General features: G+C 59.6%; 10 protein-coding genes across 20 annotated transcripts; 7 read left to right on the forward strand and 3 right to left on the reverse strand.

Moving 5' to 3' along the window:
- The first annotated feature begins 534 nt into the window (after window positions 1-534).
- On the forward strand, window positions 535-23,462 carry SLCO4A1 (solute carrier organic anion transporter family member 4A1). 3 transcript variants are annotated; one of them, XR_006729628.1, is made up of 13 exons: window positions 535-600; window positions 10,334-11,227; window positions 12,373-12,463; window positions 13,846-13,967; window positions 14,372-14,483; window positions 16,347-16,501; window positions 17,583-17,778; window positions 18,838-19,003; window positions 19,097-19,266; window positions 19,530-19,594; window positions 19,920-20,068; window positions 20,463-21,962; window positions 22,706-22,792. XR_006729628.1 is itself a non-coding variant. In XM_045529324.1 (12 exons), exons 2-12 carry the CDS (start codon window positions 10,417-10,419, stop codon window positions 22,847-22,849), a joined length of 2,181 nt encoding a protein of 726 aa, XP_045385280.1. In that variant the 5' UTR covers window positions 535-600; window positions 10,334-10,416; the 3' UTR covers window positions 22,850-23,462. The 3 variants fall into 3 exon arrangements, 2 of the variants coding, with proteins under 2 accessions (XP_045385280.1, XP_045385281.1); XM_045529324.1 differs by lacking the exon at window positions 20,463-21,962 and having other exon boundaries at window positions 22,706-23,462; XM_045529325.1 differs by lacking the exon at window positions 22,706-22,792 and having other exon boundaries at window positions 20,463-22,038.
- A 14,429-nt stretch (window positions 23,463-37,891) lies between these two features.
- Window positions 37,892-65,437, forward strand: NTSR1 (neurotensin receptor 1). Its single transcript, XM_045529330.1, has 4 exons — window positions 37,892-38,578; window positions 61,458-61,659; window positions 63,918-64,008; window positions 65,188-65,437. The coding sequence occupies exons 1-4, from the start codon at window positions 37,892-37,894 to the stop codon at window positions 65,435-65,437; spliced, it is 1,230 nt and encodes a 409-aa protein (XP_045385286.1).
- Window positions 65,438-75,291: 9,854 nt separating this feature from the next.
- Window positions 75,292-79,822, forward strand: LOC123622758 (MRG domain binding protein). 2 transcript variants are annotated; one of them, XM_045529331.1, is made up of 5 exons: window positions 75,292-75,519; window positions 76,220-76,341; window positions 77,927-78,206; window positions 78,287-78,361; window positions 78,769-79,822. In XM_045529331.1, the coding sequence occupies exons 1-5, from the start codon at window positions 75,372-75,374 to the stop codon at window positions 78,951-78,953; spliced, it is 810 nt and encodes a 269-aa protein (XP_045385287.1). In that variant the 5' UTR covers window positions 75,292-75,371; the 3' UTR covers window positions 78,954-79,822. The 2 variants fall into 2 exon arrangements, with proteins under 2 accessions (XP_045385287.1, XP_045385288.1); XM_045529332.1 differs by having other exon boundaries at window positions 77,927-78,008.
- Window positions 79,823-82,300: 2,478 nt separating this feature from the next.
- On the forward strand, window positions 82,301-89,946 carry OGFR (opioid growth factor receptor). Of its 3 annotated transcripts, none has more exons than XM_045529333.1 (7): window positions 82,301-82,439; window positions 84,691-84,759; window positions 85,429-85,507; window positions 86,316-86,394; window positions 87,289-87,355; window positions 87,987-88,135; window positions 88,653-89,946. In XM_045529333.1, the coding sequence occupies exons 1-7, from the start codon at window positions 82,329-82,331 to the stop codon at window positions 89,644-89,646; spliced, it is 1,548 nt and encodes a 515-aa protein (XP_045385289.1). In that variant the 5' UTR covers window positions 82,301-82,328; the 3' UTR covers window positions 89,647-89,946. The 3 variants fall into 3 exon arrangements, with proteins under 3 accessions (XP_045385289.1, XP_045385290.1, XP_045385291.1); XM_045529334.1 differs by lacking the exon at window positions 82,301-82,439 and adding an exon at window positions 83,242-84,374 and having other exon boundaries at window positions 84,696-84,759; XM_045529335.1 differs by lacking the exon at window positions 82,301-82,439 and adding an exon at window positions 83,242-83,543.
- A 2,372-nt stretch (window positions 89,947-92,318) lies between these two features.
- On the forward strand, window positions 92,319-112,379 carry COL9A3 (collagen type IX alpha 3 chain). Its single transcript, XM_045529336.1, has 32 exons — window positions 92,319-92,384; window positions 92,835-92,903; window positions 93,888-93,923; window positions 94,525-94,596; window positions 95,176-95,229; window positions 96,267-96,302; window positions 96,506-96,529; window positions 96,745-96,798; window positions 97,046-97,099; window positions 97,424-97,465; window positions 98,538-98,594; window positions 98,902-98,955; window positions 99,162-99,215; window positions 99,410-99,463; window positions 99,874-99,927; window positions 100,260-100,313; window positions 100,911-100,964; window positions 101,836-101,889; window positions 101,975-102,028; window positions 102,409-102,453; window positions 102,541-102,594; window positions 102,670-102,723; window positions 103,110-103,163; window positions 103,286-103,357; window positions 104,677-104,712; window positions 105,341-105,385; window positions 106,829-106,861; window positions 106,985-107,131; window positions 107,282-107,336; window positions 107,573-107,755; window positions 110,485-110,562; window positions 111,636-112,379. Exons 1-32 carry the CDS (start codon window positions 92,319-92,321, stop codon window positions 111,824-111,826), a joined length of 2,043 nt encoding a protein of 680 aa, XP_045385292.1. The 3' UTR covers window positions 111,827-112,379.
- Window positions 112,380-112,406: 27 nt separating this feature from the next.
- Window positions 112,407-127,532, reverse strand: TCFL5 (transcription factor like 5). 2 transcript variants are annotated; one of them, XM_045529338.1, is made up of 6 exons: window positions 126,973-127,532; window positions 125,869-126,055; window positions 125,053-125,215; window positions 123,327-123,570; window positions 121,529-121,670; window positions 112,407-113,149 (listed from the first exon to the last, which is right to left on the reverse strand). In XM_045529338.1, the coding sequence occupies exons 1-6, from the start codon at window positions 127,530-127,532 to the stop codon at window positions 113,027-113,029; spliced, it is 1,419 nt and encodes a 472-aa protein (XP_045385294.1). In that variant the 3' UTR covers window positions 112,407-113,026. The 2 variants fall into 2 exon arrangements, with proteins under 2 accessions (XP_045385294.1, XP_045385293.1); XM_045529337.1 differs by having other exon boundaries at window positions 123,327-123,573.
- A 9,196-nt stretch (window positions 127,533-136,728) lies between these two features.
- On the reverse strand, window positions 136,729-191,492 carry DIDO1 (death inducer-obliterator 1). 4 transcript variants are annotated; one of them, XM_045529341.1, is made up of 17 exons: window positions 191,369-191,492; window positions 170,866-171,059; window positions 169,513-169,625; window positions 167,781-168,603; window positions 166,696-167,017; window positions 164,741-164,953; window positions 163,480-163,693; window positions 154,259-154,730; window positions 153,960-154,119; window positions 152,718-152,834; window positions 152,478-152,582; window positions 151,905-152,040; window positions 151,124-151,652; window positions 150,617-150,770; window positions 149,841-149,930; window positions 148,766-148,961; window positions 136,729-141,419 (listed from the first exon to the last, which is right to left on the reverse strand). In XM_045529341.1, the coding sequence occupies exons 4-17, from the start codon at window positions 168,599-168,601 to the stop codon at window positions 138,277-138,279; spliced, it is 6,672 nt and encodes a 2,223-aa protein (XP_045385297.1). In that variant the 5' UTR covers window positions 168,602-168,603; window positions 169,513-169,625; window positions 170,866-171,059; window positions 191,369-191,492; the 3' UTR covers window positions 136,729-138,276. The 4 variants fall into 4 exon arrangements, with proteins under 4 accessions (XP_045385297.1, XP_045385296.1, XP_045385295.1 ...); XM_045529340.1 differs by having other exon boundaries at window positions 191,346-191,492; XM_045529339.1 differs by lacking the exon at window positions 191,369-191,492 and adding an exon at window positions 182,331-182,446.
- A 129-nt stretch (window positions 191,493-191,621) lies between these two features.
- Window positions 191,622-197,961, forward strand: GID8 (GID complex subunit 8 homolog). Of its 2 annotated transcripts, none has more exons than XM_045529344.1 (5): window positions 191,622-191,826; window positions 194,089-194,218; window positions 195,593-195,789; window positions 196,087-196,284; window positions 197,047-197,961. In XM_045529344.1, the coding sequence occupies exons 2-5, from the start codon at window positions 194,101-194,103 to the stop codon at window positions 197,218-197,220; spliced, it is 687 nt and encodes a 228-aa protein (XP_045385300.1). In that variant the 5' UTR covers window positions 191,622-191,826; window positions 194,089-194,100; the 3' UTR covers window positions 197,221-197,961. The 2 variants fall into 2 exon arrangements, with proteins under 2 accessions (XP_045385300.1, XP_045385301.1); XM_045529345.1 differs by having other exon boundaries at window positions 191,674-191,826; window positions 196,090-196,284.
- A 6,930-nt stretch (window positions 197,962-204,891) lies between these two features.
- Window positions 204,892-215,882, forward strand: SLC17A9 (solute carrier family 17 member 9). The gene is made up of 13 exons (XM_045529346.1): window positions 204,892-205,040; window positions 207,514-207,711; window positions 207,907-208,046; window positions 209,330-209,429; window positions 210,420-210,550; window positions 210,942-211,038; window positions 211,133-211,229; window positions 211,772-211,859; window positions 212,755-212,789; window positions 213,061-213,176; window positions 213,698-213,753; window positions 213,864-213,893; window positions 214,370-215,882. Exons 1-13 carry the CDS (start codon window positions 204,982-204,984, stop codon window positions 214,531-214,533), a joined length of 1,311 nt encoding a protein of 436 aa, XP_045385302.1. The 5' UTR covers window positions 204,892-204,981; the 3' UTR covers window positions 214,534-215,882.
- Window positions 215,883-236,591: 20,709 nt separating this feature from the next.
- On the reverse strand, window positions 236,592-237,502 carry BHLHE23 (basic helix-loop-helix family member e23). Its single transcript, XM_045529347.1, has one exon. It carries the CDS (start codon window positions 237,384-237,386, stop codon window positions 236,661-236,663), a length of 726 nt encoding a protein of 241 aa, XP_045385303.1. The 5' UTR covers window positions 237,387-237,502; the 3' UTR covers window positions 236,592-236,660.
- Window positions 237,503-273,890: the final 36,388 nt, after the last annotated feature.

The following is a 273,890-nucleotide window of genomic DNA, read 5'->3' on the forward strand; positions in this document are numbered from 1 at the left end:
CACCCCAGGGAGGGTGCGGGTGTCCGAGACCCGCGCGAGGGGCGCGCCCAGGTGGGGCCTCCTGAGTCGCCCGGAGCCGGAGCCGGACCGAGGCCGCCGTGACCCTCGCAAGGCCGTGCGCTCCGGCCCCCGCCGCGTCCCCGCCGCGTCCCCGCCTGGCCCCGCCAAGCCCCGCACTGGAGGCCTCCCCCGGGGTGGGGCGGGAAAGTGTGGCCTCGCTCACGGCCGTCCCCAGGGCTCGGTCCCGTCCCGGGGCTGGAGAGGGGAGCGGGGACAGTGGGCAGAGCGGCCCGGGCTCCTGCGCTCGGGGAGCGGAGCGCGTCGCGGTCGTCCCGGCCCCCCAGCCCGCCGGCGTCAGCGCCGCCCCCGCCGCGCTCGCGCAGCTGTCACCTCGGGGGCGGGCCGGGAGCAGGGGCGGGGCGCGGGCCGGGCCCGGACGGCGCTGCCATTGGCCGCAGTGGGTGAGGCCAGGCGGCCGCGGCGACAGGAGCCCCGCCCGCCCCTCTGCGGCTGGGGCGGGCCCAGGCGGATGAATGAAACCGGGGTGGGCTGCGCGCGGCGGCCAGAGCGTGGAGCGCAGCGCGGGCGCCGGCGGGGACGGTGAGTGCGCGGGGAGCGGGGCGCGGGGCGGGCGGGGACGGTGAGTGCGCGGGGCGCGGGGCGCGGGGCGCGGGGCGGGCGCCGCCGCGGGTGCTGCCCAGGTGCGCCGCCCTGACCTGCTGACGCCAGGGGCGCGGCAGGTGCCCGGTGATGGGGGGCGGGTGGTGGCGGCGACAACGAGGTGGCGCCGGGGCTGGCGTGGCGGGGGATGCGGGTGGGGCCGAGGCCCGGGCACCAGCCGCCCCCCAGCCCCTCCGCGGAGGGAGGGCGGGACCGAGGCGAATCAGATGCAAAATTCGCCCCTTGTCGCCGCCAGCCTGCCAGGCAGGAAGCCCCGAGCAGCGCGAAGGCGGGCGGGGTAAGGGGACATGTGGAGGGACGGGGATGGGTCGTGGCGGGGGCGGATGGACGGAGCCGCCTGGGCTGGTGGCCTGGGCACCAGCTGGCTGGTGCCACCTGGCTGGTGGCCAGGAGTGCTCCAGCCCGGCAAGGGACAGACGCGCGTCCCCCGCGATGCAGCGCGCCGGGGCTCACCCACCTGCGGCGGATGCTGCTGCTGAGTCAAGGAGGAAATCGTCATGCTCGCAAGTTTCGCGCGGGCGGCTTTGTTCGCGCCAGCGCCGCTCCAGACACCTCGGGAGGGGCGGGCGGAGCAGCCCTGCGTCCCCGTCCCTGCGGCCCCGTCTCTGTCCCGCCTGGGCGCCCCGGGGGTACAGGCGGAGGCCAGGGCTCCCGGGCGACTCTGACGACTCTGACGACTCCGACGGGGGTGGGGGCGTCCCTGGCCGGGATGGGTGGCAGGAGGGTGCCACGTGGCCCCGTGGGTGCCCCCGGCCCAGACCGGGAAACCCAGGCCGTCGCAGCGCTTCACCTCCGCCGAGAAGCCGGCCGGGCACTTCCAGGTCAGGGCGGCCACTCAGGGCCCCGCCTGCCCCAGGAGAGAGAAGCCGCCGGGTCCTCACACGGGGCCGCGGTCTCCCTGCCAGGCGTGCGGGGCCCCCTTCCCCGCTGCAGTCGGACTTGGCCATGGGGCTGTTTTAGCAGGAGGCCTTGGAGCCTCGGGAGCTGTCCCAGCCGCGGAACCAGGTTTTCAGCCGATGCTCCTCGGCCGCACTTTGGAACTCAGGTTAACGCTGATCGGAAACGGGTCTGGGGAGCCGGGCGCTGTGAGGTTTCCGTTCCCTGTGCTTCCCAGGCCTGCGGACTTCAAAGAGGGCACACCTTGCCTTTAGCGGCTCCTCTTATGATCCTAGTAATGATACTAGCAGTGACAGCAGGAGCTGCTGAGCACACGACCGAGCCAGACTCCGCTAAGCGCGGCGAGCGTCGGCCGTGTAATCCCCACGGCAGCCCCCGAGAGCTGCTGCCGCTCCCGTTGCGTAGACAGAGCGCAGAGGCATCAAGCGGTTAAGGGATTGGCGGAGGCCACACCGCCGGGGCGGGGGAGGTTTGAGCCCACCTGCCTCCAAACTCGGCTCTTGGCTGTTCCATAGTTCTGTCCTGCGGCGGGAAAGAGCCTGAAGTGCCAGGCCTGAGACTCAGAGCAGTGACCCGAAAGGTGAGCCCACAGCTAAGGACACCAAGTGTGTGGCCCAGATAGTCAGTGCTTGTGGGACAGGGAGGATGTCTCCCCGGGGCAAGCCCACACGGCCCAACGCCCCTCGTGCTGCTGGAGGGAGAGAGGAGGGGGCCTCTGGGTTGGCCCCTGATGCTGGCTGGAACCGGATTGCCCAACCCGCCCTGCATGGGCACCTGTCCTGCCTTCCTGCTGGGCAAGGCCAGCAGGTGCTGCCTGGAAAATTCTTCATGGGGTTGCGTCCCTCCTGCATGGCTATGACCTAATCCGTGGCTTATGGGGCGTGCCCCCTGAAGCAGGTGCTGGGGAAGCCCGGACAGTGGTGGGGAGAGTGCGGGGCATGGGTCAGGGCGGGGCGGCCCGGGTGCTGGGAACAGCGGCTGGGTGGGCAGATGTGCCTTCCCTGCTAGAGCAGCTGACTCCCAGTGACTGACCCAAAGCCGAGCTGGCCCCCACTGTGCCTCTGGTGGACCCTAACCCCAACCCCGGGCTCGACAACCCCAGCTGCAGTGTGAGCCCCAGGTCTGCGTCTGACCTCCAGTGGCAATGGTTTTCTCAGCCCGTGTGGAACCAAAGTTAACTTGGCAAGCTTAGCACAGCACCTCTGACGTCCCTGACCCAGGGGTCTCTGCACGTGTTAATCCACTGCCCTGGTGGGTGCTGCTGAGCCAATACAAATCTGTGGCTTTGGGACGCGTAAGCTGGGACGAGTGGAGTCACTGAACTCTCCCAGCCATTGTGCAGGTGGTTGGCGGTGTGAGCTGGGGGTCCACGGCCAGGGGAGAGAGAGGCCACGGGGGTGACCAGCTGGGCAGGGCAAGAGGGTGACATGAGACGCACCCTCCTGCTTCCCCGCTGCTACAGCAAGCTGGGCGTGGACAGGGGCTACAGAAATGTTCCCTCCTGGGCCACGTGACCTCCTCATTCTCACCAGTGGCAAAGAACCCATTGTTGGCTTTTGGAAGGGACACACGATAGTCCTCGAAACCTCCCCCCCACCCGCTTTTGTTCTGGGCGTCGGCTGCTTGGCTGGCCTCTGAGTAGTCTCGGTGTGAGCCGACGTGGGCAGGACCTGGCTATAGACCCCTGCGTGGAATCAGACAGGCCCTTGGGTGGCAGGGGGCCTGGGTTGGGGAGGGAGGCACGGTGGCTCATGTGTCTGTGTGACTGGTGGCACTGTGGCCCTGGTGGGGGCGGGGGAGGACACTGGACCCTGGGCTGTGTCCTCCCTGGGTTGCTGCAGAGTCTGGGGTCTTCCCTCCTCTGGCCCTCAGCCGGCCTGCTGTCCTTGGACTCTCCCCGCCCCCCTGTGTCCCCAGTCACCACGGCACAGCCTGCCTCTCTCTAGCATCACACGGAATTAGGCTCTTGGACCACATTTCTGGGGGAGGGTGGGAGCTTTTTCAAACCACGTGCCTTTTGCAAAAGCTGTTCATGGGGTAGCCCAGAACCAGGGTCAAGCATAGGGTGAGGGTCCACGTTCCAGTGCCCCTGGTCACCGGGGCTGGGGGCTTCCAGCATGTCCTCTCTGCCCCCTGCGGGCCCGGCTTCCCCTGAGCCCCCCTCCCCCCACAGCCCTTCCCTTGGTGGCTTTTTTGTCTGGCAAGCTTTGGAGGGTCCCAGAGGCCTTGTTCCTCGGCCCCAGCCACAGAGAGAGCTTGGGACCCTCTGGCCTTAGTGTGACACTCCATCCAGCCCCCTGCATTTTGTCAGGGGGCCCAGCCCTTGGGAGACACTGCTGGCCTGATATTAAGACCCATGGCCCTAGGAGCCACCTGAAAGCAGACTGGGCCAGGTGTGCTGGCAGGTCCCTCATCTGGACAGAGCCTGCACCCCCAGACATCCATCCCTTCTGCATTGTGTCCCTCCCACATGTTGGGGGACCAGGTTTGTGCCCCTTTGCTGGCAGCTCCTCTGAGCCGCCCACTCTTCCCTTCCACCCCCCGGCCCCCATGCCCTGCAGTGCACAGGGCTCTCCTGGAGGAGGGACATTGAGGGCACCAGCCTCCTTGTCACCTTCACCCTCTACTTTAGGGCCCAGCCCCTGCGCCCCTGCTGGCCCCAGGACAGAGAGTCCCAAGGCTGGGGAGCAGGAGCCCCAGGGTCTGGCCCTTCCCCAGAGGACAAGGAGAACGGCGAAAACCATGGGGACCCTCACGGCGATCCCCAGGTTGTGACCGTCACTTAGTGTTTACTGATCAACGCCAAAGCGCGAGGGGAGTTGGGGGCACATGGGAGCGAGAGGCAGGGGGGTGGGGGTGCGAGACCCGCAGGGGGGTGGGGGTGCGAGACCCGCAGAGGGGCCCCCCTGGACTCCGGGTCTGGGGTCTGCATTCCTGGGCCCACTGTGAGTGGAGGAGTCAGGGGCCCATTCCCTCCTGCTCCTGACCACATGCTGTGGGGAAACTGAGGCTGAGAGGAGCCCTGTGATCTACCTGGCTTGGAGACAGCCTTTCTCTGCTTCTCGAATCTGCCCTTGCATGGTGGGGGGAGGGTTTTCAGCTCCATGGCTGGAACGTAGAGTCGGGAAGAAGAGAAGCCTGGTGCCCGGCGCCCCAGCTCACCCTGCCCTCCCCACACTCCCAGGGTGGTGGGTGCAGGTGAGGGCACCAGGTGTCCGGGGTGGACAGCAGGTCACTCAGGAGGGACGGGTCCTTCCAGGGCGGGCCTGGTGCCTTGTGTCTGGGCTCCCTCTCTCAGACAATCCTGCATTGTTGGCCTCCAAGCAAAGCAGCCGGCGTCCTGTCCCCAACCTGTGCGAGGTCGCCAGGTATGCAAAGTGGGGCGTACCAGGCACTGCTGGCCACCCCAGGTCCTGCCACCCACATCTGTAGTTACCTGTGGAAGTGAAAGCTCCCTTCACCCACCCATCTGAGGAAGAGATGCCAGGAGGATTTCGGAGGCAGGAGAGAGAGTCCCAGGGTGTCACAGGGGTGGGGGGCTGCTGGTGCCAGGAGGGGCTGGCCAGGCAGGCTGTGGCCTCAGAGCCATCGGGTGCTATGGGGAGTCCTGGCGCCGCCTCCTGCACTTTGCTGGCTGGAGCCTAAAGTGAAAGGAGAAAGGACCCGTGGTTCTGCCTGGCCTCCGAGCTCCCGGTGGGGTTTCGGGACTGACCCTGGCGTGTCCCCTAACATGGAAGTGGCACTCACTGCCTGCCCACCCCAGCTCCAGGCCTCCCTGGGGACGTTTAGCCAGACAACCCCGCAGGGAGTTGGGCAGGCCAAGGCCAGCGTCTGGCCACTCGAGGCTTAAAATATTACTCAGAAGCCCTGTGCCTTTCTACCGCTCACGGGGAGTCAGCGCTGTGCAGACAGCCCGCCAGGACAGGAGGGGACACACGAGCCCAGGGAAACACGGAAGCAGATGTGGACACGTGCAGAGACGGGCCGGGACCCAGCTCCCAGAGACGGGCTGTGCCGCTCGGGCTTCCTACAGGCCAGTTGTCCGGGGCTCGTCTCTAAAAGCCCCTGGCCGGGTGCTCTGGGCACAGGCGAGGAGCAGGCAGCACGTCCTGCCCCGAGACACAGCTGACCGACCCGGCCAGTGTGGGGAAGTCGGAAGACATCTCTGGTCATCGGTGGTGTCCTCCTAAAATAGTGAGCACAGGCACACACACAGGCACACACACAGGCACACACGCAGGCACACGCACACACAGGTACACGCAGGCACATACAGGCACACACGCAGGGACACACACAGGGACACACGCAGGCACACACGCAGGCACACGCTCAAGCACACCCACACACAGGTACACGCAGGCACACACAGGCACATGCAGGCACACACACCCTCCACTGACATCCCAGGTCTCCACCTGGGCCAGAGGCTCTGGGCACGCGTCATCCTCCCGCTAATCATCTTGACCTAATCCTGGACTCTGACTACCCCCGGGCCCCTGGCAGCCGCCCGGCCCCCTCCCGCCTCCCGCCAGGTTGTGGGTCAGACCCAGGGCAGGCCTGGCGGGTGTCGGCTCCCTGGGAAAGGCCCCCCACGCCCCACTCAGGAGTGGAGCGTGGTTTGTGCTCTCCCAGGCCCAGAGAGCCTTCCGGGCTCCATCCCGGCCTCCCCGGCCCCAGACATTCTCCCACGGGATGAAGACCCAGGAGCAGCGGGCAGCGGGCACGGGCCCAGAGGTGAGCAGGTGCTGGGTGGGCCACAGGCAGAGCCACCAGCCCGGCTCTAGGCGCTGCTCCACAGGGTCCCTCCCGACTGCCGGCTTGGCACGAGCGTCCCCCGGGCCCTTTGAGGGAGGTCTGTGGGAGGGGCATGTCCTTTGAACTTGGGCCGGAGGTGAGGGCTGCCTGCAGCCCCTTCCCAAGTGCCGTCGTGGGGGGATGTGTTCACATGTCAGAAGAAGCCAGTGTGCTTGCTGGGGGAGGCTGCACAGGTGGATCTGGGGCGAGGAGCCGTCACTCGCTGCTGCAGGTTCCCAGCTTGGGAAGCCGGCACGCCTGTCCTCACAGTCAACTCCACACGAGGAGCTTTAGGCATGCACATGTGTGTGCACACACATGCACCCACACCCACACATATGTGCACACACCTGCACACACATGCACACACCCCCACACATGAGCATGCACACATGTATGTGCATGCAAACACACATGTGCGTGCATGCACACATGCACACGGCCCCAGAAAGGGGAGCTGGGAAGGGCCAGCTGCCTTTGTCCCTGGGCCCTGCTGCAACGTCCTGTCCTCCATGGGGGGCCAGTCTGGGGTCAGGGTTCACTCTAAGCTCTGCTTCCAGCCCCCAGCCCTGCCAGCCTGCCCACTAGGGGCCCGAGACTCAGAGCCGCAGAACTGCTGGCCTTAGCAGGGACAGCCGTCATGAGCCCTGGTGTCACCAGCAGCAAGGACAGATGTAGTGTTCACCTGGGTTTGGCTCCTTGGAATCTAGTGGATTCCAGAAACAAGCCTCCACATGAGAGGCCCAGATCGTGCCGTCCAGGGAACTGATGGCCGTGACCCCAATGGGGTGGGGGACGGCTGTGTCCCCGGAGCCTGCGTCTGGCTGTCCAATTGCAGGCTGGCTTCTGCGGCAAACGTTAGTTAGCCTTGATGCTCAAGTCCTGCCCTGTGTGTTTGGCCAAGGACACCTGTGGGTCGCGGCCAAGTGTTGACATAAATGCAGGCATGCACCTCGCAGGGCAGAGCCCCCTCCCTGCCACTCACTGGCACACTGGGTAAGCGTCGGTGCTTAGGAGCAGGAGTGTGAGACCCACCACCAGTGATGCAGCCCCCCCCCGGGGCAGCAGGGACGATGCCAGATGCCCCTCGCTGGGACTGCTGTATACGAGCTCAGCTCCAGCCCAAGCCTCGGCCTTCCAACCCAGGTGCCGCCATGAAGGAGGAGCAGCCTTCTGAAGAGGGAGTTCCAGCTTCGGAGGGAACCCGGAGCCGGCGCTCTCCGGCGCGGGGCAGATGGCACACACTGCTGTGCGTGCGCTGACCCGGTGGCGGGAAGTGCAGGGCGGCTCCACAGTCGGCTGCTGTCGGATCTCACAGGTCTCCAGAACCGGCCCGGCACCATGCAGTTCTTATTGATACCACCCTTCGCTCTAGCGGGCAGCAAGCGGCAGGTCGCCTGGCCGGTACTAGCAAAGGATTTTAAATAACGTGGGCTGAGTTTGTATATTTACATCACAGCTTTTCATTCCGGCGAAACTGGCACTAACTTGGAGCTATTTGGACACTACATACAGCTCGTTCTTTTCAGTCGTGGCTTCTATTCTAAGTACGAAGTCATCCTGTTTCTTTGTGGCCTTTGTTAATCACGAAGGCTTAGCAATCGGCTTCCTGTAAACCCCATGTGGACCTGATCCCCCTCGCCTGCCTCCCCGGCAGCGGCTGGTCCCCGAGCGGGTGTTTGAAGCAGCTGGGATCTGGGCCCCGGCGTCTGGGCCCGCGGTGGTGCCGTGGGCTCTCCCGCGCTCTGCGCACGAGTGCTGGTGGGTTCTGAGCAGCCCGCACAGCCGGGCAGACCCTCTGAGCACAGCCCTGCACCCACTCAGCACGGAGCACGGGCCATTCTCCATGGCTGGGCTGCTTCCCTCGGAACTCTGTCCTAGCCCGGGACGAGGTCTAGTCCCCTGTTACTCGTGTGTGCACATGCATGTGCACCCTGACCTCCAGCACAATCCTCAGGGCTCCCCTTGGCTCCGTGTGCATGTGCACAGGTATGTTTGTGTGCACCGCCAAGAAAAAGACCAGAGGGAAACGCACCCAAACGCTGTCGGTGGTCTCTGGGCGTCGGCGTTTGGGTAACTTCGGGTTGAGCCTCTTATTTGCTTCTCCTCGCTCCATGCGGCTGCTCAGCTTCGGGAGCCCGTCCCAGTTTGGGCTGGTGGGTGGCACAGCCGCTGCCTCACCTCCGTCCTGCCCGGGGCTCACGCCCGTCCCTCTCTCCTGCGCGATTCCTGCAATGCGAGCCCGGCTGCACGTGGCCCTCGGGACACCAGCTCCACTGCCCGCAGGTTCACGTACGTGGACGTGGGTCACATTTAGTCCCCGGGAAGCGCTGAGCGTTTGTCCTGCACCTTTCCTGACGCGGCACCTCCCACACGGAGCCCGCCCGCCTGCCCGCTCGCAGCGTCAGCCGCAGGTAGAACTACGGGCCGGTGCGGCCCCTGGGGAGTGGCTGCTCCGAGTTTTTGCTCCATGGCCTCCAAATACGTCTGCCGATAGCCCAGCAGTCCCGGCTTCCAAAGTAAACAGCAGGTCTGTGTGTGAGTGCCACGTGGCTGGGCACGGCTCTCTAGACAATGCCAGAACACAGCTGTGACACAGGCACCGGGCTCTGCAGCCGGCCATGGCCAAGTCCTAATTGCCACTGCAGGCCACGTGGCCTGGGCCCAGTCATTAGCCCCTGCGGTCCCCTTCCCTCAGCTTTAGGGCCTGGGACGAGGCCTGGTACACAGTTGGCGCTCATGTGCACGGTCGGTGCAGGGACCCCACTCAGCACTGTGCGGTGGGGCTCTCCACGGCCCAGCGCATTTGTCCCCAGGGCCCTGGGGAGGCCGGAGGGGGCCGGGGGAGGTGTGGCCTGACAATGCCACAGAGGAGTCACGTGGTGGCCACACGGCAGCCACTCGCCCGCTGCCCAGTGATCAGTGACACGGGTGGACCGAGGGGCCCAGTGCCGGTGGAGGATGTGGCAAGGGGACTGAGAGCCACCAGCTCTGGGGTTCAGTCCACGGGGTGGGGGTCACTGTGTGCCCCTGGGGAGGGGCTGTGCCCGCCCCTGCCACCCGAGTCCTGTATATCGGCAGCTACAAGAGAAAGTTGTGCCTTTATTTAAAAACACACTAAGTGAAGCCCACAGTTCGCGTCCCCATGTGTGAGGCATGTCTGTCAGCGAAGGTGCCTCCCAGCCCCACCACGCAGCCGCTGGCATGGCCCTGGGTGCCCAGCGGGACTCTGCCTCTGCCAAGGCTGGTGGCTAGGGGGGTCAGTGCAGGGACGAGTGTCCGCGTCGTCCTGTCACCTGGCCACAGAGCCCCGCACAGCCCCGTTCAGCGTCCAGAGAAGTGTCCCGAGAAGTGTGCAGCCGACGGGGCGGCTCCGGGGGGCTCAGGGCCCCTCCTCGCACCCCCACCTCCCAGCGTGGGACCTGCATGTCCCCTTGTGGTGCCGAAGGGCAGGAAAGCTAGTGGGTGTGAAGTTAAGGAAGCCGGGTGGGTCCGCTGATCCGCGTGGAGGTCCCTGCGGGGCCAGCCATAGGGCAGCTCCACGGCTGGGCAGAGGCCAGGGTGCGGGGACCCCCTGGGCTTCCCCCCACTCTCCGAGTCGTGGCCTCATTCTGGTGGGCTCTGCTCCCATCGCAGCCCGAAGCCGCACCACCGAGGAGACAGCTTCTCTTTCCCACGGTCCTAACCACGTGCGGGAGCCACACCCTGTGGCCGGGCGGGGCTGGGGCCCACCCCGCGGCTGAGCAGTGGCCGTGAGACGCGACGCCCTGAGTGTGGGTCTGGCCAGAGGCGCCCTGGACTGGGGAGGGGGGGACTGGTCAGAGAGGGGCCCAACCGACTCCACGCCAGGCCACAGAGCCACGGGCCACCGGGGTGCCAGGGTGTGCCAGGACGGCCGTGCCAGACCCAGGTGCTCACGGGGAGAGGCCAGCCTGCTAACCAGCGGTCCCTCCCGCAGGATACTCCAGGCCCCTGGGGTCCCGCTGGGCGACAGCCCCCACACTGCTGAAGCTGCCAGGTCCCCCACCGCCAGGCTCCAAGATGCCCCAGCACTCGACAGGGGACAAACCCTTCACCTCAATGCTGCCATTGACCTTCCCCAGCCCGGCGCCAGCGTTGGAAAACGGGGTTGAGCACATGCCCCCCATCGGGCGGGCGTCGCTGGGCTCGCCCCTGAGCCCCGGCTCCCTGTGCTCGGCCGCCCACAGCCCCCTGGACGCCTGCAGCCAGCCCCTGTGCGACTTTGAGAAGCGCGGAGCCCGCGTGGCCCACGAGATGCGCTACGTCTCGGCCGGGCCACAGAGCACGGCGTGTGGCTGGCGGGCCTTCGCCCCCGCGTGTCTGCAGGCCTTCAACACGCCCAAGGGCTTCCTGCTCTTCCTGTGCGCGGCCTCGTTCCTGCAGGGCATGACCGTGAACGGCTTCATCAACACGGTCATCACCTCCATCGAGCGCCGCTTCGACCTGCACAGCTACCAGAGCGGGCTGGTGGCCAGCGCCTACGACATCGCCGCCTGCCTCTGCCTCACCTTCGTCAGCTACTTCGGGGGCAGCGGGCACAAGCCGCGCTGGCTGGGCTGGGGCGTGCTGGTCATGGGTGCCGGCTCGCTGGTGTTCGCGCTGCCCCACTTCACCGCCGGCCCCTACGAGGTGCAGGTGGACGCGGGGGTGGCCGCGTGCCCAGCCAACCACAGCACGGCGTGCGGGGGCCGCGCCTCGGGCCTGTCCGGCTACCGGCTGGTCTTCATGCTGGGCCAGTTCCTGCACGGCGTGGGCGCCACGCCCCTCTACACGCTGGGCGTCACCTACCTGGACGAGAACGTCAAGTCCAGCTGCTCGCCCGTCTACATCGGTGAGTGCGCTGGGGGTCGGGCTGGGCAGGGGGCTGCAGGGTGGTGCTGGTGGGGGCGGGGTGGGGGGGGACGAGGACCAGGGGGCTGCCGGCCCAGATGCTCCCGTTGAGCCCGCAGTTCCGCCTGAGCACCCGAGGGAGTGGAGGTGATGTCGCCTTTCCTGCCGGGAGCCTCAGCTCCAGCCCCGCCCTGCGGGGGACACTTGGCACAGCCACGGGGCACAGGGTGGGGCCTGGGTCTGTGGCTCTGGGGCCTCACCTTCTGCCCAGAGCTTCATGCTCACCTGGGAGGAGTTTCGAGTGTGGATAAGTGACTCGGGACAGCCCCCAACCACACCTCTGACCACACCCCCGGCTCCCCGGGGCCACGCCTGCTCCGTGTCTGGGGGCGGGGGGAGGGCACAGGGGGAAGGCGCGGGAGAGTCAAGACCTCAGGGAAAACCACGAGGCGGCTCCCGCCAGAGCTCAGTGTCCTGGCCACGCATGTGGCCGGGGTCCCCCCCTGTGTGGTGCGGGGCAGGGAGCCCCCGTCTGAGGTGACCTGGGGCCTCACCCACCCGCCCCCTCTCCTGCGTGTCCCTCTAGCCTGGCCCTGCCGAGGCCACCTCAGGGACGGTCACAGCGAGCCTCCGGCCAGCACTTCAGGCCCCGCCGGACTCCGCGGTTACGCCCTCGGTTCCTCACGTGCCCCGTGAGCTCTGTCCCTCCTGGCCACTGGCGGTGGCCATCCGAAGGCCCGAGGGCTCACAGAGGGTCATGTCACTCGGGGAGGGGACGTCCCGCCACGCTGACCCTTCCAAACCTGTCTGTGGGCGTGAGAGAGACCAGGCTGCAGCGGGCCCGGCCCAGCCCCTCCCAGGGCAAGTCCCCGGAGCGCTGGGACGCGGCCCTCCCCCTGCAGCGTGGGGCGTGGGGGTCTCTGCTCCCTCTCAAGGGGCTGGCGCCATCCATGGCGGGCTGCGAGGGGAATTTTTAAGTCGATACTGACCGATGTCAGACCCAGGAGGCTGCACTGGCCAGCGCAGCTCCAGGGGGTCCAGGTGGGGCAGACAGGTGTGGGGGCGTCTGTTAGGAGGGGCTCCGTGCAGCCCCAGGGCCCCCCACAGCGCCGCATGGCGGCCCCAGCGCCTCTGCTTCCCTTGCAGCCATCTTCTACACGGCAGCCATCCTCGGGCCCGCCGCCGGCTACCTGATCGGAGGTGCCATGCTGAACATCTACACGGACGTGGGCAGACGGTGAGTGACCCGGGCAGCACCCCCGCCTGCCACCCACAGGGACAGCAGCAGGAGGGCCCGCGTGTCCCTGGGATGTGGTTCCGACCAAGCAGGGTCCACGTGGGAGTCGTGCTGGGCGTGGCTGGGCGCCGGGCCCGCTGGGCAGAGGGGCCAGGGCTGGCTCCGCTCTGGACGGCTCCGGGTCTGTGGGTGGCGCTGGGAGCCTGGCCTGGCGGAGGCGCGGGGCGGACGGGCGGCAGCCTGAGGCCTGAGTGATCCAACGCCCGGGGGGCCCTGGCCACGGTTTCTCTCAGTGGCCTGAGATTGTTTTGTTTCCTTCATTTCCTTGTATCTTTCCTTTGTGGCACCCAGTTTTGTAAATTTAAGCTGGAAAGTGGGAAAACCAGAGGGACAGAGGGAGGGACAGAGACCAAGACACAGAGACGGGGAAGGGGCTGGAGGGGCTGGCCTGTGCCCTCGCTGTCCGGGCTCTGCAGGGTCCGTCCTCCCCTGCGTGCAGGGCCTGCCCCTGTTACTTTCCCCGACTGTCCGCTGAGCTGCGGCGTCACAGGCACCACGACCCCCTGGGGCTCCTTCTGCAGCTGGGCCCCTCGTCGGGGTTTCCAGTGCTCTGACCCTGTGAGACCTCGTGACCCTCTCCGCGGTCCCCCCTCCCGCCTGGGACCTGCCTGCTTTGCACGTGGGGTGCTGGGGGCTGGAGGCGGAGCCGGGGCCCAGCCCTGCAGGTGGCCGTGGCATTTCTATGCTAGAACAAGGCGGGAGCCCGCCCGAGCCGGCTGGCTGAGGCCTCACGGGGTGTCGGTGCTCCCTGCGTCCCTTCTGTCCCTTGTGTCTCTCTCTGCTGCTCCGCTCTGGGCCACCGCCTCCTCCCTGTGCTGACTGTTCCTGGGAGCCCGGAGCTGGGCTCCTCCAGTCTCCCTGCAGAGTGTGACACGCCCTGATAGTCCCTTTGCGGGGAGCTCCTGGCGAGCTCCAGCTGGGCCCTCTGCCCTGAGCTTCCAGAGGCCCTGGGGACGCCATCTGTCACCCTCGGCATTGTGGGGAGGGACGCCTCGCCCTGCTGTTGCTTGGAGAGCTGCCGCCCCACCCCCGCAGCCCTGCTGTGGTCTCACTCTGAGCACCGGGCCACGGGCAGCGTCTCGGGGCCCCCGAGCGTGGGTCGGGGTGTGGAGCCGTCCGTCCCGGGGGATGGCCGAGCCAGGGTGCTGTTTGCTTTAGCCGGCAGGGACGGGTGGGCCTGCGGCTGGCATCGCTCTGGGCCTGTGCTGACCAGGGACCCTGGAGGTCTCCCCTGGGTAGGAGCCAGGTGGCCGCCCGGTACATGCGCTGTGGGGGACGCGATGGCCACACGCTGACCCAAGTGCCACTGCCTCTTTCGACAGGACGGAGCTGACCCCGGAGAGCCCACTGTGGGTGGGCGCCTGGTGGATCGGCTTCCTGGGCGCGGGGGCTGCTGCCTTCCTCATCGCCGTCCCCATCCTCGGCTACCCCCGACAGCTGCCAGGTGGGCTTCCCTGCCCCAGCCCTGCCCCTCCCCTGTCCCGTCCTCCTCTCGCCATGGACGAGGCCACAGCAAACCCCGTTCTCTGGAGCGGAGCCCAGATGGAGAGACGCCCGCGGCCGTGCGCAGGGCAGGGCTGGCCAGCCGAGTGCGGCTGTCCCGGGACCTCCCCTCTGCCCGGCGGCAGCCCCCTGGGCCGTGGAACGGCCCGTCAGCCTCCCCTTCCCGCGGGGCCCACGTGTGGCCCTCACTCTCGCACCTCCAGCCTGTCACGTGGCACTTCCTCACACGGCTTCCGTCCGGCGCCCTCCACCCCGGGGCTGCCCTCGCGCACGGACGTGGGACTGTGACATTCCCAGACCCAGCAGGGGGAGGAGGGGCCTCCCGCTGACAGCCTGTCCTTCCAGGCTCCCAGCGCTACGTGGTCATGAGGGCGTCGGAGACGCAGCAGCTGAAAGAGGACAGCCACGGGGCCACGAACAGCCCGGACTTCGGGAAAACCATCCGAGATCTGCCCCTGTGAGACCTGGGGGGTCGCCGAGCTCTGTGTCCTCAGACCCGCTGAGGGCCCCATGGGGAGGGTCAGGGTGACCCCTCCAGAGTCCCACGGGGGAGGGCCCCTGTTGTGACCCTCCAGTCCCTGGAACTTGGGCTGAAATGTTGTGGAACAGCAAACAGAGCCACTTGGGCCAAGGCCCAGGCCCGAGTTAGGGCTGCACCCGCCGTGGTCCCAGGCAGCGTCTCAGCCCACCAGGGCCCTGCACCCTGGTGGGACAACCCAGAGCCCTGAGCTGTTGGGGTCTTAGAGGGACAGCGTGGGGGCTGGAGGGTCTGGGTCTCTCCTCTGGATTGAGCCTTCCCCGGGGGGCTCTCCCTGGGCTGGGGGTGGTCCTTGGGGTGGTCACTGCCCGAGCCCTCTGAGGGTTCATGTCCCATCAGCATGTCCCTGAGCTCGGCTGTGTGGTGGGCCGGGGGAGGACAGAGTCAGGGCCCGGGCGGCCCACGGGGGCTGTCCGCTGTGCAGGGGCAGGGCTGAGGCAGGGGAGTAGGTGCCTCACAGGGCTCTGCGGTGGGGCTTCCCCGTCCTGCGAGACCCCTGAGGGGCTGGGAGCTGCCTGCTAAGGGGAGGGCACCCCCCGGCCGGGCCCACCCAGGGCCACCTTGGCCAGGGCTCGCGGGTACGTCCTCAAGGGGCCGGCCCTCCCTCCCCACACTCGGGTCCTGAGCCTGGTCCCCGCCTTGGCCGTGGGGACCCTGGGTGTCCTGCTCTGTTCAGTGACGAAGAGGTTTATGCCCAGGGCCGTCCCCGGGCAGCTGCTGGCAGTGAGTAAGTGCTGGAACCTGGTGCCCTCTGCTAAAGCCATGACTAATTCTCTGGGCAAATTCGACACAAGAGTTTCAGCTGAGCGACCTGCAGGCTGGGATTAGGAAATGAGGAAGTTCGTGCACCCTTGGGAGACTCAGGGCCCCTCCCGACCAGCCGAGCGTCCTGAGCCCGGGCTGGGCTGGGCAGAGCCCCAGGGGAAGCCACCAGGGCACTGACCCCCACCCGGTCCTCACAGCCCGGCCCAGCTGGGGCAGCACCCGCTCTAGGAGGGGACTTCCTCCCGTCCCGTCTTGCCTCTTCTGTTAGGACGTGGGGCCCACGTAGCTTGGGCCTCTTCAATCCCAAAGTTAGAAAGTAAACTTTGGAAGAACTGGGCTCCCCTGTTTGGATCAGGGCGGGGACAGAAAGGCCTGCCCGTGCCCCTGTGCAGCGAGTCGGGGCGAAGCCGTGCGCACCGCTGGGTGGTCAGTGCAGCTGGTGTGCGGCAGCCCCTCCGGCGAGGGGCCTGTCGAGAGCCAGCCAAGCCCACCCAGGGCGCCTTGGAGGGGCCCCCATTCCAAATCCAAAGGGCTCCTGGCCCCACCGTCTCCTGGGGCTGGTGGCCGAGAACGGCCCCACTGTCGGTACCCCGTCCCCCTGCCCTGGGGACCCGTCCAGTCCTGGAATGGTGACCCCTGCCCCCCAGCCAGCTCCCTGGCTGGCACCACTGACCGGGGGTGATTGAATAGGGCCTTGGGCCACGTGGGGTCTCCCCCGACCTGCAGCCGAGGCTCTGGCCAAGGGGTGATAAAATTCTTCTGTAAACAGTAACCGCAGCTTCTGGGACAAGCGGGCCACAGACTGGGTCACAGGGTCTCTAACTGCCAGAGCCCAGCCCTGCAGCCCATCTGTGTTCCTCTGCACCCCACCCCACCCCCTCCCTCCCAGGACTGGGGCCCTTTGTGCTCAGGGGAAGAGGTGACAGCCTGGGGAGCAGCAGTTTTTTCACACCTGGATCTGGCCCACTCTGACCCTCTGTCTCTTCTCTCTGGTCTCCATACTGCTCCTCTGTCCAGCTCCCTCTGGCTACTCATGAAGAACCCCACGTTCATCCTGCTCTGCCTGGCAGGGGCCACGGAGGCCACGCTCATCGCCGGCATGTCCACATTCGGCCCCAAGTTCCTCGAGTCCCAGTTCAGCCTGAGTGCCTCCGAAGCGGCCACCTTGTTTGGTGAGAAACCCGAACCTGGGGTCCTCTGCTTTTCAGTAGCTTTCAGATGAGCTGGGGTCTTGGAGGACATCTTCTAGAAGGATCCAGACAGGGCACACACGCTGGGCGAGGGTCCCGGCCCAGGGTGCAGGAGCTGAGGTCGCCCTGGAGCTCCGCGAGGAGGCCGTGCTGCACCACGGCACTCACCAGAGCTGCCCGGTGGGCGGGCAGGGCTGCGCCTCCGCTGGGGGGTTGGGAAGCACCACCACGGCCGCCGACCAGGTGGGAGGGCCGGGTGGGAGGGCCGGGTGGGCTCCGCCACTCGCCAGCTGGCCTCAGCCTCCGAGATTGGCTACGGGAAGGGTTTGGGCCTGGCTGTAGCTGTGGGCCCGGCTGTAGCTGTGGGTCCGGCGGCAGGTGTCCCAGGTCTGCAGAGGGTGGGCCCCTTCTCTGCCAGGGTCCCCCAGGAACCCTGTGCCACCCCGTGACCTGCTCGGCAGCAGCGGCTGGTGTGTGGGGTCGTGCTGGGCACGGGGGGGGGGCAGGAAGCCTGTGCCCATCCCTCAGGGTTCCACTCTGGGGCCCTCCCCTCTCACCCCGCCCGGCCTGGCCCCTCCCGGCTGACCCCAGGCCCCCGCCCAGGACAACTCCCTCCCTCCCAGCCCCCCTCCCTGTGCCACCCCCACCCCCTGCCCAGGGGTCACCCCCCCTGCTCCCTTCACTGGGTGCTGTCAGCCTGGAGGCCACGTGCCAGCTAATCCCAGCTTCGTGCCAGAGGGTGGTGGCCGTGGGCTTCTGTCACAGCTGCAGGGACTCAGCAGGGGCTACGTGGGCAGAGAGCGTGGTTGCCCTGGGGGCCACTGGAGGAGTGACCGGCCTTCCCGTCGGGGCAGGGGCTACTGGGCCCCCTCCCAGTTCTGCCCTGCCCTGCCCCTCCCTGCAGGCCCTGGACGGGGCACCGGGGCCTCTGCCTGCAGCTGGGCAGTGGTTGATCCCTCTGTGCCTCGGTTTCCCCACCTGTGGAGTGGAGATAATAAGAGCGGGGCTAATGCCACACCCCCGGGGCCTCCCCAAGTCCCACCGAGCCCTGCCCTGTCCGCAGGGTACCTGGTGGTGCCGGCAGGCGGCGGCGGCACATTCCTGGGCGGCTTCTTCGTGAACAAGCTGAGGCTCCGTGGCCCCGGCATCGTCCGGTTCTGCCTGCTGTGCGCCGTGGCCAGCCTGCTGGGCATCTCCGTGTTCTCCCTGCACTGCCCCAACGTGCCCATGGCGGGCGTCACGGACAGCGGTGGCAGGAGGTGAGGGCAGGCGCCCGGGTCCAGGGAGGCCCCTGCACAGCAGCCTGGGCACCAGCAGTCCCTGGGTGGGGTGGGGGGGTCGCGTTTGGCGAGGGCAGCGCAGCACCAGCAGGGCAGTGCCCCCCGCACACGGTGCCCCAGTGACACCTACGTGGAACGATGCCAAGTCGGCCCAGCTCTGTCCCCGGGGAGGGTCCTGTCCCTCTCTGGCCTCAGCCTTCTCTGTAAAACGGGACAATCACGGCCCGGCTCCCGGGACCTGTCCCTGTGTTGACATGAGAGTGGCCTGGGGTCGGCTCCTGGTGTGCCCTGGTGGGGCTGTGAGGGGCAGCCAGCGGGTGGCAGCTGGCGAGGCCCAAATGCCGCACAAGCCTGCACCGTGGCCCAGGCTTGTCCCCCGGGAGTTCCCGCGGCAGGTGCGATGCTGCAGGTGCGGCGGGTGACACGGGGAGGCGCAAAGCCCTCCGTGGCGCTGTCAGACATCGCAAGCCAGGGCACAACCGAGAGTGTCAGGAAGGTGCCCACCGTGGAGGGCCACACCCGCGAGGGACTGGGGAGGTGCGTCCCTGGGCCGGCTCCGAGGAGCACCGTGAGGCAGAGAAGACAGAGGGCTGGGCGTGGGCGCAGCGTGCTCTGACTCGAGTGGGAAGGGGAGGAGCACACCTGTGGTGGCCACCGCGTGCGCGTGTAGATGGCCTCTGCCAACGCGGGGCCCGGCCAGCCTGCGGCTGCAGACCGGGGGTGGGGGCCTGGGGGTGTCTCTTCCTGGGCACTCTTTGGTAACTTATGCAGCGCCTGTGACCGCGTTGCCAGCCCCCCAAACCAGCCAAAGCAGCAGACTAGGAAAGCGCCCTGCACCCGCGGCAGGCGCAGCGGAGGGCCTGGCTGTGCCCGCGTGGCACCCACAGGCCATCTCACCACTCGGGTGGCGCAAGCTCAGAGAGTCTGTGGACCCAGGGCGCAGGCTGGGTGGGGACAGGCCGTGCTGTGAGGCTGTCCCTGTGCCTGCGGTGCCCACCTGGCCCTGGCCTGTGTCCCGTCACCCCTGTCCCCCCACAGCCTCCTGCCCGAAGGCCGCCCCAACCTGACAACGGCCTGCAACGCCGCCTGCGGCTGCCGCCCAGAGCACTACAGCCCCGTGTGTGGCTCGGACGGCGTCACCTACTACTCGCCCTGCCACGCGGGCTGCCATGCAGCCACCGCGACCGGCCCGGGCGGCCAGAAGGTGGGTGGGCCACTGCCCGCAGCCCCTGCCCCCACCCGGGCCCTGGGAGGGCCACTCCTTCCTCCGGTAATCAGCGCTGTTTGGGCTCCTCAGGTGTACCGAGACTGTAGCTGTCCTCAGAATCTGTCCTCTGGCTTGGGCCAGGCCACCGCAGGGACATGCACTTCCGCTTGTCAGAGAAAGCCCCTCCTCCTGGGTTTCGTTTTCGTTGTAATTTTCTTTACGTTCCTCAGCAGCATCCCCGCGCTCACGGCGACGCTACGGTAAGCCCGGTTTGCGCTTGTCCGGAACCTTCTCTTGCAGCCCTGGAAGGTGGAGCTCTGCAGATCCCGAGACAGGCTGGGGACATGCCCGGCCCCCCCACAGCAGGCCTGCCTGCCTCTCCCTGACCTCCGGCGAGGTGCCTGCCACCTGGGGAGGTGGTGGTGTGGCCAGGGGCGTGGCCAGGACTCGGCTGCCGGCATGGGGGTGTGACGTGGCGTGCAGCCCACCTCTCGGGTACCGATGCTGCGGTTTTCTATTGCAGGTGTGTCTGTCACCGGCAGAGATCCTTTGCCCTGGGAATCCAGTGGATTGTAGTTAGAACACTAGGTACTGTGTGGCGTGACGTGGCCACGGTCGGTTGTGCAGTGTGTTCACTGCACAAGGGCACCCAGGGGGGTGTGCATCCCAGCGCCAGGCAGTGTTCCTCGGGGAAGAGCTCCATTCCCTAAGTGACCACTAGAGGGGCCCATGGTCATTCATTTGCCCAGTGGGTTTCTTTCCCTTGGAGTTCCTGGGAACTCCCCACCCGCAGCCAAGTCCCCTTTGCCCGCGAGAGCCCCTGAGAATCCCAGAGCCTGTCGTTCCGGGTCCCTTGACTGCCCGGCACCCCGTCCACCCGCGTGTCAGGCGCTGAGCGAGCTTCTGTCCGCAGGGGGCATCCCGGGGCCCATTGCCTTCGGCTGGGTGATCGACAAGGCATGTCTGCTGTGGGAGGACCAGTGTGGCCGCCAAGGCTCCTGCCTGGCGTACTGGAACTCGGCCATGAGCCGCTACATGCTCATCATGGGGCTGTTGTACAAGGTGAGCCCGGCCTCGGGGAGGGCTCTGCGAGTCAGCGCCAAGGAGGGGAGCGATTCTTCCCGGGCGGCTTGGGCTCGGGGACACCCCGGGCTCTTCCCCAGCTCAGCCCCAGCCCCGTGTCACCACATAGACGTCCCATCCACATTCCGCACGTGCTGGTTGCTGGGACTCAGGACATGTGACGGCCACAGAGGGAGAGCAGGCCCGGCCCGGGGCCGCCTTCTGGGTTCACGCTCTGAGCCCCAGCAACCCCCAGCCCAGGCGTAGGGGCGGCCCGCACTCCCCGGCTTCCGGGGGCCCCTGCTTGCTGGGCCCCGCTGTTGCCTGGTGGCTCCCGCAGCCGAAAGCTCTCGGGAAATACAAGTGGCTCCTTTCTGGGCCTGTCCCACCCCAGGGGCCTTGGCGGAGGGCGAGTGGCATTAGTTTCCGCGCCCGCGAGCCTGACTCACGTTTCTCAAGCTGCCCAGAGAAACTTCCTGCTGTCACTCTTGGCGTGTGCTACCCAGGAAGAAATGTGGTACTTATATTTTGAATTTCCCCCATTAGAGGAAAAATCACAAAACCTTCAAGATAAAATGGAACCCCAGGGCCAGCTACCGAGAGGGTCTCGAGGCTCTTCCGTGGGGGGCAGACACCCAGGTTCTGCGTGTGGAGCCTGTGGCCCAGGCGCTGCGGGGACGGAGCCTCGGGGAGCAGGGGAGGGGACAGACCAGCCGGCTTGTCTCCCTGGTCAGCCCCCTGTGGCAGCGCAGTGGTGAGCTCACAGGGACGCACAGCCGCCCCTCGAATCCGAGAGGTCAGTTCTCTAGGTTTCAGTTACCTGAGGTCAACCGAGGTCTGAAAATGTTAAATGAAAAATTCCAGGAACAGCAATTCGTAAGTTTTAAGTTGCACACCGTTCTGTGTAATGGGATGAAATCTTGCGTCCCGCCCAGGACGGGGTCTGTGCAGGGTCTCCACGCCGCAGACGCTCCTGCCTCTCTGTCACTTGTGGCCGGTGTGGTTGTCAGATCCGCAGGCAGGCGTCACTGTTGAGGGGCTGTGTTCTCATAACTGTCAGCCTAAAATAATCAAAAGTCTCAGATCCAGTTAAAAGAGTTTATTCAAGGGCAAAGTTTGAGGGGGGCCATCCGGGGACACACGAACACCAAAGAGTGGTGACCAGCACTCCCGGGGCAGGGACAGTGAGGACGGCTGACACAGGCAGTTACGTCTTAGCACAAAGGCCGGCATCTGGCGTGAGACTCGGTTGGCTGCTGTTGACCCTGCTCTCAAGAGGGTGCTTGACAGTCTGTCGTTCGGAGGTGGCCCCCGCAGGTGCTCGGCGTCCGCGACCGAGCTGGGGTTGGCAGAGGCCCCGAGAGCCCGGCTGACAGGTGAGGTTTCAGCATGGAGGGCGAAGGCCAGGGTCAGGCACAGAGAAGAAAAGCAGCCAGGCTGCGTCTGCCGTCCCCAGCCCTGGTGGCCTGTTAGGAACCAGGCAGAGCAGGAGGCGAGCGCTGGGGCAGCAAAGGGTCCCCTGTCTCTGCGGCCGCTCCCCACCACTGAGGCCCGCCCTGTCAGGTCAGCGGCGTTGGATCCTCACAGGAGCGCGACCCCGCTGTGCCCTGCACGTGTGAGGGGTCTGGGCCGCGGCCGCTTGTGCGAATGTAACGCCGATGAGCTGCGGTGGAGCGCGGGCGCTGACTGGCAGAGGTCTGACGGCACGGAGACCGCCGTAGATCGATCGCTCTCAGACCGCGTGCAAACCCAGCTGTGAGCGCAGGTGGCGAAGTGACGACAACAGAAATAAAGAGCACGAATCTAATGGGCTTGAACCATCCCGAAACCACCCCCGCCACCCCTGCTCTGTGGGAAACTGACTTCCATCAAACCCGTCGCTGGGGCCAAAGAGGTTGGGGACCACTGCGTTACGTGACTCAGTTTCCGGAGCTTAGCCTTGCCCCTTGGCATAATAAATCTGGAAGGTCCTGAGAGCTCTTCTTTTCACCTGGCCCTTATGTCACTTAACGATGGCCCCAAGTGCCAGCGTAGCGGTGCCGGCAATTCGGATCCGCTGAGAGAGGAAGCACGGGGGGCCTTGGCATTACCTGGCTGGGCTCGGTGCCCCCCAGGGGTTCAGGTGCCGCTGGGGGTCTTATGCCCCAGGATGGGGATGAGGTGGGGCCACTGTGCAGCTCCCAGGAAGTGTCTGGAGGCCACGGCCCCGCCCCGGCACCCCGGGAGCACAGGCGGCCACCGTGCCGTGTCGCCAGGGTGAGGTTTGGCTCCAACGGCACCGGCTTCGGGGCAGTTTCAGAAGGGATTTAGGCACCTTAAACCCTGACGACTCTAACCTGGTTACATCTACAAAGACCCCATTTCCAGAAAAGATCTCGTTCACAGGCACCGTGGTGAGGAGGTGGGTGCCTGTTTCTAGGGGCACTGTCCCCCCCACGGCCAGACCTCCCACCTCCTCCCGACCCCGGTTTCCAGCCAGCTGGCGGTTTCCTCCCGCTCAGCGCTAGGGACTGGTTACGTGGGAAGGTGTCTCTCCGGAGCAGGCTGGGTTCCGGGGGCTTGTGAGGAAGTGACCCGGGGGGGGGTGGCGGGCAGGTCTTGGGGACTCTCCAGGCCCAGCAGCTCCTCCCCCCACAGGTGCTTGGCCTCCTCTTCTTCTCCGCCGCCTGCTTCCTGTACCGGCCCCTGGCAGCGTCTTCAGATGGCCTGGAAGCTTCTCTGCCCAGCCAGTCCTCAACATCCGGCAACCCCATGGACCTCCAGCTCCGGAGCGACGCCTGACCACCTGCCCACCCGCCGCAGGGACACTGGAAGCCCCTCGCGTTTCCCGAGCCGCGCACACCACCTGCCACCGACTTCTCCGCAGGGCTGGCCCCTCCCCAGAGCTGAGGGTCCCGGGGGAATTCGCACTGGATCCTGGGGCCCAGCGCTGTCCGGGTGGAGGCTGAACCCCGAAGGCACTAAGTGACAGAAGCGTGAGGCGCGTCCGAGACGTGAGGCTCCCCCGACGGTGCTTCTGAGCAGGGCCGCTGCGTCCGTGGGCTCCTGCCCAGCCCCGACTTCCCGGGAGAGACGGCAGCGCCCGTGGGTGACTCCTGCTCGTGGGACCTTCCACGGGACCTGTGGTTTACAGTCTGCTGTGACCTCCTGTCCTCAGGGCCGAGCAGCCCTGCGGTGGGAGCCACGTGCACAGACAGAAACGTGTGGACCATATTTTTCACAAACCGTATTTATAGAACTTGTTTTGTACCCGGTCGTGTGGGCGTGGGCAGGCGTGGGCAGGGGCTGTGAACCCGACGCCCAGACCTGGCCTGTCCGGCTGTGGGATGTCTGTTTCTGGGTGTCCTTAGTTAAAACTCCGCACATGTAAATATATTTTATTACTTAAACCAGACATCCCTGAACAGTGTATTTTATTTCTATGAATTTGTGAAGTTGGCGGTTTTGCCTGTCCTCTGGGTGGGTCTCTGTGCGTTTGGCCAGCCGAAGGCAGGGTCCCTGCCACCGTCCCCAGGCCACCGTCCCGGCTCCCTGCCCTCGGCCCTTCCATGAACGACCTGGGCTCCGTCCTCGCACACGGGGATTCAGGACGGGCGGCGCAGGACAGCGTGTGTGTGTGTGTGTGTGTGTGTGTGTGTGTGCGCGCGTGTGTCTGCCAGTGCGTGCACACACGCCTGTGTGGAAGCTCAGGGAGGTCTGCTGTCTGCAGCGGCTCTAGGGGCCCTGGCGGCGGGGACCCCGTGGGAGAGCCCCACGGGAAGACACAAGCCCTGGCCCCGGCCACATGCGTGGCCCTCGGTGGCCCTCTGAAGTCAGACAAAGGTGGGGAGGTTGGGCAGCCAGGAAACAGCAGAGCCGACCTGCGGGACCAACGCCCCCGGGATAGCAGCGGTGGAGACGGCTGAGCAGCGTCACCACCCGCAGGGACGTGGAAGGTGGCAGATGTCACAGGCCGGTCAGCTTTGCTAGCTTCCCCCAGTGGTAGCATCTTGCAGAACTGTAGTTTAACACCAAGGGCATTTGCCTTGGTACCACCTGCCAATTCCATTCAGATGTCCATGTGCATGTGTGTGTGTGCATGCATGTGTGTGTGCGTGTGCATGCATGTGTGTGTGCATGCACGTGTGTGTGTGTGTGCGTGTGCATGCATGTGTGTGTGCATGCATGTGCGTGTGTGCATGCACGTGTGTGTGTGTGTATTAAGTTACATACAGTTTTATCTCCTGCGTAGAGAAAACCTCCTGTGCAGGTTCATCACCTACGACCCTGGCTGGACCCCATCACAGGGCACGGTGAGGATTAATCGCTTCGTCCACGCCGAGCTCTGGGGACGCAGCTGGCCACAGCCTGCACGATGGCCGTCATCCTCCTCAGCCACACGGTGGTCCCGTTCTGGCCTGAGGCTGGAGGCTGGGGGTCCCCGAGGTCCGGTGGCACAGGGGAGTGAGGACCTTCCAAGCACTTCGTCTCCTGCCAGCTCCTCGCGGGACGCGGACCATGAACCGTGGGCGCGATTAGCCTGAACGAGCATTTGCATTTAGATTTACTTTAGCCAGCAGCACATGAGCGAGGCGTGTGCGATAACCGTCTAATGACTGCCACACGTACAACCCATTTGTTCTCAGCCGGCTGCTGCGGTAATTACATCTCTGTTGTGTTTAACTCATGACTGGATCATTTACTCCGAGTCGTGCTGGCCTTGGACCGCAGGCTCTCGGGAGCCGCCGCCGGAGCTGAGACCGAACGCGCATCCTGGGAGCCGCTCTGCTCCGGCCGAGCCCGGGATGGGGGGCCACAGACGCCTGCGTCTCACGGGGCACCTGCTCCCGGGGCCGCCCCCAGGCACCCGGCCAGGACAGAAGCCACAGAACGTGAGGCGAGGATGAGGACAGCAGGCAGGCCGGGGGGGGTGCGGCCACGCACACGACGCCGTCTCAGTCGCCGACCCGTCAGCTCGTGGTGCCGAGCTCTGGCTGCAGCTGCCATGTCCCATCCAGGAGCGGCTGCTGCTGCGCCCAGCGGTTGACACTGCGCAGGTCACAGCCCAGGGGCCGGAGCCGCGGCACGTGGCCAGCGTGCGTCCCAGCAGCACCGGGTCTCCATGGCGCCCTGTGTGTGGCTCTGAGGGGGACTTGCCGGTGATCTCTCGGGGCGTGTCCCACGCTTCACCCCGAAACCGCGAGACAGGTGCAAGGCAATGCAGGGTGACCACGTGCTTCGCGTGCACACACTGGTCCCCAACAGCACCATGGGGTCCCTCAGGCTACGGGGCAGACCTGGGGGTCCTGCACGTTTTACTTCACCTTCCGTGCCTCGGTTTCCCCATCTCCAAAACGGGGCTGATACCACAGTCTCAGCTTCACTGGCGTGTCTGGATTGTGGGAAGTGCAGTTTGCGTGTATTAAATAACTGAAACCCTTGTCACCTCGCTTGCCAGGTGTGGAAACTGAGGTACCGGGCCAATGGTTGACCGGTGACAGCCACACAGCTTGGCAGGTGACACCGGCCAGGCCACACTGCCTCTTCTCCCCAGCACGCTGTCCGCGGGGGTTGGGACCCCAGCACGTCCGCCAGGATCGTGGGGACCTCCCTTCACACAGAGCCTGGCCACCTGCACCCCCACAGGCCTGGAGCCCTGGGAGGGTCTCTGCCTCGTCCCAGGCCACCGGGTTGTCACTTGAGTTGAGGCTTCTGAGGTCTGCTCTGCTCTGGCGCCGGCCCGTCCTCCTCCCTCCTGAGCGTGCGGTGGCATCAGTGCCCAACTCCCTGCAGCTGTTTGTCTCCACGAGGGCAATTCAGGAGCCCCGTGGTCATGGTCAGTGCGGCAGCCCCGCGGCCAGGCGATCGCCCGGCTGGAAGTCACTTGTCAGAGGCCCAGTCAGCCCCCGGCCTCCCTCCTCGCAGCAAGCACAGCCGCCATCGTGACGTGGCTGTTCATGTCCCACTTTGCCCCGTGGGGCTCGGCGCCCAGCGCTCTGGTTCCCGCAGCACCGTCCAGGGAGGCACCAGAAGTGGCAGCAGGTTAGCTGGGGTCAGGCCACAGCACGCAGAGGAGGGGTGGGGTGACCGTGCTCTGTCTCGCCAGAGCAGGGGACAGGGATCGGGACGGGGACAGGGACGGGGGGTACTGGGTGGGCGGTGGGCCCTCGGGTGGGGCAGGAGGGACAGGAGGGCGGGGGAGGCGGGGGAGGGTCCAGCTGGTTCCAGCCCTGCCTGGCCTGGCACGGGGGTCCTTTCCTTCCTCTGCCTGTGCTGTCACGGGGGAAGCAGAGAATGACCTGCGAAGCCGTGGGACGGGCCCTGCTGGTCCTCCCCTAACCGGCTTTCACAAGGCCTGACGCACGTCCGCCCGGCTGCCTGAGGCCGTTTCCGAAGCCCCGTTTCTCCGCAGGGTGGACGGCCTGTCTGCTCCCGCGAGAGAGAGACGCCTGTTTCTGGTGCCGGGCACAGAAGGGCGGGATGAGGACGGAGGAAGCGGAGGGGGTTGGGGTCCTCACCTGGGAGACACAGCGGGAGCACTCGCTCCGGAATTAAGGTTTTACGTAAAAGTGAATGAGCCTGTTCCATGAGGAAATGCGGAGTCCAGCCTGCACAGGGTCCCTGGCAGTCAGCGCGGGGGGCGCAGAGCTGGTGGCAGGGAGGCCTCCCCGGCTGCCTCCTCCGGAAGCCTCCCTCCCCCTCCTCCCTCCTCCTCCTCCCTCCCCATCCTCCCTCCCCTCCCTCTTCCTCCCCATCCTCCCTCCTCTCCCTCACCCCTTCCTCCCTCCTCCTCCTCCCTCCTCCTCCTCCCTCCCATCCCCTTCCCCCTCCCTCCTCCCCCTCCCTCCTCCTCCTCCCCACCCCCTCTTCCCTCCCCTCCCCCTCTGAGCCGCAGCTCTAGGGCCGGTGGATGGGGGTCCCTGGATGGGGTCCCTGGGTGTGGCCACAGCCTCTCTCCCTGTTCAGCGACTGAGAAAGTCCTTCCCGGCCCCTCGGACCAGAGCGCAGCAAGAGCGGCTGAATTAAGAGGTGCTGAGGGAGAAGGAGCCCCCCAGGGCGGGAGGGTTGGCCACACGTCTGAGCCGCCCACGGAGCTGGGAAAGGGAGCTGAGCTCGGTGTGAATCGAGCCCCCCGTGAGGCGCTTCCCCGCACAGGATGACAGGTGACATCTAAATAGCTATTCATGAGGACACATCTCAAAACACTGGTTTAAATGAGCTTTTTCTCATCCTCGCAGCCGAGCAGCACGACAGGCTCTTCCCTGTTTACCAGGACGGCCGGACATGGAGTCTGTCACTCTCCTGACGTCCTGGCTGGGACTGAGCGTCATGCTCCAAGCTCTGGAATGAATAAAACTCGGCTCGGCTCCGTCAAGTGGCAGAGAGGGAGGGAGGCAGAAGACGCTGGTGCGGGGAGGGAGAGGGGCTGATTGCTGCCGAAGGGCAAGGCCCCTGGCGTTTCTGAGAGCCCCGAGGGCCCTCTAACCCCATAACACCTTCCCTGCCAGCTGGACAGCCTTCCAGAGTCAGATCTTTGTTTTCTTTCTTTCTTTCATAAATCTTTCATTATGAGGGAAAAAGAAAAGGAGGGTCATTAAGCCTTAGCAGTCATTTACCCTTTAGTCTGAATTAGTGTATCACCTATTTTACCAAGGGCAGATTTGGATGGTGCAGGGAGAAGGAAGAGGGTATCTGAGCACCACAGAGAAAAGGCAGATGGAGAAGCTTCCATTTTCAGGCAGATGGAAGATGTACCCCGAAACAGGGGCTGGAACCTCTAAACCCAACCAACTTGGGCCTCACATGGCTCTAGAGGTCTGTGAAGATAACTGAAGGCTAGACAGCCATGGGAGACACAGTGAGCACTGCGGGGGCTTCTAAACCGACCAGTCTTGGGGAGGAGGAGATGTTTGTGCAAGGCCTGGGGAGTCAGCAGGGGGCAGGGGAGAGTGGGTGAGAGGTAGCACAAGGGACTGCGGCAGCAAAGCCGGCCCCCGCCCCAGGCTGTGTCCAGGGACAGCTTCGGGGCTGTGCAGGGGAACTCGGCCCAGACGGAGGGACCCCCGGCAGTGCCAGAGGCGCGTGCAGGGGCGGCTGGAGGCCAGGCTGGCGGGGAGGAGGCATTAACATTTTCGGAGAATCCCTTCAAATAGGCCAAATGAGCGTCTCTCAGCACGGAAGCACATCTGCGTAGAAGTTTGGAAAATTAGATTCATCACAAAAGCTCATGAAAAGTTTGTTTGCCGGCAAAACCTGTCCGCCCTGTCCTCGTGCAGCCAGTCCTCGAGCCAGCAGGCGGCCGAGGTGCCCCACCCGTGCCCACGATGGACAGGAGCCGAGCTAGGCCTCGCACCCCCCTGCGGCCTGCGCTGTGGTCGGCTTTGCCCCGTGCCCCGTGGCCCCGTCACGCCTTCCTCTGTTGCACCAGGGTCTGCACAGGGGCCCAGGGAGGTGGGGACTGTCCCAGGCGCTGAGGACACCAGACAGACAGACGCTCTCAGACACGCGGGGCGCCAGCCCCATGGCCACCCGGGCAGGACCAGCGGCAGGTCCCTCAGCCACATGAGTGACCCGTCTCCGTGCCACACTCTTGCCCCTCCCGGGCCGGCTCCTTTCCGAAGACCGTGGGTGGTGTGAGATCCCCGGACGCTCTGGCAGGCGCTAGGGTTGGTGGCCAGGCCTCGGGGGCTCGCAGGGGCTGAGGCTGCCGGGCTGCGGCCCGCCCTGCGCCTTTGCTCCCTGTGCTTCCGCAGAGGGGACCCTGGCCATCACACCCCAAGGCCTGGGGGTCGCCCAGCAGAGGTGGCCGTAGCTCATCAGGCAAGGAGAGTGGCACCGTGGAGTGTCCCCACATTGAGGAAGGGGTACACCCGGAGGCCCCCTGCCCGCAGGACAGTGATGACCGTGGCCCAGGTGCTGCAGGCCCACGGCCCTCACCCCTTCTAGGCTGAGCTAGTGCATTCGGCCACGCCTGCATGAAGCCCCCTGGGTGGGCACCCGCCCTGCGCCTGTGCAGCAGGTGAGTCACCTGGCTCCTTGCCTGGCAGGTGGCCACGCTGCCACCGTCCCCACCCAGATGAGGCCTCAGGGGCCCAAAGTGGTGACTGGTGCCCTTCTCACTGGCGGGACTCCCTGTCCGGCTCACTCCTCTGCACCCCTGGGTGTTTCCTGGGTCTCCTCCCAGGAAACCGCCTGTGATTGACCCCTGGGGAGACAGACAACCTGGGGCCACAGTGTCCCCCGCGCCCGCCTGGGGAGGCATGGTTAGCATCACTCCCGCCTTCCAGGGCAGGACACAGGAGCGGCCGGGAGACGCAGTGTCCCACCTCCCATGCCCCCCACGCGCCCGGCACACTGGCACGGGGAGCCCCGCACCCTCATTCTGCCGCTATTTCAGATCCACCGTTTACTCCACACCACGGGCAGCTGTGGACAGAAATGAGCATCTTCCTCCCAGGCAGCGAGACGCCTTAATGGACTAATCCTGAGATTTATTCTTTTATAATGAAAAAGAAACACCCTACTGCTTCCAATTCCGCTGCTCAAGAGTTTATTCTACTTAAGGCAGGAAATTGCAATTCAATAAACAGGTTTTCTCTGTTTTGTTTTATCGACTTTGTTTTGTGAACTCAAACAGCGAGAACGCGGAAGGAGCCCCGTACCCTTTGCCGGCTCCGACGGTTCCCACCACGGCAGCCTCGTGCCGTCGCCAGCGTGTCGTCCTCGTTGGACACGTCGGGCATCCGCCTCCCCCCACCAGCGGGTGAGGGCGGGTGACCCCCCGGCGTCGCTCTGGGGGAGGCAGGGCCGCCGCCCGGGCTCCAGCACCTCCAGGCGGGCAGAACTGAGCTCTGGGCTACACGGGAGGGTTCAGAGCAAGAACAGGCCGGATGAGGCTCTGGAACATTCTGAAAGAAGTGGTACGAAGGCCCTAGGACTATCATTTCCCCCGGTTTTTCCCTGCGTGGCGCGGCTGCCCCAGCCATCACTGGCCGTAGGAAGCTAGCCTGGCACAGGAGGGACAAGTACCTCCCTTCAGCTCCCGTCAGACCCAAGCGTCTCAGCAACGACGTCCTTATCGTCCAGCCTCGAAGTCCCAGAGAGGACAAGAACCTGCCCCTGCTGGGCCCGTCACAACCTTCCAGATGGTCACAGAAAGGCCGGCTCCGCCCTGGCCTGACGTGTGACGCCTTCACGCGCCCTGCAAGGGGCTCGGGTGTCGGGCGCGGCACCCTCCAGTGACGGCTGCAGCGCCATGTCCTTGCCTTTGTGCCCAAGTGCCCGCGTCACTGCGTGTGAGTGCAGGTGACAAACCCATGCCAACCCCCTGAGGAAGAGGGGGCAGGGCGGGCAGGTGCAGGTAGGCAGGGTCCGGGCTCAGACGACACCCTCAGGGCTCAGGCCTCTTCCTATCCCCAGCTCTGCCCTGCGGCCACCTGGAGCCACCTACCAACCAGCAAGCAGGGCCGCCCTCCCCAGCCAGCGCAGTGGAGCATGCTGAGTGCCTGCCTTGGAGACACACCCAGCCCTGGGCCAATCCCTGGGGCCGTGGGAACAGGGCCAGCCCCCCCCTACACCACGCAGGGTGGGCCCTCGGGCACACAGACCCCTGTGCCCCAGCAGCAGGGACAGGGCTGGCACGGGGACACCGTGGCCTGGGCCAGCAAAGCCCACAGATGTCCCTTCCCGAGTCTGAGGGCCAGCTGTCCGCAGCAAGCAGGGCTGTCTGGCTAACAAAGGAGCAGACCTCCCCCGGAGGACATGCTTGTCACACAAAAGTGGCATTTGAGACAAGACCACAGAGCAGACTCTGCGATTCGAGGGTCATTGAAGATGTTGACAGCGAGACTATTCATTCCGTGACATCCAGCAGCTTCTCTAAAGGAGAAATAAAACAGCATCATCTCTCTTAGGCACCATGCCCGTTCTATATGGGCATGTATTTAACATGTAACGTACGGCTGTGAGCGTGTGTGTGTGGGAGAGGGAGGGTGGGAGGCGTGTGTAGATCAGAGGCGGCGACGCGTGTGAAAATGCTGGGAACATGCAGCCACGTGGCATCCGCAAGACCGCAGCCACCATGACGATGAAGCCGTGTGGGCACGGGCCAGGCACGTATGTATTTGTGTACAGGAGGGAGAGGGTGTGATTTCAGCAGATCCTGTCAGTCTGCAGGGCACGGTAATCCGATCATGCTCTAACTGCTCATTTATACCGGAGCACATTTTCCTTGAGCTAATGCTCTTTTTCCTCCAATGCCAGTGTTTTTACAAACCAGATTGCAGAGCTGTGCTCGTATACTAAGAGGGATTCTGGGGAGAAGCAACCAGCCGGTGCCCACCCCGCGAGCTGGCATTGGCACACTCCCCAGAGAATTGCAGGGGCGGGGCGGGAGGCTGGCGGCCCCCACCCCAGGTCTCCCAGGACTGGGACCCAGGGAGGTCCACGGGGCCCCTCAGCCAGGCAGGGCCATCCCCTGGGTGCCCTCAGGGGTGACAGCCGTGGAGTGCCAACAGCGGGGGAGCCCCCGGGGAACGGGGTGGCTTCACGAACACAATGCATCTGCGACAGGAGAACAAATTCCTGCTGGCTGGAGCCACCTGGGGTGTGGCCATTTGCCCGTCCCCCTCCCCGGCTGGGCGCCCCTCTCTGTGGATCTGAGCTGGGAGCTGTCTGGGTCGCAGCGAGTCCCCGTCACCCGTGGTCACCCTAAAGGCCCAGGGGCGCCCCTCACCTGTCTGGAGTGAGTGTCACGGGCATCTCCCCAGGAGCAGCAGCCCCGTGCGAGTGATGGCTACCGAGGTCCCGGAACCGGAGGGGAGGGCAGGGCGTGGCCAGCCTCAGGTGTTCCAGGTGAACTCCTGCCTCAGGCCAACCCCGCAGGGAGGCCTGGAGAGTAAACTGCTGACCAGTTGCTGCATCTCACGGGGATGGGGGCCATGGGTGTGGCCTGCCCCTGGGGGTGCAAAGCCCGGGGAGACTCAGCGGTGCCGGGAGGGGCAGCCCTGGAGTGTGGCTGCAGCCCCAGCTCCCCACCCCAACCCCCACCCTGGAGTTGCACGTGTGGTCACCGTGAGAGACCCCGAGGCCGGGGGGAAACGGCAGAGTGTCCCCCACGGCCCACTCCACACCACGCCTGACACGGGCTCCAGCCCCATTCCCGCGCTGTCCCCCGGAGTGAGCGTGGGCCCCACAGGTTGGGGCAGGGGCTTCTCTCCCTCGCTCCTGGGATGTGAGGTCCCAGAAGGCGGCAGCCCTGCCTGTCACCAGACACCCAGTGGTGGGGACGGTGGGCAGGAAGCCCTCGGAGCACGGGAGGCCTTCAGCAGGATGCCGCCGCAGGACGCCAGTTCTGGCTGCTGTTCCCAGTCCTGCCAGCCGGGGAAGACGCGGAACCTCGCGGCCAGCTTCCTCCCCACGGCACCCTTCCTCGCGGGGCAGCAGGGCTTGGCCTGGCCGGCCCCCCCACCCCAGCTCCAGCGGCCCAGCAGCTGCAGCCACCTGGACCTCCGCCTCCTCCGTCCCCAGCCCAGGCTGGGCCGTCCCTGGGAGCCCCTCCGTCCTCACCCACACAGCTCAGCCTGGGAAGCCGGAGCCGCAGGGAGAGGGCTTCCAGCGCCCGGGAGTGTCGGACTCTGACCCCGGCACCTTCCCCGTGGGCGTGAAGGAGCGAGGTCAGGCCCCTGCACTGGGCTCAGCGCCCTCCCCTGCCACTCCAGCCCTCGCCCGCCCGGTCCCCCCACAAGGTCCGGGCTCCTCTGCAGCGGAGCAACACCTGTGCAGCCAGCCCACCCAGACGGACCCTCTGGGCTCTTCTGGAGACATTTAGGGGGGCTGGGGTGAGCCCTGGGCTGGAGCTAAGGGGCCAAAGGCCTGGTTTACGGGGAGGGTCCCTTGCGCACAAGGCTGACGTCGTCTCTGGGCGCCGTCCCCGAGAACCGTCCTCCACACACAGGAGAGCTCCACAGGGAGCCATGAGGGAGGAGCGGGGGCCCTACCCCTCGGAGACCCTGGGCCAGGCCATGCTGTAAGGTCTCAGGCGTCCGTGTGGTCACCCCATGCTCCTGCGGGCTCTGGGCCCCCACCCCATGGGTCTCTCCCCTGCACTCGGCACTGACGCGGGATTCCTGCCGGGCCCCTCTGAAGATAGAAGGCTCTTGGGGACATGAAAAGTCAAGGGAACTTGGCCACTTCTGCCCACGAGGGGCGAGGTGCGTGCCCTTGAGCCGAGCTCACCGGGAGGGGACAGAGGGGCCGGCGCCTCCCCGGGCTCCAGGCAGACGGCGGAGACACACGTGCTGATGTGTGTTTGGCGACTGCGTGAGTCAGACCATCGGCCAATCAGAGCCTGGAGGAAACATGTGGTTTGAACTTGGGTCTGTTGCAGCACAGGCAGCTCCCATGGAGCCACGCGGGTTTGAACTAGAAGGTTCTGCTCACCTTAGCCACGGGAAGTAGAGGAACCCCTGGCGACGTGGGACTGGAAGGAAAGGTGAGACGTGGTCCCAGGAGGGGGCCCTGGTGGGGGAGCCGGGCGGGGGAGCAGGAGGCCAGAGAAGCCCCTGTGGAGCCTCCTGCAGGGGTCCGGGACTCCGCACCCCCATGGCGCCCTGGCTGCTGCGGTTCCCAGGTCTCTGGTTTCACAACTGGGCAAGTCCCGGGAAAGCCACAGTGCATTTCTCGTTCCACCCGGACCCTCCCCTGCCTGCCTGTGCCACGTTCCCTGGGGCACCCAGCTCACCTCAGCCCAGGGCAGGATTGGCTGGGTGTCTGTGGAGCTGGCCAGGACCCCCACGTGCCTCTGGAGACGGTCACCTTCCACCCTCAGGCGAACTTGCGAGATACGGCAACGCCCTCAAGCCACATCCTCACTCAGCCTCTCCACGGGCCTGGCCCCTGACGGGTGTGCGGTGCAGCCAGTGTGCACCCCTGTGACGCACACAGCACGCTGCCCACGCAGCGGCCACGCCGTCTGCATTTCACCTCGAGGAGGTTGAAGGTCGGGGTACAGTGGCACTAGGATTGGAAGCCACATCCCACACCAGCCGTCCCTGCCCCAACCGGCCCTGTGAATCTCAGCCTGGCTTGTCCCTGGCAGTAGCGGAAGTGTTCACGGACCGCCACGGACGGCCACAGCCATCCCTCTTCCGCTCCCTCCCTGCACACAGCTCACGTTTCCAGAAAGCTGGCCGGGCTCCAGGTGCGATCTGGGAACAGGAACAGTGAGGACGACGGAGGCTTCTCTGCCAACAGCTCCTGAACACCTGGAGCACAGCCAGGAGGGACCACGAGGACGCTCTGCTGCCCCCCGGGCCACTGACAGTTTGCTCACACATGTACATGTGTTGCTCTATTTTTAAAAATCCTCCTTGGAGGATCCTCCTTGTACGTCCTGGAACATGTGCAATTTCCATGCCGTGGGCGGGAAAATCTACAGCTAAACTCCACAGATTCTGCAGATTGCAAATCCTCCGTGTTGCTACATACATTTATTAACACATTCCGCCCCCAGCCTGCGGCCTTGCAGGAAACCAACCACTGCTACGAATAAGAGTGAAGGTTTGTGGTTTTAAGAGTTTTGGGGTATTTTGTTATGCAGCAATAGATAACTGATACAGGTATGACTGTGAACTTACTTTTTAAAATTCATTAATAGTGAAAAGGCTTCTTGCTTGCAAGTATCTTCCAAGAGTGTCTAGAGGCCCCAGGAAAGAGGGATATTGCCTGGAGAGAGGACGGCACTCCAGAGTTTGGGAGCCTGCTGGGAACGATGGTGGGTTTGCACGTCCCTGCTGACAGCTCGTCCTGCACGTCACCCCACCCTCCCTGCTCGCCCGGCAGGAATCCACGGAGCACCAGCTACGCAGCAGGCAGCGGTGGACGGATGCGGGACAAGTTAGCAGGCAAACAGGGGACCTGCCCTCGGGAGTGTCCATCCAGGCACCTTTCACGTGGTGACTCTTGGGACTTGGTTTCCACTCCAGGCACAGACAGCACCCGGCTGGGTAGTGAGGATGCAGCCTCGCCTGCGTCACATGGGAACTGCAGAAACCAGACCCAGCCCACCCCCTCTCAGCCCCCAATCCTGCTGCATCCCAGAAGCACCAACGCCCGGTTTCCAACAGACACACCCGGGGTGTCAGGTCGAGGCGGCGGGCCCCCAAGGCTCTCCAGCTCACAGGCAAATGCCCCTGCCCCCCCTCCAGGCTGTGCTGGGTTCCACCTGTCAGGGCACAGTCAGGCTGGCCCAGGGCACGGCTGGGTCATCAACGGGCACAAGACCAGGCTCTGCCCTCCCCAAGCTCCTCACAGTGTTGGCTTTAGAGAGCCGCAGCTGTTCAGGAAGCTGCTCTCCCGGCTGGGGAAACAAGAAGAGAAAGAGGCAAACAACAGGGAGCTGAGAGGCTCCGGCCACTGAGCTCCGGGTTCCCGCGAGCTCGGAGGAGCCGTCAGAGCAGCCGGCCACATGCTCACCAGGGAGCCTGCCATGGCCCGCCGTCCACTTTGTGTAGAACAAGGCCTTCCAAGTGACATTTTCCTAGGTGGTTTTAGGCAAATGCCTTGTCATAATATTTGTGCTAAGTCACCTTTTATGATTTTTTAAGCTCCCAGGCTAGCTCAAAAAAAAATCTTTGAAAATAAGGCCAGCTTAGCCAAAAGGTCATGGGTTTGCAAACCAAACAGAGGGCTTAGGGGCCAGGGGAGCGCGTTCCTGCGACGTCCGGCCGTCAAAGGGGCAAATGGCAGGAGTGACAGGTGGCCCAGCTCGTGGTCGGGCCCTGGTGATCCCGGGGCCAGCAGCAGTGAGCATGTCCCGTGGTCGTCTGGCACCAGCACCCCCCAGTGTGGTGTGGACACTCGGGTCCCAGCACAAACCTGTCATTAACTGGAGGACTGTGGCTTCCGGGGGCAGAGCGGCCCCCTCAAGCCCACTTCTGTGGGACGGGACACTTCACCTCACACCCCAGCAGGTCGGGGCACAACCTATCAACACGCCCCGCCCCTCCCAGACCCGTCGTGACAGCCCCGCCCAGGAGCCTCCCTGCCACCCTGTTCCCGTCACACGAATGCTAAGTCAAGGCACAGAGAGGCTGAAACTCTCACCCAAATGTTAAGCAGAGGCTGGGATTCAAGCCCCAGCTGCCAGCCCCCCGGCCTGCCATGCCTGCTTCCAGCAAAGGGAATACCTGTGTTTCCTCTAAAGGCTAAATATTTAAGCACTTGTTTATATGAGCTGAGACTCCCTGATGTGAATTTCGAACTTGGGTAGAACAGCTCCCCCCAAGCAGCTGGAGAACAGAATCTACAGAGCCCTGGGTCACAGTTGCTCTTCAGCCCAACCTCTCCCTGCCGTCCCGGCCCTGCCTCCACCCCAGCCGCTCTGCCTGCCCGGGTTTCCTCTCCCAGCAGGGCAGATGCAGCTGCCAGGGCCTGACCTGTATCTCCAGGGGGTGCAGAGCCGGGAGGAGGGGTGCAGGGGAGGTCCCAGGGGAACAGTGGTGGCCCTGGGCAGCCCAGAGATGGCAGCAAGCTGTGCCCAGCCACCTCTGCCTGTACCCCTCCCGGTGCCGGGAGGACGTGGAGAAGGTCCAGGAGCTTGCCCTCCATGGCCGTCCAGGCAGAATCGGGCGCCCTGGGGAGGCCCTGGAGGGGTGTGTGTGTGGAGGGCTGCAGAGGGTCCGGGAGGCCCAGATGGGCCCCGCCCCACCTCACATCCTCCCAACCCTGCTGGGCTCTCAGGGTGACCCCAGATGACCAAATCCAGGCAGAGCAAGGGGCACCGAGATGCCCCCTCACATCCCACAGCGGCTCAAGACCACCCCTGGGTGCCAGGCACAGGGGGCTGCGTGGGGAGGGTGATGTTTCTGCTTTCCCCTCACTCACCCCCTCCCAGACTTAGTGGTGCTACACCCCCCACCCCAGCCCCGGGCGTTCTACACGCTCGCCCACACTGGCACCGCTGGGCACCCAGGAGGGAGGGCCAGCCCCGCCAGCTGTGCAGAGAGGCCCAGCCCTGCCAGCGGGAAGCTGCCTCCTTGCCCACCCAGCCCAATACACCCTCGCCCCACTGAGCAAGCTGAGGAGAGTGCAGCTCCCCTTCCGGGGCACGAGAAGTTGGGGAGACCAGAGAGGAGGGGCCCTGGCCGCCCTGGGGAGAGCGGCTGGAAATATCTAATGCCCAACCACTGCACCTGCCAGGAAACCTGGTGCCCCGGGCGCTCACCCCGGCCCGCATTGCCCCTGGGAGGGCGAGGGACCCGCCAGCCTGCAGGGCGGGGCGGGGACAGCAGCCTGGGCGCCTCCCTCTCCCTCCACCGCCCCCCGGCTGGGCGCGCCGCTCGCGCGCTCGGAGGAGGAGGCGGCTCCAGAGCCGGGAGGGCGCGGGCGCGGCGGGAGGCGTGCGGAGCGGTGCGGGAGAGCGCGAGGGAGCGGGGCCGAGCGAGGGAGGGGAGCGCGCCGGGCAGCGGTGCGTGCGCTCAGCTCTGCCGCGCCAGGAGTCGTCCTCGGGACCTCACTGCTGCCCCGGCCGGCCGGGGACCCGCGGGGCTTGGAGATCCGAGGCCGCCCGGAGCCTGCGGCAAGTGCTGAGTCCGGAGGGAGCCCGAGGAAGCGCGGGGTCTGGAGCCAGGAGCGCGGAGCCCAGAGCCCGCGGCGAGCGCAATCCGAACGCTCCAGGGGCAGCGCGATCTGGGTCGGCGCCTCCTGGCTGGACGGCGCCCCGCTCGCCCTCCTGCGTGCGCCCTTTCCTGGGGCTCCTCCTCTGTCCCCGCCTGCGCCGCGCCCGCTCTCGCCCGGACTTCGAGCCGTGGAACGGGGGACAGAGCTGCGGAGCCGGCACCCGCCATGCGCCTCAACAGCTCTGAGCCCGGCACCCCGCGGCCGCGCTCGGGGCTGGAGGCGGCGCTCCTGGCCCCGGGCTTCGGCAACGGTTCAGACAACGCGTCGGAGAACATCCTGGCCGCGCCCAGCAGCGACCTGGACGTGAACACCGACATCTACTCCAAGGTGCTGGTGACGGCCGTGTACCTGGCGCTCTTCGTGGTGGGCACGGTGGGCAACGCGGTGACAGCGTTCACGCTGGCGCACAAGAAGTCGCTGCAGCACCTGCAGAGCACGGTGCACTACCACCTGGGCAGCCTGGCGCTGTCCGACCTGCTCATCCTGCTGCTGGCCATGCCCGTGGAGCTGTACAACTTCATCTGGGTGCACCACCCCTGGGCCTTCGGCGACGCCATCTGCCGCGGCTACTACTTCCTGCGCGACGCCTGCACCTACGCCACGGCCCTCAACGTGGCCAGCCTGAGCGTGGAGCGCTACCTGGCCATCTGCCACCCTTTCAAGGCCAAGACCCTCATGTCCCGCAGCCGCACCAAGAAGTTCATCAGTGCTATCTGGCTGGCCTCGGGCCTGCTGGCGGTACCCATGCTGTTCACCATGGGCCAGCAGAACCGCAGCGCCGACGGCCAGCACCCCGGCGGCCTGGTGTGCACGCCCACCGTCCGCACTGCCACCGTCAAGGCTGTCATACAGGTGAGCGGCCTCTTCCAGGGGGGAGAAGGGCCCACTGGGCGCCAGGCTGGGGTCTCTGGAGGAGGCAGCAGTAGCCATCCGTCCCGGGGAGCCTCGGCTCTCCCCTTTCCCACACCCCAAAATTAGTTTCCAGTGGGGGTACCCTGTGGGTACGGGAGTGGAGAGCTGAGCAAGTCTGGCCCGGGGAGGCTGGGAAGGGAGGGCCCGGTGGGGGAGGCGGACACCCTTCCTCCCACCCCTCACTCCGGCGCGGCCAGGCCCAGCCCCACCCTCGCCTTCTATGCAGGGGGCTGGAGACCCTGCCAGTGACCTCCCTGGGGTCTGTGGATGGACCTCAGGTGTCTCCAAATTCCTAAAGAGCTAATGGAGACTGGCACGAGCTGGCGCCAGCCTCTTTCAAGGAAGGGTCCCTTTCGTCTGCTTCTCAGCAGGCTTTGTGCCCCCAGGAGGTTACCACCCCGTCCCCTGCAGAGATGCCCCAAAGCGGCCCCTCAGGCCACTGGGCTGCCCCGCCTCGGCACAAGCCTGTGTCAGAGCTGAAGCCAGTGCCATCTTGGGCTGGTCCCCAGTTAGCCTCAGTTTCCCCATCTGCAAAATGGGGTAGTCATGGCTCTCAGAGGGCGAGCATTGGGGCACCCTGGTGGGAAGGGCTGGCATGGGCCGTGGCACGTGCAAGCACTCACCGGGGACGGCTGTGGCTGGTGGTGGTGGTGGTGGTGATTTCTCTGCCGGGGAGAGAGGCAGAAGGGTGTCCACAGGGGAGGTCGGGGCAGACACGACACTGAATGGCATCTGGGCCCTCGGACCCGGGTAGCCTTGGAGTTTGGGGTTCCCTCCATCCCAGGGCGGGCTGCGGAAGGCCGGGGAGAGAAGGGTCTGAGCAGGGTCTCTCTGCCGAGCCAGAGGGGCCAGGGCAGCCCCAGCACCAGCCCCCTCCCTGCAGAACTTCCGTGGCGGCCTCGGGAGCCGGCGTGTGGCCGTGTGCCTGGCAGGGATACGGCAGTGCCAGGGAGGGCACCGCCTGCCCCTGTGACCCCCTGGGCCCTGGGTGACCCTCCACCAACCACCGCCGAGGCGGGCCGTGGGGGCAGAACGAGACTCCTGTCCCCCGCCGTGTGTGCAGCCTGTGGCTACAGGTGTCCCCGTGAGGAGGCCCCTCCCGAGCAGCCGCGAGGGGGTGAGTCAGAGCCCTGCTCTCCAGGGAGATTCCTGCCCTTCGCCAGGGCAGACGCAACGGGCGGAGTGTGGGAAACAGACTGGGGAATCTTCGCCTCCTCCGAGGCTCATTCTCTTGCCTCAAGCTCCTGTCTTTGATGGGCTTTGCCCAGGGGCTCTGGTTGAGGGGCCTGGGGGCAGCAGCCCCTGGTCAGATCACCACTAGGGGTCCGTGCGCCCGGTGCCCACCTGGAGATGCTGCACTCGGCCCCCGCCCGTCCTGCCCCCCAGGCCTGGGCACGAGCAGCGTGGCCTTTCGGAATCATTGCAAACAGACGCAGTGGAGGGAGAGAGGACAGCCCGGCCCCAGCCCTCCAAAATGTCCCCCTGTCCTGTGGACCCTCTGCTAGGCACTCAGAATTGGACACCCACACGACAGGGCTCGGTCCCAGAGTGCCGTGTGCCTGGTCCCGCTGCCAGGTGCTGACCCCCCAGACACCTGTGCAGCGTTGGCCCTGGGCAGGTGTCGCTGACCAAACATTCTCCGGCTTCCTTAGGGCCCCTGGACAGCGTGGTCCCCATTTGTCTTTAAGGGGCTCAGCCGTGTGCTTGGGAGTGACTGATGACAAGGCCACTCTCCCGTCCGAAGCTAGTGGCTGTGCCCAGGCTCCACAGGTCCCGCACACCAGCTGCTCTGTGCCCGTGCCAGGAGCGTCCCTTACAGGAGAGGCTGGGCCTGCCCCCACCCCACCCGCTGCCATCGTAGGAGGGTTTCCAGGGTGGGGGGTTGTGTGGTCCCCGTGTGGGCCGCTGGGCTGTCTGGCAGATCCAGGCAAATGTCCGCAGTTTCCAAACTGTGGCCCGAGCAGAGCTGGACGTTGGTCCTCGTGCCCCTCTCCTTGACCACATTTGGAAGGTCGAGGCATTGGCCAATCAAAACGGCCCCTCTTCCCAAAACAGGTTGGCCTTCCCAGCCCCCCTGTCCCCGTGGGGCCTGCCAGCCTCCACAGCAGTGAGACTCTGACCTGGGCACTTGCCAACAGAATCGGGCTTAGAAAGGAGGTGGTTTGGTGGTAAAATTGGTGCAACTTTGAGCACTGCCAGGCAGCGGCTGGCACGTACCCAGGGCCAGCAGGGTGACTGAGGGGAGGAGCCAGGCTCAGAGGCCTTCAGGGTGCCCTGGGGCTCCCCAGGACTGCCCCACTCTGACCCCCACACGTGGCCTGCCCACGTGGACCGGCCCTGAATCTCGCGTGGCCCCCTGCAGCCCAGGCCCGGCCTCCTGCTTTGACCACAGGCGAGACGAGGTCCCACTGGCACAGACTGTGTGTCAGCAGGGTCCCGTGTTCACTGCCCCGGGAGTGTGTGCACGCACACGCGTGTGTGTGCAGGGCACTGATAGGGACAGAGGCCTGGGGCACTTGGGCGTCCGGCTCGGATCTGACTAAGGTGGCCATGTCCTTCGGAACGGTTTTCAGAGACCCCTCCACGGCACGCACCACAGCAAGCCCTGCCGGCATCACCAGGCGTGAGTCCATTAGGTCTGCCATTAGCGGCCGCCAAGGGCCCTTTCATCACATCTCATTAGTGCCGTTGTCCACGGCAGAGGGAACTCGATCCCGGGCTCAGCCTGCCGCCTTGTCCCTTGTTGTTCGGAAAACCTCTTCTGTGTTTAGTGCTCCGAGCTGACCCCAGGGGCCCGGCCTCCCTCCCGGGGGAGGGGAGCACCGAGGAGCCCTCTCTGGCCCCGCTGCGTGCCGGGAGCTGGCCCCACACACCCCTGCCCGGAGCCCACGGCAGATGGGTCTCAAGGTGACGTCGTGGACACCCAGGCCGTCAAGGGCCGGCAGATTCCAGGAGGGAGAGGCAGCCGGGACCTGTTTCCACAGGGAAGAAAGTCGGTTCCGTGCGCTCAGGCCTGGACGGTGCCCTGCAGCTCCCCAGCGGCTGCTCTGCGGGGGGCACCTTGTTCTCCGAAATACACAGAAATACACACGGGCTGTTTGGAGGCCCAGGAGTGTGACGTCTCCCGCTCACTCCCAGTGCTTCGGGGGAGGGGAGAGTGTGGCCGCTCCGAGGAGAGCGCGTGGGGACCATCGGGTGGACCAAGGTGCTGGGGACCCGCAGACCTGGCCCGAGGGCCGGGGTTCTGGGTGTTCTCCCCACAACCTGTCTGCGGTTCGGAACTTTTCCAAGTTGGGAGGTTGCAAAAGGAGTTCTGTACGGGTCCCACAGGGACAGAGACTGTGGCAAGGAGGGGCGGGCAGCGGACCCCCAGGACGGTGCCGGACACGTAACCGCAGTTCTCGCGTCTGCAGCTCAGGGGGTGGAGTGGGTTGGCACGAGGGAAGGGGTCACGCACTGAAGGGGTCTGGGGAAGGGGACACAGGAGGGCTGCGGGTGAGACAAGCTCGGCCTGGAGGCGACACTGCGTATTAGCAATGCTGTTTGTGTGTGTTTGAAAACTTTGTAATTACGAGTTTGCAAAAGGCCGGGAGGCCGTGTGTAGGCAGGACGGAGTCGGCTTGTGAAACCTGCCTTCAGACTGCGGCTCCGAGGCCCTGGCGTGAGGGAGGGCCTGGCCTGTGCCCCGGGGCCGGGCAAGAGACCACAGGGTGAGGACACACAGACGGACCCTGGGCTGGACAGGGACGGAGCCTGGAGGTGCCCCCGGCCAGGGACGCCCAGTCCGACCCTCTGCTGCTTCCCGAGGGTGCGTGTCAGGCTCTCAGGGGAGACGGGCGAGTGAGGGGGCACGAGGGCCGGAGCTGCCCACAACTGGCTCAGACCCAGCCTGGAGTCCCGGAGGAGTGATATCCCCTGGCCCCTGCATCCCCAGCTCTGCATTGGGACCCAGATGTCAGCTCTCCCAGCCGTCCTGCACTCAGACTGACGGCCGACATGTCTCTCCAAGGACACGGCGTGTGCAGAGGCCCCGTCCGCAGCTCTGCGGGTGCTGAGGGGCTGCGGGGCTGCAGCTGCCCTGTGCCGGCCGAGCACCCCATGTGCAGGTCACCCGGGCTAGGCCTCGTGACCCCTTCCACAGGAGGTCGCCCAGCGGCAGTGAGGCCCCCGGGCTGGTGAGACTTCAGGGGGCAGGGGAGGCAGTGAGGCCCCCGGGCTGGGCGGAGCCTCGGCAGGCGCAGGGCCGGCATTGGGCCGGGTGCAAATGTCGACCTGGTTTCCCTCAAGCGTAGAGATAAAGTCCCGTCTGGTCATCTAGTAGTTTGTGTTTTTTTCTCAAACTTTCCTTTTTTAAAACATTGTGGTGAAGTACCCGTGACATAAAATGTGCCGTCGTAACCGTTTGCTTGGGCGGAGTTCCGTGTTGTCAACCACCCTCCCGTGGCACCTCTGTCACCACCAGCCAGAACGTTCTGGTCTCCCCACAATGAAGCTCCGTCCCCACTAGACACCCCGCCCAGCCCCGTGACCTCTCTTCCACTTCCCTCCCGGTGAGTCGGTGACTCACACCCGAGGAATCCCACGTCACAGACTGAGACAAGCCAGACTCTGGGGCGACCGTGGCTGGCCACACGCTGTTCTGGGGGTGCCGAGCGCAGGACGGGAAGCAGCGGGGCACCGGGCACCCTGGGGTGACGGAATGTTCTGCGTTGGGCTGTGGCTGTGGTGGGGGTCACACAGCCAAATATTCGTCAAAACCCTGGGACTGAGGACAAGGGCTGTTCCGGCACCTGTGAGTCCGTCTCAGTGAGTCTGTGGCCAGCAGAGTGGCAGAGAGCTCCGCGGCCCCGTCCCCCAACAGCTGCGCTGGGTGACGAGGTCCCCTCCCCGATGAGCCTTTGCGCCCCTCAAGGTCCTGCTGCCCTAAGCAGCCAAGAAGGGCTCAAAGGCCCAAACGGACAAGGCACCCTGGGAGCTCCCGGCCGCTCTCACCAGCACAGTGGGACATGGGGTCCTGGTTCTTGGCACCCGGAGGGGACGGTGTTCCTGGGGCCACGCTGTAGGGTCTGCCTGCCCCAGAGACCCCGCTGCTCCCCAGTGTCCCCCAGGGTCCCACTCTGCTGCGGCCAGAGAGGGTGCGCTGCGCTCCTTCAAGGCCCAGCTTCACGCTGGCTACTGGACCCTAGGCAAGAAGAGCAATCTTCTGTGCCTCAGTTTCCCCAGCAGCCAACTGGAGATGAGGGTTCCTCTGTGGTTTAGTGAGTCAACACAATAAAGCACTTGGGACCATGCCTGGGGCCTGGTAAGGGCTCGGGCACTGACACACTGGTTTGCATTGCTAATGCAAACGACATGAGTTCCGTCGTCCACACGCGTGCACCCTGCAGGGTCCTGCGGGGACCCCCAGCCTCGCTCCCACGCCGATTAGGTCTGGGAGCCACAGGCCCTGGTCGGCGTGTGTGCACCGCCTTCGAGAAGCACTGGCGGCCTGGGGGCCGCACCTGAGCCAGGCCTCTGCAGCAGCCCTGCTGGGGGAATTCTCCTCTGAGCGTATGGGATGACATCCTTGCCTTCCTCCCTACCTTCCTCCTTCCTTCCTTCCTTCGTTCTTTGTTCGCTCACCAAGCACCTGCCACGTGCCAGGCACAGAGGGGACATTAGTGAACAAAACTGGCCAGAGTTTCTGCCCCCGTGGAGCTCACGTCCCGCCGGAGAAGACAGGAAATAAGCAAAATAAATAGGGACAACATGTGAACAGTAGATAGTGACAAGTGCAGGGGCCAGGGGTGCAGGTCGGGAAGGTCCCTCGGAGATGGCAGGGGCACCTGGGCAGGTGTTGGGAAGATGGAGGGATGGGCCCGGAGCGGAGCGGGCGCAGGGCAGGGCGGCGGCGCCGGCAGATGACGTAACCACGCCGCGCCTTCCGTCCGGAAGACCTGAGTAGCCCCGGGGGTCCGAGCAGAGCCCCGACGTGGCTCCTGGGCCCGGGGGATGGTGAGGAAGCTGCTGCCACATCCCAGGTGAGTGACCAAGGTGGCCTAGACCAGGTGGGGGTGGGGAGGCAGCAAAAAAGTGGTTGGGCACTAATATAGATACACATTTTTCTTTGTTTTAATTTAATTTTATTTTTCCATTTACATGCAGTAAGAGTCACTGTTTTGCTTATGTCTCTGAGCTTTGACTGATGCAGTCACGTAAGCCCCATGGGAGGAGACACAGCCCAGTCCCGCCACCCCCAGCGTCACCCTGCTGCCCTGGGGCCCCCACGCCGGCCCCCAGCAACTGCCGACTGGTTCTCCTTCCCTGCAGCCCCACCCCTCCAGGGTGTCACTCGGGCGGCCGTCTGGGATGCAGCCCCCGGGTCAGACCCCTCGTTGACACATGAACTCAAGGCTCCCTCTGGCACCGGCACCAGCCGTTGGTGCCTTTTGCTGGGGAGGAGGAGTCCGTGGGGTGAAGGCGCCACATCTCGTTCTCCGTTTGCCCATCGAGAGACACTGGGGATGTTCCCGGGTTTGGCCGATATTCACATGCAGGATTCTGTGTGAAAATACATTTCCACGTCTCAGGAGTCGGACGGCTGGGCCGCACAGAGGGTGTACGTGTCACTGTGCAGGGGACGCCAGCGTTTCCAAGGTGAAAATCCTGTTTCCCTTGGACTATCCACTTGGAACGTCCCCAGCAATGTAAAGATACTTGTCACTGTGTCCTGGCCAGCACTGGTATCGGCACATTCTGGTTTTGGTTTGTTTTCATTTCCCCACTGGAATGGGTTTGCAGTGGTAACTTGCGGCTTCAATTTGCATTTCCCAGTGACTCACGACGTTAGGCATCTTTTCCTGTGCTGATCTGACATCTGTACTTCTTTGGCAAAGCGTCTATTCCAGTTGCTCATTTCTAAAGTTGGGTGGTTGTTTCCTTATGATTGAGTCTTGAGCGGTTCCAAGTATATTCTGCGTGCAAGTCCTTCGTCATGCGTGTGATTTGCAGATATTTTCTCCCCATCTGTGGCTCATACTATCGTATTTCTAACATCGGATTTCACAGAGCAAGAGGTCGTCATTTCGATGACGTTCAACATGTCGGAAATCCTTATGGATCGTGCTTTTGTGTCTAAGAGCTCAGTGCCTAATCCGAAGTCAGGAAGATTCTCCTCTGTCATCTTCTAGACGTCTGATTGTTTTAATTGACGTTTGTGCGCCATTTCGAGTTAACTTTTCTGCAGGGCGTGATGTATACGTGCGCGTTTTGTTTTGCACACGGTTAATCCAAATGCTCTTGTGACAAGATGATCTTTTCTCCGTCGAAGGTTCTTTGGGCCTTAGTCGAGTCGAGTCAGCCGACCCTGTCTGTGGGGTCCGTATCCGGGCTCCCATCTGTCCCCGTGATCTGCGTGTCCGGTGTCCACAGTCCCCTGCAGTCTTGATTACCGTAGTGCCACAGTAAGCCTTGCGGGTAGCATGAGTCTTGTGGCTGTACTAGTGTCTTCCAACTTGTCCTGGCTGTTCTAGCTGCTCTACGTTCTACGTGAGTTTTAGAACTGGCTTGTCAGTATCTGCAAAAGCCCTGCTGGGGTTTGACTGGGATTGTGTCAACCTGCAGGGGAGACGTGGCTTCCTGACCTCAGTCCTCCAGTCCGTGAATGCAGGACATCTGTCCGTTCGTTAGGTCTTCTCCGATTTCCTCCGATTTCTTTTATCGGTGGCAGTTCTCAGCAGGCAGATCCTACTCGTATGTTATTAGATTTGTTCCGGAGTATTCATGCGTTGGCTGCTGTCGCACATGGTACCTTTTTCTGAAATTTTCTGTCTCTGATGTTGTTATGGCTCACGTATACAAATGTAATTAGTTTTTGTATATTGATCTTGTATCTTGCAACCGTGATAAACACACTTGTTAATTCTAGACGGTTTTTGTGGGTTCCTTGGGATTCCAGCAGTCAGTGGTGTCGTCTGTGAACACAGGGCTCTTCCTTTCCGCCCTCCCTCGTTTATGTCCTTTCCTTGCTCCGTTGCTCTGGCTGTGACTTGAGCACAGCGATGACCAGGACAGACGTCGTTGCCTTGTTCCTGACCCTGGGGAGAAAGGCTTGTGTCTTTGTAATCGAGTGTGAAGTTTTTAGTCTGAGTTTTTAGTAGAAGCTCTTTATCAAGTTAACACGGTTCCCTTCTGTTCCTAGTTTCCTACGAGTTTTTTCAAGCCATGACTGGATGTTGAATTTTGTGCAGTGATTTTTCTGTGTCTATTAGTATGATCATACGTTTTTTCTTCATGATTCAGTTAATATGGTGAATGATAGTGTTTTTTTGTTGAGGTAAGATGTACTTAACATTTACCACTTTAACCATTTTAAGTGTACAGGTCAGTGGCATTAGGTACATTCACGCTGTCGTGTGACCGTCTCTGCTGGAATCGCCAGCTGCCTCCAATGAGCTCCCAGCGTCGTGGTCTGTGGGCTCAGCCGACCAGCCCGAGCCCCAGGAAGGCCTCTGCAGGCTTCTGAGGACCCCAGACATGCAGGCCCCCCTCCAGGGCTTGCTGTGCAGGTTCAAGCCACTTCCCAGCCCCAGCCCGACCTCTGCCTCCTGCTTGGGTAGCTAGTTCTGCCCAGACCTCGGCCCCTATGTCTCCATCCAGAAAATGCCTCCCAGGCAGGGACGTGGGTGACTATGGGCCCACCTGCGAGTGTCCCTGCAGGGCCACAGTCTGAAGCTTTCCCAGGGTCCAAACACAATCGCCCGACGCGTGATGTGCAGCTTTATAGCTGTTTATGGCAGGAGAGCTAGTCCAGGACCCCAAGGAAGAGTCATCTGCAGGTTTTAAACACTGGCTACTTTCAAAAATATCTGAGGCAGCTTATGATAAAATGCGTTTGCTCAAAGGAATTAGTGGAACAATGTTGCAAGAGAATACATAACAAAGAAACACAGTTATCCTAGAAACACCGAGCCCAAGGCTTTGAGTAAATCTCACACTGAGGCTTATGAAAAAGAGCAACATTGTTTGGACTTAAATATTTTTGGCCCTTGTCTGTTAAAAGGTGAATTTATTATAAATTTCAGTAACTCTCCTTTGACATATTTAAAGGTTAAGAGCATTCTTCAGAGAGTTGTGTGCTCTTAAAACTCAAAAACAGTTCCTCTGTTTAAAATAAAACCACACTCCCAGCCTGTCGAGGTTCAGAGAGTGCTGGGGCTGTTTAGGAATAATTCCTGCTTGGGAGTTACCAAGTTCCAACTGCTCACAGACGCCACTGTCCAGGACATCGTTCCCCAGTTGTCTGCCAGGACCATAAGCCCCCAGCTCCTGAGTGTCGGGGATGGCACGTGGGTCTGGGTCGTGCCAGCGGGAGCAGAGCATCGGGCCGTCCGGCGATCGGCTCCGGAGCTGGCCAGGGGCCGGCCCACTTGTAACCCCGTGGCCGCGGGCTGAGCGCCCGACAGGATGTGCACAGTAGGAAGTGGCTGTCCAGGCCGCTATTTATTGCCTGGTGATGAGGGAGAAGCCGTCGCATCTGGGCCGAACCAATCCCCCAGGGGCCGCCCCCAGGATGGCCAGAGCCAGGCTCACCCCCACCCGGACCCTCAAAGGACGGAAGCTGCAGGCGGGGACAGGGGTCTTTCGGGCCCAGGGGCCTTCCCAGGCAGCCTAAAGCTCCCCTTTCTGGCCTGTCCCCGGCGTGGGGAGCCCCAGGACTGCCCCCCACTGTTCCGCTGCCCTGCTGGGCTGGGGGAGGCAGAGCTGAGCTGGGGAGACACAGTAGGGATTCTCAGGACACAGCTCCAGGCGACCACGCTGGCCACTGGGTGGTCTCCAGGGGTCCTCCCGTCTCAGCAGGTCAGCTTGAGTAGCAGAAGGACAGACGGGGCCACGGGCAAGATCTGTGCCACGGGGCTGCAGCCGCCCATAGGAGGCAGGCGGGGCCCATCCTGAAAGGTGCTGCCGGCCCACTGGCCTGGCACAGGGTCATGGCCCAGAGTCTGCCCAGCTCTAAGGCCCATGTGGCCGAGGTGCACTGTCCCCTCTGGGGACCTGAGCCACCGCCTGGGGCTGGACCGCACTTTGGGATGAGGGGGCAGATTAGGGGTGCTTGGGCCCCAGGCTCAGGGGCCACAGTCCTGGTCGGATCCCACACACACACAGAGGACAGTGGGGGCCTCTGTGCCCTCAGGGGCTGGGAAGGTCGGGGACAAGTGCCAGGCAGCCGGTTGGACACTAGAGCAGTGACGGGTCAGGGAGCGAACCCCACGCTGAAGGAAGCGTTTCTGGAGCAGGAGGGGTCTCTGAGGCCCCCACCCCGCCACGCTGGCCGCAGACTAGCAGCCGGTAATTGCAGGGCACTAGACAAGGGCAACACCCGTGAAACTTCCTGCAGTTAATTTTCCTGACAGCTTGTTTAAAAGGAGCCTGTCTAATGTATTAAAAATACCTACATTTGTGTCAGATCAGCGAGGAGACCGAAGAAAACTCCCAGTTAAAGCCCCCGGGGCAGATATTCGCATCCCGAAAGCTCTAACCCCAGACACCTTTTGTGCTTCTGCCTGTCCTGAGGGCCGCGGAAGTTGGCAGCTTTCAAGCCTTGAACGTTCCGTGAGAAGCCACCACTCGGTGGGATTCCCACGTCGCGCGCAGAGGCGTGGCCACCCAGGCCCGCGGTTTCCAAGCAGCCAGCGCCCTGAATATTCATGTCAGCATTGGACTTGCAAATTCCAAGTGCTCTAAATGTCACACGCTGTGTGAGGGTGTCTTTGGGGAGAAGATGTGTCAGGGAGAGTGCGTCTCGATCGCCCCAATAGAGGAGTGTGCCTGCCCTGGGCGCGCCTCTAAGTCGCGGCCCTGGAGAGGCTGGAATGGCACCGATCAGGGGAGAGGGGCCTCGATCCCGCCCGAAGCAGGCGGTTGACACCACGGGACTGTTGGGCATTTCTGGGGACAGTTGTGTTTTCTCCTGGGCAGGGAGCCGTTGCTGGCAGGTCCCTGTGTGGGAATCCCACAGTCCGTTCCAGCACTCCCGCTCGGAGAAAGTCCTAGAAAGTCGGCTCTGATTGACTGGTCTCACTCCAAGCTGTGTCCCCCGGCAATACTGGGGGCCGTGGGGGTCACTTCTGGGGGGGAGGAGGGAGGGAGAGAGAGACAGAGAGAGACAGAGACAAAGATGGAGGCAGAGACGGGGGACAGGAGGGGACAGACGGAGAAGCAGGGAGGGACGCCAGCCCTGGGGGATGGGCAGCTTCCCCGAGAACAAAGGGGCCTCCACCCACCGTGGTGAGTGAAGGGAAGGGAAGCCGGCCCCCTCCGGCTACCAGCTCCGTGCGAGGCCCCACCCCTGCCTGGTGCTCAGGGGACCACCTGGCCTTCAGGGTCCTCAGCTGAGGGTCAGGGGACAGAGGGACAGGGGGATGTGGGCACCAAGCTGGGCCCCAGCTGCCCCATTCACGGTTATGCAAGTGGCCAAATGGCCACGATCACGGGCTGGCGGAGGAGGTGGGGCCACAGCACCTCCAGGGGCCCTGGCGGGGACAGAACAATTGACGTCCCGTCGCGGCCTCTGCAGTCCGCCGAGCATCTTGCCTGGGTTGCCGCTCAACAACAGCCTGAGCGCTGCCTCCTGGACACACGCCAAGTCTAGCAAATGAGCAATTATCTCTTTGGACGAACACGCCGTGAGGGACGCTGAATCCTCCGGGTGGGGAGGGTGCAGGTGGAGGCCGGGTGGGCGGGGGCTGCAGGGCTCTGGCAGGGGTGCTGTGCCCTCTCTTGCCGCAGCGAGGGTCCCGGAGGAACTGTGAGCCAGGCAGGGCGAGGGCAGGGCGAGGGCAGGGTGACGGCAGGGCAAGGGCAGGGCTCCAGCTGGCAGTCGCTGGTACAGGCTTCTCTGGGGGGTCTGATCTGAATCCCAGCTTTGGGGCCTGTACCAGCCGCTCCCGTCCTTACAAGGACACTGCTCGGAGCCTGCAGTTGCCCTCTGGACGTGCTTACTGCCGTCCCTTGGGGAGACCAGCCTGGAGATTATGAAAGCCGGGTGTGAGCCTGCTGGGAAGTTTGTCCCGAAACACGTCCCTTCCACGCAGGGCCTGAGTCAGCACACCTGGAGCCGGGGCTGCCGTGGACGCAGGTGCCGTGGCCGGGCTGCTCCGCAGGGGCCAGGCAGGAGGGGCAGGCGGGAGGGGCAAGCGAGAGGGGCAGGCGGGAGGGGCACCGCGGGCTCCTCGCCAGCCCTCAGGGGCTGCGCGCCATTCGAGCAGGGTGCTCCTCCCCAAAGAGACACGGAATGACAGATAAGTCAGAAATACACACATCTGCTGTGTAACAAAACAGCCCCAAACTTACTGACTTAAAACGGTAATTATTTATTGCTCGTGATCCTTTGGATGGCCATTTGGGCAGCTCAGCTGGCATCGTCAGGGTGACTCTTGTGGCTTCAGTCATCTGGTGGCTCCACTGGGCCCGGCCCCGCCCTCCCGGAGACCAAGCAGGGCTTCCTCACACGCAGGCAGCCCCGTGTCCGAGCGTGAGGCTGGCGGGGCTGGTGCCTCCAGCCAAGGGGCAGGCGACTGACTCCCCCTCTTTTGTGGGGAGCGGCCAGGGCCCAGGTGAAGGGAGGACACAGGAGGAACGGCCTGGCTCTCCTGGGGACCACCTTGCCCTGGCCAAGGGGCCGGCGGGGTCACAGGGCAGTCGTGTTAATGGGCAGGTCTCGCGTGACCGGCTGCCCCACAGGCCAGGCTACACAGGGAGGTACCCCCGCCTGGGATGACACCCACGGCCAAGGCGCTCATGACAACACAGCCTCTGGTGACCGTGAGGACACGGGCATTGTGGTGCCAGGGGGAGCCGAGTGCCACTTACCGGCATGTGAGGACCACAGAGCATCTGGCCCAGGGACACAGCCTGAACCACGCATGGGTCTCACAGGGAATGGCCACGCTGATCAGATCTGTCCTGGCCCACGGGGGACCCTGACAGCTGTCAGCCATGGGCACGCCCTGTCCCCAGGCCCTGGCACTGCTGTGAATTCCCCCCGTGGGCTCCGTGGTCCGGGAGACCCGGTCTCACCTGGCCCAGCTGGTGGCAAGGATGGCGACAGACTGGCCGGAAGGAGCAGCAGCCTCTGGCGCCGACCGATCCTGGCCTGCTGCCGCGGACGGCACAGTGCAGGCCAGCACCTGGCCACCTGCCAGCGCGCCCCGGCCACCAGCTCTGACCAAGCTGCGGGAGCAGCAACAGCTCGTCCCCAGCGTGTGGGGCTGAGGGTGCCCCGGCGTGTCCGGCGGTGCGCGGCACCTGCCTGCAGGGCAGACCGAGGCATTGCAGCCCGTCCTCCAGTGTCCGGGCTTGGCTGAGGGAGGCTCAGGGACACCTGTTCTGCCGTCCACTCTGCAGACACCGCTGCTCGGACACCTCGCCCGTGCCCGACAGGCAGTCATGGCCAGTGACTGACAGCTCCAGTGGGAATCCGGCCACCGATGCCCCCAGGAAGAGGGGGGTGCGGGACAAGAGGGTCTCCGCTGGGACATTGCCCCGGGGACAAGGACTCAAATCGTCGGATGAAAGGTGTGAGGAGGACTCTGTGAGATCGCTAGCAACGAAGACACGTGCAGGGAAGATGGTTTAACCGCAGGGATTCACTCCCGCGCACGCAGCTGCAGGGGCTGCCACCCACAGCGACCGCAGGTGGACCCGCGAGGGCCAGTTAACACAAGAGCAACCTGCCTGTGCTTCTGCCACGTGCACCCGGCTCGCGGGGCTGTTTTCAACCACGTTGTGGACGATTGAGGGGAAAAGGAGAAAGAAAAGCTTCCTTAGCCTGGGAGACGGCTTCCCTGGGAGTGGCCAGGGGTCTCCCAGGAGCCACATGGGCTACCGTCTGGAGCGCACGGGTCACCCTGGAATCGGGGTCACTGCCTCCCAACAGGAGGGTGGGGGCGGGGTGCTGTCACACTCGCTGACAGGCCTCCGGCTCCTCCCTTTCCTGCTCCGTGGCGCCGGGAGCAGGCTCGGGCTGGGGGCACACGCCTTGCCCAGGGGTTATTCAAGCTGGTCACAGTTTCTCCCGGAAAGATGGAGCTGCGATGTGTGTGCCCAAGCATGTCCCAGGGTCATGAGCACAGGCTTCCAGGAGGGGACGGCAAACGGCGGCTGTGGCCAAATCCAGCCCCCATGGTCATAAAAAAAGCCTTTTTGGCGCACAGCCGGCCTGTTCAACACGCTGGCGGAGTTCTGGCTGCAGCGGCCAAGCCGAGTAGCTGTGCAAGAGTCCACCTGGCGAGAAAAGCAGAATCACTCGCTCTCCGGCCCTTTACAGAAAACACCTGCCAACCTGTCCCAGGACATGTGTCCGGAGGTGGGACGCTGGCGCGGGTGTCTGCAGGGCTCCCTCTGCCGGGGTTGAGGGCCCGCTGGCCACGGCCACACCTCTGCTCGCGGTCAGGCTTCCTGGCTTTGTGTGAGCACCCTGGGCCTCTCGTGCCCACTCCCGCGAGGGGCCGGGTGCTGGGCACAGGGGCGGCTGGAGCCAGGGCCCTCCGTGGACCCGGCCCCACAACAGGGCTGGGGGAGGCCCAGAGAGGGGCCGGCCCTGCAGGGAGCCGCATCCTCTGCCCACCCTTTCCCATGCCTGCCCCCCCACCCGCCCCGTGTGTGCCCCAGTGCAGACACGTCCTGGCCCTCCCTGGCCCCTGCCCGGCTCGGCCCTCCTGCAGAGCGTCCCAAATGCAGACGTGGCTGCAGCCGCCACCCGCTTCACCTCCCCCGCCGTGTCCGGGCCCTGGCGATCTGCTCGCACCGCCCTGCGCCGCTGTCTCACGCCCTCCCCCCTGCTCTCCCAGCCACGGCCTCGGCACTTGAGTCTCTGCGTAAAGCTCCCCCATCCCGCGAGCACCCCGTCCCCAGGCTGGGCCTTGTGCTCCTCGGGTCCTGTCACAGCTGTCCCCTCACGGCCTGTCCCTCTGCTCCCCCGCTCACCCCGTCGTGGGAGAGCACCTTGCAGGTGTCAGGTGTCCAACAACCGCTTGCAAGGGTCGGACACCGTAGGCCTGGGGTGCGGGGTGCAGGTGGAGGGTCCTGGAGGGTGCAGGGTGGGCTGAGTGGACCCAGGGAGCGGGGCAGACAAGGCCAGTGCAGCCAGAGTTCTGGAACATTCCAAGACCAGATGGGGAACTACTCCTTGCTCAGGCCTGCAGTCGGGGTCTGTGTCCCAGCCGCGAGTGGTAGTGGCCCCAGCCTGGTTTCCTGAAACTGCCTCTGTTGCCAGGGAGCTCCGGCAGGAGGATCAGCCAGGCTGATGAGCCATGAGTGACAGGGCAGGGAGGTCTCGCGGTGCCTGAGAGCCGCAGCCTTGGCTCCTGAGTGAGGGGCCCCCCGCCCCAGCCAATCAGCCCCCTCCGGCTCCCGGCTCGGAATGTCAACACCTCCTGAGGGGACCCTGTGCCTCGGCCACGCCTGGTTGGGTGGGTGGTCCCTGCGCAGCCGCCCTCCTGCCCACGGGGCTCACGCTGGTCCTGCTCCAGCCATGGGCGGCCCTTGGGCAGGACCAGGCTCAGGGTCTCGGGCCAAGATCTCGGGGCAGACCGGCCCATCCCCCCTTGCACAGGGAGCAAACAGGTCCCCTGTGAGGAGGACACGCCGAGGTCACTCGGCAAAACCGAAAGCCTGGCCTGCCTCACTCCTCACCCCAGCCTCTAGCGACAGAGGAAACCCAGGGCTCCCGACGCCCACGGCACGGCCTCGCACGCGGTGCCAACACGGAGCAGAACGGCCAAGCTGCTCGCGGTCCTCGAGAGGGCCCCGCGTGGCTGTGCTGTCCTCGGAGGACTTGCTCTTGCTCACAGCCACCAGGCGAGGCACACGCATGTGTCACAGGCCCCCTCCCAGCCAGGGTGGCCAGTGTGGGAGGAGGCGCCAGCCCAGTTGGCCCCCCCAGCCTTCCGCCCCCATGCCGGCCACGCCCGAAGCCTCTTCCCATGAGGGGCACACGCGGCTCTGTGCCCACCGTAACCGGATTCACGGGAAGAGGGCAAAGCATGATTCTACTGAGCGGCCCCGAGACGCTGAGTGGAGCCAGATGTCCACGGCGAAGCACTGTGACCAGCTCTGCCAGGGGAGGGCAATTAGACACCGGCAGGGACAGGATGTTCACCGAACTGCCCACACAGTTATGTGGCAAGAAAACACACTGGAAATTGCAGGGCTGCCGGCAGCTGCCGGCGATGGTGAGAACCAGAGAGCAGGTGAGGGGCGCCCTGCACGCCCAGCCCCGGCACCAGCTCCACCCGGGCGGGTGCAGCCAGCGCTTTCTACATGCGCCTTCTGAAATACAGAGCTAAGTGCTGCTTGGGACAGGGGCACCCCAGCAGCACCGCCTGTCCCCCGCCGGCAGCCTCACCTCCCTGGTCACAGCGGGGGGCTTTGCACGGCCTGGAAACCCACTGCAGTGTCCACACATCCAGGGTTTTTCCAGCTCGGAGCAGGAGCGCGTTTGGACGGTGTGGCTGAGGTTCCAAAGCGCTCTGTGCTAAGTGAGTTGGCCCCACTTCTAATCCTTCAGAGTCAAATTAGTGCCCTGCGTCTTAGCAAAATGCAAACAAAAGGCTTAGCAAAGCTGATTAAATTGGCTCATGTCTCAGTCGGGTGAGCAGCAGCCGGCACTCAAACCGGGAGCCGCTGGGCAGGACGCTTCTCTACAAGGAAAGGCTCAAGCCCAGGGCAGCCCCCCGTGGGCTGTTCTCTGTGTCCAGGACGTGAAGGTCAGGAGGCCACCAAGGCTGTGTCCTGCTCAGATTCCCTGGGGCACAGGAGGGGCTGAGACCCAGCCGCAACCCACCCACCTGCTTGGTGTCTGCGCCGCCCACCCTCGCCGAGGGTTTTAAAGCCCCATTTGTTGCCACTGAGCCGGCACCCACTGATTTGAACATTCCAGTAGGCGTTCAGGCGAGGAGTGTTTGAAAACACGGCAAGCAGACGTGTAGCCACCGCCCCTGAGTGCCAGCTGCCGCCTGCACACGGCTGCAGGTCACTGTGAGAGGTGCCCCCATTACCCAAAGCACCGGCCGCCCCAGATGCTGCCCTCAGAGTGGGGTGCCCACCCACAGTCTGGGGGCATCCCGCCGAGCCCAGGAAGCACCCCACCCTGCAGGCCACGCCCAGCGCGGGGGAAGGCGGTGGCTTGGGGAGTCCTCCGTCCTTTTTCCTAATCCGATTGGGGCCCTCTGGGCTGACCTCTGGTCTCCCAGCAGCCGGGCTGGTGCCAGTCCTGCAGCACCGCCGGGCTCTGACAGGATGCGGCTCCTCGGGCCTCCGCTGTGCCAAGTGCTCGCGCAGACAGTGGCCTCCACGGCTCCAGCAGGCGGGAGGGGAGGCTTCCGCCCGCCACGGTGGAGGGCTGCCGGCCGCACGGCCGAGGGGAGGGCAGCGCCTCCTGCCGAGGTTACAGCTGGCTCACCTGCCCACCTCCGAGAAGGGTCTGGACTCGGGCTGGAGTGCTCCTGGAAGGGCCCCTGACCCCAGCTGGCTTGGGGGTCCCCACGCCAGCCCCCTGCCCAGCCCACATCCCTGCCAGTCAGGGAGCCCCTCCAGCGGTGGCTGGTGCTGTCCGTGGTGCTGAACTCACGAGGATCCCTGCGGCTCAGGCATTCTCTCGACTCCAACACCATTAACTCTGGTCCAGACCCCCCGGCCCCCCAGAAATTCCAAACCAGAATTTCCCCTTCAGGGACCAGGTGGAGGAGAAGGAACTAAAGGAAGGCACAAGATGGAGCCGTGGACAGAGGCTCAGTCCCTGAGAGCTCACCAGGGAGCGTGGGCTTTGGATGATACGCTCGCAAAACTTGGCCTTGACCCACAGAAAGCATCCCCTCTGGGAAGCAGGGGTGAGTCACTGCCAAGCTCTGCCAGCGAGGACCAGGGACCAGGGCCACATGCCCTCGCCCGGCTTGTGGTCCACGCCCAGCAGCTGCTGGTCCACCCTTCTGTTCTCCTTGTACAGACGGCCCAGGGCGTGGGCCACACACGAGCACTCCGGCTGCGGGGTCAGACCCTGGGACTCGTGGCTCGGCCAGGGTCTCTCCCGTAACATGAGGATAATGGTGGTTTCTTCTCACAGACCGGACACGGGTGTCACCAAGGTGCACACGGAGTGCTGAGCTCCTGTGAGGGACACGGAGCAGTTACTAAAGGTGCCATGTCAACAAGAAAGTGGCAGTTAGAGGGATTCAAAATATTAATTTTTACATAAAGCCCAAATATGCATATAAGCGCTGTCTGGCGGTGGCGTGACAGCTTTGTGACAGCCAAGGACTTGCCGGACGCTGCCCTGTCCATCTTGTCCCCTCCCTGTCGTGGATTCGCAGACACCAAGATGACTCCGTGGCCCCTGCGGGTCGAGTGCCCCATCCTCCCCCTGGTCCTCCACATGAAGGCCCAGAAACGTGGGCCGTTCTGAGAAGAGGTGCAGGGGCCAGAGCTCACGGCCCTCCGAGGCACCTGCTGGGCCTCTCCTCGGGCCAGGTCTGCGGTCACTGCTGACCACAGAGCAGCGTGCCACTCGGTGTTGTGTCTTGTGTCCAGGCTCTTGTCCACTGTGGATCATGCATCCCAGCGGGGCAGAGTCCCACGGCCCTGGTTTCCAGAACCCAGCAGCATCTAGAGCCGTGCTGAGGACATGCCACCTGCTCCTTCGGTGCCTGGGGCGAGGTGCCCATGTGCAGACAGGGGACTGAGGGACAGCACGGTTTGCCCACAGTTCTTCGCCGGTTGCAGGCCAGTGAGGTGGCCTTGGTGGTGCCCGTCACAGGACGCATCCACAGGAGAGGCAAACCAAATGCGTCTACTCGTTTCTATTTTATTTTTGTACAGGGAGCTCATCTGTGGGGCTCTAACCCCAAGAGGACAGGCTGGGAGAACCTCCAGCTGCCCCGCCCCCCGAGTCAGTCTGGGGCTCCTCCCCAGAGCCGTGCCAGGCACCCCGTCGAGCATCTCCACGGCTGCGCGGAGCAGGTGTGACTCACCAACCCACCTGAGCAGGGGCACCTGAGCTGTCCTGGAAGTTTTGCTATTTCAGACAAGGCTGTGCTGGGACCCTGCTGCACAGCGTTTCTGGAGTTAGTGACGTCATCGTTCTGGCCGCGGCAGGGGTGGAGGCAGGACGGGGTCCAGAGAGCCCCCAGAGTGTGCTCTGGTGTCCAGCTGGGTCTGGGGCTCCCCATCTGGAGTGAGGCCAGGAGGTCAGGGGTTCGCCCCTGGCCTGGGCCGGGTGGGCTGCTCTCCGCTGTGGGGGCGCGGCAGTCCCTGCCAGCCCGGCCGGCCCAGCGCACAGCGGTCGCACGTCGGGAGGGTTTGGGCAGGAGGCCCCTTCTCTGCCGCCCCCTCAGCAGCTGTCTCACAAAGCCCCTGGGCTTGCAAACATCCTGAGCAATATTTTGTACCTTCCCACGCACCGCAGGCGGCTTGCTGAGCCGTGAAGCCGCGTGTGGGTCCACGGCTCTGTCTTTCTCTGAACACAATGGGATTAATTAGAGAGAAAAAGTCCCGCACAAACAAGCCACGTTCCTCAGGGGAAGCCGGAACAGGCTGACAGCACCCTGCCCGGGGCCGAGGGGCCGAGGCCGCTGTCTGCAGCTGTGTCAGGTGCCCCTGCCGGCCAGGTGCACCCCAGCTGTGTGCAGGCTGCGCCTCATTGCGGCTGCCGCTAAACACATCTCTGTTTACGCTTCACCCCACCTCCTCCGCCCACACAGTTTCCAAGGCCAGAGGGCAGAGGCCAGGCCGCCTGAGCCCCTCCCACGGGCCACCCCGCCAGCCGTGGGCCTGGAGTGGCCTCTCTCAGCTTCCACGCCGAGCCCCGCCCCCACCCAACTCACCCCTTAGCCCACCCCCCAAAACACTAGTCCAGTGTGCACATGAGTGCCACGGTGCTCTGGACACCAGGGTGGCACCTTCAGGGCCCCTCTGTTAGAAATGACGCTGAGGCGGGGGCCACTGGGGAGCTGCCCCAGGCCACCGCCAGCCGTGGGGCAAGCCGGGCTCGGGGTCCACACGCCAGCCTCAGGCTGCTTCCCGGAGGCCCTGCCTGTCGCCAGCAATTTCCAGCTCATGCTAGAACCCCCCGGGGCTGGGGCCAAGAGGGGGGTCTGGCAGCCAGGGTGGCACAGGTGGCAGGAGACACTGCAGGAGCACGGGTGCCCATAGGGACCGCCATGTCCTGACATCGCTGTCCTCCAGGTCCTCTGCTCCAGGAGGTCCCACCAACCCAACTCACAGAGCCCAGGGCTGCCAAGCACCCAGCCAGCCCCAGGGCAGGGGCCCCCGCAGGCCTTGTTGGTGCCCTCGCCAGCCACAGAGGTCCGGCTTCCCGTCCAGTCCCCCCGCTGTCCAGAGCCGCTCCCAGACGGCCTGCCGCCCTCTGACCCAGATGCCGTCCAGTCGCAGACGGGGTTTCGTCTGACCGGGCATCCTGTCTGTCCATCCACCCATCCGGCCAAACTGTTCTCAACAAAGTGACCGTCCGTGCGTTCCAGTGGCTGGGGAGGCCGACGCGTGGTCCGTCAAGCCTCCTGTCCGGAACCTTCCTAGCTATTCTGAGATTATTTTTTCCATTTAAGTTATAGAATCAGTGTGTCGGTGCAATTAGCTGTGTGGTTTGCAGGGAGTGGATGTACAGAATATGCGGGATGTGAGCGAGTCCTGCCCAGGGAGGGGCCTGTTCTTCCCCACAGCCAAGCCGGCTCCCACCTCCCAAGGGACGTGGCCCCTTTCCCGGCGAGCTCGCGCCTACAGTGTGCCTTCCCCTTTCCTTGTCGTGGGGAAGTGGGGGTGCAGGACAGGAGAGGGGTGCAGGGAGCCTGGGCAGGAGAAGCCACACCCCGAGAGTCGAGTGTGCACCCCTGCACCCCACCTCCTGCTCTGCCTTGGTCTCCAGGACAGACGGGTCTGGGGAGCCCAGGAAGGCGGCCCTCCCTCTGCAAGGCAGCGCTGGCCCTGCACCTCTGTCCCCAGACTTCGCAGCCCAGTGGCGGCCTCTGGTCAAGGGGGGCCTGCAGGGCAGGGGCTGCTTGCACTCCACCCAGGAACCCCAGGACCAAGGGCCCAGACTGCTCCAGTGGGGACAGCTGCTGGGGCCAGACCCTCCACCCCACTGCCCTCCGGCCCCCACCAGCCCCCAGAGGTAGCTATTTTTGCTGCCTGGGCTCTGCAAGGTATTTTAAATGTTTTGACATTTAAAATCTGTGTTGGATACACTGGTTCTGTTTAAATCATACCCAGGCTGCGGTGACTCACGGGGAATTGGTTTGTCTCCTGAGACTGGGCTGGGCCACCAGTGCCCCCAGCAACCCGGGCGCGTGCGGGGCCTTCTCACCTGCCTCTTGGACCTCGCCAGCCCCTGCCATCCTGCGGGGGCTGGGCTTCAAATGAAAAAGCAACAGAAAACCGGGGGGGGTGGGATGGGTGCCAGGCTCCAGACCCCCTCGGGGAGGGAGGGACGGACCTGCCGCCCACCTGGGGCCAGCGGCTGCGGTGCCGGGCGTGCCGGGTGCTGGGCTGGCGAGTGCGGAAACGCCGCCTCCTGGGGGCGGGGCCCCTCAGTCTGTCTGCAGAACTCTGTTCACACTGAACTGGGAGTAAACTGAGGCCACCTCCCCCCAGCGGCCTCCCAGGCCTGAGTGGAGCCTGGAGCTGCCGTGGGAGGGGCAGGGTCTCTGGAGGGACCTTGGCCAGTGCCCAGAACAGGCCCCGGGAGGTGGTTCCGGCCACCTCCAGCACCTCTTGGTGGTTGCCCCATGTCTGGCAGTGCCCCCTTAGCAGGGTTTGGCTGACTGTCCTCGGCAGGGCTGCGGTGACAAGTGCCCGCTGCAGGGCACAGCCTCTGCTCGGGCACCCTGGGCGGTGGCAGAGCCCAGGAGCTCAGGAGCAGTGACCGTTTCCCAGCATGACCAGGAGCCTCGTGGGGTCTGAGGCTCACAGGGACGGAGGCAGCCTCTGCCACTGGGGGTCCTGCAGCCCCACTTGCTGCCACTGGGCAGCGTCCTCTGACCTGTGCCGTCCCTGTCCTGGGCAGCAGTGCTGCTAGGAAGGGCCCCCACCAACTGCCGGGTACCTGCAGAGGCAAAGCCACGGCCTGGTGTCCCCGCGGGAGCCGGGCCTGGGCTCAGACAGGCCAGGTTCAAAGCCAGGTCCAGCCACTTCTGAGCCGGCGTCTTTGGGCGAGACCTGCAGCCTCTCTGAGACTCAGTTTCCCCAGACGCAGGACGGACATGATGGCCCAGCCTTGCAGGTTGGCGTGGAAATTAGAGGCAGGGCCCAGGTGCTAACCAAAGGGGCCACACGCTTTTCCATGTTCCAAGGGGGTGGGCAGGAGAAGGGTCCGCGTGTGCTGTCTGCGTCCAGGCTGGGAGGCCCTGGGTGGGCTGGGGGGACGCCCAGGTGACACAGCCACACTCGGGGGCGGCTGTCGTGGATGCGGCGTGTCCACACCTGAGAACGCAGAGCTTTGCCCTTTGCCACAGCCCGGACACCCCGAGTCCGTGTTCCCTGCTGTCCCAGGCGGGACCCCAACGCAGGGGCTCACCAAGGTGGCAGAGACGCCACCAACCTCTTCCCAGCTGGGGGTCGGGGGTAAGGGCACGCTGCAAGCCAGGCTTGGAGATGGGCGGCCGGGGGCGGCCCGATCTGGGCAGCCTGGACAGGACATGCCCTTCTGAGCTTGTGCTGACCTGGGAGCCCCGCAGTCCGGGCCCTAAACCCAGCCGGGGCGGCAGGCGCCCAGGGGCAGGCGGGCGGGTGCTGTCTCCTGCGGCCGGGTCTGACGCCCCCTTCCTCTCTGCAGGTCAACACCTTCATGTCCTTCTTGCTCCCCATGGTGGTCATCTCCGTCCTGAACACTGTCATTGCCAACAAGCTGACCGTCATGGTCCGCCAGGCGGCCGAGCAGGGCCAGGTGTGCACGGTCGGGGGCCCGCAGGGCACGTTCAGCATGTCCATCGAGCCCGGCAGGGTCCAGGCCCTGCGGCACGGCGTCCGGGTCTTACGTACGTAACCTCCGGGCCCCTGGGGGTGGGCGGGGCCCAGGGTCAGCAAAGGCTGCAACTCCCCAAACCAGAGCGAATTTGAAGACAGCGGAACGGTGCGGTCGGGCCCAGAGCCCGGGTCCCAGCCGCCGCGCTGCCCGCCGGGGCCTCCCAGGCAAGCCCTGTACCGCTGGGCGCTGCGACCTTGTGCTTGGAGGGAGTTTTCCCAAGTGTCCTTTTGGGGTTTTTTTGTTTAATTGTGGTAAAATACACATAGCATGAAGTGTGCTGTCTTGGCGTGTGTAAGGGCACAGGTCACTGGCACTAATCTCGTTGGCATCATGTCAGCCATCTCTGCCACCGTCCCCAGCGTGTTTCCGCCTTGCTGGCCCCCGGCCGTCCCCGCTAGACGCTAGCTCCCCAGCCTCCCAGCCCCCGGCCCCCACCGTCCCACTGTCTGTCTCCTCCAGGGACCTCCTGTTCGTGGAGTCACACGGCCTTTGTCCTTTCCTGTCTGGCTATTTCGCTTACGCTGTCCTCAGGGTCCAGCCATGCTGTAGCGTGTGCCGGAGGCCCCCCCCTCCCCCTGTAAGGCTGTGATGTTCCCTTGTGCGTCTGTCCCACATTTGCTCACCCGCTCGCCCCTCGACGGGCACCGAGGCTGTGGGTGATGCTGCTGCACACCTGGCTGTGCAGACTCTCCACGAACCTGCTCGATGCTTCTGTGCACGTGCCCGGAACTGGAGTTGCTGGATCATAGGGGATTCCATGTTTGATTGTGTGAAGAAATGCCACCCTGTGTTCCATGGTGGCCGCACCGCTGTACGTCCCACCGACGGCACCAGGGGTCCGGTTCCTCCACACCCCACGCCCTCGCCAGCCCTGGCCTTTGCGGCCACCCTGATGGATGGACGGGGTGTCCCACTGGGGTTTGATGTCTCCCATGATTAATGAGGTTGAACATCTTTCCCTGTGCTTGAGGGCTATTTATATCTTCTTCGGAGAAATGTATATTTAAGCCCTTTGCCCGTGTTTGAATTGGATTGTTTGTTTTTATTTTGTTGGGTTTTAGGAGTTCTCTATGTACCCTTTGTGCCAACCCCTTGTCAGATAGGGGATTTGCAAATATTTTCTCCCTCTCTGTGAGTTGACTCAGCCTGCTAATTACATCCTTTGGGCCAGGCGCGGTGGCTCACGCCTGTAGTCCTGGCACTCTGGGAGGCCGAGGCGAGCGGATCGCTTGAGCCCAGGGGTTTGAGGTTGTAGTGAGCTATGATGACACCACAGCACTCTAGCCCAGGTGACAGAGCGAGACTCTGTCTCAAAAACAAAAATGTTCTTTGATACACAGAAGTTTTTAATTTTTATGTAGTTCAATTTATCTTTGTGTGTGTGTGTGTGTGTGTGTGTGACCTGGGCTTTTGATGTCATCCCCAAGAAATCATTGCCAAATTCAATGGCGTGAGGTTTTTATTTTATGTTTTCTTCTAGGAGTTTCAGAGAGTCGGTCGAATGTTCAGGTCTTTCTCCCGCTGTGGGGGGTTAGGTCAGGGCCCAGCGCCGCGCTCTTGCGAGCGGGCATCCAGTCTTCCCAGCAGCCCTTGTCAGAGACGGTTCCCCCAGTGAGCGGCCTCGGGCGCCAGGGGCGTTTCTGGGGTCTGTGTCCTGCTCTGCTGGTCCGCACACCTGTCTCTGGCAGGTGCCACACGGTCACGGCCACTGCGTGTTGAGCTCTGCAGTCGGGATGTGTGAGACCTCCGACTTCACACTTCCTGACGAGATTGTTTTAGCTGTTCAAGATCCTTTGAGCTTCCCTGTGAATTTTAGGATGGAGTTTTCTATTTCCACGAAAGCCGTCCCTGGGATTTGATCGGGGTGTATTGAACCTGTGCTCGCTTTGGGTAGTGCTGACACCGAAACCATACAGAGTCTTGTGATCCACGAAGTGGGATGTCTCCCTGTGTCTCCCTGAGCCTGTGTCTCTCTGTCTCTGAGCCTGTGTCTCTCTGTCTCTGAGCCCGTGTCTCCCTGAGCCCATGTCTCTCTGTCTCTGAGCCCATGTCTCCGTGAGCCCGAGTCTCTCTGTCACTGAGCCCATGTCTCCCTGTGTCTCCCTGAGCCCGAGTCTCTCTGTCACTGAGCCTCTGTCTCCCTGTGTCTCCCTGAGCCCCTGTCTCTCTGTCTCTGAGCCCCTGTCTCCCTGTGTCTCCCTGAGCCCGTGTCTCTCTGTCTCTGAGCCCGTGTCTCTCTGTCTCTGAGCCTGTGTCTCTGTGTCGCAGGCGCCGTGGTCATTGCCTTCGTGGTCTGCTGGCTGCCCTACCACGTGCGGCGCCTCATGTTCTGCTACATTTCAGATGAGCAGTGGACTCCGTGAGTGCCGGGAGGCTGGCCCTGGGCTGAGCCCCAGAACGGGAGGCTGGGGCAGGGGGTGCTGCTGGGAGCGGGAGCAGGGCCAGGGTTCGGTGGGTCCCCTGCGGCCCCCTCAAGCATCCGTGAGGCTGTTGGGCAGTGGCTGTGCCCTGACGGGGCCCCAGGGAGGGCTGTGGAGGGACAGGTCGGGCAGGTGCCCTGTAGGACAAGCTGGAACAGGACAGGAAAATCGGTGCTGAGGGACCCGGTGCCCAAGGCGGCTTCCCTGAGGCCCCAGAGAGACGGGGGCGGCTCCACTGGGAGATGGGGGGCTCTGCTCAGTCCGTGGCAGTTGTCGGGGCCCCAAGGCCACCCCAGGCTGGACTCCCAGGACTCAGCCTGGAGTCACACTCAGGGCTGTGATCTGCTACAGCAAAAGGGCACACGGCAAAGTCCGCAAAGGGGAAACGCCTGGGGCAAAGTCGGGGGCAGACCAGACGCGGGTCCCAGAGCCCCTCCCGGGGGCATCTCACGGGACGATGCGGGGGCTGGTCACGGGGCCACCCACTGCCCGTGCACCACAAGTCCAGGCTCCCGGCAGGGAGAGCAGGTGTCCAGCACAAACTCTGCCAGGGCTGCCAGATCCAGGGTGACGGGTCCCCCAGGGTGACAGGTCCCCATAGTGACACGTAGCCAGAGAAGACACAAGAAGCAGAGCACAGCCCGAAGGAAAGGCTTCTGAAACTTGGGGCTGCCCCGTGGGGAACGGAGCTGCCCGGCAGGAGAGCGAGACCCCATGGCTGGCGGGGAGCAGGCTGGGATTGGGCGCACGGCCGTCTGGGAGGCTGGGGGGCTTGAGCCCTGGCTGCTCTGTTAGGCAGGGGACCAGCAAGCCCTCCACCCTCGGATGCCCAGGACCCTAGAGACAGTCACGTGGCTGCCGGGAGAGGCGGGGCCGGGCAGGGCAGGGAGGGCACAGAAGGCTGGTGCTCGCAAGAACTTCTAACTCCACGGGAGAAGCCGGACCCTGGAATTCATCATGAAATATCCATGTAAAAGCTTCACACACAGTTTTAATTAGTGCCCAGGCCACCACTGCTGGCCACCCTCAGCCTCGGCCGTCACTCTGGGGTCCCTGCCTCGGGTCCCTGCGAGTCCTGCCCGGGCCCGGCAGGGTCTGAGCGCCTCCCCTCCCCGCAGGTTCCTGTATGACTTCTACCACTACTTCTACATGCTGACCAACACGCTCTTCTACGTCAGCTCCACCATCAACCCCATCCTGTACAACCTCGTCTCCGCCAACTTCCGCCAGATCTTCCTGTCCACGCTGGCCTGCCTCTGCCCCCTGTGGCGGCGCAGGAGGAGGCGGCCGGCGTTCCCAAGGAAGGCCAACAGCGTGTCCAGCAACCACACCTTCTCCAGCACCACCACCCGGGAGACGCTGCACTAGGGCCTGCGCCCACGCCCAGGGCAGCCCGGCCTCGGTGGGGTCCGCCAGACACCAGCTGGGGCCGTGGCCCGAGGCCTGGGTCCCCACACCTCGCCCCAGAGGCCCCTTTCTCTCCCCACCCCCACCCGCCTCTCCCACCATCCCTCTCCCCTTTGAAGCCAGAACGAGAGATTGTTCCTCTCCCGGATCCAGAAAGGGCCTTTAACAAGGAGAAATTAGTGTTCAGCCACAGGCAGGTTCTTTGTTCCAGTCTAATGGATGTTTAGAGAGAAGAAAATGAAAGGCCTGGGTAGAGGCTGGGCCCCGGCGGCTGGGCAGCTGTCGCTGGCGACGGCATCTCTGAGGACCGCGGCTGTCTCGCCCACCGGATGAGCAGGAGAGGGCTGTGGGGCCCTGGGGGGCTCCGTCCCAGCCTCCACCACCTCTGCCCGGCTCCAGGCTTTGGGCCTCAAACCCAGACCCTCTGGGGGCAGCCAGCATGCCGCCTCCCCGGGCAGCTCCGAGGGAGCCCCTGACTCCGCTTGAGGCCTGGCCGGGCTCAGGGCCCACTTCTGGGGGTGGAGGACCCCTCCCCAGCACCCGGCCCAGGCGGCCGTGGCCCACAGAGGGGGGCAGGCGCCACATACCCAAGAGGGACACATGGGGTTGGCCTGGGATCACCCAGGCCCCAGCCTCTCTGCCCACCTGTCCTCGCCAGCCCAAGGCTGGGGGATCTGCAGGGACACCACGCTGGGGGGCCCGGCCTCAGCCTCTCCGGCTCAGCAGAGGGAATTCTGGGTCAGCGGTGCTGGCCTCCCTACCTGCCCACGTGGCCTTGGCCAGGACAGGTGAAGGCCCCTGTGCTCTTACTGCAGTGCAGGCCGAGGCCCCCAGCGGGTGCAGGGTGGCGCCCTGAGAAGGGCAGACACGGGCCACGGGTGCTGGCATCCAGTCCCCGAGCAAGACGCCAGGTCCCGGGACTCGGGCCACAGGTAAGAGGGCAGCTGTGCGTCCAGGCACCAGTTGGCCGGCAGCCCCCGGCCGAGGCAGACTCATCTGTCACCAGCCAGCAGGCAGCAGCCTGGGCCCAGGCGCCTGGAACGGCGGCGCCTGCTTGGTCTCGAGGAGCCAGTCTCCAAACAGGGCGGGGCTGGCCGGGCTCCCGGCTCCAGGGGTCGCCTGAGCCCGGGAGCAGCAGGTCCCGGGATGAGGCCAGGCCAGGAAGAAGCTCGGCCCTTCGTAAAGTAGGTTTTCATGGCCTTGGAGCAGCATCTGCCTAGAGGGGACGCGTGTGTGGGCTCGGGGCTCAGAGACCTGGCCGGAGGAGACCCTCAGTTCACCACGAGCCGGCCGGGCAGCCGGGCCCATGTGCTAGCTTCCTGACAAACCTCCCCTCCCACAAGCGGGGGGTCAGGCCGGGCAGCGCCCCCAGTGCCGAGGACTGCCGACCCCAGGAGCACAAGTCGTGAGGGGGCTTCCTCCACCCCGAGCTCCCACTCAGGGTCTGCTCCGGGCAGTGGAGTTTCACCCACCCAGCGCGTCCAGGTCAGCAGGGCCCTCAGCCCTGCTCAGGGAGTGGCTCAGAGTTGACCTAAGGCCAAGGCCCCTGGGGCTGGACATGGCTTCTGAGCAAGAACGTGGACTCGGGGCCGGACAGTCCAGCCTCAACCCCTCTCTGGGGTCCCCGGGCCCTGGGCGGGCCACATTCCCCTGAGCCTCAGTTTACTTCTCCATCTGAGAAGCAGGCATGGCCTTTCAGAGTGCGGCTGTCCTGGGGGACCCAGGCCGCGGTGGGTGGAAGCCACTCTGGGATGGAGACAGAGGTGACACCCCCAAGCCCAGGCTGGCGTGGGGTCCACGGCAGGGGGCGGGGGGGGTCTGTAGCCGTGACCTGAAGTCCACTTTTTGGTGTAGTTTTTATGTTCCCATCTGCGCACTTGGTGTCAGCGGGGACACGTGTCCACCGCCCCAGAGGAACCGCTGTGACACCCCACCCAGCACGCTGAGCACCTGCCCGTGTGGCGATGTGACTCTGGAAGCCACCGTGAGCTGTGGGCAGGGCCCTGGCAGAGTCCGGAGTCCCCGCGACTGCCCAGCAGTGACGGCGCAGCCCCCAGCCCAGACGGCCCCCAGTGACGCACCTGCCCCGCCCCTACCACACCGCTGTCCACAAGAACAAACCCCTGTGTCTCTCAATAAAAGAGGCTGTACCTCCCTCACCTGGCCCCTTGTGCCCAGAGCCTCCCTGCGCCCGTCGGCCGCTCACCCATTCGCTCCACACGCGCCGCACAGTCCGCTCCGTGGGGCCCCACCAAAAACTCCTGGGCTTTGGTCACGTCTCCCAACGGCTGGGCCCTGACCCCTGCTCACACCCTGCCCCCGCTGCCCAGTGCTCCCGGGAACCGCAGAGGAGGAAGGCACCTGGGAGCCCCCGGGAGCTCCAGCTGGTCCCCGCCACACCCCAGCCGCATCCTCATCTGTGAGCTGCCACAGAGGGGGCTCCAAGCAGAGGGGCACGGGGTCCCGTGAGCTCTCGGCTCTGGTCTCCACGCCCCCAGCCAGCCCAGGGGTCCCGTGGCCCAGTGCAGGCCTCAGTGGGGGACAGATTAGGGGACGGAAGACCCCCCAGCCACATCCCCACCCCAGGGATTTCCAGACCATCTGAGAGCTTTGAAAATACAGATTCCCAGGTGCCTCCCTAGCCTGGGCTGGGATCTCTCAGGACATTCCCTGGGTGGCAGCTCCGGCCCTTTCTGGTGTGTTCCTTTTAGGGCAAAGGCAGCTTTCCTCCTGCCTACCTGACCCCAGGAGCACAGGAGGCCTATTGCCCGTGACCCTCCTGGGGCGCGGGGCTCACCCTGGGGAGCTCGGCAAGGAAGCGCCCACTTGGGCGGGAACAGTAGACCCCCCGGGCACAGCCCGCCTGCTGCTGCGCCTGCTCAGCTCAGGGGCTGCAGGGTCTCCGGGAAGCCTTGGGTGCTGGAGGGAAGCCCAGAGGCTCGGCCAGAGCCGCCTGCCATGGGCTCCACCTTCCCCTCGGGGCCAGGGAGCCGCCGTCAGGCTCTGGGGACCCTAGGGGAGGACCCACTAGGCCCCTCGCTGGGGACCCCAGGCTGACTTTTCCCGGAAGGGCAGCGAAGCCGTCAGGAGTGTGGGTGCTGAGTCCCACAGGCCGGCCGTGATCCCGGCTCTGGCTACCAGCTGGGAGACGGGATGAGCTGGGGAAGGAGCTCAGGCCCCGCCGAGGCGCTGGGGCTGAGCCAGGCACGGACGGCGGCAGGAGGGCAGGGGCTCCCGGGCAGCCCAGGCAGGGAGCTGGGGCTGAGGCGAGTCCTTGGCTTTCTGGCCTTGTGCCAGGCAAGGTCCCTCCTGGCCCAGAGGGAGGCCCAGGCCCTGGTTGCTGCCCGGTGTGCCTCGGGTGAGGACAGACGCCAGACCTGGCCAGGGTTTGGCGGCTCTCGTCAAATTTTTTTTTTTTTTTTTGAGACAGGGTTTCTCATTCTGTCACTCCTGCTAGAGTGTGGTGACACATCACAGCTCACTGCAGCCTCCAACTCCTGGGCTCAAGGGATCCTCCTGCCTCAGCCTCCCGAGTAGCTGGGACTACAGGTGTGCACCACCCTTAGCTAACTTTTATTTTTTGTAGAGACAGGGTCTGGCTGTGTTGCTCAGGCCTGTCACGAACTCCTGAGCTCAAGCAATCCTCCCCCCTCGGCCCCCCGATGTGCTGGGATCACAGCCGTGAGCCACTGCGCCGGCCTCACCTCTACTTCTAAGGGTGAGGAGTCTAGAGGCTGGTGCTGGCCGGAGACTCCTCCCAGGGCTGGAGCCCAGGGGTGGGAAGTGGTGACACCTGCAGCCCCCAGGACAGTCTTAGCCGCTGGGCTGGACTTCTCCCGTGGAGCCTGGGGGTGCCCAGGGCACCACGCTGCCCCGTCTGGGCTCTCTGCTCTTGTCTCCACCACGGAGCTGGGAACTGTCTCTCTGCCGAGGGAGGGAGGAGGACCAGGAAATAGAACTGCAAGGGCAGGTGCCTGCTGGGTGTCCCCAGGAGCCTTGGCCAAGCCACCGCCCGGGGGCTCAAGCACACACAGTCCTTCGGTCACTGCTGTGGCTCCGGGGTCTGCCTGTGGGCCCACGGCCTCCCTGTGCTCGGGGACCACCATCCCGTCAGCCCTCACGCACTCCGTGGCCACCCACCCTGCGTGCACACTGTCGGAGGCGTCTCCACCACGCCGGGGAGCTGGGGACAGTGGAGCAGAGCTGTGCTGGCTCCAACCTAGCTGTGGGGCCTCAGGCAGGCCTGTCCCTCCCAGGCCCCTCTGCCCGTGGCCGGCAGGACCCACAGGGTAGCAGCTTCTCCCCTCACCTGATGAGCTGTGCCTGGTGAGTACGGCCCCTGGGTCCCCGACGCGCCGGAGAAACCACAGGCAGAGCAAGGCTGCTGCCCACGGGGCTGGCAGGGCCACATGGTGGCAGGAGGGAGGGAATCAGGCAGGGGCGTGGGGTGCTGCACCCCCAAATCAAAGATGTTCACGCTGCAGAAGGTCCCTGCACACAATCAAGCCCCAACACGGAAGTTTCCACACTCAGGGCCTCCTGGTCCTCTCTCCGCCCCAGGGAGAGCACAGCGAGACGCTGGCTCGGGCAGCCGCGCCGTGGCGTCAGGCGTGGTGGACACTGACACACGGCAGATGGCCGGGGGGTGGCCAAAGCACGGCCGGCTCTGCAGGGGCCCCTGGCGCGGGGCAGGAGGCGGAGCGGGGCTGGGAGGGCCGGTGGACAAGCCCTTCCCCGCCCCCCTCCACGCTGGTTCCCGGCAGGAAACCTCACCGGCAGTCCACCAATGGCCATTTTTAAACTCTGGCTACATTTTTTAAAATAAAATTCTTGGATTTAGACAACATAGCTCTCCTTAAAGTAAGAAACGAGCAAATGTCAGTATAACCCCAATAACGTGTGGGCGCCTTGTGGCCCAGGCTCTGAACCACGATTCACGGAAAGAAAACACAGACCAGCAAATCGCAGACGCTCTGGTCACGCGACTCTTGGCCCAGCTGCCTGGGCTCCCAGGGGGCAGGCTGGCACATGGGCCCCCAGCCCGGCTGCCGCCCCATCCTGCCCTCGGCGTCCAGTGTGCACGGGCACCCTGGGCTCCCACCCCTGGGGGGCTGTGAGGCTTTTGTTACCAGCTCAGCCTGCAGCGTAGCACCTGGGGCAGGTGCAGGCACACCTGAGGGCCAGTGCGGAGTCAGGGAAGAATGCTGAGAGCCGTGCGGCCTAGGGAGCACCCCGAGGGGCAGAGCACCCGCATGTCTGGAGTTCCTGAGTCAGCCAAGGGGGAGAGACCTTCCCCAGGGAAGCCCGGGCTCTGCCCTGACTGACACCCGGCAGGGCCACCACGGGCACCGCTGCAGACAGCCTCCTGGGTCCAGGCTAATCAATACTAAGTGGGCACCTGTTGTTTGCAGGGCTGTGCAGCCAGAGCAGTCCCGCTGCCTGCCCTCTGCAGCCCACAGAGGGTGCGGAGTGGGCAGGCACCACCCAGCAGCCACCTGAATCGGGTCCCCCTTGGCCGGAGCCGCCCGTGTGCCGAGTAGGAGGGCTCGGGACGCGCTCTCTCCTCTGCGAAAACCTGCAGGAGGGACACCCTGGGCAGACCGCTCAGTCTGTGCCCTCGTGGAAAGTGACCAGCGACCTGGAGTGGGCTGGGGGAGCGGGGCAGGTGGCAGGGGTGTGGCCTGGGCCCTGAGGGCTCCCCGGACGCCGGTGCAGGGAAGGCGTCTGTGCGTGCTGGCCCCACAGGCCCACCCAAGCCCAAGGGCCACCCTCACCTGGAAACGTGACTCACGTCTGCCTCGGTGGCCCTGGCTTCCTCATCCCCAGCCCGCATCGGAGCAGGACGTCCCTCCACCCGCAGAGGCCATTCAGCTGTTCGTGGTTCCGGGACCAAACGCTGGAGAGCTCCCTTTAGAATCCTGCTTTCGTCTCGAGTGTGGTGAGCCACAGCTTGCCCGTTAGGCCTGACCCCAGCGCCCCCACCCGCTACCAAGAAGGGCCATTTTTAAACCTTCCCCCCAAACTACAGCCCCTTTGAGAGGAATGCGGTTTCCACCGCTGCAGTAGGATGATGGCGGGGACTGGAACTGCGGCTGGTCGTGGAAAGGCCGTGTGGACGGGGCTCTGAGGCCCCACCCTCCCCTCCTCTCACTGGACCGCGGGAGGACCCACAGGCTGGAGGTGGGGCTGCTCCACCCCAGACGAGGACTCTGGGCTCAGAACCCAGGTCAGAGCAGGCTCCCGCCCCGCCCGCCAGCTGCAAAGCCTTGTGGGGCCCCGAGTACCGTCTCCATGGCAAGCAGAACAGCTGGTCCCTTCAGCCTAAGCTTCTAGAGTGAAGGCATCTAGGGACTCAGTGGGGGGACGCACCCCTCGGTGCTGATGTGTGTCCCCCCCAGCCTCCACACCCAAGGGGGGGGCCTCCCACTGTGGTCCTGAGGCACCGCTGTCGTGGGCGGCAGACCTCCGTGTGCGCAGGATGGCCCGTTCCAGTGCCTTCCTCGCCCAGGTGGGCGCCAACAGCCTCCATGGGGTCACAGGTGCAATACTCTCACGTTCCTGAGACAGTTCTAATTTGGCTCAGAAGACCCCCAAATGCAAGGAAACCAGACAGACTTAGTGTGAAGACCTGGAGCAGACAGGAACAGAAACCAGAGGGGTTGGCATCCCCAGGGCTGCCAAGAAGCCCAGCTCCAGGGACCCCCACCGCTGTAATCATCTGTGTGAATGGTGCCCCTGGGAGTTGGCCAGTGCACAGACTGTGCAACTGCGAAGGGCAGCCCTGGGCCTCCACATCAGAGGAGAGTCCATTTCCTTGCCTTTGTAGCTTCTAGGGGCTCCCGCACTTCTTGGCTCATAGCCAGCGGAGTGGCACCTTCCAAACTCTCTCTGACACTGACCGTCCTGCCTCTGTCATGTAAAGACCCCTGTGATGACACTGGGCCCACCCTGATAATCCAGGATGATCTCCCAGCTCAAGGTCATTCACAAATTTTGGGACTCCGTGAGCTACCCCAAGTCCCCGCACAAAGTAACCCTAGGGTGGGTCTGCAGCCCGGGAGGCAGCCTCAGAGGTGGGGGCTGGAGACCGGTCCGGTGTGCGGGGGGCCAGAGCAGGGCCGGCTGGGGGAGGAGCTGGGTTGCAGTGTTGCCCCGCAGGCCCTCACTGATTCCAGGACTTCGGGAGCTGGGGTGGCCCCTCACGGGCACCTGGCTTTACCCCTCCCCCTCCCAGAGCAGCCACTGATGCAGCCCAGGAGGGGCCACCAGTGACGGGACAATGGGGACAGGATAGAAGGGGCAGGATGGGGGGGCAGGACAGAGGGGACAGGACGGAGGGAACAGGACAGAGGGGACAGGATGGAGGGGACAGGACTGGACCGAGGGGACAGGGTCTTATTCCAAGTGCCTGGCAGCATGTTTGTAGGGGTGACGTGATGCCTTACCTCCCCCAACAGCCACCCCACCCTTCCCTTCCCAACGGGAAGCTGCTGTGCCGCAGGGAGCTGGGCGCCGCTGGCTCTGTCCTCATCAGTCACTGCTCTTGGGCCCAAATTACCTTAATCACCGGTTCCTCCTCCCCGGCAGGCCGGCTCCCCCTCAGGACGGAGCCATCCGTCTACATTAGAGACCAACGCACCAGGCGCGCAGTGCAGAGACACTGCAAGGCCCAAACTCCCCCGCCCCGTGGCAGACGCTGGCCTGGGCCTGCCGGGGCGACCCGGGGCTGAGGGGACTGCACAACCCTCCTCCCAGCTGAGCACCCACCAGCCCCACCTGCCTGTGGTCCCCGGGGCTTCTGCACCTGCACTCACAGCCGGCTCTGCCAGTTTGCACCCTTTAATGAGCACCTAGTGTGTGCCAGGTGGGGAGGGAGCAGCCACATTGAGGGGCTTGGTGTGGGAGGCCTGGGGGTCTCGGAGCCCCCCCCCCGACGGTGTCCGGGAGGCGTGGCCAGGTCCCCACCATAGCACACTGGCCTCCTGGTAGCCGGGGGATGGCTCCCCTCCTTGTGCCACTTGCAGAGGGGGACAGGGGTGGGGAGGGGACCCTGACTGGTGCAGAGGACAGGACATGGCACAGACTTTGAGGTCCCTCCACCCCCTCAACCCCGTCCCTGCCCAGCCAGAGCAGCCCCTGGCCTCACCAGGAGCCGGGGGAGGCAGGTTGGTGGGGAGGCAGCGCCTGTGACCAAGAGGCCCAGCCCGCCAGGTCACGTGTCCAGGGTGGCTGTGCCTGGCAGCCAGAGCCAAGGCCCTGAACCCGCCCTGGTCCTGTCCCTGGCCCATCCTTGGGGTCCTAGTCCCGCCCCATGGCCGTGATGATGATGGTGGCTAACGGCCCATGCTTATCATCTCTGGCCATCTCGTCCTTGCAACAGCCCTTGAGGGAGGAGCTGGAGGCACAGTCGTTTCAGGGGAAACTGAGGCTCGAGAGCACCGGCACTTTGGCCGGATCACCCAGCAGGGGGAAGCGGCAGGACAGGCGCCGGGAACCAGGGCCACCCCATGCTCCCAGCACCGCCCACCCCACCGGCGCCCCCCGGTGTGCTCAACACGACCTCAGCAAAGCCGGGGGCGGACGCCTGGCTGCCGGCCCTGCCAGCGTAAGCACAAACCAAAGGAAAGAAAACTTGCTTTTCCGGGGTACAAACAGGGAAAGACACGCCCCTGTTCTTTCAGCTTTCACGCCAGAAAACTTGTACTTGTGAATTCCTTCTCTGCCCCTTTGAGATGTGCCTAAATCTTTTCAGAAGCTGAGTGAGCCTCTGGCTGGCGTGCAAGCCGGGACCTGGGGGCTTCCCCGCCGCGGACCCCTCGGAAGGCAGCGCCGGCCCGGGGAGGAGGGCGCTCCCGGGGATGGGGGGGCCTCCGGGGAGGGGGAGCCCCTGGGGAGGAGGAGCCTCGGGGAGGGGGGAGGCCTCCGGGGAGGGGGAGACCCCGGGGAGGGGGGAGCCTCCGGGGAGGGGGAGACCCCGGGGAGGGGGGAGCCTCCGGGGAGGGGGAGACCCCGGGGAGGGGGGCCTCCGGGGAGGGGGAGACCCCGGGGAGGGAGCCCCCGGGGATGGGGGGCCTCCGGGGAGGGGGAGACCCCGGGGAGGGGGGCCTCCGGGGAGGGGGGGCCTGGCGTCGCGGCGCTGCCCCGACCACCTCCCGCCAGGCAGACGCGAGCAGGCGTTTTTTGGGGTGAAGCCAATTAGCTAGCACAGATGGTCACCCCAGTTCCCAGGTGGATTTGAGACAAAGTCTGTGTGACAAATGGCGCTGTCAAGTCTTGTCACTGGGGACTGGCGACTGTTTATCTTGAGAACACGCGTGTGACGGGCTGCGACTCCCGTCCCCGCAAACCCGCAGCCGGTGCCCGCGACGCACGGGGCTCTGCGCGCAGCGCTCGGCCGGCGACAGACCGCTCCTCTCCTCTGCCCCAGGGGACAGGCCTCGGGGTTGGCGCGGATGCTGTGTCCGGTTATTTCCTCGACGCCCCGTGAGTCCGCCCGTCCCGGACCGCGAGGTGTCTGGGCGTCGCGCCCCCTTCCGACCGTGCGGAACGGTTTCTTCAAGCGGAGCGCTCGCTCCCGCGGGCCCTGCAAACAGGGTAAGCGCCTGGGCGCGCTCCCGCGAGGGCAGGGTTAGCGGCCTGCGGCGCGCTCCCGCGAGGGGGTAGGTGCAGGCGGCGGCGCGGGCGGCCGGACTGCGCTGCACGGTGGGACTCGGCCGCCAGGGGGCGCAGCGGGCGCGCGCCGGAGCCCGCACCCTCAACTGCGCCTGCGCCGACGCCGGCGCCTGAGCCCCAGCGCGAGCGTGGCCGAGCGCGCGCCCGCCCTCGACTGCGCCTGCGCGGAGCCCGTGGCCGCGCCTGCTCCCGCCGGGGGCTCGTCGCTCGCCGGGCCGCGGCCATGGGGGAGGCCGAGGTGGGCGGCGGGGGCGCCGCGGGCGACAAGGGCCCGGGGGAGGCGGCCACCAGCCCGGCGGAGGAGACGGTGGTGTGGAGCCCCGAGGTGGAGGTGTGCCTCTTCCACGCCATGCTGGGCCACAAGCCCGTCGGTGAGCGCCCAGGCCGCGGACGCGCGTGGGGGCGGGGCGGGCCGCGGGTAACCGTCGGCGAGAGGGGCGGGGCCTGCGCCAGGACGCCCCGCCCCTGCGGCACCCGCCCTCCCGCACCCGGGGCTGACCCTCCGCCCCCTCCTGCACTCTGGGCGGACCCCCGCCCCCCGGGACCCCCGCTCTCCCACACCTGGGGCGGACCCCGCCCCTCCTGCACTCTGGGCGGACCCCCGCCCCCTGGGACCTCCGCCCCTCCCGCACCCTGGGCAGACCCCCGGCCCCTCCCGCACCCCGGGCAGATCCTGCAGCCTCTGTGACACCCAACTCCACACCTGGGGCAGACCCCACAACACCCTAAGTGTGCCCAGTCCCATACCCCAAGCTGAGCCCTGCCTGTCCTGCATGCTAGGGTTGACCCCCACCCCTCACAACACCCTGATACCTCCCCACACATGGACCCCCTTCCCCCGTGATACCCCCATACACCCGTGTCCCTTCCTATAACACCCCACACCTCTGCCCCAGTCCCCTCCAACACCTCTGTTGTACACCTCTACCCAACACCCCATCCCCTCCTCCCTCCACCCTGGCAGATCCCCCTCTGCCTACCCCTGCCAGCTCATTCCCCAGTGCAGAACACTGGTCATTCCTGCCCTCTTTCCTTCCCCCCTCACCTGCTGTCCTGTGCCTCCTCCCACAGGTGTGAACCGACACTTCCACATGATTTGTATCCGGGACAAATTCAGCCAGAACATTGGGCGGCAGGTCCCATCCAAGGTCATCTGGGACCATCTGAGCACTATGTATGACATGCAGGCACTGGTGAGCTGGACCTTTGCCCTCCTCGGTGTTGGGGGCCAGTGGGGAGACAGCCCACACCCTGCTCTCTGAAGGTCAGCCTGAGCAGGTGGCAGAGTGCCCACCCATGCCTCCTGGGGGTCTGCTGGGCAGAGTGGCAGGTAGCACTGACAGATGAGACCCTTCCTCAGGGAGCGTGACGTCCTAGGAGGACAAGTCACTTAACAAGAGGCTCCAAAAAGTGTTGTGAAAACAGCCCTAGTGCTGGTAGCTGGTTACCTTTCCAGGGAACCAACTTTAGAATAGGTGGTCGGCAAGAGTCTCCGGAGAGATACCTGGGGAGTGGAGACCCTAGGAAGGTGCGTGCGTGCAACAGGTGGGGGGAGGGGAGAATGCAGAGTCCAGGCCCTTAGGCCACTGTCTTGGGAGGCCTCAGAAGTGCTGTAGCAAGGAGTGACCTCATGTAAGTCACATTAAGGCAAATTGGGCAGCTGCTTGAGAACTAGGCAAGTAGAGCCCCATCCATACGGAGCTCAGAGTGGCCAGTGTCTGATAGGGCAGCAGGTTAACTAGGTAAGCAGGGTGGCTGGAAGAGACAGGTGTCAGAGCCCTGTGGCAGCAGGAGGTGGTGGGTCCAGGAGCTCCAAGGTGAGGCACCTGGAAAGTGGGGGCCTGTGCTGGTGGAGGGGGCGAGTCTGTGCCTCCCTGTTGGTGTCAGGGCCACGCCATCCCTCCTGATGAGACCTGGAGCACACCATGGAGGCAGAGAGCGCTTGCGTTGACCTAGGCATGTCCCAGGTGCCCCCTTTGCACAGCCGTAGAAAGGGGCCAGAGAAGCCAGCTGTGCCACAGGGCTGCCGCAGTCGTGTGCGAGGGAGAGGGAAGCCTGCCCCGACATAGATGTGCCCTGGAAGTGAGCGGCTCTTCCTGCCCTCATTGAGCACATTCTGAGCCCAGTGCAGAGTTTGCACCAGGTGGCCAGCCCCTGGTGACCCAGATGTGCTGGCTGCCAAACTCAGTAAGGTCCTCCCTAGAGCAGCCACTCCTGCCTGCGTGGGGAGTGCATTGGTCGGGCCCTGCTCCCTGGCCACCACCCTCCGAACTCCCTGGGGCCAGCAGCTCGGCTCATCATGTCGTGGGGCCCTACCTGGGGGAGGGCCCTGGTCCCCAGACACTCCCCACTGGAGGATGCAGAGCGATCAGTGAGCACTGCCTGTCTTTGGAGAAGACTGATCACTCTAAGGCCTGAGACGTGTTTCTGGGGCACAGGGCTTTGCTCAGAGGAGCCTAGTGGCCTGCGTGACACTCGGGGCTGCAGGGGACCACCAGGGCTTTCAGCCCCAGAGTAGCGGCCCTAGCTCTTTCTCCTCTGCTGACTCCTGCGGCTGCTTCAACGGGTGGTATCCTCTGCGGGTCTCCACCCGCGGTCAGCCCTGCCAGCAGAAGGGACGGTCTTCACCCTGTGCCCACGTGCCCCAGCCCCAAGTACAGCTCTGAGCCCACGTCAGCTGCTCAGAGCTGCTAAAAGGGCTCTTACACAGCTTCACTGACTTGCTGAAACCTCATTTTCTTTGTTTCTTAAAAAACAAAACACTCTACTCAACGCCAGCATGAGTCCGAGATTCTCCCTTTCCCAAACCCAGAGAGGAACTTCGTCCTTCCGGAAGAGATCATCCAAGAGGTCCGAGAAGGTGAGGCCCAGGCCCTAGGAAGGTCAGGTTTGGGAATTAGAAAAGGCTGGTCCTGGGCAAAGGTTGGGGAGGTCAGGGTGAAGGTCATGGCCTCCGGGAGGTGTGAGGGTCCAACACAGACCCCACCTCCACCCATACGGTCTCGGGAGCCTCCGGGATTGGAAAGGACTTCGTTGAAGAGCAGCTGCTGGGCAGAAGGTGAGGCCTGCACGGGCAGCCGGCGTCCCCAGGTGTCGGCCACCACCGTGGGCTTTCAGTGAACGTCAGCTTCTCCACAGGAAAAGTGATTATTGAGGAAGAAATGAAAGAGGAGATGAAGGAAGACGTGGACCCCCACAGCGGGGCTGACGACGGTGAGTGTGGCACCCCCCCTCCCTGGTGCCCTGCGGGTGTGGTGGGGTGGACACGCAGTCTGCAGCACACGGGGCCCAGTTGAGGTCAGACGTGGTGCAGGTCATCTCTGCAGGATAAACGCTGACCGCGTTCCTGTCTAGCAAGAGAAAGTGAAGCCGAGGGACAGCTCCATAGGGCAGGTCCCCGGGCGCTGGGCCAAGCGTGTGCACCCTGGGCGCTCGAGGTCGGGGCACCCTCAGGAGCACAGGCCTCTCTCGAGGCCCCTGGGTGCAGGACTCAAGCTCACAGGGATGCCTTTTGGATTCAGAGGGTTACGTGGGAATAGACAGATTTTTTTTTAACTTAACAGGAAGACAAAATTCAATTCTGGATATTCTGTTTCCAGCCAAATTATTTTGTTTCTCAGTTTTTTTATCTTCAGGGAGCTTGGGGAAAGCAGCAGAAAAATCTAGCAAAGACAAAGAGAAGAACTCAGACTCGGGGTGCAAAGAAGGGGCGGACAAGCGGAAGCGCAGCCGGGTCACGGACAAAGTCCTGACTGCAAACAGCAACCCCTCCAGCCCCAGCGCCGCCAAGCGGCGCCGAACATAGACGCCTGTGCAGGCAGGGCCGGGCCGCCCCCAGCGCACAGGAACTGTCCTGATGCTGCGCACCCCACTGCCGCCGGCTTCCTCTGGAGCGAGGCCGGCAGGCCAGGCTCCAGTCAGACCGGCTGGGGCCCTGGTGGACCCAGAAAACCAGGCTCGACCCAGGCCAGCAGTTGAGGGCTCTGAGTCTGCACTCCATCTCCTCCCGAGCACCCGTGGCTCCCCGTGGCCTCGGATTAGCTCCACGTGTGCGGCACCTTTGGGATCCAGGCCCCTCGGAGCGGGGTGGAGCCGGGAGAAGCCCCAGGATTAGCAAGCAATACAAACTCCGACCTCACTCTGTCCTCAGAAGGAAACACTCGTCTTCCCTGCGTGACTGTCCTTTCCGTCCGTCTGTCCCTCTGTGAGCCTGTCTGCACTGACTGCAACGTCAGGATGTGGCCTTCCTGTCTGTCGCCCGTGCACGCGCCACAGCCCCTCCCCTCCTGGGAAACTCAGAACCAGATACTTTGCCTCATTCACTTGTACTGTAAGGATGTATATAATTTGGTTGGTATCTCACTATTTAATTTTTAAGAAGCCTATTTTACTAGTGTTTTATATGAAAAAATACTGGAGAAGTTAAATCTGTGTCGTATTTTCCTGAGATGTTTTGTTTTAAGGTAATGACTACTGAGATACTTTTTGCTCAGTTTTTATATGCCAGATACAGAGAATTTGTAGCGGTTATTTTTGTATTACCTAGTGACAGCGGACAGACCAGATGCGTGGGTGGAGGGGCAGGTGCCACCGTTGGGCTGGCGAGAAGGTGCCCAGTGCTGATTGAGATACACTTTCATTTGACTGCAGAACATTAAAGCACAAAAAAATCAACCTGGAGTTGTGTCATTTTGATACCAAAATAAGTTTTCCTCCAATAGGAAGTTTTGTTTTCTTAAGATTTATAACTAAATCGTAGTGTACACTTAGATTTATTAACATTCCCTGATACGATGTGTAAACAAAATAGTGACAGACTTGGAGTGGTTGTCTTGTTGGATGTGACGAGGAAGTCAAGTACGAACGTGTTCGGGGAGCAGAGCAGGGTGGGCCCCGGCGGCCCCTGGGCGCTAAGCCGGCCGCCTCCTGCCTGGCGTGTCCTGCAAGATGAGCTGCCGGGCTGAGCTTGTTCTTCGCTGAGTGAAATCCAGTCGTTCTGAGTGACGACAAGACACACCTGGCCCGGCCAGCCCTCACGCCCTGCAACCTCATCTCGACACTCCACCTGGCTCCACTGGATTCCTCTCCACCCAAGGAGCCTCCCCCACCGTCTGGGAACGTGTCTGGCTGTCTGGAGTCCCCTTGTGGTGACGCTGATTGCAGGGCACAGACAGAGGCAGCAAAGCCAGGATCTCTGTGTGATGAGAGTGCCCCGTGTGGGGTCCTAGGCTGGCCTGTACCAGACCCCCTGTCCCCTCCAGGGCAGAACAGTTGGGTGGCCTTGACCACTGGCAGCCAGCTTCCCCGGCCCAGGAAGAGTGTCTTGCACCCGCCCGCTCCGCACTCCAAGGGTAGACCAGCCACCGGCGAGACCCCTTCAGGTCCCCTTTCCGTAGAACCCAGACAAGTCCACAGCCTGGTCAGTGGCATCCTGCCACACGGAGGGGAACATGGGTGACCCCAAAGGCACGAAGCCCAGGACTGACCTACAGCTGGCGAGTCTCCTCCACTCTGCGGTGAAGCCTCAGGAGAGCCGCTGCTGTCCAGGCACCGTGGGCACCGTGCCCACCCTGCTGCCCAGCCCTGCAGCGAGCTCTGTACCTGTCTGCAGAAGCGAAGGAGATCAGCTTTGTCACGAGTTAGGAACCGACTTGGGGCAGCAGTGAGGGGACACTCCCCTCTCCTTGGCTGAGTGTCCCCCCCGGTGTGTTCTCTCCTGTGAGGTCAGCCCCCACCCAGTGCTTGGTGCCAGCCCACCCTAGAGTCGTGGCCACGGGAAGCCTGGCCCTTGAGCACAGAACTAGCAGGTGAAACAGGGCAAGTAACACCACCTCCGGGGGCACGGGGTGGCCAGGAGGGGCCTGCTCTCTGCCTGCTCACTGTTCTAAACCCTCATCTGGAACAGCATCTTCGGTGACCCCAGAATGTGCTGGAAAAGCCTCGTTATTAAATCTGCCTCATTTCAATTACGTTAACATTTTGCTGCATTGCTATGAGAAACGGGGAGGCCCAGGGCAAGCCCAGCAGGCATGAGTGTACCCCACCCCGGGCAGCCCGTGCTGGCCACACGGCCCCCATGAGTGGCGGTTGTGGTCGATCAATCTCAGACACCAGGTGGTCCTCCCAGGCCCCTCGGCCCACAGGGGCCCCGTTTGCGCCCTGCCAGGCCAAACTCACAAGCACCCAGGCAGTGTGGCCTGGAGTCCCAGTGGAACACTCCCCCGCCTGTGTGCAACCTGTAAGTCGGGGGCTTTATGGGATGCAACCCCCACACACACGATGTCCAACGCGCCAGCTGACCTGCCTCTGAAAGTAAGAGCTGGGGACAAGGGACACACCGCCGCTAGCTAGCGCAGGACAGAGAAAAGCTAAACTGTGAGGAAGCCATGGGGTGCTGAGATGTCCCCTGGGGCCTACCAGTGTGCAACAGAAGGCAGCCACCTCCAGGCTCCGAGAGGCCCCTGAGCAGTCCCTGAGGTGACCCCAGTAATTTCTGCTTCAAGCCTTGGGGTGGCCCCCTCTCTCGAGTGCAAAACTTGTCACCTGATGACTGATGGAAAACGCAAAGGAGGAAAGCCCACCGGGATGGGCTTGGGCTGTCCGCTGGAGAGACGAGACGCCCCCGGGCTTGGAAAAGGCAAAGGGCCTTGTGCGCGGCCTGGGGGGAGCCCCCGGCAGAGAGCGGCCCCCAGCCTGCAGCCAGGGAAAGGTGGGACCGCCCCAGCACGCTGAGGGCCCAGGTGGGGACATGATGCTGACGGGGACGTTCTTCTCTGGGGGAGACGTCCCTGAGGGGAAGAAATATTCTTGGAAGGGGGGTTCTCTAGGGGCAGCATCCCCCGGGGAGACACCCTTCAGAGGGACCGTGGGGGGTCATCTGGACAGACATTCTGGGACGGGCCCGTCTGGGAGCATCTTCCGGAGGGGTCTCCTAGGGGCACCCCCCGCCCCCGCGGACGAAGCCTCGGGGAACGCTGGAAGGCGGGCATTCTGGGAGGGGCCGGGCGGACACCCTCCCGCGGTCACCCTCAGGGCGGACATCACGGGTGGGGACCCGAGGGGCCCCTCCGGGCCGCGGGCGGGGCGGGCGGGGCGGGCGGGGCCTGGAGCCGCTCCCGCCCCGCCCCGCGCCTCTTCCGCTTTCGCTTTCGCTTCCGCCGGGAGCGCGGCGCCGCGGAGCATGGACGACCCCGACTGCGACTCCACCTGGGAGGAGGACGGCGACGCGGACGCGGACGGCGAGGCCGCCGGCGCGGGGGCCGCGGACGTGGGGGCCGAGGGCGCGGGGCAGGTGCGGCCCGCGGGCCGGGTCCGGGGTCCGGGTGGGGGAGCCCCCTCGTCGGCGGCCCGCAGCCCCGGGCCCGTGTCCCCTCGTCCCCTGGCGCGGGACCTCGCGGGAAATGCTGGGCCGGCGGGGTCCGTGCCGGGGTGACGTCAGAGCCGCGTCCCGGGACCGGAGCCCCCCCCATGTGTCCGCGCGTGGGTGGCGGTCCTCAGGGGGTGCCTCGGCACACGCGGACCTCCTCGTCCTCATCCCACCGCCAGCCGTGGTGGCCGCGGTCTAGGTAGACCCCAGCCCTCCCGCTGCCGTCGCCGCTGCTTGGCCCGCGTCATGGCGGCCCCCGCGCCCACCCCGCGCCGGCCGGCGGGAGCCCCCAGTCCCGACACCGCACCCCTGATCCCCCCGCGCCTCCCCAGGCCCCGCCCGCGCGGGGAGCAGCGCCCACCCGACATCCTGGCCGGGGGTCGGGGGCTTCCTTTGGGTGCGTCCTGAGCACGGCCCGCCGGTTACTTTTGTTGCCCACAGGCACTTGTCGCTGCCAGGGGTTACTTTTGCTGCCAGTGGGTACTGCCGGCCGCGGGGGGTGCTGGGGCTGCAGCCCGGGGCGCGAGTTGGGGAGCCGGGGAGGGTGGAATCGGGCCGTGGGCCCAGGATGGATCCTGCCCGTGGCGGGGAGCGCTAGTTTCAGGTTTGTGCCCGAGAACCGGGCAGCGGTCAGTGAGAGTGAGCCCGAGGCCCTGCTGGAAGGCCTGCCCCGTCCCCAGCGCGCCTGCAGTGCTTCCCGCGCTGATGTGCAGGAAGGCAGGTCCGGATGCGGTCGAGAGCCTGGAGGTGGGGAGGGGTCTGGCTCTGCCCCCAGGATGGTGTGGGGCTCTGACAGAGGTGACTGTCCCTGCTGGAGTTGGTGGAGCCACACTCCTGAAGCAGTGTTCAGGCACCTTAATCGTCCTGTGAGGTGCCTGTGACCTCTGACCTCTTCCCTTCTGTCTCCTGCCACAGCTTATGTCCCCTGCAAACCCCGGGGGCCCTCCCCAGCTGTCCCGCACTGGACCCTGGCAAGGCCATTTCACTTTGTCTCAGGTCACGGGATGTGTGGGCTGACCCTGCTCTAAGGTGTGTGCACGGCCAGCGTCCATTCAGGACACCCCCTCTTGAACTGACCTAGGGAGGCTCCCTGCTGGCCCCGGGGAGAAGGGGAAGTAGAACAGGTAGAAGGCGGGGCCAGCTCCTGCTCAGTTTTGGTTTCCAGCCACTGGCCGTCAGCTCGAGAACGTCACCCTCTGGCCCTGGTTTAGAAACACAGCAGAGAGGCAGCCCCAGACCCCAGCTGGAGCTCAGGGCAGAGCCAGGCATTCTGGGGCTGGCCTGGCCTCCTGACCTCTCTGTGAGCTCCTGGATCCTGCAACCTAGCCGCCTCCACGGACAAGGTGTCCCCTTATGTCACACCCAGGCCCCCCCCCTCAGCCAGATCTATTGCTGCTGTGCCCCCCACTCCAGTAATAAGGTGGCACCGGGCTTGGTTTACCCAGCGCCCTCCTCACCAAGGGTCTCTGGGCCTTCCCTGGATGCTGCATGCCTGGCGTGCGTGGATGGGGCTGAAGGGGTTGGGGGCACGAGAAGCCCCTGACATCTTGCTGAGGAGCCACCCCGGACAGGACTAGAGGCAGGAGCCTCAGGGCCTGACCTTACTGGGGCGTGACCTCACCGTGGCCTCTGGCCAGTGAGGGGTGTGGGTGGGGCAGGGAGAGGCCACTCCCTGGGCCTCAGTCATTCATTCATTCACCAGGCCCTGCCACAGGTGGTGCGGCCGCGGCCCGGGAACACACAGCCTGAGGACAAGTCAGCTCACAGTGCAAGGGGCGATGATATGGGAGTGAGGGGGGCCTGGGGGGACATAACAGGCTACGGCCAGAGTGGGGGTGGCCAGCAAACCCGGAGGAGGAGGTGAGGCTGGGGCTTGGGGCAAGGAGGGAGTCAGGGCCACACCCCGTGGGAGTGCGCCCAGTGGCCTGGGCCTAGGGCCACCCTGAGGTAGAAGCCGGGACTCCCAAGACTAGGGCAGGCCTCAGCCCTGGCTGCTCCGAGCCTCTGGTTCTGTGAGGGTGTCTGGGTGCCTCACTAGGGTCCAGGTCTACCGACAAGCAGCCCCCCAAAAAAGGGTTGGGGTGGGAGAACCCCCACCCTCTTAAAGACGGCTGAGCAGGTGGGGCTCGCTGTGGGGTTTCCCGTGGGGTCCTCATCCCGTCTCTTCTCTTCCCAGTCCAGGATGACAGGGTCCCGGAACTGGCGAGCCGTGCAGGACATGCGCAGGTACCGGCACCACTACCCGGTACGTACCCGCCCCACGGCCCCTCGCGGCCCCCCAGCACCTTGGCAGCCCACCTGGAAACACCAGGCCCTCCCTTCGGCCCCTCTTCTCAGACAGAACATCCCGTGTCCTACCAGAAACCTGCCTGGGCCTATTGAGGTTTTGGGGTGAGCCCCTCAAGAGCACAAGCCAGATATGGGTTCCGATTCCTGCCCTTCCCCCAGTCACGAGGTGATGGGCCATGTTGCCCTAACTCTGGGACCCTCTGCACCCTCGTCTTAAAATGCGGGAACAGAGCAGCCATGTAGGGCAGGTGTGTGCGTCTGTGACCCCACATGAGGGCTCCCCCAGCAGGTTCTAGCAGCCATCCCACATGGCCAGCTGATCACAGCGACCTCCTTGGGGTGGTGGTTGTCCTCAGCCCTTGTCCTCTGTACCCCAGATCTCAACCCCTGTGCTCCTTTTGGGGTACAGAGGACAAGGGGATCTCCCAGGCCTGGCCCCCATTGGTGGTCGCTGGTGGTCAGAGGCAGCTGCGAGTGTGGGGCCCAGGCTGGCTCGTGGGGTCTTGGCTGGCCTCAGGAGGTCTGGAGGTTTGCAGACGCCCCTTCCCAGAACGTGCCGGTCCGAGCAACCCCCGGAGGCAGCCTGTTTTGTGAGTCCCTGACTGCCCTTCCTCTGGCTCTTCAGGATTTGGTGGAACCGGACTGCAACGGTGACATGCCAAACCTGAGTTTCTACAAAAACGAGATCCGCTTCCTGCCAAACGGTGTGTACCCCTTAGCAGCCACCAGTCCCTGGGGACCCGGGTTTTGGGGTGCACGCCACGCCCGGGCCGCAGCTTCAGGTAGCCCCAAGTACCCCCTGGGGGCGGCCAAAGGGACTCCAGGGCCCCGGCCTTGGGTCTTAGCAGTGAAGTCTGGGTCGGGGGTCTGCAAACTCTGTAAAGGACGGGAGAGTAAACATTTGAGGCTTTTCAGGCCTCACGGTCTCTGTCAAAACTGCCCGAGTCTGCCACCGTCTCACAAAAGCAGTGTGTAAGCTAACGACTTAAGGATGGCTTTTATATTTTTAAATGATTTGAAAAAGCTAAAGTAGAACACTATTTTATGATGTGAGAATTATGTGAATTAAAATTTCAGTGTCCGCATGTAAAGCTCCACGGCACCTGCCCAGGCCGTGGCTCACGCGTTGGCCTGTGCGGCCTCCACGCCCGGCCTCCGCAGAAGCGGGCGCTGCTGCCCTGGGCCTGCTGTGGGCTCGGGGTTGGCCGGCAGCTTTGTTTCAGGACAGAGTTCCGAGACTAATGGCCTTGTGACCCAGGCCGGGTCTGGGCCCACTGGCGCCCCCTGGTTTGCCGTCCGTCAGCAGTGAGGGCCAGTTCACAGGCTGAGCAGGGCCAGGGCCCAGGCGCTCCAAGTTGGTGGGTCACAGGTCAGATGAGGTGTGGGCAGCTCTGCCGACCCGCAGGAACCCTGATGGAGAGCGGGGTTGCTGGGGAGCTTTGGGAAGAGCTCTGTCCCCCCGAGCACCGTCAGGGTGGCTTCCGCAGCTGACTTGTCCCCATGGGCTCCCAGGTTGTTTTATTGAGGACATTCTTAAGAACTGGAGGGACAACTATGACCTCCTCGAGGACAACCACTCCTACATCCAGTGGTGAGTCGAGCAGAGAGGGCAGGGGCTGGGGAAAGGGCCCCCCCCGGCAGGAGCCCTCGTCCACGCTGCTGCCTGGTGTGCGCTGAGCACCCCGCCCTTTCCAGAGGCCGCTGTCCACCGACACTCACCGGTGGGCCTCACTGGGCACTGCGGTGGCCGTGGAGGGAAGCCTCGGGCCTGCCCCGCCGTGGCTCTTCACTTTGAGACAGCCTCTGTGGCTGGGGGCTGAGGGCCTGGGAGACAGGCGGGCTGCTCACACGCTCCCCCGCGGCAGCAAAGGCGGGCGGGCCCTGCGTGGGGGGCTGCCGGCTGGGCCGTGGCCGCGCAGGGCTCCAGCGCGGTGCTAGGGCGAGACTCGCCGGCACAGCTCGCTTGGAGGCTGTGGCCTTGGCACGGAAGTCAGTGTGCCTTGCTTTGAAGCTGGCCCTCTGGGCGGTACTCAGGCAGCCCCTCCTGGCATGTGGTGCATCGCGAGTAGTGATTCTGCAGCGTTAATGACGTGAGGGAAAGAAGAGTAAAAGAACAGAAAGAAAAGTGTGGCCCTGCCCTGAGCCGAGGCTGCAAGTCAGCCTGGCCGTGGGCATCACTTTCCTGCCCGTCTTGCGGAGCCTGTGGGCTGGGGTCCCCCTCCTCCCCGTCCCGCAGAGCGTGCGGGCTGGGGTCCCCCTTCTCCCTGTCCCGTGGAGCATGCAGGCTGGGGCTCCTGGCCCAGGCTCGCACACACTCACCCCTTTGCTTTGCTGACTTGAGGGGGGCCCAGCCAGCTCCTCCTGGATTGAGCGTGGAACCCAGAGAGGGTGGTGAGCTGCCACAGGCCACCCAGCGAGCATGTGCCCAGGAGCTGGGGGCTGGTCTCTGGTCACACAGGCCGCTGTGCTGTCTCTGACCCCACAGGCTGTTTCCTCTGCGGGAACCGGGAGTGAACTGGCACGCCAAGCCCCTCACACTCAAGGAGGTCGAGGTGAGCTCCAGTCCTTGGTGGCGTCTTGGGGGGCAGAGAGGGAGGCCTGGGGAAGCCACCCTGTCTGGGACAGGGGTCACATCTGACTGCAGGAGTTTGGTACCCCGGGGCCACTTGGCAGGCAGCAGGGCCGGAAGAGCCTCTAGTTTGACCATCTCCCTGTGAGTGGCCCTGGCCTCTTGGGGACCTAGGAAGCGGCACTTTCTGAAGCTGTTGCCTCCAGCTGGGGTCTGGGGCAGAGCCCAGAGAGACTCAAGAGCCGCCAGGCTTGCCTGTTGCCCTGGTTGGGGCGGGCGTGGGAGGCCACGTTTGGAAGCCGCCCCTGAGGGATGAGAGAGGCTTAGAGGGCCGGGAGCACCTGGCAGTGCGTGAGCAGGCTCGGGGGGGAGACGTGCCGCCCTTTGGGGTCAAGCAGCCCCTCGGGCCCCCGCGAGACCTCGTGGCAGCTCAGAGGAAAGCGGGGAACGCATGAATGCATCTCCTTTTTCCCTGAGAGTTTGGGTCCAGGCCTCTGGATGAGTCAGGCCCTGAGGGAGTGTCGGGGCCCCACGCCCACGTGGCCACCCTAGCACACTTGGGACAGCAGGCCCCAGGGGTGGCCACCGGAACTCTCCGAGGCACTATTTTCCAGGCTTTCAAAAGCTCCCAGGAGATCAGGGAGCGGTTTGTCCAGGCCTACGAGCTGATGCTGGGCTTCTACGGCATCCGGCTCAAGGACCGAGACACGGGCGCTGTGTGCCGGGCACAGAACTACCAAAAGCGCTTCCAGAACCTGAACTGGTGAGAGGCAGCGTGCGAGGTGGGGCCAGGCCAGGCAGGGCAGGACCTGCTGAGCGCGTGGCAAGCTCTGGGCATCCTCCTCACCGCAGGGTAGGGTGGTCCTTACCTGGTAGGGAGTTGTAGGAATTTAAAGTAAACGGTCCCCTGCCTGGGAGGGGTCAGCCCCACAGAGAAGCAAGGGCAGTGCCAGTCTGTGCAGCCGGCACAGCCCCCTTACGGGGGGTCTGAGGCCCCTGTGCTGGACCCCTCTGGCCCTCCCCCCGGCAGCTCCTCCCTGCAGGGCCCTGGGGGGACGGCCAGCCTTCTGGGTGATGCACCAGACCCCCGCCCACACATCCAGGGCCCATGGCCATCTTCTTGGGGGCTGGGGTGTGTCTTCCCCTGGGCCCAGGGAGGTGGTTGGGCTCAGAAGCTCCTGGAGGGGCGAGTGGAGCCGGGTGGGAGGAGAGTGCAGCCCCCAGGGCTGCGGCCTGGCGGGAGGGCCCGTCCGCAACTTCTGCCGGCCTGACCTCCGCAGGCACAGCCACAACAACCTGCGCATCACGCGAATCCTGAAGTCCCTGGGCGAGCTGGGCCTCGAGCACTATCAGGCGCCGCTGGCCCGCTTCTTCCTGGAGGAGACGCTGGTGCAGCGGGAGCTGCCGGGTGTGCGGCAGAGCGCCCTGGACTACTTCATGTTCGCAGTGCGCTGCCGGCACCAGCGCCGGGAGCTGGTGCACTTCGCCTGGGAGCACTTCCGGCCCCGCTGCAAGTTCGTCTGGGGGCCCCACGACAAGCTGCATAGGTTCAGGCCCAGCTCTCCACCCCGACAGCTGGCGGGTCCCAAGCAGGCAGAGGGGCGGGAGAGCCCCCAGGACCCCCTCCTCGAGGCTGGCACCCAGGGTTGGACCTGCGCGCCAGGAAGGGAGGGGGGTGGGGACAGCGCACCCCAGGACTTGGGAACCCTGGAGAGGAGCCGGGAAGACACGGCCGGGGGCCGCAGGGAAGATGGGTCAGAGCCCCCGAGCCCCAAAGAGGGCAAGAAGAGGAAGTTGGAGGTGATCGGGCGCGAGCAGGCCTCCAAGGAGCCCGGCCCCCAGGGCGCCTCGGAGGTGGAGAAGATTGCTCTGAACCTGGAGGGGTGCGCCCTCAGCCAGGGTGGCCTCGGGGCGGGGGCCCAGGAACGGGGCAGCCAGGACCTGGGGGAGGCTGAGCAGCCCTGCCCCCGGCCCCCAGCAGCCAGGGTGGCCGATGAGATGAGAAAGCGGAGGAAGGTGGACGAGGGTGCCGGTGACTGTGCCATGGTGGCCAGCAGGGATGCCCAGACACCGGCCCCGTCAGGGTGTCCCGAGGCCAGAGAGGTCGAAAATGGGGTCGAGGAGGATGCGGAAGGCCCGACAGAGCCCAAGCAGGGCGCCCCTGGGAGCCCGTTGCAGGGCCCGGGCCCCAATGCAGGACCTGCCGCCCAAGGGTGTGCTGGGGTGGGGGAGGCGGCAGGGGAGGGGCCTCCCAGCAGAGCCGCAGAGCCTTAAGGGACAGGGTGCCAGCCAGTGCCTCGGCCCTACTGCAGGAGCCAGAGCCTGGGGCACCCGGTGCCACTCTTCTCTGTACCCGGCAGTGCTGGCCTCTCCCTGGTAGCCCTGCAGGAGTGAGGCCCTGCCTCAGGGAGGGCCCAGGCCCCCAGGAGCCTCGGCGCCTCGTTGCACCCCTACCCCACTGTCCTCTGTGCCCGTCTCTATAAGTTGACTTTCAGGGTCTGGGGGTGGTAGGGTCCCGTTTTCTTAGTCTGGTGCCAAGCGAGGCCTTTTCTGAATAAACTCATTTGACTTTGAGTTTTTCTGGCGTGGCCTGAGGCCCTGTTTGGTAGTGGGTGGGGTTGGTTTCTTCCTTGGTCACAGTGGCCAGGCCTGGCTGCTGTGCCCAGCCAGTACCTGGGGGACAGAGCAATGGCCCAACCTCCCAGACACACCCAGCCTGACTGCCCAGTCCTTTGGGCACAGGTACCTTGCCCCCAGAGGAGCGCAAGTGTCTCGAGCACGAGGCCTCCCAGAGCCTCTGACGGCTGGACAGTTGGTCCCCTGGCTGCCTTTGTCCCCTGTCCAAGGTGGGTGTGGGGACACACGTGCACCGGCTCCTCACAGGTTTAGGCGCTGGGGCTGAGTGACGTATCTCGGGCAGGCTCTGCCACCCTCCACATGGCGGCACGGCTTTCCCGGGCCCCCTGCCTCCCTCTGGTCTAGCTCCATGCCCCCCACAGCCCCTTCCCACAGCCTGGGTTTGTCCCCCTGAGCCAAAACCCTCCCTCCCTAATTCACCAGCATCTCTGTCGCTGGGGTGGGGAGCTTTTGTGGGGCCTCTGAGGAGGGTCCCCCAACTCATGGCTCCTCCAGCGGGCCACATGCTTGCCTTTGGACAAACCGTGGCGGAGGTCGGACGCAGACCTGTGGGCCCTCCTGGGCCACGGATCATGCTCAGAGTTAGAGCTGTGGCTCCCGGCACCACGGTCAGGGGACACCACAGTCGGGCACAAGGTCAGGGGAAGTGTCTGTGGTTACTCTCGCTTTGGGTGGGCGGAACACAAACCAGTCGCTTCCGAGGAAGGCTCCTGCCTCTATTTCCACTGGAGCTGGGGGGCACCTTCGCAGCTGGCCACCTCCCCTGCCCCCAGCCCTGGCCCACCAGAAGCTGTAGGACTTCTGGTACTTTAACTTCCGTGTGGCCCAAGACAGGGTTTCTGCCCTGGAGAGGAGACTGAGGCACCGAGGTGGATGTCGGGCTTCAGACAGTCACTTCAGCGGCGCCCTCATGCAGACTGTCACGTGGCCCAGTCCGTGGCGAATCTTGGTGCTGAAGTGAGAAGGAACCTGCCGGAGCAGCCCTGGGGGAGGGGTCTGTGCCTGGCGGTGGGCACCAAGGGGTGGCAGGCAGTGCTGGCCCGCCTGACCCCTGAGCTTCCAGGGGAGTGATGTCCCCAAACCTGTGGGCAGGGCTTTGGCTCTACCCAGCTAAGAGGCCCCAGGGAGGCTGGTCTGGCAGGTGGGTGTGAGGCCAGCCCAGGCCAGGGGTGGGCCTGGGATCTGCCTGGAGTTGGGGGTGGGTTTGTGAAGGGCTGAGGGCTGGGGGAGGGGAAGGAAGGCCGACAGGGCCCAGGCAGCAGGCCGTTCCCCACCAGAGTGAAGACCGGCTGTGCTGAGTCCACTGGGCAGGGGCCATTGCTGGGTGTGGGGGGCAGACCTGGGCTGTGGGGCCTGAGGCCAGCAGAGAGGGGCCGGGGAGGGGGTCGGCCCATCTTTCCCCCACGCCCTGGGCTTGCAGTAGGGGTGGGGCTGCCGGGAGCCCTCCCCCACGCCCTCTCTGAAGACACATCCCGGAATGGCCACCTCGCCCTCCGGATAGAATTCACACCCACCCTCCCCCCTAGGGGCCTGAGGGAGCCAGGTCCCTTCCAGGTAGTGAAGGGGGGTCTCCTTCCAGGCACCCCCACCTGTTAATTTCCATTGTCTCAAAGGCCACAAGTTCCCACCAGCAGAAATGAAGCTCGTAACAGCATCCTCTAAATCCTACAGCTTCTCGGGGAATCTGCACATTCCGTGAGCCCCCAGCCCGGTGCGTCCCCTGCCCTCGTGCTGGGGTCTGGTGAGCCCTGGGCTTGAGCGAGGTGGAAAGGCCACGGGCAGGCTAAGAGCTCCTGCTCTGGACACATCTTTGGCCATGAGGGTGGTGAGGCTTCCCCTCCGCAGGGGTCTGTATTTTGCTGTCTCGGTGGACGGGGTCTGGGGGAGAGGTTGGCCTGGACTGGCCACTTGGGGTAGTCCAGGCTGTGGGCGTGTCCCGGGCACAGCAAGCCCCGCACTGTGGGGCCCCCAGGACGGGGGGTTCGCCCTCCCTGGGGAGGGGCCTGGCTTCCTGCCCCTTCCTGGAAGGAGCCCCTCTGAGAGCCACCCTCCGACAGACGCGGGGGAGCCGAGGAGCGCGGAGAAAAGAGGCCTTTCTCCTCTCCTCAAAGGTGTGTGTGTGACGCGCCAGTCCCGGGATAATTTTAACTCCGAGGCTGCCTTCTCCGCGCGGCCGCCGGGCGCCGCAGCCCCGCCCGCCCAGGTGGGCCTGAATGGGGGGCTTGTGCGCCGCCCCCGCCCCCCTGCCCGCCCCCTTCCCGCCCGCCGCCCGCCCGCGCGACCCGCCGCCGCCCAGACGCCGCGCAGCCATGGCCCGCGCGCCCGCGCTCGCCCTGCTCCTGCTGGGACCGCTGCTGGCGGCCGCCGGGGCGCAGGTGAGCGCGGCGGGGACGGCGCAGCCGGGGACGGCCCGGCCCGCAGCCCGTTGGCCCCGCAGCGCGCATCGCCGGCGGGGCGCGGAGCCGCTGACCTGCGCTTGAGCCCCGGGGACGCCGGCGCCTCGCGGATGGGCTCGGGCGGCCGCCGCGTCCTCGCCCGGCGGGGTCTGGCCGGTCCGGCCGCTGCCGGCGCTGCCGCCCCGCCAGACGGACAATGTGGCCTTTGTTCCTGGGGCTCCGCGCGGGCGGGCGCAGCCCCTCCAGCCGGCGGATAAACTCCCGGGGCTCGCAGGTCGCGGAGGCGGCCCGGGACGGGGCCCCTGTGAGAGGCCTCAGAGCTGCTCCGGACCTGGGAAGAGGGGAGCTTGCACGGGGAGACCGGGTGCCAACCTGGGGGACTGCCCGGAGGCGGCGGAGGACACTACTTAACACTTTTCTCCATTTCAGAAAGTGGGACCTCCTGGCCCCCCTGGCCCCCAAGGGCCACCTGGGAAGCCAGGCAAGGATGGCATCGATGTGAGTTGGGGGGCAGGGGGATGGGAGGACGGGAGGGTTCCCTGGGGTTCTAGCTCTGCCTCCAGCCTCCCTGAGCCCCCAGGCCCGGCGGAGAGAGACCCAAGCCTCCCAGAACTGGGGTGATGGCAGCAAGAGCCAGCACCCCTGTGGCATGTGGGCAGACCTGCAGGGGTGGCAGGGGGGCTGGGGGTGTCACACTGTGGTCCCTGGGCCAGTATCATGGCCAATGAGGTGTGTCTCTGGGTTCCCTGAGGCCTGTGGGGCGGATGGGCCTGTGGGCGCCGGGTGCTGGGCCAGCTCGGCCCTGGAGGTGCTGTCCTCCGCGGGGTCCCAGACCAGGCGTGGGAGGCAGGGTGCAAACCTCCTCCAGCCAGCCAGCCCTGCAAAGGCCTGTCTGCCCCATGTTGTTCCCGGGGGAGCAGTGAGGACTGTGAGGTGCTGTGTCAAGAACCCCCAAGACCCATCCTCAGCCTCCCTTCCCTGTGTAGGGCAGCCATGTCCCTCCCTGGCCCCAGGTGGCCGAGGGCCTGAAACCTGGCCTCAGTCTCAAAGGATTTCAGGCCTAGAGGTCGTCAATGGAGTTGGGCGCCCTGGGGGGCGTTGCCGGAGGGCAGATGGAGCTGGGAGGCCTCTCAGCTGCCCGAGGCCTGGCCCCTAAAGCTGGCAGGCCAGGGAGCACGGGGGCTTTAGGACACCTCCCCGTTGTTCCAGGGGATTGTGTCCCCACGCCCTCAGAGTGCTTTCCAGATGCAATGTGGGCTGAAAGGGCCGAGCCCCGTGTATCCAGGCCACCCTCTCCCCAGTGCTGGTCCACACAGGGGGTGCCCCCAGGTGATAGCCATAGGAGCTGGGGCCCCATCCTGTCTCCTGGGGCCCGGCCTCGGGCACCGACTTGGAGGCAGGTCCCGGTCTGCTGCCCTGGGGCAGGGTTTTCAGGGGACCCTTGATTTTCAAGAGTCATACATGGGCATCTCTGCCCTGCAGGGAGAAGCTGGTCCTCCAGGTCTGCCTGGGCCCCCGGTGAGTGTCGTTGGCTGTGGGGCAAGGGACGCCCCTTGCTGGTCTGGAAGGGGGTGGACACAGAACAGAGAGGCCTTTCAGGCTGCCGTCCCGCCAGGCTGGCCCCGGGTCGCCTGAGGAGAGGCCCCAGAGGCCGGAGCAGGGGCCTGAGCCAGGAGCGGCGGGAGGGGGCGTGTGGGATTCGGTGTGTCTCTGGGCAGGGTCCGGCTTTGGAGCTTCCTTTGGGCAGTGCCGGGCAGGCCAGGGAAGGGGTGACACGTGGAGCCCTCCCAGAGCTGCGGTGTGGCCCCTCACCTCGCTCAGCTCCAGGGGGTGGCAGTCCCAGGGCTCAGAGCCCTGTCTGGGCCCACCGGGGGTCCCACAGAGGGACCTGCCAGCCCTTAGCTGGGAAGGCCAAAGCAGCCAGGTGGACGCCCTACGCACGGGACCGCAGGGTGTGGGGGGCAGCCCTCCCGAGCCTGGGAGGGCTGGGACTGCGGAGCAGAGGGGCTGCCTCGCACGGCCGCTGGAGCGCGGGTGGAGAACGCTTGCCTCCTTGCTGAATGAAGGCCAGAGCCCAGGGCCAGCCCCTCCCTCACTCCTCTGCCCCTTCCTCCTGCAGGGACCAAAAGGGGCCCCAGGGAAGCCGGGGAAACCAGGAGAGGCCGGGCTGCCAGGACTGCCCGGCGTGGACGTGAGTGTGCCGGCCCCTCCCCACCCGGGCCCTGGAGTAGTCGGTTGTAATTGCTGTTCTCCAGCTGGGCCTGTTCAAGTGGGAAACCCAGTTCTGATAGAAGTTTCCAGAAGTCCTCATCAGGGGTCCTTTGGTCTTCATCCCAGACCCCGATAGCATCTGGCAGAGGACAGAGCCAGCCCACAGGAGGGGGCGTCCCGCCAGCCCTTGCTCGTCCAGAAACAAACACCCATTGTCGGGCTCCTCTGCCCGCCGCTGGCCTGGCCCCATGGCTGAGCCCCAGGCGGCCGCAGGCTCGAGGCCTGGCCCGGGAGCTTTGTTAGGGCCCGAGCCGGGTCTGGGAGGTGAGCTGTGTGGCCCTGCTGGGCTGGCCCCAGGGGGCCTGACTCCAACAGCCCCCCCGCCCCCCAGAGCCTGGGGACCGGGATGTGCACAGGGCCAGGAGAGGAAAGTGCCAGGGGCAGGTCTTTGCCTCTCTGGACTCGTCTTGTAAAGGAATTGTCCGTGTGGCCTTGTTGCCCTGGGGGTGGGCACATGCTTACCATGTGGCCCTCGAGCCCTCCCTCTGCCTTTCCCCAGGGCCTGACCGGGCGCGATGGACCCCCTGGACCCAAGGGCGCCCCTGGAGAACGGGTAAGTGCCCGCACCACGTCCAGTGGCCTCAGTTCAGAGGTGAGGTCCCCAGCCAGGGGTGGCCGTGACTGGGCTGGCCAGGCCCTGCCCCTGCAGGGGGACGGGGGAGGGGACTGAAAGGCCACCCCCAACTCTAGTGGCTGCCCCACCCCTCCTCTGGTCAGAGTTTTCTCAGCATTCAGACCCTGGGGGAGAACTGGTGTGGGGGACTGTGACCCGCCCTGTGTGCCCCTTGCTCCTCGGGGTGCCCCTGTGGCCCCCAGGGCCCTGGGCTCACTGTCACCCAGCCTGCCGGGTCCCCTGAGCCTGACCACTGTCCACTGAATCTTGCTCCACGACCGACTGGCACCACCGTCTTAGGACGACGGCCTTCTCCTCCCTCGGCTTCTGAGTACAAAACAGCCCAACGTCCTCTCTCCTTCCCCTCTGAGAAGTGACCGTCAGTGGCGGGTGCTGCTGGTCCTGGGCGCTAGGCGTGGCCGAGGCAGGCTGGGTGGGGGCGCACAGGACACAGCTCTGCCCTTGGGAACTCGCCGGCGCTCAGCAGAGCTCTGAGCTGAAGACGGCAGAGAGAAGGTGGCTGCTGTCCGGCTGCGTCCTTCAGTGCTGGGGTGGACCAGCGCCCCGGCTTCCTGGGGGAGCCTCTGGTCTCCAGTGCAAGGACCAGGGTGTGCTCCCCCCTCGATCCAAGGAACAGGTCGTTCCAGAACGCAGCGGTGCAGAGGGTGGGGGAGACAGCAACTTGGGGTCACTTGTGTCTGTCTGGGCCCGAGCTGCTGGCATCGTGTGACTCTGTCCATGTGTCTGCAGCAGCTGCCCAGCCGAGCACCTTCTCTGGCCACGCTCTTGCTCGCCAGGGCTGTGGTTGCGGGAGGCTGCCAGGGCACCAGAGCCCCCTACCCTCCGTGCAGTGGGGCCTCCCACCCTTGTCCCCTGGAGGAGCTGTGGGACGGGCCTCCCCGGGGAGGGAAGGGCTCGCAGACAAGACAAGGGTTCCTGGGCCTGGCCTAGCCCTGACACGCGTTTTCCTTCCACAGGGAAATCTGGGACCTCCGGGGCCACCCGGGCTTGGGGTGAGTGTGGTCGTCACCTCTCTGTGGGGTCTGAGCAGCTGGCGGGCCTGGCATCGGCAGGGCTGTCCCTGGCCTCTCTTGGGCAGGCCCTGTCTCTGTGAGGGCGGCTGGAGGCTCCCCCAGGCCCTGCCGAGCCATCTTGAGGGGCTGGGGCACCCCTGCCCTGTGCCCCGCAGGCTCTGACCTCCACGCTTGGCTTACAGGGCAAAGGCCTCCCCGGACCCCCCGTGAGTACTGACGACCCTTGTGGCCCCCCAAGCACGCAAGTTCCCAGAGCTGCCCCACACGGGAGCCATCCTGGGCGGGGGTGTCCCACACCACGGCTGGGGACGGGGCTTGGGGGGGAGCAACGTGACCACCCCATACCAGGTCCCTGTGCCCTCAGAGAGGGCAACATGGGCCTGGGTGGGGACCCCGTGTCTCACCTCTTACCCCACTCCAGGGAGAGGCAGGAGTGAGCGGCCTCCCAGGCGGGATTGGCCTCCGCGGCCCCCCAGTGAGTAACCACCCGCCCTCCCCCACCCCTGGGGCTCCCCCTCCCTCTCCCCTTCTCTCCCTCCCCCCTTCCTCCCCCCCTCCCCCCTTTCCTCCTCCCTCCCCTCCTCCCCTTTCCCGGTGGTATCAGCGCAGGCCCTGTCTAGTGACCCAGAGAAGGGACAGTCCAGACCTCTGGACACACAGACCCCCCCATGAGGCCAGGGCCCGGGAGGTGGGGGGAGCTGCTCTAAGTCACACCTCCACAGGGACCCTCTGGACCCCCAGGCCTCCCTGGCCCCCCAGGACCTCCTGGACCCCCTGTAAGTACTGGGCTAGTGTGCTGGGTTGGACCCCCGGGCCCCCTCCCCAGGCCCCATGACCCACGGAGATCCCCTAACCCTGACCAGCCATTCTCAGGAACAGACAGGGCTCAGGGGGCAGCAGCTGTGGCTAGGCCCCCACGGCCAACCTGCCCCAATGTCAGGTAGCTTCTGTCATTGTCCCATGCCCTGTGGATGGGCCAGCAGCACCCAGCACTGGCCACTGGGGCACAAGGTGAAGCATGTCCGAGTCCCCTGGTGGGTGGGGGAGGCCATGGTCAGAGCATGGGGGGTGGGGATGTCAGCTGCCTGTCTCTGTTCCAGGGACACCCAGGAGTCCTCCCCGAAGGCGCTACCGACCTTCAGGTGGGCACTTGCAGCCATTTGTGGAGGGGGCTGGGGGTGCCTGCCTTGGGGGGAGGGGCCTGGCCTGAGTCCCACCTCGGTGACACTCTGACGCAGCGCCAGGGAGAGGGGCTTGTTCTGAACGGGCACGACAGGAGGGCCCAGGGGCTCCCTGGGGACGGGAGCAGGGCAGACAGGTCCAGGCACAGCTGGCAGAGGGCCCAGCCCGCCCCCCGTGGCTCACAAAGGCACCAGCCACATGAGTGATGTGAACCTAAATCAACTACAGTCACATCCATCGTCGGCCCCTCCCTGCGTGAGCCACCAAGGGGGGCTCCAAGCCACAGGTGCGGGTGGTGCCCACACTGGGCGGGGCAGCCCGTGCGTCCTGCAGAGGCTCCCAGCTGGAGTCCCTCCCGCTTGTCCTGATCTTTGAGCCTTGTCACTCTGGAGGCCCCAGGGCGGTTCTGTCCTGCCGCTGTCCTGCCGCTGTCCGCAGCCGGCACCCGCCTCCGTGGAGGGGTGTATGTTTTCAAAGGGAAACATCTTGCCCAGTTTGCTGCAACCACTGATGGCTGTTCCCCCTGCTCTCGTGCCCACCTGCGTCCCAGGGGCACCACCCGTGTGTCCCAGAGGGAGGGCTCGGGGTCTTCCGGAATGAGGAGGCTGCAGGCTGACCCAGCCTGCGCATTGCGGCTGTGGAATGCTCTGGAACCTCCCCTGGGTTCCCCGAGCCTCTGGCCGGGAACATCAAGTCTGTGGCCTGGGCTCCCGGCACCGTCCCTGTCGCAGGCCACATGCTCGCACAGGCTGCGCCAGGGGCCCTTTGTGGCCAGGGGCCGCCATGCTAACAGCTGCGCTGGAACCTGCGGCCGAGGGCTCAGACGTCAGAGCTGGCTGCGGGGGCGCTGGCTGCCGTCTGGCTTCATGCAGCCCCTCGCTGGGCGGGGCAGGCACTGACGAGGCCCTGTCCCGGCTCCCCCACTGTCCCTCGTACATGGGAACCCCCTTCTCGGGGCCCCTCTGGTGCTGGCCTCTGTACTGGGGTCTGTCCCATCTGGCTTGGGGGTCTGACCACTCTGTTTTCCAACAGTGCCCAAGTGTCTGCCCGCCAGGCCCCCCTGGGCCCCCGGGAATGCCAGGGTTCAAGGTGAGCGGGCAGCCCGGCCCTGGTTGCACGGTGGCCACAGGGAGAAGCCGGGGGCTGGCTCCTGTCCCAGCTTCAGCACCCCGAACGCTGGGAGTGGTAGGGCCAGAGAAAGGGTGTGGGGGAGAGTTGGCTCATGTCCCCACCAGCCCTGCCCCCACCCACGGCACCTCTCAGGCCTCGGTTTCCCCCGCCGGGCCCAACCTGCAGTGCTGCCCGCCTCGGTGTGGCTGTGGCTGGATCTGCTCGGGGAGGGGCGGCGGGGTCCGGGCGGGTCCGGCGGGGCCATGACTCCCCTGTTTGCGTGCAGGGCCCCACTGGCTACAAAGGGGAGCCGGGAGAAGTCGGCAAGGATGGCGAGAAGGTGAGCCCCAGCGTGTCAACCGCGCTGACCGGGAGGCAGCCGCGAGGGAGGGGCTGGGGGCCTGGGACCCGGCCGTGGGCAAGGCCACCGGGACACCTATAACCACTCTGGAGCTGCGTGTGACCCCCTCACTAGCCGCATGGCCCCGCCGTGACACGGGTGATGCCAGACTGAGCCACTGACGCCGCTTTCTCCCTCTGCTGCAGGGGGACCCCGGCCCCCCTGGGCCCGCCGGCATCCCCGGCACCGTGGGGCAGCAGGTGAGGCCGGGGAGGGGCGAGGGTGGCGGGGAGGGAGATGGGCGGCCAGCACCCGGGCTGGGGTCCTGCCTGCAGAGGCTGGCGCCCCAAGGAAGATGCTGGGACTCCCAGGCGCCCCCCAGAGCCAGGGCCCCGGTGGCTGCCGGGTGGGGGGCGCAACCCCGGCCTCTGCATCTTCCGCTGTCTCCGCACAGGGCCCCCGGGGGCTACGAGGACTGCCAGGCCCACTCGGGCCCCCCGGAGACCGGGTAAGTCCTGTGGCCCTGGGGGGCCGTGAGCCGGACCGAGATCAGCTGCGGGGTGGGGGCCTGGGCTTGTCCCCCTGTCCACGCCAGGGGCGCCCGTGAGCCATGCTCCTCGGCAACAGCGCCCTGGGCTCTGCCGCCCGGCCATGTGGGCCCCAGGCCTCTGTGGCAGAGGTCAGCCCTGTGTCCTCACGCCCCCACACATGGTTCCCACCCAGGGTTTGCCAGGCAGAGGTGGCTTAGGCCCAAGGGGACTGAGGGAGGGGCAGAGGTTTGGGGACCACTGGGTGCGTATTAGGGGTCTGCGGGGTCCTAGGGGGGTGCTCGCAGGGCCTCTCCCGACAGGGATGGGTGACGGGGATGGGCCCCGGGGGTGCCAGCAGGGGACCCCAGATACCCCCTCTCCTCCGCAGGGTCCCATTGGGTTCCGAGGGCCGCCCGGGACCCCTGGAGTGCCCGGGAAAGCGGTACGTGTGTCTGGGGGCTGGGGGGGGCCCTGAAGGCACAGCCTCTGCCCCGCTCCCTGAGCTCCACCTGCCAGGCCGAGGCGTCCCCTGCACACAGCTGGGGGGCTGGTGGCACAGGCCAGGGGACCACGTTTACAAAAAAGTCCATCCTTCGTGGGAGATTTGCCTCCTTCCTGGTTCTGGACAGGAAGTGAGGGGTCCTTATTGCCCTCTGACCTCTGTGACCCTCAGCAGCATCCGTCCACCACCTCTGACGCCGCCTGGCCTTGGTCTGGCTCTCCCGCCTTCTCCGTGTTGCTAACTCTTCCCTCCCCGCGCCCCCTCATTTCCAGGGTGACAGAGGCGAGAGGGGCCCCGAGGGTTTCCGCGGCCCCAAGGGCGACCTGGTGAGTGAGAGAGAACTCGGTTCTCCGGGCCCCTCTGCAGAAGGACCTGCTCCGATTCCTGACTGGCGTCCGGGGGACCCTGCGGGGCACCCGCCAGGGGGACGGGGGGGGTCATGAGCCTGGCCCTGGAGCCCCCAAGACGCTCCCTGCCCCCGTGGGAGCCCTGGGCCCCTCCTTGAAGCCAACAGGGAGCGGCTGTGCCCGGGGCTAAAGGGCAGACCCTGGTCGGACGCCTACAGCCATGGGCAGAATGGGCTTCACCTGTGCCAACGATGCCCAGGTGTGAAATAGGAATGAGAGAAAACGGCTCTCAGGTTGAGCCAATGAACTTGCGCAAGCCCAGACCGTGAAGGTCTCTGGGCTGGAGTGACTGCCCCTGCGGTGCTCGCCTGTGGCGGCGTCCTGTCCCGCTGGCCCTCCCTGGACTGACCCAGAGATAGTTCTCCCCACACACGACAGGCCCCTCGGGGACAGAACTTTCCCCGGCGGTTGGTTCCCCGCCTGGAGCGCAGCTCGGGCCTCCCGAGAGCAGCCTGCCTGGAGCACGAGCTGGTCTGGGAAGGAGCCCTCAGCGTCCACGGCCTGTGTGTCCTTTAGGGCAGACCTGGTCCCAAGGGAGCCCCCGGAGTGGCCGGGCCAGCTGGAGAGCCGGTGAGTCCTGGGCTGCAGCCTGTGTGCGTGGCTGTCCTGCGTCTGTAGCTGCTTCTCAGGGGATTGGCCTTCCACTTCCTGGCCGTGCCCAGGGCCTCACGGGCGGGCGTGTGGCCACACTCAGCAGGGCCCGCCCTCGGGTTAGCGCCCCACCATTGCCATGTGAAATTCGGAACAGTGGTTGGGCAGCCCCCTGTGGCCCCGCGTTTCTGTGGCCACTAGGACCCTGCAGAAGCAGAGGGCCTCTGCCGGGCTCACCTGCGCCGGGGCCTGGGGGGGGGGGGCTGTGGGAGTGGGGACCGGCAGGTGGCGCGGGCACAGACTTGGCGTTCCAGGGCCTGGGCACCTGTCCTTGGCTCCTCCCTGCTGTGCACCCAGACCCAGTGCCCCTACCGTCTCTGGTCCTAGAGGGGTGTCCCTCTCTCAAGGGACGCCTGGGGTGGGAGTTGGCTGAGGACGGGCGCAGGGACAGGCCCCCTGATGCCTCAGCTGGTGGAGAGCACAGCCTAGATAGCGGGGCCCAAGTCCGGCTCCCCAGCCCGTTCCCCACCTGTGCAACAGGCCACCTGCCCTGGGGAGCCTGGAGGCGCCTGAGCAGATGTGGCCTGGTCAGCGAGGCAGCGGCCCCCTCCGTGGCTCACCCCCCCTTGTCCTCTCCCACCCCCCTCACCTGTGTGGCCTCGGGGGCAGCACAGGCTGCCACACGGCCTCCTGGGTGAAATCACAGACACACCCCTGGGTTCAGGGGACAGACCCAGTTCTGGGGGTGTGGAAGGGGCTGCCCTGGGGGACAGGGCTGCAGTGGGAGGGGCTGGGACATCTCCTTGCCCCGGGCCTCCCACGTCACATGTCACACGTCCCCTGTCTCCAGGGCATGCCGGGCAAGGACGGCCGGGACGGAGTGCCAGGACTCGACGGCGAGAAGGTTGGCGCGGGTTTGGGGGGTGGAGGGAAGCTTGGCCTCCCAAGGCCCCGGCACCCGCTCCCTCTTACCCCTGCCGTCCTTGCAGGGAGAGGCTGGTCGCAATGGTGGTCCGGGAGAGAAGGGTCCCAACGGGCTGCCGGTGAGTGCCCAGGCAGGAGGGGCCGGCCTGCTGGGTCCCACTGCTCGCCGCTGGGCCATGCTGGGCTGGGGTGGGTGGTCATCGTAAGGTCCCTTCCTGCGGTGGCTCTGGGGACTGCCCGTCAGGGCCCACACAGCCCACCCAGCGGGTGCCCATCCTGGATGTGGGGGGGGTCACCCAGTGGGCCCTGGGGGCTCCTGCAGGGGTCCCGCGCCCCAGGCTGTAGAAGCCCCCCAGGGTCAGCAGACCCCGGGAGCGCTCTGTCCCGTGGGGCTCTGGCCCTGGCCCCAGACACACTGTCCCGTGCTGCTCGCGGCTGCCGCTGTCCGTGTGCACACGCCCGTGGACTCAGCAGTGCTGACCAAGCTCTGTCCTGGCAGGGGCTCCCCGGACAAGCAGGGTCCAAAGGCGAGAAGGGAGAACTGGTACGTGGCTGCTTTCCCCACGGGAGGGAGGCCAGCAGCCTGGCCTGGGCTGGGGACACGGGCACTCACGGCCCCGTCTTCCTGCAGGGCAGAGCCGGGGAGCTGGGCGAGGCCGGCCGCTCGGGAGAACCAGGCGTCCCTGTGAGTATCTGCAGCCACCCTGCCCCGCCCTGCCCACGAGGACCCTGCTCTCACTGGCTGCTTCTCCTCCCGCAGGGGGACGTCGGTGTGCCCGGGGAGCGCGGCGAGGCTGGCCACAGAGGCTCAGCGGTGAGTGGGGGGACGTGGGCCAGGTTGTGGGGATGGCCCGAGCCCCTGGCAGGTGGCTCCGGGTCTGAGCAGCTGGGGTGACATGTTGGGCGCATTGATGGGCCAGGACCACAAAGCCAAGGATGCTGGACAGGGCGGGGCCAGGCCTGAGCTGTCTCGTCCTCAAGATCTTTCTGTGACGGCCCAGCCTCAGACGGTGGTGCCCACCTGTAGCCCACAGGGCCCGGGCAGACGGTCGGCATCAGCGCCTGGGCGAGGGCATGCCTGAGCCTGAGACCCCTGAACTGTGACCCCCAGCTTGGCCAGATGGCTGGGGACAAGCTGCGGTGCCCACCCAGCCCTGGGGCCTCCCCAGGACCCCACTCATGCCTCCTTCTGTCTTTCAGGGGGCCCTTGGCCCGCAAGGCCCTCCCGGGGCCCCCGGCGTCCGAGGCTTCCAGGTGGGTAAGGTGGGGGTGCAGGTGTGGCCTGGAGCAGTGACCAGCACAGCAGGCCAAGGTGGGAGCCCGCGTGGGCCACACCGGCAGCGGAGGGTCGTGGCTGAGCTGGGACTTCTCCACAGGGCCGGAAGGGCAGCATGGGAGACCCCGGCCTTCCAGGCCCCCAGGGCCTCCGTGGCGAAGTGGGCGACAGGGTAAGTGGCCCTGCCCCGCGGGACACGCCCCAGCCCCTGTCCACAGTCCGTGGGACAGAGGAGGGGAGAGAGCCCCGGCTCCTCACGGCGTGCAGGCCACCAGCCTCTCGCCTGAGCCTGCGGCTGCACAGCTCCCTGGGGGGGCTGTCCCTGAGCACGGCGCCCTGTGGTCCCCCCATCCTTCCACGTGGCCTTCCTCGTGAGCAAGGGGGGTCCAGGAGCCTTGGCCACTCTGCTCCATCCCATGTGTGCAGGGAGGACAGCACACAGTCAGTGCCCAGTAACCAGGCGATGGGGAGCCGCCCCGGCCCCGCCCGTGGGCTGTCAGCAGAGGATGATGTCACTGCACCGTATGTCTGACACCGGCAAAGCCCCGGGTCACCTAGGAGGCGGCTGTGGTGTGGTCTGGGCCCCGGCCCTGGCCCCAGCCACGTTCCACCAGGCCCTGCCTGCCGTGGCTGCCCGTGGGCACGGGCAGGGACACAGCCCTTTCAGAGGCGTGCACACAGCCCCAGGGGGCTCTAGGACACACCACAGACTCAGACGCCCCTGCGTCTGGGACAGCTGGGGCTGTAGAAGCCGCCACCCCCCGTGGGGACAGTGGGCCCTTTCTTAGCCTTGGGCAGGAAATTCCAGAGGCCTGGACGTGCCAGCAACCCCAGGGCCTCCGGGAGATGGCGGCTGGCGCTGGCCCAGGTGGGGGCGGGGCCTGGTTGCCCTTTGGGCAGGTCGTCACTTGTGCTGCTATGTGAGCAAAAATTGTTTTTTATTTTTTGTAGAGACAGGGTCTCACTCTGTTGCCCAGGCCAGCCTGGAACTCCTGGCTCCTGCGATCCTCCCACTTTGGCCTCCAAGTAGCTGGGACCGCAGGGCACGCCGCCCCGCCCAGCTGCAGGGGAGATCCCAGCAATCCCCAGACATGTCCTTAGTCTCAGTCGGACAGGAAGGTGACGGGAGCTTTGGGGCCTTTGACTCAGGGACTGCACTGCGCTGGGGCTGTCCCAGACCGTGTGCAGAGACACCTGCACGCATTCACTGGGATTACAATGCCCAGCTTAAAAAGGACCTCAGTGTCCCCGAGGAGCACGGGGACCGGGCCCTGGACAGAATAGTTGGTTCTGTAGGGAAGACCCGAGACTCGCCGGCACAGGGCAGGGCCCAGGGCACTGCCTGGGACCCGGGAACGTGCACCTGGCCTGGGGGGCTGTGCCCATGCCTGCGGATGCATGGAAGCGTTTGCCGTCCCTGGGTGCTCCTCAGTGGCGGTCCCTTTGGGGAGTCCTGTGAGTCCTCTAATCAGAGCCTTCTCTCCACCCCAGGGTCCTGGAGGCGCTGCGGGCTCTAAGGGAGACCAGGTGAGCAGGTGCCTGGCAGCCGGTCACACCTGGGTTCATTTCTCCTCCCATCTTTCTCATTTGCTGTCCCTGGCCCCTTGTAGCACAGTGACAGCCGCTCTGGACACCCAGCCCCCAGCTCAGGGTACAGACAGCTGGCCGGCCAGATGGTCACCATGTGGCTCTGTCCCGGGAGGCATGGACGGGGACCCCGGGGGGAGTGTGTTTCCTGCTGACCTTCTGGGACACTGACTTTGAGGAGGAGAGCAGGGGCTGACTCTCCGTTTTGCAGAAGCAGATGAGAAACACATTTCTCTCTGTGCAGCAAAGCTCTGCGGGGGGCTGTGCTCAGGGCTGCCCTGCCCTCCCAGGCAGCCCAGGGTCCGGCTGTGCTGGTCAAGGACCTGCAGCCTCTCCCTCCACACCAGGCCCAGGGGGCAGAGAAGCCTCACTGTGCAAGCGAGTGCCTTCTGCCTTGTGGTCTCCACCCTGGTCCTCGGGGGCTGCTAAAGGGCAAGTCCTGGGCCCAGACTTTGGCCTCAGTCCCAGGGGATGAGTGTGAGACGGCCCGCTTGGAGAGCAGCGGCCTAGGGCACCACGGCCCTGGACACACTGAACGATCCTTTTACCTTCGGGTGGTCACTCGCAGGGCATCGCGGGCTCCGACGGTCTTCCCGGGGATAAAGGCGAGATGGTGAGTGATTAAGTTAACCTTCCTGATACTGACGACTGAGAATTAACTAGTCGCCATGGGTGGGAACTGTCCCAAGGACGAGGTCAACATCTGCAGGCCCTGGGGCAGGAACAGGCCTGCGAGGGAGTGTGTGACTGGACTCGGGGGGCCGAGGCCTGCCCACTGACGTCCCCCCAGCCAGGGGGGGCTGGAAAGCCTGACATGGGGGGCAGCTGGGGAGCCTGGGTGCTCAGGTGGGGGGCTCCCTGCACCCCCTTTGCCTGCTAACTGCTTGCAAAAGTCACTGTGGCTTTTCAGCAGGAATTAGTCTCAGCCGAGTTTTAATTGAAGAAAACTCAGCCTCCACAGAGCTGAAACCTGGGTCAGGTATAAAACTAAACCCTCGGCTGAGTCGACTGACTCACGTTTCTCCTGGAGGGAGTGGAAGTGGAGACCTGTGGGGTCAGAGGGAAAGATCTTCCTGGTTTGCCTGGGGCTGTGGCCGTGGCCGTAGCTGGGGCTTTTAATTCTTGGATTAATCTTTCCTTTGTGTCTGGGCAAAACCCCGGTAGCCTAGTGTAAACTTTTTAAGCCTCTAGCCTCGGTAATCTCAGCTGTGCGTCTTACTCATTTGGCGGATTCTTAGCCAACCTTGACACGCAGGGCCCTGGAAACCCAAGCAGCCGCCCAAGGCAGCCCAGGCCCCCGCGGCTCTCAGCCCTGGCACAGGGGGCTGAGCGGGGGACCCTCCCTCTGCCCTTCCCAGCTCTGGACGGGGTAGCCGCTGGCCAGTGTGAGCAGAGCGCGGGGTCAGGGCCCCGTCGGCCCTCTGCCTACCTGCTAGCTGGCCCAGACTGTCTTAGTCTGTTTTCTGCTTCAGCAACAGTGTATCACAGGCGATAATCTAGGAAGAAAAGAGACGCGTTTGGCTTTTGGTCTGGGACGTCCAGGACTGGGGAGCAGGGAGAGCACCGTGGGGGAGGGGAAGGGAGGGGGCTCGTCCCTTCTTCAGGAAGCCACTCCCGCGACAGCGGCCTCAGCCGTCAGCGCGGTCACACGGGGCCCTCAAGACCCCGTCACCTCCTAAAGGTCCCACCTCTGAACGCCGTCACGGCAGCTGCATTTCCGCCTGTGCTCTGGGGGACGTTCGGACCCCAGCGGGCTGTGTCCCTGCGCACACACTTCCGGTTGGTCGTTCACTCCTGAGGACACACCGGGGAAGGCCCGGTTTAGGGCAGAGACATCCAACTCGGTATTATTTATGACAGCAAAAAAAAAAAGAAACAGGCAACAGTGACTGTGTGTAGACAGGACCGAGCAGCTGCTATTAATACAATCGCTGCTCAGTGAAAGTGAGTTTTAAGGAAGCCTTAGTGGGTGGTGTGGTCGCAGTAGCGTGTCCTCGGGCACTGCTCCGCCCAGCTCACCGCACACGTGACCTCTCGCCTCCCTTTCCCTTCGCAGGGTCCCAGCGGCCCCGTCGGATCAAAAGGAGAGGTGAGCGCCCGGCAGATGCCCGCCCAGGCCTGGGCTCACAGCTGGGCAGGGCAGGGGAGGGGCCCTGGGGGCCGGCTCCGGGCCAGGCTCCCACTGACTCGCCGCTGTCCCGTGTCTCTGCAGTCTGGCAGTCGAGGGGAGCCGGGCCCCAAAGGCATCCAGGGTCCCAACGGCACCAGCGGTGTCCAGGGTGTCCCCGGCCCCCCGGGGCCCCTGGGCTTCCAGGGCGTGCAGGGCGTTCCTGGCATCACCGGGAAGCCAGGCGTTCCGGTACGTCACTCTCCGTCCTTGGGCGGGTGCTGTCGGCACTGGGCTTGCACAGGACTTGGATCACGTTTTCCCTCGAGGGTCCTAGTGGCTCTGGGGGTGTGACGGTGGCTGCAGCAAGCCGCCACATGCCGGTGGCCTTGTGCGTTTCAGGGGAAAGAAGCCAGTGAGCAGCGCATCAGGGAGCTGTGCGGGGGCGTGATAAGTGGTAAGTCACCTGGGGCGGCAGCGACAGCAACACACGACCACACCCGTGCCTCAGTGTGTCACTCTGGGTGGGCACAGCGTTGGTCCCGTACCCCAGAGCAGGAACAACCACTTTCAACCAATCAGAAGGAAAACTTCCCGCTGACAGGCAGCACCGTGCAGATGTTTTATGCTTTACACAGAAATACCTGTGAGAATCCTCTCTGATCAAAGGCCTGCACCCTTGTTTCCCAAAAGAACAAATCGCACAGTTAGCTGCTCACCTGAGGAAGCCCTTAGCGCCGGGGTCCATCGGCCGGCCTGGCCCAGCCGGCCCCCCCGGGCCCCCGGGCCCCCCAGGCTCCATCGGCCACCCTGGAGCTCGAGGACCCCCGGGATACCGCGGTCCCACTGGTGAGCTGGGCGACCCCGGGCCCAGAGGTGAGTCGTCGCGCACAACGTGGTCACCGGGCTGTAAAAATGCCACGCTGGGGGGGTGGTGCGGGGGGCTGTCACTGGACGCTGCTTCCGGTATCCGCCAGGCCCCGCGGATTCCTTAGTAATCCTGTGAGAAGGAGAACATTGTTTCAAATGTGATATTTTTCTCAAATACCATCGAACCACCTTGGGGGGGGGGTGGCCAAAAGCGAGAGGACTGGGCAAACAGGAAACGGCTTTCTTCACACCGACGCTGGCACTGCAGCACCTGCCCGTCTCTGCTGCAAAGGCAAAAATACAAAAGTCAAAATTCTTTCTGTTTTCAAGACTAAATTAAGCAAACAATTTAGAGAGGGTGAAAGCACAGGCGCAGCCGCTGACCAGCTGGAGGTGTGCTCAGCCGCGCGCTGCCTGCCGGGGCACGTTCTGGGCGCCCAGACGTGGACTGGGGGGTCTGAAGCATGAGACACACGCTGTTTTCAAAGTGGCCTTGAACCTTGAGTTCGTTTTAACGCTCCTGGCTGGCCCACCCCGGCCGGCGTCCGGCCAGCAAGCCCCACGTTACTGACCAAGTGATTTCCTGCATCCCAAAAATAGCTCAAGAAAACAGTTTCTAAGGGGAACTTAATTCTGTGAGTTCCTTCTTTCCCCTCTGAGAGCAAAAGCTTTAGCGAGGTGCCAGTGTGCCCTGACTAGTGGCTCGTTTCACTTGTTTTTAATACACTTAGAGACTGAAGAATTTCAACACTAGAGTCAGGTGTCAGACTCACCTTTTTGTCGCCATGCAATATCCGTCCCAAACTGACCATCAGACAGGGCCGTGTTTTCTCGGAACTTCAAGTTCTGACCTCCTCAGGCTGCCGTGCTGGTCTGACGCCACGCACGGGACTGCAGGTTCAGAAAGAGGCCACACAGATTTTCCTCAAATAGGGACCCGGATTCCTTTAAGACTTTGGAAAATAAAATTCAAAAAGAGCATCAGTCACCCTTACTGGTTCTGCCAGAAAGCCAGTAGGACGTTAGTTACACACAGTACGAGTGGCCACGGTGTGTCCTGACGGTGGCCTGGCACACAGAGGGAGCTTCTCCCTGGAGGTGCCTCCATGGCACCATCGATAAGGCAGGACTCGGGGACCCCCAGGGCATGGCGAGAATAAATGAGAACGTGTTTGCACAGGTGCGCCTGCTGTGCACCCAACCAAAGCTGCTGTCACTGCCGAGCCTCCACCTCCCCGCCTGACAGTGCCGTGCTGGGGAGGAGCACCCGGCAGCCCCACAGGGAGGCCCGCCGGTAACCCAGCCTGTACGTGACAGGTGGATAAGCAGGGTCGGCCCCGTGACCTGGGCACGGCTGGGCACGGCTGAGCACGCCGGTGCTGGGTGGCAGGATTGAACAACAAACGCTGACAAACACCATAAAGGACAAAGTCGGGGTCACCACTATTAACATCAGACAAAACAGACCAGTTCTAATCATGCCGCCTTACAGAGTGCCACCGGATTGATAAAAGGTATAATTTGACCCGGTACGGTGTTTCATGCCTGTAATCCACCACTCTGGGAGCCCAAGGCAGGAGGATCACTTAAGGCCTGGAGTTCAAGACCAGCCTGGGCAACATAGCAAGGCCTCATTTCTTAAAAAAAAAAAAAAAAAAAAAAAACATCAGCTGGCATAGTGGCTCACGCCCTTAGTGCTAGAATCAGGGCTGGGGAACCTGTGTCCTTGGGGCCACGTGTGGCCTTCTGGATCCTTGAGTGCGACCTTCTAACTGAATCCAAGTTTTACAGAATAAATTCTCCTAGATACTCGGGAGGCTGAGGTGGGAGGATCCCTTGAGCCTAAGAGTGTGAGGCTGCAGTGAGCTATGATCTCACCACTGCACTCCAGCCTGGACAACAGAGTGAGACCTCATCTCAAAAAAACCCCAAAATCAAGGCCGGGCATGGTGGCTCCTACCTGTAATCCTAGTACTTTCGGAGGCCTAGGCAGGAGGATGGCTTGAGCCCAGGAGTTCAAGGCTGCAGTGAGCTGTGATCATGCCACTGCACTTCAGCCAGGGTGACAGCGTGAGTCTCTCTCTAAATAAGTAAATAAATATAACACCTTTAAATAACTCATGGGTCAAAGATCATGTTGAAAATATGAATACAAAATGAATACTTAACTGTTTAACAGGCACAAATATTTTGAACAAAACTAAAACCCCATCCACAGTGACAGTAGAGGTCAGGGAAGTGGTGGCCGACACTGGCTAGTCATAGTCGTATGTGTCACTTACCAGTGGGGCTGCGTTCTGAGAAATGCGTCATCAGGCACTTGTGTCACGCGGGAAGATCACAGGTGCTCCTGCACACACCTGGCGGGTAGAGCCTGCTGCTCAGGGCTGTCACCGCAGGCACCGCGGTGAGATCCGTCACTGCTGAGTGCTGCAGCCTGGTGGTGTCTGTGTGTCCAGACACATCTGAACACAGACAAGGCACTGTGACAATGCAGTGTTGTAATGTCATGGGCCCGAGTCACCCATGCGGTCCGTCATCGACCGCATGTCCTCATGGGCGCGTGACTGTGTCCAGGTGGGCTCATCCCAGAGATGTCTTTTCCGGATGGCTCCACTCCAGGGAAAGCCGGTGGAGAGCGGCGGCCTGTTTATTAGAAAGGCGGCCCGAACGCCGCCGCGGTGCGGTTGGAGCGGGGATTCTAACGAGTGTCTGTGTCCGGTACCTCCTGACAGGGAGCCAGGGTGACCGAGGGGACAAAGGCGCGGCGGGCGCAGGGCTGGACGGGCCTGACGGCGACCGGGGGCTGCCAGGTAGGAGGTCGCGCCGCGTCGTCACCACGGCTTTGCTGCGCGGCGCCCCGTCCTGCGTTTACCACCTGACGTGGGGGCGTGTGCGTTAGGCGCGCGTCTCGATTCCTCATAAAGGAAATATTTTTTCTCTTGGCAAAGCATTCTCACAGGCAGGACTAGGAATTGTCTTAATAACCACTTTGATATGCACACGTTTAATCAACAAACAGATCCTCCCGTATCTATTCTAGCTAAGTGGATTTGGTTGTATCCTTTTTAACCAAAGCTACTTAGTACCTATTGCAGTTAAATTCTAATGGAGTTTCCTCTCACCTGACCCACATATACAGTGACTGTTTCCATTTTTTTAACGTCAAAAATGAATGCTTTGTCAAGGAAGGAGGCAATGTTGCCATCCCCAGCAAGGGCCGTCCCCAGCCGTCCCCTGACCCTCTGTGCCCTCTCAAAGGCTCTGTCCCGGCCACTCCCATCGGCACACACGTCTGCAAAGTCTAAGGCCCCAGTTTTGACATAAGAGTCACCTGCTGGCTACGGCTCAGTTCCAGGCTCCTTCCACATCTTGGGGGCTGAGAGGCCTCAGTACCCCCAAAACACTCTCCCCTCCTGGCCCCTGTGGGTTGCACCCCTTGCTCCCGGCGTCTCCCCTGGGGACCTAGCTCTGCCTGCACCTGGCGTCCTGGCTGCATCTCTCCCCCCACATGCCTTAGATATCTCTGTGTCACTGTTCCCAGGGGACAGTACCATGACCACACTGTCCTGGATTTTGTCACCCTCCCCAGGCAGCCGACTCCCCCTTCGCTCACACATAGTCCTTCCTGCAGCATCCGAGCACCCCCCCAGCCTCCCACCCGCCGCCCCTGTCCTGCCCACCCTGATCCCGTCCTTGCACAGCACCCAGGACACCTCCCAGCACCGCCTGCTGCCCACCCACGTCTGCCCCCCGTGGAGTCTGTAGGCGCCTCCTCCCCTCGGCCCCTCCCAGGGCTAAGAAATAAGCTCCTAGAAAGAAGAGTGGGGCTGCTCCGGGGGTCTGCAGTGCCCCTGCTCTTCACTCACCTTCCTGTCTGTCGCAGGATCGCAGGGCGTGCCCGGAGTCAGCAAAGACGGCCAGGACGGTGCTCTCGGCGAGCCCGGGCTGCCCGGCGACCCGGGACTGCCCGGCGCTGTCGGTGCTCAGGGGACTCCAGGGATCTGTGACACCTCAGCCTGCCAGGGCGCCGTGTTAGGAGGGGGCCAGGAGAAATCAGGTCCTAGAAGCTCATGAAATAGAACTTAAGAAGAGGTCACACAACGGAAGCAACAGCGCTCTGCTCACGTCCAGGGAGCCCGGCCTGCCCCCCGCACCCTCGACGGCGGCCGGCGGGAGGCTCCGGCCTCAGGGCAGCGGATCGAGCTGTCGTCCAAGCGTCTGTCTCTCGGGTCCTGACAGCCGGCCACTCAGCTGTGACGTTGTACCTCAAACACAGGCCCTGGTAATAAATTTGTAAACCCAAATTTGAGGACATAGGGTGTATATATAAAAAGTTTTGTACAATTCCATGAAATGAAAAATATTCAACTTGTTTACATAGCATTTGTGTAAAGACCATAGTCTTTGTGTAAAGACATAATCCCAATAAAATGATATATTAAATCTTCAGATTAATGACTGGCTATAGTGTAACAAACAATAAAAAATTTAATGTACGGTATTCCATCTATACAGAGCTCTAGTCTGATTTACCTACTTTTTGTGTACAAACTTACAGCTCTGATTAACAGTATTTATTGAAGGTGACTTTGTACTGTACTAACTTCTACTGATATTATCTGTTGTAATAAATAAAGCCACTCATTTGAAAAACTCAGTTCCAAACACCACAGTTTATTACACATAAAGTAATGACTCAATATGAAAATGTGGGCATTTATGAAATCTACTGAGACAGTATTTCATTTATGGTCAAAAGTAGCTTTAAAGGAAGTGTCTGGAAAATTTTTAGCAAAAAGGTTTAAAACAGTGCTGCATTTTGCAACACGGCACCATGTGACCGGAGATCATTACAAGGGGGTGAGATAACGAATACAATAAAATTTCCAAACTGTTTCTAGTGAAGAGCAATTTAACGTGTTCCAATTGCTAAAGGGGCATATTTAAAATGAAAATAAGTAAAAAGGAATGTACTTTTTAAGACCAGAGAAATTACAAAGGATGTTAATTTTTTAAGTTATCATGTTAAGAAAACATGATGGAATCAGACAGATAATTGAAAAATTACTAATTATCAAGATGTCTTTATCCCCAAATGGTCTAAGAGGACATTAATGGATAAGCATTTTGTTCTAGACAAATATTTTTACAAAATGTGCTCTCAAAGTCCCTACTGGAGTCCCGTCCCTCTCGAGTCAGACTGTCAGGGCGGAGCTCCAGGGTCGCAGAAGCGCGTGCGGATCACGGAGGATTCCTGTCCAGCCGGCCACTTGATCACTTGATCTCCATCGCGGGGCTGCTCTGTAGGCTCCCCTGTGCGGGGCAGGCCACCAAGGAGTCTGGTCTGGTCAGCTTTAGCCTTCTGCCAGTTTTACCGCAAAATACACTCTCAAATTCCTAAAGTCAAGAAGCAGTCATTAATGCACTGGTTCACAGACGTGAAAACTGAGATGTTCAAAAGCACGAAAGGCTGGGATAAGACTACTTCGAAACACATAGTCTTAAGGGGTCGTCATGCACAAACTCATGCCACAGCTTGTAAGGGCGTCTCTGTGATAAACACAGGGACTCCAGTGTTTTTCTCAAATAGCAGTAACACCATACATGTATTTTAGTTTTTCCAAGAAATTCTCAAAATGGCTGGCCACATTGTAAAAGGAGCCATACATTTTTTTGTTATGGTAAAATATACATAAACATGAATTTCCCATTTTAACCACCTTTACCTGTGCAAGTCAGTGGCAGCCACACCCGCCCCGCAGCGACTCCCTCCCCTGGGGCTCCTGCACTTGGCTCTGGCCCGGGCACCCGGGTGGGTCCTCGCCCCATTACTCCAGTTTTGTTTTTGTTTGGTTATTTTTTTGAGACAGAGTCTCCCTCCGCTGCCCATAGCTGCTATTTTTCAAAAGGTCTCAATTACAAAGCCTGGGTCAGTCTCACAGGAGGAGGAGGATGCCGTGTGCCGGCTGGGGGTCTCATCAAGCCTCTAGGTCACCCTTTACAGGAAACACACGACAGGAGACGTCAACCACCACCATGGACACGCAAAATGCAGACTGTAGAAAAGTCTACAGGACAAATGGTTCCCTTTCCAATAAATAAATGGCAAGGAAAAAAGGAACTATTATAGATTAGTAAGATATTAAAAGATATTTAAGAGCTATCAACCAAATGCAGTGTTTGAATCCCGATTCTAACCAACTGACTATAAAAAAAGACATTTGTGAGCCAATGGGGAGTTTCAGAACAGGGATGGATATGAAGGATCGATTGATTCAGGACAGAGGATGATACTGTGTTATAACATATGTGGTTATGTTTTTAAACAGCCCTTTTCTTTCTGGAGATATAGACATGAATGAGATGTCTGGAATTGCTTTAAAATAATCCAGTGTGGGTGGGAGGGTCGGGAGTGCGGGTGAAATAAAATTATGCCTGAAACCGAGTTACAGGGGCACGGAGTTCATTATTCTCTCCGTTTTTACACGTTTGGAAATTTCCACAAGTTTTTTTTTTAAAAAAACAGCATTCTACACAATTAAATCTTGATTTATGCATTTTTTATTGTGGTAAAATATATTTAACAAAATTTGTGCATCTGCAAGCACAGCAGGTACATTCAGGTTGTGCAACCACCATCACTTCTTCTAGAACATTTTCACCTCTGTCCCCATCCCACACGAGGTCCTCGCCTGCCCTCCCCCGGCCCCTGGCCCCCACCATGTCCTTTGTCCCCACAGATCTGACCTTTGTAACAGGACGGTTTTCCTCGGTGTCACGGCCTCAGAGGTCGCCCATGTGGCAGCAGGCGTCCGAGCGTCTCTCCTTCCTGCACAGCGCCCGTTCCTCGCCCACTCTCCTGTCGCGGACTCGTGGCTGCGCCCGCCTTTTGGCCACTGTGAGCAACCTGCCGTGAACACTCACAAGCAAGCGTCAGTTTGGGTCCCTGTTTTCAATCCTTTTGGGTTTATCCCGGAAGTGGAGTCTGTGGCTCACACGGCAATTCTGTGTCTGACTTTCTGAGGAAGCACCACGCGGCCTCCCACGGGGCGGCGTCCTTGGACCCCCCGCCAGCCCCACACAGGGTCCCAATGTCTCCACATCCTTGCCCGTGCGTTTTCTTCACTTTTTTTTTTTTAAATAGTAGTCATCCTAAGGGGTGTGAAATGGTATCGCATCGTGGTTTTAATTCTGATCTCCCTAATGACTAACGACAGTGCGTCTCTTCACGTGCTTATTGGCCATTTGTGTATCTTCTCCGGAGAAATGTCTATCCAAGTCCTTTGCCCATTGTTGAATTGTGTTGTCTTTTTATTGCTGAGTTTTAGTAAGTTTACATTTCATTCAAGTCCAGGAGAAGTATAAGCACTCTGTTGCCGCTGACTTAACTTCCAAATCCTCCGGAGTGGCTGTCACATCACACCTACCCACATATTAAATGACAATCCGACCAAAGCAATCTGCCATTTCCAGCTATTAGCTATAATCAGAAGCTATATCTGCATATAAATATACTCTAATTTTCTTCCCAAACTTTGAAAGGTTTTAGGATGCAATTTAAGATGAACCACATTTTGATAAATTTCCTATATCCTGACAACTAACGCATGAATATAAAACATTTGCCTATATTTGTCAAGGGAGATTTACCTTTTAGAATAACTAAGAGTCAGAAAGAACAAAATAATCATTTCTCAGACAAAAAGTATTTTGAGAGATTTTTCTAAACTGTTTTCATACATGATGAGGCCAGTGCCAGGCGTCCATCTTTACCCGGAACAGCCGGGCGGAAGCAGGGTTAGGGTGTGGTCCTACCTAGACGCTTGCAGGACCCCTGGAACCAGTCTCCCGGGAGTCGGGGGGCAGCTGTGAAAGGCAGCAGCAGATCTCTTTAGTCTTCCTCAACTGTGCCAAGGCCAAAGGTAAGCTATTACTACATCTCTCAATTAGCATCTACTTTCAACAAAACACATATGAAATAGCTGAGTTTTAACGGAATTTCTACAACTTATCAAAACATCTTGAGATGATATCTGACCAAAGTAGATATTTACATTAGGCTTATAAATATGAGATTAAGACCAATGCCAAAACCTGTACTTCTTAGCTGGGACAGTGGCTCACGCCCACAATCCCAGCACTTTGGGAGGCTAAAGCTAGAGGATCTCTTGAGGCCAGGAGCTCAAAGTTGCAGGGAACTATGATGATACCACTACGCTAACAGCCTGGGTGACAGAGTGAGACTCTATCAAAACACAAACAAAAAACTATGTATTTCTTAGTAGGAAAAAGAGGAATGGTTTTAATTATATGTCAGGAAAATATAACAGGAAGTTGTTAAGGGGAAGAAAGCTGGTGTAGTCTGTTATCAGGTAAGAAAGAATTAGAGACGAAAGGTTAAAAGAGACAAAGGGGGATTCTGCAAATTGATAAAACAAACCCTCATGAAGTCCGGGCAGTTGGGAGTTTGTAAATCTTAACGAAACTCTGACTTGCATAGAGCAAATGCTGCGAGAGCCCTAAGGGCCGGCGCAAAAGCACACACGGCAGCAGACACCCACGCCAGTCTCCCCAACGGTGGCCTGACAGGCACGAGGACAGGAGAGGCTTGAATCACCATCCACAATTTCAACTGAGCAAACGTCTCCAACTCTTCAGGTGGAGAATGAACATTCTTTCCAATCATCATGGAACTTTTTTTAATTGACCACATAAAAGGTCACAATGAAAAATCTCAAACTTTTAAAAACTGCTTTTTCACTAGCCCTTTGGGAGGCCGAGGTGGGTGGATCCCACGAGGTCAGGAGTTCGAGACCAGCCTGAGCGAGACCCCGTCTGTACTAAAAATAGAAATAAATTATCTGGACAAATAAAAATATATATAGAAAAAATTAGCCAGGCATGGTGGCATGCACCTGCAGTACCAGCTACTCTGGAGGCTGAGGCAGGAGGATCACGTGAGCCCAGGAGTTGGAGGCTACAGTGAGCTGTGATGACACCATGGCATTATAGTCCAGATGACAGAACAAGACTATCTCAAAAAAAAAAAAAAAAAAGAGACTGAGACAAATTTGCTTCGAACGCATTGATTAGAAACTAAGACAAGACTGAAAGTAAATGAAATAAACTTTCAAGATACCAGGAAAAATAAGACGAGAGAATGAAATAACAGAAATAAGGTTTTTAAATGATAAAGATAAAAACAAATTATGACTTCAGAAAATACTACCACTGAGCCTCCCACAAAAACCCAACAGAGAAATCAACAAGCCACACGCTGGTTCTCCAGGAAGACCAGAGCACCGAGTGAAGAGGAATACGGTAGTTTATGAAGGAGTTCGGGACTCTTTTTTTAAGACACTTTATTTTCAACATGCCACAACACAGCTTTGGTCCATTCTGCCGCGTACGAGCCACAGATGCCTGCTCAGCAGCTGTGGAGCATCCTTCAGCAGCACGTTCAAAAAGTGAATAAAAATCCAAATAAAAAACAAGGATTCAGATAGTTCCTCACCTCCTTGTCTTCCACCTTGCTGCATCTGTGCCCACCCTACTCTTACAAAGACATTTCAAAACTAGCAATAATAAAGTCAACTGGCCCCCCAGATCCCTTAATGCAACTTGCGCTCCAAGTTCACAGCTATGAATGGTATCTGCATATCAGTGCCGGCTAAAGCACAACTGCAGTGACCCATCTTCCCAAGCAGGGGACAATGTCCCCTCTTCAATCCGGGAGGGAGGTCGTGGTTCTGGACTGGCTGTGAGAGCTGCCACGTTGGTTCTGACATCACCAGAGGCGTCCGCAGAGCGGCATCGACACCCATGTTTTCCAAGAGCACCCACCAGCCCACGTGCTCCTCAGGCAGGTCACGGCACTCGACAGCCCCACCAAGGCCACCGCGTTGGACGCCACGTGCTGCATGAACAATACTTCTCCTCCAGTCTGGGTCTCTTGACGTGGGCGTGATCGGAAAGTATGCAATTACAGGATCCGTACGCTCCAGCATTCACAGGAGACATAACGGTCTGTTCGCGAGAATGACGTCTCGGAAGGTGCCTGGCAGATCATGAGCTCCAGTCGACTCAGCTGACCAGAGGGCGCGGCCGGCAGCACTCGGGACCCTCCAGGGCCTCTGCAGGTGAAGACTGGCCACAGGTCTCTGCAGGAAGGGGCTCCCCATTCCATGCCCCACCCACCAAGCTATGCGACTCACTTTCCCTACCCTGGGAGCCAAAGGATGGGGCTCCTGCCTGGAGAGAGGGGGGTCTGGACTGTGGGAGGCAGCTGCCCAACACAGATCAAAGGATGCTGGACACCGACCAGGGCAACTCTCCAGCTCCCTCAGACACTCCCCCTCCAGGACCGTGGACTAAGCCTGGGGCACCCCATGGAGAGGTCGGGGAGAAAGGAAGGCAGCCTAGCAAGGGAGCAGACACCAGGGAGGGCAGAGGGAGCAGGGATGGAAGCAAGGGGTGTTGTCCCTGCTGCTGAGAGGTCAGTGGGATGGGGGGAGACGGGGACACGGGGCCCAGAGGGTTCTCACAAGAGAATAATGGAGAAATCACAGCACGTCTGCAGGAAAAGTGGGGGAAGGGACAGGGCCCGACTTCAGATAGAGCATGGAGGACTCAACCTCGGTGGCAAGGGGGACAGCAAACCAGGGACTGATGCGGGTGGCGGGAGGAGGGGAGAACTCGGCCATCCGCTGGTGACTGAGGGAGGGAGGGAAGGAGGGAGGCAGAGTGTGGCCCAGTAGCCTCAGGAGCCTGGCTGGGGTTTGTGGCCACGAACCGAGCACGGCATCTCAGGACAATGGAGTGTCACCAGCCACCCTGGACTGGATCCCAACTGGGAAGCAAAGCTGTAAGGGACGTCACAGGGGCAACAGGCACAGTCAGAATGGACAACACGAGTATTGCACCAATGCTGAGTTTCCTGATTTTGGTCACTGTGTCCTGGTAACGTGAGACAACACACTTGCTGCTAGAATCAACACTGACGTGCTCAGACAGAAAGAGGCCTGGGGCCTGCGACCCCTCAGGCGGTGCAGAGGTGAATGACAGAGGTGGGTGGCCGCTGACCACCAAGGCACCGGGCAAACCTGGCTCCCTGTACTGCTCTTGCAATTTGTTGGTAAGTCTGAAATCACACCAAAATTTAAAATTACTATAAATAGAGTCATCTAAACCAAGAAGGTGGAGAATTCGACAGGCAACTTGCCTGATCTGGTTAAAACCCCGAGGCCACAGGAAATAACCGTGGGCAGGCGAGACCAGCGCAGTGCATGACCCCTGGCTGGACACCAGGATGGAAAGAAAAGCTATCAAAGTCCTCTTAGAACATTCCGAGGAAATCTGAGCATGCACTGGGCGTGGGAGGGTGAGAGAGCACTGCCAGCAGCTTGGCCAGCGCAGTGAGGGGCGGGTTTGCAGAAGGCCTGTCTTCGGAGACAGGTGCAGAATATTTGGAGATGAAAGTTCATGTCGGTGACCTGTGCGTGTGAACACGGTACACGTCAGCTGCTGAGAGCGGGCGACGGTGTGCAGATGCCCCCTGCTATGTGCACTGGAACAAACAGTGCATCATCCTCTGACGACAACCCGCCCTCGCCCCACACCTGTCTGTCCGCTGCCTCCTTCGCACCTCCACCTGGAGCCTCCCGGAAGGCTGAACCCACCCCACCCAGCTTCCCCACCTCCCCTCTCAGCGAACGGCCCCGTCCACCCAAGCCTGAATCACCCAGCGCACCCCATGTCTGGCGCTGCCACAAACACGGAAGCCCACGCCTGTCCTCCTTCCCAGCCACAGTCTCGGGTTCCCTCTCGTCCGGGCCCACCCTGTCTCCCAGTCCAGCATTCCCTGAGGCGGACCCCCAGGCCCACCATGCCCAGGACCCGTGCCTGGGGCCTGGACCCTGAATGCTGGGCTGGCAGGCGGGGCCACTCCTCACTCACAGGGGTAGGGGTGGCACCCTGCCCTGGGGCCTGTGGTGCTGCAGCTCCCCAGCGCAGGGTCCTAGCTCCTTGTCACCATTCGGGCCTCTGCTCAGTGGCCTCAGGAGACCACCAGACCCACAGCAGCCCCTCCGCAGGCTGCTGGCTCCCGGCACAGCGATTCCCACCCTGCAGCCCTGCCGCCCTCTGAGCCATGTTTCCCGGGGACCGGCTGCCTCCACGCCAGCAGCGTCTCTGCCTCGTCCAGGGCATCCCGGCTTTGGCAGGAGACTGCGCACACCAGGAAAGCTCTGCCAAGTGCAGCGTGTCCTAGAATAATCTAGAGAACACTCTAAACTCCCACGTACTGCATCTTCAAGAACCAAAGTATACATGCAAGTAAGAGGAGGAAAGTTACTAAGGAAATAATCAAGTCCACACGTGTTTAGGCTATTTACATTCTAACTGCCCAGACTGCTCACTGACTTGACTTCAGCCTGTTCCTTGTGGGTCTAATAATCGGACACAGAAACAATCCACAAATTCAATGTAGTTAAACTTCCAGAAATATCCAGGAAACAAACATACATAACACCCATAAAATTTTAATCTACTAAATCTTTGAGTATATGTAGTTAACAAAAGTCTTTTTTCAAAAATTATAAATGCCTTCATATTTGAATGAATTATATCAATAATAATTTACCACTGATAGGTACACAAAGCCAAACATTAAATCATTTTTTCAAATATAAAAGCTTTATTGTATTAAAACCAACAGTCTATCTCTAATAAATAATGCTAAAGAGTAACTGCATTATAAGTAACCATAAAAGATCCAACTAGAATTAACTTTGACATAGTTTTGCTTTAAAATGCAATTAAATGTATAATAAGAAACTTAAGAAATTATGCAACTCACAAGAAATAAATGGCACCTGGACATAGAAAAGCGACACAGAGAACTCCACCTGCAGCCCCTGGAGAGAGAGGCGCCTCTGCTCCATGCAGCCAGGCTGCGGGGACCTCTCCGGCCCCCCACCGTGCAGACACAGGGGCCCTTTTTAGAAAGGTTCCATCTGTCTTAGCTCATTCTCCAGTCAGACTCCTGCTGGAGTCACCAGCAGTGATTACCCCACAGCCTGGACCAGGGACAAAGTCAGGACCCTGTGGGCTTATTCTGAGGTCCCCACGACAGCACAGACCAGTCCCAGATTGACACTCGCCCTCTGAATCACCAAGGGCCGGGCTGGATTGTCACTCAAACAGACATGTGGTTCTGGCAGAAGCGGGCTGGTGGCCGGTCGCTATGAGCACACAGATGGCACCAACGCAGCCGCCGGCCGTCCTGAGGACACAGAAACCACAGGCACCGAAGCCCCCGCCTCCCCCCAATCCCCCAGCCGTGGAAATGTATCTCGTTTGCCTCCTGAATGTATTTGAAGTCCAAACTATTTGACATATCTGCATTTTTGTTTTTTTCTATTCTTGTTTTTATCCATTTCACAAAGTTTTCTGGAGGCAAAATCACATCCTACATGCCCTTCAGGACCCAATAAAATACAATGTTAGAGCAGGTGCTCTGCTATTTAACAATGGACATTTCAGTCACCTATAAATTGCAATGTAATAAATAAATCTAGGCTGTGATTACTTCTTTACGAAGTGACAAGTTACAGCATTATGAGCAGAGCTTTGTTCGTGTTGGACTTAGTATTTGACATTAGATTCCAGTAAACAAAGGACAGTCTCACTTATCCTTGGGAAAAAAGGATAAACAGGATATTGGTAAGTAAAATTTATAAAATTCTGAAAAGCTACCTGACCTAATTAAACACTAACCTTTTTAAGAGAATCTCCGTGTCTTTCCTGAATATACTTTAGGAATGCTGTGGTCCACTGAAGAGTTGTTGCCTTATCAGTCTCGGCGTTGCAGAACGGGACTAAAAGATTCAACTCATCACAACAAATGCGGATTCTGCGCCTACAGCCAAAACCCAAAGCATCACATGGAGAAGCTGAAGCCGGGTAAGCGGGTGAAGGGGAGTGTTTCACTCAGGAAGCCTCACCCCCGCGCGCTGCAGAGGTGCCTGCAGTCCGGGAGTGAGGGGACAAACTCTGCCAGGGCACTCCTTGTCTGCGGAGGCGATGGCTGCCCCAGCTCGCCGGGCAGCCACACGCCCTTGTGGCCCCAAGCCCCACACACTCCCTGCTCCTGGGCCAGGTTCAGGTCTCCAGACCAGGGATGGCCCCAAACCCTCCGAAATTGGAAGCAAGATTTTGTGTCTGTGCTTTTTCTAGGCAGATCATTCCTTCACTCAACAGACTGTTATTACTTGCCTTCCGTGTGCCAAACACTGTCTGAGCAACTCATGCACAGCTTTGAGATGCTCCAAGGAGCCCTGATTCAGAAAGGATCAGAGACCACCATACCATTAATATCCTGAAACCAGGTCTTTTTAGGTAATTTAAATCACAACTGGAGTCTTATTATTAGGTTACTTTTTTAACTTTCACACAGTACATTCAGTAATATGCCAAGGCCCTAAATAAGGTGACACTGAGCAACTCATACGACATGGCCCTCATTCCTCTTCACACCTGTACACTCAGAATTTTAATTGGAAACTCTGCAAGGTAAGAACAGCTGGCAGGTACTAGATGTTCTGATCTCAATGCACCAAGCCAAACACTCTTCACATATCAGCTTATTTAATCTAACCACAAGTCTACACAGTAGAGTTAGAAGTCAGACTTTCAAACTGCCAACACGTGATGTGAGACTTTTCATGTAGGTGTTCAATAAATGGTTACTACATACATGGCAGAGTATGTAAAATGCCCTTCATAATTCACAGTGAGTTCAGGGACATCCTTCAGTTAGAGGGTGCGTGTACACGTGTCGTAAGAACGGTATCTAGCTAGCTTTAATATACCCCTTTAAAAAGAAAGAAATGGCCTCAGCTTAACCTTCAACTCTGGAGCTTCCAAGTCAAGCATTTGTCTCACTCCTTGCTATTTATTTCCTGAGCCTACAACAGAAACCGGTACACAGTATTTGATAAATGACTAAGTTAATTAATTATGTATTAGGGAAACACTGTGTGAAAACCCAACAGAAAAAATTCAACTGCCATTTGATTCCACATAGAACAAATAAAATCTACAGCCAAAACAACTTAAATACTTTAACCTCCTCCTTCCCAACATTCTTAAAAGAACCAAGCAAAACTTGCAAACCTCAGTGTCCTGGTGTGCAGAAGAGCCAACGTCACGGCCTGACTGCTTTCGAGGCGGGCCCTTGACCAGCGTGCGGAGAGTGGCTACGTCAAGCTCTAGGAAGCTCGTGCCTGGGCCCGGCTCCTCCCCTGCCCTTTGCAGACGTTGCTTTGGAGCCTTTCTCCGTGATAGTCACAGACTTGAGTGTGACTATGTGCCAAGTCCTGTGCATCCTCCTGGTCAATCACTAAACCCTGGGGTGGTCTTGGGGACCCCGATCTCCTAGCAGAAAAGTTAATGGTACTCCTGCCTCCTTTTCCGCCCTCTGAACACAGAAACAGCTAACTACTGTTTGACCTGTAACAAGCCTGCACGTCTGAAATGACCACACACGAGGCGACCTGACGAGCACACAGATTACCTTCTATCTCTCTCCATTCGGTTATGCCTCTCCCTACGCTGAGATCTTCCTCCCTGGGGCCCGCTCTGGGCCTGCTCCCCCAGGTTCGACTGTGAGGACTCCGAGGACTGCCAGGCTCCCTGTGCGGCTGTGGAGCCTTCGCCCACATTCTGAATCTCTCCAAGGGCTCTTCGTTCTACATTTGTGTCCAACTGACGTATTCTGCTCCGATTCCTCTTATTTATTGCTTGTTTACATAGCACTTCTTCTTTGCAAAAGAAAAAAAGTAGCATTTTAATTTTTTATTCTTACTAACTTATCCCAATTAATGCTGAATATATTTTTCGGCATTTTCAATCCAAGATATAAACATTATTGGGTAAGCAGCACAGAATCAAACCACAAAAAGCTGTCCTACTGCAGTTATTCAGTGCGAGCAGTTAGCACTAAGCTTCCGAGCCTATTTCATACTACAAACTGAAAGTGAATCTATAATTACACTAAAATATTCACTCTAAGTGTTCTGCAACCAATATATCCTTGTCAAAAGTTCAACTTTTTAGTCTACAGGTGTCGTCATCTATGAATAGAGAAACCAAGAAATTGTTCACTTCTTCAGAAATTCAGATCGGGAAAAAAAGCTGGAAGTATTTTCTCCAAAAAAGATTTTCTTTATATAAAATTATTCTAATATGACAACTAATATTTTAACTACAGTGCCCAGAAGAGAGAACAAAACTAAAGTGGCTTAAGATTAAACATGCCCTCACCTTAGAAGTGCTGCGTCTCACACAAGCAATAATAGCATCACAGCTTTCACAATACGGTTGCCAACAGATTATGCTATGCTACATGTGCATATGTAGATATATGTCACATTTCCATCAAAGAACTATGGACAGCTAATTAGTAGGTGTGGTGATGCCCCCCCCCCACATGCCATACAAAGCCAAATTCCCCATAGTAAGAGAAACTGCCTAATGCAAATTTTGGAATGGTGATAATGTTTTAAGGGGGACACAGAGACATTCAATAGTTTTAGTGATATTTTATTCCTTAACCTGAGTGGTCACCACACGAACTATTTTAACACTCATCTCTCCACCTCACAGATGTTAACATACACGTGCTGGGGAGGAAAGGAACTTGACTGACGTGGGAGGAAGCCAAAGCACCCCAGCCACCCCGTCCTCCCCAGCTCTTGAAAAGCTGAGTGTAGGCTGCACTGTTCTACTGGGCAACTTGAAATACAGCTCTTTTCCAGAGAGGAGGGACTAAGGGTTAACTTTCAAAGTCAGCCCAGTCTGCCTTCAGCTCTTTATTCCCAAAACTTCCCCTGTCACCTTGTGGCCTCTCCCAGCCGCCTCTTTTGCCCATCTGTAGAATGTCCTGTTATAGTCACCTCTCCTAAAGCTGTGGCAGATTTCAGACTCCTGCCTCACGCGTGGAGTGTAACAGAAAACTATGAAGTGCTTCCAGTAACTTCTGAAAATTTATGTAAGTCTATCATTTTACTGTTAAGAAAAAGTCCTCAGACTCCACACCAAGGTTAATTACGATGTTTGAGATCCAGAAGAACATTCAGAGTGAGATGACTGGGGGGAAGAGGGGAAGAGGGGTGGAGAAGGGCCCGAGACACACCCCCCTCAAAGGTGTTGCCTAAGCATATAAACCACCTCTCTTCTGCCCCCCAAGGCCATTGGCTGCTGGCTGCCGGCTGCCCACTGCCTCCTGCATTATCACTTACCTCCCACTTTAATCCAAACCTGCTCCGGCAAAGCTTTGTTCCTACTGCCTAAAGTCTGTTTAGTGGATTCAATTTCTTGCTGATAACAGAAAGAAAATGCTCTAGGCAATCCAATATCCTGGTGCTTGGCAGCTTCAAGTATAGAACATGAGTTACTAGAACTCTGGAAAAAACGAAGCAACACGAATTTTATCAGTATGTGACTTAACCTCTTTACTGCACAACTAAGACGCACTTAACAGAAGTAACATCAAAGCTATTCAATATGCAATGTGAAGAACTTTAGTTGCACTGAGGATTTTAAAATATTTCCAAATCACACAAATACTCTTACATTTTAAAAGATTATTAAGCTCATTAAAAGGAAAAAAAAATCCTCAGGACCTAACAAAAATAAGTTAAAATGGGCCGGGTGAGGTGGCTCACGCCTGTAATCCTAGCACTCTGGGAGGCCGAGGCGGGAGGATCGCTCGAGGTCAGGAGTTTGAGACCAGCCTGAGCAAGAGGCGAGACCCTGGTCTCTACTAAAAAACAGAAAGAAATGATTTGGACAGCTAAAAAAATATATATATAGAAAAAATTAGCCGGGCATGGTGGCGCATGCCTATAGTCCCAGCTACTCGGGAGGCTGAGGCAGGAGGATCGCTTGAGCCCAGGAGTTTGAGGTTGCTGTGAGCTAGGCAGATGCCACGGCACTCTAGCCCGGGCAACAGAGTGAGACTCTGTCTCAAAAAAAAATAAAATAAAATAAAATAAAATAAGTTAAAATGTATCCATTTAATTTAAAAGAGCAGTTTCACAAATCGTGTTTGCTACCTGCGTTTGTGAAAGATGAGAGGTTGCACTGGTAGAGCTCGCATTTGTAGTAAACAGCGGGTATGTAAATTGCAAAGCAGTAGCTGCAGCAGCAGTTTTGTTTTTCACTAACGTTGTACATTTGTTTTGTTGCTGATGAAGAGGAACATTCACCAACTCAGATGGATGTCGAATAACGGTTACCAAACTGCAGAGACAAAAGAAAACCCAGACAGACACACATGAGGAATGCTGACTGAAACATCGCTAGCACCGACTCTCCCACTCTAACGGTTCTGTTAGATTTTCTGAGCAGAAGCTCAACTCTTAGGATAAACACCCTGTACAACTATCAACGAGTGCTGCAGAAAAGGCCGTCCACTCTTCCTCCTCACGGAGGACAGACTGAGTGTCACCTCCCTGCTCTCATCACACCCTGACGCCAATCTCTCTTCTTCACCATCCTCCAAGTCTGACTCAGGTGGGCAAGGCAGGGTCTGCTACAGGCCAGGGAGAGCAGAAAACCTCGGGGGTCAGGCTCTTCCACAGGCCCTCCCCCCCACCCCCCGGGAAGGTCCCTGGTGGGCTGGCTGCAGGCTGAAGCCTGGAAAGACGTCGCCCCTCCTTGCACAGGCCTGCAAGTGTCTGTGCAAGGTGAAGTCAGCTGCACCGGGGTAGGGGCTCGGGTGGGGGCTGGGAGAGGCTTCCCATGACATTTACGAGGATAATTTGTGGACAACGGTCTCAACTTTTCATTTCCCTGTTGTGCGCGGACTCACGGGGCTCACCCCACAAAAGGTACCGTCTGGGGACATGTCCTCAGTACTTGGAAGTATGGAGCACACGCCCCTCCCAGCCAGACTCTAGACTCGGAGGGGCCGGTGAGGTCAGGAGTCTGGTTCCTTCTGCGCTGGAATCCCCTTCACCTGCACCCAGACCCGACAGGTGGCCGAACCATCCCCCCACGCCTGTCTCCGGCCCGCCCCGCCCCCAGAGCCCCACCCCCCCGCCCCGGACCCCGCAGTCCCCCGTCTCCGCCCGCCCCCCAGCCCGCCGTCCCGGATCCCCAAGCCCCCCAGCTCCCCGTCTCCGCCCCGCCCGCCGTCGACCCCGGCCCACACGCACTTGTTCAGCGCCACGCCCGGCTCGGGGGCCTCGGGGCCGCGCGCGGCCGGCGGCTCGGCCGCCACACTGTTGAAGCGGTCCTCCAGGCGGACGCGCACGGCCGACTTGGCCCGGGCCTCGGGGGCGCCCTCGGGCCCCGCCGCGCCCGCGCTGTCCTTGGCCGCGCCGTCCGCCCGCGCCCGCGCCCCGTCCGCGCCGCCCGGCGTCTTCTCGGCCGCGCCCGGCGCCGGCGCGCCCGCCTCGCCCAGCAGCATCATGCGCAGCTCCTGGAAGTCGATGTGGCCGAGGCAGGGCGCGTCGGCCGCCAGCGCGGGCGGGCACAGCACGGGGTACACGGGCGGCGCGGCGGGGCCGGCCAGCAGCGCGGAGCCCAGGCGCGCCTCGAGCTCGCCGTCGGCCGCGTCCATGTGCGAGTAGAGGATGTGCTGCAGCTGCGTGTACTCCACCTCCGTCAGCTCCACCAGGCTCAGGTCGGCCGCGCCCGCCGCGCCCCCGCCGCCCTCGGCGCCCGCCGCCGCGCCCGCCTCAGGCGGCGGCTCCCGCGGCCCGGGGCCCGACATGCGGCCGGCGGGGACGCGGGGACGCGGGGACGCGGCGGGAGGCGGCCTCCGGCCCGAGAAGGACGGCGGCTCCGCGGGCGCACCGTTGGGGGAGGGAAACCGCTGAGCGTCGCGCAGCGCGCCTGCGCCGCCCCGCCCCCAACGGTAACCCCACCCCCACTGGCCACGCCCCGTTAACCGCTCGCCGCCCGGCCACGCCCCCGCCCGCGTCGGCGGCCTCAAGGCTGAGGGCCCGCCCCCGGCCCCGCCCCCAGGGTTTGGCCGCGCCCCGCCAGGCCACGCCCTATTTCCAGCCCTTACCCCTGCGGCGCCAAGCCACGCCCCCACCCACCGTCCCCCACCTCCAGGTCACGCCCCCAGGTCATGCCCCCAGGCCACGCCCCGTTTCCCAATCTTTGCCTCTCTACGCCCCTGCTGCGGCCCTCACCTGGGCCATGCTCCCCACAGCCTACCCGTAGCCGGTTTCCCGACCAAGCCTCGCTTCCAGGCCACGTCCCCCGCACTGGACCTTGCCCCGCTGCAGCTGCATGCCACGCCCCCACCCCCGGCCATACTCCCCACAGCCTGGCCATGCCCAGTTTCCCGACCACTCCTTGCTGCTAGGTCACAGCCCCGCGACCAGCCACGCCCATTTCCCGACCCCGCCCCCACCGCCAGGCCACGCCCCCACCCCGGCTCTCACCCCGGCCATGCTCCCCACGGCGTGCCCACACCCCGTTTCCCGACGAAGCCTCGCTTCCAGTCCACGTCCCCGTTTCCAGGTCATGCTCCCGGCACCCGACCTTGATCCCCTGTGGCTCCAGGCCACGCCCCTACCCCAGCCATGCTCCCCACAGCCTGGCCACGCCCCGTTTCCCAACCACTCCCCGCTGCCAAGCCACGCCTCTGCCCCATGGCCACGCCTACTTCCAGGCCACGCCCACCTCGCCATGTTACTTGCAGCATGGCCACGCCCCGCTTCCCGACCACTCCCTGCTGTCAGGTCACTCCCGCGCTGACCGGCCACGCCTATTTCCCTCGACCCCTCTTCCAGGTCACGCCCACACCCCGGCCTTGCTCCCCACAGCTTGGCCACGCCCCATTTCCCAGCCACTCCCCGCTGCTAGGCCACACCTCTGCTCCCCAGCCAGGCCTATTTCCCCGGCCGTGCCCTCCACAGCCTGGCCACGCCCCGTTCCCCGACCCCGCCCCCACCACCAGACCACGCCCCGTCATACGGCCACGCCCCAGAGGCCCGGGCCCGCCCCGCTGCGGCAGGTGCCGGCAGGTGCCGGCCCGTGCGCCGCGGCGAGGCCCGGGCAGACCCCGGGCGCGAGCCCTTGCGAGCGGCAGCTCCAGCGTCTGGGCGAAGCGCGCCCGTCACCGCCGCGGCACGAAGGCGCGGTCAGCGCGCGAGATCAGCCGGCCGGACGGCTCCGCCCGGGGCTCCGCGGACCGGGGCGCCGGTGTCCGCGGGGTCCAGAAATTGCGGCCGCCCCGCCCCCCGCGCTTGTCCCGAATCGGGACGTGTCAGCCCGTGGCGGACACCGTCGTCGCGGCGTCGTCTCGGACGCTTGGTCACGCCGAGCCGGTCTCTGCTTTTCCAGCCTCAGGCGGCGCTGTGCGTGCGCCTCGAGACCTGCTTTCCCCTTGGTCCGCGTGCTGCGTCCCCGGCGGGGAAGCGGCGGCTGCTCAGTGAAGGGCATCGGAATTGAAGAGCAAGTATTTCACACCTGACGTAGACATTTATTCCAGGCGACTGTGATGGTCACGGATACCTGGGTGAAATCACCTTCGTGGGACACAACCGACTGAGGCCGGGAAGGCGCGGGGACAGCTCGTGCTGCGTGTCCGAGATAAGGACTGTTAGAGCCCCCCGTGGGACTGCAGCGGGGGGAAGAGCACTTGCCCTAACGCACCCAGCTCCGGCCCTGAGCCTGTGCGACCGGTGACCTCTGCTTCCAGGCAGCTCCTGCGAACGTCTCCTTTGCCAATAAAAGCTTCCCCTACCCCTTCCCCTCCCTCTTCAGGTGCAGCTGTGGCCTGCGACGCCCATGCATCCTGGGTCGTAGTCCGTTTTCCTACTCCTCAATAAATTCATTATACCAGGAGATATTTTTCTCTTGTGGCTTTTTTTTTTTTTTAAGAGCTAGGGTGTCTTTCTTTGTCACGCAGGCTGGAATGCAGTGGTGTCATCACAGCTCACTGTAGCCTCAAATTCTTGGGTCCTCCTACCTCAGCCTCGCAAGTAGCTGGGACTACAGGCACCACCACGCCCAGCTAATTCTTCTATATTTTCTAGAGATGGGGCCTCGTTCTTGCTCAGGCTGGTCTTGAACTCCTGGCCTCAAGCGATCTTCTCGCCTTGGCCTCCCAAAGTGCTGGCATTACAGGAGTGAGCCACACATGCCCAGCCTCTTATGGCTTTTTTAGATTGACAATTGAAATATCAAAATTTAAAAACCAAAATTATCTTCTCCAGAGTCTTGTACTACAAAAAGTAAATAAATAACCAAAATTATAAAACCATTAACTATGTAAAATGATATCAATACAATCTTTCAGTGAGGATATTCTAAACATAACACCAACACAGACCATAATGTGAACAGAATTACACAGGGATCTTGTTAAAAAGCAGATTGTAGTTTAGCAGGCTGGAGGTGGGCCGCAGAGTCCTGTACATCTAGGGAGCCCCAGTGGGGGGGGGGCTGCCTAAGAGGGAAAATCAAGATCGTATCTGATTTGGCTTTTCATTTATTAGAAATAAAAACCATCAGCCTCTGTTTCTCGTTTTGGGTGGAGTTCTTGAAGATGGCAGTTTTGAGCCTCTCTTGCTTAAGCATGAATGTGAGAATGGTCTGGCTCTGCTGGGTGATGACGAGGCCATGAAACACGCCTTTTGCAACCTCTACACGTGGCTCCCAGGGGTCACGTTCACTTGCCATGTGACCCAGCAAGCACGGGGCCTTTCCCCCAAGGAATCAAAATGTACATCTACACACAAGTCTATGCACGGATGTTCACAGCAGCCAGAAACTTGAAACAACCAAAACAACCGTGGAGCCGCATTTGGCAATAAGGACTGACACTGATACACACGACATGGGTGGACGTCAAGGGTGTTATGCGAGTGAAAAAACAATCTCAAACGGTCACATACGGTTATGTGACAGGCTGAAGGTTGACCCCCAATTCATAGATGGGTGCCTGAGTCCCCAGCACCGCAGAGTGTGACTGTATTTGGAGGTGGGGCCTTTGAAGGGGTGATTAAGTTGAAATGGGGCCATGAGGGTGGGCCCTCACCAGCGTGACCTGTGACTGTCTCAGAAGAGGAGCAGGAATCCGTGAAAAGGCCACATGAGGAAAGGCAGCGTCTGCAGCTGCGGGAGAGGCCTTGGGAGAAACCGAATCTACAGACACGTCGGTCCTGGACCTCCAGCCTCCAGAACTCTGAGAAAATAAATTTCTGTTTTTTTAAGCCACCCAGTCTATGACATTTTGTTATGGCAGCCATGGGAAACTAATACGGTATAATTTCATCTACACAACAGTATTGTGATACAGTAAGATGATAGAGGTGGGTAACAGGGTAGGCGTTGCCCGGGGTAGGGATGGTGGGAGTGGAGAGAGCAGTGTGGCCCCAAAGGAGCAGCACGAAGCACTGTCTGTCCTGAGGACAGCTCTGCGTCCTGGCTTCGGTGGGGGCTGCATGGATTTACACATGCAACCAAAGGCAGAACTGGGCACATTGTACCCACGTTTGTTCCCAGGGTTGATACTGCACTATAGTTATATAAAATGCAACCATTGGGAGAAACCAAGTGAGAGGTACATGGGGCCTATTTTTATGATTTTTGCAACTTCCTGTGAATCTATAGTTATTTCAAAATTTAAAAATTTTAAATTCAATTGTATTTTTATAAAATAATCAGAAATTTAATTTTTAATAGATGCTATTTGCCATGGTATAAAAAACATGAAATACTTGTGAATAAATTTGACAGAAGATGTGAAAGACTTGTACACTGAAAACTACAAAATATTGTTGAGAGAAATTGAAAAACACATAAATGTAGAGATATACCATGTTCATGGATTGGAAGGTTTGATAGTGGTAAGATGTCTGTCCTTCCCAAAACTGATGTAACCAATTTTAATAAAAATCCAGCGATGTCATAGTGCATTTGGGCTGCTATAACAAAATATCTTAGATTGGCTAATTTATCAACAACAGAAATTTATTGCTCTCAGTTCTGGAGGCTGGGAATTCCGATGTCAAGGTGCCAGCATCTTTGGTGTCTGGCAAGGACCTGTTCCTCGTACATGCTGCCTTCTTGCTGCATCCTCACATAGCAGAAAGAGAAAACAGGCTCTCACAAGCCTTTTGTAAGGACACTAATCCAGTCACGAGGGTGGAACCCCCATTCCCTAAGAACCTCCTAATGGCCTCTCCTAATGCCACCACAATGGGGATTAGATTCTGACGTGAACTTTGGAGGGACACAAATGTTCAGACCGTAACAAGCAGGCTTTAAACAAAACCTTCTTAGAAGGTCGGGCAGGACAGGGCCAGCAGCCAGGGCTGCAGCTGCTCTGCCTCACTCAGCTTCTCCTGCAGCTTTCTGGGCTCCTGGGCCAGTGGCTTTTCAGTTCCGTGATGTGGGGTCAGCTTCTGCAAGACCCCACAGCATACCATGGAGGTCGGAGGAGGAGAGAACAGACACGGGTGCAGTGCTGCTTGGGTTCCAGTTGGTCCTAGCTTGGCCCCACTGCACACCCACCATCTGTCCCTGCCGTCACCCTGCAGACTTCACACTTCAGCATCCGACGTGAAGACGACAGCCAAGTAGAGACCCTCAATCAGCTCCCAGAACTGCACAAGGCCAAATCCCTTGGAAATAGATACCTCTGTATCCATACCCGAAGTCTCCTGGCGGCTCTGCTTCTCTGTTGCAGGCTCACGGATCAGAATTCAACACTGGAAGTGTGGTTCCAGAGAGACAGAGCTGTAAGGACGACCGCTCTAGGTCGGTTCTGGGTTACCTGGAGTTGGATCTTCGATCTGATTCGATTTCAAAGCAACAATGACCCTGTTTCCCCTGGTGAAGAGGCACTGATGACTCACGTGGCTATCATCATAGGAAACTGTGATCCAGTGTCTAGAGAAAGCTAGACTTTGGGTGACCAAGTACTTGCCGCCTTAAAATAGTTTAGTAAAGATACAGAGGGGATGGGGTTGGATGGTTCTTCCCAAGGGCCCCGGTAACCTCGGAGAGGAAGATGATGGCTCAGGGCTGTCGATTCCCGGCTCCAGGTCTGAATGAGGAATCCAAAAGCTACTTGGGAGGCCGAGGCGGGAGCTTGCCTGAGCCCAAGAGGTGGAGGCTGCAGTGAGCTGTGATGACGCCATTGCACTCCAGCCTGGGCCACAGAGTAAGAAAGACCCTGTCTCAGAAAAAAACAATTTAATGTTTAAGTGTTTGATATGCAGATGTAAATATTTAAAGAAATATCATTTAATAGATTGACAGGACCAAGAAGTGGGGCATTGAACAAGGTTTGAGTTTCCTCTGCTTGCCCAGAAGTTCCTCAGCCACTGAAGTGTTGACTCATCATATTCAGACACAGACAAGGAAAGACAAAGCAAAGAAAAATTTCAGGCACCTGCTTTGGAATTCTGAGCAAATGAAGGTGGGTCTGAGCTCTCAGAAGCTCACACCCCTGTGGCGGCAGGCGTGACCAGGAGCCTTGAGGCCCAGGTTCAGACAAAGCCGCCACGGCGGGCCCGGGCTGGCGCAGGAGCGAGGGTGACTCACGGGACCGGGAGGTCTCCTCCCCACCGGGCCTTCCCTCCACTTCTGCCAAACGAAAGGGCCGTGTTCATTGCTTGCTCTTGTAATTATACACATGTGTGAGGTCCTGTGACAGTGGAGGCTGTCACTGCAGAGTGAAAGTGTCTCCCTCTTCCAGGAGAATAACGTGTGGCTGTTACTGGATCACCTTCTAGAGACCAACGTCCTTCTTCCTGATTTGTGTGTGTGCGCGTGTGTGTGCCTGTTTGGTGTGTACACGTGTGATGTGAGTGTGCACACGTGTGTGCGTGCACGTGTGCATGTGCGTGTAGGGTGGGACTCACTCTGGTGGTTGCTGAGCCCTGGCCAGCCTCCTCCTCTAGTTCACACAGTGACATTCACCTTTTGGGGCGCAGGTCTCTGAGTTCTGACGAATGGGACAGTCATAGAACCGAGACTGCAACCCGGGCGTAGACCAGCTCCAGCCCCCACACCCCTCAGCCGGCCCCTCGGTCGCACCCCACCAGCTTGTCCCGCGGATGCCCCGGAGCCTGGCTTGTCCCCTCCCCTCCTGCCTGAGACGCGCCCACGCTGCCGTGCGCGGGGGAGCAGCTGGCTCCCTGCCCTGCCGAGTGCCACGTGGCTGCGCCATGGTTCATCATTCATAAAGGACACTTTGGCAATTACGACCAAATCACTGTAAACACTCGTTTGCAGGTTTCTGTGTGGACGTTCGTCTTCGCCCTTTAACGGTAAGGTTGCTCCTGTGAGAACCTCCTTAGACCGTCCTTCCCTGGTGGCCCTCCCCCACGACAGGCAATGCCGCGTGCCTGCTTCAGTGCCGGACCCTTTCGTGAGCCACAAACCATTGTCACAGCTAAGACCGCCCCCAACCAATTTCACTCTCCAGGGGTGACTTTGTCCCCCCAACCACACAGGCTCCAGGACAGCGTCCAGGAGCGGATTTTTGGGTTGGGGTGATTTCACTCCAACTTTCTAAAATCAGGGCACCATTTTGCTCTCCTACCAGCCAGGCACACGCTGCACCCCCATGGGCTCGTTACTGTCAGCGTTTGACACGCAGCGTGTGGCACACACTGTTGTAGCATCTACTGTGGTGACACTTCTTTTTCACCCACAGACCCTGTTTGCAGGGGACAGTGTCCTCAAGCCCCTCCTGCTCAGCCTCCGGCCTCCTTGTGGCTGGGACGGTCCCGTGCCTGCTACAGAGATGACAGGAATTTGAGAGGGGCACAGGTGCAGCAGGCAGACCTGATCAGCCTGGTGTCTCCTGCTGGCTTCTTCGCGGAACAGTGATGTGATGTCTGCAGGGCAGCCTTGTTGCAACCACGAGGACAGAAGGTGCAGCTGAGGGTGGGCCGAACAGGAAAGCAGAGGGAGCCTGGCCCCCGATGATGTCAAGAACCACGCCAGTGCTCCAGCCCACCCTGCCTGTGGGAAGCACATACACAAAACCCTGTTTTTGTTTAAGTCCCTGTTCTTTAGGGTTTCCATTTCCTGTACCTAACTGCATTTCCTTAGTGATGTGCCCCTGACCATTACCAACAGGTGCACAGGGAAGAAGGGCCGGACATCACTACGATGTTGTCCAACAGCTTTGGGGCACCTTAGTTTTCCTTGTGCGTCTTTCATTTCCCATATTCTCCCCCGTGAACACTCGGGACCTCACAAATCTACTGGGAGCACATATTCTCTTAAAAGTAGAAGATATAAGCCTTTTGAACAATGTGAAAAATGTAAATAATGCTTTTGATGAATACTTGACACCTTTGGGAATTACTGAGGATATGACAAGTAGAAAAAAACCCCACAAGAATGTATATAATCCTGATTTTGTAAAAAAAAAAAAAAAAAAATTAGACGCAGAGAGGGAAAAAAACATTCAGAAAAATATACCAAAATGTTAACAGCAGTTATGGCTGGATACAGAACCAGGGGTGGGTTTGGTTTTCCTCTCTGCCCAGAGTCCTTCGGGAAGCAGGTGCACCAGGCCCCAGCAGCTGAGAGCCGCTTGCTTCCCCGCCGAGGGGCCACGGTCAGGGCCTCGAGCCGCATGTCATTTACCTTTTCTCCACTTCTGTTCAGGCCCCTCCTAGCGCGTGGCCATTGCCACGGGGACGGCCGTGGTCGCTTGTCCTGGAGTCACGGATGTGCAGGTGGGGCGGGGCAAGCGGGCGCCCTGAGAACTGCTCAGCTTCTGTGCAGCAGGACGGAAGCATCCACTATTCGGCAAAACCCCGCGACCAGGTGCCGTCTACAGAGCAGCCTTCCCTGGGAGGGGAACCGGCGCACCCGCCTCTGCCTTTGTGGGTCTGTGTGGCCTTGAGGTGTCAGGGCCGTCACAAGGTGGTTTCGTGGCGGTGACAGTGGTTCTGGGTAGCGAGGGGCTGCCTGGCCGGCACTGCTGCCCCAGGGGGGTCCTTGTGAGGCCCCCGTGCTGCCCTGTCAGCCCCCTCCCTCCACCGGCGCTCTGCGGTGTCTGGGTGCCGGATGCAAGTGCTTGCTCAGAAGCCCAAGAGTTGCCAGACGACCGGGCATGCGCAGCCTCCCAGCTGGATGAGGCTCAGGGACAAGGTCCACCTCTGCCTCCGTGAGCAGCTGCTTCCCCTTAACCGGCAAGTGCTGGCTCTGGGCCTCCAGCTCGGCCTGAACACTCGCTTCCCGCCAGCTCCCGCATGGGCCTGCGCCCGCCTCTGCTTCAGCCCCAGTGTGGTGGTAGAAGTTCCGACGTGTCCCCTGCCACCAGGCCTTCCCTTCACTCCCTGCCTGACCACACCAGCTCTGACCAGACCAGGAGGCCCCTGCTCTGTCCAGGGACTGGCCTGCAGAGCTGGGGGCTGGCTGGCAGGGACGCCCTCGCGTGGACAGGGCTGCGGAGGGACCGGGACATGGGGCTCCGGGCTGCCCCTGAGCTCAGCAAGGGTCCGAAGGCACCCTGCCCACAGCGCGCAAACCCACAAGACACCCACAAGACACCGGCGATCAGGGCTGTGTCCAGCCTCCGCACTCCTGGCATTAAAAAAAGGTGATGAAGGCCGGGCGCGGTGGCTCACGCCTGTAATCCTAGCACTCTGGGAGGCCAAGGTGGGCAGATTGTTTGAGCTCAGGAGTTCGAGACCAGCCTGAACAAGAGTGAGACCCCATCTCTACTAAAAATAGAAAAAAGAAATTATACGGACAGCTAAAAACATATATATAGAAAAAATGAGCCAGGCATGGTGAGGCATGCCTGTAGTCCCAGCTACTCAGGAGGCTGAGGCAGGAGGATCGCTTGAGTCCAGGAGTCTGAGGTTGCTGTGAGCTAGGCTGACGCCACGGCACTCACTCTAGCCAGGGCAACAGAGTGAGACTCTGTCTCAAAAAAAAAAAAAAAAGGTGATGAAGATGCCCGAGACAGAAACTTTCTGTAGATGTTTATTCTACTTCAAGTAACAAAATCTATGAAGTTCCATGTTTTAATGTACAGTGATATAATACTCTGCAATATAAAATACAATTTACAGAAATTTCTATCAAGTAAACCTAAAGAAACACACTGATTTTTACATTTGTGTATTTAAATTAGAAAAATTTGCTTTCTATGTAAAAAAACCTTCACATCATATTAGATGTTGGAACGATACCTACTTTACTGTAATTTAACCTACTGACACTTGGTTTAAAATACCAAACTTCCCAAATTGATAGGTTCTCGATGTTTTCTTAACTTAAAAATTTGTGCTATAAAGTGAAAAATCTGTAGTGATGTACAATGGAATTAACAGACTCCCAAGAACAAATGGAATTCTCTAACTTTACATCTGTAAAAGTAAGTTTATGAAAATATAAAAAAATTATCAAAGTATTTATACAAATAAATTAGCCAGATTTTCTCTATGTCACGCTTCAGAAGTACTTGAAAAATACACGACAGGAAGCAGACACTGTATTCCACAGTGACGAGCCTTCTATTTTGTTTGCAGTTCCTGAACTAATAATCAGCTATTTTCCACCTCAGACTTTATACAAATATCGTTCCATTGACAATGACAAACTTTAAATCTACCGCCGGACAAGTCCCAGGGTTTGGAGCTGAGCCGAGTGCACTTTCCCCGGGACAGGGGAGGGGCCGCTCAGGTGGCAAATTCCACAAACACGAGATTCCTGATTGTTCAGATGGAAGAAACCCCCGCCCGACACTACCCTTTTAAAGTACACTTAACTGGTTTATTTTGTCGTTTTCTGTAGGCTGGTAAAATTTAAACATTTTCCAATAAATTGTTATTTAAATGCAACAATTTCTACTAGGACAGATGTTGCTTTTAATCATGTTTTTTGAAAAAAATGTATAAGGTGATACATAGAAACTGTGCAAAATTAAGAAATGTGTTTTTGTGTCCTGGTTGAAATTTGTAATTCAAACTTCCTTATGACAAAAGAAAGATGCATTTGTAAGTGTTTCTCAACATTCCAGATCCTAATCCTGCCCTCCCACAGCCAGGGCAGAACACACGCAGCGGCTCCCGCTGCAGCACCAGCTGGGGGGCTGCTGACCCGTGGAAACAGCTTCTGCAGACAGAAATACAGAGGTGTCAGCAAAGGTGTGGCTCTAAGGTCCGATGAGACTCCCTTAAAATTTACAATAGTCAAGTTATTGGAAAAGATAACTTTGTAATCTGAAAAAGCAATATGCTCTTGTAGACACTTTCCCATTTCTGTAATTTTAAATGGAAATATTAAGAGTTCTTAGTTTTTTTTAAAAGCATCAGAATTGTAAAGGTGAAATCGTATAAGAAACCATTTACACAAAATTACAGTAACTTCTGAAGTCCAGAATATTCTACCTGAAATCTAAGTTCATAGCTCTTTCAAAAACTATTTGTTCAACGCATTTTATGAACGTGGCTTTTACAAGGGTCTTTGCCAGGCTGAGACGTGACCCCTGGCCGGGTGGGCGCCGCGGCCGGGCCCTAGGCCTGCGAGTCCGAGGCCCTGGCGGCCTCGGGCTTTGGGTCCTGAGCGCTCTCTTTGCTCTTGCTCCGGTCCTTGCGGTCACGGCCCCGCGGCTCTCGGTCTTTGTCCCTGGCCCTCTCCCGGTCCCGCTCTCGGCTCCGGGACCGGTCTCGGTCTCGGTCTCGCCTGCGGTCACGCTCTCGTTCCCTGTTCCTGCCCCTGTCCCGGCTGCGGTCAGCCTCTCGCTCCTTGTCCCTGTTCGTGCTCCTCTCTCGGCTCCTGTCCCACTCGCGGCTGGAGTCCCTCTCCCGGTGCCGCTCCCAGTCGCGGCTCCGCTCCCAGTCTCTCTCTCGGCTCCAGTTGTGGCCGCGCTCCCGCTCCCTCCTCCTGTCCTCAAACACCCGGCCGGGCCGGCCCTCGGGCAGCCGGGCTTCCGGCTCCTCCGGGGCTTTCTCCCGCGGCCTCCCCTCAAAGGCCTGGCTTCTGTGCTCGTGGCCCTTGCCCTCGCGCAGCTCGGCCGGCGCCCACTGCCCGTCAGCCTCGGGGCCCTGTCCAGGCGCCCCGGAGGGCAGGGCGGAGGGCGGGCCGGCCTCGTCCCAGCGCTCCTTCCTGTGCTGCGGGGGGTGGCTGGGCAGCTCCAGCAGGGGCCGGGGGGCCGGCTTCAGCACCTGGGGGGGCTGACCTTGGAAGTGAAACCGAGGGGCCTGCTCACTCTTTTCAGAAAAGGGTGCGGACCCCCTGGGCCCACCGAAGGGGAGGGGTGCTGGTGCCCTCTGATTTGCAAACCGTGGTGGTGAGTTTACCCTTTGCTCTTCAAAGGGCTGGGGCTGAATCCCCCTGGGACCCGCCATGAAATTCGGTGCTTGGCCTCTGGGTCCTTCAAACTGATTGGGATGGGGGCCCCGCGCGGGTTCGAACTGACTGGGATGGGGCCCTCTTGGGCCCACAAAATGGCCAGGGGGTGGTCCTCTCTGACCTCCGAACTGAGCAGGAGGGGGGCCTCCTCGGGGCCCTTTAAGCTGAGACAGCAGCGGCCTTCTCTGGCCTCCAAACTGGAAAGGTGCTGGGCCTCTGCCTCCCACGTGCTGGGCTTGCTCCGGTCCTTCAAGTTGGGCCGGGGGCCCCACCATCTCGCTATAGGGGGAGTCCTGGAATTCCCTTTTCTCCCCACGGGGGTCCTTGCGGTCTTCAAATTGGGAGGGTGCAGCTCCTCTCGGCCCGCCCAGGTAGGAGGGTGAGGGGCCTCTGCTGTCCCCATAGGGTGGTGGCCCGTGTGGCCCTGCGAATAAGGAAGGGAGGGGCCCCTTCTGGCCTCCGAATCTGGCTGGAGGCCCTCGTGGCCCCTCCGTATTGGGAATGAGACTCTCTTCGGAAAACGGAAGGACTGGCCCCCTTGGTCCTGGGAAAGTGGGGCCATGAAGCCCTGACATCCCGAAAGCTCGAGGCCCTGGTTCACGGTGACCCTGGCACTGGGGTTGAGGGGCCCCTCCTTTCTGTCCGGGCAGGGGGTACAGGGCAGCCCCCTCGCCAGGCCTGGCCTGTAGCTCTCTGTCACCCTCGGCCTCCCGGGTGGGGCTGTCACTCTTCCCAGCACAATGAGGATTCCTTGGGTCCTCATACTGGGTGGGGCCTAGAGACTGTTCCTGAGACGTGAACCCTGGGCCTGAGAAGGGGTCCTTGGCCCCGTCGCCCTGCAGAGGGCAGCTGGGATGCAAGGAGGCGCCGGGGGGAGTGGGCAGCAGCACCCTCCGGGCTGGCCTGGCTGAGCTGTCGCCAGTGGTGGGGTGGCCAGTGGTGGGGTGGCCGTTGTCCCCGGGCTGCAGGGCGGGGCTGCCTGAGGGCTCAGCCTGGGGATCCTGGTCGGACAGGAGCGGGGCCTTCTCAGCTGGAGCCCACGGAAGAGCCTCCTCTTCCCGGGCCAGCCCCAGCACCTGCCCCAGAGCAGGGCCTCCGGAAGCTTCTCTCACTGGCGGGGCGCCCTGTGTGCTGTTTGCTGGGCCCTTCGTGAGAGGCTCGCCCTCGCCACTCTCGGTGGCCAGACGCCTGGCCTGCCGCGGGTCTCTCTGGCTCAAAGCCTGGGGGGCCTGGCTGGCGGGGGGCAGTGCCGCCCTGTCTGCAGTCTGTGGCTCTTGCTGGAACAGCTCAGCCTTGGGCAGGGACGACTTGGGTGGCGGGGACATGAGCGCATCCGACACGGAGAAGTGGGCCATGGAGACCCCGACGGCCGCCCTCTGCTGCCGCAGCGCCTCCTCCTGCTCCTCCAGCTGCCTCTTCTGCTCCTCGATCTGCCGGTTCAGCTCCTCCAGCATGCGCTGCTGCTCCACCAGAGAGGGGGCCGCGCCCGAGCCCTCGGCAGACCTCTCGGGGGGGTTGCTCCTGACATCCGCGCACATCCTGTTGGGCAGGTCGTCCACGGTCACTTTGGCTTCTTCTAAAATCGTTTCATCCTCGGGGTCGTAGGCCACCTCTTCCCGCTCGGTGGCTTCGGGAGCCCGCTGCCCGTCCTGACAGGTGCCCTGCTCCGCGAGCTGGCTGTCGAAAGCCCCCTCTGGGTTGTACTCCTCCTCGGGGTCATAGGGCCTGTCGTCCTCCTCCTCCTCCAGGGCCTTGCCCTGCGGGAACTGCCCAAACTGCTGAACGATTGGGTCCAGCAGAGGACGTGCCGACACCCCGTCGCCCGCCTTGGCTTTGGAATCCTGGGGGGAAGCTGCCGCAGGCCCAGCAGCCTCTTTGCCAGGAGGGTCGAACGACTTCTTCTTTCCAAAGAGAGTCTGCAGGATGTGCTCCAGCGGCGAAGCGGTTTTCGAGGCAGACGAAGCGGCGGAGGAAGCCACCGCCGGGACTGCCGCTGACGCAGGTGGCGGTTTGGAGGAGGCCAGCATCTTCCCGCCCGGCAGCTCTGGGGGAGGGGGTGGGGGCGGGGGAGACCCTGGGGGCGTGGAGCTGACGGCTGTGTCCCCAGAGTGGAGCTGGTACCTGGAGGGCTTCTTGTCAGACTGCGGGGCCACGGTCACTTTCGGACAGACAGCAACATCCGTTTCCTCTTGGAGCCGGGCCCGCTTCTCGTCCCCCTTGTCCGGCTCGCCAGCATTTGAAGGCCGTTTCACCTTTTGACAGATTACTAACCCAAGGATTATATTTGGACGTGGCGACTCAAGACCTGAAAAACAAAATAGTTGTGCAAATTTTAGAATTTACATCCAGCTTTCATCCTTCAGAGGTAAATTCTATTAAGGATGTTCGTGGGAAACGTTTACCAGGTAGACGGAAGACAGTCTATGGCAAAATGGAATCAAGGCCTGAGAAGCCCATGGCAAAGCTCGGATGGCTCCAGCGCGACGTGCCCGCCCAGCCCCGACGGAGCCGGGAGCCCCTGCCACAAACACAGCGCCCAGGGCCCAGCTCACGAGTGAATCCATCCCCGTCCTCAGAATGTGTGACGTGTTTTAAAAAACGACACGTGTTGCTAAAGCGATGGCTGGTGGAGGTGGTGGGAAGGCAGGTGCTACGCAGACACCAGCACCCCTAACCCCGCCAGGCGGAGGGAGGCACGTGCCAGCACGACTTTAGGACAAAGTCTTAGCCACGCTCTTTAATGACCTCTTGCTACTTATCAGAAAGGTAACAGCCCTTTTGGTCTTTAATTATGAGTTGCAACACAGAAATTAAGCTAAGTATACCAACATTACACGTTCAATAAGGGACCAGTTACGTGGTAAATTCATTAGTCTCTGGTATCAGAGGGACACTTCATGGAAATGAATGTTTTAGGTTTAGAAGGAAATTCAGTGAGCATTAACTTATCAAAAACTAATGCTCAAGCCTTTGTAAGCCCCGGACGTTGTGCTAAATCAAGCACAAGGCCCCAGCATGCTGGTGGTTAAGGGGCAGCTCACAGAGGAAGCATGCAGAGTTTTAGGGTGTAGCATTTAGTTTTAAAGATAATTATTTCTTAAAAATAAATTATTGTAAACATTCTAAGCTCTGGGAACTTAGATCAGGAAGGCTCACATTTTAGAAATGATCCCCCCCAACCCGTAATAACTCAAGAATACCAAAGGGGAACAAAAAATCCAAGTCACAACAGCAACAGGGAAAAACGATATACAAAGGACAGAATGTTAATAGTGCAAATATATTTAAGATTAATCAAATGGTGTAAGTTCAGTTTATGGAAAATTTAATATTACTGTGGCATACAAAAGGCATTTATACTATGGCTTTTTTACCCCTTACAATTAAAACCAGTGCTAAGACTTTCCTGTTCTTTTTGTGGTTTTAACGATTACAACTCACTCTGTGAGAGTAGATTCTGGAAACCATTGTGTGGTTCTGAACACGTTTGCTGTCAATCTTCCTAAATTCCACGAAGGGCTTCGTCACAGAGACAGTCTGAGCACAGGAGGAAGGGGGTGTCCTACTGCGCCTCTTAAGAGGGGGACCCCAGGCCTGGCCGACCGAGCGGGGCCGCCCAGCCTCGTGTGATGGACAATGAGCTGCCACCACCTCCTTGAGACTCACGGCCTGTCTCCCAGGCCGGTGTGTGGAGCCGACTCCTGCCTCGCACAGCTGCCAGTTCGTGAGCTGTCTGCAGGACACAGCCCAGTGCCTTCCCGCCACCCCTCCTCCCTGCCCCTCTGGCGGTGGCAGCGCATCAGAGAAAGGAAAGGGGTGGGCACGGGAGGGCAGACACGGGAAAGCCAGGCAGGCCACTCCGAAGATCATGTCCACGTTTTCCGGCTTGGCAAATATGAAGGGCAATCCACCAAGTTCATTTTCTAATTGACATGAATTAAGAATATTTTGATTTAAGACAGCACTTCTCCCCATGGTAGCTATTTGTTTACTGAATACTTTGTTGCTTATTCAACTTGGGTACGGTCAATTGTTAAATTGGCTATTATGGCCTTTCTGGACCAAATGTGTGGTTGACAATGGTCCCAGGGCTTGCTGAGCACGGTGGGACACGCTGACGTGGGAGCGGAGTTATTGAGGCCGCTGTCGCCCGGCTCTCTCCCCGCAGAACCTAACACTAGGCAGGGGCCAGTCAGGGGGCAGCCCAGTGCGGACTCGCCCAGCACGGGCCGTGCCACTCGGGGGACGTTCATCTACAGGCCTGAGAGGGACGGTGGCACGAACCAAATTTCAGGTCAACAAACTTCCCGTGATGGGCCACTGTGCTGACCTCGGGAGGACAGGGGCCCTGCCTAGTGACGTGCACCATTCCAACGGGAACTTGTAACGGCCTAATGCGCTTACTTACAAATCCGTCCATCCTGGCCCTGGCAAGAATCTCTAATCTTTGACCTTTGTTGTCACGCCCCTTGTAGGGAAGGCTAATGCTAAATTGCTGGTATTTACGTTGGTTTTGAAAGCCACAGCTATCTAGAGGGTGGCAGCCACCACGCAGCTAACATTTTTAAATGCTTCCGGCCCTTGACTGTCCCTTGTGCATATGCTGGTGACAGAAAAAGCCAGTCAGATGTCAGTTCTGAAGTTCCCCACTACTCCCTCCCCAAGACTTTGAATTTAAATCGGGCTGTCCCAGAATGGATACCCCTGCTCTGAAACAAACTTTACCCTCTGATCACGTCTGTTGTGGCTGCATGAACATGTGAATGAAGTGTACTAACACGTGGAAAAAACATTCGCGGAGGAAAACAGACAAAGGGGTGCGCCCCAAGCTTAGTTACGCTCCATGTGCCTAAGGCAGGCGTGACCAGGCCAGGCCAAGGGGCTCTTAACTGTGCCCCTCACCCGGGGCGGGGGGCAGCAAGGGTGGTTCACGTCTCAGCAGCCTCGAGGTGCGCCAGCCCTGCAGTGCGGCGTGTGTCCCGAGGGGCTGCAGTGCGACCAGACACCAGCTGGACGGTGCTGCGTGCAAGGACGCTTCCTTGCCCACCTCCCTCCTGAGGGCTGCTGTGAGGCCCACATTCGTAAAGGAGGGGACACTAAGCACTGCAGGAGGGACATGGAAACACTAGCTGCTGTCCTCCATGCTCACGGGGGCGCTCAGACTGGGAACACAGGCGCTGATGCACCCTGGCCGACACCCTCCGCAGCCCCAGAGGGTGAGGAATGCTTTTCTTCCGAAGGACAGTGGGGGTGAAGGCAGCCTTTTCAGCTCCACGTCTGTGTCAAGTCTTCACGGGGGAAGGGTCTGGCCTCAGACTCAGTGGTCACAATTACAGACGTACAGGAAAGAAATCAAGAAACAAAGACAAGGAGTATATTTGAAAAGCTGTGTGCCAATTAATCTCCGGGACAAGACCAAAACTAGATCTGAGTCCAGGGTGTCGGCAGCAGGACGGTGAGTGGAGGAGACAGCACCTGCTGAGGGTGGGGCAGCCGCCGACACTGGCGACTGCAGGATGCTCCTTCCAGTAAACAGGTCCCCTGAAATCTGACTCCTCCTAAACCCCAGACTGCCAAAATGATTCCTTTACCCTAAATCTATCTGGCACGTTCTACTATTCACTATTTAAAATGAAAACCCTCCTATGGTCTGAATCTGTCAAAACAAAATGTTCACACCTGCTGGAACGGAAACTGTGGAAGTTAATGAACAAGAGTCTTAACTGTGACTTGGACAGAGACTTGGCAAATACAGGGCAGCAGCACACTGCGTCCAACCCGCCACACAGACACACTCACACACACACACACGGACCCACCCACTCTCCAGTTTTGAACCCCTAAGACCTGCACAAAGCCACTGGGCCCAGTGCGCGTTTCAGCTAAGAGGAGAGAGGGCTGTGCACCTCCTCCCGCGTGCTGGGAAACGCCCCAGGCAGTGGCCGGCCCCCCCCGCTGTGCTGCACTGGGTGGGCATCTGGGGCTGGGTGCATCAGGTGGGCTTATGAAAAGCAAAAGCAGACCTAGGACAGGAGGGCTACCAAATGGTTCTAATTCAAACAAACACTGACCAGTTTCCATGAAATGATTTTATTGATGTAGGAGGAGAAAGTAGTACATTCCATTCAATACTATATTTGGCTTTGATTACAAATTCTGTGCAAAGCTATCAATACATACACACACAAAACCTGAAGAAATGCTTACCTGACAATATTTCAAGTCGTAAGTTTTTGAGCTAATTTAGAAAGCAGTTAAAAGTGAATACAAGGACACTACAGATTCAAACATTCCCCCAAGTGCTTTGCAGTGTAAAGAGATTCAGAGAGAAAGACTTTCCATTTGAGCACCAAAAAAGGGCACTGGTTCCTCCCACCCTCAACCTGGGGAGAAGAGACCGCACGCCCGTGTTCTGCGAACTTGCAGCCACTCAACGGGCACTTCCGATTCAGACTCCAGGTCCCAGCGATTCACTCAGAATAACAGGTGGCCTGTGGCTGTCACTAGTGTGGGCGTCTTGGTCTCAGGTCCAGTCCTACCAGGGGCACATACAGAACCCCACAAGATGAGCTTCTGACCTGACTAACCTTTCTTCCGTGCAGAGACCTGTGAGCCCAAGTCCCGTGCGGAGACCCTGGCAGTGTCACGGGAGCTGGGCTGACCCAGCCTCTGAGTGGAAAAGGGGGTCAGCTGGGTTAGAGGGACCCAGGCTTCCCACGTCCTTCCAAGTAACACTACGCTACTAAAAATGCCACTGTGTGACAGAACAAGACAACCCAGCACTTTCACGGACAAGACAAAAATGTACAGGACAAAGCGTCCTCAGAGAGATCTGGGCTCTGGACGTGCTGAACCGCAGCTTGACAACTGCGCGTGGGGCCTGAGGAGCTCCGTGCGTGTTCACCGTCCCCACAGCTCACCTGGGAAGAGGACACAGCTCAGCACCTCCAGTGTCTTCGCCTGCTTCTCAGGTGTGAGCAGCAGGCACCAGGGCGGGGCTGCTATGCCGTCAAACCCACTCAGTTCCAAAGTTCAGGAGGTGAGGACACGGCAGCTCTGTGCCAGCAAGCGAGGCGCATGCGTGAGGGCCACTCTCTTGTGCAATAACCCAGTGGCCGGGCTGGACCTGCCACCCGAGCACTGACACAGGCCAGGCCCCGCTGGTGGGGCGCCAGCTCTCCCTCAGGCCCGAGCCGCGTGCACTGCAGAGGACCGAGGAGCCACGGCCTGGCATGTGACCTCAGGTAGTGTAGGGCGCTGCCGCCAGGCGTGCGGGCTGCGTGTGCGGCACATGCCCACACCCGACTGCGGCCCTGCTGAGAAGACTGCTGCCAGCCTCAGACGGGAACAGTGCTGTCCAAAGGCTTCTGGGCAGAGACTAACTCCAGGAGGGCAAGGACCGCTGAGGCGGGAGAAGGGTTCCAGTGCCTAGTCTCTCTCACACACACACACACACACACACACACACACACACACTGCACACTTGAAACCAGGACGCACACCTGTACGTTTGAATCTAGAAAACGCCAAGTCAAACTATCAATGTGAAGCGGCTCGGGGAGCAAACCTGGCCTGGTGGAGGCCATTTAACTACCATGCAAGCGTGTAAAAGATCATACATACATACTAATGTCAACAATGGTATCAGCAGAATACACAAATATCATACTAAAGTCTTTAAGTCAAAAAAAGTTTTTAAAAGTATACGGGCAAAGTCTCATGGACTGTTAGCTTTCTAAATTCCTTTGGCCCATTCTACTTTACCAAGGCACATTTGTTCTTCATTGTGGAAAGTCTGTGGGTCTTTTGCGTGTCCCTATCAGGCAGTGCCACGGCCTCAGCAAGTGCCCTGGTAGGTGAGTGCGTCACTCGGCCGGTCACTGGGCTGAGTCTAGGTCAGCGCCCACCACACGCAGCGACGAGGTGGGCGCCTCCACCAGCCTGGCCGCGCGGGGCCCAGTGCCCTCCTGGCAGCGCCAGTGCTGCCTGTCCCCTCCCTCTGTGCCTCACAGGCCTCCCCTGACCCCTTCGCTGGCTGCTGTCGAGGCCTCCTTCCATTCCTGTGCACGGCAGGGACACCCCAAGGCCCTGCTGCAGCCCCGTGCCTGGCCTCCCCCCACGACCCACACTGACGTGGAGGGGCAGGAAGGAGGGAGCAGGTGGAAATGCTGCTTTAATGTTTTTAGAAAGGGGCGGCTCAGTTCCTACTAATTCACATCCTATAAGTAAGAAGTGCCCTTCTGCACCCGAGAGGAAGGCGCTAGCGGGCACAGTGTTGCGTTACGCAGGGCAGTGGGCGCTCACGCTAGCTCCTACACACAAGCGTTCACGCTTGCGACTGATCGGACGATCTGCGCAGGGGTCGGAGGTCAGCTTCTGGGTCTTCACCTCCAGGAGAGCTGGACACATGCTCTCCCTGGCCACACAGGGGCCGGCCAGAGTTCTTCACACAGCTGTCACCAAGAACCTCCACCAAGGTGCTTTCTGCCACCCGCTGGGTGGCATCTCTTTACCCCAGTAGGACTTGAGAGGACACACTAGACACACTAAAGCACTATGCTTTTAAAATGTATTTGGCATTAAATAATTTAACGTATCATGCCAGTAAACATTTAACCCTGGAATTCCTGGTATCAAGGAAACCTTTATGGGCCCATAATTCCAAGAAGCGGGCACAAGCCAAGCCCACGCCAGGTGTTAAGAATCGGCTCCAGGTGGACGAGGGCTGTGCTTGGGGAGACAGGACTGCACTGGGGAGGTGGAGTGGCTGTGGCAAGGGCACTCGCCGAGGCCTGGCGAAGGGACAAGGGACACTGAGGTGCAGGGTCTGGGCAGCGCATGTCAGTCTCCTCTATGACACGGGTCCACACGTCAGCTTTCGGACAACACCAGTCCTCTGGGGACTTCATGACCACAGAGACACTTCCATTTAGGCATGTGATGCCAGTTCCCCAACTGAAGCCACGTCAGCTTCCACGGGGCTAAGAACGAGCTGGACACTAACAGGCCACGCCCCCCTATCACTCTCAACCCTTGACAAATATGAAATATTTTTTAGGTTACTTTGTAAATAATCCTTTAAACACAGTACTTTCTAAGAATGAGCAAACATAAAGTTTGCCAAAGACAAATGAACTTATTAAAATTTGAGCTGTAGATTTAAAATTATTTCTAGCAATATTTTCCTATGTCACTATTTTCTGTATCTTCTAAAAGTTAATCCCTGTTAGAGAAATGACCTCAGAAGAAACTTGCTCATTCCTGAGCTGTGTAGTAACAACACGAACCCCACCTAGAGTGAAGCACGGCTCGGGCAGCCCAGGTGCAGCGTTGCCTTTCCCCTCCCCCTCACCTGCAGGCTCCTGGGCGTCCCGGCGTCCACCGGGCTGAGGCTGGGCCAGGCCGTTTGGAAGCTGCGGGTTCCTTCCCTCTCCATAAGACTTTTCTGAGACGATTCATGCTATTAGGGGCATTTCTAGTGACAAGCTCCTATCCCTGGAAGATGAGTTCTTTTGCTAAACACTGCTCCATTTGAACTCACAATTCCTGATCTAGCAAAGCCACGGTTTAAGCGAGCGGCAGAGCCACCTCAGTGGGGAGACATGTAAGGTAGCAGGTGTGCTAGTTACCACCCAGAAAGTCGGTGCTTACCTGGGCCCTCAAAGGGCAAGAGTTTGGATGGAATAGGGTCCTTGGCACTCAGTGGAATCAAGTAGAGGTCCTTGATGTGCCTGTTGTTATTAGCTACAACACCAAAACGGCCACGGCTGCTAAAATAGGAGTACAGAGAGATATAGGCAACCTCCTCTTCTTCTGTCGCGGGGTGAAAGCGGATCAGACACAGCTCCTGGAACACAAGCAGGGTGGGGAGAGCATTTACCCGTGGCCCCTCGAGAAACGCACCCACTTCCAATTTTGTACCCAAACCTCAAATGTGCTTTTTCACAATCCTGTTGTCCAGCATGTGAAAAAAACACAGGCTCAAGTACCAGACTGCCTGACTCCAATCCTGGTTTCCACAGGAAATCCTTTACAATCACTTTAACTCCAGCCACCACTTGAGTGCGCATGTCAGCAAGGACCCACGAGAAGTGCAAACTCAGCGCTGTGGGGCAGAGGAGGCTTTCACTCCACTGACACCTGAGGTCACGGTGCAGAGGCTGCGACCTGCAAGGGCTATCTCGCACCTCCACGTGGGAGCGCGGAGCCCTCTGTGATCCCGAGGACAATGACAGAGCCTCCTCAAAGACACTGACACAAACACACAGCTGCAGCTGAATTTCAGGGGGTCCCACAAATCCAAAGCCCACTCACCCGCCCAGGCTGTGCACTCTGCCTGCTCGCTGCTTAAGTCCTGCCCAAATTAAATACATCCTCACATTAAATACATCCTCACATAGTAATGTAACTCTATAAACTTAAATTTTTTTTCTGAGTCTCGCTCTGTCGCCCTGGGTAGAGTGCAGTGGCGTCACTGTAGCTCACAGCAACCTCAAAGTCCTGGGCTCAAGCGATCCTCCTGCCTCAGCCTCCCAGAGTGCTAGGATCATAGGTATGAGCAACTGCACCCAGCCTAAACTTAATTTTTCACATTCACCTGGAAATACCTACTAAGTTGTAGGTTAACATTTCTAGTGTTCACCCATCAAAATGAGAAGTTAAATAAAAATGTATTTAAATATACATCATCTTCTGTTGTTGCAGAGTTTATACTATAAGCAGATACCTTAGACACAGAAGACTTGAGTTTGCCAACATAATCCCAAACCGTCTTCGGTGCGATCCTCCCACCAATGTGAATTGTGTCAGGCAAATCCTAAACAAAAAGTACTTTGAGTAAATAATTGGTGAAATTATAGTATTCACAAGTAGATTAATGTAGTAATTTCAAGGCGCCAAACTACTCAAGATTCAAGAAAACCACAACTATTCCAAAGAAAATGCTAACAAGTGTACTAAATGTTGATTGGTTAACTCCCATCCAGGATTATGAGTGACCAAAACCAAGGGTGGTATGACACCTTCTGCCAAACGAGATTATGTTCAGAAACCACTACCCAACATTGCCACATTATCTTTTAAGCACACACACGTATAACAACTATATTCGCCAGCGTGACTCCTTGCACTGAGGTCATAAATGCTAGTGCTGTTTTTGTTAATTTTGAAAAATATGAGACCTGCCCGGGGGGTTATCATGCCAGCCCCCTCCTGAGGCAGGTCACACACCCCTGGCCACGCTGGTGGCTGGGTGCACACACATCTCAAAAATGCCAAGCGGAACAGGTAACTGAGATGCCTGATTTCAGGTTCAGACTGTCCCTGTCCCACCTGCTTTCTCTGCCAACTCCTTTCTGCAGCCATCTCTACTTTGCCTTCAGAGGTGCTTTTCGTACCCAGATCGTCAGTTGCTGGTGAGCCATGCGCTCGACTCCAGCACAGAAACTGCTGTGAAAGACGCAGACACACACACACACACACACACACTTTCTTGGTTCTGACCTCACTGAGATAATCAAAACACCCAGAGACAGGGTACGCCTTAGTGACAAATTTCGCTACACTCTGCATGTTAATAAATCCTTTCCAAATGGTGCTGAGTCGAGACAAAAAGAGGGTTGTGTCTCCTTCTGGAGGGGACTGTGACTCTGAGATACTGTAAAACAAAACCACAAGAAAAATCACGTAAGTCAACTTCTCCAAAGTATGAAGACTTCATATTTAAAAGCAAAAGTGAATTCCTGCAAGTTTTCATAGCTTATTTTTGCCAATTAACTACTTTAATCATAAGAATATAGACATTTTGGTTAAAGAAAAAAACTGGATGGCCATAAATTCACATTTCAGCTTTCAAGATCTAAAACTCCAAAACAATAATGAGGCATCCTAAGCTGGCCCTTTTTAAAATATGAAAAGGTTACATTTCTGGGTAAATTTCAGAGTTGAACTATTTAATCACCAATTACCTTTTCTTTTGTAATCTAAAACATTCTGCTCTTTTAGACACACCTGAGGCTTGGTGACGGTGGAACCGACAAGTGTCTTGGGTCCGGAGAGGAGGATGGCTTAGCCAGTATGGACTTGGGCACCATCACAGAAGTCATGGCAGGCTTTGGCATGTCTGCTCTGGTTTCTCCCGTGTGGGCACCATCCGCGCGGGCTGCTGTGGAGGTTGGGCCTGCACATGAGCTGCCTGGAGCAGTCCTGGGGTCCCGGCCAGACACCGTGACAGTGGTGACCACCCCACCCCCACAGGAGGCTGGGCAGGGGGAGGGGTCCTCCAGCAGGGAGGGCTCGGGATGGCTGTCTCCCAGAGGCCCAGGGAAATACTGTCGCCCCGCGTTTGGATGAGAAGCACTTTCCAGGTCCGGCTCGGAAGCATCTTCCGGCAGAGCTTCTGGCATCACTTCGTCAGCCGAGGGCGGAACGGCGTCAGCTGGAGAGCTGTCATACTTGGGCTTTAAGTCTTCCTTTTTAGTTGAAGCTGACAGCTTTTGTTTCTTTGGTGCTGGTTCATCTTCTGATGACGGAACCTGACCTGAAGAACACGAGGGGAGACTTCCTGAGAAATCTGACACGTTTGAGAGCACAGAGTAGGCAATCTCTTACCAGAATCAAAAAGCAACACTGTGAAGGTAGGGGTGAGTTTATGGACTCCAGGAATCACCTCAACCTTTTTTTTCCTGTTCAAACCTGGGTCAAGTACAATTGCTTTTAGCAGGATTAGTGATTTTAAACAAAATCAACTTTAGTCTCATCCTCAAAGTTTCACCCCCCAAACTGTGCTCACCTGTACAAATTTTACAGTTTAGATCAAAAAGATGTGCCCGGTGTTGACTTGTTGTGTCTTTCAACATACTGCTGAAGACGTCGAGGAGAGGGGCAGCACTTTTCTCAGGGATAACTCGCACTGATTCCTGCTGTTCCTAATAGTAAAAAAAAAAAAAAGCGTAGGTCATTTCTTTCAAATCTATCTCCAAATTAACAGCACCTAAAAAAAAAAAAGAAGTCTCTTGTCATTAAGAACCACTGGGAAGAAAGGGACCATTAAGCCAGAGACAGTGGCAGCGCCTAGTCCCAGGTACTCATGAGGCTGAGGCAGGAGGTCGCTTGAGCCCAGGAGTTCAAGGCTGCAGTCAACTCTCGTGACACCACTGCACTCCAGCCTGGGTGACAGAGAGAGACCCTGTCTCTTTATTAAAATAAATAAATAAATCACTGAATACAAGTACTTGAGAAGTAATACAATTATATATACTTGTAACAGGCTCAGTGTCTTCCCAGTAATTTAAGACACACAGAAATACTTGGAACAGACTATTCAGTCTGTTCTCTGCTAACACTGAGGCTCCCAGATGCTCACGTCCGAGTCGGACACCGGCGGAGAGTCCTCCATGTCAGGAATGGGCTCCTGCCTGGCCGCCGTCCTCTTGCTTTCACTGTGCAGTTTGGTTCTGGACTCCATCACCTGAGAGGAAAAGGACAGCACCGGCGCTTTAAACCTTCTTTTCTAGGCAGAAACACCCTGCACGCGGTCTCTGAGTTTACTTCTGGAAAGTCAAGTCTGCCGTGCCTCAAGCAGGCACTTTCCACCGGTACTCACAGATTTTGCTGGTCTCTCTTTCCACGTGGAGAGCTCTTTAGACACAAGTTCTTCTGGCTTCATTCTCACAAGTTTTGCCAAAGAGATTTCTTCACGAAGAACACGATGGAAGAGTCCCTATAAACAAACATCTTTCATTCACTTGTTCAAAAGCCACTTGACTATCTGTTAATTTGGAGAGAATACGGGAAAACAGCAGCACAGAAGTCCTGCCCAGAGGGTCAATGACCATGTGACAACAACCCAAGCACTCAGCTGCACGCAGCATGTGCCAGGGACGTGACTTCATCCAGCTCCCACGCAGCCTGTGGGGTTCTGTGCGAGGCCACCCCAGCTGGCAGCAAACGGGGGCCGAGAAAATGTCAGTGCTAGGGTCAAACAGCTTATTTCCAGGCCCGTGCTGCCCCGATTCTGCCAACAGCCCCCACATCTCTTCAGGAAAAACAGAAGCGTGTACACGAGACACAAAGGTAGTAGTATTTGGAATAAAGGCAGGAAGAAAGCACTTCTGCTAGTGGGTTGTTAAGCATGGCGGGATGCAGAGCATGTGAATTCCCAATCTAAAACTGGGCCGAGTTCAGAGACCGACCGAGACACCAGAAGACTGTGGGCTGGTGGCGGGAGAGGCCCTGGCAGGTGAGCCCCTTCCTAGCAGACTCCTGTCTTGATCATGTGGCAACAGCGCCACCCAGCCTGCAGCCACTGGGAGGCTGAGCTGCCCGCCCAGCACCAGCACGAGCAGCAGCTGTGCAGACGGCAGCGCCTGCAGGCTCTTCCTAACCCGGACTCTGAAGAGCCCCGGCTGTCAGGCTTGCTCGGCTGACAAGAAATGTCAAGAAGATAAGGCAGAAAAAGTTGTTTGAAGCCAGAATATGGACACACCCATATACTGGGATAAAGATTTTGAACTTTATTTTGGAGCCAGGTAAATGATGGGCTTGCAGTTTTATAGCAACGTTTAGACTCACCTGGTGAAATAAAAAATGGACTTCACAGGGAGCCAGCGAGACCACTGCCAGGGCCCCGGTCAAGGTGGGAAAGGCCCACAGACACGCTCAACACCAGTGACATGGGGCCCACAGAAGCAGCACAGAGCATAAAGGGGCATCTCAGCGTTCACGGGAAGGACATGAACATTTCAGAATGCGGTTGGTTTATTACCATGAAATTCAGCTCACAGACACCGCACGGCAAGCTCACCTGTGTCAGGAATATGCCAACGTACAGTGATCATGCACACACCTGGTTTTTAGGGTCCTTGAGGTTGAACATGATGCTGCGGTATTTACTCTTGTAGCGATTATCTGTAACTTGAAACAAGTTAAACATCTCCTTCTCAATGTGGAGGGCAATTTTTCCTACTTCGTTCTCTGTCATGATTAAGTCATCGCTGTCATTGACTCTGAACAGAATAAAAAAAGGAACTACATAAACCACTTGCATTTACACATTACATTTTTCAAACAGTGGGGCAGTGTTGAAACACTATAAATGGAAGATCTTCCACTATAACTGAGAAGAAACCAAGTAGAACAGCCCACCTTTTCCACAAAATCTCCTTCAAGGAGCGTCTTATATTTTGCCGAATTTGTGAGTTTGGCTGTGACGAGGCAGGACTTGTGGCCCCGAGGCGTCCTGGTGCTGGAGATGCCGTGGGAACAGAGGTGGCCACTGGCTTCCTCATGGGTCCGACCAAAGCAGCAGAGCCAGGCAACTTTTTGGCAGCAGCTGTCACAGCAGCAGGCGTGGGTCCTGCCTGTTTGGCGGCTGAAGCTCCACCTGACTGAGTGGCCGAGAGCCACGGCCTCTTGGGAATGGTACCCTTGAAGCCTGAGGGTGACTTTTTCATGGCTTGTTTGGCTGCTGCCAAGTTAGCGAAAGGAGGAGACTTCTTTGGAAGGAGACTTCTAGGGGGAGGCTGCTTGCCCGCCGCGGAGCCAGGAGGGGCAGTTTTCTTTGAGGCTGCCGTAGCCGCCGCCGCTTTCTCCTCGGCTCTCCTGTCTTCCTTGATGGCTACAAAGGAGAAGGCAGGCACACTGAGTGAGGGGAGGGCACCGCGCGCTGCACCTGGCTTCAGAAGCTCACCCTCAAACTTGCACACACGCGTTAAGGCACTATCGAGTAAGACAAATTTGGAGAAAAGGATTTTTGAAATCTTAAAATTCAGAGAATGAGTCTAATCGAGGCTGTCAGCAGCATTTATGACGGCGACTGTACTTTATTTCAGAAAGAAAGATGCTTTATCATACTATCGCATTAAACCTTTCTCTATAACCAATCAACTCTAGTTAGCAAAGGCTTGATTTGATCACTAGCCAAGCTTCAAAACTGAAAGACAAATTCCACATTTTCAATAAAAGGTAGATTTAGAGCAGCACTTTCATTATTAAGAATTCAAGTGCAATTTTTTAAATAAACTTGAATTTCCAAATCTTTTCAGGCAAGTAACAAACAGGTTCTCTTCACATGTACACACAAACCCTTGAGGGACCCGTGGAGGCCAGCAATGTGCACAGGCTGCGTCACACACTGTGTCCTTCTGGGCGAGTCGGCTGGGGACACCACCACTAATAAAAGCGTGGAAAGCTGATGGAAATTTGCAACACAGGGAAGATCAATCATGTTTTCACAATGCGAGTTAGATGCTGAGACACAGGGATGCTCTTACACGGATGTTCCCACTCACAACCCTCGAGTTGTAATTCAGTAACACGGAGATAATAAATCAGGGCTTTTAATCCAAACAACGTTTGTAATAAAAAGCTCAAACAAAAAAAGTCAAAAGTCCTCAACCTGCACAAAAACCTCTATGTGCCAGCAAATAATTGACCACATTATAATCCTGTTAGACCACCAGAATTCAAAGATTAGCACTGTAGTCCCTTGGTCAGAGAACAGGGTGCTTGTGGACAGCGTTCGTCTTGGCCACTGAAGAACGTGGCAGGAAACCAGGCAGTGGGTCGAAGGAGTGAAATGCCTGGCAACCGGTGGGCCCCAGGCCGCGGGCTACCTAGGGCAGGTGATTCAGGCATAGGGCACCAACTGAGAAGACAATCCTCTTGGTAAAGACTACTCCAACTACCCATGCAGCAGCAAGCCTCTGAAACTTCCAAACATCTACATGGGGGGACACAACAGCTGCTCTAGCAATCCCCCAGTTTTGTCCTGGAATTAAAAATGAATCAACAGTGTTCCACTGCCATTATTCCTGTTACCTGCTTCCGACAAGTGAGGGAGGTGTGAAGGCTCAGGGACAAGCTGAGACCTAGCCACAAATAAGGCCTGACTCGACAGGCCGGCCCTCGCCATGCTGGCAGAGGGCCACAGCCCCTCTCTTGGAGCCAAGTCCCTAAAAGCCTGGGGGCTGCAAGTTTTCCCCACTTTGCAGGATAAGTAAAATTCCTTAATCTTGCAAAATTTACAACAGCACTACATGGAGCCAAAGCTCTGGATGACACATATTAGCGTTAACAGGCATCAATTCCAACTTTGAAGAGTTTCCATATGTTCTCTCACGATCATTTTAATGGTAATTCACTAAAAAGGCAAATCCCTATTCCTTCCCATAGATCCCGCCCCACCTCCTGGCAGAGGAGGTCTGTCCCCCCCGGCATTCCCAGGCCCCGCAGCCACGTCTCAAAGTGCTTCACCCCTTTGGGAGCTGGTTTTTAAAATAAAGTACGCCAAGTACGCCACAGTGCAACGGCAGTGTCTGAGAGAAGAGGAAACAGGGACACACGAGGGGCAAAGGCAGAGACGATGTTTCACTGTTCAGGAAAGTCTGCCTTTCCTAGTCTACTTGTGTCATTTTATCACATCAAGCCCATACACCTCATTTATTTTTGACAATTCAGACTCGGCTAAAAATGTCTGCAGAATCTCACTTGAAGGACGGCTGGAGTTTAGGTTAAATAAAATCAGCAGAGGCCACTTTTCTTAGAGGAGGACGTGTGAGGGGAGGGGCAGGGAAGGGACGAAGTTTTAGAGCATAGCAAGGACAAAGTGCTAGAGGACAAGGCCAAAAGGTTTTTGACACTGGGCAGGGGCACAAAGAACCAACCACGGGTCTACAGAGGTGTGTAACTTTAATCACCTGCCAGGAAACCAACATCTGGCAGTCATAAAAGGAATGAACCTGTCATAAAAACTGAAACCTAAAACCAGTTTAGTCACTGCAACTAGAAACTTTGCTGAGTATTGTAACATTGAATGTTTAAATAACTCTAAAGAGCTGGCCTGACGTGTTTCCAGAGACCTCAATAAAATGCCTTGACTGTGGCACAGAGGACACCTGTGTGACACGACCTGAAGTAGACTCTCAGTGACATCTCTTACCTTCTTTCAGGTTATAAGTATGTGTCAACTTCAAGAATATTAACTACATTTCTCCAAATCAAAACCATTAGAATGAGATGTTCATGTTTAGGATCAACACCTCTACTGATGTAATTTCTCCATCATTCAGGCGAAACCCAAGTTGAGATTTTTAGGGCATTCCTAATACATTTGACTAACATCACCTATTACCAAAAGGAGTGGTAATAGGAAATCAAGTGACCTATTAAAAAAAGCAGGGGATGGCTTTCCTTAACTATTAAATTGCTATTTTGGAAAACTGTTTTTTGCCTTTTTAAAGTCAATCTCTGTTATTTCCCACCTGTGCTTCAAAATGTATATAAATAACTTTAGGAGGCTGAGGCAGGAGGATCACTTGAGCCCAGGAGATTGAGACCAGCTTGACCAAGAGACCTCATCTCTACAAAAAATAGAAAAACTAGCTGGGTAGGCATGGTGATGTGTCCCTGTAGTCCCAGCAACTTGGGAGGCTGAAGTGGGAGGATCACTTGAGCCCAGGAGTTTGAGGCTACAGTGAGCTTTGACAGCACCACTGCACTCCAGCCTGGCCGACAGAACAAGACCCTGTCTCTAAAAAACTTTAAAAAACCCAGAGTACATAAACAGGTATAATTAGGTAAATGAACAAATCATTGGTAAAATGTCCTCAAACTGGTAGGTTCCCAACAGCCTTGTTCACCTGCTGTCTGGTAACACAAACCAGGCCTTCTACTCTGAAACCGCCCAAGTCCTACCTAGCCATTGTCCCAGGGGCTGCTGGTGTCAAACTCAGGTTGTCTGTTGCTGAAATGGCAGTGACAATGAGCTCATTTTTTTTTTGAGTAGTGCTAAGATTGAATTTGCATCTTCTTCACCCAAGTTCACTTTTAGCTTGTATTATGTTGTGCATGAACTTATAGAAGGGCATGGGGAAACTGTAACCAACCAGGAAAAAACCCTACTGCAGAAAAACATCAGCACCACTAGGGTAAGAGGCTGCCTCACGTGGTGCTGCCCCAGCTGCCCCAATCCACAGCTGTCCGTCAGGGCAGAGGTGTCTGCCCGGCACAGGGGGTCTCCCCTGCCTTCAGGGAGCTGCCTACACCTGAGTGGCCACAGGAGGGAAAGCTGCCCAGTGGGCTGGGCCACTCGTCTGCAATGGAAGAAGCTGTCTGGGTTCCAGTTGTGTACAGGAATCAGCAGTGCTAACTGGCTAATTTCCCCAAAGCGGACACTTGGGCGTCTTGTCACGCAGGAAGGCTGGCTGTGGCATTACAACATGGTGGCCACTGGGTGGCACTAGCGGGTCTCAAGGGAGCGGCAGGAATCCAGGCCTCCCCGAGCAAGAGCGCTAATGCATTCCTGTGAACACAACCTGTTCAACTGCCCAAATGGAGCTGCAGGACAGGGATTAAAATATGGGGCAAGAGACCATGTCTGCGCAGTTCCACCCCACCCCACCGACACCCATGTCTAGTGACTGCCCTTGCTGGACGGGCCCTCACAGCAAAGGGACTGCTGAAGACCACCCGCCATTGCACCCGACTTCTGACCCTCTTTCTAGGAACTGCTGGCTGTTCAGGGAAAGGGAACCTTGGCCGCCACCCACTCCCCACTGTGCCCGAATTCTGGTCAGATGCAGCTGCAGGACTGTAGGAAGCTTTTATATGCCATGAACCTGGAAACTAGGACCCTAAAGGGACATGGTGGGGAACTGCGGAAGTAAACTGTGCACGGTGACACCAGTTCTACTTTTCTGTAGATTCCCAGTGCAACTGTTTCTTCACCAAGATTTTTCCCAGTAGGAAGAACCAACGTGACAGTGGTTTTAAGGGGAAATGCTCTGCGTTTGCTCCTCCCAACATGCTTCAGTATTTCCCAATGACTCATCCTTTGAGTACAAGTTAAGTTACTGATTTGGTTTCCTATTTTATAAAGGATGGACAAGTCCCAAATAGCAAGCATAGACTACATCACTGATGCTCCTCAGAGTGGATGGTCATTACAACTAGAACATTTTTGTAGAGGCCCACAACCAAACTATTGTTTTGGGATAAGCAAAGCTTCCCTAGGTTAATTTTTTTTATGTCCAATATCTGAATTAATTTCACCTTTATGGAGAGGTGTAGAACTCTCAAGAACTTGCAAAAAAGCAACTTATACCTGGAGGAAATTACCCTTCCTTGGTTTGATAGTCCCACATATGGTACTTTAAAAACTAAATTAAAATCTGATTCATGTTGGGTTGGTAATACAAACTATACTTCAAAGTCAATCACTAGAATGAAATGTGTCGAGGGCCACATCGTAGACAGGTGTCCCTCTCAACTGCAGTCCCACCTGTGCAGTGTGTGCCTGGCTGTGAACCCAGGACTCATTTGGGAGTTGAGCTGCTGCTCTTTGGGGGTCTCCCAAACCAGTGACAGGCGCCCTGAATACCTGAGTAAGGTTATGTCTGAACCATCGCCTGTGCCTGCACTGCTCACTACCTGACCCAGCACGGCAGGGGCATGTCAGAACAGCCCACGTGCCCTCCCGCATGGTGCCCCTCCCAAAGGGTCATACTCAGTAGGTCACCCCAAAGCCGAGAGCACCATGCAGAGCACAGTGCAGGCGTGCGCAGCCAGTTACCTTACGTTCTTCCTGTTGGACTCCTCCAGGTTCTCGGCAAATGAAAGAAGTTGCCCCAACCTTCATTTACATAAATGAGAGTAGCACAAATTCTCATCAATCTTCTAAGTTTACTTCTCTAATTTTTAGAAGCTAAGACTATAACTATGTGCATGTTGATGTGTAACAGAAAGAAAAAAAAAACAAAAATGTTACGTATTTTACAACTTCGTACAAATATACCTGAAACTCGTGTACTGGAAGACTCGTAGCAACTTATCTTCAGAAGTGACCTGTGCATGTTATGACAAGATAATGCCACCAAAGGGACTTTCCTAGAGTATTAGTCTTTAAAGAGTATTAGAGCAGATCCACAGCTCCAAGGGTTACATGAAGGTCACTGAAGAGGTGGTGACTTCAGTGGGACCAATCCTGCTGGAAACTTCCACCCCTCTCACCCCACCTCCCCGAGGCGGCTGAAGCCCAGGAGGGGACAGCTGAGGAGCAGAATGGAGGATGCCACAGGACAGTGCCGAGGGGACTCCACCTGCAGGTTCAACTTGACAGAGATGGATGCAAAACTTTTCCATGATTTAATTTATGAACAGTAGGCTCCTTTTTAAAGTTTATATAGAGTAAAACACTTTAAATACCAAAGAATGTTATTATTGACAACCAAGAAAATTCCAGATGTATGAATAACATTAAAAAACAGCTGTCAAGCTAAATCCTTTCTCAGTACAAATTCTGATATTCTAATTGGGAGGAGACTGGTTTGGATGTGCGAAGCCTGGAAGCCTGGTTACTCCCAACCGCGTTTTACTGCCACCGGCAGCTCGGCATGGAACTGGTGAGACGCACACCCCTACAAACCCGAGTCAGGCTCTAGAGCCCCCACACGTCGGTTACAGGCAACTGCTCCTCTCGGGGTTTCAGTGGAGGTGCTGCTGGAGCCCATGCCACGAGTTATCCTGGTGAAAATCTGTGTTCTCCATCCGTTTCGCCACCTCTGTGGCAGGCACATGAGCGAGGGGAAGGGCTTCTACCTGGGCAAGGCGTAACAAGTCATCTGGATTGGGGTTTACAGGTTGGTAAGGTTTTCCACTTTAATTCCCGCAGCTAGATGAAATGAACTGTAGAAATCTGTTTTCTGGTCAAAATCTGTTCAGATCCCCAGTGTTTTAAGTCACTTAATGAGCCATTTAGGGAGTCCAAAATACTAGGAATTGTGCCTATAAATACCAGAATTCCATTTCAACATTCTAATAAACCAGAAACACTTTTTAGAAAAAGATTTTGAGCCTACTTGATACCTTGACAGTAACAGGAGGTGCACTAACAGTGGAAATAAAAAGAAAAAATATGGAAAAGGATATAAAAACACAAAAGGAACATCATGACCTTGGGGAGAAATAAATAAAATGCCAACTGTTTCCGTAAGCTAAAGAAAGTGTACAGAAATCCTAAAAAACAATTTCTACAAACAAATGGGAGGAACGTGAGGACGTGAAGGGTCTACGGATACTCTACCAGGCGGCGCACCCTCCTCGAAGCAGCAGCAGAACATCTGTGCACGGCAGGGACCGCCCGCTGGCCGGGGAGGGTCAGGAGGTCGCGGCAGCAGCGCAGCTGCCACGTGGTCTTCTCACCACACGCAGTGGGTGCAGCGTGGGTCCCCTCGCGAGAAAACCCACTGGAGACAGACCCGGCACCAGCCTCTCTCTAAATCCCACCCACCAGGAGAAGCTGCTCCACAGCCAGCCAGGGGAGCAGGGCAAGGGCCCTGGGGCGCGGATTCTGGTGGGCTATGTGTGTGGTCCCCCTACCTTGCCTGTGGGGAGGTGCAGAGATGTTTTGGGGAGACAGGGAGAGACAGGGTAGCTGCACTCACCAAGGTCCCTGCCCTCCTCCCAGCACCTGTGCAAAGATGACCTTTCTAGGACAACAGAAAAGGATCAGAGGCGACTAGCTCAAAAATGTGTCCCCTACTTATGTCGTGTATAAATTCAGAATAACCATCAATTTTAATCTTTAGATGAGATGTGCTGGAAAGGCTAATCAGTCATTAATTTGCCCCAAATTCCTGTCCCCGAAGCGTATCAGCTTCCATAAGGAGCTGATGTGTCACAAGAAAGGAGGAGGTGAGAAAGGTCAAAGCAAACCCAAGAGGCAGCCAGCAGCCAGCCTCCTCGTTGTCCCAAGTCGCCCTCAGCCAGAGGGAGGCGGGAGGTAGTAATCCAGGGAGAAGAGCCCATCGTTCCCCCCATCGGCCCCCATATACGAGTCTCCCCAAACTCCACAAATGTGGACTCTCAGGGACAGCGTTCCAATTCTGGTCAAAACATACAGAAATTAACTGACCTGAAATTATCGCCCAGGTATCTGCGCTCTGGTCACACCCCTGGTTTTCCTTCCCTGTCATGTGCCTGTGACCAGCTTAAGGCACTTTTAGCACAGCATCACAGAGCACCCCGCCCACTCGCACAGGGGCTGCTTATGTCTAAGTACGTTAGCTCTGTAAAAGTGCTGTTTTATAGGGGTGCTACGATTTGACAAACGTTTGAGACATAGTATTTGTTAGCATAAAAGTCCTAGCTCAAACAACCTCAAGTGTATTGAGATTCATTATAATGGAGCAATTGGTTAGTTCAATTTACTTGTGACTCCATTTTTTAGTTCTTCGTCTGTTAACATTATCAAAATGAAGTTACGTATTTCTTTTAACCACACCAGCTCTAGCACCTCCCTGCCTGAGCACCTTCCTTAGGTGATCTGTTAAGAGGCCCACTGAAAGGGAAGTGCGGCACACTTCTGTAATCCTGGAATTTAAGGCTATTTAACCTTTGGGTGCTTTTTATAAAAGCACAAAATGCAACATAAGTAGCACAAATAAAAATGGAACTGCAAATAGTAGAGTAAGATGTGCCCTATGGACCTAATTTAAATCCCTAAAACTTATCTTTGGACCATTAGGCTGAGAAACAAGTAGATTCAAGGTGCATGATCTAATCTGGGGTTTCAAAGATCTGAAATATCTTCATTAATTTGAAATTTGGGGCAGGGTATGACCTTTAACAGTCTCAACAGTCAAGAGGAGAGTCAGATACCAAAAGCCCAAGACACTTTACCTTTGGCAAGGACACTGTTCAAGTGTGAAAGCACATCACACTCACCGTGGGGTCTGCTAAGCAGCAGTCAACGGCTTTCTAAATTCCAGTGTGTGTTTATGTGGGTGTGTAGCATGTGCACTGGACACGAAAACATTCCCGTGTCCAGTGAAAAATGCATTCAACGCCTGAAAATCACACCTCGATTGAGTATCAGATGCAATAGTAATCTGCAGAGAGATCCCCACAGCATACAAAAGAAGTGATGATTTTATGTGCTGACAGTTGATAATGTGGAAAACTCCTGAAGTTTACACAGGGTAATCAAACTGACTGGTGCTTGGACGGTGATGAATTTTGAATGCCGGGCAGTGTATCCACCCAATCAGACTTGAAGGTGATACACACACTTACCAGGGCCTGATAATGAAAACAGAGGTTAAAGAACTCAACTGTCAAGGTGGAACACTTGCCAAGGAGGTTCGTACAGCTCTTTGAAAACAGTGACAAAGTCCCAACAGGGCAGGGACAGAAGCACGGGTCAGGAGGCGTCGTGGACACGGGCTTTGCTTCCAGCTCGGACGGTGCAGTCCGGTGCTCACAAGCAGCGCTAGAGCACAGCAGGGACTCCCAGGCCTCGGTGGCCTGGGGGAGGGCTATCCAGAGAGAGTGGGAGGGGGGCAGGAGGCCACCCCCTGGGTGATACGTACATTTACACAACAGTGAGGCCGAGGGAGCAGCAGTCTTTTCTGGCTTCACTGCATTGTAATTGTGATCGCTCGCCCACGATGGCGTGCTGCTCTCACAGGTCACTTCCTTCCCCAGGGCTTCGTTTCTGCACAGGGTCACCATCACCTTCTTCAACATGTTTTCTTTCTTTTCTGGAGCTGGTCTCTTGTGCATAGAAGAGATTTTAATGCCTGCCTGGATAATCAGTAAAAGTCCAATCATTCAGAAGGTCAGAAATCGCACCTGCACCACCTCCTCTCACTGCGCAACGAAGGTCACTTTGCGATCTCGCCCATCCCGAGCCTGCAGACCGCGCCTGCGCAGCAGCAGTCTGGCTACACTCGCACACCCCGCGGGCCCTCAGCATTCCCGTGTGATAGCTGGGGTTTCAAGTATTTGAGTGGTGTTAAGGTCCCTGACACAGAATCATGGGTAACCCGGCTGAGGTATGAGGCTGCCAAAATGACAGAATGAGCCACTTGAGGCAGGCAATGAGACCAGGTGAGGCAAAGGGGACAGCTCTGTGTGTGAGGCTGTGCCCAACACGGGGTGGAGGGACAGGGAGCGGGCTCAGTGATGTGGAAGGAAGATGGGAGCACAATGGCCCTTCTGTATTCTCAATTGAAAACCTGGTGATTCTGGGATGGCAGCAAGGTCTAGGGTACTCCCAGCAGCAACTGCTTCTTTGAAAGTTTTATGATTCAAGATTATCAGCCTTAAAATTAAGTCATCTAAAAGCTAAATAATCGTGTGAAAATAATCAAGAATCACCCCCAAACAGTGCTAATTTATGCATCATCACAAACGTGACAGGGGCCGTTGACACAGCCACATAGAGCCCAAGGAAGGGCCTAAGATAAGAGTATGTGATCTCTGAACACCCTGGATTCTTCCAAAATCACACGGAGTATAGAAACGAGACAACTATGAGAGCTGGGTCTTCAATGCAGCACACAGCCTTGCCCAGGACACACCCCTCGACTGCCCCCAGAGCCACTTTCCACACAAATCCCACTGGTGGTCTCCAGCCTCTCAAAGAGACTGTGCCCTCCACGCAGCAGCCAGCTGCCTAGACGGCTTTGTTCAGTTATGTGAACTAATCCCTCAGCTGATGGGAGGGCAAAGAAAACTGGTGGGAGAAGTGAAAGGCAAAAGGAAAGGTGATACTCTCTGCAGTGCGTCTGAACATGCCGTCCCCACAGTCTGCAGAGAAACAAAAACAGCTGGACTTGGTCAACTTACCTGAACACTACATTTCGGCAGATTGAGCTTTTCTGGTTTTATCTTGATCTTTTCTTTAGGTTTCGGTTTTTGTTCTTTACCTGAACTTAGAAATTTCATGGTTGCTGCAGCATGTTTAAGAATGCAGTCATTACTGCAGTAAACCGAGTCAGGCTGTGCCACACTGGAGCACCCAGGGCCAATGCACTTTGAGGCACCAGGAGCCTCTACAACCTGCAGAACAAAAGAGGCGAATTCAAACGATGTACTGGGCAGTTAAAAGTACTTTGTAAAATCACTATTTATAGTACCAAGGCCACTTTTGAATAAGAAGGAAAACTTATCTTCATTTGCTCAAGCTCCATGAATCTACTTCTCTGTTCAGGGCACTCCCATTTTACAGTTCCTGCGGTGGCAGACCCCAAGGTGACCCCAAGGACTCCTGGCCCTGTGCTCTGTGACCAGGGTGTGATTTCACACCCACAACTACGTTCTGCTATAGGGCAAATGTACAGGGATTTTGCAGATGCAAGTAAGGCCCCAAAAGGGCTGATTCTGAGTCAAAAGGGTCTGAATCAGGTGGAAACTTTCAGAGGAGGGGCTCCCTTTCCTGACGAGAGAAGACTCCATGGCGGGTTTTGAGGCTCCCCTGCATGGAGAGGACCACCTATGGCTAGGACCTGGGGTAAGGTTGCCAAATAAAATACAGGAATGCCCAGTTATATTTCAGCTTCACATAAACAGAATCATTTTTTAGTATAAGTATGCCACAAACATTGCATGGGGCTTACGGAAGGAGCCACTCGAAGGCTTCTGGCAGGGAGTGCCCCCCTCGCCGAGCCCCTGAGGAGGCCCAGCCTAGCCGTGCCCACTGCAGCCGTGCAAGATGCTGAGCAGGGGCCCCGCTAAGCCATGCCCAGGCTTCCCGTGGAAACTGAGATCATAAACGCTGCTGTTTTAAGCCAAGTTTGTGGTAATTTGTTTTGCAGCAATAGGAAATGACACACCGCAAGAAGTACACTTGGTCGCTTCTGTTCACAACTACTCACGTATGTTCCGGGGGTCACTACTAAATACATACACACAAACATGTCCCTCAAATGTACTTGAGCAAAACGTACTCTCAAATTAAATATTTAACATAATTGTTTTTCCTTCACAGAATCTAAGTTTTACTTAGAATAAAATTTAGGCTTATATCACACATATGGACAATAAAGACATAAAAAACTGATGACTTTTCCCACCAATTTACATACCCCTTAATTTCTTAATGACTGAATATTAGTATGATCTCAGCAGTTAGCACTGCATTTCCACTCAGTCCCTCTTACTGCTTCCAGAGCACATTCACTGAAATGGCCCAGTCCTCACACTTCCACCTTGTGGCTCACACAGTGCAAGAGTGTTAAGGCAGACATGCTTCTAGACACAGCAGTCTCAAAGCCTCTGTACACCTGACAACTGCCAGAGGACAGGTGGCCAGGGTACTCGTGGCCCAAGGACCCAGGAAGGCTCAGAGTGAAAACAGGCTAAGCACTCCTGTGGGAGGCGAGCTGGGAACTCTGGGAGCCCGAGACGCTCGCCTAACAGAAGCTAAGGTGACACGATGGAAGAATCTTAGCCCGGAGCAGCACACGGCCAGGTGGGAGGAGAAGCCAGTCCACAGGGCCACGAGGGAGAGAAACAACGCCCTATGCATCAGCACCCCAGGGACGGGCCCTCTGGGCTTCTCACCCGTTGGAAGAGGGTGTAGGGGGTGTAGTTACTGCAACAGCCCAAAGACAATCTGCTAATGTACATACATCACGCAAGGACAGCAAGAATACTGACAGAAGGCAGACAGGGTGAGGCACGGGACGGAGCTGAGTGCAGCCCCAGAGGGACACAGCGCTGGCCAGTGAAGCCCTTCCTACCCACGGCAAGTCTGCCATCTGCAAGGCCACCCTCAATGCCTTCCCGCGACGAACACTCACAGGCTGGAAGATCTTGAGCTTCTTCTTGCCGCTCGGATGCGCAGCCTTCTCAATTCTGCCCTTTATCCCTTGGTCCTCACTGGACTTCTGCTCCACCGTGCCTATACTCGTGCAGTCGGTGCCGTCAGGATCTCCGGGCCTGAATTTAGTCTCTGGCTGATCTGTGGTTTCCGAGTTAGTCTCGTCTTGCACTTGCAGGATGGTACAGTTGGGGCAGATATAATCTTCCCCGTTCCTTTCCAAAAGCCTCCCTCGTGCCTCGGAAATGCCAACACAGTCGCCATGAAACCATTCCTCACACCGGTCACAGCAAATCATAAACCTGAAATGACAAAGCAGTGGCGTCAGGAATGAGAAGTGAGTGCTAAACATGTACTTGCCGACATACTATTAAATCAAGTTGGTTCTGACATTCTGAGAAAATGCAAATACACACAAAAATTAAACAAGAATAAGAACACCCATATGCTCTTGATTTTATTCACATTCAACCAAGTTTGCTTTATCCTTCTTTTGACTAGAGTCTTTTAAGAGAGGACGGCAAGCTTTAAGGCATTCCACCCTCGCTAACTTAGGTATGCGTCTCCAGAACACAGCAGCAACACCCCTGTCCACCACCAAGCCAGCAGAGGAGCCGTCGTGCCACCAGCATCCAACCCCAGCAAAGGCTCTGTGTCGCCCAAATGTCTGCAGTAGGGTCCGACCACAGTGTGCACACGACCCTCTAAGCCTCCCGAGGAACAGTCTAGAGCAGTGCTCTCTGACACAGGTCCCTGGGATAACAGATGCTCTCCCCTGTGCTGTCTACACAAGAGCCACTGACCACACGTGGCTTTCCGTCTCATCTCACACTGCCACGCTGCCTGCAATCCGCCACGTGCGGCTGGCAGCTACTGCAGCAGAGCCCCAGGGAGCTCCGGGCGGTCCTTACCCACTCCTTGCGTTTCTTTATTGACAATGACTTGTTATCTTTGTCAGTTTACTCACTCATCCAGCCCAGCTTTGTAATTCTTCAAATCAAAGCACATGGAAAATGGTCTACTGTCACTGCTCAGGTTTCTGGGAAAGCCGGGCCCGTGACCCACCTGTTGTTGTGGGGCTGGCGGCAGATGCAGTACAGGGCGTTGGGGTCGTACACTTCACACTCGGGCTTGGGCCTGCCTGAGTCCCCGCGTTCTTCCTCCTTCACTCCCTGAGCCGCTGTCCCCTCTGCCTCACTGTCACTCTTCCCGGCTGGGGCCGCAGCCCCCTGCTCGTCCCCGGGCTCCTGCTTGCTGGGCAGCGTGCTCTCGACAGCACCGCCGGCCTGGACGTCCACTGTTTCTGTGGGATCCTCCTCCCGCTGCTTCTTCCGCAGGCGGTTCTGGATGCCTTTCGGGGGCCGCTCAGCGGGCTCCTGCTCTCGCTTTCTTCGAAGGCGATTCTGAAGCTCTTTCAAAGTCAGCCCGTCACTGTCACTATCGGAGGTGGCGTCCTCGTCATCACCTCCTTTGGCCTTCTCTGAAGAGGCCGGTCGCTCCTTCCCACGGGTGGAGCCAGACTTGGGACCACTTCTACCCTCAGAAGTGCTTTCTACACTCCCTTCCGAAGTGGTTTCGGCATCTGTGACCGGACAAGACGTTGGCTCGCTGGAATCCTCGAGGGAGACAGGAACGCTCTTTCTTCCTCGGCGCCGAACCGTGGTGAGGAACTCCTCCACCCGCTCCGTGCGCTTGGGCTGCCGGCCACTGCGCCGCAAGGACAGGCCGTGCTGCTGCGGCTCCACGGGGTCGGCCTCTGCGTCACCCGCGCCCTCCCGCTTCGCAATAGTGGTTCTTCGAAAGCCCCATGTTTTCCTGAACTCTTTGCTCGTGGGTTTGATAGCCTTCGGTGTCTCCTCATTGCTGGGGTCGCATTTATCATCCATACCTAATGAGGAAACACAGGCACGTCACGGCCAACGAACCGCCAAGCGGAGACCTCAAAGAGGGAGCATCAACCACCCAAATGTAAATTTATAAGCAGTGACGCAACAGAACAACTTTCTACCCACAAAAGTGGAGATGCACACAAAGGAAGTCCTTCCAGCCAGTGTTTCCCCAAGTGTGGTCTGAGATGATTTGAGGTGGCTCCTGAAGAAACTTTTAATAGTTACGTAGTCATGTTTTTAATAGTTAAGTACTACATAGCTAGGAAGTCAAATATATATAATTTAGCTATTTTACTGCTTAGTGCGAAGCTTTACAAGACAGGTGGTAGTAAAAAATCTAAAATAATTACCACCACAAGTGGTGTAAGACCACACCCGAACGTCAAGATCGACACACTGGTGTGGCAGCTCAGACGCTGCGTGTGTTCCCTGACATGCCCGTGGAGCTCAGCTGCCTGACCCATGAACCCAGTGAACACGATGCGGTGTCCACTTGGGCCTGGCCTGCAAAAGGATCCGAGTCTGTCCTGGACCCTGGAGCCCTAGGCTATGTGACCCTGCTGAAGACACCACGCAGGGCCACGCAGGAACGACACTGTCTCGCGCCCTCCACGCCAGCATTCACTATGGTCGGCTGAGTGCCGAGCAACCCTCCTGGGTGCCAAGTGAGAGAAGGATCGCCCCGATTCTTGACCCACAGGGTGTGAGACATAAAATGGGCCCTGTTTTTAGTCCACTGGGTTTTAGAGATATTATTAGCAGCGACAGACACTTAGAAGTACTGACCTAGGTGACAGTTTTACAGTGCCTTCTGTACTCTCCCTCACTTTCTAACAGATTACTGAAGCCTGTCTGTGACATTTTTATTCTTGTTGACAATGATAAAACCTGAAAAAGACAGTATATACCTTGAGAATTCTTTTCCAAGCTGTCCAGGCTTTAATCACATTTAAATGCTAATGATGACTCTGATTTTACGCCAAGTTCCATCCTAGGGGAAGGACTGGTATAAAATGAAAACCTAAAAAATAGAAAATATAAAAATTTAAAATTACTTGCAACCTTTTGTTGTTTTTTTTGCTTCCCTCTAAATGTCTTCACTTCCCCCTTTCCTGTCCAGCTGTAGACACTGCCTGACAGTGACCTCCGCGTCCTGTAACTGCATCACACACTCTCAGGCTACTACGCAGAAGCTGCTGAGGCTAAAGCCACATCACTTCTTTGGTCACCTAGGCTGGAAGCAATGCTGACCTCAAAAGACTGTGGGCTTTAAATGTTGAGAAGTAACATGAAAAGCAGAGACATGCTCTTTAGAAATATGGCAGAGCAGTTACTAAACCAAATCGACCGCAATTGTTTATTCATTCACGCTGGAAATTTTACTTTTAGGAAAGGTTTTCTGCTTGGGTAAACCCACAAATTTGCAGCAATTTGACAGCTCTTAAAAGAGGGTCAATTTTCATACAACATTAAAGATTTCTACTATAGATGCAGTTTCAAGGGCTTGCACCAGCCTCTGCCTAGAAGGGCATGTGGCTGCTGTCCCTCCGGCACTGAGAGCTGGTGAAACTTGTGCTAGGCTGACAAGGAAACCCAATACCTGCTGTCTTGGAGATGGCTTTTTGCAGGAAGAGTTCTGCTTTATAAAACTTACTTTTCATCAAAGAGATTACATACAATTTCAATGTATATGCAGCACTAACAAATTAACCAATGCAAAAATAAAGGACCACTCAGAATCAAATTCTTAACAGATGATTAAACATTCATCTAAAAACCTTAGGCTAAAATTTAGAATATAAATATCCCTTGGTGTCCTCAGGGGACTGGTTTCAGGAACCCCCATACCAAAATCTGTAGATGCTTAAGTCTCCTGCATAAAATGGCACAGTATCTGCACACAACCTATGCACATCTTCCCATACACTTTCAATCAGCTTTAAAGTACTAAACTTACAATACATGATAACATGTAAAGTGCTATGTACATAGTTGTTACATTGTATTGCTTTTTTAAAAATTGTATTTTTAATTGTTTTTTTATTATTTCCCCCCAATCTGCCATTGGTTGAATCCAAGAATGCAGAGTCCACAGATACGGAATCCCTTTGATATGAAGGGCCGAGTGTGTTTCAAATAAATATGAAGACTACATCATATCAGTTTCTTTACAAGTAATTTTCTATTTACTTTTAAACAGGAAATACAAACTTATTAAGTTAAAATGTTGTTGCTGCTATGTAACAGTATTGATACTTTACCTGCCCCAACACTGAGAGCTTGGACACTTTCCCCCGAAACCCTAAATACAACAAAAAACCCTGGCTGATGAAATCTGTGGGTCCAAGCAGCCAGGCCTCATAACATCGCAGTTGTCAGTCACTGTCGGCCAGTAACAGGATTCGTATTGTCAACAGTTTAGATTATCTATAGATTGCTCCCATGGAGTAAGCTCCTAAAAGAGAATAAGAAAATATTTTATAGATTTTTAAGTAATTATAACTAAAACCACATACCAGTAATAAAAAAATCCTTCCAACTAATGTATTTGCGTGCACACTATGTAACCCAAGAAGACACCTAGGAGTAGTTAACAAGCACATGACTGGCCTTTGTCACGGACCTTCCCACAGAGCGGCAGGTGCCACAGCTGCACCCTGAGCGGAGGGGCCAGCTCAGCCTGGAGGGCGCCGCAGCAGCGCACAGCCGGGCGAGCTCAGAGATCAGGGACCAGGCTTCCGCTTCTTTCCAACTTTGAGCCTACTTCTGAGCCGGACCCAGCTCAATAAAACCCAACACAGAGTAGAGAAACACGAACAGAAAGTGAAAGGCTGAACAGCAAAATTATTTAAAATTCTTAGTTCTAATAGCTACATTTTAATTAAAAACCTAAAATTTTTTTTAGAAAACTGATGTTTATGATTATTAAACACAAATGTGATACAGTTCACCTATGTATATTTAGAAAACATTTCTCCTTCTGTGTCTTCTTTAAAACAGCCATATCTAAACAATCAAAGGCCCAAGACGGCTTCATTTCCAGCTAGGTCCTGAGTATTTACTTTGAACACATCTGCCCCAGAGCCCCTCTCACGTCTTCTTCAGCCTCACTCCAACTGCCTTTCCTCCAAGAGTGGTCTCGCTAGTGACCTCAGAACAAAGGGACAAACATTCCACCTGGCTCCTTTTAAAGACACAGTGACCACGTAGACTTCAGCACCCCGATCACCCAAGCAGTCTCGCCAGTGTGGTACACCTAACCTCAAAACACCTGCTTCAAGAGTAGAAACTACTTCTCAGAAGAAACAGAAAACAGTTATACTTCACAGCAGTGAGCATTTACAAAAGCAAAGAAATCAAGATGCTCTCAGAAATAAAACATTAAAAAAATTCAATTTATATTAATCCAGGCCAGGCTTGGTGGCTCACACCTGTAACCCCAGCACTTTAGGAGGCCAAGGTGGAGGGATCGCCTGAGACCAGAAGTTCGAGACCAGCCAGAGCAACATAGTGAGACCCATTTCTAAAAAATAAAAATAAAAAATTTTGCCAGGTGTGGTGGCGTGCACCTATAGTCCCGCTACTTGGGAGGCTGAGGCAGGAGGATCATTTGACTCCAGAAGTGTGAGGCTGCAGTGAGCTGTGATCACACCACCAAACTCCAGCCTGGGTGACAGAGAGAGACACGGTCTCTGTAAAAATAAATAAATGTATACTGATCTGCAAAATAAACACACTTCTAGACTTGACTTGAATTCTGAATAATCACAAAAGAAAAATGTAGCTATTTTTGTTAAGCAGAATGAGATAAAAGGACATACATTCAGAACAGATCAGATCATTTTGTATTTGCAAAATTTCTTTCTTTTCACAATTTCTTCAACACAGAAAACCTAATATAAAATTTCAGCCAGCGTGTGGAATAAAAATATATGTCTATCATCAAGGCAAAAGTAAAAAAAGGTGTTAAGTTTCTAACACAACTTGTAATTAATGTGTCATTCTACACGATACATAGCACATTACATGGGGAATGTGGTCATAAAACTGCAATCACATCATATTAGCAACAATTTTTCCCCAGAAAGGAAGAGAAGGGTAGGCATCGCTGAAACTGGGAAGTGAACGACTGTTAACACTGAACATATGAATTTAAAATTCCTCTCCAGCAGCAGTTCTTCAACTTTTTGGTCTCAAGACAACTCAGTACTCTTAAAAGTTGAGGATGCCAAAAGAGCTTTGGTTTTATGTGGAATACATCTATTGATATTTCTAAAATTTTAAATATATATTAAAAAATAAAGCCATCACTTAAAAAAAAAACAGAACTATAGTTTATAATCCATTATACTTTTTTAAATGAAAAAGTAATGTTATTTCCAAAACAAACAAATAGTGTTAAGAAGGTCATTGTTTTATATTTTTGCAAATCTCTGGCTTAAGAAAGACAGTGAGATTCCCCTATCTGCTGCTGCATTCAGTCTAGTCCCACATATTGTTTTGGGTGAAATACATGAAGAAAACCCTGCCTGACACAGAAGTATCATTTAGAAAATGGGAATATTTTAACAACCTTTTCACATAATTGTGGATGTTCTCAGACATTACACCAAATCTCAGCAAGCAATAAGTTTCATAAAAGTCCTATCAATGAACTTTTCACTTTTTTACATTAAAATTCACTGGTCTTGTGTTGCACTTTGAATGCACCTTTTACCCATGCATGTGCCAGTCACGTGGAAAACACCAGTTCACTGAGTTTCAGGCAGAGACTCCAAATGTCGACACATTTCATTAGACCACATAGAAGAAACACATTTGTGTATGTCAGCTTCGATCTCCTCAGAAGTCATTACTGGGAAGCCATCAAGGTCACTCACGATGGTAGACACAAGTTTTCCAAAATTCTAATTTTCCCTCCAAAGCTAGAATCTTATTCTTAGCAGCAAATACTGTCAGTTGCCTTCCTTGAGACTAACATAATTCACTTTGGAGAAAATATCTGCCAAATACTTAGTCTGCAAACTGTCATCCGTCTGTTGTTCTGTTGTTCTGTCAAGGACGGACAGTGTGCCCTGAGGAGGTGGCTGGCCCGGCTCCCAACTCAGCCCACAGGACTCTGCCTGGAGACGGCTACTCCACGTGGCGGCAGCAGGGCTGCTCCATGTGCACCTGGCCTTTCATCACAGGCAAAGTTAAGACGTGTATTTGAAGGTTGAGATAATAAAATTAATATTTGCTGCTTCATAAGGACACTCTCAGGGAAGCTGGTGTGTTTTAAACATGCAGTGCATATGGTGAAGGGCACAAGGTTCCAGTGCTTCAATCTGCCTTTGCTCCAACGGTACAAGAGTTAAATTTGGGAGAAAAGGCTGATAATGTTTGACTATTATTGTGGGAATAGTTTTGACCCCTTAGCCCCAGAAAAGGTATCTGGACTACCCCCCATGGTTCCAAGGAAGATACTTAGAGAGCTTTCATAACATGCCATTTCTAGTAGTTTAAGAATACACCAGATATGTGCAAACCAATAATACATACCCATGCTTCAGATAACAGACTTCAAGCATTTCCTTCCACAAACATATTTTGTAATAACCTCTAAATTTTCACTCCAGATCCCTTAACTCATCAAAATGTTACACTGCCAGCAGTGAATTTCTTTAAAATGAAAATTTAAAAAACCAGCCTAAGCAATATAGTAGGACCCCATTTCTTTAAAAAAAAAAAAAAAAAAAAAAAAGCCAGGTGTGGTAGTGTGCACCTGAGGTGGGAGGATCCCTTGAGCTCAGCAGTTTGAGGTTGCAGTGAGCTATGATTGTGCTGTGCCCACTGCATTCCAGCCTGGGTGACAGAGCGAGACCCCATCTCTTTTTTCCCTCCCCCGCCAAGACCCCATCTCTTAAAAAAGAAAAAAAAAATTAGTGTTACTTAAAAGAAACTGAGCTATAAATTTAAAACACCTGACTTTACAACCATTGAAAATCTGAATGCTCAACTTTTACTATTCTAAAATCTGCTTAAATAACTGAAGCATGCCCAGTTAAAGATTTTTAGTTTCACAAACTTAAGGGACTAATTGCTTAGTAATTAATCTCTAAGACATTTTAAAACATGAGGTACAACCATACCAGGTTCCAATTTTCAGAACATGGCATCCCAGGAAAACAGCTGACTTCTAATGAAAATGGTAATCTGAAAAAGGTACTGCGGCCCTGGTGGCTCACACCTGCAGTCCCAGCACTCTGGGAGGCCTAGGTGGGAGGATCGCTTGAGGTCAGAATTTAGAGACCAGCCTGAGCAAGAGTAAAACCCCATCTCTACTAAAAACAGAAAAAATTAGCCAGGCCTGGTGGCATGTGCCTATAGTCCCACCTACTCCAAAGGCTGATGCAGGAGAATACTTGAATCCAGGAGTTTGAGGTTGCTGTGAGCTGGGCTGACGCCTAGGACTAGCCTGGGCGATAGTGAGACTGTCTTTAAAAAAAAAAAAAAAAAAAGGTAATGTGCAAACACATATTTTGCCCCATGTGGCAGCAAAATGTTGTGTTTCTTCAAACCTCACTTTTCCCTGAAACAATATTCAAAACTAACACTTTTAATTTTGAAACAATTCTAACCTGTCAGAAATTATATCTAATGCTACAATAAAATCTCATTATTTTGGACTTTGCTAACTCAGAATTTTTGTTAATTCTGACAGGCTAAGCCAGAATTTTCATTTATTTATATTTTGTCTGTTAGAGTCTCTCATCTTAGCAACCCTCCTTATGAGGATGAGGAGGGGCTGAAAAGATACTGGCTACACGTCCTTTAAACTGTCAAAAATCAAAGACAGACTGCCCAGTAAAAGTCTTTTACACCTAGGTTTTCATAAAGCGAATAGTCACCAACGAGACTATGCCAAGCAGTTTCAGACAACATCCCTGCCACCAGCTGTCCTGTCTGCATGACACGCCACCCACAGTCTGCAGCTGCAAACGCTACAACTTGCTCAGAAGCAGGGAGTTTGGGGCCCGCAGGGAAAGTAAGAAACCAAATTTTCATTTATTTTAATATCTATACACAATCTGACTCACTTGCATAACTTACATTTAAATCTTTTAGATGACAAATTCAAAGTTTTGCTGCTTACCAAGTAACACTGCCATTAAAATTATCCCGATGAATCCAAGGGCCACAACACAGTAAGCTTCTGACATGGAAAATTCAGAGAAAAATCTAGGAACAACCCTGTTGTTTTAAATTTCTTAGTTGGTTCTGCTTGACAGCAATGTGGACACAAAAACCAAAACTCATTACTGAAAACCCTGCGGAAGACTGCTGCCTGGTGGAACCAGCGCCTGGCCACAGGCTCACACCCACCCCTTGGTTTCCCTCTATCCAGTTTCTGGTACAAAACAGAGGCTTGTGACATAGGGGACAACTGAGATGGGACATTTCAACTCTCCAAATGAATGCCAGGAACCAGAAACAGTCACATGAATTCATTACCAAGGTTAAGGAGAAGGGAAGGAAGTGAGGCTTTCACTGTTCTCTATCCCATGGCTGGGCACAAAGCCTCCCACGGCCACCTCTGAAGGGCTCCCCTTTTGTCTGTCGTTGAATAGGAAAACACGGTTTCAAACACTGTTCAAAAGACTTTGTACTCTTATATTCCAGAGTTACCATCACACTTATAAATAAAAGGTCACCACCAGGGTCTTAGTGATCACTGCAACGTACAGGTAGGTCCTTGTCCTCATTAAGAAACCTGCATATGCAGCACATTTGACTGCTGTTAGGTACGTTAGGGCCCTGAGTTGTGGTGGGGTGTTCCCAGAGGGCACCCACGTGCCGTTCCCAGGATAGCACCCAGGATAGCACTGCCCACAAAGGCCAGGTCACCCCTGCTGGGTACCTCCAGGACTGCCTCCCCTCCAGCACATCTGTGTTGGTTACGGTTTAAGTCACTGTCCTTGCCAGCACCCAGGAGCTCGTCCCTGTGTGTTCTTCTCAGTCCAAAACACCAGAGACCTGCATAAATCCCACAGCCCCCAATACAGGTTACTCTCAGGTCTGTCCCCATTCTCACTGCTGCAATAGTTACTGGTAAGGATCCAGTGAGAGGCTGTTATAACTGTTTCACCGCACTTTGAGGGAGAAGGATGCATTGAAACATCTTTGCCAGTGACAACAAATCAGACTTTTTGCACACTTTTCCCCAACTGCCTGTGGTTGACCAATAAAAATAGTTCAAAGACATGGCCTATCTTCCTAAAAGTAATCCATTTCCCCAGGTGTTCAGAGTCAATTATTTTTAAACTCATTTCTCAACAATAAGAGTGTTATTGAGAGCAGTGGTTCTCAAGGGGTGGTCCAGGGGCCCTTTGAGGAGGCCCCCAAGGTCAAAGCTGTTTGCACAACACTAACATGTTACATGCCTTGTCCACCACCACACTCGAGTATATGATACAGTTTTCCAGAAACTAAATGACAATGATATTACAGATTGAATACAGAAGCAGATGTGAATCCAGCTGTTGTCACTTAAGACAAATATGCAAAGACATAAAATAATGCCACCTGTCTCATTAAATTGTTTTGGGCTTGGCAAATGGCTCCCACAAAATGTCATTTATGTTACTATGTAACAGTTTACTACTTTAAATGAAGGTTATTTTAAAATGAATAAAAAATTTAAATGATTCATTTTTAATGTCAAATATGGCGAGTATCAACAGATATAAACATAAGCTCTTTGGGGTCGGCAGTAATTTTTAGGAGTGCAAAGAGCTCCTGAGTTCAAACAGTCTGAGAACCCAGAGCTTTCCCCTACGGTGCCTCCTCCACCACGAGCCAAGAGAAATCCCGCTGCCCATTCCGCCAGGACCCGAAAGACAGTGGCAAGTATTGCTTCCGCATTTGGTTTTTCCGGACAGCCCCTCTGCCTTTCTCATTCAGTTCATGTGATTACTGGGAAAGCGGCGATTGCCAAGTATGAAACTGACTGCCACCTAAGTTCAGGCGAAAAGAATGAGGTTACACACACACACACACACACAAAGGAAAAAAGGCCGGGTGTGGTAGTGTGTACCTGCAGTCCCAGCTACTCAAGAAGATCGCTTGGGCCCAGGTTCAAGGCTGCAGTGAGCTATGATCTCGAGACTACACTCTAGCCTGGGCACTAGAGACCCTATCTCAAAAAAAAAAAAGCCTTCCCTTACAACATTTGCTTCTCCAGGTGAAGCTGCACCTTTTAAAGGTACTAGGATCTCAAGCCACAGCACACAGGGCAAAATTAATGCTTAAGGACCTTGGAAACTCAAGTCAAGAATTAACTTTGTATTTCAGCTGAGCACTCCTTTCTTTCCCTGGGATTAGCAAAGGCCAATGTCTAGTTTTGTTTGTTTTGGGAGACAGTGGCTCAAGTTCAAGACAAAGGAGTTTTAGCATAAATAACAGGATTTTCTGCATCAATTTTTACAGATCCACACACAGCTGAATGTGATAGAGTCAAGCCTGTGTAAGAGGCAACTTTCAAGTACTCCTATCATTACTGCATGCACAGGGAGAAAAGAAAGGATATTTTACTACTGAAAGCATGCTGTAAAAAGGAAAACTTTGTCTTTAAGTTATAATCCAACAAATCCAAAGGGTACACAGCTGGTGTCCATGTGGCCTGTGTCCAGGGGTCAGGAGCATCTCACGGGCCACTCCTCTCAGTGCAGCTCCGTCCTATCCCTGGTCCTGAAGGCTGCAGCCAGCAGTGGCCACCCCCAGCACCACAGGACCCCTCCCTCCGCCTAGACATTTACAACGGGGCAAGTCCTCCTCAGTTAGGCAGACTAGGGGGTGGGGGGCTTAAGGGGAAAGATGGGTAAGAACAGAGGCTTCAATCCTAGCTTCAATGTGCACTCCTCCCCAGGCTGCACTTCCCTACCTGTGAAGTGGGGACAATACTAATCTGTTTCCTGAAAGGTTTTCTGAAACTACACGGTGTCAAGAGCCAAATGAGCACAGCACTGTGCTGGCAAGCATGCAATAAACGGCAGATGTCAGCTATTAAAATTACAAGGCCTTCCTCTGCAAGGGTTTGGGGACACAGGCCCTCTCAGATGAATCTACTTTGACAAATATTGACCAAGAGCCCCCTAAGTGCTGGGCACAGGGAAGAGAGGTGACCCCTGTTCTCACGGAGAGGGCAAGGAGAGTGCTTCACTATGACCTAGCAGAGGTAACTGGTAAGTACACACGACTTTCTGAGAGTTTTTTGAGTTTGTTTTACAAAGGTGACAAATTGAACACAAACTAACATCTGTCATCAAGAGACTAGTTTGTGAAAAATCAAGAAACATCTAGGCCGGGCGCAGTGGCTCATGCCTGTAATCCTAGCACTCTGGGAGGCCAAGGCAGGAGGATCCGCTTGAGGCCAGGAGTTCGAGAGCAGCCTGAGCAAGAGCGAGACCCCGTCTCTACTAAAAATAGGAAGAAATTATCTGGACAACTAAAAATATATATAGAAAAAATTAGCTGGGCATGGTGGCGCATGTCTGTAGACCCAGTGACTCGGGAGGCTGAGGCAGGAGGATCACTTGAGCCCAGAAGTTTGAGGGTGCTGTGAGCTAGGCTGATGCCATGGCACTCTAGCCAGGGCAAAAAGAGTGAGACTCTGTCTCCAAAAAAAAAAAAGAAAAGAAAAAAAGAAACATTTATATACCGGAATTCTTTAATGGCAAAATTAAAGGATGATGAATCCCTTGGTTCACCATGGCAAGAGTTCCACAGCACCTGAGCAAACAGAGCAGGTGACAAGCCAGCCAGGCAGGGCCACATTCTCTAAGGCACCTGCCACACACACAATCAGTTCACCAACACGTGACAACTGTAATGGCACCCTTGCTCGTGCTTTACTTTGTATCTATACAGGCTGTTTAAATGTTCTACATATGTATTATCTTTGTAAGCAAACACACTAAAGCTATCTCTATTTCGGGGGAAATGCTGATTTAATCTTTCTATAAAAGTACATTAAATACCACTTAAATGTTTCTATCAGCATATGAAAAACAAAACCAAGTGTCTAAGTTTGACAACCAGAGAGAGAAATACCCGCTTTACGAATTGTACATACGAATTACCACCTATTAAGTTTTATAGTCATGGATAGGGAATTCTTATTAAAATATGTACAATTACCCATTCAACTTACTCTCAAAATTACCACTGAAAAAAAATTAAAAGGAGGCCTTGGCAACACAGACCATCTCACACTTGGAGGCGGTGAGCCCAATTCTGACTCTCTTCTTTGCCCTCCTCTTTCTGGATTAACATTTCCACTAACTATTAATCATATAACCTCTGGAATGGAATGAACATGTACCATTTGATCCTAGCCACAAAGAGGCTAATATTGGACATTCACTGTCAGGGACTCTACCATTTAAATAAGAAAGCAAGCTGGAGACTCTGCTTAGGGAAACTTCCCTAATGGACTTCAGAGCCCACCAGACACGTGAGGAATAAGGCCGATCAGACATACGCCACAGTGCAGTACTCAAGGACAACAGTAAGCTGCCTTGTTGAACATGTTCAATCTTTCCTTCTCAGAAGTCAAATGGGGCCGGGCATGGTGGCTCACTCCTGTAATCCTAGCACTCTGGGAGGCCGAGGTGGGCAAATCGTTTGAGCTCAGGAGTTCAAGACCAGCCTGAGCAAGAGCGAGACCCCATCTCTACCAAATAAATAGAAGGAAATTAGCTGGCCATGGTGGCACATGCTTTTAGTCCCAGCTACTCGGGAGGCTGAGGCAGGATTGCTTGAGCCCAGGAGTTTGAGGTTGCTGTGAGAGAGGCTGACCCCAAGGCACTCTAGCCCGGGCAACAGAGTGAGACTCTGTCTCAAAATAAATAAATAAATAGTCAAATGGAAGTCACTTGGTATCATGGGACAGGTGCGTAAAAAAGGTAAAATGTGCACTGTTAGCAGAAGTATAAAACTATCAGGGCCTGGCACAGCTCACAAATGAATACCACAGAAAAACCACTTGCTTGCGCTGCCCAGAACTGACTCAAGGTGAACGGGGACCCTGAGGCTGTGGAAAGACTTACAGTATCAACAGGACCTGCAAACTTCACCAGAAGAATGGCAGCCAAAGTACCCATTCCCATCTCTCCCTCCTCACCTGAAGACAACCCATCCACCCTTCAAGGCCGAACTGAACCACCTGGCAATGACACTTATCGTCACCCAGCCATTGTGATGCCCTCACACACGGGCAGTTTACCTGTCTGCCAGGGAAGAAAGCTGCAACCATGGCACTAGTCAGGGGCAGCCAATTGCACACCTTCATATTTCACTTGTGCCCTTTCTTATCACAACGCAATTCACTATGCCTGAAATAGCCTGAATTCAATCAATTACTAAAAAGAGATGGCTTTTGGTGGAAAGCCAGAAGAAAATCAAAGATACACATTATTCTAAAACAAGATAGGGAGCAACTTACACATGAAACTCTTTGTTAAAACAAGTCTGCATGAACAGACTCCTCCCCACGCACACAGCAAGCAGGAAAGCGATAATGCTCAGACAACACATTAGGCAGGAAGTTTCACAACAAGGCTGGGTCTGGGTCTTCCCAGGTGACACTTCTGAGATGTCTACAGTGTTTACAATGGTAAAACAGTGGACTAGTTACAGAGACAAATATATAAGTACACACCGTCCCAAAGTGTCACTGAAGAGCTCTAGACTCCAGGGTACATGGCCAATGGCAAAACTCATTTTAAAGGAAGGAGCTGGAATAATCAAGTTCCTCACTAAAACAACCTCTCCAGCAGGACTGGGACAGAGGCCTTGCCTTCTTGGTCACTGCTGTATCCCTCCTTTTAACACAGAATGCAATAAATATTCCCGGAATAAACCAAGGTACGTATTTACTTCCTTAAAATGCATGAGGTGAAGCACTTTTCTTGCAAGCGCATGTCGGCCAGGGCATATGTGGCCCTAGGGAAGCCACGGAACGCGGGTACCACGAGGCCACGTGAACACACTGACACCACCTTCACACTTGCCTCTTCCTCCAGGCTCAAACCGCACCCCACAGGCATGCAGGTGACCCGCCGTCACCACATGCGGCCCGCGCACAGTAAGGGTACCTTCAGTAACTCGAAGCCCTCGTTACTACCCAAGGCCCAAACTCTCAGCTCGCGCGTCGAGGCGCCGCGAACTGAGCCCGAGCCGCGGACGCCGCGCGGGGCAGGGCCCCCAGCCCAGGTGGCCCCTCTCTGCTTCCAGGGCTACTGGAGGATGAAATGCGTCACAAATACGGCCAGTGTTCGTCCAACTAACGCAGGACTCGTTAAAAAACTAAAGGCCAGCGCGGTGAGGCCGGCACACACTGTCCTCTGGGGAGGCGACGCGGGCCTTCCGCGAGCTCCGCGGCCACCGCACGCCCGGGCGCGCCCCTCCCCGAGGCCCGCCGGGGATGGCTGGAGGGCCGGGCGGGCCGAACCCGGGCCGCAGTCCGACCCCGCCGGCCGGCTCGGCGCGGCTCCCCGCTCCGGCCCCGCCGCCCGCCCGCGCCGCGTCCCCGCCCGCCGCCGCCATCTTCTCGGCGGGAGCGGCCCGCGCGGGCTCCGCGGCTCTGGGCGGCCGGGCCCCGGCGCCGGCCCCACCCACCCTCCCGCTCGCCCGTGCGACCCGCGCAGCGACCGCCCCTCCGCCGGGAGCCCGGGACGCCACTTACCGCCGGCCGCCGGCCTCTAGGGTCTCGCAGCCATTTCCTTCAAACGCGGAGGAGCGGGCTGGCGGCCACCGAGACGCCGCGGGGCTAGAGCGGCGCCCCCACGCGGCGGGCTGAGGGACGAGGCGGCCACCGAGACGCTGCGGGGCTAGAGCGGCGTGCCCAGCCCCGCCCCGCGCGCATGCGCCCGCCGCCCTTATTGGCGCTCCGGGCCTGCGCCGTTCACTTGCTCAGGCGCGCTTCCCGCCCGGTTTCCCGACCCCAAGGGTGAAAGCTGGGGCGGGGCCCCTCGGCCGCAGCCCTGGGAACGGCTCGACAGGGCGCGAGCGGAGCGTGGGTGTGGCCCCTCCAGGGGCTGCACTTTGGCCAGGCCTTCACTGCTGCCCGGCTCGGTGGGGCCGGGGAACTCCTCGGAAGACGATGAAGGTTCTTCTCTTCTCCAGACTGCACGTCTCAAACTCCGGGTCTCCCACGGGAAGGCGAGCGGGCCCCAAATCTCTGCCTCTCCGCACTCACAACTACTGACCTGGAGCAAAGAATGCACCGGCGAATTTGCCCACAGGACCCGGAGGGACCGATTAGAAATTTGCTCTCAAGAGGGGAAAGTGGGGTCCGGCGGGTGTTTAGCCTTCCAGTTGGGTTTTCTTCAGCTCACTCAATACTAAGTAGGGTGACACCCCATCACCCGTCTGTCCCCCGATACCTCGGGAAACATCGGGGTGGGGGAGAGCAGCTGCTGCCTTGAGGCACCCTGGTCACTGGCCATGGCGTGCCTGCCCCCCGACCGCGGTGAACAGCCATACACTCCCTGGAAGCTGGGGCCCTCTAGCCTCCGTCAGCCCATGGCAAAGAACAAAAAGGGGTCCAGAGTGCAGTGAAGCCTCCGCGATGCTTCCACACGAACCAGGCAGGGGCTATGAGGCAGGTGTTCCTTTTACTAAACATCTCTAAAGATTGTGTAAGTCCTGCCAGTTTCTGAGACCGTCAGTTTTCTTTAAAGGAAAACACAGCTTGCTCCTGCTGGTGTGATTCTACCTTAATGGAATCTGGCAAGGATGGGTTCGACACTCTTCCCTCTTGACTGTCTGCAGGTTGAGAAGAGAGGCGTTTGTCCTCAGGTATTGTGTAGTGGGAAGTTTAGAAACCAGACAGATGGGGTCGAGACCAGCTTGTACAATGTGATCTCGGGCAAGCAGTCTAAGACGGGGGCTCACGTGCTGGGATGAAGACCACAGGAGGCCTCCCTGCATGGGGCTCTCTAAGTGGAGTTGGTATGGGGGAACCTCTGCCCAACTCTTTGGCTGAGAATCTTTAAATGAAGTACAAACAGCGATTTCTTTCTGTCAGATGGTAAGCTTTTAAAAGATTTTAACTCTCAGGTGCAGTTTCAAGCTGGGCATTCAGAAAGAAGAAAAGGCACTGAGGGAATGGAAAGGGGAGGTGGACCAGGAAGCACAGAAAGACTCAGAGATTAGAAAACCAGGTGGACTGAGGGAAAGGCTAACGAGGAACGTGGGGAAACAAAGGGACCCCACCCGTCCTCACTGTGGTGCTCTATGATGCGCTAAGACGCAGGCTGTCCCAGTCTCGCTGAGCCAGGGCCGCCCCTGAGCAGGACGCTTCTCCCACGCCACCCGCACAAGCTGGCTCTGCTTTGGAGACCTGGCCTGACTACCCACTCCGGGCCCTCTAAGGCGACTGTTGATGTCAGCGCTCTGTCCCCAGTTTAACTGCTGTCACTCCAGCGAGTTGCTCCCCATGGTAAAAAGGGAATTTGGAAGATTTACAGTTTGGATATTTCTTTAATTGCACTCTACTAACTAAATACTTCCTTCTAAACTTTACTTCCTCCTAAACTTATTTTGCAAGTAAAACCCAGAGAAGGAAACAATTAGTCTCCAATTGTCTCAAGAAATTCTTCCCTAAATATCCCCAATCCATAAACAAAAACCCACCAAGTAGCGCCGATTTACAACAGGATGTTGTTGGAAAAGCAGGAATGCTCCCAGAGCACTCCGGCAGGAAGCTTAATTGGTGGTCCGGGGGGGAAACACCACGGGGTGTAAATAGTACATTTGTATAAGGGGTAGACACCGGTTTCTGCCACCCCCACCCACGGAGAAAATTTAGGGGATGTTTATACAAGCGCAATCCGGGAAACTCAGCAATTCTTTCAAAGCACTGCTTCCCGCGCTTACCCCCTTCGTTAGAACTCAGGGTCCCGAGCAGAATGCCGTGATCCCAAAATGAAAGAAAGTACTATGACGAAAACACTTCAGCTGGCAGCCTACTTTATTTCGGTTTAACTACAACCCCGTCAAAGGGAAGATTCTGTACATTCTCTTAGAACAATGTGACCCGGGCGGCCCCCGCGGGCACCTTATTCGTTCGCGCTTGGAATTCAAAGGGATGCGGCGCGGGGACTGCCCCGCCGCGGCCCTCCGAGCGGGGCTCGGGGCGTGGACACAGTAAAGGAGCACAAAGGGGATGTGGGGCCACTGGGGGAGGAGGGACAGAAGGGGAGGGGAGGCCACAGGGGGAGGACGAGCACCGGGCGGAACTCGGCCTCAGCCTTGGACCCGCTGGACTCCTCCTCCCAGGCCTCGCGCGCAGGGAAGCGCCCCCAAAAGATTCTTCCAGAACTTAGGCGCAGACTGGGTGACGGCCGCAGAGCCCCACCTCTTGGCTAAAGACAAGCCCCCTCTGATCGTGGGCGGAGACGGAGGGAGGACGGTGGGGGGAGGAGGAGGGGAAGGGGGAGGAGGGACGGCGCAGCTGCGCACTGGGAGGGGGAGGGAGACACCCTGTCTCCCGGTCCCACGCTTTCCCGGGTGCCCCCACACAGGGTCGGACCCTCGGCCGCAGCGGGGGCTCCCTTCCTGGAGCCCAGGTGCCTGGCATTCCAGGAGCACAGCCCTGAACTACTTGTGGAATGAAAAGGTAATTATTAATATAAAATACATGCCCCATTCCCCAGGAAAAAAATAAATCTAGCATTTTATTGCTCACAAAAGCTTCAACCACTGTATATCTTTCCAGAAAGTGATGAATTTTCGTTATATAAGGCCAGCTAACTTTAGATAAATCTTCCTTGCTTAGTACAATCAACTTACCAATGCTAAAAAGTTTCAAGATCAAATTGGCTACTAACTCCCCGCAAAGCAAAAGACAGTGAAGCACTAGTCTAGGTTGCCAATCGTACCCAGACCTAGGTCCCCAGTGGGGCCAACGCTCCGTCTGTGCATCGCTGCCAGGACAGGCGACTCCACAGAAATCACCCACTGAATGCACTTGGTAGAATGCTGTTCAGGCACAGCCCATGGCAGATCCCAGGGGGCAGTGGGAAAGTTACAGGGAACTGGCAGGACAGAAAAAGGCCAGAAAACAAAACAAAAAACTCAAGGAAAATCTTGGGATTGGAAGTTAAACTTCGTGTTCCAACCCCAAAGACCTACAGAAAGCTGCAGCTGCAGAATGCGATGGAGTGTTCAAAGCAGCAAATGAGAACCACACCAGTGTTCTGTCTTTTAGACAAAGGGATAAAAAGAATAGGAAAAGGGAGGGAGATAAGATGGGGAAGGGAGTCACCTCCATGAATGCTGTTCCAAACAATTCACACGTTGAATTTTTGTAGCTGGCATTAGGGATAGTGTCTTATCATTTGAACATCAGTAGAAAGCTGTGCTACAACTAACTTTTCTTTTAATTATTAAAGTAACAAGGGAGGGATCTTTGGTCACTTTAGCCTCCGTAAGTTACTCCAGAGAAAGCAGCTATGAACTGAAGACAACACAAGGCAAAAAGAACTGCAAGAGACAGGGAATTGAACCTAATGTACACATGCTATTCTCAGTTCTACCACTTTCCAGAGATCTTTGGACAGAAAGAATGAGCTAATGTAGTATTATATCCCCTGCCATAATAAAACCCTAGTTTTGTTACCTAAACAAGAGTGAACACAATACAGAGCCATGCTTATTAGTCCTACCTCTGAGAATGCTTGTTACTCTGAGATGTCTACGTTTACCCTTTGATTTCAGTGAAAAGTAAATAAAACCCACTTCAGAAGAAGTATTTTAATATGTACAAGGCATTAAAACTGTATTTCTTATCTGATTGGTTTTATCTCTTAACCATCTTTAAAGGAACACATCAAAAAAGAAAGCCAAAATAACAATGCCTTTCAGATTTTGACAGAAAAGCCAGTTTAAGGTAAAGCAGTGGTGCCCAAATAGGCCATTCACCTTGACAGGCTAATCACACCACAAAATACATAGCAGAGAATAACGGGAAAAGAATACCTGCAGACTATTGAATTCCTAGGCCTGCCAGTGGGCATAAGGAGGAAGACGGGGATGTCCCTGAGGTCAGAGGGTGACCAAATCAGACAGAGTTCCAGAGCAAAGGGGCAGGGCACCACCCGAGTGCCCTCTGGGGTGTGGGGCTAAACTGTGTACAGGCTACAATTTAAGATTTTTTTCTTAAATGAAAATACTTAAAAAGTGAAAGATTGTTTGAAGTCAAGTCTAAACAGTGACTTTTCACAATTAAAACCTGTCCAGAATAATCAATTCCTGTCCCTACCTAGTTCACAAAAACAGTGGTGAAACTGAGGAGCAGACTGGAGTAGACAGGCTGCGCATTAGCAGTTTCCAAAGGATACCCCACCCCAAAGGGAAGTTCCGTAAAATACCCTTCCCATACCAGAATCTTTTTTCAGTTCCAAACTGAACTGCTTCTAAAATTTAGAAATTGACATGTTCAAAGGAGAATAAGAGCTGCACAAATCTGCCTATAGAAGGTGGGAGGCCGAGAATGTTGTCTTTTATAGTTCTGCAAAGAAATGAAAACTCAGACATACAAGTGTCTCCTGCCGACAGAAAAGCACGTAAAGAGGAGATGTAAGAGGGTTTTAAGTGGAAGACAAAAAGCAAAGCAACGGCCTCATATTCATCCAGCACTTCTATCTTTCAGACATTTGACCACAGCAGCTGCCATCCTTAAAACATACAGACCTAGCTGTCCACATATGTATGTTTGTGCATATAAATTTACACATTTTTGTTAAACAAAAAAGGTCAAATCCCAAGCTAATAACTGTCTATCAAATCCTGACCAGCCAGGTCCTAAGGGCATAACTAAAGTCAATATGAACTAGTACATAAACAGTGTGTTGACTGGGTCCACTGCTCTTCAAAATAGTCTCTGTCTGGACCCTCCTACTGGTCTGCGACAGCAGGACTGTATCACACACCCCCAACATTTGTTTCAGTTTACAGTATGCTAGAGACAGTTTATGTCTAAACCTCAGCAGGAGTTAAAGGTTTTTAAAAAAAAAAAAAAAAAAATCAAGAAAAATAGGCCGGGTGAGGTGGCACATGCCTATAGTCCCAGCTACTCAGGAGGCTGAGGCAGGAGGATCTCTTGAGCCCAGGAGTTTGAGGTTGCTGTGAGCTAGGCTGATGCCACGGCACTCACTCTAGCCCGGGCAACAGAGTGAGACTCTGTCTCAAAAAAAAAAAAATTTTAAATAAATAAATAGAAAAATAATACTCCTCTTGTTCTTACCCAACCAAACTTAAGATGTCCAGTGCTTTCTGATTTACTAGTATAATCCAGAAAGGAAAATAAAATCAGGCGAACAGAAGCGGGAGAAGGGCAACCATATTAAACAATCCCTGGTAACAATGTTTCCCAGTGTCTGGGTTGGCATAGACACTTGATATCAAAATATATGTGGCACAACTAAATAAAATTCTTCCTTACTCTAAGTCTTCTCTAAGAAGTTTTTTAAAAATGTCATGAAAAGCTAGTCTGTGAAAATTGAAGTCTAAGTATTTCCTGCCTACTTGTGCTAATAATGATTCTGAGCAGCAACAACTGATGGGTTTATAAATAATCCCGAAAAATTAGGTTTTACCAAATCTCTTTGAAAGCCAGGAGGCTCCAGTTGGCGTGTGTGTTTGGGGGTGTATGATTTTATGCTTTTGGGTTTTGAGAAAACAAAAACATCCACCAAAATAATGTGGTTTTGTAGAACGTGGCTGATGTCCTGGTTTTTGGAAATTCTAGGATTTGAGTAAAAGCAGCATTCTATTTTATTCTCAAAACACTTTTCCCTTTTTAAAAACTCATTAATGTTTTAAGACTAATATACCTTTAGCACCACTCTTTTAAAGAACTGTTACCCTCTTTCAAAATGAAACAACTTCTCAAGTTCAAAGCCATTGCCGCCCCTGCAGAACAGCAGAAGCTCTGACCACCTGGCTGCTGACCCTGGCCAACTGTGATGCCAGGCCAGTGGCTTCCCTCTTCCATGGGCCCACCTCTATCCAGTCAGGAAGCTCAACCAGTTAATGAGCCCACCAGCTGAAACACTGGTCAACTTGGTCACTGCCCTGCACCCTTGGTGCCACTGCGTCCTGGGGTCTTCAGGGCTCTGGCTGGGCTGCACCCCTCCATATTCTCTCCTTACACTCCCCATGGAGACTTCATGCCCGTGTGGCAGTGGTTACCTTTATCTCTGCCTGGATCTGGGTCCATCCATCTACCTGCTCCCCTGGCATTTCCACTTGGATACCTTGGATGCCCCTAAAAATCTAAACCATTTGGAAATGAGCTCATGACTTCTGACACTCCCCCCTCAATTCAGACTCTTCTCTGGTGTTCCCTATTCAGACAATGGGCTCATCCCATAAGCCCAAAGGCCCGAGCCAGAAGCCTAGACATGACCCTTGACCCTCTGGGCTCCTCTCCTCAGCCCCCTCACCTGTTGCCGTAGTGTGTGGGGGGACCCAGCCCACTGCTCACTTCTCTGCACATCTGCTGTGTGGCCCTAATCGCTTCTGAAAGCCCTTCTGAAAGTCACACTAGTTGTCTCACCTCACTCCTCTCACCGCAAACAAACGTCTTCCATTCCCACTATGTCACTCAACTTCTTGCTGTGTCACCAGTGACTGTCGAATGGTGTCGAACTTAATCCACTTGTCACCTCTATGCCCTTTCTCTGAATAGACTGTGTTAATCAACTCTTCAGTCCAGCCCTCATCCTTCCCTTGAGCTTTAGGTGCACTGCACAGGCATCTCCAGATCAGCAGGGCACACACTGAAGCCACCTTTCCTCCCCTGCTTCCACCCTCGTCACCATCATTCTCAGTACTGCTGCCACCTAATCAGCCAGGGCGCGTATCTGAGCTCCTTCTGGACCTCTCCAGTTAGCGCCTACAGACTGCCAGTCACCAAGGACTGCTCTCTCCCTCTAAGTGAAGAACTCCCCTTTTCTATTTTTGCTACTACTGCTTTTAGTTTAAGGTCTTCATTGTTATTCACTCATCCCTTCATCTACTCAACAAACATTTATCAAACTCCTACTATGAACTAGATGCTTCAGCCATAATCAGATACGTCCCAGCTCTCACGAAGCTTACACTTTTATGGTGAATCTTGCCATCCTCTCAGGCATCAGCAACTTGGGATAGTGTGCTAAGAGCTACAAAGGGATAGTTTAGGATGCCACATGAGCATACAGGAGAGGTACTCAATCCAACTTTGTAGGGAAGATTCCGCAGGAAAGCCACATCTCTGTTGAGTAGATGAGTAGGAGTTAGCCCAGGGAAGTGTTTTACACACAGGGCCCAGCTTGTGAGAGCCAAAAGACAGCTTGGTGACACGGTGAGGTGGCGGGAGCAGAGGTCAGAATAAGGATTGGTGACACTTTGCTAGGCTAACTTTATGTAGGCAATTGGGGAGTCCCCAAAGCGTGTTAAGAGGAGGACAGAGGCAATGAGAGATGGCTTTGGGAGCGATCACCCTGACTGCTGTGTCGGTTTCAGAGAGGAGTTGGCAGGACTTCTGGGAGGAACATGAGTTAGGAAAACATCCTGGCAATCCAAAAGCAAAGACGACCTCAATGTTATGGTGGAAGAGGGTGGGAAACAACAGTTTCTAGACAGGATTAAGGAAATGGAGTGAAGTAGGACTTGGTAACTGGTTGGCTGCTGGGAGGAGGGGCATTGACCTATGACCCACAGGATGGCGCCGCCGTGCAATGTTCCATTTCCTTAGGGCCCTGGCACTCGGGCCTTTTGCTCCTGCTTCCCCTTGCACGCTTTTTCGTTGACATCTAAAAACGGTTTCCCGTAGGGCTTAGTAGTTGCAAACGATGTCATTACTGTCATGCACTGCATCTGCAGGTTAAGCAGATGTGTGTGAAAACTTTGCACCTGCAGATTTAGCTCTTCCAATTAAGGGAAAATGTCCACATCCAGTCGTCATTGTGCAACCTATTTGACGAACTGGACTTATTTTCTGTGAGGAAAAGCCTCGCATTATTCAACTCACTTTTAAACAACCACACGAAACCATCTCATCCCCGACTTCTACTTCAGAAAGCCGTTCGGTGAGTTTCTCACCGGATGAAATCAGGGCCTGCCCCCTCAAGGATCCTAGCGCTTCTTCCTGAAGCGCTATCGAACCTTTCAACGTTGCTCAGCAGCAACGGAAAGACGAGACCCTGCAATCGTCTCGAAATAGCTACAAGAGATGGGTGTTTGCATTCGTCCTAAGCAGACAATGTCAGCAAATAAACACGGAAACGTCCATTTAGGGCCTGAGCCGGCGCTCCTGGAGCCACTCCAGGTCCCCCGCGTGCCCCGGCCCCGTCCCGAGCCCGCCGGCCGCCGGTGCGCGCCCCACAGCCGGCGGCCCCCTGTCCCATCCCCGCGCCCCCGGGCCGTCCAGACCCCCGGCGCGGCCCCGGGAGGCGCCCTGAGGGCAGGCCCTTCTGATTTCCCATCTGGCCTCCAGTGAAGACGCGCTCCGTAACGCTCGAGGAGTAAACCCACGGGTCTCACGTCCACGAACAGAAAGGTGAGCTCCCGCCCGGCCCGGCCCCTCCCTGGGCACTGGGACGGAGCCTCGGCAGGCCGCCAGCAGGAAGGGGACTCCCGCCTCGCCTCAGGGGCGGCAACGGGCACCCGGCGCCTTTCCCCCGCCCCACCCCATCCACTCCGGCCTCACACAAACGAGAAGGGAGCTGGGACCTTCGCCTCGGCTCAGTCCAGACGTCGGGATCCCAGCGCACGGTTTCCGCACTCCGACGCCTCCGCGGCAGCCATTTTGCGCAGAGGCGGGCGACGCCTTTTGACTCTCGCGCCAACCCGTAGAACGAGGGCGCCGCGAGGAGAGCTCTGCGCAAGGACGGAAGCTGAAGCCTACACTTCCGGGCGGCCGCCCGCCCCGCCCCCCGCCTGGGAGGGCTTCATTGGTTGCCGGCTTGCTAGCTTGGGATCTCGTGATCTCGCGAGAGGTGTCGAGGGGGCGGCCGTCGGTGTGTCTGCCCTCCTGCTCCTCGCCCCGCCCCCGCCTCCGCCGCGGCCTCCGCCTCCGCCTCCCTCTGCCCGGGCGTCCCCGCCGCCACCGCCGCTCCTCCCCGGCTCCGGGAGCGGCCGCGGAGCCGCCGCCGCCCAGACCGCGCAGCGCGGGAGGCGGGATCCGCACGGTAAGATGGCCGCGGCGGGCACGGGCGGCCGGGCTGAGCGTCTCCGCAGGGCTGGGCCGGGCGGTGGGGGCCGGGGCCGGGCGGACACATCGGCGGCCCCAGAGTGCGCCCCGCCCGCCGAGGGCAGCCGCAGGCGGGCTGACCCCTCTCTGCGAGGTGTTGGGGGTCAAAGGTGCGAGCAGGTGTCGGAATTTCCGCGCGTTGTCCTCCGGGGGCGGCGGCGGCGGCGGCCCGTAGATTTGCGAGTCAAGCTGCCCTTTTTCCTCCCGGCCCGAACTGGCGCCTCACGTCGTGTGCCTGGGAGTTGGTTCGGTTTCTAGGCTAGAAGGGAACGTGTGTGAAGTGCGGGCTCTCGCGGCAGAGGTCGTCCCCAGCCGGAACAGTGGTAGTTACTGGAAAGTTTGTACATCTGCCTCTGTGAAGAGAACGACTTTTATAACGCTATCATTAAAACAAAATCTTCTGCTTTAAAAAAAGCAGAAACTGGTGAGAACGTAAATTATTGCCTGGAAAGCACATGTTGGTCGTCTTCAGAGTTTGTTTGTTTCTGTTGAATATTGAAGTGCTGGAGTTTGAGACTACTGAGTTCTTCCTACAGAAAACAGAACAGGCCAGTTCTCCAAAGTTGTTGCTTTTAATAAGCGCAGGTACCGCCAGGGAGGGGCACCAGAGTGATTGCTGACTGCCAGATGCAACCCGAGGGAAAGGTGCCTTTCCTAAGGGACTTTGAGGATCGGTCCTAGGTTACCTTTACTTGTTGTGAATAACAGTTTGATCTTCATGAGCTTTATGGTTGACGGTAGCTACAGGCGGTGGGTGTTGGAGTGATGACATCTCTTGGTTTTACCTTACCTGCTGTTCCACAGCACGTTTCCCTCTGGTGGTGCCTCCATCCCTGCTGGCTCTCCAAGTTTGGTATCCTCCAAGAAACTGAGGACTTGGCCATGTGCCCCCTTCACATTCCCTATCTACACTCTCCCTGAGTGATCATTGCTGAACTCCTGGCTTTAAATAGCTCTTTTTTCCTCAGATGTTTGCCTAGTTAATGTTTCCAGGAGCTCAGGATCTGTCATCCAGATGCCTGTGTGACTGCCCAGCTGCATGTCTGGCGGTCCTCTCATACCTGCCCTGCTCCTCAAACCTGTTCCTCTCCCAGCCTTTCCTTATTGTGGTCCCATCCTCCAAGGCCTCTCACGCTCAAAACCGTCCTCAGTTCTTTCTTTTGTCCCTCCATGTTCAGTCCAGCAGTAACCACTGAGTCTGTGGCCAGCGCATCTTGGCCTGGCTGTTTCTCCGTCTCTTCTGCTGCTGTCTTCTCGCTCGGGTGTTTCCTTATTGGACTTGCTGCTCAGCTCTCACCACCCTACATCCGTCTCACTGGCAGCTGGGAAACCAGACTGTCTCGTAATTTTGTAATTTATTGAAGCAATCTAGCACATACATTGTTTTGTGATGTATATGTCAGGAACAAAGGGTAAAAGTGAGGTGGATGGTGGTGTGCTGACTGCCTATCTCAAGAGTCCACTGGCAGGCCCAGCACTGGCAGAGCTGCCTCTGTGGCCCCAGCCATCTGCCCCTCCTCCCACCAGCAACCACCTCCTGACCTTATTTAAAAAAATAAAACAGTTTTGCCATGTTCATATTTATTACTTAAAGCACACATCATTTAGTTTGTCTCGTTCTTTACAAAACTCACGCCACACTCAGGCCTCTACTGCAGCTTGCTTTTTTCATTGCTTGTAGAAGTCATTCATGTGATTGTGTGAGTTCATTTATTTAACTGCTTTCTTAAATTCATGACCACAGTCCCTTCTCAGCAGTGCTAAAATCCAAGTATCTCTGAAACCAAAAGTTTTTGGTTTTGTTTTTAACATACTTGGTGGTAAAACCTTACCTGGTGAATTTTAATAGCCTCTATTGCACTTAGGATGAATACTCACCCATTTCACTGAAGAAACAGTGTCTGATTATGGGGTGCTGCCCCAGACCCCAGTGAGGCTCTTGTGTGATAAATTGTGTCATATGATCTTTGTACAGCGTGAGACATCCTGAATTCTAAAACACATATGTCTGTCCAAGGGCTTTTGCACATGCCATTGTGGTTGTGTATGCCACGGTTCCTTTGTTCATACTACTGTTGAGTGAACATTTAGGTAGGTAGCTTCCACATTTTTTGCCATCAAATAGCATGCAATTCTTTCTCTTATAACTCTCCAGTGGAGAATCTAAACACCTCCCTCAGCTATTCCTTTTTTCCTGTAGAAATAAATCAGAATGAGTTATGCAGAAAAACCCGACGAAATCACAAAAGATGAGTGGATGGAAAAGCTCAATAACTTACATGTCCAGAGAGCAGACATGAATCGTCTCATCATGAACTACCTGGTCACAGGTAATGGCTTGAATAAGGGTACTACCACTTAAATGTAGTTCTCCCTTTTTGTACAAATAGTGCTCTACCATTGAAGATTGATGGTAAAGTTATGTTGTTTTCAGATGTTATAAAAACACATGCTAACTTGATAAATTTTTAAGTTATCATGTTAACGATAATCTTTTATGTAGAGGAGGTAATCATTCCAGGTCTCTGAGACCTACAGCAAAAACCTTTTTCTTGGCCTTTGACAGTTTTATAGTTAGATAATCCCAGTAGTTAAGGCTGTTCTGAAGTACCATTTGAAGCCCAAGCAGTTGAACTCTTCTGGCCAGTCTGGTAAAGTGTACTGGCCTGTGTTTGGGGGGCGGGGGGGGGGGCAGGAGTGTGCCAAAGGAAGCTGCACTCAGACCCTCTTGACACTGGGGAGGAGGAGAGACAGGGCTGTATGTGGTAAGAAAATCCAGACATTTTCAAAAGACATAAAATGGAAAGTTGGTCTCCCTCCCGATAGTCTTCAGTCTCCCCTCCCAAATTCATCTCTTTTAAAAAGATTTTGGAGGCCGGGTGTGGTGGCTCACACCTGTAATCCCAGCACTCTGGGAGGCCGAGACCGGAGGATCACTCGAGGTCAGGAGTTCAAGACCAGCCTGAGCAAGAGCAAGACCCCGTCTCTACTAAAAATAGAAATAAATGATTTGGACACCTAAAAAATATAGAGAGAGAAAAAATTAGCCGGGCATGGTGGCGCATGCCTGTAGTCCCAGCTACTCAGAAGGTTGAGGCAGGAGGATTGCTTGAGCCCAGGAGTTTGAGGTTGCTGTGAGCTAGGCTGATGCCACGGCACTCTAGCCCGGGCAACAGAGCGAGACTCTGTCTCAAAAAAAAAAAAAAAGGTTTTGGAAGGTGATGAGGAAATCTAGGCCTATAGTTGTGGGAGGGAGAGGCACACGTTGGGTTTGATGTGGAAGGGAATTGCGGACTCTCATTGAGAGGTCACTGTAGGTAGAGCCCACACTGGAGGTGCAGCTGTGCTGTGGAGGCGGAGCCAGTGTTTCTGCCTCACCTGGGACCAGAGCTGCAGCTTCGGACCTCCTCAGCCTTGTCAGAGGAGCCCACGCCGGCACCTGGGCCAGCGCTTCTTCCAGCCTCTTTAGCTGACTGGTTAGAGTTTTGGGCGGGGTGGAAACGGGCGAAGTGTACTCGAATTCTCGTGTTCTATATTTTGAGGGATACCTTGCAAATCACAAAGATGTTCGTACCAAGTCCTAAGAAAGTGTGGTTCCTGTCCGAGGTTACGTAACTGAGGCAATTGGGCTTTCTAGAGACACGAGGCCTTTGCGTGAATTCTTCGCTCACTTTCCTAGTAGTGAGGATGGTTCTCATTTTCAGAGGGCTTCAAGGAAGCAGCGGAGAAGTTTCGAATGGAATCTGGGATTGAACCTAGCGTGGATCTGGAAACACTTGACGAGAGGATCAAGATCCGGGAGATGATCCTGAAAGGCCAGATCCAGGAGGCCATTGCGTCCATCAACAGCCTCCACCCAGAGCTCCTGGACACAAACCGGTACCTTTACTTTCATCTGCAGGTACGTGTCAGCGGAGTCTGGTGTGGATACTTGATAAGGCTATTTGCAGTGATTCAGAAATAACTAGGCTAATTTGCATTAATAAAATATTGTTTTATGTGGGGAAGGGGTTTGAGTTAACTGCTATCTTGTGTATTCCAGAAGCTGTTTTTTGCTTTTAAAATGCAAATGTAGTAACTCAGAGATGCTGTAAACATCTTTCCTTGAGATGCCCTTTTAACCGAGACCAAGCACCAGGTTGCTGTCTGTCGCGGCCCGGGTGTGTGGTTGAGCTTGTCTGTCTTTGCCGTGGACCAGCAGCAGCATTTGATCGAGCTGATCCGCCAGCGTGAGACGGAGGCGGCGCTGGAGTTTGCGCAGACGCAGCTGGCGGAGCAGGGCGAGGAGAGCAGGGAGTGCCTGACAGAGATGGAGCGCACGCTGGCGCTGCTGGCCTTCGACAGCCCCGAGGAGTCGCCCTTCGGAGACCTGCTGCACATGATGCAGAGGCAGAAGGTAGAGGCTGTGCAGGCAGCCTGCCTGCCCTCCCTGTCCACGCGTGGCTTGGTGGTGTGCAGGAGGGGCAGGTGACATCCGCGCATGGGACACCATGGTGTGATGGTGGTGGTGCTTCCTTCATTTTTCATCTTTTATCTCACTGAACCAGGAACAGTAGAGTTTGTGACTATTCGAGAGTATTCAACCCCCTTTGCTTATTTTTCTTAGTTAACCTTCTTCCTGTTTATTTGGAGACTCTTAGAAACAGATGTCCTAAGTATTTTTAAATTTAAAATCCCTTATTCTGAAACTTTTCCCTCACTGCTACTTTTGTGTCTGGCCCAACATGCCAGCTCCCGGCCTCCCCGGAGCCGGGTCTCTCTTTCGCCACGTCCTGACGGGCTCCTTTTAGGGCTCTGTCCTGCACCGTGGTGGCAGGACCACCCGTCCTTAAGGGTCCGCTTGAGGCTTGTTAGGGGGGAGCTTGTGTCGCCTCCTGGGCTGGCCTTTCCCTCCCACAGTCCTCAGCACTTTGAGCCTCACTTGCACTTACCTGCCATCGAAGCCGATGGGACATCTGCCGACCAGACTGTGAGCTCCCCCAGGCGAGGACTGTGTTTGACTCCTGAGCATGCCTCACGGTTAAGGGTTTAATGTTTGTTTAAGTAAATAAGCTTCTTGTATAAAAAAGGTTTCAAGAGTATAAAACGCATTTTATTAACAGGCTGTTCTTGCTGGTGTTCTGTGTGTGGTGGTTTTATTGGATGTGTTTATTTCTAGGTGTGGAGTGAAGTTAACCAAGCTGTCCTAGATTATGAAAACCGAGAGTCAACACCCAAGCTGGCAAAATTACTGAAACTACTACTTTGGGCTCAGAATGAGCTGGACCAGAAGAAAGTAAAATATCCCAAAATGACAGACCTCAGCAAAGGTGTGATCGAGGAGCCCAAGTAGAGCCCGCGCGGGGCCCCACACCGTCCCTGCGGCACAGGACTCGCCTCCGCTGCACCTGCGACTGGAAGATTCTTACTGCAGTAGAGTGCTCTTTCTTCCCCCTTGTACCTTTTTTTTGACCCAGCATCTTTTTTAAAGGGAAAAATGGCCTCTTTAAGCGCTGGAAAACTCGCAGTGAAGCGCTGTCTGTTTGGAAGTATGCCGCAGACTCTGCGGTCCATGCTCGAGTGTTGACAAGTAGCAGTTGGCTTTTCCGGAGCTCCTGGGACTTTGGCTGCTGGAGGATCTGGTGTGCCCGGGAGCGCTGCGCGTCGGGAACGTCAGTCAGACTCAGGCCTCCCAGCGAAAGTGCGTGAGCAGCACAGACCAGGACCTGGCTCTCTGCCGGCTCGTGGCAGACAGCACGTCTTCTCCTGCATCTCGGCAGGCCTTCATCCACGAGTTTTTCCTTACCCTTGGCTTTTTGTTTTTTCATAGGAAAGAATCTATAAATTTGTAAATGCTAATTCAAAGATGACTTGTGTGTGAGGGTATTGCGTTTGATTTGTTTTTCCCTTTCGGTTTGGGTTGTGTGGCTTCGGGGAGATGTGTGTGAGAGGGCGGGGCCATGTGTTTTTTAATTTTTTAAATATATATTTTGGTGCTGTATGTGGTGAGAGACTCCTTCCTAGTGGGTCAGTGACCCTTCTCTTCTAGGCAGTTTTGCTGAAAATAAAGGTTTCTCTTTGATTTCAAGAATGACCAAAACGGCCTCTAAAAAGTTCTCATCCTCTCAAACGACCCTTTGTTTTCGGGGTGTACTTTCCCCTGTGATGATGTCAGTGGTGTCTCGTGTCTGCGGCTGGCAAGGCTGCCCGGCCCTGCCTGTGCCGGGGGACGGCCCTCGGTGGGTGGGGTGGCCCTCGGTGGGCGGGGCGGCCCTCAGTGGGCGGGGCCTGCAGGGCCTGGCCTGGGCCGGAGGCTGTGGGCAGAGGATCGTCCTCCAGCGTCTCTTCTGTCATCAGCCGCTCTGCAGGGGTCCCACTTCTGTTCACTCGCAGCCTTGTGTCCGGTGGTGGCCGGAGGCAGTGGCGCGGTGTGGTGTGGTCACGGGCAGGTCAGTGCAGTCGGCGACGGGTGCGTGCCACATAGCTGGGCGCAGACCTGTTTGCTGTGTTGCAGCGGCCGGCAGCTGCAAGTGACCTACTCGAGCAACGCTAAGGGCAGGTTTTGTGGGTGGCCACAGCACTGCCGACCCCTCAGTGAGACCTGTGGGGACAGTGGTGGGCACCATCCTGGCAGCCGAGCTGGGGAAGCTGCTCCACTTACCGCGTAGCCAGGGGCAGCCACACAGGCAGGGCCAGGCTGGGGTGTAGGGCCAGCCTGCCAGCGCCCGCACTGGTTGGGGTGTCCGCCTGTGCTGGGGCCGTCCCCTCACACTCCTGCACCCCTTGAGTGTTGGCCGTTGAGTGTCTGTGGCACTGTGTCCGGCTGGCGGTGCCTTCTCCCTCTGGCTGGGAGCCCGGTGTGGTCGTGTCTCAAGCTCTGTGCTTCCGTGCTCAGTGGGTAGGACTTTGGCAGTGTCTACTTTTACCCAGTGTTTCTACGACCCAGTAAGACGCTCAGAGATAAAACTGTTGCAGCCGTCGTAAAAGTACTCCGGCCTGTAGACTGATGCTTAGGCTGCCCTTTTGGTTTTGTGAGGATGGAGTGCTGGGAGGTGGCCCTTCCCTGACCCTGGAAATGATGTGTCTGACCCCTGCTGTCTCTGCAGTCACCTCAGATGCCACCTTCTTCAGGGTTATTTCCTCTGGCTTGAGGATAAAAACAAGTTAGACAGAAAGGGAGTTTTAATTTTCAGGTAATTAATGGGTTAAACATAACTGAAGCTAGAAGAAAAGTACTAGGAGAAGGATACAGGTAAAAATATATTTTTTGAACAGCACCAGAGAAGGCAGCATCTTCCTAATTGTCTTCTGTTGCTAGTGTGTGAGATCGTTTACGTGCACGATTAATACATAATCAACTTGACGTACTCCCAGGGTGAGGGGATGAGATGTGTAGCAGTGGGATGCCCCGTCTTCAGGGGTTACCCACAAATCCGTGAATGGGGTCCGTCACGTGCACGGAATGTTATTGAGTTATCGTGGGACAGTGTTGGTATTTCACGTGCCAGTTCAGTGAGTAGCTCAGCACGGCAGTGCGGGAACCCGGCGTGAGGCAGACGCCGTGAGACTTGGAAGTCTCAGATGTTCTCGTCTTCTTCACCCGGCTGCGTCTGTTCCCTGTGATCTGTCAGTGGGCTGGGAACCGAGGGAGTCTGCATGCTTTGCGTTTGCCGCCTTTGTGCAGTCTTTGTTTTTGCAGCAAGGAAATGAAATTAAGCCACTTTAGGGTAATGAATATTCAGTATAATTTGGTTTTTCTACTTTGTCTCATTTTGTATCTCACTGTTGTGTTTATAAAATGTGGTATGTGGTTATGTTTTACAGGGTAGTTTATTTCTTTTTATGCTTTCTGGTGGAAAGTGCCTTGAAATAAATAAAATTTGAGAATATTCTGGTACTGTGTCCCTGACAGCGTGGAGTCGTGAGGTAACCCCTGGTCTGGGTCTTTCTGAAGCGTGGGGTTATTGCAAAGCACATGGGGACTAACACATTTTGCCAGTCGAATGTGGCAGGTTCTAGGAAAGGCAGACCCTGCTCCACGGCCTGCGACCAGAGAGTGGTGGCCCCGTGTGCATGGAGACTGCAAACTGAGTCGGCCGAGACGTTCTCACCGTCCAGCGAAGACGTGATCTGAAAACATGTAGACAATATATGTTGGGGGCAGTTTTTCTAAGGCAATATAATTGTTTTTATTTTCTTATTTCTGTATGCTGTTAGTTTTGGAGAGTTGTGGAACCAGGAGTTCCAGAAAGAATCTTACACATTTTATGATAAACACCACGACATCCTTGGGGTGGTGGAGCAGGTTCCCTGCTGGGTTGGTGCTGCCTGCGGGACTGGTGCTGGTGAACAGACCAGACGGACAGCGTCACGCGTGGAGGGGTCTGTCTGCTTCCCCGCGACTGAAGACGTTGAGTTGCACACGCAGGATCCCGAGTGGTGGGGGCGCCTGCCAGACCCGCCAGCCAACACAGCTGCCTGTTGTCATCCGCCTTCAGTCATTTTTGCTCTGTTGACATGTTTTATCCTGATACATGCATGTTATTTTTTACAACAGGTATCTTATTTCAGAAATATGTTTTGCTTTTTCAGATTTTTTGTGAATTGTATTGTGAGCATGAGTCATTTGAAATTCTGTCTCAAACCGTAGCCTGCGGTGGTTCCTGTTCACGCCTGGCTCTGCAGCCCCTCAGTCCACTGAATACGACACCCCACCCCACCCCCGCACCCCCGGTATCTTCTGAGAGTGCAGAAGGGGTGGCTCTTGCTGCCTGTTCTTAATTTGATAGTAAAAGTTTTCACGTGTTTCTCAGAATGGTCATCTGAAAGCTCTTTTTTCTTTCATACGATATAATACGAATAAGGAATTAAATACTAATCCTTTTTTTTTACTGAAAAGTTGGTATGTTAGAATTGGAAGGATGGCAGCAAGTCAGTTCCATGTGACTTCATGCTTTGGTTTTGATCTGTCCCCACGCCGACAGCGCTGATCTTTTCTTACTGTGTCTCTGTATACTTGTGTGTGTTTAGTTTGAAATCTGTCATCTGTCCTCTAGAGTTGTGGCACTTATGTTCATAATCTAGTCTCCTTTTTGTAAAGGAAATAGAACTTTTTGAGCTACCCACTGCATGATTTTAAGCTGAATTGGAATAGCCTAAGTAATTTTTCTTTTCTTTTCTTTTTTTTTTCTTACTTATGAAAATTTCCTAACATATCAAAAATAGGGAGAATACTACGTACACCCCAGACCTCCGCCACGGCCCGCCTCGAGCCTCTGGCTGGAGATGACTGCAGGGGTCCACTCTGGGGTGGCGCCCGTGCTCTCGGGCCACCAGGACCTCCACGTGGTTGTAGGACACTCAGGAAGGACTGAGGCAGACTGCAGGGCCTGCGTGTGGCGTGCGGAGGGACCGCAGTGTGCTGGGGCCGCGCGCATCTGTGCTCCCCAGGTACCCGAGAGCAGAACTCCAGCCCTTCCCGTCACTGCCCCCTGGGTGGCACCAACACGTGGTGTCCTGGATGTCAGCACACACTTGCCACTGACGTTTCCCTCACCCTTGCAGGCAGCAGCGCGGTGGCTCTTCACGGCAGTGGGTGACTCTGCAGGACAGTTGGAGAGTTCAGTGGGGACCACAGTTCCTTGCACATACGACCTGCCTGTCTTAAATATCCTGCCTTAATTTTGAAATGCCATCCTCGCTTGTGACTTTTTTACGTATGTAAGGGTAGAACACAGGGCTTGAGCCGGCCTTTGGTGTAACTAGCTGCGGCCGAATCTTCTATGGTGGAGTGTCCTGAGCTGTTTTGCCTTTTCCAGAGGCCACGAAACAGCCCCGCTGGTAAATCTGCCTGAGCCACAGACCAGGGGACACGGGGTGGTTGCTGTGGAGGAAGAGCTGAGGTTCCGCCTGTGGTGATGGGTAATAATCATGTCCCCACACTGTGGGTGGGGCTGGGATGTGACACTGCGATTCCCTGCAGCAGTTCACCGGCCACCAGGTGGAAGGCCAGGTTTACAGGTCCAGTGTGACTGTGACACAGAAGGAAACTGATCAAGTGAAGCCTGTAGACAGACCCGTTTGCATCCGGCTATAACCGAAAAATTAACGAAAGAAGTGACAACTGAAGACCAGTGGACTTTGTCGTGGGCATCTTCCGAGTGGGTGTGTTCCTACATGCAGGTCACTGCATGCTCCCTGCTGGCTGCACACGAAGTGCCCACCTACCGCCCGGGGCTGGCGGGCTGCAGACGGGCGTTCCGAGCTTTGGAGGGAGGAAGGCTTCTGCATGCAGTTGCTTGCCCTGCCGTGGGTGGCCCCCTGTTTGAGGAGGTGCTCTGCGTGTTGGGCTGGAACGGGGGAGCTCAGTGACCAGGGAGGAGTGGCTGAGCCGCTGCCGCCTTAAGCGTCGCTTTCAGACACGCTCTTCACGTGGCTATGACCTCTGCTTCCAGGAGCACGTGGGGCTTTGCCCACACGTGGTGGTCTCACGGCTGTGGATCACAGTGTCTGGCAGTCATAATTTCCCCACCTGGCTTTTGAAAGTGGAGCAAGCCGACCTGTCACCAAGGATCGTCTGTCATGGAGTGTCGCAGAGGAGCGGGGGAGGAGGCGGTGGCTGCTGGCCAGAAGCCAGAGGACTGGCCAGGCTCTGGTCCCTGCAGGTCCACACCTTCCCGTGCCCGGCCAGTCCTCAATCTCTGGGCATTCCAGTTGTAGAAATGCTGAACGGCCGTGTTTCTAAGATTCAAACAAGGAATTCACCAGCACTTTGAGAAGAATGAATTGTTCCAGAACCTTCCAGAGTTACGCCCTGTGTAGAGCCCACCTTGCACTCCATTTGTGGTGTCATGAAGTTCATCTGTCTGGTTTCTGGTGAAATTTCACACAGTTCTTCGTCCTGTTCTGGTCGACTGTTCAATGTTGATTCAGCTCCAGAGGTGCGACCCATCCCCCGTCAGCCCGTGCAGATGACATCCAGACTGTGACGGGGGACGTGTAAGGGGTCAGTCCCACTTGTTCCACTGCTCGTCTTTAGAGTTGTACACGTGGGGCTGCAAAGGGGCAGGGGTTACGGGGGTGCAGGGAGGAGCCCCCGGCCTGGGCCCAGGCCTGGTGTGTCTTCCTTTGTGGTAGCCGTGCGGGGCAGTCCGCGGGGCCCTGGGCGGGGATGCGGCAGGGGCTGTGGTGCGGGGAGCTACAGCGGTGGGTGTGGCATGGCTCTGAAAAGCCGGTGTGCGGCCCCCACAGCAGCCCTTGCGATAAACTGAGGTTAGGACACAGCCCTCCAAGAGTGCAGGCCTGTGGGCGCTGGTGTGACAGCTGCCACCAAGGCCACCCTCCACCCTTGAAAACCCAGGTGTTAGCTGTCTGCTGTCCCCGTCCTCCCTGTAACTTCAAAGATTGTTTGTTGGTGGGGTGAGGGGCAGCTCACAGAATCGCCCAGAAGCCTGGAGCTTGTGTGTCCACTGCCAGCACCCAGCACTTACAGCCGCCCCGGGAGAGGTGGGCTGAGTCAGCAGCCCTGGCTGCACCCACACCTCCCCCTAGGCGAGCGTGGGGTCCAGGGAGCTCCCAGCTCAGTTGGAGCCCCTGGGGCCTTGTTCTCCCGGTCTCCGCCCTGGCTACCCAAAGGTGTCCACACAGTGGCCAGAACGGCCCCGGGGCACCACGGAGGCTTCCTGACTCCGACCCAGCGTCGGTCTTTACCTGGCCTCCAAGACCCGTGGGTCTGCTTCCACCACACTGGCCACGCCAGGCACCAGATGGCATGCGTGGCCTGCCCCTGTGCTCACCGGACCTCACTGGAACACGCACCCAGCAGTGCCTCGGCCCGGCCTCGGCCAGTGGGAAACGACTCCCCTGCCCGAGCCTGCTCTCCGCTTTTGTCTACCAGCCCCAGAACGTCAGCTCCGAGAGGAGGGGGCTGTGGGCAACTAGGCGACAAATGCCCACTGCAGTGTGGTTGTGGAGCTTTCCATAAATTACCGTCAAAGAGCCTCGTGCAGTCGGTGACAAGCACATTGCCAGGGGATTAGAGCACGTTGGTAGCAGTAAGTTTAGCAGCAACTTCCAAACTTCTTGGCTGTGGGCTTGGAGCTGTTTGGGGAGCTAAACCCCTCTCCACCACCCCGAACATCAGATACAGACGACCTTGCCTTTGGCTGCTGATGCCCAAGGTCTGCTCGGCAAGCAGAGGGGAGCGCAGTGCGGGAAGGCGGGCACAGGCACAGTGGAGGGCAAGTTTGGGGTTTTGTTCTAAGCACACTGCCAAGCCTGCCTGCTTCGTGGAAGATGGCTTCAGGGGGCCAGAGTGGAGGTGGGGGTGAGGGTGTTTGAGGACGAGGCCCCCGGGAGAGGTAGAATGTGCCCAGAAGTTCATGTGCTGACATCAGCACTGGACATACCCCACAGCAAGGGCTCCGCCAGCCTCCCCCAGCCCAGAGCAGCACGTGGGCTGTGCTCAGAACACCTTTGCCAGTGAGCTCAGGGGCCCATGAAAGCCTTCATCTCCCGTCAGCGAGCCTCGGTCTCGTAGACCCAGGCCAGCACCTGAAGAACCATCTCTCCCAGGCCCTGCTGAAGGCCCCAGGAGCGGAACCTGTCCAGAAAGATCCATTTAAAACTTGGTCGCCGCGGGGTTTCACTGCCTTTGCACGCAGCGAAGAGGCCGTTCCTAATTTCCATTTGACCAGTATACAACCCAGTGAGTCCCCAACCACCATCTCCCCCCTGTTTTGTGGACTGGGAATCCCCCATGGCTCCCTGCTCTGTCCAGGGTCTCTGGCACGCACCTCTGGGGCCAGGGTCCCCGTGGGCTCTGGCCAGCCTGCTGCAGGGAAAGCCTCCGTGCCAGCCCCAGGCTGCGTCTGACTTCCCCAGACGGACGTGGGCCGGGCGGGGTGGGGCGGGGACCCAGTGGCGTGCCCCGCCCCGCGCGCGCCCCCTGTGGTGGCCGTCTGGGGGCGACACGTCTTGGGAGCGCCAAACGGAAGCGCTGCTGGGACTGACACGTGGACTGGGCGGCGCTGGCTGGGTGAGTCGGCCTGGCCTGGAGTTGGGAGGGCGCTGGGCATCAGGAGACGCTGTGCCCACGTCCTCGCGCCCAAGCCTGATGCAGCCGCCCCTAGACGAGGCCCGCAGGGACACGGCTGAGGACGCCCAGTGGTCCAGGTGGGGCTCGGGCAGCACCAGCGGGGGCGGGTGGACGTTTGGGGAGGGAGCTGAGATGTTGTTTGGGTGGGACCTTGCTGGGCGGGAGTGCTGGGCTGGGGAGGGCTCCTCTGGATTTGGGGCTGCCAGCCCAGACCCTCCGCAGGGAGGAAGGACACCCTGTGTGCCCCACCCTCCTCCCTGCAGTCACGCCTATGACCTGGCGCGTCCTCCGGAGCCCTTCTCCCAGCCCGCGGCCCTGGGGGTCTGGCAGGCGGCTGGGGGCGTGGTCCTAGATGGACAGGAGGTGCGTCCACAGGTGGGACCACGCCATTTCTGAGTCAGCTCAGGGGCAGTCCAGGCAGACTGGGGGGCGGTCAGGGGCTGGCTGAGGGGCACAGGCTGGAGCCTGCAGCCAGACGGTGGGGTCCTGCCACTGCGTGCCGGCTCCTGGGGGGGTTCAGCAGTGGGGAGAAGCCCACGCAGGGCGCCCGCCCTGTTCATGCTCTGTTTCCATAACCCACTGCGCCCTGGGCAGGTGGCACCACAGAAACCAGAGCGAGAAGGCGACGGCTGTCCATTGGCCAGCTAGTGAGGGGATCTGAACGGGAACCCCCAAGAGGAGCCCCCAAGCTACAGAAGAGCCGCCGCTGGCTCTGGTTCTGTGGGCTAAGGCCCCTCAGCCCAGGCGGCCGCCCCCCACCCCACCCCCGGACCCCGGCCGAGAGTCAGGCCTAGAGTCAGGCCCTGTGGACTCTGGAGCCAGCTGCAAGTCCCCGGGGAACCTGCCCCACCACCTGCAGGGTGACGGCTCCGTCCAGCCGGGTGGGGCGAGGACCCTAGCGCTGCCCTGAAGAGTGGCAGAAGGCCTGAGGGACAGTGCCACCTGGGGAGCCGGAGCCTGATGGAGGGAGGGCTTCCGGAAGGAAGGAGGGGCCTCGGAGGCAGAGGCTGTGTGGGAAGGGCCCCCCGAGGGCCGCCGTGGAGCCCAAATCACAGCCCTGGCCGAGTCTCCCTGCCGTGCCAACAAGGGGGAGGCCTGCCCAGCCCGTGTTTATCCGTGTCCAGGCAGGGCCTGCACAACACTCCGGGTTGTGTTTTACGGGCCTGTCTGGCCTTGGCCCTACCCGCCTGGCTCCTGCGCTGTTGGAGGGGCGCTGGCCGCCGGGACACTCGCTTCACAGGGCCTGTCAGGGGCCAGGCGTCCACACCTGCGCATGGGCAGTGACAACGGCAGCAAGTGCTTCTCTTGACACTGACCACCCTCCGCGTGGACAGTCATTCTTCAGCCACGGCACAGAGGCGCAGGGTTCGGGAGGGTGGCGGGACCTGCGTGTCCCCGGTGGCTTGTTGCTCTCCTGGCCCCGCGGCCCTGGTGCCCACACGTCTCCCTTTTCTGAACTGAGGGGCCACGGGACGGTCTGTTTGCTCAGCCCTGGGTCCCTTCAGCACAGGGACCCTGTGCAGAAGGTTGCCGGAAGCATCCATCTGGGCTGCGGCACGTGGCAGGGAGGGAGCTTTCTGGTTCCTTCCAACCCCAGAGGATGTCGGGTTCTGGGCCTGGGGTCCTGCTCTGCCCTCCGCGGCTGGGGACTTCCTTGTTCTGTGCCCCTTTGCCAGCCTGCTGGGCACCACCTGCCCAGCTCAGGGACGGGGCTGTGGTGCCTCCTGGCCTCCAGGGCCCACTCAGCCCCTGCCCCACACAGCCCAGGGCCCCCTCCCCACGCTGCAGCTCAGGGGGACTGACTGCCTGCGGCAGCTGAGGAGGCCGGGGTGGCGGGTGGCGCTGCACTGTCAGTGGGGTTCCTAGAGGGGTCAGCCCCGGGGGCTTTCCACCCACCGGAAGACAAACGGGGCCGGCTGTCTGCTGGTGCGATGCACCTGGGGAGGGATGGCCGCTGGGGACCCTCTGGACACAGGTGACTGCTGCTTGACCACATGAGGACACGGCTCCCATGTAAAGGCACCTTTGGACCCTGTGGCTGCAGTGGGAAGTTACAGGTGTGGCCCCCATGCCCCCGCCGGGATCCTGTGTGCTCAGTCAGCAGAAAACAAACTCTGTGTGTTTGCAGAGAGCCTGAGCGTGGGGCCGGTAAACGGTGGGCGTGTGGGCATCAGCCGGGCCCGCGCGGGGACAGGTGGGACCACGCCCCTCTGTGCTGCCCAGTAACCCAGGGCAGGCTTTGCTCAGAAGAAGCAGACCTGGTCCCTGGGCCCAGGCCATCGCCAGGTGTGGGGCTGGCCTCAGGTGCCACCAATTGTCCCCAGAGTGGACGCTGGCTGTGGATGACAGTGACGAAAGCACACCCCATCGGCAAGTTCAGGACAGACGGCACCTTGTCCACACGAGAGCAGCCTCGGCTCACTCAAGCTGAGCCTGGATGTCGGCAGAGTGCGGGATGTCAGGGGCTCAGTTCTCACCTGGAGGTGGGCTTGTCCCTGGTCCAGCAGGCGCATCTTGTGGGGCCATTCGGCAGACTGTCCTCTCCCGCAGGCCCGAGTGCCAGGCGTGGACGGGGGCCCTGCTGCTGGGCACGTGTCTGCTGTACTGCGCCCGCGCCAGTGTGCCCGTGTGCGCCGTCGCCATGAGCCAGGACCTCGGCTGGAACAAGAAGGAGGCCGGTGTCGTGCTCAGCAGCTTCTTCTGGGGCTACTGCCTGACGCAGGTCGTGGGCGGCCACCTCGGGGACCGGTAACCGCCCCCCATGGCCTGGCTCCAGGGGCTGCCCCACATGGTCCGGGGTGGGTGGGCCAGGTCCTGTGGAGGGAGCTTGGTGAATGAGTCTGGGGAGCAGCAGCATGGAGAGGGAGGGGACAGGCAGGGGCCAGGGCACGAAGCAGGCCAGGGCGAGTCCCTAACCCTGACCTCCCTCTGCCTGCCTTCCAGGATTGGGGGCGAGAAGGTCATTGTGCTGTCAGCCTCCGCCTGGGGCTCCATCACGGCCGCCACGCCCCTGCTCGCGCACCTGGGCGGTGCCCACCTGGTCAGCATGACCTTGTCTCGAGTCCTCACGGGCCTGCTCCAAGGTGAGCGGCCTCGGCACCGCCCTCACACGGCTGCCCTGCCGCCCTCTGCGCCAGGCGGGGCGGACAAGGGGCATGTGCACGCGTGTGTGCGTGTGTGTGTGCGTGCGTGCCCTCCCTAGGCACCCGCTCTCTGCAGTGACACGCAGGATCAGATGGGACGCCACACAGTAAACTTGCCTCCTGGCACAGAACTTGGTCACCAGCTGAGAGGGACCCACGATCATGTTAATAAACACTTTGTGACAGACAGCCCAGGAGTTAGTCAGGCAGACATTTCCTGTGCGTTCGTCACGAGTGACGACACCATGGCTGTAGCATGGAGAGTGAGCGCCCTGCAGACACAGGTCGTGGGTTCCTGTTGTCACGGCGGCCCCCAGGTGATGCCCCGGCACAGCCCCTCCGGGCCCGGCTCTGGGACCCCCTGGGACGGGGGGACGTGGGGTAGTGGCCAAACTTCCAAGCTGCTGGGGAACCTTTGTCCAGAAGGAATCCCAGCAGGAAGTGGGGCGTGCAGAAGAGGCAGACGGCCTTCCTGGGGCCAAGCATGTGCGTGTGTGTGAGCACAGCTCACGTGTGTGCACGTGGCCGTGTGGGCGCCGTGCAGCACAGCCGAGCAGCTGCTGCGCTGGCAGAGAACGTGCGTGTCACGTGTGCGTGTCGCATGTGCACGCCTGTGTCAGGGTGAGCACTCGCAGGGCACAGCTGGGAGCCGTGTGCTGGTGGCGGGATTGTGCGCGCTTGTGCGTGTGCGTGTGCGGCAGGAAGGCCTGCTGGGAGCAGAGGTTGCCTCGCAGCTGTGCTGGGGCTGCCGCTGAGTGCCTCTCCCCCAGCTGCGTGCTGCCTCGCGGGGGCGGGGAGCCGGGACCTCTGGGTGCTGCCTCGTGGGGTTGGGGAGCCGGGACCTCTGGGTGCTCCCTCGCGGGGGCTGGGAGCCAGGACCTCTGGGTGCTGCCTTGCGGGGTTGGGGAGCCGGGACCTCTGGGTGCTCCCTCGCAGGGTTGGGGAGCCGGGACCTCTGGGTGCTGCCTCGCAGGGTTGGGGAGCCGGGACCTCTGGGTGCTCCCTCGCGGGGCTGGGAGCCGGGACCTCTGGGTGCTGCCTCGCGGGGTTGGGGAGCCGGGACCTCTGGGTGCTGCCTCGCGGGGGTGGGGAGCCGGGACCTCTGGGTGCTGCCTCGGAATTCACCGTCGGAGCCTGAATGGAGGGGCCGGTGAGCCCCAGCCTGGCTCTCAGCCCCCCGGCAGGCCCTCGATGGACCCGAGAGACGTCCCTTCCCGTTGCAGGGGTTCACTTCCCTGCCCTGACCAGCCTGCTGTCGCAGAAGGTGCGGGAGAGCGAGCGAGCCTTCGCGTACAGCACCGTGGGCGCCGGCTCCCAGATTGGGTAAGCGCTGGCTCAGAGGGCCCAGGAGAGGCCCGACAGGTGCCCCGGTGCGCGCTGGCCTCCGGTCTGGTGGAGGACGGCCGTGGGGGTCTGCAGGACCACTGCGGGTGAGGCGGGTCTAGCAGGCACGTCTGGCTCGGCTGTTCAAGGCCTGTGTAAAGTGTTTCTCTTTGTGCAAATTTCTGCCTTTCTGGGGCGGCCGGCAGGGGTGAGGTTAGGACTTTGGCACATGGGGCAGGGCAGTGGCCGCTTCATCTCATTCCTGCGTGGCTGGTCTACTGGGGCCAGATACTGTCCCCACCGTCCACTGCCCTGGAGCGGCCTGTTGGGCCAAGCTTGCAGCCTGTGCTCGAGGCTGGAGGGCAGCTTGTCCTCGACATGCAAACCCTGTGTCCTGGCCCTCGCTGCCAGCGCCCGTCCCTCGGGTGGCTCCAGGCTGTCTGAGGCCTCGCCCCAGCAGAGTGGCCTCTCCCGGTTGTAACGGGGTGGATGCAGGCACGGCTGGCAGAGGCTCTTGACCACTGGCTCAGGCCTCCTCGTACCCTTGCTGAGGCTCAGGGGGCGGCAGGGGTGACGGCAGGGGGGCGGGGGGGCGGGCAGACGGTGCAGGGTGGGGGCCAGGTTTCTCAAATAAAAACGTAGATGGCCTGGGTGTCCTGAGTGGGGAGCAGACGGCCACGTGTGGGGCAGGAAGGCTGCCCCCACACCCAGGCTGAGCCAGGTGCTCTGTCCACCCCAAGGACGTGTGAACGGAGGCTGAGCTCTGGGGCACAGGGTGGGGAAGGGGGCTTGTTGGCTTTGGTGGGCTGTTTTTGTATCAGGGACGATCAGATCTCTGGGGCACAGGGGGCGGTGGGCTGGGGCCGCTGAGCTGCTGCTGACAGGTGATGAAACCACCCTCCTTCCCGGCCTGGCTCGCACCCGGGTGGGCATCCCGGGAGCTGCTCCTCGCCCGGGGAGGCCTGGCCACCGTCCTCCCTGTCCCTGCAGGACGCTGCTGACCGGGGTGGTGGGCTCCCTGCTCCTGGAGTGGCACAGCTGGCAGAGTGTCTTCTACTTCTCAGGCGGCCTCACCTTGCTCTGGGTGTGGTACGTGCACAGGTACCTGCTGAGAGAAAAAGGTAACGCGGGCCGGGCGGGCTGGTCCTGGGCACAGCAGCCGTGCGACCGACCCCCCAGAGGCTGCACGCGGCTCTGACCTTCTCCAAAGAATCCGCCTGATTCTGTCGGAGAGTTCGGAGAGTCCGTCTGGGGCGAAGGCAGGCAGCCGGGGAGACCTGCCCCGTGAAGGCACACGCAGGGGCAGGTTGAGTCTTCGGAGTCAGGGAGGAGCGTCGGGGGGTCCGGGGCCTCCTGGGCTCGGGAGGAGGCCGTGGGAGGGTGGTTTGGAGCAGGGTCCTCAGGCCTGGCTGCCTGCGTGCGGGTGCTTGAAGGCCCGGGATGCGGCACGGGTGTGAGCGGGGCTGTGAGGAGCAGACGGAACTCTGCGGCTGAAACCGCCCCCTCCCTCAGACCTCGGCCTGGCCTTAGGCATCCTGGCCCGAGGCCTGCCCGTGTCCAGGCACAGTAAGGTCCCCTGGAGGCAGCTCTTCCGGAAGCCGGCCGTATGGTGAGGCGGGGCCCCAGGCGAGAGCGGTGGGTGTCCGAGGGCGGGACTCTGGCCCTGAGGGGCACACAGGGCTGTGTCACCTCCCTGTCCCCAGGGCGGCCGTCTTCTCCCAGCTCTGCTCCGCCTGCTCCTTCTTCACCCTCCTGTCCTGGCTGCCCACCTTCTTCCAGGAGACCTTCCCGCACGCCAAGGTGGGTTGCCCGGGGGAGCGAGGGCCCTGCGGGCGCGGGTTTGGGCTGTGCAGGGCACTCGTGCCCCAGCCTCAGGAGGGGACCCCTTGGCCCTGGCCACCGCTCAGGCTCTCTCGGCCTGGTCACACCTGGAGCTGGACACGCGGCCACAGCTTCGCCAGTGCCCGGCTGGGACCTGCTGCCCCCGCAGAGCCTGCACCTAAGCCTGGCCGCCCAAACAGGAGCCGGGGTGGGGACAGTGTCAGCTCCTCCGAGGCTGTCCTGCTGCCCTCCCAGCCCTGGTGACCAGGACCCTCTGAGCTGCGCGTTCCCAGGCCAGGGCTGGACCCCGGGGTTCTGTCCCGTCAGGTGTGGGCAGCAGTGTGGAGATTTGGGCTGTAGGGGACACAGCCACTAGTGGACCTGGCCCCCAGCTGGGGGTGACAGTGGGTGGGCACAGCCTGGCTGGAGCCTGCCCCCCGGCCCGCGAGTGGGCAGCTGTGCAGCCGCTGGCAGGGGGCCAGCCCGGCCCCCGCCCCGCTGAGCTCCTGCTCCTCCCACAGGGCTGGGTCTTCAACGTGGTGCCCTGGTTGGTGGCCATTCCGGCCAGTGTGTTCAGCGGGTTCCTCTCTGACCATCTCGTCTGTCAGGGTGAGCCTGGGCGGGGGAGGGCTGGGGGCCCCACTCTGGTCAGCCTCACTGTCCAGGGCGGGAGGCTCTCTTGGGGGACACAGTTCCAGCACATGGAAGAGGCCCACAGCCCCAAGGACCAAGCTGAGTGGGACCCCTACCCCCAGGGCCCAGCTGGGGTGCGTGTGGCCCGGGGCCTGGCCAGATGTCACTTGCTCCTTCTTGTCTCAGTGTCCCTGGGGGGGTGGGGGCTGGGTGCAGAGAGAGCACCCTGGTCCCACGCTCTGGTGTGACCAGCCACAGGCCCCGCCCCTCTGCGCAGCTGTGAAGCCCTGGGTGGGGTCAGAAGCCCCAGGCCCCGCATTTCACAGGGACCCCCAGAGAGCCCCGAATGGGGGAGCCTCAGGGCGGGCGCCTGAGTCCGCTGTGGGCCACCGCTGGCTCCCGGCTGCGGGGCAGCACCTCCCGCAGGACGACGTCCTCATGGACACACCCGTGCCGTGCACTCATGTTCTCACACGCTCACTCTGCACACGTGCACCGTTCTTAAAGGGCCAGTATTCTTCCTAATCACAGAAGTGCCCGCTGGTTGTGGAGAGTTAGGAAATCTGGAGAAACAGAGACAGTGGAAATCGCTTGCCCACCTTTGGGCTGTCGTGTGTCTGTCCTTCCGTGCTTTCCGCCTGCACACGTACTGCTGTGTAGACGCACGCACACCCCCCCCCAGTGCACCTCCCCCCCCCCCGAGTGCACGCATTTTCACCCGTGACACCGGACACCCGTCTTGAGCCCGAGCCGCGGCCCCATCCCTCCTCCCTCGGCAGCCATGCTGGGTGGGGCCCACTCCGGGGCGCACGCAGGGTCCATGCAGTGGGCTGACGGGAACCCCCTTCTGTGGCCCCCCCGCTCCGGTCAGGTTACAGACCCGTCTTGGTGCGGAAGTTCATGCAGGTAGGAGAGTCCTGCCAGTGGTCCTCTCTGGGCAGCCCACTTTGTTCCCCTGCTCCCGGGACCCCAGGGTTAACTCCCCAAGTCACCCGATTCCTGGGACGGCCACTGGGGAGCGCTGCTGGGTCAGCTGGGGCCGGCTCAGGGCTCCCGACCCTGCTGGGTCCACGTGGGCCTGGGCTGAGCAGCTGGGCTTCCTCGTGGGAGCCTCGCCCCGGCATCCTGGGGGCCCGGCAGTGGACCCCAGGCGGCTGTCGCGGGTCCCCTCCCGCAGGTGATGGGCCTTGGCCTGTCCGGCATTTTCGCCCTGTGTCTGGGTCACACCTCGAGCTTCTTCCAGTCCGTGGTCTTTGCGTCGGCCTCCATTGGCCTCCAGACTTTCAACCACAGGTGAGGGCCGACCGCCCGTCCACGAGGGCCACCATGCTGCCACCCAGGCCAGGGACAGGGAGGACAGGGCACGTCCCCACCAGTGGTCCCGGAGGCAAAGGCTGCCCGGTGCCAGTGTGGCCCTGGTAGTTCCGGAAAACAAGGGCCTTCGCCTGGGAGGCCTGGGAGAGGGTCACCGCGGAGCACTCCTGCGGCAGGGACGTCTGCCTCCGTGTCTCTCCCTCTCGTTTCACCCCTTCCCAAGCTGTGGCAGCGATTGCAGCGCCCGAGGTGGCTTTAGGCACCAGCAGTTCAAAGCAGGGAGCAGGAATGAGGGTGTGGGAACCACCCCGAGCTTCCCCCACCACGTCTGGTCCCAGGAGCAGCTTCCTGGGTTGGGTCCACCTCCAGGGAGGCCCGTGCGGGGCGGTGGCGCGTTGGGGTCCCCAGCGCTCCTCCCGGGGCTCTGCCAGCCCTTTCTTCCCTCCCCGGTCTCGGGGCTCCGGGCACTCAGGGGACTCTCCGCTCTCTTGGTTCTGCAGCGGCATTTCCGTGAACATCCAGGACTTGGCCCCGTCCTGCGCCGGTTTCCTGTTTGGTGAGGACATGGGTGACCCCAGCCTGGCCCTCCCTGGCCGGCGGGTGGGCTGTGGTGCTCACGGGGGGCTTCCTCTGCATCCTGACGCTCTGCTGCTCCACCTGTCACAGGTGTGGCCAACACAGCCGGTGCCCTGGCAGGTGAGGGGCTTCCTGCGGCTTCGAGCCCACGACAGGGTGCCGGGTGGGGCTGCCCTTTGGAAGGGGTCCCAGCCTCAGGGGAGGGCACGCACCCCAGCGCTGGCCCAGGGAGCAAACACAGCCCCCCTCCCAGGTGCCGCTGACCCTCAGTGATGGCGGGGCTGGCCGGCGCCCCGACCCGCAGTGCAGGCCCCCGCAGGTGGTGGGGGCCTGCTCCGCTGTCCAGCCCCCAGCTGCCGGCCCTGGCTCTCGGCTCCCTCTGGAGGGAGCAGGTGGGGCTCGTTAGGGGCCATTTCCTGGGTGGTCTGTGAGGTCTCTGCCCCTCAGAGACCCTCCGAGTCTGAGCCTGGCCCGGTGGCTCGGACCCCTGAATTCAGCCCTGGGAACCACAGTGGCTTCTGCCCGCCAGGTGGCACCCACCACAGCCTTCCCCTGTGCTGCCCGGAGCACTCAGCGCTGCCCCTCTCTCGGGCCAGGTGTCATGGGCGTGTGTCTGGGCGGGTACCTGATTGAGACCACAGGCTCCTGGACTTACCTGTTCAGCCTGGTGGCCGTCACCAGCAACCTGGGGCTGTGCACCTTCCTGGCGTTCGGGCAGGCCCAGAGGGTGGACCTGAGCCCCCCCCACGAGGACCTGTAGCTCCTGCCCAGCCACCATCCCAGGCCCCAGCACCAGCAGTCCCGGCACCAGCAGGCCCAGGCCCCGGCACCAGCAGTCCCACGCCCCGGCACCAGCAGGCCCAGCACCAGCAGTCCCAGGCCCCGGCACCAGCAGTCCCAGGCCCCGACACCAGCAGGCCCAGCACCAACAGGCCCAGCACCAGCAGTCCCGGCACCAGCAGGCCCAGCACCAGCAGTCCCAGGACCCGGCACCAGCAGTCCCGGCACCAGCAGGCCCAGCACCAGCAGTCCCGGCACCAGCAGGCCCGGCACCAGCAGTCCTGGCACCAGCAGTCCCAGCACCAGCAGGCCCAGCACCAGCAGTCCCGGCACCAGCAGTCCCAGGACCCGGCACCAGCAGTCCCGGCACCAGCAGGCCCAGCACCAGCAGTCCCAGGACCCGGCACCAGCAGTCCCGGCACCAGCAGGCCCAGCACCAGCAGTCCCGGCACCAGCAGTCCCAGGCCCCGGCACCAGCAGTCCCGGCACCAGCAGTCCCAGGCCCCAGCACCAGCAGTCCCGGCGCCAGTAGTCCCAGGCCCCGGCACCAGCAGTTCCGGCACAAAGGCTCCGCCGGAGACGTGGAGCAGAGGCGCCGGAGCCACAGCGGCTCTGAGGAGTCCACAGGAGCTGGCGGGAGGTGCGGCAGACCCGGGGCCACGGTGGGCCCAGGGCAGGACCAGGCTGGCCCTCGGGGCCTTCAGCTTCCCATGTGGCCCCGGACTGGCCTCACGTGGCTGTGGGGCTGAGCGGTGCCCTTTCCAGTATCTGATCCCGGCAGGCCGCCCACAGCCACCCACCCGTGGGAACACATGCCTGTCAGCGGGCAGTGCCAGCAGACAGCAGACCCCATCTGTGGCGGGGACTGTCCTCGCACCTCCACCCGCTCCTAGTCTCCCTTCCCAGCCCTGTCACGACAGCCAGAAATGTCTCCTGACTCTGTCCGATGTCCCCAGGGGCACCACCATGGGAGAACCCATTCTAGACAGCCTCAGGGGTCCTGCTTCTCCCTCAGCCAGGCTGAGACCCCGGTCGATGGGTGGGGGGAGCGGCTAGAGACCCTGCTGTCCCTGCTGGGGGTCCTGGTCCCTGACGTGCACTCTGAGGAGGCAGAGGGCCCCCGACCCCCGTGGCTTCCCAGGGCCAGACGCCACGAGTGCAGGGAGCATGGCAGTTTGGGGGGGCAGGCAGCCCCCCGCCCTGGTCTCCCTGCGACCTCCCTGTTCAGCCTGAGGAGCTGGTGTCTCAGGAACTGATGACAGGGTTTGCAAGATGTGCACGTAGAGAAATGACACCAAAGCCTTATTTAAATAACTATTAAACTATTTAGAAAGAAGATTGTTTTATTTAACACCTCTGTTTTTTAAGAATAAACACCAGTTAGAGATTTTATGTAGCTCATTCAGGGGGGAGTTCGTCAAGGGTCGAACCAGGTCACGGGAGAATCTGGGAACAGCCAGGCCGTGGATCAGGAACGCTGAGCTACACGTGGACATGGGGCCGACACTGGGTTCTGGCTGCTCCTGGGCCGGCAAAGGTCGTGCGCGTCCGGCGGCCCCCGGAGTTCTCAGTGCTGCTCGGCTCCCGCGGAGTCGGACACCCCACGGGGCTGCAGGGCGACCGCGGAGTCAGACAGCCCCCCTCCCCAACCCCATGCTGCAGGGCGACCTCCACGGAAGCACAACCCCTTGCAGTCTCCCCAGTTTGGGCCAAAACAGCCGCAAGGTGAGATTGTCCATCTCGAGTGAGTCTGGCCTGCCGGGTCCCACCCGATCCTGCCCTGGGCGCAGTCCGAGTGCCAGAGGCCTGGGACGCTCTGGGGGCTCCGGCCCGAGGACTTGCCCCTGCACAGTTCGGGGGCAGGACCTGCGCGTGTGAGGGGATTCCCCCCTCCCCTTGCGGTAGGCGCCACATCGCGTAGCAGTTGCCATTTTAGCCACTTTTCAGTGCACAGGTCAGTGGCAGTGAGTACATTTACGTCACCGTGCAGCCGTCACCACCAACCGTCTGCAGAACATCCTCCCACCCCGACACTCTGTCCCCGCTGAGCAAGGGAGGAGCCCTGTCCTGGGACTGGGGCTCGGCCTGAGGCACGGCAGGTGGCCAGCCAGTGCTTCTGTCCGGAGTGTCCCCGGGGGTTGGGCACCACCGCCCTAGCCTCTCCTGCGGTGGGTGTTGGGCCCTGAGACGGGAGTCGGGGGAGCAGGAGTCAGGACGGGGAGCCCCGCCCCTCCCCCCAGTCCCTGCAGGGGGCCAGTGTTATCTGGGCCGACAGGCAGACGGGCCCCACCCTGTGGGCGGCACCGTGGCCGAGCCCCCAGCAGAGACGGAGGCAGCGGCACGGCCAGCACTGGGGGTGCGGGGGGAGCGTGTTCAGGAGACGGCCCTGACCCTCCTCCGCCCGGTCAGTTCCAGGCTCAGGCACAGCCCGGAACTGACTGGACCGTGGCAGTCCTGTGGGAGGGGCTGTGGCACCGGTGGGCAGGAACCCGGTAGGAGGGAACCCCCAGGCTCACGGGAGGAGGGGCGGGTGGCAAGGCAGGGCCTCATGGGGGCTAGACACCCATCCAGGACGGTGTGAGCAGCACACCACGCAGTGGGCGAGAGGCCTCAGACCTGGCTCTTCCACCCACTGCCCCAGACCCTGCCTCGGGGACGCCCAGAGCCCAGGAGGTTCCTCTGAGACCCAGGCCAGGGCCCACGGGTGGTGACAGAATGCGGGAAGCAGCACCCAGAGTCCGCACCTGCAATCCCTGGAGGGAGGCTGCCGTGTGTGTGTGTGTGTGTGTGTGTGTGTGTGTGTGAGCGTGTGAGCCTGTGAGCCTGTGTGTGTCCTAGAGTGCAGATGTGAGCCTGAGTGTGTCCCAGTGTGCAGGTGTGAGCCTGAGTGTGTCCCAGTGTGCAGGTGTGTGTGTCCCAGCATGCAGGTGTGAGCCTGCATGTGTCCCAGCGTGCAGGTGTGAGCGTGCATGTGTCCCAGTGTGCAGGTGTGAGCCTGTGTGTCCCAGTGTGCAGGTGTGAGCCTGTGTCCCAGTGTGCAGGTATGTGTGTCCCAGTGTGCAGGTGTGAGCGTGTGCGTGTCCCAGGGTGCAGGTGTGAGCGTGCATGTGTCCCAGTGTGCAGGTGTGAGCCTGTGTCCCAGTGTGCAGGTGTGAGCCTGTGTGTCCCAGTGTGCAAGTGTGAGCGTGTGCATGTCCCAGCGTGCAGGTGTGAGCGTGCATGTGTCCCAGTGTGCAGGTGTGAGCCTGTGTCCCAGTGTGCAGGTGTGAGCCTGTGTGTCCCAGTGTGCAAGTGTGAGCGTGTGCATGTCCCAGCGTGCAGGTGTGAGCGTGCATGTGTCCCAGTGTGCAGGTGTGAGCCTGTGTCCCAGTGTGCAGGTGTGAGCCTGCGTGTGTCCCAGTGTGCAGGTGTGTGTGTCCCAGTGTGCAGGTGTGCCTGTGCACGTAGGCACCAGCGGCCCGCAGCCTCTGGGCATGGCCGGGCGCATTCTCCATCCGGCCGGCAGAGGGTGCCATCGGACTGGGCTGCTCTGCTTGGTAAGAAGGGACAGGGCTGGAAGGATGACGCTCCTGGCGTAGGTGACAGCCTCAGTGGTGTCGGGGGAAGGTCACATCCAGTCTGTGGTGGGGGAAGGAGACCCAGGAGGGGGCTGGGGCTGGTGGCTGTGCCTGTCAGGGGTGACCAGGGCCCCTGGGGGTGGGGGGACTCTCAGGGGCCTGATGTGGGTGGCGGGATCCTCCCACCGGCCCACCCCTCCCACCGTCCTGGGTCCCTGCAGTGAGTTCCCCCCGTGGCCAGCAGGTTTGGACACGTGGCGCGTCTGTCTCTGCCCTTAATGAGAGGAGGCTGTGGCCAGGACCCTCCCTCAGAGCCCCAGGGCGGCAGCGACGCAGAGCCCAGGGCTCAGGGAGGACAGTGGGGCTGCCGTGGGCACAGGGCACGGGTGGAGGCCGCCAGCCCTCCAGCACCCCAGGGGGGCGTCCTTCACCCACCAGCAGCCCTGGCCCCCGGGGCCTGCGGAGGCTGGGCTCCTACGTGGCAGGGCCCACCCCACTTTGTATGTGGCTTTTTCCCACGTGACTGTGCGTGAGGACTGCAGGCTGCTCCCTGTCTGTGTGGCAGTCGTGTTGGAATGTTCGTGACTGTGACACTCAGGCTGGAGGGGGGGAACCTGGAGCACTGTCTCCCGGGGCCTTGAGCCTCCTGCCCACCCCTCCCCCAGCTGCAGCCTGAAGCCAGCAACGCCCTCGGGTCCCTGCCCGCCCCTTGGGGGCTCCCAGACATCTGTCCCCAGGTGGGGCCACCCGAGCTGGGATGCCGTGCCCGGGCTGCCCTGGGCTGGTGGGCCTGGCCCCTCCCGGGACCTGGCTCTGCGGTGGACGGTGACTGGCCAGCGTCCTCCCTGCTGGCTCCTGCCGGGCGGGTAGGAAGGAAGGATGTGAGTCAGAACACGCTCGTGACGGGGTTCACTCCATGTTTTAACTGAAGAGCGTTGGAGTCGAGGCACGAACGTGCGTGTCGGGGCTGCCAGCGCGGCCGTGTCTGTGCTGTGCGGGGGCCCAGCGAGGGGCCCGTCCAAGGGGGAGCCACCGTGGGGAAGCTATTAATTGAAATAGCTTCATTAATTAGTAATTAACAGCAGGGTAATGACTGTGTCACACGTCGTATTTCAGCGGATGCCCTTCATGTGTTATGGGGCCTTTAATTAAAGGACGTGCATTTTAATTAAAGGCAAGCTTGGCCCTTTGGCCTTTGAATACAAAAGACGCTGGCGGTGAGGCTGGGGCAGCCGGGGAGCTGCCGCCTGCCTGCCCCCAGCCAGGGCCCCTGCTGCTCCCAGCCCGTCCCTGATGTGTCTTCCTCAGGGTCTGGCTGGTGACCTAGTGGCCACCTGGGGTCACAGGCTCCTGCAGGAGGGGACTTGGCTGGAGGGCCATGGGCAGGAGTGTTCCGGCTGTGCTGGGGCTGGAAGCTGGGCCCGGAGGGAGGAGGGACTTGGGAGGAGGGGAGAGGGAGGACCTGTGGCAGCAGTGGGGGGCTGCGAGTGTCCACCCAGAACAGCGCCAGATTGACAGAAAATAAAACAGGTTCGGCTGCAGGCTCCCCCGGGCACCAGACCAACGGGCTGGACCCGCTGTGGAGCTCATGGGGTGCAGAAGGACAGAGTGTGCAGATCGGGGGTGCAGGAAACAGGGAGCGGTTCCACCAAGAGAGCCCCAGGACCACCCCAGGTGGCCCAGGGCGCAGGGCGGTGGGGGCGCTGGGTGCCGCGTGGGGCAGCCAGTGCCAGTTAGCTGCCCCCTTGGAAGGTCCCCGGCGCTCTGCGGCCGTCCATCTTCGGTCCTGGTTGCTGCGTGGGGAGAATTTGACCAGCGCTGACTTCCAACCCCTCTCCCCAGTGCAGCGCCCGCCCCACCGCTGTGGGCGGCTGGACCTCGCGGTTACTTTAGGAAAAGTCTTCAACCGATAGTTTCAGTGCCAAGGACAAACCAACTGAGACGCCACTAAAAATGCCAGAGACAAGCGACATGAAATACAGCCTCTCGAATTAAATCATTTAATGCATTTAACATTAATTACCGTCCTCCACACCGAGAGCGGCTCACACTCCCTCCTTTCTCGGGCTGGAGAACCTTCCACTGGAGCTGGGGTTGGGGATGGGGTCTCGTATCTCCCCCCGGGGGGCAGGGCCCCCACCCGCCGGCGCCACACCCCGGCACTGCCCCCAGCAGGGTGTCTCGGTGCTTCTGGCCCCTTTTCCTCTGAGAGCGTTTTCCGTGAACAGAATCCGGAGCTCCCACATGGACAAGCCCAGGGGTGGTGGGATGGGCCCCTCGGTGCTGCGCAGTCCGCTGCGTGACACTGTGACACGAGCCTGGAGGACACCAGTCACTGCGGTGGACAAGGGCCCACCCTAGGGACCTCAGGTTGCCTTACTCAACTCTTTAAAGACCCTGTCCCCAAATAAGGTCACACTGGGAGGCACAGGGCTTAGAATTCAACATACGCATTTGGGGGGTCAGCCCCTCACAGCACGAGCCCCCCTCCCACGCGCCCTGAACCCAGGGCCCTGGGGAACACGTGAGGCTCCCGAGACAGCAGAGATGGCCCGGCGCCGCCCTGACCCCCTCAGGGACCGAGGGGGTGGCTGCTGACAGCTCCCAGCCCAAGCTCTTCCCAGGGCTGCACCCCGGCAGGTGCGATGACTCCACAGCTTGGGGGGACACAGTCCCCGGCCCTCAGCCTCACCTGGCACCACCCAAAGCCATCGCGGCTCCAGACCCCCCGGGGCCAAAGACGCTTCTGCTGTGGCTGCATCACCCCCGACTTCTCCCTGCCCAGACTTCCCGGGGCCCCCTCTTGGCAAGTCTCCATTTCAGCGCAGTTTGCAGGGGCCAAAGGCAAGACCCCAGCCCCACGCTGATGCCAGATCTCCACGTGCTACGAAAGAAAGAAATGCCCGGCTTAGGAGAAGGACGGCACAGACAAAAGCGCCACGCCCACCGACGAGCAGACTTCCAGACAGGACGGGAAGGCTCTGCCCTGCCAGCCACCAGCAGGTCAGGGACTTGCGGAGCTGTGGGGGCCGCTCTGCAGCCTCAGGCTCAGGGAAGGCAAGTCTGCGACGTGGGGGTGACATGGGTGACAGCCAAGGACGGTGTGTTGTTGCTCAAGACAGCCGGAAGGAAGTGACCAGCGAGGGGCGGGACGCAGGGCACACGTCTGCAGAGACATCACGCCGTACCCGTTACGTGTGCAGTTATCATGTGTCAATTACAAACAAAACAGAGACCCCGTGAGGTGCTACGTCACACACTGGCAGGGCTGGAATCAAAAAGTCGGATAAGGCCGAGCCAGTGGCGCTTGCCTGTCATCCCAGCACCCTGGGAGGCCGAGGTGGGAGGATCGCTGGGCCTCAGGAGCTGGAGACCATCCTGAGCAAGAGCAAGACCCCGTCTCTACTAAAAATAGAAAAATTAGTTGGGCGTCATGGCTCGTGCCTGCAGTCCCAGCTACTCGGGAGGCTGAGGCAGGAGGATCCCTTGGGCCCAGGAGGTGGAGGCTGCAGTGAGCTGTGATGACGTCACTGCACTCCAGCCTGGGTGACAGAGCGAGACTCTGTCTCAAAAAAGAAAAGTCAGATGATAACAATGTTGGTGAGGATGTGAAGAATTGGGGTCCTCCAACGTGGCTGGCAGGAAGGTCAAGCTGTGCTCCCTGGGAAGACGGCCTGGCAGGTCCCCAAAAGGCTGCGCACAGAGCTGCCTGCGACCAGCGATTCCACCGCGGGAAGTGGGAACAGAGACTCAGGCAGAAACTCGCACACTCGTGGTCGAGGCGTCAGCGTCACTCACAGCAGCCGGGGTGTTTCCCGCACACGCTCAGGGGCACCGATTCCTGATTTTCTGTCCAGGTCTGAGTTTCCGGAGAAGGAGAACCGCCCTCCCCAAACCGCCGATGGAGACCCAGCTGCAGCCCCACGCCAGGCCCGGGACAGTGTGTCCCCGTGTTTGTGACGGATTCCACCCAAAGGATGGTCCTCGGGGGCCTTTCCTGGCGTTAGGTCTTGAAGCCAAATGAACTCTGAGGCCACATTCTGACTTTCCACATTGTCCTGTTTCATGTTTAACTGGCTCAGACGATTTCACCAGGGCTAAGGTTGTCATGCGGAATCCCACAAGGCTGGGCTACTTGCCCTGCAGAACTGGCCGGGTAGCTCGTCCGATCTCTCCCGGGGCCTCCGTTCCCGCACGTCCACTTCCCCGGTCGGGGGAAAGACCTCGTCGTCCAGCAGAGGACGTTCTTCCGTCGGCCGTCAGTGGACGACAGGTGCTGCCCGGGCCGGGCGCAGCGGCACCCTGCAGGCCTGGGGCCGCGAGGCCCGAGCTCTGGGTCGGGAGCCGGTGCGAGGCGCTGGCTGCCGTGCCCGGCCGTGTGGTGCCCACGGTCCTCCCTCCCGCCCTGCCCAGCGGAGCCGAGGTGACGCTGGGCTTCACGCCGGGACAGCCCCGAGCTGGCCGTACGTGCTCTGCGCTGCATCCAGTGGGCAGCGGCTGCACAGCCAGGTCCCGTCCTGGCCCGTCTGTCAGCTGCTCCAAGCGGGAGCCTGGGAGACGCAGACAGTCGTCCCACCTCCACTGTGGAGACCCCTCCGGCCGGCCGGGTCTGCTCTGGACCCCTAATTAGCCTCCCACCCACCTCTCGGACCCCATCCTGGGCCGTGGGACCCCATCCCGATCCATCTCCAGAGTTGGCCCTAATTGGTGGCTTCTGGGCAGCCCTGGTGGGAGGGGCAGGAGGGCCGCAGCTGCGTCCTGGTGGGCGGACGGCCCCCACCTGCTGCGAGGCCGGCGTGTGGGGAGGGGTGGACGGGTTGGCCCTGCCCAGCCTGCCGGACGGCGCCGTGCAGAGCTGGCCGGAGGACTCAGGCTGTTTGCAGAGACCAAAGAGAGGAGCCAAGGCCCCGCGCTCGGCCTGCAGGGGCCGTACCTGGCAGGTCGTCCTCAGTGCAGCAGCCCCGTGCCAGCCCCGCCCCGAGACTCACCGCAGCGCCCCAGCCCCCAGCCCCGCCTCCTCCGTGGCTGCGCGGCCTCCTGCCACAAGCCACGGGCTCGTCCCTGGCAGAAAACCTCCTGTGTTCGTTCGCTCACCGGGCAAGATTCAAAGGGGGTTGAAGAACAAATGTTTTCCTAAGTTTTAGCTGACATTCAATTTTAATGACTTTTTAAACAAAGTAACTATTAAGTGTGTGTTGTTTTATGGTTTCCTGATGTCTGACAGGTGTTTTTGCCCATGTGGGAAGCAGATGCTAATAGCGTTCTCCCTAATAGCTCATAAATAATCAGCACTTAGCGGTTCCCTTTGTACAGCTGCTGCCACCGGCCGACTGGCTCTTCAGAAGTGGCCACCGCGCCTGTCAGTCAGCCTTTGCCGCGGGCACTTTTTGGTGATTAGAAGCCCCTTGGAGAGTGAGAACTCCAAATTAGTTTTAAATAAAAAATAAGAATATTCATGCTGTTGAACATCTAACGGTACAGGGAACAACAGAACCCAGACCGGCGGCTTGGGCCGGGCGGTGCGGCGGAGGGGGCCGTGGGCCCAGACCGGCCGTCCCCGGGGACGGGTGCAGGCGACACGACACAAAGAGGCCGGGCGGTGACAGCACGGAGCTCGCCCGGACAGCCCACAACCAGCCGCAGCCGCAGGCCAGCGAGCGCTGCCCCCGTCCTGGGTCGGAGTCACTGGCAGGCTCCAGGCTCCAGGCGGACTCTGTGGGGACATGAAAGCTCTTCCGAGGGGAGGGGCTGGCCTGTCTCCTTGAGAAAAGAACAAACGCTGCCTGTGAAGACGTTGGCCTGAGCAGGGCCCTGTCACAGCCTCCCCCACCCCTGCCTCTGCCGTCCCCGGGTGGCCGTGGCGTGTCTCCCTCAGGGCCGGCTCAGGGGCCTCCGCCTAGCAACCATCACCACCATCTGGTTCCAGAACTACTTCATTTTGCTGAAAACGCGCCCTATCCCCGTTGGCAGTCACTCCCAGCCCCTCACCCCCGGCCTCTGGCAGCCACTGATCCACCTTCTGTCCCGTGGACTTGCTCACTCTGGACATTTCACGGAAGTGGAGTCGCAACGTCTGTGACCTTTGTACCTGGCCCCTCACTGAGCACAGGGTTTTCCAGGCCCACTGTTGCGTGACTCTGTCCTTCACTCCGTGTGGCCCAGTGACGCTCCCTTGCACGGCAGACCACGCTTCCCCAAGCACACATCCACGACGTGCCCACCCTTTCGCGACTGTGAGGTATTCAAGTCACACATCAGCCGCCACCGTGGATACTCGTGCCAAGCACGTGGCTGAGCCTTCCGAGGTTGCAAATCCCCCATGGTCTCCGGGTGCTAACGGTTTGCGGGAACGGTGACAGCAGAGTGTCCGCCCCCCCTGCAGGGGCGAAGTCTGACCTATCTGGAGAAGGGCCACTCCCGCAGGATGGCGTCCAGCCCCACTGCCGCCCCACGGGCTCCCCTGCCCAGGGCCCTGAGCCGGCCGTGCCGGGCGCTCTGCGCTTTGCTGGGGAGACGGGTGCGAGCGTATGCCCAGCGCCCAGGTCTCCAGCTGACCTCCGCCAACTACTAAATATTTTAGCAAATAAAAATTTTTAAACGTGCGGCCAGATGTCCCAGTTGACAAAGTGCTTCAGGCATCTGACTGATAAAAGGCGGAGCCCTTGGTAAACGGGATTTGAAACAAGCCCGAGGCAAGCGTGTGACATTAAAGCACCCCGGGCTCCTTCGCGGGGCTCAGCGCACAGAGGTGGGAGGCGAGCGTCCATCTGTCGCCGCCGTGCGTCCCCACACTCAACAAAGCCAGACCCAGCCTGGCGCGGTGGCCGCTCTGAGCTCTCGCACCACAAAGCAAGTGCCTTCCATATTCATGAGCTGGGCCGCGGCCGCCACTGCGGTGCACCGGCTCTCCGCCCCGGCCAGGCCTGCCGGGGAGTAACCGCTTCCTGGCAGGCCCTGCCTCCCGCGTCCTGGGCGCGTCGGAGGAACAGACAGGACTGTCCGGAGGCCACAGCTCTCTGCTGGGCAGGGGGCAGAGATGGCCCAGGCCCCCCGTGAAGCCAGACGTCTCCCCAGACTGAGAGTACGAGGGAGGGCGGGAAGGGGCAGCAGGAAGGCTGAGGTCCCCCGAGGCATGTGAGGCCAGGCTGCACCCGGGAACCTATCGCCAAAACTAAAAATCCTAAGTAGAACCGTGTGCAACCCCTGTCAGGGTTAGTGGGAAGCCTGACTCAGTTGCTCCCTTAGTCGGGGTGGGGGTGGATCTCAAACATGGCTCTGCAAGTGTTGGCTCGGGGTGGTCCCAGAGCTCTGAGGTCCGGGACAGGTGGCACCGTCACCCGCCCGTCCACCCTGCTCCCGTGGGCACCACTGACTGGCTGGTGTGACATGGCCACCATCTTCCTGTCCCTCCAGGCGGCCCCCTCGGGTCCCCTCCCTTGACGCTGACGCGCACCTGCAGGAAAGGCTGCCTGAGACACCCCTCCTGGCCGGGGGCCGTGGAAGGGCCTGGCCTCGGTGAGTCGGCTCTGACTCTGGCAGGAAAAACCTACCTGCTCACGTCCTCAGGAGCAGGACTGTCCTTCCTGAAGTCGCGTGGAACTGGCGTGTCTGGCTCACGGCTGGGGGAGCGCAGGCTCAGCAGAGAGAGGTTGGTGCGTGTTTGGGCCCTGGAGCTCCGGCAACCTTCCCCCTGCCGCGCCGAGCACGGGGTGGGGCCCAGCAGCCCCTCAGGACGTCCTGACTGAGCCGGCTTTGCTTCGGAACAGCGGAGGCCTCAGCCACACACTGCAGGGGACAGTGAGTGGTGCAGTGTCATACAAGGCGGGAACGGCCACTCCCGGATACAAGGTCATCACCCGGGTTAAACCCATTAAGCTAATGAACACGCAGCTTTTATCATTTATCGCAGCTTTTATCGTTTATCGCCGCAGTCCTGGGGAAGTGAGTAGCTCCCTGGAGGGCAGGGGCTCAGCGGGGACAGTGGGGACGTGGAGACGTCCTGCGTGGAGCTGGAAAGTCCCTCTGAAAGCCCAGTGTCAAGCGGAGCTGGACTCAAGGGCCTCACGTCCAGGCACCAGGAACTCGCCCGTCCAGCCCGGGAGAGCCAGGCACGTGAACCAGCCCTCACCGAGGGGCTGATGGCAGGTGAGCCCAGAGGACGGAGGTCACTGTCTGGGGCACAGGCCACAAAGACCCTGAGAGAGGACAGTGATGTGGTCTTGACAAGGATCCGCGAAGGCGATTTCTTGGCATGTGGCCTTCCGGGGGCGCAGTCACCTCTAACCAGCGCTTCCAGACCCTTCTCAGGGTTGAGTTCAGACCCTGGGATTATTTTCGTGTGCGTAGGGGGCGTATTTCAGACAAATGCGTAAAAATCCCTGTCAGTGAACTACCCTCGTGTGGTCGTTTGAAAATACGTCCCCCAAGTTTCTGACCAGCCCCCATCTTCCCTGCAGACCTGCCGAGCGAGCCCCCTGCTTCTGTGTGCGTGTGCGTGTGCGTGTGCGTGTGCACGACGCGTGTGCAGTGAAGATTGAACCCAGAGAGAGGTCTGCCTTTGCCCCTGGCTCCGTGGAAGTGGACGCGAGGCCTCTGGGACGTCCTTCTTGGCGTCATCTGGGCCTCGGGCCACACAGCGTCGAGCGACGCTGTCACCGGGGGCTTCGGGCCACGCGGCAGCCGCTTTACTTCCAGAGGGGCCGGAGGCTCAGCGTGTCTGTGTGACACAGCCCAGTAAAGACCCCGGAGGCCGAGGCACAGGCCGGCATCTCCGGCTGGTGATGCTCTTCGGGGCACGTCACCGTGGGGAAAGCGGGGCTGTCCCCACTGCGGGGACAGGGCTGAGGAGGCCCCTGGACTCTGCCCATGTCCCCGAGGCTGATCTTAATCTGCGTCCTTTCACCAGAATAAACCATAACCAGGAGGATTCTCGCTTTCCACGCAGTCTGAGAGTCCTGGCAAGTTCTCAGCTCTGGGGGGCAATGCTGGAAGGGAGGACAGCCCGGCCTGCGAAGGCCCTTCCCCACCCAGCGTGTGCGTGTCCAGGAGAGCCCGCGTTTGAAAGCACAGCTGCCGCGTCTCTTGTTCAGCCCTGCAGGTGGGATGTGGGAAGAAGGCCGGACCACACCAGAGCCACCCCGGCCCTGCTGGGCCCAGCAAGACGCCCAGCTCCCTGCGGGGAGCTTAGAACACATGTTGCTCCCACACGGAGTCTGGCTCTGGGGTGTGGAACGCCCCCCCCCCCCCCCCCCCCCCGCCGAGAACAACGGCAACGAGGACGCTGCGGAGCCCCTGCCAGGGCCGTGCGCGGAGCCTCACCCTCTGGCTTGGCGCGGCTGTGGCGCCTTGCTGACCTCCGAACCCCGTGGGGTCACTCTTCCCCCTTCCTCGAGGGGAGCACAGCCGGGGGGCTCTAGCTGCCCCTTCCTGCCCCTGGAACCCCGCAGTCACAGCCTCCCTCTCTGTGTCCCCCGCCTCCTCGGTGGTCCTGCTGCGGGGACTTTCTCAGGGCAGCTGTGGGCTCCCACGCGCGGCAAAGTAGCCCACACGTCGGCAGGGCGGCTTCTCCACACGTCCGTCCCGGACAGGCCCCTCTGTACTCCCGAGTGGCCCTCGAGTCACAGCCACGTCTCTCCAGCCACAGCCAGTGGGACCCGGACCCTGCAGGCCCAGCGCCTCCCTGCAGAGCACGTCTGTGTCAGGGCCCTGCCTCTAGGCAGACAGCGCTTCTGGCCGCGTGTGCAAGGAGCAAACCCTGGGAAGCGTCCCTGGCAGCTCGGGGCGGAGCTGCGCCCTGTTCCTCTCAGGGTCTGTGTGGGGGTCTCCCACCCCGCGGAGCCCACCGGCGGGGGGTGGCAGTGGCTTCCTGCCCTTGCTGCCCTGAGAGGTGTTGGCATCTGCCACCTGTGTGGGTGGCACGGGGGCAGCTGTCCCCACCCCGGGAGGATGGAAATGGCGATGGCCTCTCCACACGTGGGGCAGCGTCCAGGGCGAAGGCTAACCCAGACCTGTCCCCACTCCAAACGAGCAAGTGTCCAAATGAGCGTGTGCGTGTGTGCGCGTGTGCTGTGGCCTGGCTGGGGCTTGGCACCCCTCTGCCTCCAGGCGTGGCTGGGCGCACAGTGTGCAACCTGAGCAGCTGTCCCGGGACCCGCATGATCAGGGCCTCAAGCATTTAATTCTCTGCTGTCACTGTGCTGAAATTCTTAATTTTGGAACAAGGGCCCCAGATTTTCACTTTGTGCTGGGACTGAACATTCCGCGGGGAAGGTGTGCGCTGTGCTCCGGAGGGAGGGGTACCAGGGCAGGTCTCCACCCGATGCTGGCAGCCGCGTGAGTTCGCCTGGTTAGTTCAGCTGGTTAGTTTACCTGGCTGGGCTCTGGGAGGCTGGAGGCTCAGGCTGAGGGAGGGCGGCCAGGTTTATCATACAAATAAGCACAGATGTTGCCCAGTTAACTTGGAATTTCAGACAAACAGCAAATACATTTTGAGTATAAATACATCCTGGACATTCACTGATTTTTAATCTGGCGTTTCCAGCTGGCAGTGTCTGGCCAGGGAGGCGGGATCCCGGCAGTTTCCAGGTGGGATTCGTCAGTGGGGACTGAAGACCTCTGCCCTCAGACGGCTGTGCCCGGGGCAGACCCTGCGGCTGCTTCTGCGAGGGGCAGACCCCACCCCTCCCGCCCCACCCCAGGCTGCTCTGGGTGCAGGGGCACCCACGGACCTCGCCATCCCTGGAACTGTGCTGTATTTAATATATGTGATGTGCAGAGAAGCGGGTCAGGGTTTTAGATTAGCGCCCAGCTTGTGACAGGGGCAGCTGCTTCTGCCCATCTGGAACCTGCTTCGGTATCTCCAGGCCCAGGCTCAGCCCACAGATCTTGCCCCCCACATCTGCTGGTCTCCATTTAATGAGTGATTTGGATTAATATGGGAGCCAAGAACAGGGCACCAATCTACATCACATCTCGGCAAAATGAAAATTGCAAAGAGTCACTTAGGGTTGTGACGGGAGGCAATGCAGTCACAGCACCCCCGCAGCTGCCCTCGCTCGGGACGGGAACGTCTCCTGCTCCCACGGTGGCCCCACTGCCGTGCCCTGGCACCCGCAGGCACGACCGGGAATGGTGCTCGTGGCTCGTCCCGGTGCTGGTGGCGTGGCGTCCGTGACTGGCCTGGTGGCAGCCCTTTAAACCTGCCTTGCTCATTACAGACGTGTCCGTCGAGAAAGCGCAAGAGCAAGAGTTGAGACAAGATTTGAGGAGAGAAACTGCTCCCACTTCCACCTTCTGGAGACGGCGGTCAAACGGCGGCTCCTGCTGGGCTGTGACGTCATCGCCTCCGCAGGTCTCGCCCTTTCCTGTCGCTGTCGGGACCCTGTTTCCACAGGGCCCCCCGTGACTTCCACAAGGGGTCGTGCTCCGCAGTGACTTGCGCTGGGTTTGCAGTGAGGGCTGGGGACGCCCTGGCTTAGTGCTAACGGACGTGCAGCCTGGTGGCAGCCCTGCACACTCTACTCACGCCCCTCCCCGTGTCCCCAGACCCCACGGCTGTCACACGCAGCGTCCCGGCCTTTCTGCGTCAGGCAATGACGGCCCCTTCACAGACACACCCAGCGGGTGTGTGGCGGGGCAGAGGCTGCCTGGTGTCCTGGGGGCCCCTCTACCCCCTCCTGTGTCAGCACAGCCACATCCTGGCACGGAGTCAACAGCCGTGTCACTGCCCTGCCCCCTCCCTTTGCGCTGTCAGCAGAAAGTCGTGTCCCCACTGAGGGCAGGACAGGGCTGCTCCTCCAAGTACGACGCGAGCAGGCAGCTGCTCAGCCCGGCCTGCCCTGGCGAGCGTCTACATGGGCCGCTGGGATGGTTGTCCGGGCCAGGTTCCACCCTCGGCCTTTGCCCACGTGGCCGAGCCCCTCGAGACCGAGAGTCCCACGGAGGTGTCTGCCCGGGGCTTCCTGGGTTTCGAAGCTGAAAGGCCTGTGGGTCCCCAGCTGACCTCAAACACGCAGGCCAAGCTGCTGGCGGGAAGGGGAGGAGGACCGTGACCTCCGAGACGCAGAGCCAGCGGGGAAGGGAGGGCGGTAGGGCCGTCCTGGAGGGGCCGGGACCCTCTGCATCGGGACCCGGGAGACAGCCATGTGCATTACACACACACACACACACACACACACTCCAACACCCCAACACGTGCATACACACCCCCGCAAGTGCATGCATACACACACATACACAGCACACACCCCAACACGTGCATACACACCCCCGCAAGTGCATGCATACACACACATACACAGCACATACCCCAACACGTGCATACACACCCCTGACAAGTGTATGCATACACACACATACACAGCACACACCGCAACACGTGTGTGTGTACACACAGGCACACGCACATGCACACGCACGGACATTCAGGAAACACTCTTGGGCAGAGAGAACACCGGCTGCCCCAGCCTTGTCCCTGACTGACGCCTGCCTGGCTCCAGGCTGGGCTGCCGATGGCCAGCTGGGCCTTCCCCAAGCCAGATGCCAGCGGCACCTCAGCTGGGGACGGTGACCAGAGACTCCAACGTACATTTGTACATTTGGGATGTTTTAAAATCACATGCTGTGGTCAGGGGACCACAGTTACCCAGGGACAGGGAGGGGCAAGTTGCCAGATCTCCGTTTCCTCCCAAAGAAGCTGCAGGGGGAGGGGGTCTGCGGGGGTGGAGAGAGCTCGCGGTGTGGGGGATGTGGGGCTGCCCTGGACCTGGCCCCTCCGGGAGCAGCCCCTGCACTTCCTGGGCGATGCGCTGCCTTCCACGGGTGCGAACACTGGGCTGGGCGGGCAGGAGGGCGAGAGCTCTGCAGGGACCTGCCCCGCTGAGGCCGCTGCATCCCGGCAGGGGGCGCGGAAACCCGGACCCCAAATGCAGAGCAAGCGTCTTCCCACTCGTCTGTGATGCTAGAAGTGGAAACGCTGACTTCACGGGACTCTCCACCGAGAGCCGTGGGGGCTTCCCTGGCAGGTGGGACGGTGCCGTCTGGGGAGGCCGCTGGCACCAAGACCGGAGAATAAGCTCGTCCCGCCAGCTCCCTCAGCAGCAGGCTGGGTGTGACACGCGGTTGGCACCGACTGGCTCTTCGACAGCGGGTGGGACACAGCGATCGGGAGGGACGCGTCCCCCACCAGTGTGCGTGTGTGGATGGTGTCCCAGCTGCTGCACACACACACACGCACACACACGTGTGCTCGCCTCGGGTTGGCTCTGGAGGGGTCCTGGCTCCCACCTACTCACTGAGGGACACTCAGGTGTGTCCCTTCTGTGGTCAACTCTGACCCACCCACATCACACTGTGGCTGCGGGAACCCCCTGGGCAGACGCAGGCTGGGAACGACCCCCGGACACGCTGCCCAGGTGTTTGCTGGGGCCGAGAACGGCAGTTGTTCCCACACGTGAAATGCGGAGACTGTCTGTTCCCGGGATTTCGTAACTTCGGTGCCGTCCCTGGTCAGAAAGCCAGAGGCGCTGAGAGCCACAGCTCCAATGCCACAAACAGGCACAGACTTTCGATGACGGTGACAAAAATGGGTTCTGTCAGATGCCTTGCGGCCCTCAGAGAGCATCGCGGGTCCCAGTTCCATCTTGGGGTTTGCGGCCAAATATCCAGACCGGCCAGGGCCTCATTAGGACAGCAATGCCTTCCACGCGGACCTGGGAAATTGGCCTCGTGTCAGGACAGATCAGGGGGTCCCGGGAGACGGCCGGCCGTGGGCTCCTTGCTGCAGACACAGCAGGGCTGGAGGGCAGAGCGGGGCTGGCTGGGAAGAGGCTCCGACGGTCCCTTACGCTCAGCCACACCGTCCCGCGAGCCCTTCAGCCAGGATCGCGCTCCCATCCCTGGTGGCGGCCCCCCGGGGGGGAGCGGGCTCGCCAGGTGACCCCGTGTGTGGTGGGAGACAGAGGCCCACGCACGGCGCACGGGGCTCCCACTGTGCCTCCCAGAAATGCAGGCCTCGGCTGCCGGCACGGCAGGACCCGGCTCCCCGGCACACCACAGACACAGCCAGGAAAGATCAGAGGCGAAGAAGACAGGGCGATGTGGCTTTATTCAGAGACCCCTCCCTCACCGCGCCGCAACAGTGCGGCCGCTCTGTGTTAACTTCGGGAATAATTCTGACGTCTCCCCTCACAGAGCCGCTGCGAAGCCACGGGGACTTCAGCCTGGAAAAGCCCCGCACGGCCACTTCTCACGGCTGGAACACGCTCCACCAGGAGTGAGCCTGCTGACGAGAACCTCCCTGTGCTCCTGGCAGCCGGGACCTCGCCCCTGGGGAGTAAACCTGCAAGTGCGTTTTAGCTCCTGATTTTACGAAGCAGACTTTGGCTGGGGCACTGGGGCACCGCGTCCAGGGCTGTGAGTTCACAGAGGTAATTGTTGGAGAAATGATTTAATACATCGCAAATCCCTGTATTTCCATCTCTCCAAAGGGGATGCCAAAAGCGATTAAGGACTAAAAACATATCACAAACAAATTCACATTATAAAATTGCTGTAATCATTCTCTGGTGGATTAACCGGGGCTTAGGAGCTTCTGCTCAGTCCTTCCAATGGGAGGTCGTTCAGGGAGCCGAGGGGGACGCCAGGGTGGCTTTGGGGTCGGAAGGACGGTTTGTGCACTTCTCCCATCCTCTTGGGAAAATGGTGTTTGTCCTTTACCAAGAGCCTCTTCAGTGAGCGTGTCCAGCCTGCAAGGGAAACAGACACGCGTGTTCGGCAAAGCCAGCGTCCGTGCTGGGATGCCCGTTAGCTTAACCGTAAGGCAGAACAAAGTTCCCTGATGATTCTAGTAACATCTACGTAAGTAAAATGAAAACTTCATCTTTGGGATGAAACTAACAACCAAATGAAACTGATGGAAGCCAAGTGCAGGTGCCAGAGTCTGCGGATGAACCTTCGTGGGGGGAGCTGGGCTGGGGCCTCGTTCCGCCTGTCACTGAAAGCCAGGATGCCGTTTCGGCGGAGCAGATTTCTTAACTGGGAGAAAACAAAGATCTCTGTGAAGTATCTTGGGCACCACTAAACTGATAGGGGGGCCACAGAGCCTCCCTGAGTGGGTGGAAACACCCCGTCAAACAGTTCGGTTTTGTGCAGGTGAAACGGCAGGTGGAGGGCGGCCTCGTTCTGGTCATGCTGAGCACGGGGCACCGGGACACACACAGGTGCGGAGAGCACGCGGGCCGTCTGATTGTTTTAGGAAAGGGAGAAAGGGGAGGCCGTGTTTTCTAACTGACACAGCAGTCAGTGAACTAAGACAGGGGCAGGACCGGGGCCACGCGACCTGCCTCTCCCGACTCCAGCAGGGGCCTCCTGCAGAGCCACTGGGCTTGCAGACGCCTGTCCCAGCCCCTGCGCACCGGAACCCCTGTCCAGAGCCGCCAACAGGGCCCAGACTTCATTTGTGTGGTTGACGGAGGAAGGAGGCACTGGCTCCAGGACAAACCCCTCGTGGGCACGGAGGAGGACCCAGGGTTGTCACCGCTGGGCCACCTTTGGGGGGTCACTTTGTAACCTGGTGTATCCTGGCGGCCCCCCCAGCTTGGGTGTGGCTGGCCAAGGTGAGGTCGGCTGAGCAGGTGGAGCCAGTAACTCAGTGGACGTTGCCACCACCTCTCTTGGGAGAAAGGGGACAGTGGCTCTTCTTGCTGCACCCCCTGCCCGAGCCCAGCCGGCTCTCAGGAGGAAGACTGTCTGCAACGCCCACCACGCTGCCCCGAGCACACGGAACCCGGCAGGTCTGAACCAACACGGGCCCCAAGTGCAAGACACACACTGGATTTTAAAGACTTAGTCCCCCCAAAAGTAAAACATCTCATTGATAATTTAAAATATTAACTATATGTTGAAATATTTGGATATGATAGGTAATATTTTGGATATGATAGGATGAACAAAAGCTATCAGTAAAATTAATTCATCTGCTTCCATTTACTTTTTTTTAACATGGCCACCAGAGCATGTAAAATTCTATGCAAGGCTGGCATTGTCCTGGGTTCTGGGGACACTGCCTCACAGCCCCCTGCCCCCCACACCCCTGCTGCACATCCTCACCACAAAGGGTCAGGTCAAACCGAGTTCTAAGCAAAGCTCTTTCCTGTTTAATTCCCCCAGCGCTGGAGGAACCCTGGCTCCCGGGGGCTACGTGGGTGATGAAGTTCCTCCCAGGGGTTCTCGGCAGGGGCACCACCCACAGCCTCCTCCCCCAGATATTTCCCGAGAGCCACAGGCTTGCGACAGGCGCCCTCGTTGGTTGCATTTGTTGTTTGCCAGGTGTGGGCACAGGCTGTGGGGGGTGTCTCAGAACGGGAGGTTTCCCGTGCAAACTTGAGAGAGGCCAGTGACATCCACTGTGCTAGACCGCAGTGCTGACAAGAGGGCTCTGTGGAGAACAAGCTGCCTAACTTCCCTCCGACATACTCTTCAACCCCAGCGAAAGGCAAGCAGACATTCTGGAGAACAGTAAAGAAACAGCTTTGCAATCTAAAAAAAATGTTTAAATGTAATTTGAACTTTAAAAATAAACTGAGCTATTGAAAGAATTTTTGATTAGGGAAATGGTTCTTTTTAAAAATTGGTTTTCACCCAAGGGAGGAAGAGAGTTTTTTTTTTTTCCCTTTACTGTTTTCTTAGGATTTCACGTATTTGCTAATAAGTGGTTGCGTATAGATTAGCTTGAGCCTCTCAGAGATACTTTAGGCTCGGGCTTAGACGCAAGTGGCCAAAGCTGACACAATTATTTGAAATTGGAAATTATGATGAATTCAGTCACAAATGAACACTAATTTGATATTAATTAATTTAAAATTAATATTATTTTTGTAAAATAAGTTGGAATCAAATACTTTATTCTGAATATAAAGGATGTACCAAACTCTCCCGTTTAAACCAGAATAAACAACCCTGTTTCAAATTATGATAAGTAATTTATAAAGTTGACTGAAGGTCACTTTGAAATGACCCCAGCAGTAAAGGGTATTTCAGTCTCCAGCTTTCCTGCCTTAATTTATCTAAAATGCGTTTGAAAAATAGTCTCCAGCACTCAGCTTTTTGTGCACAACTGATAAACTACTCTGTTACAGAAAAAGACACTGAAGAAATAAAAATGGAAATTAGCAGAAACCAGTATTAAGCATATGTCCTTATGAATAAGACTTAATCACACACTTCATTTTGCAAATACAAAAGGGCCTTTTGAAATGTATTAATTAAAGTTAAGCGCTACGGACAGGCCGCTTTGCAGGCAACGAGGAATTGGGTTAATCAGGCCCACGCCGCAGCGGAGCCGCTGGGCGCAACGCGGATGGCTCGGTCCGGGGGCGGTCCGGCCCCGCCCGACCCGATGGTGGCAGGGTCTTGCGCTGCGCCCCAACATAGAAGAGACAGACCCCGCCCCCATGGGCTTGCAACCGTCGGGCGCGGGGCGGGGGGCGGGGACCGGTGTACTCACCCGGAGTCTGGCCTCCCCCCTCGGAAACGTTCCTGGGTTGGTGGGGAGGGGGCTTTGCTGGCCACCGGGGCTAGACCGGGGCCCTCCCTGACCCTCCAGGGTCAAGGGGGCGCGGGCTGTGAGGACCCCTCCTCCACCAGCCTCTGGGGCAGAGGCGCGCGGAGCGGTCTCCGTGCAACTCCACGCTCCGCGGGCCGTTCCGGGCGGGGCGGCGGTGGCTGGGAATCCAGGGGATATTTAGGGTAAACCCTGCAGAGCTCCAGGCAGCTGGCGATGGCGTCCACTTCCCGCACCTCGATCACGCAACAAGATAAACAGAACAAACTGGAACATGAAAAAGGCCGAAAAACTTGCCGGGGCCTTCCTGCGCCCGCGGTCCAGCGCCTTTGCAAACGGCAGCTGCGGGGTCCGTGGGGAGCAGCCGGCCGCTCGCTGCGGAGACGCTGGGGGCGCTGGGGTCTCCGGGCTGGCTGAGGCGGGAGGTGCCGGCGACGCGCGCTCGGGAACACGCCCGCCAGAGCGCGGGCCTGCAGCTCCGCCAGACGCGACTGGGGCCCGAGGTCGAGCCCCACGTGGGATCAGCACCACGGCCGAGCCCGGCTCCGCCCTCCGCGCCCGGGCTGGGGCGGGTGGGCCCGTCTGGGGTCGGAATGCGCCCACGCTCGCCGGCCCTGGGACCCTGCCACGGTCTTCTTTTCCGGGGTGAGCGGCAGAGCCCAGAGAAACACGGCTGGTCCCCCTAGTCCCTGCCCCTATCCGTGATGACCACTGGCAACGCCCAGGGGACGTCGGGACAGGGCTCAGAGGGCCCCGCGGGTTCCCGGCGTGGATTCCAGCGTCCCACCCTCCGGCGCAATGCCGTGCCCGGACGGGCTTTGCGCTACCCGCAGCCCCAAACTGTTCGCTGTGCACGGGCTGGAAGCGAGGTCCGGCCGCCTCCGCCCCATGGCCAGGGTCCATCCGGGCGTCTCTTGTTGGGGCAGAGTGACAGTCATCAGGGAAGCGTAACGAAGGGCGCGTGCGGAAGGAGGCGGGGAGCAGGCATAGTCAAGGCTTCTCATTACAGTGTTTGCAAAGCGCCGAGGGCGTTCCGGAGAAGGCGGCGCACTTGTCCGGGCAGGGCCCCAGCGCAGCGCCCGCCGAGAAGGGGCACACGGAGGCCTGGCCAAAGGGCGTCAAGGGTGCGGCGGTCACGGGCGCCGCCAGGCCCTGGCCTTGGTTGAGGTAGGCCACCAGGCGCCGCATCTCGTCCAGGGCCTGCGCCTGCATGAGGATGTAGTTCTTGGCGAGCAGCAGCGTGGCGATCTTGGAGAGCTTGCGCACCGACGGGCTGTGCGCGTAGGGGATGACGGCGCGCAGCCCGTCCAGCGCGTCGTTCAGGTCATGCATGCGCCGCCGCTCGCGCGCGTTGATGCTGAGCCGCAGCGAGCGCTGCTCCCGGGGCCGCCGCCGTCCGTCCGCCGCGCCCCCGGTCCCGCGCCGCCGCCGCCGCTGCTCGAAGGCGTCGTCCTCGTCGCCGCTCTGCTCGCCGCTGCTCTCGGCCGCGGGTGCTGGGGCGCGGGGCGCGGGGGGCGCGGGGAGGTTGCCGCCCGGGCCCGGCGCGCCGTAGCCGCGAGCCGCCTCGGGCCCCCGTGCCGCCCCGTAGGCGAGGCCTGCAGCCGCCGCCACGTAGCCGTGGCTCAACGCCAGGTACGCGTCCCCCGACAGCGACTCGAGCTCGGCCATGGCGCCGCCGCCTGGGCACGAGGGCTCGCCGGACGGGCGGGCGCTCATGCGGCAGGACCCGCGCCGCGCCGCCCCCGAGGCCCGCCCAAGCCGGCCGCTGCCGCCGCCGCGGTGCCGCTCCCGGCTCTGCACGACCGTCCGGCTGTCTGCGCGTCGCAGAGCCTGGGCGCGTCGCAGAGCCTGGGCGCGTCGCAGAGCCTGGGCGCCTGGCCTCCCGGCCCGCCTCTGCCCCGCCTCTCCTCCTCCCCTCCCTCCTCGTCGTCTTCCTCCTCCCCCTCCTCTCCCTCCCCCTCCTCTCCCACCTCTCCCTCTCCCTCCCCCTCTCCCACCTCTCCCTCCCCCTCTCCCACCTCTCCCTCTCCCTCCTCCTCTTCCTCCCGGCCGCGGAGCACAGGGCCCGGCCTGGGGCGGCTCCAGCTTCTGCTCGGAGGCGCCCGCTGGGACTGCGCAGCTGTCCAATCAGAGGGGACCTGGTGGCCGCCTCTTTCCGGCCCAGCGGCGCAGGCGGCGGGCCGGGTCGGGGGACGGCGGACCGGGAGCGCTTTGACGGGCTTCCCAGCGCCGGGCCACCGCCTCCTGTAGCCTGGGGGTTGCTGCAGCCAAACGCAGGCGTCCCATGTGGCACCCGCCTCAGTCCGTCCGGTGGTCAGTCTCTACGGACAGCAGCTACCGCTGGCGTACAGCGGGGCGAGAGGAGCGCACGGGTAAGGACCGAGTTTCTAACGCCCGCAGGAGCACCCGGGAGGGCTGCAGAGGTCGAGAATCCTCGCCGGTTCCTGTTGGGACGAGGCGCGGAGTGAGGGCTGCATGGCCAGCTCGCCTAGCTCACCTGCCTCCCTGCGCATTACCCTGGCGGCTTGCAGGGCTTTCCCAGGGCCTCCAAAGTGGCCGCCTCCTCCGAGCCTGGCCACATCTGATGGGAATGCCGCCGGCTTCCCTACCTACCTTTGCAGTTCTTCTTCCCACAGGGTGTGGAGGCTGGGACCCCAGACTTCTCCCAGGGGGGAGCCTGCCTAGGCCCAGGGAGGCGGTGACAGATGGCTGCTCCTGGCGCCGCTGGGAGATGGGGCAGCCTGCCTTCCGGCGTGAGATGGAAGGTTCACCCACTGTGCGAACTTGCAGAGTCGCTTAACCTCTGTCCTCCGGATTCCACCAGGGAGAGGAATAACAGGTGATCCACGTGTTGTTGCGTGTGCCGGGAGGGTGAGTGGGTGCCTGACACACATTGTGGAGGGAATGGGTGAGAGCCGTGTGCGCTCTGGAAGGTGTGGAAATGCGGCGATGACTGGCCACGCCTGGGAGTCCGTGCCCAGTGCAGGGACACTGGCACGCACGCGGACGAGCCATCGTGGAAGCTGCAGACCTTGTTCTCTGCCTGGCCGGCAGCCCCGTGTCCACCCTGAGGAGGTTTGCTCTCTGGCCAGCGTGGGCTCTGGAGGGCAGGCCTCACCCACCAGGGCACGCTGGCCAGGATGCAGGTGGCCCCAGGGCTGCCCAGTGTCCAGGAGGCACCTCTGGCCTGCCCTGGGCCGATGTCAGGCACAGGTGGGGAATCGGGGAGACCCTGGTGTGGGCAGGAGGCTGTGGGTGGTGTTGGTGCTCCGTCCGAGGGGCTTGGGTGGAGGGGCAGGGCTGGTGGGAGGAGAGTGAGGGCCAGGGTGGAGCCCTGAGATGGAGGGGAGGGGACTGCCCCACCCCACCCCCACGCACCCCTGGAGCCAGGTGGGGAGTTTGGCCTTTGTGGGAAGAGCCAGCCACACTCTGGGGACCACTCTTGCTGCGGCCATAGGGCCACGTCCTCCTGGGGCGCTCCAGACCTGGCAGAGCTGGCAGGGCTGTGGACGGAGGGTCCTGCCTGGGGGACTTGGGACTGGCGGGAGGACTGGCGGGAGGACAGGTGCTGCCAGGACAGTGAGTGTGGACATTCTGCATGTGAAGGCACTGGAAGGCCCGGGGTGTGCAGCTGGCACGGGAGATGCAGCACGCAGGAGCTGACACCGCGGGCATGGGGGAGGTGGGCTTCCCAAGCAGGGCCCCCTTTGAGGCCGAGACCCGCTGCAGTCCACGTGGGTGGGCCTGGGCTTTGCCACTCGAGCTCCCCGGCCCGGAGCGAAGGCTCGGGGCCAGTTCCTGTGCCAGGTCATAAGAACCTTCAATGGCACCCACTGTGGCTCGGGAGGGCTGGGGTCCGGGCCCACCACGCAGCACCAGTGACAGGCCACAAGGCCGCCTGCTGCAGTCGCTCTTGGACCAGGTCGGACCGGCGGATACTGACGTTCCGTCTGGCGTCTGCGGCCCGATGCTGCCACCTGCTGGCTGCCTGGGAGGTTGCGTCCCTGCCTCCGCGGCTCTCAGCGGCCCCACCTGGTCAGAGCGCAGGAGCTCAGGCTCCTCCCGGTTCTGCTCCAGTGGCAGCTGGGGGCTGCTCCACAGGAGCCGGCGCGTGGGGGGCCTGGAGAAACCTGCCGTCTCCACCATCGACTTCTCTGAGCCGAGGCTGGGTGCTGGCCCCTTTACGCACGGGGCCGTGGAGGGCCAGCAGGGCCCCAGCAGGTGACCGACCCCACCTGCAGCTATGCGCTGACTACAGGGTTCACCTGGCGGCCGCCCAGCCTTTCTGCCTGTTTCTGCGTCTGTAAACTAGGGGCTGTCTTCGTAACCGTGTGGTCTCATGACGGCCTGTAGGGTGGGTCTGTCAACCTCAGACCTACTTGTCCCCGGCTGTCCTGAACTAGTGGTTCCCTTTCCCTGCCCGAGGAAAACACAGTGTGACACGGAGAAGCCGCCCCTGCTGCTGGGCTTTGGTTGTCATGTCCTGGGGAAGGGGCAGCCGGCAGGGTGGGCGGGGGCTGATGTGGGCGCCATGGGGTCACGGAGCCAGCCTGGGTGGGGAGCAGCAGGGGGCTGGGTTCTGGGGTCGACAGGGCCCTGCCACATGGCCTTGGGCAAGCCTCGCTCTGTGTGCACAGTGGAGAGTCCCACAGCTGAGAAAGTGCCACCAGCAACCGAGAGAAAGCCACCTGCCCTCCCGGAGACGGACCTCCAAATGCCCCACTCCCAGGGCACCTGGGTCTTCCAGAGAATTAGAACAGGGAGAAGGAAAGACACCCTGGGAGAGGCCACTGCCACCCACCCTGGACGACACTGTTTGGCTTTTCGGGACGACATCTGGCCTCTGGGGTGGGAGGACCCACCTTTTCATGGCGGGAGTGAGAACCTGGCGCCGGAGTTCCCACAACACGGCAGGTGGTATTGTTCCTCATGTCGTTAGAACATCCTGACTTTCCTGCCAAACGTCGCCAACAAATAGCACAGTTTACGACGTGCAGAGCTGCGCTGCCCAGTGTGGGACATGGGAGAGTGGAAACACGGACGCCGGCTGAAAGATGCCTAAAAGTGTTTATTCCAAACCTCATTTGTTTTGCATTCCTGAACTTGCTTTGGGGTTGTTACCTTTTCCTGTGAAATTTCTAAGCACGGAAGGTTGGACAAGGTTGCAAGTTCTTTGCCCTGTGGGTGTGGACGGTTCCTCCAGGGCAGAGCCCTGGCCAGTGGGGGTGAGGCTTTGCCCTCCCCTTGGGGCTGAGTCGGATGACACATTTCGGTGAGACTCTGCCCCTCCCCTCCCCTGGTGTTTCGTGGGTGTCAGCAGGGACTGAGGCCCTGACTCCGAGGACTGAGGATTAGCTCATTTTGGGGGACCCCCCCCTTGTGCCTTTCTCCTTGGCCCCTCACCAAGTGCCTCTGGGTGGCGCTTCGTGGATCCCCTCAAAGCCCTCCTGTGGGCGCGGCTCCAGCTCACCCACCTGCACTGCACGTAAGTCCCCTCCCTTGGGGAAGGGGATAAACCACGGCCCCTGCCCCTGTGCTGTTGCTCAAGTTGGTGGTGGAAGCTCCACAGAACTACGATCTCCCACGTCCGTGCAGCTGACAGACTCCACACAACTTCACTCCCCACCAGCCTGCACCTCGCCGGGCTCTTCCAGGGTGAAAGAGAAAGATGCTTTGTTTTTTGAGTTATTTTTAGAACAGCTTTATTTCAACATAATTCACATGCTGCACAATCCACCCATTCGAAGCAAACAGTTTCAAGATCTTTATTAATAGTCACAGAGTTATGCAACCATGGCCACAATCAATTCTAGGACATTTTCATCACCCCAAAAAGACGACTTGCACCCCTTAGCTGTCATTCCCACCTTCCGTCCCCCCAACCCTGGCGACCACTAATCTTCGTTCTGTCTCTGCGGCTTTTGTGTCTGGACGTTTCCTACAAACGGAATCATACAAGATGGGGTTTTGTGACAGGTTTCTTGCACTCAGCATAAGGCTGTAGGTTTGTCCGTTTAACACAACGTGAGCCACCGGTTTGCAGCCTCCTGCTGGGGCACATGAAGCGGCCTCCTGGTACCGGCCACCTGCCAAATCCTGTCCCACCGACTGGGCTTCAGAGTCCCCGGGAGGTGCTGCCGGTGGCTATTCAGGGGGGACGTCCTGGGGGCAGACACACCCGCGGCAGCACGGATCGGCTCATCTCCCCCACGCTGTCTCCATGGCTGGTGGCACCACGACCACCCAGCCTAGCAGCTACCCAGAGCGAAACCTCCAGGGAGCAGCCTGGATTCGGGCTCAGGGGGCTTCGGCTCCCACAGCTGAAAGTGCATTGAATGTTCCTCACCTACCGAGCATGGCAGCTTCGGGCACGCTCAGCACACTCTCACTGGCCCACAGCTGTGCACCGTGGGGGTGGCGTGGCCACCCGGGAGCTTCTGCTGCCCAGCCTCGCGAGGGCATCATGCACCGTCGCCAGCCCAGGACAGGATCAAAATTCAAAGTATGGTCTCTACTGAACGAGTTTCGGCTTTGCACCACCGTGAAGTTGGAAAATTCTAAGTGGAACCATTGTGAATGAGGGACCATCTGTGTTTATTCTCCCCCAGATAAGGGGGGGACTGTCCGTGGAGTCCCATGTTGCCGGCCGGTGGCCTCGTCCTGCCACCGTGGCATCGTGTCCCTCAGCCTGGGCATCTCCCACTGGGCAGCAGGTGCTGGGCCTGGTCCCCTCCCCCTCCCCCCCTGGCTGTGGCCCCTGCCACCTCCGTCCCGGGGCCCAGCTGCCCTCTCTGAGTGGCCGCACTGGGGCCAGAACTGCCGGGCTCTTGTTGTGGCCACGCCGGCCGGGCCCCTGCTGGGCAGCTTATGGGGGATGGGGGGTCTACCTGGGTGGGAGGGGTGGGCTCCACAGGGAGCAGTCATGGCCAGCTCCACCCTGGTCTCTCGGTGCTGCGTGGGGACATCCTGGAGTCCAGGGCTCTCTGGGTCCTGTCTGGGTCCCCCCAGTGCGCTGCAGTCTGGGGGGATGGTCAGCGTGGGCAGTTCTCCCCCTGGCCGCCAGGCGGCAGCAAGTCCTCGAGTTTGTGTCAACAGTGGTTGGTCCCAGACAGGGCTTTGGGGGCGCGGGAGCGCAGTGGCTGAGCATGTGTTGGCCACTTGGGGGCCAGATCGAGGCCCCAGGCCCTCTGGAGCAGCCGGATGCAGCCAGGAGGGCAGCCTGGGGGCTGTGCTGGGTGGGCTGCATGGAGGAAGTGGCACTGCAGGACGAGTACCCAGGTGTGCAGGGAGGGCCAGGGGGGGTCATGTGATGCTTGCTGCTTGGGGGCTGGCAGGGTCTGTGCCTGTGGACTGCTGCCACTGCTGGACCCCTAACTCCTCGCCCCAAATGGACAAAGCTGGGTAAACTGAGGCCCAGTCATGGCACCTGCCTCGAAGGTGCTGTGTACCCAGTGAGGTCAGGCCTGGTGCAGAACACATGTGTCCCCTTGCTGGGACCATGGCAGCGCGGACTGACTCTGCTCTGGCCTCCTGAGTGTCCTCCCAGGGGCTCTGTAGGCGGACAGCTTCCCAGTCTTAGGATGGGGTGACAAGGCTCTGAGGGCTTCCCTGAACCTGGGTCCCCTTCTCCTTGGCCCTGGCCACCCCACTTTGGGCTTCTGGCCAAGCCCTACCCCCAAGGCACTGGGCCGCAGGCATGGCGTCTGATGGGCCGCCCACTCGGGGTCCCTGCAGCAGGGTTGGGATGCCCACCCTGGTGACAGCGGGTGGGAGCACTGCAGCCCCCGTGGCCACGGGACACACGGCCCCAGAAGGTCCACAGGTTATGAGCTGCCCCAAGAGGGTGTCCAGCCGAGCAGGGAGGTGTGCGAGTGGTCGCTGCTCTTTCGGGGCCAAAGGAGGACTGCAGGTGGGGCCCGAGAGGGAGGGCGGTGCCTCTGGCAGGTGCGCGAGGGGGGCCCAGCCTCAGCGCCGGCAGCTGCCCTCCCACGCCGCAGATGGAGTCGGGCTCGTCTCTGTCCCTGCCAAGCCCGCGGGGAGCGAGACCGCCAGGGCCCCGACCCCAGCAGAGGCCCTGCCGGCTCGCAGGGAAGGCCGCGGGTTTCGCACACAGGCTGTGTGGCGTTGCGCGAGCTCCCGCCTCTCTCTGCCCATTTTTCACGCAGGCAGCGCCGACCGGGAACGGCAGGAGAAGAGGGAGGTTGCCAGCTTGTCATACCTTATAGCTAATTATTTAATTACCCTAATTTAAAGTTTTACCAGATTTAGCATCAAAACATAAAAATCTTGTGATTGCAGCGTCAGAAAGTAATAATGTAATTGGCTTGTTTAGGGGTAACATATTAGCTCTGTTGATTGCCAGGCGTGGGTCCCGGGGGAGCGCCACGTGGCGTGGGCACGTGTCCCAGGGCCTGGCTGCGGCGGGGGGCGCTCAGCTCCTGTTGTGAGCGGCTCCGAGGCCACGGCGGGGACCTGGCCAGTGGCTCGATCTTCCCGGGGGTCCCGCGTGGGCGATGTCCACCGCGTCGTGCGCAGAGCAGGCCCCGCCTCAGTCCCGGAGCTCCCCGTGCCCGGAGGCTGTGGCCTTGGTGCAGGGAGGTTGCCCAGGGCTCAGCCGGGCGGAATCGCCATCCTGGGGCTGCGCACGCCGACACCTGCTCGCCAGGAGGGAGACTCGGGACAGGTTTTCTCTAAACCGTGAGTTCCTCTCAGAACTCTGGAACACGATTCCAATCTTGTTTGCAAAGTGACCAAAGCCCATTTTTGTCACCGTTCTTTGCTGAGAGAGTAGCTTTTCCCCTCCCTTCTTCCTCCTGCCCTCCCCTGCCTTTGCAGGTGGCATGTTTGCAGCTTCCCCACCCCACGGTGTAATCAGCAGAGAGCCACCACCTGAGACATGGCTGCCCCTACGGACTGTCCCCAGGACCCCTTGCCCACCTGGCGGGGCTGCTGTCCACTTAGCAGTCTGAGCCACCCTCTTGAGATGACACTGGGGCGTCCGTGCCCTGTGGGAAGCCCTGCGTGGGCACCCGTCTTGCCCAGAGCAGCAGCACGTCCATGTGTCCTTCCCTACATCCAATCTGTCCCGACTCTGCCCCTCCTGGTGCCCCGTCCCAAAGCTCTTAGCCCAGGGATTCCCCGACAGCCCAAGGCTGGCTCCCTGGGTCCTGCAATGCCCCTTCCCAGGAGGGCTGTCCCTCAACACCACACTCACCCCAGCACCGCCAGGCTCATGCCATCTCCCAGGCAAGGGGCACCCCCGGTAAATCAGTGCTTTCCCCACTGCTGCCTTTGCAGGGCCTAAGAACTGGCCATAAGCTCTGTTCCTGGGGCTGGTGGGTGCTGGGCGGTGGGTCCGTCTGGGCTCTGCTCCCGGGGCTGGTGGGTGCTCGGCGGTGGGTCTGTCTGGGCTCTGCTCCCGGGGCTGGTGGGTGCTGGGCGGTGGGTCCATCTGGGCTCTGCTCCCGGGGCTGGTGGGTGCTCGGCGGTGGGTCCGTCTCGGTTCTGCTCCCGGGGCTGGTCGGAGCTGGGCAGTGGGTCCATCTGGGCTCTGCTCCCGGGGCTGGTGGGTGCTGGGCGGCGGGTCCATCTGGGCTCTGCTCCCTGGGCTGGTCAGAGCTAGGCGGTGGGTCCGTCTGGGCTCTGCTCCCGGGGCTGGTGGGTGCTGGGCGGTGGGTCCGTCTGGGCTCTGCTCCCTTGGCTGGTCGGAGCTAGGCGGTGGGTCCGTCTGGGCTCTGCTCCCGGGGCTGGTGGGTGCTGGGCGGTGGGTCCATCTCGGCTCTGCTCCTGGGGCTGGTGGGTGCTGGGTGGTGGGTCCATCTGGGCTCTGCTCCCGGGGCTGGTGGGTGCTGGATGGTGGGTCCATCTGGGCTCTGCTCCCGGGGCTGGTGGGTGCTGGGTGGTAGGTCCGTCTGGGCTCTGCTCCCGGGGCTGGTGGGTGCTGGGCGGTGGGTCCATCTGGGCTCTGCTCCCGGGGCTGGTCAGGGCTGGGTGGTGGGTCCGTCTGGGCTCTGCTCCCGGGGCTGGTGGGTGCTGGGTGGTGGGTCCATCTGGGCTCTGCTCCCGGGGCTGGTGGGTGCTGGGTGGTGGGTCCGTCTGGGCTCTGCTCCTGGGGCTGGTCAGGGCTGGGTGGTGGGTCCATCTGGGCTCTGCTCCCGGGGCTGGTGGGTGCTGGGTGGTGGGTCCATCTGGGCTCTGCTCCCAGGGCTGGTGGGTGCTGGGTGGTGGGTCCATCTGGGCTCTGCTCCTGGGGCTGGTGGGTGCTGGGCGGTGGGTCCATCTCGGCTCTGCTCCCGGGGCTGGTTCGTGCTCGGCGGTGGGTCCGTCTGGGCTCTGCTCCCAGGGCTGGTGGGTGCTGGGTGGTGGGTCCATCTGGGCTCTGCTCCTGGGGCTGGTCAGGGCTGGGTGGTGGGTCCGTCTGGGCTCTGCTTCCGGGGCTGGTGGGTGCTGGGCGGTGGGTCCATCTGGGCTCTGCTCCCAGGGCTGGTGGGTGCTGGGTGGTGGGTCCATCTGGGCTCTGCTCCTGGGGCTGGTCAGGGCTGGGTGGTGGGTCCGTCTGGGCTCTGCTCCCGGGGCTGGTCAGGGCTGGGCGGTGGGTCCGTCTGGGCTCTGCTCTCGGGGCTGGTGGGTGCTGGGTGGTGGGTCCATCTGGGCTCTGCTCCCCGGGCTGGTCAGGGCTGGGTTGTGCGTCTGTCTGGGCTCTGCTCCCGGGGCTGGTGGGTGCTGGGCGGTGGGTCTGTCTGGGCTCTGCTCCCGGGGCTGGTGGGTGCTGGGCGGTGGGTCTATCTGGGCTCTGCTTCCAGGGCTGGTGGGTGCTGGGTGGTGGGTCCGTCTGGGCTCTGCTCCCGGGGCTGGTGGGTCCGTCTGGGCTCTGCTCCCGGGGCTGGTGGTGCTGGGTGGTGGGTCCGTCTGGGCTCTGCTCCTGGGGCTGGTGGGTGCTGGGTGGTGGGTCCGTCTGGGCTCTGCTCCTGGGGCTGGTCGCATCTGCTCAGTGCTGGATGGTGGGTCCGTCTGGGCTCTGCTCCCGGGGCTGTTGGGTGCTGGGTGCTGGGTGCTGGGTCCGCCTGGGCTCTGCTCCCGGGGCTGGTGGGTGCTGGGTGGTGGGTGGTGGGTCCGCCTTGGCTCTGCTCCCGGGGCTGGTGGGTTCTTGGCGGTGGGTCCGTCTGGGCTCTGCCCCCTGGGACTGGACTCCCAGCGGCAGCCGCCCCTCTCCTGGTGGGCACTGGGCTCTTCTGGGTCTGCTTTTCAACACGTGTTTGGAGTTTAAGCGCTTGTCAAGATGCTGAGCTTAATTCATTAGCGTTTCTCAAACACAGGGTCTCTGGCAGGCCCTGGGACGGAACAGGGTGCAGAGCCCAGGCGCAGGGTGCAGCACAGCAGGGAAGAAACACTCAGGTCCCCGAGCGTCGGGGAAGGAGGGCGTGTGGTGCCAGGCTGCCCGGCTAACTCGATTTGCATCAGCTCCGGAGGGACAGCTGAGGCCCCATCTGACTGAGAGCCACCTTGGCCAGGCTTTACACCTGAGCATTTCACAGGACGGGACAGAGCGGCTGCGCTTGTGTCCCCTGAGTTCCACGACCCGAGGACCTGCCTGCTGTCACCTGTAGCTTAGCTGCCTCCCTGTCCCTGTCCCCGAGGACTCCCTGCCCCGCCCTGGCTCTGCCCAGAGGGAAGAGAAGCAAAGACCCTTATGGTGTCCACCACGCACAAGTTGGCCTGGAGACTTGGGAGAATGACATGAGTAACACGCTGCTTAAATCCCCACTCAGCTGAGGACACTGGTGTTGCATCTTCTCCAAATAACGGCCTTAACTGCCCCCAGCTGGGTGCTGGAGCCTTGCGGGCGGGACTGGGAGCTCGCTGTGATTCCGGGCGGCGGTTCTCTGTGTCTCTGCGTGGCCCTGAGCGTGGAAGCCCCTGGCAGGAGCCCACGTGAGCTGTCGCCCGCCTGAACACAGGTACTCCTGTCACCTTGTGGGTTTTGTGTATTCATGGTGCCTGTGGACGTCGTGGCGCAGTGGGCTGGCAGTGCGAGGAGGTGGGGCGGGGGAGGGCGTCTGCCACCCCCTTTCCTGGAACAAGAGCCCTGGTGGGAAGAGTTTGCAGCCAGGTTCTCTCCGGCCTCGGCCTCGGTGTGGCCAGGACAGAGTCCGGGGCGGGGAAGGGGCAGGGCTGAGGTGTCTGCAGAGCCGGGATGACAGAGAAGCCTGCAGGGCAGCAGGGAGGGTGCCCGGGAGGGAACGCTGCAGTGCGGGCTGCACGGGGGCACAGGGGCTGTCCTGCCCAGGCCGAGGCTGGGGCTTTCGTGGCCCTGTTTCCAGCCACCTGCAGTCACAGTCGGAAGCCCCCACAGGCGGCCCCTGGGCGGGACAGGGTTTGACCTTTGCTGCCCTCTGCGCTCAACACCCCGAAACTCAGCTGGCCCTGGGAACGCACGTCCCACGATTCTCTGGCGTGGAGTGGACAGCCGACTCCCACCCCGCCTGCCCCAGGGCTTTGTGCCTGGGACTCCCCCCGCCCTGCCCCGCGGGAACCCGCCAGAGCTCCCCTGAGTGGGCCGCGCAGCCCCTGCTGCTGGCCGGCACCGCTTGCTCACGACTGGCCTGTCCCACTCCAGCCTGTGGGACCGTGGCCCCCACGTCCACGCACGCCCTGTCCTGGCATCGGCCAATGCCCAGCCAAGGCCCGCAAAGTGCGTGAAAAGCTAAATCTCAGGAACTGAGTCGTGTTTTGGACCCTGCAGGAGGCTGTGTGAGGGGCTCAGTGGCGGGTCCTGGTGAGGCCGCAGGCCCCACTGGCGTCCGCGGAGGTGGAGGGACCCGCCTGGGGCAGGCAAGGACGGCGCTGGCGGCCACGGGGGAGTTTGGGTGCCGGGGCTTCGATGAGCATTTTGAACATTACAAGTGTCTCTTCTGAGTGTGTATTTGGAAAAATTAGCGTCTCAAGCCCTCGATTTCACAGACATTTTTGCTTAGGTCAAAGGCCTAAAGAGGTATTTAAATCAATTCATTTATTTAATCTAAAGAAAAACATGCCTGTCTTAGGCGGGCTCCCTCGGAAGGGAATCCTGAAACAAGGATGGGAGGTGTGTTTGTCCCCAAGGTTGCTGTGACAAGTCACTTCAATCGGTGGTTTCAAACAGCAGGAATTTCTTCTCCCTCAGTTCCGGAGGCCCAATGTCCAAAGTCCAGCTGTTGGCAGGATTGGTCCCTCCGGAGGCCATGGGGGAGGACCCTTCCTCTTCCCGCTCTGTGGCTCTGGGCGCCGCTTGGTGTCCCGGGCCGTGGAGGCATCGCGCCCATCTCTGCCGTGTTGTCACGTGGGTCCTCCCTGTCTGTCTCCCATTATGGGATCTGGGCCCCCCTAACCTGCGATGGCGCCGTCGCGGCATCCTTAACCTTCATCATGTCTGCAGAGACTCACCCCAAATCAAGTCACATTCTGAGGTTCTGTGTGGACATGTTTTTAGGGGGGTCACGATTCATCCCACTTCTGAAGGACAAGTTGTTTCCCTTGGAGGTGACGCTGGCAGAGCAGGCAGTGAGTGGAGGGTGAGACAGGGACCAGTGAGACCCCCTGGCTACCGGCTTGGCCCTGCCCTGCTGGGTCCCCAGCACATCAGCCTGCCCAGCCAACGGTCACAGGGCCTTGGGGCCGGGCGCCCTGGAATGGTGACGCCAGTGGGTGCAGTGAGTGCAGGCGTACTGCCGCGAGGGTGAGGGAACCGGGCAGCTGCTCTCGGGAAGGCGCAGGGCTTGGCGAGTGAGAGCTTAGCCCGAGTCTGCGAGGCAGACCCCAACAGGGCATGTGTGTGTGAGTGTGTGTGTGTGTGAGTGTGTGTGTGTGTGTGAGTGTGTGTGATACTGTGAGCATGTATGTAGCATGTGTGTGCATGTGTGTGTGAGAGCGAGTGTGTACATGTGAGCGTGTGTGTGAGCATGTGAGTGTGCGAGAGTGTGCGTGGGTGTTGTTAAAACGGGCGGCAAATCTGGGAGGCAGGGACAGGAGGGGAGGGCAGTGCAGGCTGGATGGCTGGGACCCAGCCCCGCTGCGGCCCCTCAGGGACAGTGTGGCTCAAGGGTGCGGGTGGGACCAGGGCTGGTGGTTGGTGGGACAGTGCGGCTCAAGGGTGCGGGTGGGACCAGGGCTGGTGGCCCCAGAGGACCGAGAGGCGCCCTGAGGGGAGAAGGGCCCTGGTCCAGCAGCAGTTCCCTGAGAAACAAAGGGGGGTCTATTTTGTTTGTAAAAAGCTGATTATCATAGATAAATGTATCTAATTAGTCTCATTTGCTGACACACAAGCCTTTAATTGCCAGTTGAATAATTAGACATATCTGCATATGCAAATGAACACAGTCATACCCTATGTCAGCCTTGAACACGATTCCTCCAGAGACAAATAATTCTATTTCTGGAGAGACTGTGACATATTAATTTACATAGACAAATAACTTTATTTAGAATCTGCGACTCGTGTTTGTTTACGTAAAGCAGCAACTGGGGAAATGGAAGCCGTCGTGTTGCAGAAACATCTGGGGCCCTGACCTGGGAGGGGGTCCCCGTGGGCTCCCTCGGGGTGGCACCCCAAGGGTGGGGACTTCCCGGCCCTCCTGGGGACCAGCTACAAGCTAAGGCCACAGGCCTGCTCCCACGTGGCCGGCAGCTCTGGCCTGGGGCAGGCGGGGCAGGGGCTGTCGGCCCCCCCAGCTGGTGCCCCCCGGGGCTGCCACTGGCCTGGGCTGTGAGCTGCCCGTGGGGGCTGCTAGGCCTTGGTGCCCTGACCAGGTGAGCTGGCTCCACACACCTGGCTCCACACACCTGCGGGCTACCCCTCCCAGGCCCACTGTCACCCTCCCGTGGATCCCTGTCCCAGCAGCCTCAGCATGGGCCGGGGTGGGGGGCTCGGGCCCCGTCCCTGTGCAGCCCCTCAGCCTCTGCTTTTGGCAGAGCCCCCTGACCCCTTGGGCCGCCAGCAGGGGAGCCCCAGGTGACTGCCCTGGGCATCCTCCGTGCCCCACTGCTGGGAGTGGCCTACAGGGCACGTGGGCCTGGCCCCGCGGGGAGGAACAGGGCGCGTCCCGGGCAGAGCCAGGTTTGCGGCGCCCTCGCTGCTGCCTCCTCCCTGGCCAGGGGGTCTCCAGGCTTCTCCTGAGGCAGAGCTGAGGAATGTGGCTCCAGCGGGATGAGGACGGTGGCATCCCTGCTTCCAGAGGGCCTCATGGCAGCCCATCGCCTTGGCAACCGCCCGGGTGACGCTGGCAGGAGCTGACACTGTCCCAGTGCACCCCTGCGGCCCCTTCTGTCCCTCTCCCCTTCCCCGCTGGGAGCCACGGTGGGCCGGGCCGGCCGGCAGAGGGCAGCAGAGGGCCGGACGCCAGACCTAGACCACATTCGGGGGCTCCACGTCCCCCAGAGTCCTCTGGGGAGAGCAGCAGGCAGGTGACAGCCATTAACTGGGCGGGTCCACAGGGACGGGGAGGAGGCATCACCACCATGACCAGTGCGAGCCCGTGGCACATCTGGCGGCATTTGTCCTTGGGCAAGTTGAGGGGACCCCATGAGGTCACCCGGGTAGCCTCCAGGGACAGGGTCTGTGGCCCCATCTGGACTCCCAGGTTCTCACTCAGGGGTTCCCTCCCTGCCCCCCTCACTCACTCACTCATTCATTCACTCGCTCGCTCACTCATTCATTCATTCACTCGCTCGCTCACTCATTCATTCACTCGCTCACTCACACACGGGGAGAGGAAGGCACGTTTCCTCCCCTTTCAGGCCCCTGCCAGACGCAGCGTCCGGTTCTCCGGCGAGAAAGACGCCCCTGAGGAGGAGACTCCCCTTGCACAGGTGGAGGCCCCACCGGCGCGGGGGCAGAGGGTGTCGGCCTGGGGGCCTGAGCAACTGGCAGGGACCCACCCCCCGGGAAGGGCACATGGGGCGGGGGCCCAGGTGGGCAGGGGAAGGAGGGAGCCCCGACCTCCCGTCAGATCCAGGAGGGCCGGGGGCCCCTGGGAGCAGGAGAGTCGTGCTCTCGGCCCCACCTGCCCGTCCCCACCTGTGACTAACCCAAGGGGGCCCCTGCCGGACCCACAGTGCATTCTGGGCACTTCCAAGAAAGCAGGAAATTCTCAAAGGTTCATCCGTCCCGGCTGCCTCGCTGCCAGCATCCTTAACCTGAGTCTCGGGGCTGGTGGCTGGAATTTCGGGTTCCTGAAGTTGGGGGCCTTGTTGCCCCCAGCCCCTCCCTACCCCTCGAGGGTGGAACTAGGGGGTGGGGACTGTGGTCTCAGGCAGGTTGTCCTCAGGGCTGTTCTACTTTTTTCCTCTAATTTTGTTTATTGTGCAAAATACCCCAGAATTTACCATTTACCTATTTTCAAGTGTGCGTCTCAGTGGCTTGAAATACCTTCTCGTCCCTCCCAGCCGTCACGAGCACCCCCCTCCAGGACGAGCAGCTTCCCGCACTGGGTCTGTCCCCACTGAGCCTGACCCCCCACAGGCCCTGGCACCGACGCTGCTGTCTCCCGAGGTCCTCGAGGGCCTCCCACGCGGAGCCCCACAGCGCGTGTCCGTGGTGACTGCTCATGTCACTTGTCACCATGTCCTCGAGGTTCATCTATGTCCTAGCATCTGTCAGAGCCCCCCTTTGCAAGGCCGGACACTATCCCCCAACACGGACGGACCACGTCTTGTGTATTCGTTCATCTGTCAGCGGACATGGAGTGGCGCCCACGTTTCACCTGCCGTGAACGGAGCTGCCGGGAACACGGGTGTGCAAACCTCTCCAGGACCTGCTTCCGGCTCTCTTGTGCACACACAGTGCAACTGCTGCACCGTGTGGAAAGTCCATGTTTAATTTTCTGAGGAACTGCCGTCAGCTTCCCCGCGGCCACACCGCTGGACGTCCCTCGGACAGCGGGAGGCCCCGGCGTGCCGCGCCCCAGCCAGCACGGGTCGTTTGTGTCCTTCGCTGGAGCCGACCCAGTGCTGCGAGGCGGGTCCCACGGGTGCTGGTCTGGGTCTCCCTCGTGGCTGGCGGGCACACCTGTGCACGCTCACCGGTGCGTCTTCTTTGGAGAAATGTCTGCTCGAGCCCTTTGCCCAGGTGGGAGTCGGGTGTTCTGCTGCTGAGTTTCAGGTCTCTCCGTGTCCCGGACACCAGTCCTTGACCAGAGACGAGCTTTGCAAACATGTTCCCCTTCTCTGGGTGGTCTTTTTACTCTGCTGGTACTGTCTTCTAACGCACAGCATTTTAAAATTTTTATGAAATCCAATTTGCCTATTTTTTCTTTGGTTGCCTGGGCCTTTGGTGTCGTACCCAAGAAATCATTGCCAAGTCCAATGTCGTGAAGCCTTTGCGGGCTGTTCTACTTCCTGTCTGGGGAGATGTTCAGCTGCACGGCCTGGGGCTCGTCTGGGCAGCGGCCCTGGGAGCCGAGGGCCGCGCGGGGCGTTGGCGAGTTCTCCGCGGGGCGTTGGCGAGTTCTCCGCGGGGCGTTGGCGAGTTCTCCGTGGACTGCGAGGGCCGTGGTCCCCACAGCACGGGCTCCACTGGTGTCCGAATGGCAGACGTGGCTTGGACAGCTCAGACCACAGACGGGGGTGCGGGGGGCCCCCACTGGGCATCAGCTGTGCCTCAGAAGGAGCCTCAGGTCTCGGGAACAGTATTTCCTGGGGGACAGAGGGGCTTCGCGCCTGGTGGGCTTGGTGGTCCCTGCTTCCGTGCCGGCCACTAGAGCAGCGCATTCTGAGGCCGCCTACGAGGCTGCTGCCCGGTGAGCACAGCCCTGCAGCATGGAGCTGGGGGAGGAGGCAAAGGGGGCTGGAAGCTTCTGGAAGCTCAGCACAGCGGCAGGGCTGATCTCAGGGATGGCCCCCAGCCAAGACCCAGGGGAGTCAAGCACCTTTCAGGTGACATCTGCCTCTCAGCTGCTGCGTGGGCCTCAGCCCACGGTGGCTTCCTGCTGGGACGGAGCCACCTGCTGAGAGTCCTGGGCAGGGCCCCAAGTTCCTAACAGAGAATCGCTCTGCCCTCCTTCCTAGCACCAGGGGCTGGCTGAGCTGGGTTTATGGGGCTGGCACCCCTACACTGTGCCGTTTTCCCGTCAAAACTCAATTATGTCATCTCGAATCAGCTGGAAAAAACCCGCTTACGTGTGACTCACAGAGCAGTTAGGAGAAACGGCTTTAAATGCTTCTGTGTGGTGTCCCCACATGGGGGTCCGCGGCCTTTTTTCTGCAGGTTCTGTCCAGAAACAGTCTCTGGTCAGATTTAGCTTTTAGAAACGGGACCCACAGCGTCCATCCCTGACCCCAGCGACCCACGGCTCCTACCCGCCGAGGCCAGGCCGGGGGTCGTCAGTGAGCGAGCAATAAAACAATCATTTGGAAGGACGTTTCAGGAGCATCCAAGGGCACAGCCATCGGGGGAAATTACACTGTGGCGGAACAGGGGTCGCTTCGGCTTGGGAATCAGAGCGGTTGTCGAAAGCGGGGACTGTCCTCCCGCAAGGCAGCCCCCACGTGGTGCCCGCATAATCCCAGGTCTTGCAGGAGCCGTGGGCAGCGGGAAGTGCCGTGGGGCTCACGGTCCCTGGCGCGCTGCAGGAGGGGGCAGGAGGATGTAGGGGTAGCTCACCGTGGACACAGGCCGGGCGTGGGCACACCGTGGTGCCCTGGTGTTCGAGCTGATTACTTTCCAGGTGGAGGAAGGAGGGAAGGCCCCTCCAGGTGGAGGCCCCCAGACTCCAGGACTAACATCCCCTTGGGCTGTTTCTTTGCATTAAACTTGTCCTGCCTGGGCAGGGGGCCCCCTCACTAGGGCTGGCATGGGAGAGTGGACGGGGGGCCAGCCTGCTGCCCCTGACCCCCACAGCAAGGCGGGAGCTGGGCAGCCGTTGAGGTTGGTGGGATTCGCCGTGTGCATCTGATGAGGCTGGCGATGGGAGGGGTGGGCCAGCCGTCCCCAGGTCTCCGGGCGTGGAGCCTGGAGCCAGCCAAGCCAGACCGGGATGGACGTTTGGGAGTCCAGGACTACAAAGGGAGGACCTTGGCCTTCCTGCCACCAGGGGTACCGCAGCACAAACCACATCTGTAAATATGGAGGAAACCTCGCTTGAGGCACAACCACAGTGGGGCGCAGGGGCACCACTGTCCAAGGAGGCTGTGAGGGGTCCCTGCCACCTAGCAGAGGCGGCAGCTCTGGGGACACAGGGGCCCTCGCTCTGCGTGTGTCCACACCCAGCTTCCCAGGGCAGCCGGACCTGCTCCATTCGTGAGCTCTTGGCTTTCAACATCTGCTGGCTGGAGGCCGACTGGAACGCCTGGCCCATAGAGGCTCCTGCTCCACCAAGGGAGCTGAGCTGTCATCTCTCATCGGCGGCTCTCGTGGGAAAGCGCCAGTGGAGAAGCACAAGGAGGCCGGCGGGGGCTGGCTGCTGGCAAGGTGACGGTGGCTGCCCGGCCTCGCCTCCCTGCCTGTAGAGGGGCTGGGACCTGTGCCCACCAGTCCCCAGGGTGGGGCGGCCGAGCTTGCCTGGTCTGCTGTCCACGGTGCTGGGACCAGGCCGGGACTTAGCTCTGTGCCTGGGGCCCTCTCCAAGGTGCTGATGACGCTCTGCCAGCCTCGGAGACCTTCGTGCACTTGGACAAACCGCAGCTCCGCTGGACCCGGCTTTAACACAGCTGTGAATGGTGGTCCCACCCATGTGTCTGGGGGAACGTCTGTCTTTTTGTGAGCCTCAGTCAGACCTTGAGGCTTCCTTGCTCCAGCCCCTCCTCTTTCCTCCTCCTCCTCCCTCCCTCCCGCCCTTCCCCCACAGCAATTCCCCACAGGAGCAGCATCGGGAGATCCTCCCCGGCTTGGCCCCCTGAGAAGGTGATGTGGAAATGTCAGGTTGATCCTGGGAGTTGGGGTCCAGGCAGGTAGGCAGAGCAGACACACCCTGGACACCTGGTGACATCCCACACTCTACCAGGAAGCCTGTTCTCTGACGCAGTCCTTGGTCCTGACACTGAGTTTATGCTGAAATATGGAGTCCCAGGTGGCTGGGCCGTTTCCCTCTGCTCCCAGTCCCACGTAATGAAGCAAAATACTCAGCAGAATAACTGTTTTTGCTCTTTCAAAATCCACATGCGGCCATTTGCACCTGCCTGGAGTTCATCCTACTACCAGGAAGCAAAGACCCAAGGCCGTGTGGCTTTACATGGCCGTGTTGCTTGGCTTTTCATGTCACACGTGACAAGCATGTGCCCTGTACTGTCTCCTATGTCCAGCACCAGTCATAGGACTCTGCTGCAGGTGCTTGTCGTTGGGCGGGGACAGGTGCAGCATGGGGTTGGGGCCCAGGCTGCCTGGGCTGAGCGCTGGCTGGGGGTGGAGGTGACCCGGGCGCAGCACTGTGCCAGGTACATGGAGCGGCCACCCCCGCTGATGACACAGAGGGTGGAGCGGGTGTGGGCCCTGGATGACCCCTGAACTCGGCGGGGTGCTGGCTGTGCAGGGAGTGTGTGACCCAGGGGAGCAGGAAGAGTACTAGCTTGTTTTCACACTATCGCGGTTTCTTAGCTTCCCAGTCTGCACCGTGGCTGCCCCGCGGGACTCACCGCTGTAACCGCTGCTCACTCAGACCTCGCCGTCTGCAGCCTTCAACCCCAGCTCAGGGCAGCGCACGCGGAGAGCCCTGGCGCCAGGCCGGGAGAGAGCGCCCCAGGGCAGGGACCCACGCAGCTCAGCCTGCGACTGCCCCACATTCCAGCCAGCCCTGTCCCCTGCCAGGGCGCTGCTGAGAGGCACAGCTGCCCCGTCGCAGTCCGGTCCCAGCCCTTCCTGGTGGCCGGGTCTGGACAGTCACTGGGCTCGAAGCCCACCAGACGGAAGTGTAGGAGGCTGAGTCAGAGCCGGGCCCAGCCTGGTGAGGTCAACTGCGATTTGTACCCAAGCCCCTTCCGCCCCGCGGAATGATCCCAAGAAAGCGGGAGAAAGTGCTCGCTGGGCCACGGAGCGGATCCCTGAAGGCAGGTCCAGGACAGGCCCCGCCTGCCCTCAGGCCCCGGCCCCCAGAGCCCAAGGCAAGGACCCCTCCGCTGGGCGGTCACTCCGGCCACATTCACCCCTGGAGCTTCGCACCGCAGGGAGGGGCCTTCCCGCTGGCCCCGCCACCTCCCTCCCGCCCCCACATACTCCCAGCCCCCTCCCCACCGGCCTGCCCACCACTCCTTCCCAGGCCCCCACTTCTGGGGCCACCGGCCTGGGCCCCCGTGGCTGTGGATGAGTCTACCAGGTGGCCGCACAGAAAGGAGGTGGCCCGCTGGTCTCTGTGCCGCCAGGAGCGGGCAGCGGCAGAGCACAAGCGAGCCGGGGGCCCAGCCCCGAGGAAAAGGATGGACGCTGAGCTGTGAGCCAGGGCGGGAAGGGACAGCTGGTGGGGGGAGGGAAGGCAGGTCACCAGAGGTCGCTGGAGGGCAACTTCCTACCAGGCCCTTTCTTTTCTTGCTCCCCTGCAGGCCGGGCTTGGCTGGGCTGGGGACACTGCGGGGCTGTTTTGTGTGTGTGTGGGGGTGACTGGGCCTGTGGGGACAGGGGGTGGGGGCGGGGGTCCTGCCCGCAGGCTCCTGTGACCAGGCTAGGCGCTGGGGGACAGGGCGGTTCACTGCCTCCTTGCTCAGGCTGGGGGCAGGGGATGTGACCGTGGGGTTGTCCTGTCCCCAAACACAGTGGCTCACAGCAGGGTTAGGGTTAGGATTAGCCAAGGGCTAGTCAGTGTGCCGGAGCACAGGGATGCCCCAGCAGGAGCTGAGGGCGGTTGGGCCGTACCCCCATCCGCAGGGCCTGGGAAGCTGACCCCACAACCCTTTTTACAAACTTACAAATCAGAGAAACTAACCCAGATTCTGCGATTCCTCTGATAAACCTCGAAACATGTAAATATCGAACCCTTTTCCTCCAGTCACTAAAACAAATGGAAAACACATTTATTAGCATAGAGATGAGTTTAATCAAATCAGCCGAAGTACAAATTAGCCACAGGAAATGTAATGAGCTGGGAATTAATTAGTGGCATGATGGTAATCTTGCCTGCTGTCGCCTCAAATTTCTCCTGCCCCCTCCCACTCGGCCGCCACTTCCCTGCAGCCCACCAGTCCTGTGACAGGCCCTGGGCGGGGCCACTGGGAGCCCCTGCAACCCTGGAGGATCAGAGGCTGGGGCTCAGGGCTCGGGGACGGGGGCCAGCGCCTGGGGGGGGTGCCATCCTCCCAATGTAGAGGTCCCAGCAGCTCCGGCCCCCTCGAGGTGGGATTTGGTGGTGTGCAGCCCCCACCGGAGCCAGAGGGGCCCAAATGACCAGCGCATTTCCAGGCTGCACAGGAGGCCCTGAAATCTGTCCGCCTATCAGTTGCAGTGGGGACGTCAGTGACAAACGGGGACCCCTTCCACTTTGCAGAGCCGGCCGTGGAGGGTCTGGGTCCCTTGTGCTCCCAGGGCTCCGGGAGGACCCACGTGGCCCCGGCTCACCCACGGGGGGGGGGGCGGTGCGGCCTCCGTGCGGGGCTGTCCTGGGTTCCCCGGACACACCGGGTCCCCGCGGCTCTGCCCATGTGGGTTCTGAGGGCTTTTCCTCTGTGGCTGCCCTGTGCTGTTCAGGGAGGAGGCCCCCCCTCCATTTCCATGTGAGTTTCTCTGAAGTTCCCCGTGAGGAGACCACCCCTCGGAGTTTCATATTTTAACAGTTTTTAAATTCAGGCCCTGGGGGCAGGTGGGAGAGTTAGGTATATATGCCTTATAGTGTTTTTCTGTCGGTTCAAAACGGCATTTGTAGCTGGGCAACATGTATCTACAAGGTGCACTTTGGGAATGGAATATATATACATGTTTTTTTTTGAGACGGAGTCTCGCTCTGTTCCCTGGGCTAGAGTGCCGTGGCGTCAGCCTAGCTCACAGCAACCTCAAACTGCTGAGCTCAAGCGATCCTCCTGCCTCAGCCTCCCGAGTAGCCGGGACTACAGGCATGCGCCACCACACTGGGCTAATATTTTCTATATATTTTTAGTTGTCCAGCTAATTGCTTTCTATTTTTAGTAGAGACAGGGTCTCGCTCTTGCTCAGGCTGGTCTCGAACTCCTGACCTCGAGCTATCCTCCGGCCTCGGCCTCCCAGAGTGCTGGGATTACAGGCGTGAGCCGCCGCGCCCAGCCCGGAAGATATGTTTTATTTTCACACTTTGCCCTAATCTTCTGGGCACCTCGTAGTGGCCTCAGGGCGGGTTTTGAAGTTATTGCTACAACTTGTTAATTTAACAGATTTCACATCTCCTAAGGAAAAATTGCTCAATGACATTTTTGGGAGGTTTTGAGTTTGTCTCATTCCTGTGTGGGCCCCAGATCAAATCCCCACTGCGGGGTGGGGAGGGGAGAGGTCAATGGTGTGTGCAGTGGGGTGGGGGAGGGGTGCAGTGAGGCAGGAGTGGGGGAGGGGAAGGGGATGGTGGGGTAGGAGTGGGGAGCGGAGAGGTGCAGTGTGTGCAGTGGGGAGGGGAGGGGTGCAGTGGGGTGCCCCCAGCCCTGCCTTGTGGAGTAGCTGAGCCTCCCGAGTAGCTGCCTCAGCCTCCCGAGTAGCTGGGCATGTGCCGTGTCCCCAAGAGTCCACTCTGGACGTAGATTTTCTGCATCTTCTTTTCCAGTCAGCTAAGAGAAGAAAGGAGGAAAATTTGCATTTACAGCTTCTTTTATAATCACCTTCGGGGGCTCTTTGTCCTCGGGCCAGTCCCTGTCTGGGGCCACTTCCACCTGCAGGGCCTCTGACACCAGGAACCCTGGGGAGCTGAGCTCACGGGCGGGGGTGTGTAAAGTTTGTCCCCACTGACCATGAGGGGCCACAGCCCTGACTCACCCGCGGTGCCACGAGGGGACCCCTGGGAGCCTCAGCCTGTGGGGGTCCAGGCGGTGGGCTCTGGGTGTGGACAGACGTGGGCCCGGCCTCGTCTCTTGCCGGCTGTGTGGACTCAGGGGGACACGTGCCCTGTCTGGACTTGGTTTCCTCACCTCCTCGAGGTCCAGTGAGGATGAAGCGACCGGCCAGGGGAAGGCTTTGGCACAGGGCCCGGCACACGCAGGCCCCCAGCAGGGCCACTGTCACCTGTGGCTGCAGTGACCTGCGTGTCCAGGTGTGAGCACAGCAGGCGGGAGGGCCTCCAGGCACCCATGAGCGGGAGGGGCTGCCGCATTTGTGATCTGGGGGTCTCGGGGCCCCTGGCACAGCCAGGAGAGGGTCCTGAGCTGGGGACCCAGCACTGGCGGGGGTTTTGCTGGTGACGGGTGTGGCGTGGCAGGTGACTGTCAGCGCACACCCAAGAATACGTACTCAGGGAAGGGCACACGGGCATTAGGCAGTCTGCAAACACGAGCAAACTCTATAGAAGTAATTGATTAGTAACTATCATGTAATTGCAGGGTAATCACATGGTTATTTTTGCTTTGCAAATTAAAGTGTTACCATGAGATTGAACAATTACGCAGGGTAATTACACACTGATTCACGGGCTGACTGCGGGTAAATAATCAGGTAAACCGCAGGACGGGTAGTTACGGCACAGACGTGGGCTGTCGCGACCACGCAACGGCCGGAGGGTGGCGGGCCACCTCGGGGTGTGGCTCCCACCGCAGCCTGATCTGAGATGTCCTTCCCGAGTGCCACCGGACACCGAGAGCAACACTGTGTACCGTGTGCCGTGGACCGGGCTTAAGAGGGCGGTGCCGGAGCCTCAGACGCTGTCTAGGAACGTCGTTCTCCTCCTGAGGCCAGGATGTGGGAGCCGCCACAGAGAGCCGGGCTCTGCCAGTCTGGGCTGGGAGCCGGGCACCTCTCCCACACCTGCCCCCAGGGCACTGTTTGGCTTTCGGATGACCCCAGAGGTGACCTCGAGAGGCAGGGGCACCAGCGTGTCCGTCCCGCAGCCCCCAGGCCCGGGCGGGTCCCGGCACATGGCAGGCGGCACTGTGTGTCCACACAGGTGTTCATTCGCTCACACGCCCCCTGTGTGGCCCCCACACCCCCCTGCACAGAGCGTGTCCCTGCTGCAGGTGCTGACGCTGAGGCTGACGAGGTTTTCCCAGAGTCCTGGGGTGCTTGGCCTTGGCCTTGGCGCTGCTGGTGTGTGGGGCGGGGAGTTCTCAGCAGGGAGGCTGCCTGCGCGGTGTGGGACATTCTGCCTGGCTGTACCCACTCGGTGCCAGGAACGTCCTCTCTCTACAATGCGTCTAACTGCAACCACTGAACACTGTCTCCAGACATCATCAAATGTCCCCTGGGGACCAGCCTTGCTGGGTGATCCGGCCCTGAAACTGGAGTGTTGTTGGCTGAAACCAAGTAGCTTCGGGGCATGGAAAGAGGGGCCTGGGAGTGACCGGGCGTGTGCTGCCAGGACAGAGGGACCACACCTGCAAGCCCCGCCCGCCCGGTGTGTGCTGCGTGGGGATTAGGGGGGCTGCCCCAGGCTTAGGCATGAGCCTCCCTGCATCTCTCTGGTGCAACGGCCCGCACATAGTAGGTGCTCGTGAAGACTAACAGGCCCCGGTATCAGCTGAGCGAGTTTCTTAGAACAGAGGCTCGGGCGTCTGAGCAACCGGCCTCCCGTTCTCGCCCACCTGGCGCTCAGCGTGCAGGGCCACTGGGCCGCCCTGATTCCCTCTCCCAGCACGGCCCCTTCCCCACTCTGGCAGCACCTGGGCAGCCCCCTCGTCAGGCGTCCTGCCTGTCTCCACCCCAGCGTGTCCCTGCACGGGCCACACCCCCAGGCGGGCTCCGTGAGGGCAAAGCTCCCGCTAGTTGAACGCAAGGCCAGGCGGGGCGACTCCAGCCACTCTCACCGCAGCCTGGAGGGCAGGTCTCAGAGCCCAGCCCTGCAGTTTGGTCAAAATGAAAAGGCAAGAAGAAAAGGTCAATATCGTTTGAAATTAGACTGATGGCTTTGTCCACCGCTGCTCTGGTTGGGGACGAAATGTTAAGCTCCTCTGCCCTGGAGCAGATGACAAAAGCTGAAGTTTTGGAAGCGGCACTTGCAGGTTGTCAGTTCGACACTTTGGTACAAACGAGCCCACTGGAAGGTGCCAGAAACCTGAGCAGCAGGCCAGGTGGGCTGGGGCGAGTCGCCCAGGTGTGGGTGGGCTGGGGACGGGGAGGCCTTGGGGCCAGAGTGCGGGAGAGACAGAGCCCCCCTGTCTCCCCGCAGAGGTGCCCCCGGCAGAAGGGCCGTCCCGTGCGGCGTGTGTCCCTGTGTCCCCTTCTCTGGGCGTGCAGTGTGGTATGTGCCCAAAGGAGCAGGTAGAGGCGGTGATGGAGTGGCCCCCCCATATCCACTCCCCGCCGCCCACGTCTGACGCCTGTCCCCGGGGTTTGCGCCTGTTCACTGAGTCTGGGCTTTGTGAGCTGCCGTCACAGGGGCGTGTCGGGGGAGGTCGGGGCCTCCTGCAGAAGGCACCGGCCGGCCCTCTGCAGCGCAGACCCCCGGGGGCGGACCCTGCTCCCCACAGGCCCACGGTGGAGCTGCAGGTGAGAAGGATGCTGAAGTCACCTGCGGCATGTGAGGCGGGGGAGACCCTGTCTCAAGTTTGAAAATGCACAGAGGTACATGTGGGTGAGCAAAGCTGGCTGCCAGGGCCACCTGGCTGTGCCCCCACTTTTATTGTTTTTTTGAGACACAGTTTGCTCTGTCACGCTCGCTAGAATGCAGTGGTGTCATCGTAGCTCACTGCAGCCTCCAGCTCCTGGGCTTCAGTGATCCTCCTGCCTCAGCCTCCCGAGTAGCTGGGACTGCAGGTGCCACCACCACACCCGGCCCCATCCAGGGCCCTCCCCCATCCCCAGGCTGAGAGCCGCACAGGGCGCAGGGGCCCTGGGTGGTGGTGGGTGGTGGACAGATGGGGGGTGGACGGACAGACGGTGGTGGATGTGGACGGCTGGATGGACAAATGGAAGGAGGAAAGGGAGGGTGGGTGGTGGACAGACGAGGGACAGATGAGTGAACGGAGGGGGATGAAAGGCTCTCTGTGAGCAGCTCCACCCTCCTCAGGCCTCCTGCCTGCCACCCCCCCCCGCACCTCACATCCCACTCCCAGCACTGTGGGCACGCAGGTGCTCTCCCCACCCCCATCCTTCCCGCCCAGACACACCTGGAAGAGCCTCTCACTCCCCACCCAGAGAAGGCCCCCATCCCAAGGCACCTGGCCCTCCCCTCCTGGAGACACCTGGCCCCTTCTCCTCCCCGGGCCCACCTGGGGCTGCAGAGTGCACGAGGAGGGTGGGGAGACCAGCTGGAGAGGCAGCGAGAGGAGGAGGGTGGGTCAGGCGGGGAGGGTCCCCTCAGACCACCCAGCCGGACTCTGAGTGTCTGCAGAGGGGCTGAGGCGGGGGAGGGGGAGACGGGAAAGGGGGGGAAGGAATGGCATGAGGGGTCGCCTGGTCCGGCCCCCCAGGGAGGAAGGTCACCCCGAGACCACAGGTGACGGCAGTCCCGTGGCCCCCACACCAACGTGGTCACGCTCCCTCCTGCTGCCCCCGCCAGGCGCCCTGGCTCCGAACAGACCCTTTGAAAGCGTATTTGTTAGACGCAGAGTCTCGCAAATGATTAGATTTTAATTTCAATACACTTTGTTAAAAATAGATTGACTCTCACCAAGAGGAGGGACGCAGGAAGGGGCTTTAAACAGCTCGTCCTTGGAATATTAATAGCATGGAAAATGTTATTAGAATAATTTTTCATCATGAATAATAAATTAATGGGATGATTTGGTAGTGCCATGTGACACCCTGGTAAAAGCGGGCTTTGTTTTAACAGAGTGGGGGGTTGGGGTGGGGGAGGGTCGCCGCGGAGGCGGGGGAGGAGCCGGAGGGTGGAGGACTCACTGGGGACCTAACCTGCTCTGTCCCAGCCCCTGCGGCTCCTCCTGCCCATGGAAAAGCTGGGGGGACCCCCACACACCGCCCTGTCGGGGGGTGCGCTGTGTGCCCCCACACCGCAGCAAGCTTCCTTCCCTCAGACTCTTTTCTCCTTGGAAATGCCAGGGATTTTGCAAGCGCCCAAAGTCCCAGAGAAATCAAGCACGTGGGGGTGTGAACTAAAGATCAAGGGTGTCTCTGGGGCCCCAGGGGCAGGCCGGGGTGGGGGCTGCTCACCACCCCCGTCCTGCTCAGCCCCAGCCCAGAGCGGGCGCCCTTGGCTCAGCTCGGCTCAGGGGTCCACGCTGGCCCGTCAGGAGACAGGGCTGCCAGGGTGCCCTGCCGGGAGAGGAGGGAGGGGCGGCCACCAAAGCAGGAGAGGAGGACAGACACCAGCCCCGTGTTTCTCGCAGCAGGAACTGCTCCGGGAAAGGACAGCCACCCATAGGAGGAGGAGCAGGTGCAAGGGTGGGGCCTGGGCTGACTCTTGGGGGTGCGAAGAGGACAGAGGGGACAGTGGCCCAGGGCTGGGGGCAGCTCAGGGGGCCCTGGGACCAGCTGCCCATCGAGTGTCCACACAGGTTCTGGGGGCCCTGCATGGACAGCAAGGCACGAGTGAGCCCACGGGGTGACGCTGAGGGGGGCTGGGGACAGGCGCTGTGCCCCTAGTGGGCCCTCGGAGCAGAGCGCAGGCTGTGGGTGGGGCGGGCAGCCTTGGGCTGGAGTTCAGACCCTGCGACCTCGGGTGAGCGGCGCTGGGTGTCATGGGCGGAAGGTGAGGCCGGACCCCTCCCCGCTGTTCCCAGGACGCCCCCACCTCTTCCCCAGGCTGGGCCAGACCCTCCAATCAGGAGGAGGTTTGATCACTTCTGAGGGTCTTTCTCTTTTGCACACGCATAAGTGCACATGCCCGTGTGAGCGTGTGTATGAATGTGCGTGCGTGTGCACGTGTATGTGTGAGTGTGTGAACATGAGTTAGAGCACCTGTGTGCACGCACATGTGAGTGTGTAAATGTGACTTAGAGCACGTATGTGTGTGCATGCATGTGTATGTGTGAACATGATTTAGAGCACACGTGTGCATGCATATATGTATATGTAAGCATGAGAACATGAGTTAGAGCACGTGTGTGCATGCATATGTGTATATGTGAGTGTGAACATGAGTTACAGCACACGTGTGTGCATGCACATATGTATATGTGAGTGTGTGAACAGAGTTAGAGCACGTATGCATGTGTGTCAGACTGTGTGTGCTGTCCACGCGTGCCAGGCGTGGCCATCTCGGCAGCGTGGCCGTAGCCACGCAGGCTGGCGTCGACGCGGCTTTGTGCAGGCACAGACCCTCCACGCGCATCTGCGGCAGGCGGCACAATCACCGCAGACGCGCGGCGCCCGGCGGCTTTATTCTGCCTCTTCTCTAGTGTCTTCCCTGCAACTGACAATTAATGTTCCAAAGAACATGAAATGGAGGAGAAATTACAGCAATTTATCAGCTGAAATTATAGGTGTAGACACATGTCAGCAGTGGAAACAGTTTCTATCAAAATTAAAGTATTTAGAGATTTTCCTCAAATTTCAAATTATGCAAATCCCATTTTCCGAGATGCTGCAGCCCTGGCTCTAATTGCAGGATCACCCAGACACGCCCCGCGGTGCCCTGCGGCCCAGGGTCTCTCTCCTGCAGCTGCCTCAGGCTGGAGCTTCGTGAGTGTCATGGAGACGCCCGTGAGGACGGCCGGGCAGAGCCGCCCAGACCACAGCCCCGTCACGGACACCTGCACCACGCAGGCAGGTGGCACAGGGGCAGCGTCGGGGGTCCCCCCAGCACTGAGCAGCCTGGCACCGTGGCGGACGGGCCACATGTGGCTGCACAGAGCCTGGCTCCCAGAGCAGGGCGTCCGACCCCCGTGCCCTCGAGCCCCCCAGACCTCCCTGCAGTGCAGATGCTGGTGCGGAAGTTCTGACCCGCGTTTCTGACGAGCTCCAGGTGAGCAGAAAGAGTTGGGGCAGGAGGGTGAAGGACGGGGCTGTGCACCTGGCTTTGCTCCACACAGCTCACGCTGCAGCCCGGACCTCAGCGCGGCAGGGACCCCGGCAGGGACGCTGGGACTGAGCCTGCCCGGCAGCGAGGACCTGCGGTGTGAGCTCTGCCCACTGACTCTGGGAGACAGACGTGGGCCCCGAGCTCGGTCCCCACGCCGTGGACAGTCACTTAATTTCAGCATAATTGATACTGAATTGGGTACCCAGGCCCAGTAGAACGCCTGATGAATTCGCTGTGATTAACGGTACTCCACGCCCAGGGCGGTGGCCCGAGCTGCCACTCCTGATGAAGGCTGAGCAGGCCGGGGACATGGAACACAACAGGGCGGGGGCGTCTTGGAGGCCCCAGCCCCACACCATGTAATCAAGCCCAGTGCCGCGGCCTCCAGGGCAAGTGCGGGGCCTGTTCTTAGGAGGCGAGGGCGGGGCGGGCTCCCAGCGCAGGGGCTTTGTGGGGGGGGCCTGGATGGCACCTGCCCCCATCCCCTCCAGGGTCCCAGGCACAGAAACCCTCAACATAGAAGATTTTCTAGCCTCAGGGTGAAGGACGGAGGCTCCGCCCGGGCGAGACCCTGACCCTTAGAAGACACGAAGGGAGCAGACATGGACTCAGCTGCCCGTACGCTTCTGGGGGTTCCGAGGTCCCATGTCTCAGGCCGACCTCCTCACACCTGCACCTCCAGGAGGGCGCCCCTGGCCCCAGCACCCCCTGGAGGCAGCTGGAATGGGTCCCAAGGCAGGACAAGGCCCCACGGGCACTTGAAAGCCCCGTTCTGTGGCAGGCGCCCGCAGAACAAGCTCCTGGCCTGCCCTGGACTCTGGTGTGTCCCACTGGTAGAAACCCCACCCTAGGAAAATTCCAGTTTCACCCCCAGCAACCCGTGAAAGGGGCCATTCCCTCCAGATGCCATTTGTTTCAGAGTGTTGCCGAGCCCACCCCGCGGGAGGGCCCGTGTGCAGAGGGAGAGCCCCGCGGGAGGGCCCGTGTGCAGAGGGAGGGCCCGTGTGCAGAGGGGGTTCCCCGTGGGAGGGCCCGTGTGCAGAGGGAGGGCCCGTGTGCAGAGGGGGTTCCCCGTGGGAGGGCCCGTGTGCAGAGGGGGTTCCCCGCGGGAGGGCCCGTGTGCAGAGGGAGGGCCCGTGTGCAGAGGGGGTTCCCCGTGGGAGGGCCCGTGTGCAGAGGGAGGGCCCGTGTGCAGAGGGGGTTCCCCGTGGGAGGGCCCGTGTGCAGAGGGGGGGGTTCCCCGTGGGAGGGCCCGTGTGCAGAGGGAGGGCCGTGTGCAGAGGGGGTTCCCCGCGGGAGGGCCCGTGTGCAGAGGGGGTTCCCCGCGGGAGGGCCCGTGTGCAGAGGGAGGGCCCGTGTGCAGAGGGGGTTCCCCGCGGGAGGGCCCGTGTGCAGAGGGAGGTCCCCGCGGGAGGGCCCGTGTGCAGAGGGAGGTCTGCCCGCACCCAGAGCGCACCCCCTGCATTTAGGGTCAGAGGTGCCACAGCAGACAGGTCCTGCTTTATAGAAGGAGCTTCGGGTGGGCAACTGTTTCCTGATGGCATCTAGTGGGGCGTGGAGGCTCCTGTCATCCTGTGGGGGCTCCTGGGGTCAGGGACCTTGAGGCAGACATGTGGCCTCCTCGCCAAAGGGCCACCTGCCATTAGAAGCCAGGTGACTTGCCCGCACAGGTGGGAGCGGGTGGAGAGCGCAGCGTAGTTGGAGTCCACACCCTGCACGCGCAGCACCTGCGCTAGTTCCTGCAGCGGCTCTAACAAGGGGCTACAAACAAAGCTGACCGGGAGGCCTGGCGTCCACGCTGCCCACGGGGACTGTGCTGAGGGACACGCCTCCTGGACACGCAGGATCAGGGGCTGAGACGGTGCAGGCACCGCCGCTTTGGAAAGTGGTCTGGCAATTTCTTAAAAACTTAAACACGCACCTGCCATAGATCCAGCCATTCCACTCCTAGATGTCTACCCAAGAGAAATGAAAACACGTGTCCACATAAAAACGCACACGCAGCGTACATGGCAGCTCTGTGCGTAGTAGAGCAACGTGCAGGGGGAACCACAAGCGCCACCCACAGGGGGAGGGTAAGCAAGCCGGCGCGTCCCGGCAAGGCAGCGTCCCTCAGCGAAGGCGGCACTCGCCTAGGAACCTCCTAGCACGCTGTGCGGTCCCAGCCACGCAGCTTGCAGAGGATGAGACGAGTCCCTGGGGACAGAACACAGGTCAGCAGCTGCGGCGGGGACTCGCAGGAGAGCCTGGCAGACGGGCGTCACTACGCTGTGTGGTCCCGGTCTGACGGCCGTGTACACGGGCTAAAACTCGCAGATCATACACTTCAAACGTGTGAGGTTTGCCGTATGTCGGTTATGTCTCAATGACACTCCACAGGTGTGAGTTCCCGAAAGGTGATAGGAGGGCTTCGGGCAGGGGCGTCCTGTGCTCTTAGAGATTCCGACCACGGCAGACCGACTCGAAGGGGACAGGGCAGTGGGGCGTGGGCAGGTGCCCAGGAAAACGTCCCTATTGTCCAAAAGTGCACCGTGCCCCGGGGTTGGCTGTCACCACCAGAGGCCGAGGGAGGGACAGGCACAGCCTTGGCTGCCGGAGCCTGTCCCGGGAGCGTTAGGACTGACTCACTGTACTGGCCTTTTTATTTTGTGAGTTTTTAAATATGTGATCATAAAAATATTTTGAAAGACTGTTTATTAAGGACCTAACATATTTCTGTAAAACTTCCAAACTGTTTGAGGAATCAATATTTTTTTTAAAAAAGAAAGAAAGATAAAAAAGGAGCTCAGCTAGTGCCGACATGGAGTTGGAGGAGGCGAGGCCGGGAAGACAGCCCAGGCTCTGGACAAAGACTTGGGGTTTTATCCTGTAGGAAGCGGGACCAGGAGGCGTGTGAGCACCGAGGCACGAAAGCAGGGAGGGAGGAGCCGGGGTGCAGCTCCCAGGCGGGAGCCACTGTGCTGGAGGTGAGGCGTCTGCACCAGCCCCCACCGTGGGGTGCAGGAACGGCGTGATCCAGGTGCCAGTCCCCATTCTGCCTGTGCGGCTCTCACGACCCAGGGCCAGGCTGGGGATCAAGTGCAGTCTGGAGAGACCTGGGGAGAGGTGAGGCCTGGGCAGGCGTCCTGGAGGCAGGGACACCTGCTCTGAGCTTTGGAGTTTGCCAGGTGTGGGGGGGGGCGCAGAGAACAGCACATTCCAGAGCCCTGAATCCAGGTCAGCACTCCCAGGCGTGTGGCCAATGCCAGCGCCCCAGCCTCGGGCCACTTCCGCCAGCTGCCCCGTTTCTCACGTCTTGATCTAAGCAGGAGGCTGTTCGTAAAATCACAAGGTCCTGCCCGACCCACGACAGCCTCAGCCCCCCTGCCCCCCTGGGCGACGGCCGCTCTCCGGAAGCAGTGCTCGCTGCGTGGGTGCCTGGGCGTCGACCCTGTGCGTTGGGCCTGGGAGGCCCCCACACCTGCCGAGGTTGTGTGGTGGTGAGGGCGGGTCCACAGCCGTCTGCCGGCACACCACACTGACCTTCCGGGAACCTCCGCGCAACCTCGACACCCACCTGAACCCTCCACCGTTAGCAGCTCAGAATGACATCATCCCATATGGTGCCTCTTTCTGGAAATATGGCACCAGCAGGAGCCTCAGAAATGCAGGAATTTTGGATTCTGAAAATGTGAATGTCAGATTCTCAGCTTGTGCCAGGTGCAAAATGTCTCCCTTCCCTCCAAAGTCCGAGGGCTGTGCCCAGGAGCGCGGGCAAGTCTCCCCAGAAAAGCCTTAACAGCAGCTTGTTCACTGAGAAAAGCCATCCGTGCCCCTCCCCCCACAGACTCGGCGGGGCCCTGTCCCCCACCCCTGTATCAAAGGCCGGCAGCTTCAGGACGTCGGTAGCCCCAGACCCGGACAGAACCCACCCGTGGCAGAGCCTGGAGCGTTGCCAATGTGCGTGAGGTGAGAGGCGATTTGGGGCTGATCGGATCCCACACCTTGTGCTGTGGGGACAGGAGCCGGCAGGTTAGGACAGCCAGAGCACGCTGGTCTCCTGCCGTCCCGCCGTGCCCACACTCCGCAGCGGGGCTGAGCCCTGGGGCGCTGATGGCACGTGGCAGACCCCAGTGGACCTCGATGTTTCCAGCCCCCAGATGGCCTGGCGTTCCCCTCCCCCCTCAACATGCCCCCAAGAGGTGACCGCTGTCCCCGCGTGCTGGAGCTCATGTCAACGCCATGTAGCACGTGCTCCTTCATGCCTGCTCCCTGAAGTCACGGGCGAGACCCGTTGTGTGCCGGGGTGGTCTCTGTGCCTCGGTGTGTCCACGCACCCGAGTGTGGTCGGGCGCTGCAACTGCCCTGCTGTGGCCACCCGCGAGCCAGCCTGGGCGAGAGCAAAGGCAAACACCTGGGGCCAGAGTTCTGGGTCACCTGGCGGCACACGATTGACGTGCTCAGAGGCGTAAACAGAGCCGAGCTGGCTGCGCCGTCTTACTACCCCCAGAAGAGTGCGGGTCCAGCCCCGGCACCCTCAGGGTCAGCCTTGCTGGCCTGGGCCTTTCTGGGGGGTGTGAGGTGGCGTCACCTGGCGACTGTATCTCCCTCTCCCTCTCCCGAAACACAGGTGTTCTCTCCAGAGGACAGCCCTGCTCCTGCGGCTGGAGCTCCGGACTCCTCGGTGACACGTCCCGCCTGCCCCACCACCCCAGCACCGGCATCTCTGTGAGGTGGCGCTGGGGACGGCCCGCCCGCCCGCCACCCCCATGGCACAGACTTCCGGCACCCCCGGCTGCTGTCGGGAAGGAGCCTCCAGGGGCCATGCTGCTACTGTCCTGTGCATACATACACACACACACACACACACACACACACACACACACACACACAGAAGAGCACGCACACGCATCCACCGTACACGCACACACAAGCCCTCCGTGCCGCACAGCACCCCCGTCTGAGTCCCCCAGTCGTGCTGCCCATGAGAGGAGCTCTGGATGCGGGGGACCACGGGGGCCACAGAGCCGGGCCCCGGAGGACAGCGGCGAGGTGGCTGCACAGAGCCTGGTCCACAGAACCTCGGCTGCGGAACCCGCTCCGGCCACGCCGCGATCCGGCTGTCGTGCTCTCCGTAAATCTCTCGCTCGGGACCCAACCGACAAGCCGCAGAGCCCGGCGTGCGGCCGCAAAGCCGCTGCATTGCTAAGGCTGCGGTTGCTGGGGATTAATTTGCTAGGCGCATGCAACTCATCTGTGTCCTTTTTGTTTTATATCAATTAACAGAGTAATTAAAAAAGGCAATCTTCGCGATTGCTGCTTCCCGCAGACCAGCCCCCCCATTAGTGGGTCCCTCAGAGGGAGGTGCTGACGAGGTCCCGCCTCCCGCACGCGGCAGCACCTGCGGGTCCCCCGGAGCCCCGGCTGGTGGCCCAGAGCCGCGCCTGCTGGGGCCTCTCCCAGGGCATCGCCAAAGACCAGGCAAGGCCCTGCGGCCTGGGAGGGGCCCCGTCCCCCTGCTGGCCCTGACCCTGGTGCCTCTCCTGCGGCCCGAGGCCCCGAGACTCCCGTGGCTGCTGGGGAGCGCAGGCACCTGCCTGAGCGGAGACCCCCAGACCTGCTGCCCACCCCTCAGACACAGCTCCAGCATGTGTGCCCAGGTGCACCCATTTAAGGTGGAGGTACAAATCGCACTGCGTCTCTGGGACGCCGGGACGGGCAGAGGGGCAGGGGCTGCAGGAGGGAAGGCGGCCCCCGCTGTGGGGGGAGCAGGACGGGCAGGGAGGCAGGTGGGGGTGCAGGCCCTGCTTCGGGCAGGACGGACCCGGGCGTCTCCAGGTTGGCCCCGATGGGCTGAACAGACAGACCCACAGTGAGGGCACAGGTGAGAGCACAGGTGAGCGCAGACAGGTGAGGGCACAGGTGAGGCCTCGGGGCCCCTCAGACCCGCTCGGCTCCTGCTGGGCGAGGAGGAGACGCCTGCCAGGCAGCCCAAGCCCACGCCTGGCCCCGGCCCGCAGCCTGCGGTCAGCCCCTGCCTGTCGCCTGCTCTGACCCCGTGTCCAAAGGGCCAAGGCTGCAAGTCCACACGCAGTGAGGGCAGCACCCAGCCCCTGCGGCCGGGGGGTCACAGAACGGGTCACAGCCCTCCTCCTCCCCCAGGGCCCAGCGTGGAGCTCCCTCAAGACGGCCCTTGAGGGGGATGGGCACGTCCTTCCTGCGCCTCGGGCATCACCATCTTGGCCACTGTCATGTACACATCTCAGTGGTGTCACGGGTACTTGCGCTGCCGTGCGGCCGTCCCTGCCACCCGCCGCCACCTTCCCAGACGGGAGCTTCGTGCCCACCTCCAGCCCTCCTTCCCAAGCCCACAGCCCTGCCCTGCCCTCACCGTGGACCTGACTCCTCTGGGGACCCCACGTGGTGTGTCCCTCGTGCCTGGCTTGTCACTCAGCAAGATGTCCCCCAGCGTCATCCGCGCTGGAGCCCGTGTCAGCCTGAGCCTCCCTTACACGGCCGGGCACTGCGCCACCATGAGCTGCCACCACACTGTGCTGCCGCCATCCGCGTGGCCGTGTCCCCTGCCCGCCTTTGGGAGCAGCCCGCGAGCCTGGCTGTGCAGACGGCAGTTCCCGCCCTGCGCCAGGTCTCGGGGACGTGCCCAAAGCGGGATTTCGGGCTGCCGCTTTCTTTTACGGGTTCACGCTCACACGCCTCCCGACTGAAACATGCTGCAACTCTGCCTGTTTTGAGCTCCGTGAACCAACTCGCTGTGGATTTTCTGTTCTGATCCCCTGCTGCTTTCACGGCCGGGACGATGCTGAAATCCACCTGCATGGTGCACACGCGTGTTCATCGTGTGGCCGTGTGGTGCTCCGTGCTGTAGCCACCCTCGTGGATTTATCCGCCTGCCGACAGGCATCTGGGGGGCTTCCAGGATTTGGGGCTTGCGCAGGTGTCTCGCCGCCCTGGGTGGGGCAGCCACGGTCCCGCCACGAGCAGCCACAGCCGGCGTCCTCGGAGCTCAGTGCTTGGGCGGGTGTGGCCCGGCCGTCCTGGTGTCCTGGTGGCACGGGCAGCATCCCCGCGGTTTCAGCGTGTGCTTCCCTGTGCACAGGCGGGCGTCTCGCGGAGTCCCCCCGGGGAGGTGCCCATTCACACGTTCTTCCCGTCTTTCCACGGAGTTGTCTTTTTCTCACTGACCTACGGAGCTTGGTCGTCTGGTCTCGAGCTCGTTGTAGGTTTGTGAACTGCAACATCTTCACTCTGCGGTGTCTGCGGACAAACAGGGTCTTCGCCCGAACGCAGGTGACGTGGTGGAGCCTTTCGCCCGTGGCTAGTGTGCCGGGGTCTTGCTCACGAAGCCTTCCCTGCCGCCAGGCGGCGGAGACGGTTTCTATCCCGTCTCTGAGACTCCGTCCTCTTCCAGACTCTACACGAGGCCTTTTAAAGGTCACAAGTGGAAGTTTCATGTTGTCAACTCCTCCTGGCACCAGGGAGAGAACAGACTTTCTCCCTCAACACTCTGGGTGGTGACTCACCGAGACCGGTCACGCCCCAAAGTCTCTGCAAATGCGGTGCTGCTGGGCCACGGGGGCCACTTGTACGGCAGGTGGGCGGATTCTGCAGGAGACGCCCCCACCCCTAGCTCCTGTCTCGGACTCTGAGTCCCCCCAGGAGGAGGCTGCAGGAGACGCCCCCACCCCACTCAGCTTTTCCATGGAGGCCGACGCCCTGTAGACACCTCGACACCTCAGGGTGCCCCCACCCTGCCTGCCCCACCCCACGGTCAGCAGGGGCCGCGCTCCCCTCCCCCACGCTCCCCTCCTGGGATCTGCTTCCCCCCAGCCCCCCCACCCCAGCCGACTGTCACCAGGCGACTGTGCCGCTCCCTTCATTGTCTTGAGCGACTCTGCTGGGGGCGGTGACTACTGTCCCACTGTGTGACATCATAATAGGCTGCTGTCCTGGGAAACAAAGGCACTCGGAGACGGCAGGGGACACGTCCTGTTTATGTCGTCACCGACTAGACAGCAGTGGAGCCGGGGGCAGGATAAACATCTGTACACGGAGAATAACAATAACGTTTCTTCCCCTTTTCTTTCGGAAGGCTGTTAAATTATGCCCTGCGCAGCACAGAGAGGGATTTTTTTGTGCGTGCAGGTGGTTCATAAAAAACCCATTGAAATGCAAAGTGAGGACTCCCCCATCCAGCCCCCCCCCCAAGAGAAGGAAATCATCACCCAGCTCACATCCCCGCCAGGGA

Source organism: Lemur catta, chromosome 17 (genome assembly GCF_020740605.2).
Source record: "Lemur catta isolate mLemCat1 chromosome 17, mLemCat1.pri, whole genome shotgun sequence".
In the NCBI taxonomy this organism is placed as follows: domain Eukaryota; kingdom Metazoa; phylum Chordata; class Mammalia; order Primates; family Lemuridae; genus Lemur; species Lemur catta.

Excerpts from the sequence above, each read along its gene's own strand:
- SLCO4A1 (XM_045529324.1), top strand. The coding sequence starts at position 10,417 with ATGCCCCAGCACTCGACAGGGGACAAACCCTTCACCTCAATGCTGCCA. Across the intron at positions 12,464-13,845 it reads TACACGGACGTGGGCAGACG|GACGGAGCTGACCCCGGAGA; the intron begins GTGAGTGACCCG and ends CTCTTTCGACAG. Across the intron at positions 19,004-19,096 it reads CCGGCCCGGGCGGCCAGAAG|GTGTACCGAGACTGTAGCTG; the intron begins GTGGGTGGGCCA and ends TGGGCTCCTCAG.
- BHLHE23 (XM_045529347.1), bottom strand. The coding sequence starts at position 237,386 with ATGAGCGCCCGCCCGTCCGGCGAGCCCTCGTGCCCAGGCGGCGGCGCC.
- LOC123622758 (XM_045529331.1), top strand. The coding sequence starts at position 75,372 with ATGGGGGAGGCCGAGGTGGGCGGCGGGGGCGCCGCGGGCGACAAGGGC. Across the intron at positions 75,520-76,219 it reads GCTGGGCCACAAGCCCGTCG|GTGTGAACCGACACTTCCAC; the intron begins GTGAGCGCCCAG and ends CTCCTCCCACAG. Across the intron at positions 78,207-78,286 it reads GAGCAGCTGCTGGGCAGAAG|GAAAAGTGATTATTGAGGAA; the intron begins GTGAGGCCTGCA and ends GCTTCTCCACAG.
- GID8 (XM_045529344.1), top strand. The coding sequence starts at position 194,101 with ATGAGTTATGCAGAAAAACCCGACGAAATCACAAAAGATGAGTGGATG. Across the intron at positions 194,219-195,592 it reads CATGAACTACCTGGTCACAG|AGGGCTTCAAGGAAGCAGCG; the intron begins GTAATGGCTTGA and ends TCTCATTTTCAG. Across the intron at positions 196,285-197,046 it reads ACATGATGCAGAGGCAGAAG|GTGTGGAGTGAAGTTAACCA; the intron begins GTAGAGGCTGTG and ends GTTTATTTCTAG.
- COL9A3 (XM_045529336.1), top strand. The coding sequence starts at position 92,319 with ATGGCCCGCGCGCCCGCGCTCGCCCTGCTCCTGCTGGGACCGCTGCTG. Across the intron at positions 97,100-97,423 it reads CAGGACCTCCTGGACCCCCT|GGACACCCAGGAGTCCTCCC; the intron begins GTAAGTACTGGG and ends TCTCTGTTCCAG. Across the intron at positions 102,595-102,669 it reads CGGGAGAACCAGGCGTCCCT|GGGGACGTCGGTGTGCCCGG; the intron begins GTGAGTATCTGC and ends CTCCTCCCGCAG.
- OGFR (XM_045529333.1), top strand. The coding sequence starts at position 82,329 with ATGGACGACCCCGACTGCGACTCCACCTGGGAGGAGGACGGCGACGCG. Across the intron at positions 82,440-84,690 it reads GGGCCGAGGGCGCGGGGCAG|TCCAGGATGACAGGGTCCCG; the intron begins GTGCGGCCCGCG and ends TTCTCTTCCCAG. Across the intron at positions 87,356-87,986 it reads TCACACTCAAGGAGGTCGAG|GCTTTCAAAAGCTCCCAGGA; the intron begins GTGAGCTCCAGT and ends ACTATTTTCCAG.
- SLC17A9 (XM_045529346.1), top strand. The coding sequence starts at position 204,982 with ATGCAGCCGCCCCTAGACGAGGCCCGCAGGGACACGGCTGAGGACGCC. Across the intron at positions 205,041-207,513 it reads GAGGACGCCCAGTGGTCCAG|GCCCGAGTGCCAGGCGTGGA; the intron begins GTGGGGCTCGGG and ends CCTCTCCCGCAG. Across the intron at positions 211,230-211,771 it reads AGACCTTCCCGCACGCCAAG|GGCTGGGTCTTCAACGTGGT; the intron begins GTGGGTTGCCCG and ends CTCCTCCCACAG.
- NTSR1 (XM_045529330.1), top strand. The coding sequence starts at position 37,892 with ATGCGCCTCAACAGCTCTGAGCCCGGCACCCCGCGGCCGCGCTCGGGG. Across the intron at positions 61,660-63,917 it reads GCACGGCGTCCGGGTCTTAC|GCGCCGTGGTCATTGCCTTC; the intron begins GTACGTAACCTC and ends TCTGTGTCGCAG. Across the intron at positions 64,009-65,187 it reads TCAGATGAGCAGTGGACTCC|GTTCCTGTATGACTTCTACC; the intron begins GTGAGTGCCGGG and ends CCCTCCCCGCAG.
- DIDO1 (XM_045529341.1), bottom strand. The coding sequence starts at position 168,601 with ATGGATGATAAATGCGACCCCAGCAATGAGGAGACACCGAAGGCTATC. Across the intron at positions 152,835-153,959 it reads TCAAGGACCCTAAAAACCAG|GGACTCTTCCATCGTGTTCT; the intron begins GTGTGTGCATGA and ends GTTTGTTTATAG. Across the intron at positions 149,931-150,616 it reads GTTTTGATTATCTCAGTGAG|GATTTGCCTGACACAATTCA; the intron begins GTCAGAACCAAG and ends CTTTTTGTTTAG.
- TCFL5 (XM_045529337.1), bottom strand. The coding sequence starts at position 127,532 with ATGTCGGGCCCCGGGCCGCGGGAGCCGCCGCCTGAGGCGGGCGCGGCG. Across the intron at positions 126,056-126,972 it reads CCGGGCGTGGCGCTGAACAA|TTTGGTAACCGTTATTCGAC; the intron begins GTGCGTGTGGGC and ends TTGTCTCTGCAG. Across the intron at positions 125,216-125,868 it reads CTCATCTTTCACAAACGCAG|AGTTCTAGTAACTCATGTTC; the intron begins GTAGCAAACACG and ends CGTTTTTTCCAG.